General features: G+C 38.9%; 14 protein-coding genes, 1 long non-coding RNA gene, 11 other non-coding genes and 1 pseudogene across 31 annotated transcripts; 9 read left to right on the plus strand and 18 right to left on the minus strand.

The window, feature by feature from the left end:
• Window positions 1-5,559: 5,559 nt before the first annotated feature.
• Window positions 5,560-7,148, minus strand: LOC148156571 (major histocompatibility complex class I-related protein 1-like). Its single transcript, XM_088010485.1, has 3 exons — window positions 6,885-7,148; window positions 6,164-6,442; window positions 5,560-5,882 (listed from the first exon to the last, which is right to left on the minus strand). The coding sequence occupies exons 1-3, from the start codon at window positions 7,087-7,089 to the stop codon at window positions 5,560-5,562; spliced, it is 807 nt and encodes a 268-aa protein (XP_087866611.1). The 5' UTR covers window positions 7,090-7,148.
• Window positions 7,149-33,379: 26,231 nt separating this feature from the next.
• Window positions 33,380-35,335, plus strand: LOC148156572 (class I histocompatibility antigen, F10 alpha chain-like). The gene is given in 4 exon segments (XM_088009987.1): window positions 33,380-33,450; window positions 34,250-34,553; window positions 34,939-34,946; window positions 35,032-35,335. Coding segments are annotated over 4 exon segments (687 nt in total).
• A 3,412-nt stretch (window positions 35,336-38,747) lies between these two features.
• On the minus strand, window positions 38,748-40,373 carry LOC148156573 (zinc finger BED domain-containing protein 4-like; annotated as a pseudogene).
• Window positions 40,374-46,024: 5,651 nt separating this feature from the next.
• LOC148156574 (BOLA class I histocompatibility antigen, alpha chain BL3-7-like) lies at window positions 46,025-54,934 on the minus strand. Its single transcript, XM_088010487.1, has 7 exons — window positions 54,840-54,934; window positions 51,258-51,524; window positions 50,529-50,807; window positions 49,935-50,237; window positions 48,883-48,978; window positions 48,164-48,413; window positions 46,025-46,866 (listed from the first exon to the last, which is right to left on the minus strand). Exons 1-6 carry the CDS (start codon window positions 54,892-54,894, stop codon window positions 48,388-48,390), a joined length of 1,026 nt encoding a protein of 341 aa, XP_087866613.1. The 5' UTR covers window positions 54,895-54,934; the 3' UTR covers window positions 46,025-46,866; window positions 48,164-48,387.
• Window positions 54,935-61,391: 6,457 nt separating this feature from the next.
• LOC106911032 (tapasin-like) lies at window positions 61,392-69,837 on the plus strand. 2 transcript variants are annotated; one of them, XM_014977761.2, is made up of 8 exons: window positions 61,392-61,549; window positions 64,327-64,518; window positions 65,225-65,473; window positions 66,214-66,573; window positions 67,087-67,410; window positions 68,925-69,026; window positions 69,142-69,170; window positions 69,275-69,837. In XM_014977761.2, exons 1-8 carry the CDS (start codon window positions 61,489-61,491, stop codon window positions 69,284-69,286), a joined length of 1,329 nt encoding a protein of 442 aa, XP_014833247.2. In that variant the 5' UTR covers window positions 61,392-61,488; the 3' UTR covers window positions 69,287-69,837. The 2 variants fall into 2 exon arrangements, with proteins under 2 accessions (XP_014833247.2, XP_087866600.1); XM_088010474.1 differs by having other exon boundaries at window positions 68,925-69,019; window positions 69,141-69,170.
• A 675-nt stretch (window positions 69,838-70,512) lies between these two features.
• daxx (death-domain associated protein) lies at window positions 70,513-82,740 on the plus strand. Its single transcript, XM_014977759.2, has 11 exons — window positions 70,513-70,825; window positions 72,016-72,266; window positions 74,054-74,497; window positions 74,607-74,738; window positions 75,379-75,495; window positions 75,598-75,829; window positions 76,668-76,816; window positions 77,046-77,190; window positions 77,900-78,416; window positions 78,562-78,697; window positions 80,399-82,740. Exons 2-11 carry the CDS (start codon window positions 72,033-72,035, stop codon window positions 80,456-80,458), a joined length of 2,166 nt encoding a protein of 721 aa, XP_014833245.2. The 5' UTR covers window positions 70,513-70,825; window positions 72,016-72,032; the 3' UTR covers window positions 80,459-82,740.
• A 3,757-nt stretch (window positions 82,741-86,497) lies between these two features.
• On the minus strand, window positions 86,498-91,120 carry zbtb22b (zinc finger and BTB domain containing 22b). Its single transcript, XM_088010486.1, has 4 exons — window positions 90,471-91,120; window positions 89,124-89,813; window positions 88,548-88,826; window positions 86,498-87,575 (listed from the first exon to the last, which is right to left on the minus strand). The coding sequence occupies exons 1-4, from the start codon at window positions 90,684-90,686 to the stop codon at window positions 86,553-86,555; spliced, it is 2,208 nt and encodes a 735-aa protein (XP_087866612.1). The 5' UTR covers window positions 90,687-91,120; the 3' UTR covers window positions 86,498-86,552.
• Window positions 91,121-107,958: 16,838 nt separating this feature from the next.
• On the plus strand, window positions 107,959-111,915 carry LOC148156575 (uncharacterized). The gene is made up of 2 exons (XR_015764679.1): window positions 107,959-109,273; window positions 109,554-111,915. It is a non-coding gene; the product is annotated as an uncharacterized LOC148156575 (long non-coding RNA).
• Window positions 111,916-114,538: 2,623 nt separating this feature from the next.
• Window positions 114,539-123,364, minus strand: kifc1 (kinesin family member C1). Of its 3 annotated transcripts, none has more exons than XM_088010470.1 (17): window positions 123,296-123,364; window positions 122,185-122,274; window positions 121,915-122,017; window positions 121,759-121,812; window positions 121,583-121,657; window positions 120,981-121,179; window positions 120,727-120,892; window positions 119,996-120,163; window positions 119,751-119,864; window positions 119,569-119,655; window positions 119,268-119,465; window positions 116,630-116,794; window positions 116,407-116,545; window positions 115,383-115,522; window positions 115,229-115,302; window positions 115,018-115,093; window positions 114,539-114,776 (listed from the first exon to the last, which is right to left on the minus strand). In XM_088010470.1, exons 2-17 carry the CDS (start codon window positions 122,266-122,268, stop codon window positions 114,732-114,734), a joined length of 1,887 nt encoding a protein of 628 aa, XP_087866596.1. In that variant the 5' UTR covers window positions 122,269-122,274; window positions 123,296-123,364; the 3' UTR covers window positions 114,539-114,731. The 3 variants fall into 3 exon arrangements, with proteins under 3 accessions (XP_087866596.1, XP_087866594.1, XP_087866595.1); XM_088010468.1 differs by having other exon boundaries at window positions 123,273-123,331; XM_088010469.1 differs by having other exon boundaries at window positions 123,083-123,327.
• Window positions 123,365-124,279: 915 nt separating this feature from the next.
• Window positions 124,280-137,664, minus strand: znf384a (zinc finger protein 384 a). 3 transcript variants are annotated; one of them, XM_088010471.1, is made up of 11 exons: window positions 136,999-137,663; window positions 135,714-135,781; window positions 134,811-135,129; window positions 132,373-132,495; window positions 132,064-132,218; window positions 131,907-131,983; window positions 131,605-131,829; window positions 128,967-129,134; window positions 127,856-127,934; window positions 127,615-127,773; window positions 124,280-126,728 (listed from the first exon to the last, which is right to left on the minus strand). In XM_088010471.1, the coding sequence occupies exons 2-11, from the start codon at window positions 135,774-135,776 to the stop codon at window positions 126,333-126,335; spliced, it is 1,764 nt and encodes a 587-aa protein (XP_087866597.1). In that variant the 5' UTR covers window positions 135,777-135,781; window positions 136,999-137,663; the 3' UTR covers window positions 124,280-126,332. The 3 variants fall into 3 exon arrangements, with proteins under 3 accessions (XP_087866597.1, XP_087866599.1, XP_087866598.1); XM_088010473.1 differs by lacking the exon at window positions 128,967-129,134 and adding an exon at window positions 136,562-136,619 and having other exon boundaries at window positions 137,344-137,658; XM_088010472.1 differs by lacking the exon at window positions 135,714-135,781 and having other exon boundaries at window positions 137,344-137,664.
• Window positions 137,665-140,354: 2,690 nt separating this feature from the next.
• flot1a (flotillin 1a) lies at window positions 140,355-145,926 on the minus strand. The gene is made up of 13 exons (XM_014997659.2): window positions 145,716-145,926; window positions 145,186-145,249; window positions 144,848-144,923; window positions 144,312-144,402; window positions 143,298-143,441; window positions 143,073-143,192; window positions 142,889-142,984; window positions 142,539-142,691; window positions 142,272-142,453; window positions 142,066-142,111; window positions 141,572-141,709; window positions 141,121-141,285; window positions 140,355-141,032 (listed from the first exon to the last, which is right to left on the minus strand). The coding sequence occupies exons 2-13, from the start codon at window positions 145,226-145,228 to the stop codon at window positions 141,012-141,014; spliced, it is 1,275 nt and encodes a 424-aa protein (XP_014853145.1). The 5' UTR covers window positions 145,229-145,249; window positions 145,716-145,926; the 3' UTR covers window positions 140,355-141,011.
• Window positions 145,927-147,675: 1,749 nt separating this feature from the next.
• Window positions 147,676-152,631, plus strand: LOC106923301 (NLR family CARD domain-containing protein 3-like). The gene is made up of 6 exons (XM_088010467.1): window positions 147,676-147,768; window positions 148,418-148,546; window positions 148,959-149,060; window positions 150,246-150,324; window positions 150,484-150,712; window positions 150,854-152,631. Exons 2-6 carry the CDS (start codon window positions 148,458-148,460, stop codon window positions 152,629-152,631), a joined length of 2,277 nt encoding a protein of 758 aa, XP_087866593.1. The 5' UTR covers window positions 147,676-147,768; window positions 148,418-148,457.
• Window positions 152,632-152,678: 47 nt separating this feature from the next.
• Window positions 152,679-156,924, plus strand: LOC148156576 (neoverrucotoxin subunit alpha-like). Its single transcript, XM_088009988.1, has 5 exons — window positions 152,679-152,686; window positions 153,016-153,044; window positions 155,056-155,149; window positions 156,136-156,182; window positions 156,280-156,924. Exons 1-5 carry the CDS (start codon window positions 152,679-152,681, stop codon window positions 156,834-156,836), a joined length of 735 nt encoding a protein of 244 aa, XP_087866114.1. The 3' UTR covers window positions 156,837-156,924.
• Window positions 156,925-158,303: 1,379 nt separating this feature from the next.
• On the plus strand, window positions 158,304-176,522 carry LOC106924173 (tubulin beta chain-like). Its single transcript, XM_014997776.2, has 5 exons — window positions 158,304-158,872; window positions 161,153-161,261; window positions 173,055-173,165; window positions 173,263-173,507; window positions 174,395-176,522. The coding sequence occupies exons 1-5, from the start codon at window positions 158,816-158,818 to the stop codon at window positions 175,205-175,207; spliced, it is 1,335 nt and encodes a 444-aa protein (XP_014853262.1). The 5' UTR covers window positions 158,304-158,815; the 3' UTR covers window positions 175,208-176,522.
• On the minus strand, window positions 161,638-161,711 carry trnav-aac (transfer RNA valine (anticodon AAC)). The gene has a single exon. It is a non-coding gene; the product is annotated as a tRNA-Val (tRNA).
• Window positions 162,132-162,205, minus strand: trnai-aau (transfer RNA isoleucine (anticodon AAU)). Its single transcript has one exon. It is a non-coding gene; the product is annotated as a tRNA-Ile (tRNA).
• Window positions 163,459-163,532, minus strand: trnai-aau (transfer RNA isoleucine (anticodon AAU)). Its single transcript has one exon. It is a non-coding gene; the product is annotated as a tRNA-Ile (tRNA).
• trnai-aau (transfer RNA isoleucine (anticodon AAU)) lies at window positions 164,085-164,158 on the minus strand. Its single transcript has one exon. It is a non-coding gene; the product is annotated as a tRNA-Ile (tRNA).
• On the minus strand, window positions 164,716-164,789 carry trnai-aau (transfer RNA isoleucine (anticodon AAU)). The gene has a single exon. It is a non-coding gene; the product is annotated as a tRNA-Ile (tRNA).
• On the minus strand, window positions 166,181-166,254 carry trnai-aau (transfer RNA isoleucine (anticodon AAU)). Its single transcript has one exon. It is a non-coding gene; the product is annotated as a tRNA-Ile (tRNA).
• On the minus strand, window positions 167,645-167,718 carry trnai-aau (transfer RNA isoleucine (anticodon AAU)). Its single transcript has one exon. It is a non-coding gene; the product is annotated as a tRNA-Ile (tRNA).
• Window positions 168,269-168,342, minus strand: trnai-aau (transfer RNA isoleucine (anticodon AAU)). Its single transcript has one exon. It is a non-coding gene; the product is annotated as a tRNA-Ile (tRNA).
• On the minus strand, window positions 168,900-168,973 carry trnai-aau (transfer RNA isoleucine (anticodon AAU)). The gene has a single exon. It is a non-coding gene; the product is annotated as a tRNA-Ile (tRNA).
• Window positions 170,363-170,436, minus strand: trnai-aau (transfer RNA isoleucine (anticodon AAU)). The gene has a single exon. It is a non-coding gene; the product is annotated as a tRNA-Ile (tRNA).
• On the minus strand, window positions 171,688-171,761 carry trnai-aau (transfer RNA isoleucine (anticodon AAU)). Its single transcript has one exon. It is a non-coding gene; the product is annotated as a tRNA-Ile (tRNA).
• Window positions 176,523-177,758: 1,236 nt separating the features above from the next.
• On the plus strand, window positions 177,759-201,452 carry LOC106924360 (uncharacterized). Its single transcript, XM_088009989.1, has 11 exons — window positions 177,759-177,927; window positions 178,945-179,008; window positions 183,796-183,851; window positions 184,135-184,155; window positions 184,233-184,508; window positions 185,029-185,116; window positions 185,885-186,111; window positions 186,994-187,281; window positions 189,835-190,013; window positions 197,642-197,734; window positions 200,475-201,452. The coding sequence occupies exons 1-11, from the start codon at window positions 177,759-177,761 to the stop codon at window positions 200,907-200,909; spliced, it is 1,896 nt and encodes a 631-aa protein (XP_087866115.1). The 3' UTR covers window positions 200,910-201,452.
• A 10,754-nt stretch (window positions 201,453-212,206) lies between these two features.
• tcf19l (transcription factor 19 (SC1), like) lies at window positions 212,207-223,522 on the plus strand. Its single transcript, XM_014997882.2, has 6 exons — window positions 212,207-212,469; window positions 213,474-214,256; window positions 216,019-216,188; window positions 216,897-217,284; window positions 217,814-218,300; window positions 219,935-223,522. The coding sequence occupies exons 2-6, from the start codon at window positions 213,983-213,985 to the stop codon at window positions 220,275-220,277; spliced, it is 1,662 nt and encodes a 553-aa protein (XP_014853368.2). The 5' UTR covers window positions 212,207-212,469; window positions 213,474-213,982; the 3' UTR covers window positions 220,278-223,522.
• The last annotated feature ends 5,454 nt before the right edge of the window (window positions 223,523-228,976 follow it).

A 228,976-nucleotide genomic window follows, 5' to 3' on the forward strand; every position in this document is an offset into this window, starting at 1 on the left:
TTGGAGGCAACTGTTTGGATAGCTGCACAAGGGGCCTTACACACAATTCTGGTATCTAAAATTGTAATCTTGACAATAGTTAAAATTAAATTGTAAGTACTTAAATTGTAAGTACTGAAATGTGACCATCATATGGCAAATTAGTGATTTGAGATATCTTGAAAGGAATTTTGACTTGTCAAAATATAATTGAAGATATCTTGAATTATTATTGTTACTATGATGTAAATGCAGATATCTTAAATCACCGTTTCGGATGGTCAAGTTTTTTCTAGTCAAAATGCATTTTAGATAACTAGGATGTAATTACAGATAGTCAGATGAAACTGAGTTTCATTAACAAAAGTGAAAGTAAATCCAGTGTATTCTATGCCGTTGGCTCATCCTGGTGGAAACACATTTTTTTTATGTTCAGTTCAGGTGATTCAGAATTGGGGGGTGTGTTATATATTTTGTGTTAGAAAGTATCTAACATTATCTACTTGCATGCTTTCAATATAAAAAATATTCTGTAAAAATTCTGAACTGTTTTTTTCCCCTTTCAATTAAAGACTGAATATAGGTTAAGAAAATGTTTTTCTATTTCAACCCTGCATGTTTAATTTTTTTCTTTTCAGTTCTCGCCTTTGCTTCTTATGTCATTTGGTCATTTAAGTCATATTACTATCGACCAAAATTGCCCAAATAAAACAAAGATAAGACAAGATATTTTTGCACTTTTAAAATTAACTTATTACATGTCATAAAATATTACTTAATGATAACACCAAATAAAATTATTATAATAATGATAAAAAAAGAAAAAAAGAAATGGCTTGTGGGAAATAAAACAAACTTATCCTCACTGATAAGCATTCCCCTCAACCCACCAGGGATTTCCACCCATGTGACTTGGGTCAAATGTTTTGGATTTCCTTCTATAAGCTTCTCACAATAGTTCGCAGGAATTTTCCCCTATTCCTCCTGACAAACCTGGTGGAACTGAACCATGTTTGTAGGCTGTCTTGCTCATAAATTATCAGTAGGATACAGATTATGGCTTCGTCATAATCACACCAAAACATTGATTTTGTTATCTTTGAGCCACTTTTTCACTACATGGGGAATCAAAATGCAAGATAGAGGTCAGTTTATCATCCAGTAGCCAAAGCTTATAACAACTTAACCACAGAAATATCTTGGGATAACCTAAGCCAGTCTAACTATAAACTTTATCAAAAAGGAAAGTTTAAACATATACTTTTTAAGAACACATGGTGTCTGCCTCACAGACTAAAACTGGGAGATGCTTCAAGAGGAGAGGAGCCTGTTAATTAAAGGATATGCCTCCCATTCTACTTTTAGAAATTACAGAAGGAGCAGTTGTCATGAAATGTGTAGTAGTGAGGATGGATGCTGTCAGATCCAGAATGAAATGGAAAAAATCATGAGTTTTAATGGTGATCAAAGTTCACAAATCCAAGAAGCACAGATGAACAAGCACAGACGAGCAGTGATGCAGGAACAGAGACATATTGGGATGACGAGCAGCTGGACAATGGCAGTGAAGACAAACCACGACATCCAGCAGAGGAATAGGGAATACAGCTAATCTTAAATACAATGGGGGAATAATCAGGAAAACAGGGTACAACTGGGATCAATCAAGCGGTAGACACAACACAGAGACTCGATTAACTCAAAAAGCATACAAACCCAAAATTTCACAGCAGTAAACTTGTCTGAAAGCAAACAATCAGATGTCTGTTGGATGAGAGAGCTTGATTAAGAGAGAAGAAGAATCTTAAATTCTATTCTGGATTTAAATTCTGGACATAAAAGTAGGGTAAAATGTATCTATGACTACAAGAAAGTACAAGAAATTAGGATGAAGAGGAAAATACAAACAAACTAGGACATAAATAAAATTCACTGTATTTTATTTAAAAATGCAACTTTACAGAAAACTAACACAAAGAAAACGTATTAGTAAAATGTTCTAACACAATGTAGTTAGAATGCAACTTTACTTTTTGACACTGGAAATACTGGTGCATTTGTGTCCAGTTTTGTATGATCAATATTCAGAATTTATTTATTGGATATAAAAACGACAATACATGAAGTGTTTCCTTACAAACATTAAAATATTCTCTTAAAAAATTATTAAATGAAAACAAAATACATAAACAGCTTTGTGTTAATATGCAAGTGTTCATAAAACATTTTTTACAAATAGTTTCTTTGAATGTCTAATTTTACAGATAATTTTTCAGCTCAGTTATAAAAGTATTTCAACTTTTGGTGGATTAGGAAAACAAAATATGATGAAGTTAATCTGCAGTACATCAATATATCTTGTGTATGTAGCAATAGGTTTTCTGAAAATAACAAAAGTTCCAAGTGCAATTAATAACATTGATCTAGTAGTGTCTGAAAACCGGTTATATATTTATGTCTCATTAATACACCCAAGCTGAGGCCTTTGTGTGACCTATTCCATAGTTGAAGGCTGCCACATATGGATAAAGACCACAGTGCTGCCTGCACCTTAATAAAAGGCAGAAAGATGCTACATTGGGAGGGATGTTTTGGCTTTGTCTCTCCAACCAGTCTCTAAATTTTGACTCATTTAATATTTAAATGTTGGGCTTGCCTAGTCTGTAAATATACTTGGATTACTTAAGAAATATATTTACCCATCTAAGTTGGTCGTACAGTCTTCACTTATGCATTTTACAGAGGGATATTGTAGACAACCCTAAAAATATACTTCATTGGTAATTGTAATAAAAATTAACAAGTTGAGTCACCACCTGATTCTCAGGAAATAACAATCAAAACTCTCTGTCAGTCTTAAAAATACCCTCTGATGTAGTGCAGTATTAAAAAACAACAGATGATGGAATGAGAACATGTGCACATATCCTGCATATATATATAGAAAAAACACAAATTTCTCCCCAAAACATAAGAAAAAATACCTCAACTTCCAGTTGAAATACTTTAGTCAATATCTATCTGGTTACTTCCATTCAACTAAATTAAATCATTTCAAACATTTTCTTCTTCAGAGCTGTGGAAGGAAAACCATTTTGTTGATGTAATTACAGATATTATCTCTTCTTGGGGAATCTATGATGAGATTTTTTTTCTATGGGAGCTCAGACATAGTGTTGTATAAGGAGGGTGCATTTCTCTTTATGGGGCTCCTCAGACAGTCAGTTTCAGGTGCCAAGTCTAATTTTCAGCCTTGGTACAGTCCCATGTATACAAAACCCAGACAGTACTTCACTGTGTATCCAAGATTTCTTCAAAGATGTTCTTGTTCAAAAGGCTTTTGAAGAAAGACTTTGGCTCTGTGGCTCTGTTGGCTCACATTGTGAGCGAAAGTTTGTATGTTCAGTTCAGTTCCTGTCACATGTTGGTGTGCCTCCCTCAGCAAGGCATTTAATCCCAAGTTGCCTACTGATCTGAATGTTGATGTTTAAATGTGTGTGTTTGTGAGTTCAAATGGGTGAATGTGACTCTAGTGTGAAACAGTTTGAGTGGTCAAAATGATTGGAAAAGTGTTAGATAAGTTCAGTCCATTTGTGAGATGTTGCAGGCTTGATCTCACAGCCAGTGAGATCTCTGTCAGTCTTAAAAATACCCTCTGATGTAGTGCAGTATTAAAAAACAACAGATGATGTTGTTTTTTTGTTTTCCCCTTAATGGAGCCTGTGGAGAGCTGCAGGCAAAGATGAAAAACAGTGCCATGCACAGAGTTTTGTAGATTGATTACCTTACAGTGTGATTCTTGCTGTGAAACTCCTCCTTCTGCATGACAATGGGCTAATACCTATCAGACACTGAAAGACATCCACTTTCCAATATCTCTAGTTGTAGTTCTAAACAATCAGAAGAAATAAAAACAAGGTTTGTATTTAATTTTTGCCCAAATGTAAATCCTCTGCTGATGTAAAGATTTCTTTACAAAATCTGACTTGCAGAATATTTTCTTTAACTGTAAAAAAAACTTACTCTCTTCACAGTAGGATTCTCTAGCTGTGAAAAAGAAACAAAACAACTGCTTTAAATTGGATTTCATTCATACTAAAATCAACTTTTTAGACGGAGTATAGAAACATTTTTGTAAGCCAATATATACAGATGATACTACACAAGGTTTACTCACGAGATGCAGGCCCTTTGTCTGAAATTAAAAGAAAATATGCTCAATTTTATCTCTTACTGGTAGAAAATGTCAGTTTTCAGTATTGTCTCCAAAAATGATTGTTATATCATTATCAAACTGTCTCCCACTGATTACTAAATAAAATAAAATTACATTTTAACAGGACAAAGCTAAATATATTTTCTCTCACCATTTTTCTTTTTGTAAACAATGAATCCAGTCACAGCAATGGCAATGAAGGTCACAACCACCACAACTACTATGGGGATGAACTGAATGCTAGAATTTTCTATGGAGAAAAAAATCCCAATAAAACAATAAGTTGCAATATGCCTGTTGACGACCATGCTTGTTGCTATTAAGTTGTTGTAAGCCAGTGTTGTATTTAATTTAAAACCCACAAATATCTGGGCAGAACTTTGTGCCATCAGAAACTGAATTGAATAAGTTATCTTTGGATTAGATTTGCATTGCTTAGACTGAATCTGAATTGCTCAACTTAAATAATTATGTTAAAGCCAGGAATCTGAATAAGCAAAATTTGACATTCAGTGTATTGGTTTGGAAGTGATTGTTACTAATTAAAGCCCAATTCTGCAAAGATATGAAGGTTTTGATCTCCATTGAACTTAGGGATGGCAAACTGATAAGAAATGCTCTATTAATGGTAGACTGAAGCCAATTCAGTTTAAAGTGGTGAGTTGCCTACACTATTCTAAAATATGGTTAAGTAAAATGTTCTTATATCTTTTAAGTGTCAGAGAGCTTTGGAAACTTTAATGCCACCCTGGGGACATCTTATGACACTGTAATAAATTAACAGCTTTGTGATCTGATATTTTCTGTTTTTATTGTACAGTGTACAGAATCAGGGTCGCAACTACATATTATTAAGGTGGATGCGAAAGCATAAACCTTTTGATGCCCCCGCTGGTGCAGTGCCCCTATGCGTTGCCTGCGCTGCATACCCACTTTTTGCGCCACTGTACAGAATGCCAATAACTTCATACTGTCAAATAATTAAACTGAATTGGCTGCAATCTATCGTTAATATTCTTATTCATATCAGTGTGTGATCCTAAAAGACAGCAGAGATTGAAATCAATATATCTTTGGCCATGATGAAGAAATTATGTAGTTGCAGAATTAATTCAGTTTGAAATTAGTGACAATAATTTCCAAACCAGTACAGTGAATTTCAAATTAAGCTAATTCAGGTTGTTTTTAAAAGCATTTATTTAAACTGAGCAATTCAAATTACATCTGAACATTTGAACATTTAGCCAACTCTAATGTAACATATTTCATATCGCAGGTTATGCTAGATATAAACCAAATACTAAAATGGCAAATCGAAATCAAATAAACAAAAACCCAATTTCATTAAGAATTTCCCCAAACTTTTACTTCCCATTTTTCTTACCTTCATTTGTCTTGATTTTTGTTTTCTGCAGTCTGGTGATTGTGTCATTTTTGACACCAGAAAAATGAAACACACATTCATAATTAATCCAGTCTTTAGATGCAACATTTGTAAGATCTAGGTCAACAGTCATCTGGAAGGTCCCATCGTGGTTGGAGAGAATCTCTTCTTTGTACATGTGCTCATGAATCTCCTCTCCATCTTTTCTCCAGTACATTTCAGCTCTGTTAGGATAGAAACCTGTAGCATGGCAGCTGACTGGAGAGGAGGACGTCTTCTGGAGGAGAGAAACTGACGGAAAAACTGAGGAGTAAATAAAACAGATTTTAGCTTCTTTTGAACTGCAAACAGTTCTCTCATACACTGTATCTTCTAACACTACATTTTTAAACAGAGGTTGATTTCTTAAATTCTGACTTTGAAGAATAACTCAATAAATGGCAAAACAGCGCAGAAGAGACAAGGTTGCACAAGCCAATTCATACTGCATAATAGTTAACAATCCTGCAGTGCACTTTTTTAATATAAAAACAATACAAACACGTAACTATAGTTGCGTGCGTGAAACTGGATGAATGTTATACCTGTTTTTATCAGAAAGCTCTTTCTATACTCCACATACTTCTTCAGCCACTCAACACAAACTTTTGAGAAGTAAAACTTCTCATATTGTAAAGCGTATTTATTATTATCCCACTTGTGTTTGGTGACCACAGCTTCTGGCTTTGCAGCGATCCATGATGATGTCTCCAGGTCCAGAGCTATGAAATCCTCTCCATCATAACCTATCTGATCATAACCTTTGACCTCTCCAGTCTCATTATCCCAGTCACAGCCGTACATGTGCTGATAGACGTGAACTCCTGAGACCAAGAGACAGTGGTCAGTAAGAAGAGCTCTGAATTACAGATTAAGAATGACATAAGTTTTGTCCTTCCTTATTATTATGTGCTCCTTTTGTGCAAAACTCTATTTTTCGATCAATGAAAATTTTCACCAGTTCAAATTAAGTCAAATAATTATACCATAAATAGGTGGTCAAATATCCAGCCAGAATCAACCTTATTGCAAAAATAAACAAACATTTGGCTCAGGTGCAATTGGTTGAGAAAATATTAGTGAGTTTGCATGTATACAATTTGGATAAAATCCACAACAGACTGACACTTCTGTCTGTGATTCTCTCTTTTGAATATTCTCATATCATCCAAAAAATGAACAATTTAAAAGCATTATTGAAAAATAAATGCATTCAAACTTTACAAAAAGTGGTGAGTGAAAAAAAAAAAAGAATCATGAACAAACCTCCAGTCTGGTTGAAACGCAGTTTTGCAATTTCAATGTTTTCTTTGAGAGTTTCCTGTTTAGCCAGACATGTTAGAGTTTCCTCCTCCCAGTAATGTGGATTATCTGAGCTAACATTGTTCATCCAGTCCTGTTTAGGAATGTTTCTGTTGTCAATGTTGTCACAGTAACTGATCTGAACATCATCCAGAAAACCAGCAGACATGTACGATGGAAAGTTTGGTAATCCTGAAGATGCTGAGTAGAAATACCTCAGAGAGTGGATCACTGTAAGAAAAATCACATTAAACGTTTTACAATTTCAATTCTATTGCTACTCATACATAAGATTAACTCAATGTATCATATTCTGTTCTGAAATATGAAAATGTTGCCCTATGCATTTAGAAGATTCTTTTCAATTCCACTCCATTTCAGCTTTATTTATAAAGCACTTTCAAAACAACCAATATGTTATACACCTTAACCGGAAATAAAAACAAACAATACAAATAACTGTAAAAAACCAACACTTCAAGCTAAGTGAGAGAGAGTGAGAAAAAGTAAGCATTCACAGAAGACTTAAAAACATGGAGAGACTCAGTATGTCTGATATGTAATAGTAACCCATTCCACAGTTTTGGAGCAGCAACCGAGTGGAAGTGGCCACTTCTCAACTTTCTTGTTTTCGGGACAACTGATCTGCGGAGCTTAGAGATCAGCAGATCAGATAGAGTGAGGGAACATACACCTGAAGCAAAGCCATGCAGACATATAAAAATAAATAATTTGGAAGCCAGTGAAGAAATGCTAAAACAGGATTAATGTGCTCTCACTTCTCACGAGTACTAGTTAAAGGCCAAGTAGCAGCATTCAAAACCAACTGGAATCTAGAAAGTGACTGAGGCCAATATAAAGTACATTACAGTGATCTAAAAGAATTGTGAAAAAGCAAGAATTAACATTTCAAAGTGATGCAAAGAAAGAAAAGGTTTTACTTTAGCTAGTTATCTCAGATTAAAAAGCTAAATCTCACAACTGAGCTAACCTGCGCATGGAATGTAAGGCTGCAATCCAGTCTTACACCGAGGTTTGTTGCAACAGGTGTCATATTCTGATTTAATGAGCCTGGTTAACATGAGGTTTTAAACTGTCACTGGGCTCCAAGCAACAGAACCTCTGTCTTTTTGTCATTAAAATGCAAAAAATTACAATACATCCAAGACTTAATTTCTGCAGTGAACGTCAACAAATGGTTGGCATAAAAATGGAAAGCAATGCCATATTTCCTAAGAATGACATATAGAGGAAGCAGGTAGAGTGAAAAGAGGTCCAAGAATAGATCCCTGAGGTACTCTAAACATAGAAGACCCTGGAGAAGACTCAGCAGATCAACAAGGATACAGAAGCTTATCTCTGTTAATCAGATCAATTCCAAATCTCTCTTCCATATTCCAACTCAGTTCTCCAAGAGAGAAAGGATAATCTGATGATCACTATATAAAGGGAAACTGATAGGTCCAACAGAACCAAAACAACATAGTGGCCACAATCTATTGCTATATATCAACCTAGATTGGAACTCTTCAAGGATGCCGTTTCCATCCAAGAATGATTTCACCTGACAGTTTACAATGTTCTCCAAAGTTTTAGAGAAAAAAGGGTACTTAGAGATTGGTCTAAAATTATCAGATGCAATTTTAGATGATCAGTGGTGTTACAGGTTCTATCCCATTTTCTGAACTCCAAACTATTCTCAACCTATGAGGCCACCATGAACTTCTGTATCAAATATTTATATATCTAGATTTTTTTTCATTATCCATCCAAATATTCATATTAAGCTTAGCTGACTAATCTAACATTACTGGCATCTGACCTTTAAAAGTTGATAATGTCTTTGCTAAGTTATCTGATTAGCATCGATACATGTTTGTATCTCACTACATCTGGGAGTCAGTCAGTCGCTGCTCTCACGTCTGCACTTGGTTCAGAATGCTGCTGCACGACTTTTGACAGGAACTCGAAAGAGGGAAAAAGTGACCCCTGTCCTGTCCTGGCCTCACTTCACTGGCTGCCTGTATATTTTAGGATTCATTTTAAAATTCTTTTGTTTTTAAATCACTGCATAATCTTGCCCCAGCTTACCTCTCTGAGCTTTCAACACCAGCAGGATCTAGTTTTAAATTGTATGTTTGTTTTTAAACTGTAAGAGTTTTTATTTTTTATTTTTTAATGTTGTGTTTTAATGTACAGCACTTTGTATCAGCTGTGGTTGTTTTAAAGTGCTTTATAAGTAAAGTTGGTATGGTATGGGTATGGTATACCATATGTTTCTTTTATTAGAATACATTAGTAATTATTAAAACTATTTGTGTCGGCCATAACACTGAGGCCAAAACGCCAGAACTTAAGTTAAGTATTACATAGATAATCTAGTTATTATAAAACTTATTATGCATCACAGCAAACCATTTCTACATATGTAAGTGAGAAAATATTTCTCCCTTAAAAACAGTCTGTTGACAGTGTCTCTGCTGAGCCTTTGTTGGACTTTCTTTATTATTAAAGGAACAGAGGCTGGACATGGGGTCTCAAGCACAGTATTACTCTTTACATAGTTGCCATATATGTCTACCAACACAGAATAACCTAGCTCTAATTCAAATAGTTAAACCATTTCAGTTACGGATGCATGAGATCTGCAGGTTTATGCCAGGCTTATTGTCCTGTTCTCAATTATTCAAGAGTGACTTTCCATAAAGTTGAAATAATGAAAATATACTTCAAGAAGAGCAGTCTGTAACATTTTTGATAATCTTTAACCAATATTTATCCAAAATATAAAACTTTATGCACAACTTAGCTATTCTGATAAGTACTTTGATGCTGAATGTATAATTTTACATGCAGCTAAAAAGCTCCTGCAGGTTTTTAGCAGTAGGAGCTAAAAAGACTATCAAGTTTCAGAAAGCATTGCATGCAAAATGAGTGAATATCAGAAGTAAAATAAACAGTAATTTCTTCTTTTGACTTGTTGCTCTTTTTATTATTATTTGGACTGAGAAGTTCCAAAGTATTGGAACTTTCTTGGTAGAAAAAACACTATACTCTAATTTGAGAAGAATTGTAAAATCAAGAATAAAATCTAGAATCTAGAATAGACTTCAGGGTTTATGAAATGAACTTTGGCCTCATTTTAACAAATTTAAAAACCGACATGCCGATCAGCAAGAAAATGTCTAATAATAACAATAATAATAACAAATTCATAAAACTGATCTTTAGATCTTTAGGTTTTCCAACTCACCTGCTGTAGACCCCTGTATAACCAGTTCAATCTGGACAGACTCAGACGAGAACAAGAAACAATTAAAAGATTTAATGACAGCAATGAATAACAGTTCTTTGGCGCTCGGGCCCCGGCAGCTGATTTGAGCTGAGATTTGATGTGAACTCGATGAACATCCCGATAACTGATTAGGGATGCTCTCCCCCGGGGCCCGACACTGGTGGTGGTGGTCAGGAAGGGTTCCATCCTGGAGAACCGAAGGATGAGGGTGGAGATGGGGAGGTGGTGGGTTGAACGCAGCTGGGAAGCGTCTGACGGTTTGGGTGTGGATCCTCTTATGAAGAGCCTGATTGCTGATTGAACGTGCAGGGTGAGGTCCAGGCTGAGGACGGGGATGAGCATGACGTCAATGGGTGAACGGAGGGGGCGGAGTCTTCCAGCTTGAACCTCTGCTAAAGCTCCATTTCAATCTGGACAGACTCAGACGAGAACAAGAAACAATTAAAAGATTTAATGACAGCAATGAATAACAGTTCTTTGGCGCTCGGGCCCCGGCAGCTGATTTGAGCTGAGATTTGATGTGAACTCGATGAACATCCCGATAACTGATTAGGGATGCTCTCCCCCCAAAAAGGGGCCGAGGCCGGGGCCGAGGCCCGAGGAAAGGTGGGACCTAAAACTCGTGTGCTGACTTGAGAATGCAGGGAGAAAAGTACAATACGGTTGTAGACTAACGGATTGCAGAAGACCAGAAGGAGAGAAGCTGGCAGGAGTAATCAAATTTGATAGAGGGGTTTTCATGAGATCATGATGCACAGCTGAAGAATGAAGGCCTGCTCAGAGAAGGGGCCGAAATAATACGAGGCGTGAGAGTGAAGATAGTTGAAGGTGTGGAGCCAGGCTGGGGATAGGATCAGCTAGATGACATCACCTGGAGAATGATGGGGGATAGGTGCCCACTGTAAGGGAGCCAACACTGAAAAGTATGAGGGAAAAGAAAACCAACTGAGACATGGGCCAACATTGAGAGAAAGGCTGGGACATGGGCCAGCAGCAGGGGCAGAGAACGCTGGGACATGGGCCAGCAGCAGGGGCAGGAGACGCTGGGACATGGGCCAGCAGCAGGGACAGGAGACGCTGGGACATGGGCCAGCAGCAGGGACAGGAGACGCTGGGACATGGGCCAGCAGCAGGGACAGGAGACGCTGGGACATGGGCCAGCAGCAGGGGCAGGAGAACGCTGGGACATGGGCCAGCAGCAAGGGCAGGAGACGCTGGGACGTGGGCCAGCAGCAAGGGCAGGAGACGCTGGGACGTGGGCCAGCAGCAGGGACAGGAGACGCTGGGACGTGGGCCAGCAGCAGGGACAGGAGACGCTGGGACGTGGGCCAGCAGCAGGGACAGGAGACGCTGGGACGTGGGCCAGCAGCAGGGACAGGAGACGCTGGGACGTGGGCCAGCAGCAGGGGCAGGAGACGCTGGGACGTGGGCCAGCAGCAGGGGCAGGAGACGCTGGGACATGGGCCAGCAGCAGGGACAGGAGACGCTGGGACATGGGCCAGCAGCAGGGACAGGAGACGCTGGGACATGGGCCAGCAGCAGGGGCAGGAGACGCTGGGACATGGGCCAGCAGCAGGGACAGAAGACGCTGGGACGTGGGCCAGCAGCAGGGACAGAAGACGCTGGGACATGGGCCAGCAGCAGGGACAGAGGAAAAGCCAAAAAACAGAAAAAGAGTTAGCAATGGAGAGAGAAGGAAAAGTCAAGAGGGGAAGTAATCAGTGAGATGATAAAGAGACTCAAGACTTAGAATGCGGTAGAAGGAGTGAGCTTGTGATGCGACATGTAGGTGGGAGCATGGAGGCGTGAGAAGGAAAATGGTACAAATCACTGGATAAGAATGCTTGCTTAGGCAAGAAAAGACCAACCACCACCAGCGAAATGTGCAGTGCTCACCTAGGCACTGAGGGAGCCCTCGCTAATAAATTACAGAGCGAGACCTGAGATTAAACATGAAATGAGCGATGCCGTCTAACGGCTGAACTGAACTGGGCAGAGGTGGAGACAGCTCATCAACAACAGTCAAAATGATCATGGGTGAAAAACAGATAAGATTAAAGTCGGTTGATGACATGAAACGGACTGGTGAAGGTTCAGCTTTATAGTAACCCACGACTGATGAGAGCGACAATTAGGGATTGCTTGCGGAGTTAGCCCCTCAGGAAACGGGTTATGGCTGTGGAACAATTTCATAAAAAGCTGGAAACTCGAGCTGCTGAAATGAAGGTGAAGCTGAACCAACTACATAGGAGATCCCCCCCCAAAAAAAGGGCCATGCCCGACGGACTGAATTTAAAATGAAAAATAGAAAGAAAATACTATCTAAACTCATCAAAAAGCTTTGACGTGTAGAGATGTGCCACTCGAATGAACTTCACGGACCTGGCAATGGGGTTGGGAGTTTAGACTAGAATGGCTGAGAGCTTTAGGATACCTGCAAGAGCTGGTTGCCGTAGTGACAGACCCACAAGAATGACTGGTAAGAGTCTAAAGGCTATTGGCCCAGAAGTGAGACTGGAAAGAGCACATTTGAGTATGGGAGCGGGGTAAGTGAGAGAACCGACTACATAGCCTGAAAGTGGCAGGATGGCCTGGGAAATAATCTGCCGATTCTGGGAGATCTTGAGATAAAACTGAGAAGCGACCCATGGGACTTGAACAGGACACATCAGAATATGGAACAGCTTGGTTGATAGCGGCGAAGCAAGTAGACCAGGAATATCCAGAGTTCAGCTAAGAAAAACCTAAAACTTGAGCTACGAAAAGGATCACCTGCTGGAATAGCGACTGCCAGACCATTTAAATCCTCTGGATTGTTCTGAACTGAGCTACCGGAATGAAATATGAATCATCAACCACTATACATTGCGCATGTGGAAAATGCCTATAAATCGAATGCTTTAAAAAAAAACACCACGTCTTGCATCGAGACTAAACCAGTTCTATTTAAGGTTGCTTTGATAAGTAGTGAATGGACACGAGCAAAATTTTTTTTTTTTTTTTTTTTTTTTTTTTAGAAAATGATTGGACAATGCCCTCGTCAACAAGAATTTAAGGCTGATTAATAATTAGCAGAAGCGCTGGACAGACTCAACCGAACTGAAGAGGAATTATTAGTTGACTTCATGTTACGTTAGCAAGCCACTACACGTATTGCATCGCAACAGGGTAAAAGTCCACAATTAGGTGAATGACAATTTATGCCTCATGCCGCAGTATGAGAAGGCCAGCCGAGACGCGAACCCCTGCTCCAGACGAGATTAGCTGATTGAATTGACTGTTTAGGTCATGATAAGGAGTAAATTTAAAATATGCCAATCTTAAAAACTTGCCATGTCTTTATTGGAAAGCCTAATTATAGTTCTCAGATTAATAACTTATTCTGTCCTGTTAACCTTTATGTTACCTGTAGATAAAGTAGATTGTTTGCAGAGATCTTTTGAACTGCTCTTTGTGTGGGAAATCATCAGGAGAAGTTCCAGCTTTCACACTGATCTGTGAAAAGCCTTGAAACAGCAGGAGTCCAGGCCAGTAGAGGAGAAGCTCTGCTTCCACTTGTTTAGATAAAGGTGACAGTTTGAGCTTGATCACTCGGTCGGTTAAATTACGCAAAGTATTGGCGTTATACTAGCGGCTCCTACGCCGTTGGCGACTGGTGTGAACGTCTCCGGGCTTAAGTTGCGTTTGAAATAGATGATATGTTAACAGCGCATAAAAACTGTTTTAATTGCAGAACAAGGTTGCAGAGAACGCGATAAGGGAGATGGAGGAAACTCCGGTACCAAATCGATGCAGGAATATAAAAGAGTTGGCCATGTAGGTAAAATACGGGGCTTGCAGAACAGCCGGGACACAACTGAAGTGTCCGCCCGTGCTGCCGGGCCTGGGTAGCATAAATTATAATACAGCTCAAACAACAAAGAATACTGCGCTGACTAGCGACGAATAACTAATGTGAAGCAGATAGATAACTGCGGTGACCAAACGACCAGTTAAAGATGGGCTGCACTGCTCGCAGTTGAGTGCACATGCATCTGCTATTCATACGATAGACATCCCTCCAAGGCTGACTGGATTCTGACATACGCCTTGCAGCTCTTACGCAACAGCTGGTCACCTGCTGAACCAATGTTATGTTTAAAGGCGCCTCGGAGAAACAGGTGACGATGGTTTAACTAAGTCAATGTTCGGATAAAAGTCCTTGAACATTAGAACCCGAGTGGCGCATGTATATACGGCCAAAGTGTTCGGGAGGGGATAAACTAATGAAAAGTGTCTGCGTTACGAAGTATTGCGAGACTCGAATGAGACATGAGAATGCTACGTCTTACCCTGGTAGCCTGAAACAGGCGTAGTGAGAGAAAACCAGAGAGGTGTTGCTGAGCGGGCTGACAGCGACCATGCAGGAGAGGGAAATAGTAGGCATGCTGATCCTTAGCGTGGCACTGGTGTGAAGGCGCTGAGGTGAAGACGACGGTGCGGGTTGAAAACAGTGGGATCACGTGTTTGAAATCATCGAGGAATCTCTTGCATCTGAGGAGCATCCCGACAGCCTGAGACGGGCGTAGAGGGGGAAATCCGGAAAGGTGCTGACCATGACGACATGCGGAAGTGAGAGAAGCTTGGCGGGCGAAGGAAGATGGCTTTTGCTGCTTCCATCAGATCCTCCCTTTTGATTCTGTCGTTTTTCTTTACGTGGCATCTTTAAACAGGCTGTTCCCTCCACGTAGAGCTCCGCAGTTAGCTACCTTGTCTCACGACTGTGCGGGAGGTAATCCGTCGTGCATCACGGGCCAAAGGGGTCAAAGTAAACAAGGTGACCGGAGGGCTTATGTTTTTCCGGAGGTGGATCGTGGAGTAAGTGAAATTCTAGACAGGTGAGAGATAGGCGGGAGAAGCTGCTTGGAATGATCGAGGCTGGGGCCGGGAGAAATCTCTTGCATCCGGGGAGCGTCTGAGGGGAAAAAGAAAGGACCAACGCAGGATGCGAGGTCGAAGGACGGGGAATCACGAAGCTGTGGAGGAGCTGAGACGTGCAGATGAACGGATTGAACGCAGCTGGGAAGCGTCTGACGGTTTGGGTGTGGATCCTCTTATGAAGAGCCTGATTGCTGATTGAACGTGCAGGGTGAGGTCCAGGCTGAGGACGGGGATGAGCATGACGTCAATGGGTGAACGGAGGGGGCGGAGTCTTCCAGCTTGAACCTCTGCTAAAGCTCCATTAGAATCAGAACGATTAAGGGCATCAGTTCGTATATCTCGCTACATGTTTAGATCCATTTTTAAGCTAATTACTTTTTCTGCCTTGTGAGCTCACACCACATTACTCCAGGCACACAGTCTCCTATGAAACTCTTGAAAACAAGGTTTGCCTGGAGTACAGGTTTTACCTGAACCAATGGGAGTGTCCTTGCTCATGGCGAAAGTAAAAGTAAAATAAGTTTACTTTCTGCTGTTAGATCTATTATTTAATTACGATGTATTTATAAAAAGCAGGGACAATATACACATTAATACACGAGGAGAGAGGTACTGTATTTCTAAGTGTAAGTGGCAATTTTCACCTGTATCCCTGAGCCATACAATTTTAAGAAAACAATAGCCAGATGCTATTCAATAAATATAAAACAAAATTAAAAGTAAGATCATACACAAACAAACATTTTAGGGTCAATTTATAACGTCTATACTCCCACAACTACACCTCCACTCACAGTCAAGAAAAAAATGCATTAATGTATAATAACACCAAATATAACACATTATCAGCTAAACATAGATCGACCTCAATGGACAGACGGTATCTGATTAATCATTTAATCTTTTTTTTGTTTTAACTTCTTAAAATTATTTGTGGCTTGTAAAGTTTTTTAATGGTTCTAATCAGGTTATTCTAACAGTTGTATGCTTTTTTAAATCAAAGACAAATGACTTCTAAGTGTTTTGAAGTTATGATCAAGATATGTTCAAGCTTTATCAATTGCCCAACTAGCTTTTTATTAAGAATAATCCTTCTGTCAGAGGGACTGCATCTGGAAAGAGTAATTATTAGTTATCCTTATAAAGAAAAACAAGTAGTCATACATTTACTTGTAAATGTACAACAAGCAGCCCATAATTATTAACATTTTGAGTTCTCTAGGAGCTATCTGTCATGAATTATGGTGCAGAGCGTTGAGGATTGATGCGGTAGATCCTGGTAGATGAAATACTGATAGTTTTAACGTTGAGGTTCAAACAAAGAGTACAGGGTCCAGCCAGCACAGGTGAGCAAATGGCAAGGAGCTCAGACACTGGTAGCAACTGGAAATAAGTACATGAATGGAAAAGAGGCAGGGTTGACAAGATACAACTTACGACACAACAAGGGTCCGACAGGGAACAGAATGTCCTTTATAATACACTCAGTTAGTTGTAGTAATAGTTGTCAGACTATTACTACTATTAGTTGTGTCATTCTTTTGTCATTTTTGAAGAAAATGATACAGAAATACCACTACAAAAGAAAAAGTACTGGCTTACTCTTCTTTGTGGGCACTGCCATTATTAAGGAAGAGAATGGACATTTTTAAACTCTTTACCAATTCTTTTCTCACCACCTACTTGTTATGAAAGACTTCAAGTAATAGGCCTAACTCTTTCTCTAAAACATTCCTTACCGTTTACCCTCCTTATCACTGCCCTGATGTTCCACTCAGCACAAGATTGTTTACCTCATACCGGTCAGAGCACATTCTAAATAGTTTTCCACAGCTGACAGAACTTAGGTTTCTGTCTAATTAAGCTTTCATCTTTCTTTTTCACACTGTCTCATTGGGACTGTGTTGCTTTCAATTCAATTTATGTATAAATCACCATTTGACAACAAGTATCATCTGAAGGTGCTTTATCAGACGAAAAGATACAACTTATATAGAAAAATATCAATCAAGTTTATTTGTGTTGGAGCTATTTATTCTTTATTTCTTTATCAATTTGAATTTTGTTATTCTTAAATTTCCATTTTTTGTATTATTTACAGAGTTTATTTGTAGGTTAATGACAGTTGATTTTATTTATTTATTGTTTCATTATTTTTCTTATTTATTTTCTAAATTTACACAGGAAGTAATGTGGGTCAGTCCACTTTCTATAAATGTAGGGGCCTGGTGAAGGACCAGCAGGCATTTGATGGTTTTTACAAGAGCAAGAGAGGTAGCATAAGAACAAAGGAAAGTTTGATCTCTGTAATTATTGGCTGAAAGAGGAAAATAAATGATGAAGAACAATCAACAAATTTGGGCACAGAACTTTCTTTTGCTTGTGTCGAGAAACTTCGCCCCAGTGCCTTAGTAGTAGCTTGATGAAACTTTTATTGGATGTTTGGTTTGGCAAACAAGCCACCACATCAAGAAAATTGTTTAAAAATGTCCATTCTCTTCCTTAATAATGGCAGTGCCCACAAAGAAGAGTAAGCCAGTATGTTTTCTTTCGTATTGGTATTTCTGTGTCATTTTCTTCAATAATGACAAAAGAATGACACAACTAATAATATTAATAGTCTGACAACTATTACTACAACTAACTGAGAGTATTATAATAATAATGTTGATGATCAGGCTGTTGAAGATCTGGATGTAATAAATCCTCCCCATGGATAAAGTAAGGAACCAGCCCGTGGACAAAAAGGAATAATTCCTCATCAACGGACATGCTGGATTTATGGATTTCAAGGATCACCATCAAACAAAAGGTTTTGGATCGTCTTTGATAAAATCAAACGACTTGCTGTGTCAGGCCTGTACTGACACGCATAGGCGTAGGAAGCGGGGGGGGACGGGGGGGACATGTCCCCCCCAATATTGGAGAGAGTCACATTCGTCCCCCCCAATAATTTCACCGCTGTTGCGAAGAATTTTAAAATCTTCCACTCACGTGCTTTTATTTTGAAGGCGCACAACAGCGCATTCAGCAGAGCGCTTCCTGCCCCTCCCCCCTCTGAACGGCTCAGAGTAAAGGCAGCAGCAGACAGAGTCAGAAACTCCGTTTGAATGAGGTAAACTGTCTGTCAGGGATGTTGCCATGAATATCGCTCGTTTATAACATCTTGTTGTCAGTTTACTTTCATATATAGAACTAAATCTTTTAGGTTAAGCCGTTTTAATTCTGGGATAGTCACATGTCCAAAATTTTACTGCTAACTTTGTTTAAAAGTTAGCTAGTCTAGTCACAATGATTTATTTAATCAGAATGAGACTGAAACAGCAACGAAATTAGCCTTTTTATTATTTAAAGTGAGCAACATCTGATCATACTCGACCACTTAACATGTATTTATATATTATATTATATTATATTATATTATATTATATTATATTATTTAGATATTTAGGAGAACAGCAGTGCTAGAATGATGTTGAAGAAAGGTGAAGAAGCTCTGGTGAGATCTTCATTAAAAATTATATTAAATAATTATATTAATTATATTAAAAATTATATTAATTACAGGAGACAATAAAAAAAGTGCTTGAGGAGAGGTTTAAAAATAAATTAGTGAAAATTTTTGCTACACAGTAAATAGAGTTGAGATGTATAATAATGTATACATCTGAAAATTAAGTTGTTTAAATTCTCATTCTGTATGATAAAAACATACTTTTTATATTTAGTTAACATTCTGACACTGTACATTACTAAAGTGTCTGTTGTAAATACATGAATCCATGCAGGAACATCAGGCTGCAGAGAGTCAGAGGGAGGCAGAGACAGAAACACATATCCATAGATATTTTAGTTAAATGTTTGCGGCTGAAAATGACAGGACAAAAAAAACATTTAGGTTTTTTGCCTCAGTGTTTTTCATGGCTCATGTTTGGTAAGTTACTGAATGCAGGGCTGGAAAGTGAGACTGAGTTAACAGTGAGGAGCTAAGGTATCTGTTAGACGTGAAAAGTATACTTTTTATTTATTTTGTAGATCAAACTGTTGCACTGATGTAGAGAGTTGTTAAAGAAGAACAAAACTTGTTTAGATTTTATTTTTGTTGGTCAAATTGCTGTATTGAGTTTAAAACTGCCGAGTCCTATTTTATGAGCTGTTTTTACTTTGGTTTTAGAAAGAGGCTGAACCAGTTCAATTACCAGTCAATTTATATCAATGCATTTTGACCAATAATCAAATGTCTTTTGACCAATAAAATATATCAGAATCTGGTAGCCTGTGTGTGCTACCAGAGTATGTAGCTTGCTAGTTGTGAGGCAAATGCTAACGTGAGTGTTCATCCTGGAATGACAGTCATTATACTGCATAACTTTAATCTGATTATTGGATTGTAAATAGTAACATGTTAGAATACTTGTTACTGAAACAAGGGTCAGATTAGAGTAACGCGTTACTGATGTGTTGATGGCATCAGGCACGTGCAGAGGGAGGGGCTGGGGGGGCTTGAGCACCTGCCCCTTTTGCTCCTTGCCCCCTTTTGGTCAAACGTTTTTTTTTTTTTGGTCTTATTTTCTAAGCCCTCTTCTGACACATAATAACGTACTAAAATTATATGTTGTTTACATTTTTAATAGTGTAATTCTGTAAAGACAAAATATGTCTGGTGGTCTAGCTCTGATTTACATTTCTTGCTAAATTGCGGGTTTGAATATGGCAATACTTTCTTATAACAAAATAGACCTGCAGAAAGAAATTACTAATAAAATATCTTACATATGCATAGCTGTGTGCTCTATATAGAGATTTTCCTTAGCTTTGATTGTATATCTCACAATTTCGTAAATTATCATTGTTTATTAAACTCTGAAAGCTTTGTGGCTTTGTTAATATTCTGTCCTAGAATGCGATGAGATGTGCCCTTTTTTTTTAGCACCTGCCCCTTTAGTGGTCCCTGCACGGCCCTGGATGGCATAATTGTTTGACAATTCTGCTCAAGCTATTTACTGATCTGTCAGGTTTCCGATATGTGTCCCCCCCCAATGACAGACTCGTTCCTACGCCCTGATTGTTAATTTTGTGGCCTCCCAGTGCTGTGTGCTGCAAGTGCCTTGTTACTGCTTGAATTTGCAGTGTGGTCACGTTATCTGATTTTGTCAGATACAAAAGACATATGGTATTTTCTAGAATCGGCCCAATCCTCCTGGCAACATGTCACTCTGTTACATTAAGCTTTAATTACTCCTTTTTCTTTTTGCTCAGTTGTTGCTGAGCTACAGAGCCAATACCTACAATGTGAACATGATTGCATTCACAAGCACAATGGTTCCCAGATCATTGACATGACAGGAGAAAATCAAACCTAAAACCTTTAAAGGTTACCAGATGAGTCACAGCCATAGAGTTGTATTGAGGATTAGAAAGGTGGCTATACTCTTAAATATCTAAGTAAAAGAAATAACGCACAGAGACTAGTTCTTGCTGCTAGGCCATAAACGAGCTGGAGATTTATTACACTTCCACGGATTCCTCGTTACAGTTTCTTCAGTTCAGTACAAAATCTTCATCGTCATCGTCTTGTCACAAAAAATCTCCTCGAAGTCTTAATCTCGACCTGTTTTATACTTTTCCATCTTCATCAGTGTGTGTTGGAAAGTTTCAACCAATGGCGTGCAACTGTTGTTTTGCAGAAAGATTCTGGCACGCTTTATACTGAGTGTGTATTGGACGACCTTTAAAATATTTTGGACCTCACGAACTCAACATCTGCTCCATTTCAGAATTGCTGAATAGAACAATTTATCTCAAATTGTTGATTTTATCTTGCACAAACAGACATCCTTTCCAGTAAATTCTGGCTCCATTTGCGCTTTGCACGCAAATGGAAGGAAAGAATTTGGTCAGGTTGACCTGGTGCGAAGCCAAAGTCTTCGCCGAGGCGCCAGTGTCATTTTTCCGCCAAACAACTCCTTAGATAGTATTTCCGCTCTTACATAATCCCCCCTATTCCGCTTTCAAGTGGAATCCTAATTAACCTTAGCAGTTGTTTGGTTAATTGCTATACTAAGTTTACATATCTACCTGTGAGTACAACTCTGTATATAAACCTTAGAAATATATATAGAAGTCACTTAAAAGTGAAATAAAATGAATAGTGGGGGCAACATTGTTTCATGAGTTACTGTAACTAATACAACAATTCCAATACATTGATTAAACATTGCTTGGTCATTGCTTCCATGATTGTTCTTCCATCTGTATAAGGTCGAAAAACCCTGTTGGCCTTTTGTTGCTTTCCAGGGAAAAAATTACCTTATGGCCCCCGCTCGCCATGGGCGACCACCAGTATTCCATAATCTGGCACAAATGTAACACAATCATGGATCCACAGTGACCAAAATCATAGATATACATGGTAACAATAATACTTCAACATTGATACATAATCTTGATGACAATTATGAAGAAGTGTCCATGACGCACATATAATCAGAGTGATTGTGTGATTTAAATGCTAATCATAATGATCAAAGTATTGGTCGCTTAATGCTTGTGCTCATCCACGCTCTCTTACATTATCATTCATACTCACATTCTTGTTCATACTGTCTCACACATTCATTCTCATTCACACGTGTTCCTAGTGTGTTAACTATGTGTGGGCCACCCGTGTTGTATTGTATATAAAGTGTATAAACTATGTGTAATGAGTATGTGTAATGGTGTATGCAAACAGTGTCTTTTCCATGAGTCCGTTTATTCCAACCCAAGTTTGACTTCATTTCCCTTGAACCTTTTAGATCTTTCAACATTCCATAAGCCATTTTAATTCAGGCATCAATTATCCTTGAGCTCAGCAGTCCTTCGAATCGGTCATAGGTTCACTGGTCCGGGCGGCCTTGTGCTTAGTCCGTCTGATGTTTACCGTCCTTGGTCATCCATCTGTATACAGTCCCTACAATCCATTTCCTCATGATAGGGATCACACAACACACAAGCAGAAAAATAACAATTAGTATTACTACCAGTGTTATTCCTATTTTAACTACAAAGGCTCCCCATTCACCTAAAATTTCCTCCAGACTTTTCCATGACCAAGTGTTCTTTCCTGCATTTTCTTTGAATTCCGATTTCAGTTTCTTCAACTTAGTCATTACTGCTCTAAATGTACCTTTTGGTGAGGTATTCATAGGGATATAAGTACAGCATTCATTAGCAAACATATGACAAACTCCTCCCATATTGGCTAAGATCCAATCTAACGCTTGTCTGTTTTGTTTTGCCATTCTACTGGTTTCATGGAGTTGTTCTCCTAGGGCCATAAATCCTTCAACTGTAAAGTTGATCATTCTCTGTTGATTGTAATAAACATAGTTAATCCATTCAACATTTTTGTTAATTGTGATCCAAGGTAAGATAGATTCAAAACCTGCGCGAAGTTCATGTTGCGCTTTGAATTCATCTGGAATTCCTCTTGGTTGACCTATAAGATTTAAATATACTCCTTCATTCAACCCATAATCCCCCAGGCTTCTACGAAGCCTTGTTTTATTGTTGTGCATTCCTACTAAGTCTTTAACTCCTTCATACACTAGGGTTACTGGTAATTTCATTCGTACAAGAGCACAAAGGCCTACCCATTTTAGGGGCAAAGTGTTGATCAAAACGTCATCACCACACATCCAGTAACTGTCTGCTACCGGATATGTTTGATCACCAAGAAAAAATAGTGTGGGGATAGTCCTAGTTATATTTACACATTTTTGTTCTTTATAGTCCGGATTTTGATACCAGACAGGAGTTTTGACAAATATTGGTGTCATCTTAGCATGTTTGAACCAAGATAAAACCCAAGTAACATTACATTGAACCGTGGTATTACCTACATGTGTTCCTCCGTTATTTTCAAATCCGCCATTTGCAAAACATTCATATTCCGCATCATAATCTACCTCATAATTTACTGGAGGACCAGACTGTGTAGTGGTAATATTAAATTCTGCACAAACAGTTTCAAACTTATAACCTGCCCAGTTGTCTAAATAACGGTGTGATTTACGTGAACCATATAATAATCTACAGTTCATACCACACATTGGTAGTTTAAAGAATGAAACTACATCTTTTTCAGGAACAAATTTACCTTCCTTACATATTTGTTGTTGTCTTAGTGCACATTCTGAAGATGTGTATTTCTCTGGAATAACAATTGGTGCTGCTCCAGGAGCAGCTGTACAAACTAGGCAGTCATTTTTTGTTAATTCCTTTGCAGTATACCAAGACCAAGTGTACCAGGTGTTCTGAATCGCTCTTTGCCAAAGTGGATCTCCTCTTGGCCGGAAGGAGGGCCATTTAATGTCCCTTAATGTATGCGTTGCTCTGGGAGCTACTTTAGCGTCCTGTCTTTCATTGTAGAACGTATCTAAACCGCCATGATATTCATGACAACCTTCTTTTTCAGAACATCCATATCTACCTGAAATTGACTTATTAGCCAATTGGTCTTGTGCCGGTGTGGTTTGAATAACATCTAAATTTTCACTGTTATCGATTTCATTATTAACTCTTGTTGCTACGGTAACATATTTCTGTGTTTGAGGTGTCACAATCTGCTCATTTCTAGTGTTTGCGTTTTCTCCTGGAACTCTTGGTGTTACAAGAACCTTTGAGGGTGTTGTCACATCAATTAAGGTTGTTGGTTTAGTGACTAATTTCCTAATTGGGTTTGGTTTCGAAGGTCTTTGGGTGGATAAGGCTTTTGTAGTTAAGATAAACTGAACTTTCACAGCTGTCACATCTTTTACTGGTGGAAAATCCTCATCATCTTCATCCTCCTCAATAATTTTCATGGTTGTATGAGCTGCGCTGACAACAGGTTTGATTGTTTTAACAGTGGTAATTGGTGTAGCTGTTGTAATGGTTTTGACCGTTGCTTCTGGCCTGGTAGTGTAGCTAATAAGCGTTAAGCAGTTACTTACTGCTGTCTCTACATCTGGTAATTTCCAAATTACCCTGATTTCTTCTATTACACCATTGGTAATTTTTATTTCGTATGATTTATCCATTCGAAAGGCTAAAACATTTGCTTCAATTGTCCAACCACAAGTCGTTTTTGTGACTTGTAAATTACATTTTGTGTCATTTTGGTCTTTGACTAAGACATTACTCTCCAAATTCATGAACCATCTACACATCTCTCGACGATCTCTGTTGAACACTATCCTTGAAAGTATTAGTTCCCTTCCTAACATGCTGTCACCAACATCATCAATTGAAATATGTATTTTGACTCTGTCATTAATAATTTCAACAGTACCCTCTTTCTTCGTGTCTAATACTCGTCTTAAAGTGCCTTTACCTGTTATCGAAGTATTAGATTCGATGTTTGTCATTATCATATCATGTTTAAACTCACCGTCTGCACTCCACTGTTTTCCCATTTTCACTTCAATGTCAAAGCCGTCATCTTTAATGTACATAATGATTAAACATTGATCTGTAATGTATCTTTCCCCCTGCTTTTTAAGAGCTCTGCCACACAGTTTCCGGTTGGCATAGCTCACATGGGCTTCATACTCTGTTTTTGAATTATTCTGAAATTCGGTATCTGTTAAACTTGCTGTCCATTTCCATTGTAAGTGCACATATCTAGTTTTACGAATCAATTTTGTGGGTACATTTAAATTGACACTTGCTGGAAAGAACACTGGTATGTACTTGTCTGGACTTCTATAAGTTGTGTGATACTTATCTTTGTCATTGGGGATGGATCTTGTGTTGTGAACAGTCATCGTTGAGTCACCGTTTGTCCCCCCTGGAGGCTGTCTGAGAGTCCATTCTCTGTCACTGTGGTTCGTCGTGGTTGGTTTGGTCCATAGTGTCGGCTGCAGATTGTGTAAGTTCGTCTCTGCCGTCACTGCTGCTTGGTTCACCACTTCTGTCAATATCCACAGTTGGACAGTTATCAGTATCAGTCTCATCGCTGTGAGGCTTCTGCTCATTTTCTTTGTGAAACTCAAGTCTCAGTTTGTCTTTATTTTGAACTTTAGTGCAATGAGTCAAATGATGCCAAGTGGTACTTCCTTCTACTTGGACAGCCGTTGGGGTTGCTCTCTTGACTTCATAAGGTCCTTCCCATCGGGCCTCATGCCATCTCCGTCTGTACACCTTGATGTACACCAAATCTCCAGGTTTCACCGGTGGTTCCCACACCGTCGACTCTGTACTTCTGGATTTTTCCTGCAAATAGATAGCTTTATGGATAGCAGTTAGTTGTTCAACATAGTCTTTCAACTCAGTTTGCAATTGCTCAAGGGGAGGTCCCTTGAAAGGTAACCTCCATTGTGGCACAGGCATAGGTCTGCCAGTCAACATTTCATGCGGTGTTAAATGCGTGCTTCTGTGCATTTGCATGCGATAGCTCATTAGTGCTAGTGGCAAAGCATCTACCCAGTTTAGTTTAGTTGATGCACAAATTTTCCGAAGCTTTGCTTTCAACGTGGCGTTGATGCGTTCCACCATTCCCTGGCTCTGAGGGTGGTAGACTGCACCAAAACGTTGTTTGATCTGTAGCTTTTGCAAAATGCCTTTAACAACTTTTTGTACAAAAGCTGAACCATTGTCTGAACTGATTTCAGATGGAATACCAAATCTTGGAATTACTTCTCTTGTCAAAAATTTGATAACTGTGTCTGCTCCTAAGGTTTTTGATGGTACTGCTTCGACCCATCGACTGAAACGATCAATTATCACCAACATGTACCTTTTACCTTGAACTGGTTTGAGCATGTCTACATAATCTATCACCAGGTGTTTGAAAGGTCCGTCTGGAACTGGAATGTGTCCAATACCTGGTTTTATGCCTTTCCGAGCATTGTTTTCGGCACATATTTCACACTGGCTTAGAATTTCATCCACCATGTCTTGCATGTATGGAGACCAGAAACCTTGTTCTTTCAATTTTTCCATGACTTTTCCTCGGGCACAGTGGTCTAAGCCATGGGCTTCTGAGACCAATAATGTTAATAATGCTACTGGTGCTATTAGTAGGCCTTGGTGTGACCTCCATAAGCCATTTTCACTCATCGTAGCACCTCTTCGTGCCCAAAGATCACGTTCACTGTTACTTGCTTGTTGTTGCATCAAAATGACATCTTCCGGTGTTACAGCTGGTTCTAAAGCTATCACAGGTGCCAAGATGGCCATTTGGCTCCTGGATGCCATTTTTGCTGATTCATCAGCCATGTTGTTACCTCTCACAACGATGTCATTGCCTTTGCGATGTGCTTGACACTTGATCACTGCCAGCTTCGAAGGAAGCATCATGGCAGCAATTAATTCTTTCAGTTGTGCTTCGTGCTGCACTGGGGTTCCGTCTGCTCTTTTGAAACCTCTTTGTTTCCAAATTGCGGCAAATAAAAAGCATACGCCGTGGGCATAGGCTGAATCAGTGAACACATTTGCGACTTTTGACCTAGCCATTTTACAGGCTTCAGTTAATGCTTTAAGTTCCGCAAGTTGTGCAGAACATGGTTGGTCACATCTTTCAGCTTTGATGGTTACAAAATGTTCACCTATTTGTTGTACCACTGCAAAACCTGCGTGGTTTCCTAGGTGGTCTCTGAAACATGACCCATCAACAAAGTATGTGACTTCTGCGTCAGGCAATGGAGTGGATTCCAAATCAGGTCTGAGTCTTGTGTATTTCATTGTTTCTGCTACACACTCATGTGGTTCTCCGTCACAATCCAAAGGAATCACATTTGCTGGATTGTTGGTGATACATCTTTGAATAGTTATGTCAGGATATATCAGAAGTAGCATATACTGCAAACTTCTTGCTTGTGTTACGACAAACTTTCCTAGATTTATTAACTCTGCGATTTTGTGGTGAGTTAATATTGTAACTGGATAACCCATTGTTATGGTTGAAGCTTTTTCATAAGCATGGTAGACTGCTGCTAGCCCCTGATAACATGGTGGCCAGCCTTGTGCTACATTGTCCAACTTTGTGCTGTAATAAGCAATTGGTTGTTTTCTTCGACCTGTACATGTTTCTTGCATCAAAGCTGCTGTGACATACATGTCTTTTTTGTTCGCAACATATAGGTAGAATGGTTTGTCATAGTTTGGAACTGCTAGTGCTGGTGCACTCTGCATTTCACATTTTAGAGATTCAAATGCTACTTTTGCTTCTATAGTCCAATTTAGCAGATTCTTTTGGTTTTGATGACCTGGTTCTTTCATGAGTTCTCTGAGTGGTGCTGTTTTTTTCTGCATAACTTTCTATCCAATCAGCATTGAAACCTGTCATACCGAGAAATGTCATCATTTCTCCAACTGTTCGTGGACATGGAGCTTTGCTGACACCCTCTAGTTGAGAAGGTGATATGCCAATGCTCCCTTCTGAGAGTTGTCTACCCAGGTATTCTACCTGTGTCTGACAATACCGTAATTTGTCTTTGGAGGCTTTGTACCCTCCTTCAGCCAGTCTTTCAAGGACTTTTATCGAATCCTGATGGCAATCATCCAATGTAGGTGACGCAATTAGAATGTCATCAACAAATTGTAGCAATGTGCTATTTATTTCCAATCCTTCTAAGTCCTGTCTGAGTGCTTGATTGAACAAATGAGGGCTGTGTTTGAAACCTTGAGGTAATCGAGTGTAGCTGTACTTCTTACCTCTGTAAGTAAATGCGAACAGGTATCGAGATTGTTCCGCTAAAGGAATGGTGAAAAATGCTGAACAAAGATCAATTACCGTGAAAAATTTTGCTTCAGCAGGGATTGCGGTTAAAAGTGTGTGTGGGTTGGGCATTTCTGCCGATGATCTGTCTTCTACTACATCGTTTATTGTGCGAAGGTCATGTACCAGGCGATACTTTGACTTATCTGCTTTCAGAACTGGAAAAATTGGCGTATTGCATGGACTTTCAATTTCCACCAACACTCCTGCTGTTAACAATCCTTCAATGGTTTTGCTGATTCCTTCTTCTGCTTCTGGTTTTAATGGATATTGAGGACGAAATGGAAGTTTAGCATTTGGTTTCAGTTCAACTTTAAATGGGTTAGCTGATTTCACTAATCCTACATCTGTTTCATGTTTTGACCATACTGATTCAGGAACTAGCTTTAACATGTCCTGCATTAATGGGTTTTCAACTGACTCATCTTTTTCTTCTGTTTGTTTTGTGTCATTAATCGGTACTGTTACCACCTGTGGTTTTGCTGTCATAGTAGTTTCACTTATTATTTTAATCATTGTTGCATCTTCTGATTGGAAAATTAATGGGCTTTCTGTCTGTTCCCATTTAATCTGTGTTGCAATTTTCATCATTGGTCCAAGATCTTTGGCATGAAAGTTTTTATTTACAAACAAGGTTATGTGGGGTACAGATTCTGCAACGTTGTACCATTGTGAAATGAAATCATTAATTTCTACATTTAGCGCTGCTCCTTGTCTCCCAACAATGATATATTGGGACTCAAGGTTCACCGCTTCACCTTGTGTTTCCTTGTCCCATTGTTCTTCAAACTCTGTACTTTTTGAAATGTCATAGTACATTGTGCAATGATAGTCTAGAAATGGTTTCTTAGCTTCTGGAATTTGAATTTGAATGTACTGTCCCCATTTGGAAATTACCTCTTCAATAGAGTTATTAATGTCTCCAAGCCAATAAACTTTGGCTTCATGTTGTTGCATGAACATTTGAAGATCCACACCTTCTTTTTCAACATACACACCTTGAGGAGAACACCAGATTTTTATTTTTAATTTGCATAGAGCGTCTCTTCCCAACAGGTTTATTGGGGTTTGATCAGATACCAAAATTGGTATTTTTATTTCATTGTCATCTGTTGTAAGTCGAACAGGAGCTGTCATTTGGATTAATTGTCTTGTTCCCGAGAACCCTATTGTTGATACAAATTTATCAGACATGGGGAGATGCGTTGCATAGTTTGGACTTACACAAGTGTAAGCTGCTCCTGTATCGACCAACATTGGAGTTTCTCTGTTTTCAATTTGAATTTTCAATATTGGTTCATCGTCAGCACCTGTAGTTAGAATTGGGTACTGACTCTCTCCCCTAGGGTCCTCTGGGCATCCCTAGTATCCAAAATTTGGTGGATTGTATTGAGCTGATGAATTTTGTTGAACTGGTGGATCGTATGGGACTCCTTGAGGATCGTATGGAGTTCCCTGTTGATTGTATGGAACTGCTTGGTGATTGTATGGGGCTGTCGGTGGACCTGGTCTGGCTCTGCCACGCGGCCGTCTTTGGAAAGAGTTGTCACCATTTCGGCACTGGTCAGCACGATGTCCAAAACAACCACATGTCCAGCATGCTCCGGGTGTTCTGGGCGGACCGCCTCGTCCCCTGTTAGGCCATGAAGGGCTTCTTTGCTGCCTTCCTCGAGGCACAAATGGACGTGAGTTCCATGGTTGTGAATAAATATTCACCACTGGTTGAGAAGGCTGAGTCATTTGCGAAGTTGGAGTATACATCTGTGGCGCTGAATTCACAGAATTAGGAAGGTTGGCTACATTTGGGGCGGGATGCTGGTCCCCCCTTACCACTGCAGCTTGGGTCTTAGTCTTGTTTTTTCCTTGAAGTTCTCCAAGCTGTAATTGAGCCAATTTCCTTTGGATGTTTTTGTCTTGGTCAGTGCGTTTTTGTTCATCTTTTCGGTATTTTTCTATTGTGTGTACCACATGATCACGAAATTCTTTGTGTGGCATAGACATCAGAGCCACCACCTCTTCAAGTTTGGTGCGCACTGGCTCAGGCATTACATCCACCAATGACTTTCGAAACACACCTGCAATCATTGGGTACTCGTCAACATCAAACTCCATTATTTCGTTCCACCTTCTCAACTGCCTGGCGACGTAGGATGCTGGATTCTCCGAGTCACCAATTGGTTCCGCTTTCATGTTCTTAGGGTCCACTTTGTTTGGAAATTCTGCCCTCAAGGCTGCCCAGATCATTGTCCGGCATGCATTTAGTTCAATCCCGTCTGCTCTTTCTTGTAGCATCCAGGGATGATCCTTCAAAATGTTCTGCATGGTGGGAATTCCAACAACTTTTGCTAGAATGGCTTTGATGTCTCCAAGTGCCAGGATTTTGCCAACTGTCTCTTCTTCTAGTGCTCTTGTCCATCTTCCTGCACCATTATGAATGTCCGGCAACCGCGAGACTAACCCTACCAGATCCATCGAGGCAAATGGCAAATATTGAGCAATATCTCCTTTTAATATGATTGGTAATTGTTTTGAGGGGTCATAACGATCAGGTTTGCGTATGTCAGGTCTGGATCTCAAATCGTATTCTTTTTGGTTTGGGGCTTTTTGTTCTTTGACCGGAGTGCTTGTACTTGGACCAGCCATCGCCCCGTCTTCACCATTATCACATCTTGACTCTGTTTCAGCTAATCGTACAAGGCCTTCATCAATTTCTTCCTCTATTTCCTGTATCTGTGTTTGGTTTGCTTTACGTTCTATATTAAAGACTTCTGGGCCTAACTTTAACCAATAAGCATCTCCGCTTCTGCGTCTTTTCAGATGACCCGCGTAGCCATCAAAAAATTTATTATTATTACTTCCAGCATAGCAGTCAAGAATTTTAATATTTCCAACTGTCCGTGTTGTGGAGCATCCGGCACCAGAGGTTTGACTTCTGGGTTGGATTGGCGGTAATGATGTGTCATATCTGCCAGCTGGCTTATAGCCATCTGCATTTGCATATGACGTTGGTAGTTCCATGCTTTTTGAGTGCTTATTATTTGTGCTACTGTCTGTAGCACTTGTGCTCGTCTGTGGTGCACCTCTGGGTGGAGCTGGTGTTTGAACCACTGTTGATCGTGGTGTGTGCCCTGTAGAGGGTCTGTCTAATTGAGTTTCCATCTCATTGTTTTTACCTTGTTTAATGTCCCTAATTTGATCATCATTCCTGTATCCAAAATCACCTGTGATATTCAGAACTCCTGTCAGGGCTGGATACAACCCAGCAGGGTTCATTTGATCATCGTCTGGTTTTTCATAATTATTTTTTAGCTCAATTACCTGCTGCTTTAAGTTTTTCCGGTATTTTTCACCTTCTTCCTTGAATAGTTGTAAAATGTTTAATTCTAGTTCTCTTTTGGCTTGTCTTTTCTTTCCTTTGTTTTTTGCTTTGTAGTCTGCAATCCGAGTTTCCATCTGTTCACAAAGAGATAAGTCAAAGCTCCCATTTTCTGGCCATGGGCATGGAAGTCCTTGCGTTCTCTTTTGCCACTTCTTAGAAATTTTTGGAATTTGAGAAGCATATTCTGGGTTTTTTGAACCAATAATGACAATAGGTATGTTGCTCATCTTGCTTATTTAGCAGTTGTCTGTTAGAATTCTGTCTTTTGCAGTTTTGTTGTCCTTTAACTTTTTAATTTTTCCAATTTAGTAAAAAATAAGTTGATTTTTAGTTAGTTATTCTTATAATATTTTTTCCTTGTAGTATTATTGCTTATAGTTGCTATATATTGTTACATGTGTTAAGTATTCTTCAATAAGTGTAACTGTTAACCAAGTTTTTTACAGTTATTCAACTCTATTTACAGTAAAATATACATTTGAAAAATGTTTAACATAGTTCAGTGTCACAGAAACAATGATTATTTGGATAAAAGTCTGTATTATGTGAGTCAACGCAAGGTTTTAGGCTTGGACCTGTTCACCGTTGTAAGCAGAGGAGAGAAAAAAGGAAAAACTAAACTTCAGTCTGCTTCAGTCCGAAATGAGCAAAGGTGGGGGCCAACTTTGCGTAATAGGAAGTGGGCCGTCTTAAATACTATGGACTACAAATGGGTGTTAACCAAAGAATGGTCTCAGTTCACGACAGATCCGGGACCGAATGACGTGTTGTGGAGAGAGAGAGAGAGAGAGAAAGAGAGAGAGAGAGAGAGAGAGAGAGAGAGAGGGAGAGAGAGGCAGAATAGGGGCAGAATAGGGGCAGGGCAAGAGAGAAAGGGTGAGGGAGGAAAGAGAGTGAGGAAGGGAGGTCAAGGGGTAGGGAGAGAAGGGGTGGGAGGGAAAGTTCGTGTGTGTGTTTCTGGGAATTCAGCCAAGAAACTCTTTTCTTTCTCCCAACTTTTCTGAAATATAGCAGCGAGATATGGATATTTCCTATCTATATTGCACAGCATAAAATTAGACGTTACAACAGCGTTAACAATTGCAGTCAAAATGAAGACCAAATTTCAACTTTAATACAGAGCACGGCGGCTTCTAATGCTCAACATTACCTTGAAAGCAGTCAGTTATTTAATAAGCCAAAAAGCCAAAAACATGCACATTTCAGATTTTTACAATATATACAGGCATGCCAATCAAATACTTACACAATAGACAACATACATTCCCAATTATTCAGCATTCATCTCAGCAACAATCATTCCATTTGCATTTCTACTCCTTATTCTTTCCTTACTCCTTCTCCTCCCCGGGGATTCTAGTTAGTGTAATTATATTTATTAATATATTTATTATAAATATATAAATTTAGTTGGCTGTTTAGCCGCTGTCCAATTTTAATGTGTGCACACAATTAATTATATTAGGACTTCAGTTATTTTAGCCAAGGCTGACAGAAACACTTAAACTCCTCACCAAAAACTCAAAGGAATGAAATTAAAGAACATTTACTGCAGTTTAACTCACAAAGTAATCTGTAAAACTCTATTTTCTTCACTTGAACTTCTTTATTCACTTTTTACTCATTTTCAACTCTATTTCAGGCCACACATCATCTCATGGAGGACTTTGGTTTCTCCCACCAGACGAGCTTTTTGCTCTCTTCGTGGATGGGATATGCCGTGGTCACTCCACGGAGAAAAACACGTTCCCTCCGCTAAGGAAACTCCGCTGTCTCTCTCATGGAGACATTCGGTGGTCCCACAGAGAAAAAAGAACTGTCCTCTCCTGGCCTCTTCTTATTCTTATTCTTTATTTTTATAGCGCTTTTCACAGAGATCCCAATCTCTCTTCGTGGCTCAGCTGGTTTAATGTTAAAGTTAAGCTTCTTGGCCTCCTGCCAAATTTAACAAATCGTGATGTATTATTTATTAGTCAGCTCAATGAAAGTGCCTGTTCAGAAGAACTACACCAGATTGGCTGATATATGGTAACTTATAATGGAAGAAATTCCTTGTTACCGTCACCAAAACGGGTGAGACCAGACTGAAAAAGTGCTTATTTTCCGAGCTGCATGTTTCCAGAATGTATGAGATACCTATGAGTCTCAGATTTTTGGCAGCTCGTTCTTTGCGCAAAGAAATTACTCGCCTATGGTAAGCAGAAAGAACTTAATCACTCTTTTTAGCACTTCAGACCGCCAGCAGACAGGAAACCGTTCTGTTTTTAACAAGTAAAAGAGATAAAAGCTTACCTCTTTCCTGTGATTGGGCCCAGACGGCTCCCGTCCGCAGTCAGGCTGAAGCGAGTCACCTTCCTTCTCCTGGTTGTTCAATTGTTCATTCAAACGTCGGGTGTCACCACTTTTATTGAGGATTAGAAAGGTGGCTATACTCTTAAATATCTAAGTAAAAGAAATAACGCACAGAGACTAGTTCTTGCTGCTAGGCCATAAACGAGCTGGAGATTTATTACACTTCCACGGATTCCTCGTTACAGTTTCTTCAGTTCAGTACAAAATCTTCATCGTCATCGTCTTGTCACAAAAAATCTCCTCGAAGTCTTAATCTCGACCTGTTTTATACTTTTCCATCTTCATCAGTGTGTGTTGGAAAGTTTCAACCAATGGCGTGCAACTGTTGTTTTGCAGAAAGATTCTGGCACGCTTTATACTGAGTGTGTATTGGACGACCTTTAAAATATTTTGGACCTCACGAACTCAACATCTGCTCCATTTCAGAATTGCTGAATAGAACAATTTATCTCAAATTGTTGATTTTATCTTGCACAAACAGACATCCTTTCCAGTAAATTCTGGCTCCATTTGCGCTTTGCACGCAAATGGAAGGAAAGAATTTGGTCAGGTTGACCTGGTGCGAAGCCAAAGTCTTCGCCGAGGCGCCAGTGTCATTTTTCCGCCAAACAACTCCTTAGATAGTATTTCCGCTCTTACAGTTGCAGTCTATGGCTACAATGGCTTCTGTTGCTTTGTTTTCTGTTTGAAAACAGAGTAAATATTCAGTATATTTACACGACATCATCTGGAATCAAAAGCTTTCCAGAGTTTGTGGCTGTTGGTCTGGTTGATGGAATCGAGGTCATGTACTATGACAGCAACGTCAGGAAAGCAATCCCCAAACAGGACTGGATGATTAAAGTCAAAGAGGATGATCCACAGTACTGGCACTTTCAAACTCGAGGATTATTTGGAACCCAGATGTCCTTCATAAAAAGCAGCGCTTCAACCAAACTGAGGTTTGTCATCTCACTTCAGTAATGTTACAAAATAAAATAACAAAATAACAATATTTTATAAAATTTTATCAAGACTGTTTCAAAATGAGTTAGATGAAATGCACAATGCTGCAACATGGCAGTTATTTATACCAACACTTGAAATAGGTTGCAATCATTGGTTCATTTTGTTAAAAATCAGAAAAGGCACTCAAAGAATACACATAGTTCATTTGTATACAAAATGTATTTACAGATTGATTAGCTACAGTTTGATTAGCTACAGATTGATTAGCTAGTTTGATTAGCTACAGATTGATTAGCTACAAATGTATATATGTTTTGTTTCTAATATTTGCTGTACACAACACAGCAAATATGTTATGTGGTGGCTTTTAAAGTTGTGCTAGAACCAAACTTGTTTGCTCACTCTGCCCTTCTGCATTTTCTTTCATAAAGCTACATTAAAACAGCTGTTGAAAATCTCACTGTGGTTTCTGTTTCTCAGGTGTTCATATGTTCCAGTAAGTGTATGGCTGTGAAATGGATGATGAATATAAAGAAGTTGAAGGTTGGGAAAGCTTTGGTTATGATGGAGAGGACTTCATAGCATTTGACCTGAAAGCAGAGAGATGGTCTGCTCCAGTATATCAGGCTTTCATCACCAAAAACAGATGGGACAATGATAAAATGAAGGTGGCAGAGACAAAGAACTACATCTCCCAGATGTGTCCTGATTGGCTGAAAAAGTATTTGGAATTTGGGAAAAACTCTCTGACAAGAACAGGTGGGATAACAAACTGTTAACTATTCTGCATATGTTCAGATTTTTCAACTGATTTTATTTATTTATCTATATTTTCAAGTGATTTCAACTGAATTTTTGACACTTTAAAATCAGTTTTCAAGTCCTGAGTTTCAAATACAGTACTTTAATTTTAAGAACTCTGGACTTTTTTAGTATGCCTTACTTTCCCCTTTCTTCTGTTTTTGCTCTTTTGTACCATCATGTTTTTGTCATCATGATTTGAATATAATTCACTGAACTATTCAAAATTGGTGGATTGAAGCATCTCTCTTTTCTACACAGAGTGTAGTGTCTCAGTGTCTTTTTGGAACACAACTAATTTTGTGCTTAGTGTACTTTAATAGTATTTAAATTGTATTAAAGTATAATTTAAAGTGTATTAAGCATACTTCAGTGTACTATTTTTGGACAACTTAAATTGAACTTAGTGCACTTTAAGTATGCTGCTTTTAATGTAATATAGATGTGCTTGATTGATTAGTATATTTTGAGTGTACTAATATTGTGATTGAATTACATTTAAAATATACTTAGAATGTATTTTAAGTATATTGGCATTACATATTTAATATATTTGTAGTGTGATTACAGTATGCTACAATTACACTTTTGGTTTATTATAATTTGCAATGAAGTACACTTTTTTGTTAATGCTTTGCCACTTTCTTCATTACATGATTCATACACCCTCAGTACTGCAAACACATCAGGTTACCAGAACACAGAAGGGTCCATTACAACACACTTTACAGGTGAAACTAATTATATTGTGCTTTCAATATATTACCATTTTGGTAACACTTCATTTGATGGGATGTGACATGACACTGTCATGAACATGACACCTTTCATCCAACTTTTAAAGCACTGCTGCTGGTAAGTTTATATATATATATAATTTTTTTTCTTGTTTTATTTGAATGTAATAAATATTTATATAGAGAGAAAACGTACAGTTCCGATTCACCAAAAAGGGGACGGGGTTATATTGAAACCAAGCAAGTAATTTGCGTTTGATACTTTCTCAAAAAAATTCTGTATCACCAGAACAGAAAAAAGTCAGGTTCCATCTTTCCATTAAAGTCGATCTGACAACATCAACTCAATTTACTTTCACTTTCGTTACCAAACCTCTCTAACACTGTTTAACCCAGTTACAAGTGACGCTTACGCCCTGACGATCCCCTTGGCTCATGTGAATGCGACGTCCAGGTGCATACCTGTGCTACTTACTTGTTTTCAGAGTCTCTTCGCTCGGAAGAGGAATTAAGTTGCTTTTAAATGGATGTACAAAAATTGACATGGCCGAAAAAAACCACCTTCATTTTTCTGATTCTAGTAGGAATACAAGGGTCTGCGGCAGATGAGTTCAGAAACTTAAAGATCTAAAGATCAGCATTATTTTAACAACTCTATGTTATTTTGAGGTATAATCGATGACAGATCCTGTAATGTATCCTGAGTTTTAAACATTTTACTTATGCATTTAATAGAGAATTGTCTAAAATTAAACAAAGTGAGCCAGGTATTTAATTGTTTTCCTTTTATTTAACCATGTTGTAATTGCAACCATTATGGTTTGACATTATCTACTCTAGCTTGTTGGCTTAGGCTACAAACAAAATGGCAGCATGTTAAGTCGCAGTACCGCAGTTATTTATGGGTTAAAATGGACGCTAATGAGTTTATCAGGTTTACTTCACAGTGCAATCAACATTCTGAATAATGTTTGCTAAAATTAGGTCTTTAAATTTTCACCAAAATCTGAAATTTATTTTAGATTTTAATGCTTATCTGGTTAAAATATAACATAGAACCAGATAAATTCAAAACAAAGCATTGAATTTAAAGAATTTTTTAAATTTTATTTTTTATTTTGCTCATGATTGTCGTCCAGTTTACATGCAATAATTCTTATCCCATTTTTACATTTTTGTCAAGTTTTTTTTCTCCCTCTTTGTGCAGAGAATCACATGATCAGATTATTTAGTGTCTTTTATTAAACACTAGACTTTTCCTTGGCTGTATAAAGACACATTATGCATTCTTTTCTGTGGTTATTTTTCCACATCTCACTTATACTCACTTTAGAAGTCTATAGCTTGACCAATCTTATAAAATTATGCAGACGTATGATCTCATCATCAGACACAATCTAAAGCGCGAGAAGGGTGAGGAGCACATTATAAAATTTTCCATTAGAAGTTTAATCGGCAGGAACAGCGCTTCAGAGAACTGTGACACTAATTTCAGCTGTTATAGGTGGAACTGCAAGCTCGTGCCACCTCTGCTCTGGAGTCTCAAATGGATTAAACTCAACCATCAGATGCAGAAGCTGGTGAAGGTGATGACCCTCCCTGCTGCTGTAATGAGCAAATGCAGATCTGCCTGTGTTGTGTTATTTATTGAACTCCAGCAATATATTCAACATTTTATTAACCAGAGGAGTTTTTGCAAACACTCTGTGTCTTACCTTTTTATGATGTGGACCTGGAGACCACACTGGGAAGTCTTGCAAGTCCCACAGATAGCGAAAGAGAAATTTCGACACACTGCTGTGAAATCATCTTCTAGTTCTGAGCTACCTTTGGGGTTTAAAATCCTTATTAACATCAAAGAAATGCAACACAGTGATCCAGCTCTAGCATCTTTATTTCAGAAAGCAGAGAGAAACCAAATATGAACCAGATTTGAACAGTATGGAGGAATTTTTGATGAAAGATGGCATCCTATATCGTCAGCAGGGGTCATCATTGCAGTTGGTGGTTCCTAAACCAGTCCAGAAGGTGGTGCTGTCCTTGGGACATTCAATTCCATGGGCTGGCCATTGTTGCGCAAATGAAGCCTCATAAAGCAATGAATCTTTCCAGCCCTTTGCTTTGCAAAGAGGTTCGTTACTCAATGCTTCGTTCGTTGCTCACTAGTGACATCTGCTGGTGAAACTAACAGCTTCGTCACTCAGTTGGATCATACTTTAAAACATTTGTAAATGCAATATTGTCACAAAGTTTTCATCAAACTTATATTTAGTAACAGGAGAATCAATTAAATTATAATTTAATTGTCATGTTTTATTAAAATTATTTGTAGCCAATCTAATCCTTGACCATCAGTGGTTGTGTTGGGTTTTCTTTTATGTCATGGACTTACTTGACAATGAAGATATGTTGTACTTTACTGTATTGGGAATTGAGTGATTGTTGAGGTAGACTGAATACTTTGAGTGAAAACTTGCTTCCTGAAAAACAGAATTTGTTTAAAATAATCTCTTCTTGGGAGTTCTAGTTCTGGTTTTTAACAGTACAAATAAAGTTTGCCTCTTCAAACGTTTTTTAGTCTGTTTTTGATGTGTGAATCTGATGCATCTCCTGATCAAACGAAAAATAATTAAGAACTGTTCAGATTTTAGGTTTAATTGTCTTTATTTAGAAACAGGACTTTTTTCACTGTTTCAGGTTTTAGACGGCTTCTTCGTCTGCAGATGACCTCCCCCACCTTGGAAAAACTCGTTCACAAGGCACTGATGATGCAGGTGAACAGAGGAACTTCAGTGCCAAACAGTACAAATGGGGATGCACATGTTTCTGTGTGTGCCAGTACTCCAATGGATCTTCACGTCTCCTTAGGTTCGTTTTGGTGAGGTATCGCTCCACTTCAACAATGGCATCTGCTGTGGCATTGGGCTACGCCTCTTCTGGTCCACAGTAGAATCTAACAGAGACCACAGTTCACCTATAAATAACTCAAAAAAAATATCATTTCAGATACACAACAACTGAAATACAGCAGTACAAATGTCACAAGAAAATAAAAAAAAAAGAAAAGAAAATTCACAAGATTTGCTGGTGCCTTCTGCATCTGCTGAATCCTGCAGCTGGTTACTTTCATCGCTTGCAATTAGTGCAGAACATTCTGATTTCAGCCGCCATACTGCGTCTTGTGCCTTGCTTTGACTGACAAAACCAAGAGTTTTGAACCTAGGGTCCAGCAATGTGGCCATTGTCATAACACTTAATGATTCAATATTTGCAATTTGTTCTTTGACACGCCTCAATAGGTTTTCAGACAGAAGTCTTGCAGCATCATTTTTTATATTTGCCATCTTTGTAAGCACTGCATGGTTTAGCATGTTCATTAAAGGTATAACCTTGGATATTGACACCCTTTCTCTTCAGAGAGCTCTGAAGTTATTTGGAAAAATGGGAACAACACCGGTAACTATTCCTCATTTATCTCATAATCCTGAGAAGTCAGAGGGATTATATCAGTTTTGAGTGTTGTGAGGGCTACAGCCACAGGTTCTTTTTGTTGAAACAGACGTTCCAACATAAGGTAAGTGCTGTTCCAACGTGTGTCCACATCAATTATGAGCTTTTGGGAATGTCTTCCCATCTGTATTTGAATCCCTTCTAGCTTTTCTTTACCTGTGGTTCTTGAGTGGAAATATGCCACAATTCTTTTAGCCTTTGCGCGGATGTCACAGAGGGCAGGGATCTGGTCAAATGATTTTCAGACTAATAAATTCAGTCCATGAGCAATGCAAATGGAGTGTCTGATCTTTGATGCTTTAGCACATGCAATCATGTTAGCTGCGGCGTCAGTCACCAGACAGTTCACCTTAACAGTAATTCCCCACTCCGCCATGTGATTATGCACCACCCTGGCCAGATTCTCAGATGTGTGAGTGGAAGGGAAATGCTCCACTCCAATTAGTACAATCCCCAGTTTGTCTTTGGGATCAATAAAGTGGCATGTTATGGCCAGATAAGCCTCCATATTCATGGACGTCCACATATCTGCGGTCAGGCTGACGGCAGACACCTTTTGGATGTCTTCTTTGGCTTTTTCTTTTGTTTTGTAGTATTTCTCTTCAACCATCCTTTTTAATCCTTGAAATGAAAAGCAAAATAATTCATTTAAATAACTGAAATGATTTCCATTTACCACATTAGCTGGTATGTTTGACACATAAACTTTTCTGGTAGGAAGAACATAGGTTGGATCAAGCAAATGAATGAGCTCCCTGAACCCCTCATCCTTTACAATCAAGTTTACCACAGCCTCATCTAGCACCTGCTTCCTAGAATCTGTAAGATGCATAAATATAAAACAATTGAAATGACACAATATTATACTGATAGATATATGAATTAAATAATTTTAAACATATAAAACAATGTCATACTCTGGCTGGTGTCTCCTGTGTTTAAAGTGTCCTTATTCTCATGTAGGGCCCTGTAATGCCTAATCATTGATGATGTGTGGTTGTTGTAGACCAGGGCTCCCCAAACTTTTTCCTGTGAAGGCCACATAACTTTTCCCTTCTCTGGTGGGGGGCCGGAGTCAGTTTGTAACAGAAAAAGTGTGACGATTGCAGGAGTGCCTAAATGTAAAAATGTATTGTTTTCCAGAAAGCACAATCAAATAACCCTCTCTGGGTTCTTCACAGAACAAAAGTCAGGAAATAAATAACACTATTAATGAAATAAATAATAACCAAATAACCCTCTCTGGGTTCTTCACAGAAAAAATCCAGGAAAAATTATAGTCCGTATTTTCCTAACTATGAGCCGCACTGGACTGTAAACCACAACCCCAAAGGTTTTTTTTTTTTAAACCAGCAAACATACACAGCCACAGATATCTCTGCCGCTCCATGTTTTCCACAGCAATGCAGCAGCAGCAGAGGGGGGCGGACCCAGGCGCGGAGCCCTGGGGGGACTAGAGGTGCGGCTGCGCCTCCAGACCCGACCCGGTGCGCCTGTTGAGAAAGGTCTATTTAATGTAAAAGTTACTTTCCCTCAATAAAATATATACCAGTCAGTCCCAGTTACTGTTGTTACTGTTTCACTCACGGTTTTGCCGAAGTGCTTCCTGGGTAAAAATCAAACGAAAAACACGGAAGAACTACTGATCAACAACATTCTCAAATTTCAATTCCCTATTAAAACCTAATTCCGTTTTAATGGACGTGTTCTTCGTTTATTTCCAATTTTGACTTCCAATGATTCACTTCGTAATGGTCTCGCTATGGTGTCTTGTACCAAAACTAACCATCAGCCAAACTCCTTTATTTCCATGTAGAATGGAGTGAAACTGTCAAAACACAAACAACTCAGGATGAGCTCAGAGCAGCTTACAGAAGTGTTTTTACATTCAGATACATACATTAGAAGTACAACTGATGCAACAGCTACCTCAGAATGCTATGAGCTGCAATGCTACGTAACAACCTGAGAAATCTTAGCAGCCTGCTAGTTGGGAATGACGTAGCACATAATCAAATCGCCCGCAGGTATTTCCAAAACTAATTCAATAAACAAGTTACTTATTTTATCATATGTTAACATAAAGGCTCGTTTTGAAGTATAAGTTGCTACTTAAAGGCATCGCTTCGAAGAACTCGACCTGGAATGCGGCGTTCATAACAGACAAGTGTGTTCATCTGCTCTACCGCTAGCAAACAACCGTACTGATTAAATAACATAAAAGTCAAGCAGTTCCCTAAAAGTCCAACAGATGGCAGCAATGCGCCATGCAAAACAAAACACCCACAGTTTACAGGACACACTTCCTGCTAAAGAGCCCCCTGGTGGTTGAAGAAAACTCCACATATAAACCGGAAAATACAATATATGCCTCCGCCAAATGTGGAGGCGGGCCGGATGCGGCCCGCGGGCCGTAGTTTGGGGACCCCTGCTATAAAACATTTTCCACTTTCTCCTCCCAGAATCAAACTTCACAGCTATTTTACAACCATCAAAGAATTTTAAGGTGACTCATTAACTGAATGTCCACAACATCTTTTAGATTTTCTTAATGCTAAGTATTTTATTAGTAAGGGTTAGGGTCAGTACAGCTTAAATCAGTAGTAGAAATAATCAAATAAGTAAAATCAATAATCTAGCCTATCTTTCCCTAATGCTGACACTGTGAACTAAAAAAGGGAAACGTTGAGAGAGACGGACACAGTTTGGCATCTTGAACCCCAGAACTGGCCTGATGATGAAGGAGGGGTTGCAGCAGCAGCAGAAGGCTCCCAGTACAGGAAGAGTACTGACTTAGAGCGGCAGGTCTCGGGCCTCAGGGTAACTTCCTCATGCGCATAGCAGTCCTCAGCTTCTTGTCTTGCGGCTCTCTAGCTCCCTTCTCCTCGTCTCATGATCTTTCTGATCCATTGAGATGTAGATGAGCTGGTCTCAGGGAAGGAACACACCAGTTCTTCCTCTTTGCCTTTGTTCTTTGCCTTGGTCTTTATCGTTGTCTTTATCTTCATCTTTGCCTTGGTCTTGTCGAGAAAACTGGCATAAGGGTGTGAGATCTTTCCAGGTACACGCAGAAAACGGAGTAAAAGCCTGAGAAATAACAGCAAGCTTGCATATTGATTTAATGATGATTAAAGAAGAGAAATACAAAATTCAGACATATGTAACGGTTGGGATGACTGAAATATATTTTCTGTATTTTTGATTTGTAATGTTTGTAATGTATAACTGAAATATATGTTCTGTATTCATAACTTGTAGTAACAATAACAGCTTGATTGTTGTATGTTGATTATTGATTATTAGAAATGGTAACAGCTACAAATTGAGCATGTTTTGAATTGATTATGTTGATGATACATTATAGAAGACTGTAAATTTGAGTTCGTGAGAAGGGAGGTAGATGTGTCGCAATCAGTACACTAGGCTGGGCGGAGGTGCAAGAATAACTCCAAAAAAGGCAGTAAGTTGCGAGAAATGGCCTCAACAGTCAGATGGCCAGTAGAAAAAAGGGAAGTACCGAAGAGTAACTACAGTGAGTCAGGGAAGAGAGGGGTTGGGAAAGATTGGGACTTTCCACAGACACACACTCAAGGGGGATGAGTCATAGACCTCTCCCATACACAACTATGGGCTGAGAGGGTTTAAAAACCAGCAGACGAGAGAGGAAACTGTTCTTTGTCCGCGTCGCTGAAGAAGAGACAACAAGAGGACGCAGACTGAAGATCAGCAGAGGACCGCACCCTGGGACCAAGGGAGAGTCGAGACTTCACACCGCCAAGAAGGGACAAGATCCATCTGCCCCAGCCCTGGTTCCTGATTCGACCGACCCCTCTGCCTCAACTCACCGATCCCTATTCTACTGCAGCAGACTTGGAGAAAAGACAAAGGTCACTGGGTGATAAAGATTCTGTGCGTTTGAAGGACAATGGACAGTTCTGCTTTGCTTCCATTCTGAAAAGAGGACTTTGCCCCGTCGGGACAGAGACTCTGACCAAGGGCGTATGAAGATTTCAGCTGCCAAGATCAATTGCCATCGGGTGTGAGTTGACCTGCCCCCCAAAAGCCTCACTCCGTGAAATTAGTGACACAGGTTAGGGATAGAAATGAGAATAGGTTATGAATGATTTTAATTTGAATTTATTATCTTATTACAAGTTTGTAATCTCTGAAAGTAAATCTGCTTGTCATTTACCCCTGCTAAAGCTTGCTTAATAAATTACATATTAAAAATACCAATAGAACTTGTGGACATTGGGATTAATCGAGTCGTTTGATCATTGTGTTTTTCACCTAATTATAGTAAAATTAACATACATGATTCTAGAGATGTGGTGGCTTCGTACTTTCCTTTGGTGAGTGTTAAAATAACGATCCTGGGGCTTAAATCTAAGCCACTAAATCTAATCTAGCCGGTAACAAGTGCACGTTATTTTTAGGAGAAAAGCTACCGTTAACAGGAGTGGTTGTTGAAGCTATGCAGCTGTGAGGGCTACTCAGCTGATTGTTTCTCAACTGGAAAGGGTCGTAACTTCTGGAATTGAAGGTAGTCAGAGCTAGACGAGTTTTCTCCGCCGCCAGTTTAAATAGAATATCTCCTGTAATCCTATTCTAGGGTAAGACCCGGGTTTCAGGGATTTTCCAGACCTGTTAGACAGAGAACTGGTCAGTAGTCAGTCGGGGGTGAGATAAGGGCGTGGCTGACTATTGCATAATAACAAACAGTCTTTATCTTTGGGGTCCCGAACCCAGCTGGTGAAAGAAATGCAATTTGAAGCCATATGTTGCGGGGTTAACGGGTTGGTCCCCATGTGCAGAACAGTCTTCGGCTCTGTGGCCCTGGCTCTTCTTCAGCTGCAGAGTTCTTTGTCCATCTCGATCTTGGCTCGAAGCTGCCTGAAGGATCCAACCAAAGATTCCTCTTCTGCACTCACCTTATAAAGGGTTTATCCACCCTTTTGGTGTGTTTGCATTGGCTAGCTTTGTTGCTGTGCCTGTCTCATTGGCTGACTACTTGGACAGACGATCTCATATCCATCACCATCTTGGAGACATTATGACCTGATCTCTGTTCTAATGTCCCAGGGTTGCTCAACAGTCCTCTTACGTCTGTTGCCTGCCCAACCTTTTCTTAGGAAAGTTTAATTTCAGCAATAAGGCCTTGGTCACCTCCGCTCTCCTATCAGTTCCTCTTTACCCCTGACCCTTCACTTATCATCTACCTCCAACACATCAGTGACCTTTAGTAACAGTTACACATTTTACACCATTTTCAAGTTCAATATCAAAATCACATTTATAACCTTTTAGTTTCTCTGATTTAGCATTCATTTATAATATTATAATAACCATTACTTATTAGTTACTCTTATCATAATCATGTGAGTTATTACAGACATTAATGGAAATCTAATTATTTGATACCATGTTACAGTTACTTGTTTCACCTGTAAGTATTTCCACAAGTGTAAGAGTAAGTGCAAATATTTTTATAATCAAACCAATATCAACCATTGGTTAAACCAATATTAATTATTGGCTTAATTATAAGTTATTATTAATGTAAGTATTTTACTCTGGGTTTTATCCAATTACTCAAAATGTTTAGATTTTATCCTTTAAACCTTTAATGCTTTGAAATGAGCAATCTGAACTATTTTTATCCACATGCAGGCTGGAAACTTCCTTCCTCTTTCTTCAGGAAACCTGCTCTTCCTGTTCCATGACTCTCTTTCTGCCTGACTATGTTTTTTTATGATTAAATAGAAAAAAGTAGAATTAAAGCAAAGTTTGCAGGACACAACACACACAACCAGATTAATTTTATTACAGTTTGACTACTGTTGGGGCTTGATATCACCTGTGTATTCAATTTTAAATGTAACTTAATTCATTGTCATTATTAAACTATAATCTCCAGCATGGGGAAGTGGGAGGAGCTCGACGTTTCTCAACAAGGGTTTCAGCTCAGTTGCTTCAGAACTGAACCGTTCATAGTGACACAGTGTCTGGACTGTCAAGGGGAAAAACCCCTGCACCTTTGATAGAGTTACTGGAGGCCTACAAGTTACCAGAAGCCTTCAAGTGCTCAGCATGTGGACATGTGAAAAGTCAACACACGAAAGGTTTACTATACCATCATATGAATCCCCTATGCTTATAACACAAAGCTCCACCAGACTAGCAGCAGCACCAATAAACGAACACCTGGTGGAACTGAATTTATCATGTAAACTACTTCTCAGTCCAAAGCTCTTAAGAATGGTTGTAAACAGCATAATGAGAAGCACTGCCAAGAAGACATAATGAAGGGGTAGTGTCTGCAAGAGTGGGAGCTTCTTAAAGAGACAGAGGCCCAATTTCAAGGTGTTATTGTCATGTGGTGTGGTTGGTGGTGGTGAGGAGAGACGCAGAGAACCCAGGTATGGTGAAGATGATGAGTTTAATGATGAGCTTACAGTCCAACAGGCAGCACGGCAGAGAGACAGGCACACAGCCAAATACCGGTAGCAACTGACACACAGGACTGGAAACAAGAGCTAACGCTATCCAGGACTTAACAGTTCTACTGGAGCGAACACAAGACATGAGACAAACGACACTATGACAAGGATCCGACAACGAACACAGACACAGGTGAGTTTAAATACACACGGGTAATCAGGGGAAATGAGACACACATGGGGAGCAATCAACGGGGAGGACAGGACCGAGACTCACAGGAACAGGACTACACAGGAAAAACTCAAAAATAAACACGGATCTTGACAGTTATATTGCGAAGTCAAATTTCTTTCAAGTTGTGTGATACACATACAGCGTTTTACCCAAAACATTTATGAGAATCAGGTGAATATTGCCACATCTAGAAATCAAATATATCACTGAGGCAAAACTTAACACTGTAACTATATTACAGCCAGAATGATTAATGTGTTGATAGTTTTTTGGATAAGAAAAGGTTTGACACACATAAACACAATATGTTATATTACCTTAGCCAACATGTCCAGAGATAAAATGTTTGCAGATATAAACTCCAATTGTCAGAATAACTGAAGCTTACTGACAAGTTAAGCTTTGTTGAAATTATTTAAAAATGATTATCAATGTTTTTCCAGATAATAAAAATAGTTTAATAACTCCCATTTGATTTAACAGCATTTGAACGAGTTCATGCATAGATGTCCAATATTACAGGAAATACAATTTAGCCAAGAAAAAAGAAACTTGAGCCATTTCTTGGTCAGTGAAAACTGATGAACCTACAGAAACAAAAAGACAAAAGATTCAGTCAAGAAGAAAGAACTGGAATTTTGTACATTTAATAAAAGATAAACAAAATTATATCCTTTGAAATCAACAGAAACCAAAAGTTGTGATGAAGTCAAAACTTCTGTTTAAGAGTAAATTGCTAATACAAAAAATGTATTCAAAGGCAAAATAATAATAATAGTGGCTAAAAACACAAAACATAATAAAAAATAGCATTACAAACTTTCCCTCCAGCAATAGACTCAACTTAAAATCTAATTAATGGTAAACAACATTATTCCATTTGGAACAAATGAGTTCTTATAAAATGCTTCGTACCTCCTTCCAGAGGTGAGCTTAACAAATTTCATAAACATGTTGACTTCAGTCCCTATAATTTGTTGGGTCTTTGGTTTTGTCTGCCTTTATGTAAATCTCTTGGCTTCCTTTGCTCTGTGCTGATGATCTTATACCGATGATTCTGGACCATCTGAAAATTTGTCTTAAATTTAAATTGTTGTTGCCCTGTGACAGACTGGCGACCTGTCCAGGGTGATCCCGCCTCTCGCCCAGAACGTTAGCTGGAGAGGCACCAGCACCTCCTGACCCCACTAATGGACAAGGGTGTAAAGAAAATGGATGGATGGATTTAAATTGCTTCTGTTCATTTTCATTTCCTTTTATTCTGCTTGTTGTGCTGTAAGGAGATTGCTTTGAGTTTCTGTTTTAAGTTAATTAAAATCCAACCTCAGCTTGTGAAGCTCTGTTAAAGCTTCTTTGATCAGTTTTAGGATCCTCTCTATTGTTTAAACTGACAGATTTATAGTTGGTGTCCTTTTCCATTTACACCACTGCAACAGTTTAAGAAAGGTAATCTCTCTCTCTTTTAACTGATTAATAATTTCTATAATTACACTACTGAATAGTTTTGCTTTGAAAATGGAAATTTCAAATCAGTTTTTATCAACATTGAGTTATTCCATATGATCCATAAAAACATACTGAATGTCCTGTCTTTTTATGTAAGCTTTACAAAGTCAAAATGTCGTTAGAAAATAGTTTTGTCATATTCATGACCCTTTGCACAGAGTAAAACTGCATAGCCATCCTCCAAAAGTGGAGATTTAAGAGAATTTTGAGTGCTTTACATTTAAAAGACTCCAAGGTAAAAACTGTCAACCCATGTTTTTTTTTTTCTTTTTTCAAACATTCCTCTGACCTTTACAGGTAAAACAAAGTTTGTTTGTTTTTTTACATACAGGTCTTATGTTTAATAAAAGAAGCTTTATTCAACATTCAGCGACTCACTTGTTTGCATTTGTCTGTTTCTGCTTTTTCATGCTTGTGGCAGAAACTGGGTTTCCTCTGGAGGCTGACCGTTCACCACAGCTGCAACATCAGAAAGCGTGTGAATCAATGTTCTGCTATAAACCGATGTAAAATGTACAGAAAATATTCTGAGGACACGATACAAAATAGAAATACTTTTGGAAATTACAGAGCTGAGGATAAAAACAGAATAATGAGAGCCTTTACTTACGAGATGGTGGACGCTTGGCTGAAACAAATAGAAAAAAAAAACAACTTTAGATTTTGCGTTTAAAAAAAAAAGTCCTTTCAATTCTGCCATTCTCTACAGATACAACAACCCAGCGAGCATTTTAGATAAATATGTATCCAAATAATTCATACTCCTAGGGTAGATATTTGATTTAAATGTGATTAAATTTTTGACATCCATAGTTAGTTTTAGCTGACATCATCAGATTATACCATAATTAGACAAAAAAATTCAACCTGTGAAAGTAACTATTCCAAGGCTACTAAGTTTAGATTACTTCTAGACTGGAAAGTATTGCCTGGTTTAAACCTAAGATAAATATGTAGGTCTAAATGATGGCTAAACTTCAGTGTGACACTGTCTAAAGTTGATATAAAGCTTCAATGTTTAAGCAGGTCTGTTTCTCACTTGTTAAAGCTCAACAATCAAAATACAGAAAAACAAAGAAAGAAATTGACCAACTCACCGTTCTTCTTCTTGTAAACAATGAATCCAATCACAGCAATGAGACCAAGAACAGCCACAGCAACAACAACAGGGATGATCAAAATGCTGATATTTGCTGTTGAGAAAACAAACCAGGTTACAATCATATAGACCATGGGCGTCCAAAGTGGGTCCTCGAGGCCCGGCATCCTGCATGTTTTAGTTCTCTTCCTGGTGGGAGTAACAACCTTTTCAGCAGGTCAATGTTCCTCTTAGGCGTCTAATGAGCCATCATTTGATCCAGGTGTGTTAAACCAGGGAGAGAACTAAGACATGCAGGATGCTGGACCGACTTTGGGAACCACTGGTTAAAAGTCACAGGTTTTTTCATATCTTTTATCCCAGTTCATTTAAACACCATGACCAGGTTTTTGTTTTGTTCATCTTTTATTTGTTCTGGTTTCGGGCCTTCAATATATTTTCTTTCAGTAACTATAATTGGGGCCTGCCCATGCAATGCATGGTAGAAACCTATTGTTCTACACCTACACCGTTAATGCGGCCCGAACCGCTGCAGGAGGTTGGATGTGCTACAGGAGCACATCCAGTCTGATGAGCACGTCAGGCCGCAAGGACGTGTTCCTGGTTTAGCATCAGGACGCTGGGTCCAAGACAACAGACATGCTTTGGAAGGCCCCGGTTAAATTTCTTCAGGAATTTTATTTGACTAGCTGTAAGTTGTTATTTCATTAATAATTTACAGCAACTTTCAAGTGTTATAAAATTGTTAATTAAAATTTTATATAACCTAAAACATGAACATTAATTAACTAGGACGTTTTGATGAATTTGGCATTGATTAGTAATAAAAAAAGATGCACAAACAACTGGAGCAGATTGTATTAGCAGCAAATCACTTATTTTAACATTTATCTTGCAGTACATCCATCTAAAATAAACCTCAGAAAGAAAAATTGCTTATGATTCTAAGCCCTAAAACTGAAGGTAAATATAAAGACACAAACAAGGTTGACAGAGTTTTTAAATTAAAAGGTATTAATAATAAGTTTGGCAATTTAAATAATAACTTACATTCATTGGTCAAGATTCTTGTTTTCTCCAGTCTATTGTTCATGTCCTCCTTGTCTCCAGAGAGCTGAAACACACATTCATACTTGTTCCAGTCTCCAGTTGGAACAGATGACAGATCGATGTGAACGCTCATCTGGAAGGTCCCATCATTGTTGGGGACGATCTCTCCTTTCTCCACACCATCATGAATCTCCTCTCCATCTTTCCTCCAGAACATTTCAGCTCTGTTGGGGTAGAAACCTGTAGCGAAGCAGCTGATTGGAGAGGAGGACGACTTCTGGAGGAGAGACACTGAGGGACGATCTGTAGAATATGTGAAGACATTAACATATACAAAACATTTTTAGATCCTATATAACATCACTTGATTGCAACTAATTTATTTAAACAATGTACATCTCAATATACAGTGAAGGTTGGTAAGTTAATTTCTAAACAAGGTGAACAAGGTCATCTAATGTGGAAGGAAAAAGATGATGACTAATGAGACAATGTAGTAAGAACTTGTTGCAAAGGCTAATAATTCATAAAAACTGGTGAAATCCTGTTCATACAAAGCAAATGTATTTTACACTACATTACGTTTTACAATACCTGTTCTTATCAGTGAACTCCTCCCATAGTTCACATACTTCTGCAGCCATTTAGCACATATCTGAGTTAAGTATTTCTTCTCAAATTCTGCAGCACCTCTATCATGATCCCACTTGTGTTTGGTGATGACAGCTTGTGGTTTTGGAGTGATCCATTCTTGTGTCTTTGGGTTCAGTGTGATTAAATCCTCTCCATCATAACCAAACAGATCATAACCTTTGACCTCTCCAGTCTCATCATCCCACTCACAGCCATACATCTGCTGATAGAAGTGCACTCCTGAAACAGACATCAGTGAATTTCAAATACATTCCCATAATTCATCCCAAGTGTTTTTCAGTTTAAGACTGTTACATCAAAGAGAAACTCTTAAACCGTTGTACAAATTAACTAAATGCTTTGAACAAAATGCCAACTTTTCATTTATGCCCACCCTCAAAAATAGTACATTCAGTTTACCATGTGTTCCTAACTCTAAATTAAACAATAGCCACAAATAATTAAACATTTACTGCTTTATGTTCCAAAAGTGTAATGTTACGGGTTTTAAGGCATTAATTCTTATAGAAACAGTTTGATGATCAAGTTTCAGAATACAGAGGAATGCATAAAAAGATTACTTGTTGGAAATTTACTGGATTAGAAACATAAATAAATACCTTCAGATACACAATGACTAAAATCATGCGTAAAACAATCACTGACATGATAATAGAATCAAGAGCAAACCTTCACTCTGGTTGAAGCGTTGTTTGGCAATTTCTAGGTTGGCTTTGAAGATTTCCTGTTTAGCCTGACATGTCTCTGTTTCCTCCTCCCAGTAATTTGGATATTCTGAGCTCACTTTATTAATCCAATCCTGTTTGGGGATGTTTTCATTGATTCTGCTGTCACAGTAGCTTATCTGAACATCATCCACCAACCCAACAGACACATATGATGGGAAGTTTGGTATTCCTGAAGATGCCGTGTAGAAATACCTCAGAGAGTGGGTCACTGTACGAAAAAGCACATTTCCATATATTTTAACATTACTATGTTACTCATACCTAGCATAACTCTCCATCAGGTTCTGTTCTGATAGATAAAAAATATTAAACACATCTTGTTTTTTATATGTTGCTTACTTATATCACCATAACTTTAAATTTTAAACAGCCTAATTTAGCAGCAACATAAGCTCACTTTGAAACAATGGATCTAACCTTTCAGAATATTTAATATATTTGCTAAATAGTGATAATTTTATTATCAGTATACATTTCATTTTCAACACACATTAATAATTGTTAATATTCCTTATATCAATCATAATATTCTCACCAGAACCTCAGATTGATCAAACTAGGCATTACAATGTTTAATGTTATTATTCTAAAACTTCTCTTAAATCAACAGTAAAACCTTTCTCCATGTGAAAATCAGAATTTATTTCACCCTTTAAAACAGCCTGTTAAAAGTGTCTCCCTAACGCTTTTAGTAGACTTCATTTTTTTTTATTTATAAGGAAATAAAAGGTCCACTGGAACCGTTTTATTCTTTAAACTGTTAGCAGACAAACACATCTGCCAACAGTTTTCTGGAGTTAATAGCAGTTGCTAACAGCTGTCAAAAATACTTTATTGATTCCAAATTAAAAGTTGTTGCAACCCATATTAATTCAAATTCTTCAAACAGTTATTGTAGAGGGTAATGGCTGTATTTCCTGTAGCAGTCTGTATTATTGGAAATCTGAAGAAGTCTCTAACAGTCTAATGAAGAGGATGGTCTAGGTTGTCCATAATTTTCTTGATTTTATGAAGAATCAGTCTTTGAATCATCCTCTCCAGATAATATAGTTATCAACAAGGACAGAGCAGACTGGACTTCCAGAGGAAATTACAATCCTCTGGATCAGTCAATAGACTGACTTCTATCAGTCTATTGTTGACTGATAGACTGACTTCTATCAGTCTATTGTTGAGAGTGTCATCTCTTCAGCCATCATCTGCAGGGGCAACAGCATCAGAACCAGGAACCTAAAAAGGCTCAACGGCCTGATAAAGAAGCTGGTTCTGTTCTCGGGATGACTGTGGAACCTCTTGAGATTATAATACAAAGAAGGATTTTACATAAAATCAAAATAATTACGGAAAACCCAGACCACCCTCTACATGAAACTGCCTTGGGAACCAGAGTGTCTTCAGTCAGAGGGGTCTTCAAATTCACTGCAATACAGACTGTTGCAAGAGGTCTTTCCTGCCAACAAACCATCACCATCTACAGTAACTCTGAAGAATATTAATGAGTTACAACAACACTTAATTTCCCTTTGGGATCAACAAAGTATTTTTTAATTTGAATGTACAAACCAGCACAAAATACCTTAGCTCTGATTCAAACAGTTAAACAATTTCAATAACAGATCCTTAAAAAAATCAAGATGAAGCCAAGTTTATGTTCTCGCTCTCAGTTTTTCAAGCGTGCCTGTTTTTATTTCTATTTAATTAAAGCTAAACTAATGTCAAAATCCTAGCAACATGTTTAACAATATGTAATGAATATTTCTAGAAAAAAAAACACATTGATGTGCCCTGAGATACAGTATATTTTGATGATGAACATATAATGTAACTGCTACAGAGTCTGAATGGAAAGTTTCGGACCACCTGCTTTCTGGAACAGACCCAGAAATCTGTTCTAGTGTCTGAACTCCTACTTCTGACATGTAACTCAAAGGTGACAACCCACCTCATTTAATAAAAACTAGTTCAGATTCATTCAAAGAAATTACAGGTTTAAAGAGTCATTTACAAAACCAAATGTAAACAGGTTAGTACAAGAGTCCAAACATTCAGATCTTTTATGCAGCTGGACACAGTGATTTACAAATAGGCCCTTAAAGTGTATTCTTCATCTCTTTAATTTGTACAGATTTTGTTGCATTAGAACTGGAGTAGTAATGTGCTACTTTGCTCTTGTTTAACTTAATTATTACATAAAAGAGCAGTCCATAAAGTATTTCACTTTTAAAAAAAGAAATATTATTATATTACTTAGAATTCTCCTCTGTCCTAAAATTGTCAACCAATTCACTACAGCTAGTTACACCTGAAAAAATAAACACAGAAAAAAGTTTTATATGCTTTATAGAGTTTGCCGACATGAGTCAGTGACAACAAGTCTACTTCTGAAAACTGTAGTCAGGTCATGTGGTTATCTGCACAAAGAGCAGAAGAGAAAAGAGACGAAAATGTCAGGCAGGAGATCGCTGCACTGAAAATTATTGCATGTAAAGTAAGTGATTATCGTAAGCAAAATAAAAACTGTTAAGTTTTTATTAAATTCAGTGCTTTGTTTAATTTTGGCTGGTTGGTGTGGATGTGCCAAACCTTTCTTCAGTTGGATAGAAACAAAACTGAAGTTATTATCTTTAGACTTAAAGAGGAACGATCTAAAGTCAGCACAAGGCTTCAGTTATTACAACTGAAAACCAGCGATCAGCCCGAACCCTGGGAGTAGTGATGGACTCTGACCTGAACCTTCAGAGCCACATTATAACAGTCACAAAGTCGGACTTCTATCACTTGAAGAACATCTCCAGGATTAGAGGACTAATGTCTCAGCGAGATACAGAGATCTTAGAGTTCCTTTAAATTTATACTAAAAACCCAGCCGTTTAGAGTTGCTTTTGAAAATAATCATGAAACATTAATTAATAATCTGATGTGTAATGATGACAAAATGTAATGTTGTTGACTGTGCGCTCTATGACTGTATTTTTGTGTTTTTATGATGTAAAGCATTTTGAAATTCCTTGTTGCTGAAAGGTGCTATACAAATAAAATTTGATTGATTGATTGATATTAGTAGAAGAAACGCTAAACTCTAACTGGAGAAGCATTAAAATCTGAAAAAACATTGGGGCTTACAATGTGAATTGAAAATCCTCAATAAGTCTTAAACTTTATCCAAAATGTTTATTAGACAGTGGTATGAGCGTAATAAACTCACTAACGGCCATTTTACATGTCGCCCTAACCCAACATTGCTATGACTTAACATGCTGCCATTTTAGTTATAGCCCAAATCGATCATCTAGAAGGCAATGTAAACAAATAATAACAGGATTTAAAAAAAAAAAAAAAAAAAAAGGTCAGAAAAAAACTTAACAGCCGGTCCACTTTAATTTTAGATATTTTTTTTAAATAAGTGAGTAGAATGTTTAACATTCGGCATCCAGTACCAGAACCTGTTATCAAACGAACGTAGGAAAAACACAAAGTTTTTATAATAACACTAATCTCTAAACATTTAAAATGTTTAACTCACCCGCGGAAGACCCTTGGATTCCCACTAAAATCAGAACGATTAATAAGGGCTTCATTTTTCCGATGTAGCTTCACATGCTTAGATCCAGTTTCAAGCTGCTTATTTCTTCTTCCGTGTGAAGAGACTGAAAAGTTAAACAAGGAAGAAGGGCAGGTCAGGTGTGTTTCTGAAGCTCAGCTTTCATCTGAGCCAATGGGAGCGTCCTGGGTGTTAGCGTCACTTAAGTCTGGGTTAAACAGCGTAATAAAGGTTTGTTTACGAAAGTGAAAGTTAACTCTGCTCTCTGATGTTAGGTTAAACCTCCTGACTACCAGTAGTTCATTTTTGTCCTCTGTAGAGGACATTTCTAAACCTGAATATCTCCCATCCCCTGCATCTACTGAATTAATTCCTTTTGGTATCTGGAGAGGACATTTAGGGCTTTTCAATGATACCACATGTGAAGGGGTGGGACTTTTGTTTGTATCTTTTTCTAATTCATAAAAACTGTGTTCATCAGTCATAACACATTTTATGGGAAGAGACAAAGTAAGTGCATAAAACCTTTTATTACCTTACAAAGAATGTGGGAGTTAAAAAAAATGGTGATTGGACAATTTTTTTTCCTGGTAGTCTTAATGAAAGATGGAATCTAATATTTTTTCTATTTAGTTCAGGTGGTTCAGTATGGAAGGGAAATTAAAATAGACACACACAATGTAAAAAAAGAAAGTTTGAACGATGTTTTTTAAATTTTTTCCTTAAAATAAGAAAGACTGAATAAAATATGTAGATTAAAATTTATATCACAAATTCCATTTGTCCCTGTTCCCTTTATTTATTTATTTATTTTTTCTCTTAAGCTCTTGCTAATACACCTATCCTGTGGTTCATTTTGGTACTTTAACCAAAATATTATCAAAATATGATCTGTTATTTGAAAAAAAAATTAAATAAATTTAAAAAAAAAATAAAAATACCAGAACCAGCCCCTATCCCACCCCCCACTGTTACAATATTTTGGTTAGTCAGTGTCTGGTCACAAACCAAACTACACTCAAACCATTAGGAAGTCTCTCTTCAATTTAAATTCAAAAATACTTTATTGACCTCAAAGGGAAATTAAATGTAGATTGCATTCCCTATATTTTGCTGACTCCTTATCAGGGCATGAAGTTCATCTATCTTAGCTGCGATCCAGGGTTCAACAGCTGCACCTGGTTACCAAATTGCATTGTTGTTGCTCTCCTGAGGTGCATACAAAAGTGATGAAGTTATGTAATTTCCTGTTTTCTCACTTCCTCTGTCAGACTGAGAAGCCTCTTTGAAAGGGTTTCAAACCTTTCTACACTCAATCAGCTGTGAGTTCCTTGTGTTCAGTAATTAGTAAAGCCTCTTAATGATCTAACCAATCTTACAAAGTCATCTCCCAAACTCTCCTTTTGCTGCCAGTTAAAGCTAAATATGTTAGCTCTGCTCTACCAACCACAGTAACTGTTCACCAGAACACAAGCGTTGGACCCATTTAAACTGTGAAAAACAAGGTTTGTACTATTTTGTCTTAGGATGAAAACAAGTAATTGCAATAGTATATTTATTGTTGTAGGTTTTCTATGAAAACAGGATGAAAGCTAAAGGAAACCAATCATTTGTTTTGGTAATTTTAAGTTGAAGTGTTGTACAACCAAATGACTTTTTTACCTACAGGTCAGATTTTTTTTTCTTTTGGACTGACTTCATTTTCCTGAACACTCAGTCAACAATTGAAACACCGCATTTTTCAAGTGCCATCATTACATATCAGAATGTAACACACAGTTGGATAAAGCATCCATTATCCAATACGCTTATCCTTTGTGAGGTCGGGAGGGGTGCTGGTAGAGCTAACAGGTGAGAGGCGGGGCCACCCTGGACAGGTCACCAGTACATCACAGGCTTTTGAACCAGTTAGTGTTAATGGTCCTCAATTTTAAAACTGGATTAGTAAGACATCTGTTGAACATTGACATCAGTAACATTTCAGCAGCACATTTCTGTGTCAGTGGAAACTTTATTGATGAATCTACAGAGAGAATAAAACAAAGATTTAGTTACAAAGAAAGTGCTGGAATTAAACACATTTAACTGCACAAGGTAAATTTACAGAACCCAAAAGCTGTGATAAAATCAAAACCTGTACATTTAAGACTAAATTTCAAGTGATCCAAAGATATATTCAAACAGAAATGGCTCAAAATTTAAATAATTTTTGTCTCCTTTTCATTTTCTTTTTGTTTTCAATTTTCAGCTGTAAGATGTTTATTTTGAGTTTTTGTCTTCCTTTCTGGGTGTTTTTCTTTTAAACATTTTTAAAAATTTAAAGATTTCTTCAATATAATCAATAAAAACAAGCATCTCAAATTCAGATCACTAAATGGGAAAAAGATCCTGCCATCCATACAGATAATTAATTTTGGAATAATGTCTGCCATAACATTTTCAGCATGTCCAACAACACCAAGATGCAGTTGATACAATACAAAATAATCCATAGAGCACACCTCACACAGCACAGGATGGACATCATAGGACTGATAGAATCAGACATTTACACACACACAGTATAATTAATATAATTGATGTCCACCTCCACACATTCTGCCTCCGTCCACCAATACAAAACAGACAGAGCCACCAAGTTTTGTAAACTTCTGGAAAGAACCAATCACCAAACTGTACAAAATCTCTGGCCACAACATCCCACCATCCTCCTGTCTCTGCTTACTTATTGATGAACTGAACATAAACTCCATCAGACCCAAACCCTGCTGCTTGTGGCCCTGATTATCGCCAAAAAAACAATACTGCTTAACTGGAAAAATAGAAAAAATATCAGTACCTCACAATGGCTAGATCTACTTGCATAACAGATATCAATGGAGCAACAGCTGGCAATACATAAAAACTAACTCCGTATTTTTAAATGATATTCCATTGCCGGTGAGAGGAAGAAACCAAGGGAGAAGAAAAAAATCAGAGTCAAATAATTCAAATTAGAAAATAACTGCCAAGATTAGAAGAAAAACCATATTCTAATTCACATATTAATCAATTTCATTTTTGTTGTGACACCAATTGATTATGTTCTGTTTTGTATCCATTTTAATGTATACATTCTTGTTTGTTTTTTTATTTTTATTGCTGTTATTCATTTTATTATCTGGTTTTTTTTTTTGTAGGTCAATTCCCCTTTTTACATTTGGTCAATGTTTGTGGTATATAAACCTGATGCTGAATAAAAAAAAATTAATTAAAACAAAATAAAAAATCAAAACATTTTGTTTAAAAGAAACTAAAGTTCAGTGGGATGTAAAAACATTTTTTTCATAAACTATTAATTTAGCTTCTTCAATGAGTTTCAGAATCCTTTAATTTATCTCCACAAAAGTTTCTTGTTTTCTGAAAATTTCCTCTGTTAACTAATTTCCATAATTAAGCTACAGTATAGTTTTGTTGTGTAAATGCAAAATACAAGTCAATCCCATAGTTTCCCTTTTTTAAATTATTCAGTTATTCTATAAGACCCATAAAAATATTCTACTACTAACAATAATGTCTTTTTATGCATCTTTTACAAAGTCAGAATGTTCTGGTGGAAAACAAAATAATTGGGCCCATAGACATTATTTTACTTTTCCCAAAACCTAAAACTGACAAACCATCCTCCAAAAGCAAAGATTCCCTATTCCTGCTACTAAGAGTTGTTCCATTCAATTGCATTCACTTTATATTTAAAGCACCGATTCAGAGCATCTCAAGACACGTCACAATGTAAAAAAACAGCAATTTCCATTTATCTGACAGTTTTATGCATTTTTTTTAAAGGTTTTATTGACTCTACTGTCCCTTTTTTGAGAGTGGTCAGTCAGGAAAGTGAGTACTGTGAGAGAGGGAGAACATGGGGCAAAGGTCATCAGGCTGGGAATTGAACCTGCGATGGCCACATCTAGGACCAAGGACACCTAATGTGGATTGTGCTTAACCCCAGATCCACCACAATACCCCTATCTATTTGTTTTTAAGTTTGCGTGATAATAAATATCCCATTTAAAATGATTAAGCCCTTTAATTTTTCAAACAAACCACATATTTTAACAGGTAAAATAAAAGTTACACACAGATCTTGTGCTTATTAAAAATAGTTTTGTTCAACATTCATCAACTCATTTCTTGGTGTTGACCTGTTTTGTTTTTTTCATGCTTGTGGAAGAAATTGGATGTTCTCTTGTGACTGATTGTACATCACAGCTGTAAAGTCAAAAACATGTGAATAAATGTTCTGTTACAAGCCAATGTAAAATATACAGAAAGTATTTCCAGCAACATAAGATAGAAATACTTTCAGAAAATACAGATAGTGAGTGGCTTCAATTGTTTACTTACGAGAAGGTGGATGCTTGGCTGAAACAAAAGAAGAAAAAAGAGCAACTTTAGACTTCAGCTTAAAAAAACCCTCTTTCATTACTGCTTTATTTTTACAGATATCACACAGCGGCTATTTATAGGTGAAAATACATTTAAACAAATAATTCACTACTAATTCCATCATGTACTTACAAGTATTAATTGCCTTTTTGGCTCAAATAAAGAAAACATTTTTTCTTGCACGCTAATGTAATTGCCACAATAGCACAAAACCATATTAAATTCATTCATTCTGAATCAAATGAGGCTGTCGCTGAACTTACATTTTCTGGTATTTTCAATGATTTACAGCTTTTTCATGGACTTAAGTCTTATTTTCAACCACTTTTAAAGCAGGAAATCTTGCTTGGTATAGAGCAGTGGTCCCCAACCTTTTTATTACCGCGGACTGGTCAAGACTTGGAAATTTTACTGCGGCCTGGGGAGGGGTGGGGGGGGGCTGTTATGTTTAGAACATATACTATATGTTATATAAACATAACATATAGTATATGTTATGTTTATTCAGTTAAAAATGTTAGCTATGAAAATCGTCACCTCCAAATCATAGTGCAGCAAATAGAGTGGCTGCTCCCGTCGTCTTTTATCCACGCCTTTTCTTTTTATTACGTCTTTGATCTCTTAAAATGACTCAACAAACTATCACTATTGCTTCTACTGCATGCTGCAGCCATGGTGCCATTTTGTTCCTCACTACAATCTGTTTTAAAATGGCGTACAGACAACAACTCTGACTTGTGACATTTCCGTACTTGTAAATGACAAACAGCATGTGCAGTGTAATGAAAAAATATATATAGTTCACAGGACATCTAAAGATAAACACTCTTGTAAATAACTTTAAGGCTTTATATTTTTAAAAAAATAAAAACAGATCAGTGAGCCACAATGAAGCTGGTTTAATTCTAATGAACTAAAAAACTAAAAAAAAAAAAAAAAAAAAAAAAAAAAATTTTCTTTGTAAATATTGGTGCAGCTTCTCTGGTATGCAGCAGAACAACTGTGACCTGACATGACTAGCAAAACCTGCGATTATAAAAACATACTCGGTACATCAACTGATCACGGTTACTGGTTGTGTTATAGCGCCACCATCTGGGTTGCCTGGGCACAACCTCTAGGCTTCAGATCTCTGTTAGGTTTTGTTTTTCTATAAAGGCAAAACTATTCATGCAAATGTTGGAGGAAGTATTCGTCACCTTGGTAACTATCTGACTAACCTTTGCCAGGACAGAGAAGTTTGTTGTCTGCCTTGTTAAGCCACATTTCCCCAGCAATGACAGAAACAAAGCAGAAAAACTCCAGCTAAGAAAACTGATAGTTAAAACATCGACCTGCTTAAAATTTTTGCAATCTAAATTATTCTGCATAAACAATTCCTTCTCATTTTTATATTCATTGTATGGATTAAATGTTTACCATTACATTTTACAGGACTCTTGAAAATTAGTTTGCGGCAAGCCTGTAAGATACAAGAGAATATGAAAATAAAAATTTCATCAGCAAGAAGATAAACATGTAGAAATGACTGTATTTAAAAGCTAAACGAAGTACTTTTCATGCTGGTTCTCAGAAATATTAAAGAATCTCCTGGTGTTTCTGTTTCGCTTGTCCTTATTTCACCACAGTTCGCTCAGGCCGGATTCCAATCCAGATGCCTTGTTCCCTCCCCTTAATATAATTTTAATATCTCATTTCTAAATAAAGTGTAAAGCCTCGTAAATATTAGCTATATACACTTAGATAAAAATAAATTGGAATAATATCAACTTTTAGCCTCTCGATTACCAAAAGAGCAGTCGAGGGTACGGAACGCGACCCAAGCGGAATTTGACGCAAACTTATTTGTGGGGAAAAGTCGCCCTCTAGTGGTGACTTTTTCAGAACTGCTTTATGTCCTTGTGAAACTGTTGCAAGGGTCAACTTAAAAATGGGGGGGTTATGTCTGTTTTTTGTTGTTGTTGTTGTTGTTTTCTTGATTTAGTTTCCGTTTAGTTTTTATGAATCGTATTTAAATTTATTTTTAAGTATTTTTTAATAATTTCATATTATGCAGTGTTTATTTGTCCCAAGCTAGCTGACGTTGTCAGCAAAGTGAAAGTAAAATGCTAGCGCTGGGTTTTCAGGGGGAAAACCAGCCATTTACTTTACTCCCTGTGTTGGTTGTAAAGAAGGAAACCAGAGAGCAAAGAAAGAGGGGTCAATCATGACGGACTTTTCTACAATTTATAAACTGTCTATTATTGCCTTCATCGGCTTTATCCAAGGTAAGCTAAACAATGTAATTTCTGCTGATTTACTGTCCTAATATATTTCAGGAAACATGAAAATATATCTGTGGATGCACTAGCTGGACATAATAAAGAAGCACATTTTAATTCAAATCGAAGCTTCGGCTGACTTTACTTTATTATAAGTAATGCAGAACAGCTCAGGTAGTTTGGAGTGCAAAGCGACCCAAACGGGGAAATTAAATAAAATGACCAACGCCTTAATGTTTAATATGAGATCCATATATGTTTGCCGAATTTAGTTCAACGCTCCCAAAATTTGAATAAACCTCAAATGAATGACTCTGGAGTTTTCTTTTTACTCTCAATGTAACTAATTTGTAAAACTAAGTATTTATAAATAGAGTCTGGAGTGCAACCTTCATCATCCATTACTGCCAAAAAAATCCCTTATCTGTAAACGTATCTGTAAGGGATTAGGAATTATCCCTTGCAAAAGTCATTAGAAATTATTTTATGAATAAATTTTATTTTGAACAAAAACTCAGAATAACTTAGTTGGAAAATGTGAAAACAAAAAGAAATCAATTTTGGCCTGGAGAGAATTACTTTTCTTTTTGAAGGTCAGCTTTTATTGCTGGGGATAAATTCAAAGCTGACCATATCTTTCATTACAGTTTCCCCCCCAGGGACTGCCTCTAACAGTTATTAATCTACAGTTCATCTACAGTGGGGAGAACAAGTATTTGATACACTGTTGATTTTTCAGGTTTTCCCACTTGCAAAGCTTGTAGAAGACTGTAATTTTTATCATAGGTACTCTTCAACTGTGAGTGATGGAATCTAAAACAAAAATCCAGAAAAATACAATGTATGATTTTTAAATAATTAATTTCCATTTTATTGTGTGAAATAAGTATTTGATCATCTATCAACCAGTAAGAATTTTGGCTCTCACAGACATGTTAGTTCTTCTTTAAGAAGCCCTCCTGTTCTCCACTCATTACCTGTATTAACTTCACCTGTTTGAACTTTTTACCTGTATAAAAGACACCTGTCCACACACTCAATCAATCAGACTCCAGCATCTCCACAATGCCCAAGACCAGAGAGCTGTGTAAGGACGTCAGGGATAAAATTGTAGACCTGCACAAGGCTGGGATGGGCTACAGGACAATAGGCAAGCAGCTTGGTGAGAAGGCAACAACAGTTGGTGCAATTATTAGAAAATGGAAGAAATACAAAATAACGGAAAATCTCCCTCGGTCTGGGGCGCCATGCAAGATCTCACCTCGTGGAGCATCATTGATCTTGAGGAAGGTGAGGAATGAGCCCAGAACTACACGGCAGGACCTGGTCAATGACCTGAGTAGAGCTGGGACCACAGTCTCAAAGAAAACAATCAGTAACACTCTACGCCGTCAAGGATTAAAATCCTGCAGTGCACGCAAGGTGCCCTTCCTCAAACCAACGCATGTCAAAGCCCATCTGATGTTTGCAAATGACCATCTGAATGATCCAGAGGAGGAATGGGAGAAGGTCATGTGGTCTGATGAGACAAAAATAGAACTTTTTGGTTTAAACTCCACTCGTCATGTTTGGAGGAAGAAGAATGATGAGTACAACCCCAAGAACACCATCCCAACCGTGAAGCATGGCGGTGGAAACATCATTCTTTGGGGATGCTTTTCTGCAAAGGGGACAGGACGACTGCACCATATTGTGGGAAGGATGGATGGGGCCATGTATCGTGAGATTTTGGCCAACAACCTCCTTCCCTCAGTAAGAGCACTGAAGATGGGTCGTGGCTGGGTCTTCCAGCATGATAACGACCCAAAACACACAGCCAGGGCAACTAAAGAGTGGCTCCGTAGGAAACATCTTAAGGTCCTGGAGTGGCCTAGCCAGTCTCCAGACCTGAATCCAATAGAAAATCTTTGGAGGGAGCTTAAAGTCCGCGTGGCCCAGCGACAGCCCCGAAACCTGAAGGCTCTGGAGGAGATCTGTTTGGAGGAGTGGGCCAAAATCCCTGCTGCAGTGTGTGCAAACCTGGTCAAGAACTACAGGAAACGTCTGATCTCTGTAATTGCAAGCAAAGGTTTCTGTACCAAATATTGAGTTTCATTTTTCTGGTGTATCAAATACTTATTTCACACAATAAAATGGAAATTAATTATTTAAAAATCATACATTGTATTTTTCTGGATTTTTGTTTTAGATTCCATCACTCACAGTTGAAGAGTACCTATGATAAAAATTACAGTCTTCTACAAGCTTTGCAAGTGGGAAAACCTGAAAAATCAACAGTGTATCAAATACTTGTTCTCCCCACTGTATTGACTAGTTTTTCAATTAGCTAAGTTAGACAATGTTTCCTCCTAAATTTAAAATACATTTTTACTCTACCAAAGATTTTTACAAAAACAGTTTTTGTATTAATTTATTTATCAACCAACTAATAAGATGTAAACAAAAATTTGCACTTTAAAGACATTGCTTTAATAGATATATGTATTTTTAAAGCTGCAACAATCTGGTTGATTAAGTTTGCACACACCCTGAAACTAATACTTTATTGATACATTTTTTGTCTTAATTTTATTTAGTCTTCTTTAGCATCTTGACTTGTCAATATTTATCTAGTCTACCTATCAGAACTTCATCAGAACTGTGAGCTGATCTAACGCACAGCCATCTTAAGCCAACATCAGATTAATTTTTCAACAAAATTAACACCCTTTTTTGCAGATCATATTAATATTTGCTGTGTCTTAACTGATAGAGACTAATGTTGTTGAATCTGTTATCTGAAGGCTGCAGCTGCACCTGCCCAGTGATGGAGTGCTGGTTCGTTCAGGAGAAACCAGGCAGAGGAGGAGGACTGACAGGAGCCACAACGCAGGAGAAATCTCTGCTTCACATCAGGACCGACAAACAGAGTGATGTCACAGGAAGTCAGCGTGATCCGTCTGACATCGACCCCAACAGAGTTTATGTTATAACAGGTCAGTTCAACATGAATCCAAAGTTATTGGGAACAAATATCTGTTTGGTTTCATCATCTTCCTGATTATGTTTTGTGCATAAATAACAAATGTTCTGAAATTGCGAAATTGCATTAACCTTAGAGAAAGGTGACTTTATTTCTGAGAGATGTGCTGTTATTCTCCATGATTATAATTATTCCTGAGAGTCATTAAATGGCAACACACCAACCTGAGCATCACTGTCTGCAACATAAATTTAATATTTATTCTCCATATTTCTGCAAAAATCAGAAGTGTGTTCTGCTAAATCCAAGAAGAAAACCTGCTAATTACTGGAAAAGACTTGAAATGATGGTTTTAGGTTTCCTTTCTAGCAGGAAACCAGAGTGACAATAAATGGTTTAGATTAAAGCATATTAATGTTTTAGAATAGCCTAGTCAAAGCCCAGATCTAAATCCAAATGATTATATCATGGATTTGTTTTGCAAAGAAAAACGTTTCTGAGGTTCTGATTACAAATTTCATTCCACACCATCAGTTTTGTCCCACTTTGCCATTATCCTGTACTATAAGTTACACTTATCAAAAAGGATCCTTATATTTTTGATTTATTTATTTAGTTTTTCAAAAACTAAAAAGAATATCTTCTCACTGAGATGAAACCAGAATGTTCTGAGCAGATTTCCTGCTCCTTTTTGTTAACCCTGAGTCTTTTCTCCTCAGACCCCTCTGCCAACCTCTGCCACGCCTCTCTCAACCCCCCCAGAGGCTCCATCCAGAAGCCGCAGTGTGAGATCAACCCGTTCCTGCCGCAGCCGTCCAGCCTCAACTGGGTCGCCTCCCTGACAGAGTCGGCCCTCAGCCCCGTCTACCTGCAGGCCGACTGGTTCTCATCCTCCTTCCAGGGCCTGAACCAGCAGATCGGCGTCTCCACCATCTCCAGAGCTCCAACAGGAACTAAAGAACACGACGGTAACGAGTTTCCTCATCAGCAGGGACGTGTCTTTATTGTTAGGGGGGAACAAACTGTAGAAGGGGCCTAACAGTAAAATGGTGAAGTCATCTAAATGCACTGCAGTCTTAGGTTATAATCAACAGTGGGTAAAAACTTCAAAAACAAAACTATTTATTCAACCAAACAAAACACATGGATCTGTTTAGCATCTGTAAACTATTTTTTTAGTCACACAGTTAGCCTGTTTAGCTTAGCGTAGCTTAACTGTATTCAATTCTATTTTTAACCCAGTTATGCTAACTCTATTCAGCTTATTTATTAACTTAAAGTGAAAATTATTGAACCACTATAGACTAAAATTAGCAAACAACTGTTTGATGAGCCCTTTTTCTCCTTTATGAAGTTTTTTGTGCAGTGATCTGAAGCTACGTTTTATTATCATTATTAAACATCACATTCATCAACCTGCCAGTGGGACTAGAGATTAAATTAGCCACTTGGCTATGACCTCATGTATTTACATGTAATTGCTAATTAACTTGTAATGTCCAATGTAAAAAAAAATTGAAACAATCAACAAAAATAATTATTATTGGCTGTTGTAACAAAACAAAATGAGCATTCCTGTCATCTACTGACATTTAGTAACAATGTGATACAAGCTGAGTGGCTGTCTCCTCCCTCCCTCCTTCTGACCCCCTCACCCTGTGGCAGTGCCCCCTGCTGTCTGATTCATCTGAGCTTCTTGTTTCCTCAGTCATCCTGAGCATCACCAGCAGAACCATGTCAGCCAAGTCCAGACTGGGGGAACCGGTCACTCTGGACTGCAGCTTCTGGGTCGACCCGTCCACTCCTCTGTCCGCGTCGGGCTTTGCAGTGGAGTGGCGGTACCAGACCAGAGGGGACGGCCGGCTGGTTCTGGCTTACGACGGGAAGTTGGACCGCCTGGCTGATACTCATGAGACCGGGGCGTTTCTGGACTTTGAGGCTCTGCATGAGAGAGGAAACGCCTCCCTGGTTCTGGAGGAGGCCAAGGTCCGACACTCTGGGACCTACATCTGCACCATTTACCTGCCCTACCTGCTGGCTCAGGTGGCGATGGAGCTGGAGATCGTAGGTGAGGGAAACACCTGGACAGTGAGTAGAGATTAGGACTGTTAATGCATGTAATTAGTCTAAAAAGTTTAATGAGTTAATGTTACATAATGCAGATTAATCATATTACCTATTTTGAAAAGCCATTTGAGGGTCACCTAGTTAAAAACAGCGTGTTACACGGTCCTGTACTTTGCTCAACAATGCAGAGTCACAAACATGCCACAGTGTCTTAGGGCCTTTTTTAAAGAAAATTTCTGAGATTAATCTAAAATTTTCAGATGTTTTTCTTGAAAATCTTTTACTTTTCAGAATCTGAAATTTCCATGTTTTTTGACAGACAATGTAAGATTTTGTTACATTTTTGAAATCTTGCATTTTTACATTTAAGCTTTAAAAGTTAAGCATAGAGATTAGTTATGATTAATCAGCGCTAGAGTATAATGTGATTACATTTCGTAACTGATTGATAGCACTAGTGGAAATAATCTTAAAACATTTAAATAATCCCCTCTTTCCCCTCCTCTCCACCCAGAGCCTCCGTCTCTCTCCATCCATCCGTCCCCGCTGCCCCTCGCTGTTCCGGGTCAAACCCTGAACCTCCAGTGTGAAGCTTCGGGTTTCGCTCCTCTCCCTCTGGAGCTGAGCTGGGAGTTTAAAGGAGCCGATGGGAAGTCCAGATCTCTGGGATCAGGCAGGATGTCGGGACACCGGCAGGCCTGGGACGGCACCTTCAGCCAGAGCAGCCGACTGGACCTGGACACGTCCAAACTGGACCTGGGCCGAGGCGGAGAGGTCACCTGTGTGGCGGTTCATGCAGGAGGAACTCGACGGGCCAGTGTGACCCTCAACGTTATCGGTAAGAACCTGGAGAAACACCAACATTAAAATAAAACATCTTACCAAGTATTTTTGTCCAACTTCTAGTACAAATATCTCAGCACACTGGAAAAAACTGACTTACAAGGAACGTTTCAGCCAGAAATAGGAGCTTGTTTTATAACAATAATCCCTTAAAATTGATAAAATGTAGGAGCTTCATTAGCAGATTATTTCACTTATAACAATATTTTTTCCCATGTATGTTAGTTTGTTTTATTTCAATTGTGCTAAAATATTTCCACTAGAAACTCGACCAAACCTATTTGGTAAGATTGTGAGTGTAATGAGTAATTAAATCAGATAAAAATGGTTCTTCTGCTCTTTGTTAACACTTCAGTTTGAGACTAGAATAACAATCAATGCTCTGCAGCGTTATTACCTCTGTTGAAGCATCAGAGAAGCAACTGTTGCTGTTCATCAATCAGGGAAGGTTTATAAAAACATATTCCTAAATGAAGTAGATATTCATATGAATTCAACCATAGTTGCAACACTCAATCAGCTACAGTTACAATGTTCAGCTTTAATGGTCATTACAAAACAATTAGAAAAAAGCTGAGCAATTATGGAGGGTTTGGAAGGATTGGAGGAGAAAGTTCCTCTGTAAAAACAATTTGGCTGCACAACTTAGGTTAGCAGAGCTGCATCTGACTGAACCAAAACATTTCTACATCAGTGTCCTTTAGACAGATGAGACCAACATGGAGATTTTTAACAAAAGAACAGAGAATATCAGCACTAATATCTCATATCGGGGGTTATGATCAGAGCTCGTTCAGCAACAGGTCTGGTGAAGCTGAAGATTGGGTCAAACTGAGCCATCAGATGGACAAAAATCCAAAAAAACAGGAGCAAATCTGCAAAAAAAACAACTAAAAATGAAAAGAACCAATGTGTCTAGTCAAAGCCCAGATCTCAGTTTTATTGAAATGTTGTGTTGGGGCCTTAAGAGAGTCGTTCAAAATTATGGCTGTACATATCATGAACTAAAAACATATTTTAAAGAAAAAAGGCTGAAAATCTCTTTAGAAACTGACAAACTATTCAGAGTTAATGTTGCTAAAGGCGATTCTACAAGCTAATGATCTCGTGGTTTACACACAGTTTTTCTGTTTGGCTTCATAATATGTGTGAGGTCTGTTGTTTGTTTTTGAGAACAGGGAACATTTTAGAAAATATTTCTGCTAACTACTAACATCCACTAACATTTAGACAATTCTCTGAGTAAATTAAACTGTTTAAAAATGTAATTAACATGATAAGATAATTTATTCGTCTCCCGTAGCAGAAGACCAGGAAGCAGGAAGCAGGGGCAGGGCTGCAGTACAACAATTAGAACAATACTTAAAAAAAATAATAACAATAAATACATAAACGTAACATCAATACAAAAGCATGAGGAGCCCCTCTTCCTGGCACAGCAGAGCTCTGCCATCTTGCAGATAAGAAAATCAGTTTGGATTTAAATAAATGTGTTTTTCTTCTTCTCAGGGTTCAGCAGCCCCTCCATCGAGGACTCCATGGCGATGGTCGGCGTGGCGCTGGTTCTCTACGGACTCATCAAGTTTGTGTCATGGAGTTTTACTGGATCTGGTAGGAAAACAGTTTTCTCCTATTTGAATAAAATAAAAAGCAGATTTACTTTTTATTTGTTCTTAATTCAAAGTTTCAGAATGTTTTGGTGATTTTAATGTTTTTCTGCTTTTAGGGTCAAATAAAGCTGATGGAGAAGAAAAGGTAATAAAATTTAGAACATGTTTTTATAAAATGTATATTTGTCCATATGCCTGAGCAGCTTTTTATGATACATGGTGTGACCATGTTTTTTCTTCTCCTTACAGAAAGAAAAGTAAAGATGACTGAAGTCGACTGATTGGAAATTTGTTGGACTGGTGAAACTTTTCATACCTTAGTTGGATTTTAGCAGCAGCTCCACGTCTTCATGCAGATTCTCCTTCATTTTTCACAACCTGCAGCCTGGTGTTTCATCTGTGCAGAATTTAATGCTTGTATATTTCTAATGTTTTGTGGTATGAATTTCCTGTTTGGGGGAAAATGAGGAAATTCATCATTCACATTTGTACTGAAATGTATATATTTGGCAAAATTGCTTCTTTGTTTTTTGAGTTTGTTACAAACACTGGAAATTGGCCACAAAGGAAAATATAATTTAGGTTGATGCTTTCAAGCTTTATTTAGTGAATTTAAGGCCACCCACTGAAGGTTAGCTTCAGTTTACAACATGATGTTGAATTTATTGGTCCTTGCTGACGCTCCGACCAGCTGATCTGATTGAAGAAATATGAAGAATACTGTACAAGCAGAGTTCATCAATTTAATTCAGGGAAACGTTCGCTGTTTTTGAATTCTGCATTTTCTCTGAAATAAAAGTTTTTTGAAACAACCACTTGTCTAATTTCCAGTCTTTCCTGGTTGAGCCTTTAAAGATTAAATGCAGAAAAGTGTATGATAATGTTGCTGTCATGAATTTGCAACATTTCATTTAAGACACAATGACAATCATGTTTTAAACAAGGACAAAAATAAAATAAAAAACTTGTCATTCTGTTAATAAGGAGGTATAGAGGTATATTACAAGTCCATCATTCTTCATAGAACAAGTATGGTAAAATGGGAAACATTTAAGACACCAATGTTCAGATGAAATAAAAATCTAAAACTTCTATCTCAAAGTGACTAGAAGTGACTCATTTGACTTCCAATCAGAACAGAAAAATCCTTTAAGATGATATGAAACATCAAAAACAAAAAAGCAAACCAATCTGCTATTCTATCTGATATCCTCTGGTCAAGAATAACGTGTGAAGTTTTTTTTAAAACTTCACACTTAGATGCAACGCTAAATTGGATATTTTTGGTTTGAATTAAAACTTTACTTAGCCGAAATATAGTATATTTACATTTACCAGCTGCTTGCTGTTCCCGGCATTCTCCAGCAGGTGTCAGTAAAGCACGTTTACAGCGAAATGGTACCCCAAATAAAACTCTCAGAATAACAGCCCCTATTCATCCGTCCAATAACGGGCCGTTTTACTCATTGTGTTTGATGTATCCACCAATCAGAGCCTTGGATGTTTGCCGTAGTTTAGCGGGTCTCGACTTGACAACATAGCCAAGTTTACAAGCAGTGTGTGTACATGTAGCAATTCTGATGGGATTTAAATATTATATTGTGTATTTATTTTATTAGTTAACTCTACAATACACAAATATCAACACGGTTTTTGTAGTTTAGTACCGCCTCTCTGCCAGAGTATGTTAAAATGCTAACTAGCTGCTAATGCTAATATGAGCTAACTGGGAGCTTTTTATTCTATGCTGGGAAGCGGTTTCTGCGTTTATTGTCATCTCAAACAGCTCCCAAATAACAGGTGAGTACATTATAATGTGTCCTAAACGAGCTTTATCAGCGGTACATTTTGTCTAGGTAATGGTTGTCTTTAAGTCTTCCACCAGTTTCACTTTTTAGTAAAGTTTCTGTTTCTTATTCTTCAACTGTATCTATCTGTTTAATGTAACTGTCTCTGGGGTTCTTATTATTATTGACCTCACTGTCGTTCTGACAGAAATGTTTAATTAGCTATGGCTCCCAGAGTAAACAGCTTATAAACCTTTTTAAATCTCCATAACCACATTCACTCTTGACTCTATAAAAACAAGCAAAAATGTTCTGCAGCATATTGAGTTTGCACACTGTTGAAACTGAGTAATTAACTGCATAGAGATTCACACAAGTTGTTTTACGCCAATCTACTATGTTTACTCTTTAACTTCCTGTACTTATTTGAGCTAAGATGATGTGTATATTTTTGTTTAAATTAATTTTGCTGCTCTTTTGAAAGAATAAATATTTTAGGAGATGCACCAACCAGGCTGCAGGTTCCTTCATAGAGTTGGTAGTTTGAATCCAGTCGGAAATAAGGAATTACAAAGTATACAGACTTATTGTGTCTGGTGTTTTAAGAAATTCAGTAACAAAATCACATTTTATTTTTGTTTTAAGAGCTTAAATGCTGGGGATTATGCCTCTCAATCTGCACTGAAAACTAAAAAAATATGGCACTAACTTTAGATTTGTTTCATAAAACTCTTAGATGTTGCCTTATGATGCTTAACAAATGATCTATCATGAATCTTCTGCATCATTTATGGTCAGTTTAGATGTTATTTAAATGACCTATAACAGTTATGTAAGTTAGTTAAAAGCTACTGTACAAAAAACAGCAGAGAATAATCTGCCTTTAAACTAAAAAACTTTAAGATTTTGTTTTTCTCCTCTCATTTAGTTATTTACTAATGTGAGTTCTTAATAATTGACAATATGAACACTATTGACAGTCTATTTAGTTAGTAATCACAATAATTACACTCTAGGATGGACAAACTGTACCATCATTAGTGTTGTTTCCTAAATAAGGAGGTTCAGAGATGTATGCCAACCATCTCAGAATGTTATTGTCAGCCTGTTATTATTGAATTCAATAATATGATGCTTGCTTGGCATTTTGCATTTTACTGTTGTGTTGATAATTTTCTCCCTTCTTTCATTTTCTGGATCCAGAACCATTCAGTACTTCCATGGCGGTGGCTCCCGCCTCGATGGCCGATAAGATCATAGTCCTTGATGATGAAGATGATGATAATGATGTAGAGCAGCGACCTCAACCTTCATCATCTGAGCATCGGGCCAGAAATGTGTCACCACCTAAAAATCAGCATCTGGTACAGACCCACATCACACAGTCACCTTTCAGCTCAGCGAAGAAGATTGCAAAAGCTCTGCAGGTCGAGAACCAGAAGCTGTTCGACGAGGTGAGAAAAAGTTAAAATACTTTAGTTTTTATTCTCCATGGAGGTTTAATTAAAAGCTTTTATTGTTACTGTACAGGTGCATGACGAAAGTAGAACAGCTGCCACTGAACAATGCTTGTAAATATTAAAAAAATAATAACAGAATTCATTAGAGGAAGGTGTTTATATTATGTGGTCAAGTTTTTAGTAAGAGGTTCTGGTGGGTCAGCAGTTTAGAGGAAAAAACTTCAAGCTGTTTGTTTTTCTAACCGACTCTTTAATAAAACATTGCTGTGTAACATGTTAATATACAAATATGTGTGTAAAAAGTTTCATTGTTTTTAAAGCTGTTTCTCCAAGGATGTGTGCATGTTAGTTAGAGATGCTTTTTACTGTGAATGCAAACAAAAACTGACTTCATCTCCTCTCATCTGTCTGGTTGGACTTCCTGTGAACTAAACAGTCTTTTCCATATTTGGCCTGTAGGATATTAGGACAACATCCAGTATGCAAAGATGTTGCAGCGACAATTTATTTGTGATTAACAGAATTCAGCTTTAAGTTAATTCCAAACAAACTAATTATGAATGACTAAAAAAAGCTGCTTCCTGCTACATCTGATGTTTTAGAAAAGAAACGCATGACTTGTAGTTTCTTTAATGACTTCACCAGAACGTCTTGATGACGATTTCTGCTGCATTAAACAAAAAGAATCACCAATAATATTACTGGAGAACAAAAATGTATCTAGAAACAGTTATTGTAGTCTGGGTAGTTCTGTGTTATGTTATTTATGAACTTGGCCAATATTGTGCAGCTCTATTTCATAGGTAACCGTTTGTATAATTTCCATCTATTTGTCATTCTAATTTATTAAAATGCTGCTGTCAGGAAAAGCTTTGTTCTGATCAGGATGTTAGCAGAGTCCTTAAACACAAGAGGAAATCTACTTTAAAAACCCAAACTTTTTAAACAGCTGTGCTCCATTTTACATCATTTAGTCTTGATTTTAGTGATTTTAGTGTTTGCTTTTTGTTTTTCAATCATATGTTTTAGTCATTAATGAATCATCATCGTGTATTCATTGGAAACACTTGGGTCACATATTCTGTTTTTAAATAGTTCTGTAAATTAAATGACTTGATTATAAAATCCCCACATGAATAACCTTTAACCTCTAAGATCAGGTTGTTTTGTTTTATGATAAAAAATCAGTTTCTGCTTCAAACGCCTCTGCAGGGGTGAATAATTAGTAACTCTGTCTCTGATTGGCAGATTTAAATTAGGACTTTTAAACTGTTCAGATGATGCACTGTGTGTTATTCCAAATATTTTTATTACATTGTTGTCTAGTTATTTTATTTTATTTTTTCATGAATTTGGTGAAAATCTTTGTTTTCTTTTGCTGTTTGAAATGATTTTGGCCACATGAGTCAAATTCAAGGTTTATTGGCCGAATCCGGCCCACCGCAGCTATTTATGTGGCTGTTATTTCTAGAAATTTAAGACAACAGTTGGGTTCTTAGGTATTATCAGTCAGATCAAATCAGTTTTTACTTGTACAGAGCCAGATTACATTAATGTAAAAAGATGTTAAATATTATTCAGTTTAAGAGGCATTCACTGAATACAGACAATGCTAAGATGTTTTAAGTATTTTAATAGTTTTATTAATATTTTATCCCACCATCGTCCCTTTAAGGAAATTCATGATCTTGAAGAGGACCAAAGTGAAATTGAGTTTGAATTTATTGAATTTTAAAAAACAGTTTGAAGTTCTCCTGTTCTTTCCTTCCTGTTTGCTCCAGTTTGTGCAGCACTGCACTCCTCACACCAACGACTGCCCAGAGGTCCTGACCTTCCTCCAAACCAAACACAGCAAGGCCTGTCCGGACTACCTCTGCTCCGTGGAGTTCAGGAACGCTCTGGGTCAGTGTCTGACTCAAGCTCAGGGCAACGTCGCCAAGATATTCGTCTACATTAACGAACTGTGCACCGTGCTGAAGCAGCACTCTGTGAAGAAGAGGCAGACCCTCAGCAAGGCGGAGCCCTCTGCTTCTGAGTCAGGAAGTCATCTGTCTACCTCTGCATCGCTCAAAAACAAAGATAAGAGGAAAGGCAGGACGGGGGAGGAGGAAGATGGGGTTCAGTCAGAGGAAGAGGAGCAGCCTTCCACCTCTGGAGAGCCGGGAGAAACCAGAGAGGAAAAGCCAGAAGCTGACAGGAAAGCCAGGAGGGCGCTAAGGAAACAGGTCAGATCTGCTCCTAAACACGGCTGCATGAAGTAACTTTTTATTTCAGAAAAGTGAATAAAAAGAACGAAAAAGAAACAAATTGTTTTTGTGTGTGTCTGAATTTCAGATTGCGTACCTGGAGAACCTGCTGAAGCTCTACAACGATGAGATCTACCGGCTGCAGCAGGCGGAGCTCAGCTTAGATGACATGGAGGCGGAGGACTCCACCTACATCCAGGAGCACAAACTCAAACGGAAGGTCTGCAGACATTTAACAGATTCACTCACAGATTCAGGCTGCAGTCACAGCAGGTCCTGATGCTCAGTTCCAATGTTTCACTTAAGTCAGATTTTTTGTATGGTCGTTCATACTGCTAATTAAATCCGACCACAATTTGACTTCTGTGTGAACGGTTTCAAAGCGACCCGCATGAGCAGAAGAAAATGTTTACATCACACCAGGACATTGTTTATGGAAGCAATAGTGTATGGAGAACAGTACAACAGTATTGTCACAAGATCATAACAAGACGAAGGAATCTAATAAACATGAAGCCCAACTAAAGCAGCAGCTTTTTGTGGAGCATTGACTGTAACTTCTACAGGGAAACTGTTGAATGTGCAGTCAGAACCAAGAGTGTCTGATGGTAAAACAAACTTCTGTCATAAGTTTGTAATCATTGTTTCTGTCCAGATTGTCTGGATTCTTCTGGTGCAGAAGTTTGTCTCACATCAGTGACATAAAAACAATCAGAAGTGGATTTTTCTGTGGGGCTTGAAAAGTTTATAACTGGGCCGGTCAGGCTGCCATGACAAGTGGGATGTTGGTCACATCTGGGTCAGAACAGTGGGTTTGGTTTGTTTTAAATCATGTTACTACATCTTTTCTTCTTCTGCAGATGATGAAGATTTATGAAAAGCTGTGTGAACTGAAAGGCTGCAGCTCGCTAACAGGCCGAGTGATTGAACAGAGGATCAGATACGCCGGAACCCGCTACCCAGAAATCAACAAGCGGGTGAGCTGATTGAAATCATTTCATCCAGAAGAAATCCTACTGACTGATAACCTGGATTATAATCCCAGTTCCATTAGTAACGGTCCGGTTTGTGCTGCACAGATTGAGCGCTTCATCAACAGCCCAGGGACCCACAACAGCCCTCCAAATTACTCAGACATCCTGCATCAGGTGGTGCGAGCAAACAAGCGCCACGGCCTTTGTTTGACCGCGGAGCAGCGGGAAGAGGTCGCCCGCGAGGCGTTCACGGAGACGGGGAAACGCGTGCAGGAGCGGCGCCACCTGGACCTGGTCTACAACTTCGGCTCGCGCCTCACAGACACCTACAAGCCTGGTGAGACCCGGAGTTAGTCCTGATGTCTGGTAGAGCAGAAGAAGAAGAAGAAGCAGCAGCGTTGGTGTTTCGTTTTTCATATCAGCACAACGGAGAGAAACTGAGTTTAAATCACGATTTCCATGAAGAAATGAGTCACAGTTATGGCCAGAAATGTCTTTATTAGCAGCATTAGCTGTTTAAGAATTAGGGTTGTGTTATTACTGCGATGTCAGAGCAAACTATTTGTGTGAGGAATCACTTGGAATATTTATGTCCATGATAAAAGGATCTGATGTAATTATTAACCCTTACAGCAGGAGTTCACTGGATGTCTAAATCATTGGAAAATCATTTCCACCGGCAAATAATAAAATCCCAATAAAAGGAAAAGTTTTTCTCTGTTTTGATTCAAAGCTAATTAATCCATCAAAGATTTAATTTTTCTTATATCTTCAGATGATTTTCTACTTATAAATTTATATATATTTTGGTCAAATGCCTTTTCTGCAGGATAATTTGAATCTTTATCTGACTTCCTCAACCAAAATGACTCTGTTCCCTTGTGTTGCAACAAGGGAACAGAGTGACAGCAGTAAAGGTCATGCTGACACTTTTTAAGTTCATGATGCTCTTGAACTGATTGCACAATATATGAAGTCCAGTGTCTTTATGTGCAAAACGAAAAATGACCACTGGATGCAGCTGCGGCTCATCCAGCTACCAGCATCATGCAGCTGAATGCAGCTTCCTCAAATGAAAGCATTTGAAAAACATTTGTATTATTGTTGCTGTTTTGCTTCTTTTTTTTAAGTCCTTTTCCTTTCATCCTCTTTCTTTCCTCTTTTTCCCTCCGTAGCGACCGACCCGGCTCTGACGGACTCGACTCTGTTGAAGAAGCTGCGCTCCAACAGGATCGTTGCTTTATCCCGTCTGGAGGAAGTCATCGATAAATACGCCGTGCAACAGGATACGGAGGATAAGGAGAAGCTCAGGATGGACAAGGAGGTGAAGGAGGAAACATGAACATTTCCAAATTAGTTTTTAACTTTTTAATCGGCACAAGCGTCATGAAGTTTGAATGTATGGCAAAGCTGCTGTAATAACTCTAAAATGAAGAGAAGTGTTTGTTTTTTCTGATAATAGATTAGATGATGTCACATAAAGATAGAAAAATATGAACAAGTTCAAAAACAAATTTAAATCCAGCAGATAACTGAATCTGCTCTATTTCCAGAATGAAAAAGTAGGAGAGAAATCAAAGACCAAGCAGGTAAACGGCGTGGCTCAGGATGAGGAGGATGAAGAGGAGGATGAGGATGAATCGTCAGACCCGGACATAGAGGACGAGATCGAGGCCAGCACTCAGCAGCACGGAGCAGGTCAGAGTCCAGACTTTATTCTGAGTTTTAGATCAGAGAAATGACCTGATGCATGTTTTCCTGCATGAAGAGACAATAAGACATGTTCAGTATCAGTAAATGCATAAACATGCATGATGTCATGGGAAATTTCACTTTTTAATTCATTCTTTTCAAAGCATCATTTTGACTTAAGATGAATCATTTTGCACTGAATCAAACTTTGGCATCATGAAACATTGATTTGATCATTTAAACCTCTGTAACCATCCAGTCCACAGGTTGTTCTCATCCTGCAGGAATCTGCATGAAGGCTCTGGATCGGTTATTAATTCTGTCAACTTTAGGAACAAAACTGATTCATATTTTCACAGTGAGGTTCTGTCTGTTTTCTTTTTCAGTTTTTCAGTTTTTCTCTAAGCTACCCATTAAACGGCAGCATTGCTGTTACACTTCCACATTTTTTATTGTAACACGTAGAAAGGAGGATTTTTGCTATTTTAGTGGATTTCTAAAACATGAGATCATAGATCCATGTAGAAGATGAATATCTTGTTCAGTAAATCTTTTTTACTTGCAGCATATCAGCAGAACTCTGAACTAGATGTGTATCTGTTTGCAGCCACTGGATTAAGAACAGTTCATTCTGAAAGGAGTTCGAAATGCGCTTTTATCTCAGAATGATTCAGTGAGGTTCCCTTTAATCACTTTAAAACACTTCTCTCTGTAGAGGATGATGACGATAATGAGGAAGACAACGATAACGAGGCAGACGAAGCCGTCGACGACGCCGACAACAAGGAGGATCAAACTTTGGACGAGACCGGAAGCACAAAGGATGAAGACGATTCGGCGTCCGATGAAACTCAGATCTCCCCGATGTCCGACATCCGGTCGCCTAGAGACAGCCCCAGCCAATCAGAGTCCATGCAGACCGACGAACAGCAGCCGTCAACCAATGGGAGCCCAGCGGCTCTGCAGCAGTCTGAGGACTCGTCCAATCAGGCGTCAGGCGTTCCTGTAACAGATGACCCCACAGCTCTCCCATCATCCCCTGCAGCAGCAGTAGCCAATGGGAACCCTTCGCCGGAACAAAAAACCGTCACAGTGGAACAAAGCGACACGCAGACGACCAACGGCACGTATCCAGTTCCCAGCCCAAGAACCACGAGGAGCCAGAAGAGGAAGAGGGAGGAAATGATGTCATCAAACTCCAGAAGCACAAAGCAGAAGATGAGTTATGACAGGTAGGATGAAGATGGACCAGAAGTATTTAAATCTTAGGAAACATTCAGAATAAACTGTCAGGAAAATGTTCCATAATTTGAGCAACACTTTGTTTTATTTTGATTCACTTCTGATTCTCTACGTTTTGTTCTTCATCCTCCTCAGCGATGCAGACATCCCTCTGGACATGGGCGTCATTTGCTGCGGTTCTCCACAGAAGGAGGAATCGTCTGCACTCGACACTCCCACCAAGAACCCGACCGTCAGCGTTCAGTCGACGCCGCCGCCCAAGAAGAACAAGGTGCAGAAACAGCTGATAAAACGAAAACACAGGAAAATAAAGGAACAAAGACTCAGATACAACCTGGTTAATGCAGAAATCATGATTATTTTACACAGTAACTCACTGAGTCGGGAGATCAGTTTGATTTATTACTTTTAATAAAGTATATTAAGAAAATCTGTCAAAATAATTGTATTAATCATTATTAGTGGTTTTGATTTGAGCTGAAATCAGAGGAACAAGGCCTGGAAACTGGACTAAACAGGAAAAGTCACGCGGCCAGTTTCACAGTATTTAAAACTAAAACTGATCAGTAATTATTGATATCGACTGATATAAAATGTTTACATGGTGATACGTTTATCAGCCGAATCGTCCAGCTCTAGTCTGGACCGTTTGGAGGAGGTCGTCTCCTTCTGGTACCAGTTAAACTCTAGAGCGTTTTGTTTAGTGATCGGACCTCCATCCGACTCAGGTGTTTCCTTCCAGCTTGAGTCAAACGCCTTCCTGTAGCCGGGTTGCATTATGGGATGCAGTAGAGTAAGCAAAGGCTGGACGTCTTTTTCTTAAAGCTCCATGATCCTTTAAGACATATTTTTAAAATCCTCTCAGTGCCTGAAATAGTAACAGGATTAAATTCTCTGTGTTTTATTAGCTTAGATCACAGCATCTGTGTTTATATTTACATCTGGTTCTTCTGGACCAGTAAACGGTCCAGATCGGTTCTGGTTCACTTGGAGTTTTCTCTGTGTGAAAAGAACCAGAACCACCAGAGAAACTAGATGTGAAAACTGTCCCAGGCTCAGTCTGCAGAACCAGCCTGCATGTTTGGTTCTGCTGATAAGAGAAACTATCATCTCTGAGTCCAGAACCTCCCAGAATCATCTTATCGACCCAGACTGTTTGTGTTGCTGCTGATAAACAGCTGCTGATTCTGCAGAGTCATTGAAGGAGGCAATAAATGCCAAATTACCCCGTTATTTACCCCCAGATAACGGCTAACAGTCTCTAGACGGGGATCAGACAGAGCTGCATCGTTTTCTGCCACATTTCACTGACACATGCTGGAGTTTCTCAGATTAAAACATTCAGTCAAATCATATTTATCAAATTATTTTATCTCCATTTCTGCTCTAATTCTTTATTTGACCCAATTTACATAAATTTGCTCCCGTTCTTAATTGTTTTTGTCTCTCATGTTATAAGAGAGAAGACAGCAAATATTTTCAATAGAAAGCAGCCGATGACTGTATTTTACTAGAAGGTTTATAGATTCCTGCTTTAATTTAAAATTCCTAGAAATGAGGATTGTAGCTTTGATTTTACAGATTCATGTCTTAGTGTTTCAGTTTTTACAATTTAAAGTGACCAGAAAGAGACACAATTAGAGAAATATGGAATAATCAGTTTGTAAACCTGCAGTCTGGGACCAAATGGTTAGGAGCTGGAAAAACCCACTTTTTTCTAGGTCAGTGAACACCTCACAGCTCCAACAGTAACAGTGAGATTTGAAATGAAATCAGAGAAAGAACGAAGGACCAAATCTGGTTTTTCTTTCATCTAGAAAGTAAACTATATTTTCAGCAGAGGAAAGGCAGCTGTTCATGTTCAACAGGAAGTGGAAGTAATTCCAGGTTTTCTATTTAAAAACGTTTTCATCTTGTAAGCTTTTTAATCTGTTTATTATAAATCTTTTTCTCTGGCTGCGTCTGTTTTCAGGTTAACGTGGCGACTCAGTGCGACCCAGATGAGATCATCGTCCTGTCGGACTCGGACTGAAAACAGGAACACGTTGATTTTCCAACGGCTCTCCTGAAAATGGGATGACCTCTGCTGACCCCAGAGAACTGGAACTAGATGATGATCAGGGTGCAGTTTCTGTTTTCTGCCAGCAGGGGGCGCTCTCTGATTGGTTTTCACTGCAGACCAGATGACACTTTGGTGGAGAAGAGGATTTTCAGTTTCTGCAGATAGGAACTCTTCATCTGATGGTGATGAAGAGGAGGATGAGGATGTGAGCTGAACGTCGGACATGTTGAGTTTTCCTCCTGGAAGGAGCTCAGTTCACAGAGCAGCTCGTCTGTTTACATTTTCTACATCAACTCTAATTTTCCTCCGCAGACAGCAGAGGGTTTGGGTTTGTATAAAACGGATTTCTGATATTAATCTTCCTGGTTTCCTGTTTGTGCTGCTGGAGGCGACAAACTGCGAGGTGATTGGTCAGATGTTTGACACAGCAGCAGAAATGCGTTAGTCTCATTTTTTCCTTTTCCATAAAAGCAGATTTTACCACATAAACAGCTTCCAGAAAACTCACATTAAAACACCAAAACAATCAAATTTCAACTTTTTTCATCAAATATTTCATTTACATTTTTAAATTGCTGTAGATTTCAGACTTTGTTCTCCCTCTATTGGTTCTTCCTTTAAAAATACGTAAAATCACATAAAAAAAATCAGGTTTAACTATGTAACACAGTCTGTGGAAGCATCTTATTGTTTAATAAAATTATATTTACTAACAGGAAGGAATATTCTCAATTTGTTTCAGCTTCTCTTTATGTCTTGCCTGCGATGGTCTATCAGGGCCTCAGCAGATTGAAAAAGGAGTAAAATTTTGCCAACAAAATCAGAAAATTTCAGATCAATCTCAGACATTTTCTCTGAAAAACAGAGACATTTCTGAGTTTGAAAAGTTGAAAATTTTCCAGAAAAAAATCTGGAATCTTGAGATGAATCTATAATTTCTAGAAAAAAACTTGAAAATGAACTTTTGGAGTTTCAAAAGTCAAAAATCCTGGATGTGGGATGTTTTTTGTTTTCTAGAAAATTTCTGAGATTCATCTAAACATTTCTGACTTTCAAGCAAATTTTTGACAGAAATATTCTAGAAATAAACTTGAAAATGTCTGGGATTAATCTCAGATTAATATAATTTTTGTTTTCTTGGAATTTTTTAACCTTTCAGGCTCAGACATTTCCATATTTTATTCAAGAAAATTTCTAGGTTTAATCTAAAAATTTCTCAATTCTTTTCTGGGAAATGCAGACTTTGTTTCTATCATCAATCTCTCTAATACACCGTGGTACTTGTGGTACTTCTCCCTTCTGCCCCCGATGCGCAGAGCATTAAAGTAGCCAACACTGCCACCTGCTGACGGATGTTTGCAGCTGAATGCTTTCACACCAAATGTTAGAAAATAATTATTCCTGGATGCTTTGCATAAATTATTCCTTAAAATCTGGTTCACAGATGGAAAGTAACAATTTACATTTTATGTTGATCCCTCATGATCTTTTAGTTCTATTAGAAATTAGACATTAAATCTCCAGAGGATCCGTTTCTTTTTTGGGGGGTTAAAATAAAAAACTTCTTCCTTAATAAAAATTGCATAATTTTTTTGTCCAGTTCAAACAGAGAAACAGCTTGAAAACATTCATTTGCTGAAGGAAGGCAGCAGAAATCACATTTTAGATTTCATAAATGATGGTTTATTTATCTAAATGAAGCTTAAATAATTATTAAAACTCGGTTAAAGATCTCAGATGGTATAAAAATATTGATCAATTCCTGTTATTTTTACCAAACGTTAAACATTTCTTCCCTATCATCAGAAATCCCTTTATTGTTTATATTTCAGGGTTTTTATTCTGTCCTGCTGAAAGAGCTGAACTTTCTGGTTTATGTGTTTTGTTTTGTTTTTGTTTTATCCCTGGAATATTTTTGAAACATATTTTTGCACTTTTCATTTTCAGAACCCGATGAATAAAGTGTAATTTATGGATCTGCTGTTGTGCGTCTGCTGGTGGGTTTGAATGGCTTCAGGGTTTTTATCCCAGTAATTCTTGTTTTTTTCTTTATTGATTAGATTTTACCTTCCAGGTGAATTTCTCTTTTTGGGGGTAAAAGCTCCTCTCAGTGTGTCAGGATGAAGATGTGAACCGTAGTGTTTCTGCTACAGACTCTCCATCTGTCCAGAGGAATTTTCTTTCATTCACTGTGAAATATTTTCCTTTTTTACTTTGATATGAAGATAAGTAATAAAAATTGCTATAAAACACTTTCTGTGTCTTTCATTCTTAAATAATGGGTGGTAGATTTTATAAATCAATGGAGGTGTTTGAAGAAAATTTACAAACTGATTAGTGATGGAGCATCTTAAATAATGGAAATGTAAATATTCACCTCTGTGGTAGATTTCTGCTGTTCTTCCCATTTTTGTCCCATTTCAATGTTTCTACTCTTAAAACTAAAGATTATATCAGACTACACAATCTGAGTAAAAATAGTTTAATGATTTATCTTTCCAGAACAACCTGGCACTGTGTGAAAAGTGGTGGCAGTGCAGCAACAACTGACATGCATTTCTGATAACTGGTAATGAGTTTTTTTTTTATTCAAATTGAAAAATACTTTATTAATCCAAACAGGAAATTAAATGTTATAATTTGTATTAATTTAAAATATGTCTCTGGAGGAATTTTAACCTGCTCTGCTTTGAAGAATTGCTTTAATTAACTAATATTTTAGAACACAGAAATGTTCAGCTTAGTCTAACAGAAAATTTCAATTAGACTCTAAAACCTTCATTTTGGATATTTTCAGCCATTCAGAGATGAACTTTGGGTGATTATTTAGCACCGTAACCCAAATGGGCTTCATGATCTTTGGATACGTTCCTGTAGGATTTTCTGTTAGAAAGCAGATTTTACCAGGTCAAATAGTCAAAATGATTAAATCAATCCAGACCAAAGATCATTTTTTAAAATAATTTATTAGTCCATAATATCAGTACATGGAAGAGGTTAATATTGATGCACTGGAATATTTTACATGATTAGTTCCACTCTGTGATTTTCTGTACAACAATCAGCTGGTCAAATGAAGGAATTCATTTACAAAAACGTGAAATGATTTATTATGATTTTAAGTGGCAGATTTTAGCTTTATGAAGTGAGCGCTCTGTCTGCAGGAGAACATCTTTGAAACAAGCTGCACAAATATTCTCAGATTGTTCCTTTAACCTTAAACTGATCAAATTATCTTTGGTTCAGGGTGTTTTCTTATCTTTATGATTTTAAATAAGTATTTTTGTTACTGCATTTAAAACACTCCATGTGTTGTACAGATATCAGTCTTTACTTTTACTAATCCAACTTCACTTCTCACCCAAATATACAAATTATGTTGTGCTTGCATCATGACTCACATTAATCTCTTTATGCAAATGTTAACAGTGTTGGTGCAACATGACAGGTTCACTGCACTCATCAGAAACATTTCAGACATTCAGTTTCCTCTCTGATGAACACCAGAGGACCAGATCTCACCGATCAACCATCAGCTGTTTCACTGAGGCTCAGACCAAAACCTGTAAACCAAACTAAACCTTCACAGAAGGCAAAACACAACATCTTCAAAGTCTTCAGAGGTCATTTATAAAATAAAAATAATATTTCATCCACACCATGAAATAGGTTTCTGCTTAGTGTTAATAAAAAGAAAAATCACATATTGAAAAGGTGATGTTCACATTTCTATTTCCAGGTAGTAACAGTATCAGCGACGGCCACAAGGGGCAGACTGCTGCGAAGAAAAATATTAAACACAAAGAGGAAAAACTGCTTTTTAAATATGCGTTTAGTGTTAATATGTGTGATATGTGCTAATATATTAGCGTGTTTCTATCTTCATAGCGGATTCCTCCGACTGAGAGAATCTGTCTGAATATAACTAAACAGCGCCCTCTGGTGGAGAACTCATGGCTCTACAAGTACAAAACAAAATCTGGTGATAAGATTCATTCCTGTTGACGTGGTTAGCATGCTAATTATTAAAATATGATAGTGCTTAAATTATGCACTTGAATGTATCTTATTCAATGTATGAATAAAATTTATGTAACAGTGTCTGATTACTTAAAGATAATTAAAAACTGATTTTGTAATGGAAACAGATACAGAAAACTCACAATAACTATAATAATGCCGGATGTCACCAAACATATTATTATACTTTAACACAGTTTCCTTAAATATGCAGCACAGAGGTGATAAACTTACCAGAACGGAGCTGGTGAAACGATAAGGTCACATTTTAATCAGATTAGTAAATATGCGTTTAAAAAAAACAGATTTGTTTTTATCTCTGTGTCTAAACACACGAGATAAAGATATTTTGAAACATTCCCTAAGAGCTGACACATTTTGTTCTTTAATTAAATCGTTTAAATTTTAAGATTAATGATACTTAAGTGACCTTTTAGACTTCAAATATATTATTACATTATTTCTTCATACCAGAATCAGTACTTGAACACAAAAGGAACCAAATCACAGCTTTTCCCATCAAAATGCACTTAGATAAACAGATATTCAGTCATTATGTCTGAAACAACAATAAAACACAAAAGAATTTATAACATCTGGTTTATATTATAAATATGTATATTATGTATTTGAAACAAGGTACAAGAATCTACTTAGATCATCTCTAATTAGGCCAAATATTGAAACAAATTTAAATACTGTAGGCTGTTTTGTAATTGTAATCACTCTAGTTTATTAAATTTATTTTTAAACAAGCAGATTTATGTATGTAAAAAACCAAAAAGCTATTCTTATTATGTTTTCTATATACTTCTAATGAATATATACTATGTTTTAAAAGAACTAATATGCTCACATACAGGGAAGGTGATGTAAACAAATCAGAACTAAAACAGGAAAATCAACTGGAAGGTCAAAAACCTCTGGACTAGAACATTTAAGAAAAACTATGAAACATGTTGTAAATAATAATAATAATAATAATAATAATAATAATAATAATAAAATAATAATAATAATAATAATAATAATAATAATAATAATAATAATAATAAATATGCTTCTAAATGAACAGTTCATTTTTCCTTTACTGAACATTCCTGAACATCCAGCTGACATTAAGGAATCACTTCATTTATTAAAAACAGGCAACCCCAGAATTAAACTGAACTATGAACTGCTTATAGTACATATACATAAATATGTATAGGAATAATATTAATATTATTTTTTAAAGGTGCAAAACCTGAAAGAACAAAGTAAGAAAGTTAAAACTGTTGCTTTGTCGCCCACTACAGGTTAAAGTTAGGAACTGCAGCAATTTATATTAATGTAAAGTTAGATAGTTTTGATATTTTTTTTTGTTCCAATTCTATCATCAAAATTTAAGCTTTACAAAATGACAAACCTTTTTGGAAAATATCTTAAAATAATCTATTTAAAGGCATGACTGAGAAGAATCTGGATGAATTATGAGTATCAGTCTAATCTGAGAGCAGTGAGGCTGCAGAGGAAAAGTCCTGCTGCTTTGTGATTTATAATAAAAACATGAATGTAATATAAATGTTTCTATTCCTAATGAGTCTTGCAGGTTTTTATCTGAGCACAGCAACAGGTCATGATAGAAGCTGCAGAGGAATCACAGCAATCCAGAACGTTTTCCCACAGAAACCAGCAGCGTTCTGGTTTCCCCTCAACAACAGAGAGAAGAAAAATAAACTTTCAGAACATCTTAGAATATTTGAAACTAACAGCTTATTCTGAAGTGACGGTCCGTCTTGATGAGGCCACTTTTCAAATCTGTTTGTGCAAAAGAACTGGGTCATTAAGTCAAAAGTAACTGGAACTGAACCACCATGATGGCCGCCGATCCGAATCTCCAGGTTCTTCTGGTCCTTCAGATTGTTTCTCCAACAGGAGTTTCAACAAAATGCATTTTCTCTTCTTTTCTTCTTCTCTTTTTCCGGGTTAAAACAGCAGCAGGAACCATCAGAATCTTCAGAACCACCAGAACCGGGCTCCCATTGGCTCCCTCAGCTTCGGTTTAAGTCACGCTGCTTCCGTCTGCACTGACCTCACACACGTCTTCCTCACACACACCTCGAGCCAATCCCAAACCTCCGAACATTCCCGATCCGTGATCCGGACCCAGACTCTGGGAGACGACCCCCAGTATCGCCCCTGCAGCAGCGGCCATGGTGTTGCCATGGTGACTGCCTCCTCCGGAGGAGCCGCCATGTTGTCCAGCAGCAGCTGCAGACTCTCCTCCTCCTCTGGCTGCTCCTGCCTGACCTCCGTCAGCGGCAGACAGCAGCAGGTGGGTGGAGGCGTTGAAGTCCGGGCCTTCCTCTGCCCCTCCTCCTCCTCGCCTCCCTCCGTCCCCGCCCCCTGCTGTGTCGCCGTCGGCGCCGCGCCTCTCGCAGTGCGAGCGGTGCCTCATGAAGCTGTCGCGCCACATGAACTTCTTGCCGCAGCCCAGGCAGTCGTAGGGCTTGAGGCCGGTGTGGGTCTTCATGTGCTCCGTCAGGTGGTGCTTCATCTTGAACTTCTTGGCGCAGACGGGGCAGTGGAACGGCCGCAGGTCCAGGTGCATGTTGATGTGCCGGTCCCGCATGCTCTTGTGGGTGAAGGTTTTCCCACAGTGACACATGAACACCTTGGTGGTTACTCCGGAGCCGCCGCAGGCTCCACCTCCGACCCCGCCACCATCAGAACCGTCCAGACCCAATCCGGTCTGCAGCTGGACGGCGCCGTGCTCCAGGCCGGGCGTTTTGAAAGAGGCTCCGCCCATCATGCCGGAGGCCACGCCCAGCGGCGGCGCGGCCGGGTCCAGGGCGAGGCCGGACGCCTGGCTGTACAGCAGGATCTGGTTCCCCTGCATGTCCAGAGGGAAGAGCTGCGCCCGGGCCGAGGCCGCGGACTGGACCTGACCCAGCAGGGCCGACACGGCCCGGTTGGCGCTCTGGTTCTGACCCGCAGCGCTGTCATGGAGGTGCTGGGCTAACGTCTGCTCGATCAGGCTGCCCTCAAACTTGAGGTAGTCCTCTGAGGACTGGCAGTAATCCACCTGCAGGAAAAGGTCAGAGGTCAGATCTGTTATACATTAAATTACAAAACTGATTCTAGAAAAGCATGCCACAGCATGATGCTGCCACTAACATGCTTCACCATAGTGGTGGCATGTTAAAGCTGCAGTCTGTAACTTCTATAAAAAATATTTTTTTACTTATTTGTTGAAACTGTCACCATGCTGTGACAGTGTTTCATGAGACAGATAATCTGTGAAAAAAGATTAACTCTTCCAGCACCGACTACAATCAACCAATCAGAGCGAGGAGGTGGTTCTTATCGCTGTCAATCACCCTCCCTTTGTCACTGCTAGCATAGCCTATTGTGAATGCTCAGGCTAATTAGCATGGCCACCAATGATGAGGAATTTTCTTGTAACGGTAAATTGTTTCTCTTCCATTAACATGTTGAGCAGTGAGTACACGAGGTTGATTGATGGCGCTAAAACCCGCCTCCTGGCTCTGATTGGTTGTTTTTGAATGGGATTGGTGCCTTGCTTCAGGCTCAAGAAGAAATCGATCTTTCACAGATTATCTGTCTCATAACAAACTGTAACGACATGGAGTGTTTTAACAAATATGTAAAAATCTTTTTTAAAATGAAAGTTACATATTAAAGCTTTAAGTTTTGTAAATCCACAGAATATTTAACTAAATTCCCAGCTTTTGATTATCTTACACAAACTAAAATAAAAAATATGGTGTAGAAATAAACATGGCCTCTGTTTACTTAGGGGTATCATAATAAATGAGGCTGAATAAAAAAAGAATGCCACACTTTTCAGATAGTTTTTTGTAAACACAAAATTAAAATCTACAATTATTGATCTATTATTACTTTTCTTTTTAATATAACCCTTTTATGTTGATCTGTCCAATAAAATCTTAATCCTGTTTGTAATTTGCCTGAATGTGAATCAGTGTGAACAGTTTCAGATTACAGGAGGAACCGGACTCTGGTACCGGCTGACCTGTGAGTCCATGTCGCTCTCCGCTCGGACCGCCAGCTCCGCTGAAAGGCTCCTGATGTTGGAGATGTTGAAGTTCGCTCTCTCCCGCTCTCTAACCAGCTCCATGTCCCTCTCGTCTTCGTCCTCCTCATCCTCACCGCCCTCCTCTCCGGACACGACGATCAGGTCGTCGTCCTCCGTCCGCTCCGTCTTCACCACCACCCACTGCTTGCGCGGCATGATGCTGGGCTGGCTGTAGGCGGGACGCTTCTGCAGCGCCGCCTCAGAGTCCTCCCCGTCCTGCAGAGGGACGTAAAATACGGCCTGTTAGTTATTATTAAAGCAAAGATTATTTTACCAATCATTCTGATGATCAGTGGACAAAATAAACTGCCACATTCTGCACAATATTAAAAATACATTAAAAGAAGCCAATAAACACATAATTCCCCTTCTAAATAAGAAAAGTGAAAATGTTATTGCCTAAAATGCAACAACAGCATTCTTTTAGTGTTTTTGTATATTTCTTAATTACTGCACTGACTAGTTAACGATTATTTCATTAATCATAATTCCTGCGTCTCACTCAAATCTGACCTGATAGGAGGAAACGCCGAAGCTGTCGCTGACTCCGACCTCCTGCTCCAACACTGAGCTGACCTTCTTCCTCCTCCCGCTGCCTCCTCCTCTTCCTCTCTTCCTGTGGTGGTACATCACCTCCTCCTCCTCTTCCTCCTCCTCCTCCTCCTCTATGAGCAGGGCCTCCTCTCCCCCTGATGGGGTGCAGTAGCTGGGTGTGTTACTGGCCCTGCCTCCATCCACAGAGGCCCCCCCAGCCGCTGCTCCTCCCCCCAGGAAGCTGCTCCCGTCTCGGGGGCTGAAGTAGTTGGTGCTGCTGGGCGACTGGCTCTCGCTCACCGAGGGCCGGCTGGATGGTTGGGGGCCCCTCTGGGGGTCGTTGGGCTCTACAATCGGGTCGCCACCTGTGCTCCCAGTTCCACCAGCTTCACTGCTGCTGCAGCCGGGATTGGCCGAGCTGCCACCTCCGCCTGCTGCGTCCTGCGCTCCTCCTCCTCCGGCCGCTGCGGCGCGGCCCTCCTTCAGCAGCTCGGTGCATTTGTCCACGATGTGCCACATCTGCAGCACGCTGCCCACCGTGAGGTAGTTAACGATGTCGTCACGCAGCATCCGCAGCTGGCCTGTGTAGGCGCAGCTCAGGACGCTCTCGAACGCCAGCGGGTCCATCACCGCGGGGATGGAGACCGTCGACATGTTCTTCAGCAGCACCTGGAAAAGGTCAGGAGGTCGTCAGGAGGTCAGGGTTAGGCTGCTTCAAGGTAGGAGTGGGTATTTATTATAATAAGATTTTTATTTTGATTTATCACTGATTCACGATAAATTCCAACTTATGTCTAAAATCCCTCCCAAAGCCACTTTACCTGACGCCTGATGTGGAAGGTTCTGTGTTTTTATCATCACTAGAGGGCACCAAATTTGTAAAGCATTTTTAGGACAACGATTGCAGATGAAAACTTTCTAAAAAATAGCAAATAGGGATTTCCCATTTGAAAGGTTGGAAATTTAGCTAAATATTCTTTGCACCAAAGCTTTATATGCCATCACTATGATAAACATTGTAGTGGCAGTTAGGGATGGACATTTATCATAATAAATTTTATATAAGATTCTGATTTATCTTTCTCTGAATAAATTACAATTAAAATCCCAGATTATCTGGATTGTAAGTTTATTATTTTTCTCCACAGTTTGTTCAATAAAGGTATTTCAATAAATATGAAATTGTGATTAAATGGAGTTATTTTGTGCATTTTAGGGAAACAAATCACACTTCTTAATGTGACTAGTGTCTTAAAGAACTTGTAATTATGAGGAACGCTATAACATGCAGAACATCTCAGGACCATTTGGGTCAAACTCGCCCACCTGATCATGGAAGTAGGGCGAGGACGCGGCCAGGACGCAGCGGTGCGCCTTGAAGACGTGTCCCTGAACGTGGATGGACAGATCGCAGAGGCTGCCGTCCTCTCTCTGCCGGTTGAGGCTGTCCAGCACCGAGGTCTGAGCGCCGGGGAAGCTGACCTCCACCGCCGACCCGCCTGAGCTGCTGCTGCTCCCCACCTCCATGGGAACCGACTGCATCTGCAGGAGGAAGACTGTCGGGATCCTGCAGCTTTTAACACAATCAAGTTTCAAAGTTTTTGTTGAAGTTTTTATGTCGGTATTAATGATTTTATTTTCACTTCTCCGGACCTCTCATGGGGCCACAAGGCTTAATTCTGATACCTCTTTGTTTTTCTTTATACCTTGTGACACTTCATGCTTTTCCCCCTAAATTGATAATATTTTGTCTCTTTTTTATGATTACTGCTCAGGTAATTTTCCCCTACAGCACATTTCTGCTCTGTTCAGTCTTTGCTTGATTGCCTGGTTGTCATGGCGGTGAACTATCTTAATTTTGATGATTAATAAGGCTGAAGTCATGTTGTTTAGGCACAACAACACAAGTATCAATCTTTCTAACCAGAACTCACATGAGAAAACTATTATTATGAACTTAGGTGTGAGAATGGACCCACTGCTTACTGTTTACAGCTCAATCTCATCACAAGGGGTCTTGTGCTTTGTCATCGTATGAAACGCCGGCTACACTTTGCAATGGTCACCACTCCATCACAGAGACACACACTCATCTCTAAGACCAATTTTAAGAAACAAATTAACCAAACAGGCATGTTTTCAGACGTCAGAGGAAGTTAGAGTACCTGGAAAGAACCCATGCATGCACAAGGAGAGCATGCAATCTTTATCCAGAATTTTGTTCAGTTACATTCCCATCCCTATTCAGCTGCCAGTCTCTTCAACTGGAAAATTAAGCTTCAAAACAAATAATTGCTGCTTTGAAGCTAAAGTATTGTTTACTTCAGTTCAGCTGAAGAATTTCAGCTGAACTGAAGTATGAGTTCAGCTCTTCTGGTTTAAATTAAGAGAATGCATGCAAACCAGTGCATGCATTATATAAATTAACCAAAATATACAGAATCAAAGTGAGATTTGCATGCAAGCAGCTCTTTAATATTAAATATGATTAACGTTTAACTAAAATATTCTGCAGATGATCACTCATCAGCACATACTCATTCCTTTATAAGCAGGAGTTTCCACATCCTGCAGTCAAATATGTTCATTTCTATTGCATGTCATGCGTCACCCATCAGACACAAAGCAGCAGATCATACTTACTGACAGCACAGTGTTGTTCTAGTTTAACAGGTTGATTTTACAGAAAGCTGCACATCTCTGCAGGTTCTCCACTGATAATAACACTTTACTGCAGAGTGCACGAGAAAACCAGCCTACAACCAGTCAAGTGGCACTTAGAGAGCTGCACATCCCAGACTGAGCTGTTACCAAGTCCTGAGTGAGACTGTCAGCTCCAGTCTGACAGGGAGAGACATCTGTGAAACATCTGGAACAGCGTCAGACTCCATCACTACAGCTGTGAGGTTAGCCTGCTAGCCGCAGTTAGCTCACCAGGCTGAGGTAAAAGCAGCAGGTTCGGCTCACCGTTTCAGTCCCTGCAGCCCTCAGAGGTCCGGTGTGTGGCGGAGCAGAGGACAGGAACCGCTGCCAGGTCACCCAGAACCAGAACTTCCTGGCGCATTTTCACCGAACCCGCTGCCCGTCGGATCCCTGCGGCTGCAGACAGCGACTCTGCGCCTTTAAGGCCATTCCAGACAGGCGGGCCAGACTTTGGCCGACAGAAAATCACATATTTCAAGTAAGCTTTAATAAAGACGCTGATAATCACAGAAAGAATATGGAGATTTAATTTAACCCCCGTTATGTTCGTTTCTTAGCTATAGCAATAATGTTCGTGGGTCAATTTGACCCGGGGAGTGTTTAGTCATGCAATATTGTCAGAAACCAAAAAAATCCTCCAAATCTATTTTGTGTCTGATTATTAACTCCTATACTAACCATTTCAATCAATATTTGTGCAATTATGTTTTTTTATTCCTCACAAATAAAGGATCAATGACAACAATTTACTCATTTGGACATAAAAAATGTGATTTACATTTTTTATGCCCACTGAAAAACCTAAACACAAAATAACACTAAGTATCTTTGAAAGTGATTTTTTGTAATTTTTTAAATATTACATTTAGATTTTTTTTGAAGGGGTCATCTTTATAATTGAACTTGAGACACTATTCTGCCCTGGGTCAAATTGACCTGCTGACTAAAATCAAGACAAATGAGTCCTGAAGATGATCCTCCAGGTGGATTTCCAGTTTAAACCTGCATGTCCAAAACATAACTGGGTTTTTCATCACATGCTGCCCAGATTTTTATGTCATATTTAGCTGGTGTGGAAGGCATATATAGTGTAAATGAGCAGCGACCTCTGAATGCCAGCGGTGATCTTTATGAATGCCACAAATCTTCCATCTACTGTGACATTGGAGCCTGTTTTATAGGACAGGAGAAGTTACAACCCACATGTTCCACACTGATCTATTAGCTGCTAGTTTGTCTTGTCCATCGATTGTCAAATCAGATTACTCTGGAGAAAAGTCTCCAGAAACATTATGGCCCATAATATTACCCTGCCTGTCTCTGCATCCCTTAGACTGGCTGTTGATTCATCCTTTGACTTGAAAACTCTGGTCAGAATGAGGACCTCCCTCAAATATGCATCTAAATGCATCTGGTCCAGCTCCTTCCAGTTCTCTCCAAAAACTCGCCTTCCTTTTAGACTTGTCATTTCAACAATGATTTTCTGTATTGCACTAGGCATGAGTAGCTCAGACTGACTTGTTTGTGATGTGAGTTACTGCCATCCTGGCATGATCAACAAGAAGTTCCAGAGCTTCCATGGTTGTCATCTTTTATTTCCCTGCTGCTCATTTCCTGATCTCTGACAGTGACATTACATGTACCTTCAGTGTGTAATGTGTTTAGGAATCCCTTGCAGAGAGTATTTATGTCCCCCCCCCCCACTTCTGCTGGGTGTCCACTCAGTTTGGGTGGAGTTTGTCCACAGGAACAGAAAAGGTTCCTGTCAAAAGTTGCATGAACACCTGCTTTCTGGCAGCTTCCTAGTGAAGTAAAGAGAATAGTGAAAGAGTGGGTTTGTGTGCGTGTTTAGGTGTGTGTGTGTGTTCATGCAAGTGTGGTGTGGTGTTTGTGTGTGTGGTGAAATATGTCTCATAGGTGCAAGGAAACAAATAGAATTGGAAATTTTTTTTAACCTTTTTACCCTTCAACTTGTATGCCGGGTCAAATTGACCCAAACGGTATCTATGTAGCAAATAGACCCAGGGGGGGCTGCAAGTGTGTAAAATGAACCATTTTTATTTTATACATAGAGTGCACCTATTAAGACAAATAGAAAAAGTTTTATGCAGAAAAAATACTATTTTTAAAAAAATGTTTAACTTTGAAACGGGTCAATTTGACCTGCAACATAATAGGAGGGTTAATATATAAATATAAAACTATCACCAAGAATTTTATTTTCACATATTTTTAAAGGAACTAGTTGGTTTTTTCCCCTCCACTAACAAATGTCCAGAGTAAAATTACAGCTGGGTAAAGAAGTACGGACTTCAGCTACAGAATTTAACAAAGAAAAAAAATAAATTATCCACCCTTTTCTATTTTGAACCTGTAAATCAAATATTGCAACTATTTATCTGTACCATTGAGTTTTTTATGTTGCAAAATATTTCTAAATTTGACAGATCCTCAATTTGCTTTTGTTTTGAAATCCATTAAAGTCACTTTATTATTGATAAAGATTGATTGATTATAGTAAGTAGAAAATATGACTGTTCATGTAAAAACTTTGATCCATTTTCTCTGGTGCGATGGCAGAAGGTCCCTCCTGGATGGCGGACGGCTCTGGTGCAGGAGCGGAAGAAGGTCCCTCCTGGACGGATGGCTACCTCCTCCACCTCCCATGCCTCCGAGCTCTCCGTGGTGGTAGTTTCTGGCAGGGACAAAGCTGGCTCTGTCGACTTCGAGGTATAGGAGCACTCGGTTACGTCCGTCGACTGGGAGGTGCAGGAGGGTCACTGCCCAGGGAAGGGGGGGGTTTCCTCCGACGTGTCCTCCCATGCCGTGCTCTGAAACGTGAAAAGAACGTTTAGGATGGATTAAGGAGATGGCCGACATCCCCCAGCAGGACCGGCTGCTCCAGGATGTCAGCGAGATGGCTGATATCCGGGAGCAGCGAGTCCTGAACCCGAATGGCATCGATAAAGGTAGGTTACACAGGTAAGTGGAACAGAAAACCCAACATGTTAGGCGATTACTTGCGTAGGTGGCGATGGAGGTCCTGACGTCAGTTATGTTTGGGGCACCGGGCAAGCCCAGGCCCGCCCACGCCTTCTCCACCCATGACAGGAGGTTCTGAAACCTGCAGTTGGTCTCGCTGAACATGAGTAGGTCAGTGGCGGGTCGAGCTGGGCTCGGATGGCGACCCAGCGCTCCAACCAGCCGTACTCGGTAGGGGTCAGCTACACCTTTGTAACATAACCACCATGTTTTTTTCCTGTATAAAATACATTAGAGAAAATGTATCATCCGATTGGTATAACAGTTGCTGTTATTTCATTGTAAAATTATTCCATATCTCCACTTGTAAAACTGATTTTTGGGCAGGTCATGCTGATTTCTAGGTGTGGCTGAGATTAGTGTGCGTCGGCGCAATCAGAGGGGAAGACGTTCACCGTCAGATCCATGCAGCGGGAGACTTGAATTGACTGAATGTTTTGAACAAGTGATAAATCAAAGAAAGAAAACTGAAATCAAAGCTTTAGGAGCTGGATTCTAGCTTGTGCCCAGGAAATGCAGATGGAGCGAGAGGACGCCACCGGGGACGGAAGACATTTCCCGGTGAGATCTGGACTTTACGTTTCTTTTTGGTGGTACCGCTCTCATTTTTTGGGGGGAGGTTTTTGACGCTTGGGATTTTTCATTTGGATTGGGACTTTGGATTAAAATGGAGAAATTCTCCCAGGATCTGGAACTCTTTTGTAGACAATATTCGTATTAAAAAGGATCAAGACTATTTGGACATTTAACCATTTGAGTCTCCAACATGAAACTGAATTAAATCCCACCCTAATCTTATTTGAGGGATTTTTGGTTACTGATCTTTATCAGGATGACTTATTTCTTAGCTTGTGGGTTTTGTAATAAATCATTGTTGCTAAAACTCAACAAAATTTCATTTTGAGTGTTTTTTTTTATTTCTCTCTCAAATTAACTGGTGTAACATATTTTACCTGATGGCAGCGACAGATTACCCTCGAGTGCATTTGTGAATTTCGCTTTAAATAGAAGCTGAATTTTACACCATCGGGGAGCCGAAGGCACGGTTCGTCTTGTGGTCTTTTACCTGCGTCATGCAGAAGGAAGGAGAGGCTTTTGGTTCCTGCCAAGACATGGGTGCAATCCCCGCCACTCCCTCCACCAACATGCACCCGCTGCTCCCTGATGGTGGCCGAGACTTGGAGGAGAGGTGGGCATCTAGATGGGATGAGGCATAGCCGCACCCGTCTACGGGACAGGGCTGTCGAAAAACAACATTTATTGAAGTTTCACAAATCAGAAAAAGGTTTCACAAATCCCAAACATAGTTATAAATCTGCTGTTAGAGCAGAATAATTTAGTCCAAGTTTGAAGACCGCGTCCATCTCTCCTGCTGTCTGCGTCTGAGAAACAGACTTAGACAAAATTTGAAAGATTTTGGAAATCTGTGAATTTTAGTTCCACAAACACGATTGGGATACCCGACATCGCCTGTACAGATACCCCACCGACGGTGGAGAGCCATTTTTCCCCCCCTAGTCCTGACGCAAAAACTTTGTCGGTCTGGTAGTCCACAATGTACATTAGCATGAGTTTGAGAGACTGTAAGGCTGCGCTGTGACATGCCGCTAATGAAATGCAGCCCCTGTCACCCACCTCCTCATTAAGGGGTCCCAGGTTGTCACCATTGGGACCGGAGGGTTTGTTGCCCACAGCTCTGCCAACCGACGGAGGGTGACCTCTGGCTTGATATTAATGATGTCGGTCAGCAGCCTGGTGGGCAACTCCGGTTGAGTCTTGGAAGAGAAGTGGGCATCTAGCAGGGATGAGGCATAGCCGCACCCCTCTACGGGACAGGGCTGTCCCCTGATATTGACTCGCCCTGTCCCGTAGTTGGCTAGTATCCTCCTCTCCTCTGCACTGCCTGCAGATGTTTCCTGATGTTTTTGAATAGCTGGTGACATTCTGGACAGAACCCCATCCTGGATCAATCTGTCAATGACAAATAAAATTAATTTTTAATTGTTAACATATATATGATAAGTATTTGCTAAGCATAACAGTTAGCTGTGTGCTTCCCAGACCTTAAATTACTTTCCAGAACCTTTCATTCAGTGTAATTGAACACAAAGGTCTCGAGGGTCCCGGGCCGGCTACCTCCTTATCCATGGCTTCCAGGTACCAGGTCGTCGCCATAGGGACCGGAGGGTTTGTTGCCCGCAGCTCCGCCAGCAGACGGAGGGTGACCTCCCTCTTGATGTCACATTGTTCAGCAGCCTAGTGGGCAACTCTGAGGAGAGGTGGGCATCTAGATGGGATGAGGCATAGCCACACGGGTGCACGGGACAGGGCTGTCTCCTGATGTTGACTTGCCCCGACCCTTAGTTGATTAGTATCCTTAAAAGTAGTAACATTAGTACAAACATTAGCATTTCACTCCCTCCCACTAAGGCAGTTCATTAGCATTTTACCTAAAATAACCTATTAGTTAATTTTCTTACTTATTTGACATGTTTAGTACACCGAATGGAGCAAGTCAATGACAAACATGCTCGTGATGCCCCACATGCTACTGATAGTCTTCACGGTAACATTAGCATTTTAGCTAATTTTAGCTTATGCATTAATTTTAACATAATGAATGGTACAATTTCAGCTTAGTCAACATGCTTCTGCCTCTCCACAAGTTGACTACAATTTAGCTAAACTTAGCACTGATGATTATTTTTAGCATCAGAACGCTGGGTTCCAACCGACAGGCACACTTTAGCATGCCCCAGTTAAATTTCCTCAGGAATTTTCTAGTTTCTCTTATTCTTGGCTTTAGCCTGTTAACCAGGACTTCTCAGAAGTCACTGGAGTTCTCCCAGTGTGACCAGCAGACTGAAGCCCTGCCTGTGGCCAGTGTTCCCAGTATAATGAACAAATGTTTTATTCTTTCACTTTGTGTATTTTTAAATATCTCAATCTGAAGTATTAGTGCATTAATACAGCTTATGTAATGAAATAAAAATAATTATTTTCACTCTTTGCTGTCAATAGCAGAGTTGACATACTGTAATAAATATTTATTCTCTGGAAAAAAGTAAGAAAAATATGTAGTTTAATGTTTGACAATGATTGATTTATAAATCAAAAGTAATTTCTCAACGTATAAAAAATACAGGAAAATTATTTGTTTCTCGTCTTGAAATGTTAAATGTACATTAAATTATGTTATTATATTCTTTAATAAAACACTAAAAGTGTGTGAATCAATTTCAATATAAAAATCATCAGAATCATTTCTATCAAATAAAACATTGTGCTTCTACCAAGCTACCCTGAAGACGGTTAAAAATTCCAAGACTCTCTGCTTACATTAACTGATCTCACGGTTAAATAAAATTCAAAACTAAGTATCATATGGAACCGTGTGGAAACACCTGTTGGCTCCACCGTAGTGCGCAGCTAGCTAGCATGCTAGCCAGCACACGTGGTTGCAAGCTATGTGGAGCAAACAGGTGTTTCCACACGGTTACAAATTCGAAGGTTTTCTGCTTTCAAAGTTACATGAACTCACCCATCGAATGATAAAGTTGCACATTAAACCCGCTTCTATTCTAAACATCACATCACATTTTACATTAAATAAAAACTTACCCTTTCTGTGGGAATGCGTCTGAGAAACTCCTGCTCCTCTCCCACCTGTTTTTAATTAACAGCTAATTTAATTGGACACAGGTGCGTGTGACGCAGGAAGTGAGTGGGAGGGACTTCACCTGCTCTCGGAGACTTCAAAAGACGTACGAACAGTAAGTGATGTGGCAAAGGCGGCCGAGTGGTTTATAGAGCAAAACCGGACCCTTACTGGGCTGGTGTCATGCAGTGTGCTCAGGGGAAGTTCAAGTTTACCACAGGAGTAAGGAGGTGGAAGTCTGTTATCCAGCGGATAGACGCATGTCCACTGACTCCTGCCTTCAACCAAAAAGTCCGGACGATCGACATATTTGGGAAAAAATCCCCTACAACTGCGGCTATCATATGGTAAGTGAATTTCTTTTATTGTACAATAGATGATAAAAAGGCTGTTTCATGCCAGTGACTGTGGAAATTAAGTGTTTCACGTAAGTTTTTATTATTTTGTTACCCATCTTAATATGCAAGACAAAAGCAGAGAATAATTTGAAATGGTTATAGAACACTGGACAAAATTTAATGATTTATCACAAGTTTATTCAATGCTATTTTTCCACAGTCAGCTGAGCAGGCAGGGATTCAAGCTGAAAGCATGCCAGGTGCAGGGAGCAACACAGGTCAGTGATTCTTGAGAATAGGGACAAAATGGGTTTTAATTTTCCCATTTTTTTATTTCTCAACCTTATGTATGCAAATATGACAAATAATGTTTAGAAAATATGAAGATGCTAAGGTACAGGCTCCCAGTTGCGATTTTTAAAAAAAAAAAAAATTACATTTTTAATCGACCTGACCCAGAACTTTGTCATCACCATCTGACAAAAATAAATCTAAAATGATTTTTAAAATACCCTATTAGTGATATTTTTACTCAACTTACAGACAAATGCTTCTCAAGAAATAAAATAAATATTATTTAAAACAAAAAACAAGAAAAAGTCCATCTGATGGAGTTGACAGTGCATGACGGAGTTGACACAGAACTGAAGGTGGTGACAAACTAGTGAGTAAAATGAAAAACTTGGTACATGTGAAGTAATGCAATTCATCTAAAATGCATTAAAATGAATTAGTTGCACAATTAAGTGAGATTTGACAACAATTTCACTGAAAGAGTCAGAAAAACTCTGACGGAGTTGACATCTGACGGAGTTGACGAAATGCCAAACTACCTCAATTTATGATGTTATTCTGAAGGAGGCCATATTGTAGCTCATCAGGTCCATGAAATCTTTACAGCTTACCAAAATTAAGCTTTTATTTCGCAAAATTTCATCAAAGTTTTGTAAATTATCAGTTATGGAGTTGACACATCATGGTTGTGACAAACAACTTAGGAATAAAACAGAAGAAAAAACTAAAGAATAACTTAAGCTAACCGGAGCTAACTAGCCCTCCTAGCAAAGGAAGAGAAAAGACAACGTCATGGGGTCCTCAGAAGTTCTGGTGCCCCCCAATAATGCCTGATTTTTTTACATTCTTTTCATTCCTGACGGTGTTGACAAAAACTAAGGACAAATTTCAACGGAGTTGGAAAATATCTAAAAATTATTTTTAATTCAATTTATCGATACTTTTATAATTATTTATATGACTACTTATACGTAATTGTCATAATATATAATTTTAGTATTTCTTTAATTGTTTTAAACTATAAGAATGTGTTGAGTTCTGCTCCTGGACAAGGGCTTTTACAGGCATCATCCACCGAGTACAATGTTTAAAATAAAAAAATATTCAGCAAAAAAAAGAAAAATATACATTGTTGTGCTCACATGACCCAAGTTAGTTTAGTTAGATATTTGAAAAAAATATATTTTGTGTATTTTTTATTCAAATTTCATGCTTTATCCATAGGACCTGTTTTGTCCCTATTCTCAAGAATCACTGAGGTGTATCTAGGGCTACAGCAGATCTAACCCTACAGAGCAGTTCAGCTTTAAATACAGTTAATCCTGGCTTGCACAGTCGAAGCTGCAGCAGATACAGCCACACAGAACAGTCAAAGTGTAGGCACAGTTCCAGCTGAAGAGACGGCACAGAGGAGTTCAACTTCAGGGAGCTGCGAACCTCCAGCCATGTCAGTCAATCTCCAAATCAGATAAAGTGTGCAATGTGTAGTGAAGACATCAACGTGGAATTTTTTTCTGAACATTTGTCTGACTTTCATGCAGAGCAATGTTGTGAACATTGTGGGGAAAAAGGTCAAGGGTGCCGTTGGGTTACTAAATCACATTGAAGAAGGCCATGATCCCCTACACCAGTGGTTCCCAAACATTTTCTTCTGCGTGCCCCCCCCCCCCCCAGTGGTTTCCAAACATTTTCTGCGCCCCCCCTATGGATTACAAATGGCTGTCTAGTTGAAACGACACGTGGGGGGGGGGGGGGGGCATCGACTTTTTGGGGCAAGATGAATGTACGTAGCTGAAAATAGACACCAGCATCGGTAGCCTACAAGGTACTTGTTAAGCTTAAGGCTCTGTATTGATATTAGCTAGTCATCTTTTAGCTAACATTACCTGCATCCAGCAGCTTTACTCAACTCAGTCGGTTAGTTTGGAGGGAAAAACTGAAAAGTTCTTTGAGTTTTGCTGGTTTGCTGCCGTGATTCTAACACAAACCTGCGTAGCTCCGCCCAGCAGCAGCAGGTCTCCTTCACAGGTGTAAACCCAGCGCGAGCGTCGTAGCGCTCATGTTGCGTTTAAAGGCGGCTCGGAAAAACAGGTTACGACATGTTAACGGATTAAACAGTTTTAACTGCTGATAAAAGTGACAGAGGACACAAATATGGGAAGTGTGGAAGCCTCTACTGTATCAAATTGACATAGGAATATCAGAGTTGGTCATTCTAAGGTAAAAACCCAGCGCATACAGTGTTCATGTTTTGTTTTTTCATCCAGATGGCTTCCTGCGCCCCCCCCTTCAATGACACAGCGCCCCCCGTAGGGGGCGCGCCCCACAGTTTGGGAACCTCTGCCCTACACCAAACATCACCATCTTTGCCAGTCCAATTTCTAGCTTTCAACCCGCAACATGGGGAACCAGCACCACCTCCCCGGGAACCAGCACCACCTCCCCGGGAACCAGCACCACCTCCCCGGGAACCAGCACCACCTCCCCGGGAACCAGCACCACCTCCCCGGGAACAGTGTGTTGCACCTTTGCAACACCCCCAGGCAACTCCTTCAGTTGCTTCTTCACCTATTCCCCACCTTAGGCCTCCACAGGTGAATTGGGTCACCTTTCTTCCAAAGCAGTTTGTGCAGGTCATCAAGCCAGCAGACCAAGAGTGGATTGCACAGTGCTGTTACCACCCTACCAGACAGCTTAAGCAACAATTCTCCCAAAACTGGTTTCATCCACCTAGTCTACCAAAGATAATTACTGCACCTCCAGATCCAACAACCTACTTCAGGCAGGCAGAGGATGTTTTTATGGGCACCGATGCAGATGTGGGGAATTCCTTTAAAGTGTCATCAGTGCAACACCAAAATGCATCACTCTGGAATATACACAAAGATCAGAGAAGTTATAGACCTGGATTCAAGGTATTATTTGATTGTGGGAGACAATCCAAGATGCAGTAAATGCATGATACCTGTTTGTCCATGGAGCACTGAGGTGCTAAATCAGTTAGCTCCTTCCCATAGAAACGAGTTTCCAGCCATTCTCACCACACAATTGGCTCTGGACAAAAGGTGTGTGACTCTCCTGAAGCCACGAACAGTTGGAAACGGCTCCAGTTATGCACAGCAAGCACTAGAAGAGCTGCACAGTGAGGAGTCGGCAAAACGCACCATCTAATATCTGTCTGACTGTGAGCTTCACAAGAAGAAGAGCGCCCTAACTCAGAGCCATGAAGTGGTTGACCAGAATCCACCAGAGTTTATTCCCCTTCCTCTTGCACAGTGGTTTGAGACTGTGCATGCAAATGAAATACTCTGCCACTTGTCTGAGATGAAGGGTGTCATAACGTCGACATATGGAAGGATGCTAAAGCTCGACTCAACCAAAAAGGTACAGTAAAACGCCTCTAAAAACTTTCTCAATTCTAGTTAGAATTTGCACTCCAAATTCTAATCAGATTATAATGGTCTTTTTTTTCTTTTACCAAACAGATCACCAAGAAACTAGCTGGTGGAATTTCTGAGACCGCAACCTGGATGACCAACATCACCAATGAGTATGGCCAGGTTCTGAACTGTGTGCTGACCACAGGTGAAGGAGCAGGGTTGGAGGAACTGTGCCAGGGGATTGTGAAGCGCTTCCAGAATGCTAGGGAACCAGAGCCACATATCCTCCATGTCGACAGAGACTGCTGTAGTGAATCAGGTTTGTGATTTTCAGACTTTGTTGTAATTCATTATAACATTTGTTTAAAGTCCACAGTTTAAAATATTTAATCACTTTAATTATTGAAAACCCAATGTAAAAGAAATGTATTGTGATCTGAGTAGCAGTCATGTTTCATGTGGCAACATTAATACCATCAGCTGTGAGTCATCGGGTAAATTAAATGCTGTAGAATATATTAATTTGTGTTTTATTTATATATTTTTGCTTAAACAGGTGTGCCTCCGGTGCTTGAGTGGTTTCGGCCATGGAACACTAAAGTGAGGCTTGACGTCTTTCGCTACATGAGACGATTTACAACCGGTCTCACCACAGAACATCATCCTCTTTATGGAACTTTCTGCTCCAAGTTGTCCTGCTGCATTTTTGAATGGGATCAAGATGATGTCAACTGCCTTAAAGAAGCAAAGAGGTCAGAGCTGAAGAAAAAATATGCTGGTCATCCTCCCACAGACGCCCAAGTTTTGGCCAACATTAGCTCCAGTGAGCTTGCTAAACATTGCAGAAGAATGACAAGAGGGGTAGAAGAAACCCGGAACCTCATCCAGGAATTATTAGACTCTATGTGGGAACTGACTGACACCTCAGGTCTCCGACTGATCAACCCTGAGAGCATGTCTCATGTGTGGCAAGTGCAGCAGAAGCATCTGCCATGTATCCAAGATCCACCTGGTGTTGAACTGTACACCAAGCTTCGCTCAACACAAAAGGGAGACAAAGAAGTTCCAACCTTCAGATGTGGCAGGGGCTCGTCTTCAGTTGAAAGCTTTCATCGACGCCAGTGCTCCTTCATACCAGGTAAACTGTGAATTGGTATATTTGATGTAATTAATTTTTGTAACACCTGTCAGAATTTTAACGTACATCTAAAAATTTGAATCTGCATAATTTCTGAAAAGAATGCAAAGAAGTCACTTCATAAATGCTGCCAATCTTTGCAACTCTGTTTTTTAAGGATGGAGAAGCATTGCCATGCATACTCAAATGTATGTGCTTGAGGGTAAGAGCCCAAGAAGCTTTGGATACGAGTCGCAGATCACCCACCAAACTCTGACGTTCGTCTGATGTCCAATCTCAACACTCTGAGCAGCAAAGTGCTGGGTCATGCCCTCTTGCCAGAGTTTGTTCCCACAGGTATTGGACCTTACAATAATTTAATTTACCTAACAAATTCCACAAAAATGCTCATTTTTGTACAGCAAATTTGTCACTTTCAATACAATTGTTGAAAGTCCTTAAGGTGAGCGGATTGCTGTGGAGTATCTTCTTGCTCAGACAGAGGAGACCTCTTGGGTCCCCAACAGGACAGCGAACTGGGAGTTATTTTGCCAGAGATGCAAGCTAATGTTCAGGAGGACAGTCCTGATGTCACCAACATTCTCTCAGAGCTCCCACGACATGCTACAGTGTGAAAGCCAGTTGGAAATGCCATCCCCTTGTCAAGTTAAAACTGCAAATGGTGTACATCTGAGTGCATTACCATCTCCACCCAACTGGCACGCACCTCGCAGGAAATGAAGCGCACCCATCCCTTCTCAGGCCCATCAGAAACCTATAAAGTAACTCTGCACACCTGTGTTCTGAATGATCCCTTCAGACAAAGAACTCAGCTCCAAATTTCCACAGAGACACCACTGGTAGGGACTGAACATCAAACCATTTAACCTGCATTCAGAAAACCTAATCAGTCTTGTTTATGGAATGTGTTTGTTTGTTTATTCACTGATAACTTAATGGTAAATTAATATTGTTTGGAAATTTATTTTGTTCACTATAATTTTCAAGTAATTTTGGTTCATTTGTTTGTAGGTTTTCAACCTGCTTGGTGTGTCTACTCTGACCACTCAAACAAATCATGGTGGTCTTGTGTTGAAAAGTGAAGTGATTTAAAGAAAAGAGAAATAAAAAGACACTGAGATGAGTTGTTCCTGCGTCTCTTTGATGGGAGCAAGCCTTTTTCAAGTTTGGGCAGAAGCCGAGGTGTTTGAAGAGGCCAAAAAACTTGACACCCTGACATTCTTTTTTCCCCAGGCAGAGTCTCCCATGTCATCTCAGGTAATGTCTTAATTACACTTATATCTATTGAGAAATTTGTCTTAACTGAGCCAGTTGCCCTCGTGTGTTCCATGCTTCTACATTGGCATCTCCAATCTATTGTTATAATTTATGAGATTATCAGGCACTGACGATGACTGTTATTGAATAGTTTGGTGATGATGTAAATGAGATGAACAAGAGCAAAAAAGAAAAACATTTCAAACTTCAATGCTATAAATATCTTGCCATCTTGAATGCAGAGAAAAAGACTTGTTTTTTTGGCAATAAGGAACATTTGTTGTCGCTTCTGTGTGCCTACAGGAAGCCAGTATTGACTAAAGCCCTACCTCTCCCACTCATGCTGCTGCTCCTGTCAGAGGTCAGCTTACTGATGACCTCTCCTTTAGTGGACCAAGTAGCGGTTCATCCCAGGTAGAGTGAGACCTATGTGGGTTCATTTTGTTATTACAGCTTGGTACACTTTGTTTGGTTGCTGGATTATGTTCTATAGACAATTTTGGGATCTAGTTGTTGCTATAAAATCATATTTCCAGATTAGGCTTTGGCTTAGCTTGATTTACAGGCCCTTTTCCATGTTTCTTGGAATCTAAACATTTATTTAAATTAATAAATCTGAAGCAGTAGTTCCCTAGTCTGGTCCTCGCGTACCTCTCCACTGCATGTTTTTTTTTTTTTTTTTTTTTAAGCATTGTAAAGTTTTAAGCTTTTGTGTTTTTCTACCATTTCAATGACCCGTTTGTCACACAGACTCTTCATGGCCAGGCTGCCCAGAGACCTTCCTCAGAGTGTCTGAGTGCATTTGCCTCAAGCTGTTGAAAGAATATCAGCAAGCAAGAAACCGGCCAAAAGACACCAAGGGGAAGGTTTTGCCCATCCCGCAGTCTATTGTTCAAACATACTGCCACATTAAACAACTGCTTGAGGACTCCAACCCATACAGGACAAGACCAACTTGTTGGTCACCATCAACAATACCACTGTGTGTGCTTGGTAAGAAGTCCTTTATTTTCAACAGATACTGCACTTTAAAGATGACTTGACTTTGAAAGGAAACAATTTTTTATTTTTCAGGCTACATGAGCGGCAGAAGAGAACAGACAGGGACACTCTTCTCCAAGGTGTGAAGCTTCCTCCGAAGGTGTCCGTGGCTGACTCCTCCTTCCCAGAAGCGAGACGGCTCCCCTCCATTCCTGTGGAACACGGACATAAAAGCGTGGAGTTTAAGGAACCTGAAAACAGAAGGCGAGGCACTGATCCGTCAACGGGTTGGTGGAAAAGCTGGCTTCACACAGCATTATCCTCCATCATACCAGCCAGGACACTTTTCACAGGCCCCAGTTCCTGCCAGCTTCTTGTATCCACAGACTGATCAGCCACCATCATCTGCTTGGTCCCACTGTGAGCAGAACCAGGTGCTACAAGCGCCATCCACTTCTTTGGGTTTCTGCTACGGTCCACCAGCTCCAGGTTTGACCTCATTTGGACAAGGACAGCCATAGGAGATGGCAGGCTCCATTGTATAGGTACTATACACCACCACTTCACTCATCAACTCCAGCAGCTGCTGCTGGTTCAGCATCACCATCAGATCAGGCTCCAGCCAACATGAATCGCTACAGGAAGTGGAGACGGAATAGGGCAGAATTAGAAAACCAGGAACGGCTGGCAAGAGGGGAGCCTCTCAAAAAGCGCCAGTGGAAGCAGGACTACCACCATCAGTGTTTAGTTTGTGGTCAGGCAAAAAACAAAAGCACTGGCCATACACAGATTAAGGGAAAATGGTACTGTCAGCCTCTGGCCAGACTATTTTGGAATGGAAAGAGTCTCTTGGGAAGCAATGACTGTTTGAAAAATTTGAAAGATTTTGGAAATCTGTGAATTTTAGTTCCACAAACATGATTAGGATACCTGACATCGCCTGTACAGATACCCCCCCCCCCCAAGTCCTGACGCAAAAACTTAGTCGGTCTGGTAGTCCACAATGTACATTAGCATGAGTTTGTGAGACTGTAAGGTTGCGCTGTGACGTGCCGCCAATGAAATCAGCCCCTGTCACCCACCTCCTCATTAAGGGGTCCCAGGTTGTCACCATTGGGACCGGAGGGTTTGTTGCCCGCAGCTCTGCCAACCGACGGAGGGTGACCTCTGGCTTGATATTAATGATGTCGGTCAGCAGCCTGGTGGGCAACTCCGGGTGAGACTTGGAGGAGAGGTGGGCATCTAGCGGGGATGAGGCATAGCCGCACCCCTCTACGGGACAAGGCTGTCCCCTGATGTTGACTCGCCCCGACCGGTAGTTGGCTAGTATCCTCTCCTCCAAGTTCTCAACATCATGCACTCCCTGCAGATGTCTCCCTATGTTGTTGAATTGCTGGTGACACTCCAGGCAGAACCCCATCCTGGATCAATCTGTCAATGACAAATAAAATTAATTTTTAATTATCAACATATATGGTATTTAAGCACAACCGTTAGCTGTGTGTTTCCCAGACCTTAAATTACTTTCCACAGGTGCCTCCCTATAACCAGAATACTCCCTATTTTAGAAACTGTAATTGTGGCAGCTGCCTGAGGTTTGTGGGGCTCCAGGTTTTTACGCATTCTCTTCTGCAAACACAACAAAACCACAGGACAATCACCAACTCCTCATTAAGGGCTTCCAGGTCCCAGGTTGTCACCATTGGGACCGGAGGGTTTGTTGCCTGCAGCTCTGCCAACCGACGGAGGGTGACCTCTGGCTTGATGTTAATTATGTCGGTCAGCAGCCTGGTGGGCAACTCCGGGTGAGACTTGGAGGAGAGGTGGGCATCTAGCGGGGATGAGGCATAGCCGCACCCCTCTACGGGACAAGGCTGTCCCCTGATGTTGACTCGCCCCGACCGGTAGTTGGCTAGTATCCTCTCCTCCAAGTTCTCAACATCATGCACTCCCTGCAGATGTCTCCCTATGTTGTTGAATTGCTGGTGACACTCCAGGCAGAACCCCATCCTGGATCAATCTGTCAATGACAAATAAATTTAATTTAACTGTGCGTTTCCCAGACCTTAAATTACTTTCCACAGGTGCCTCCCTATCAACCAGAATACTCCCTATTTTAGAAACTGTCTGTGTGCAGTCGTATTTTGTCTCTGCTGTCTTCCTTACCTATCCTCCCTCTTTTTTCCTTGATAAGACGAGCTGTAACCAAGGGTCTTTAGAACACTCGGAGGAGGAGTTTGCTGAGACTTCTCCTTTTGCAAAAGCTTGGTCATGAAATTCATATGCATTGTCTGTGGTTCTTTTAATGAAGGTTCAAAAGGAAAAATACCCATCATTATTTGGTGCCGAAACCCAGGATCTCTCACGCCCCCGCTGTCAGGCAGAGGAAGACTCGCTGAATCCGTGCACGGCCAGAGTCAACGGGACCTGGAAAGAAAGACCCAGGAAGTAAAATTCTTCGCTGGGTCAGCGACGTAGGTCCGACTTTGTCTGCCAACGGCAGAGTGACGAGATCCAACTGGACAACCCGAAAATTACAGAAACGTAGGTGAATTTTAAAATTGAAGATGTTATGAAGGTTTGAGTCCTTGTCAAATGGCGGTTTGACTAAAGAAGTTATAAAGGTTTGAGTGCCAGTTGACAGTTTCAACTAAAGGCAAAAGGTAAGGCTCTTGGAGCCCCCGTACTTCAAGGACACCTCTTAAGGGCAAGTCCTCATGTAGATGGGAAGCTTATTACTGTGCTGATATTGCTGTTTTGCTACTGCTGCTTTGTTGGTGTGTGTGTGTAGCAGAGTTAATTTTATTTTTCTTTATGAACCTTCTCAAAACTAATTTTCTTTGAATTGACATGTCTGTTATACATTATTTCTGTTTTATTTTGCTTTCATTTTTGGTTCCTAGTGTGCAAAAATCCACCCTCATCTATGAATATTTGTTTTTCTTTGTTTTTTAATTGTATTTTATTTTGGTGGGGAAGCTTTTATTTTCTTTTGCGTGATATCCTGTGTGTTCCCACTGCCCTCCTCAGTTCACGCCAAGCTGCGCTGGGGAGAGGTAAGTGTACAGAGTTGTCTTTCATTTGTGTATTAAAATATTGAAAACGTTCTAAAAAAATATGTTGTAAACTCACATGTTATATATATTGTTTAACCGTTCATGTTTAGCGCAGCTCTATGCTGGGCATTTGTCTCCCACATTGGTGACACCCATCAAGTTTTCTGTATCAACGTGGTTATTTTGTTTTTATTATTTATTTTTTTCTTTTGGTTGGTTAGGGTGTTTGTGGAGAATCCGGAGCCCAGGAGCTGCTGTTTAAAATGTTCTTGTTTTGAACAGGTATGTGTGTTTCAAATTTTATTTGGATGTGAAATTAATCTATTTAGTATATTTCTATGTTATGGTGGAAGATTGTAATTATAGGGCAGATTATTTCTGTTTAGGTTTTATTTTAATTGTTTTGTATGACTGTAGATTTATTTTATTAGTGAACATCAGAGAATTTTGGTTTTGTTTAATGCATTTCTGTCAGTTCGCGCCAAGCTGCGCTGGGGAGAGGGTGTTTGTGGAGAATCCGGAGCCCAGGAGCTGCTGTTTAAAATGTTATTGTTTTGAACAGGAATAAAATTATCCTGGATCCTGATTCCGGTGTGATTGACTTCCTGTTGCCAACCGCTACATGTGCATGAAGGAGTAAATGGTGCTTCTCTCTCGGAGTAAAACTGTCTGTGGAATTAGAATCCAAAGTGAAGAACCGCTTGGAAGCTCGGCTCCAAGTAGAAGCCTGTTCTTCTGACCCGAGCGCTGACCTATGGCACTTTCTCTGAGAGCACATGATGCTAAAATTGCAAGTGATTTAAATAATGGGAAATTAAAATTTGATCAATGGCAAATTGTAGTAAAAACTTTGGAGAACCGTGTAATAAAAAGGCGAAAGAGGACGCGGCAGAGGCAGGAGGTCACAATAGGTGAAGATCCCAAAATGACTCCACGCCATTTAAATGGCTGCTGGACTTGTGGCAATACTGGCCACTGGGCAAGAAACTGCCCTTCAAAGAATGCTGCACAGGGCGACAGGAGGGGTGGTGGAGTGATGAGACCACAAACGGGAGTAATCCTCAGTATGATCACGCTCTACCACACCCCAAAAAGACTAACCACCAGACTAAATTGATGAAATGGTGGACACATGTTCAGCTTGTTGCACATTAAGTAAAAATAAATGAATAAATAAAAGAAATTTAATTCCTGTACAAAACCAGTGCATGCAAAATAATTTTTAATGTTACTAAAAATTAGGTTTAAACCTCACAAGTCGGAAATAATTAGTTTTAGGAAATGCTAGTTTTTTTTTTTTTTAAGCATTCCTACACTTTCAAAGAAAAACTAGTTGAGAGACGTCTCACTGAAATAAACATGGGAACAACTTCTTTGTATGCTAAAAGTGGAATTGTGACTTTCCTGAAGGAGAAGCTGAAAGATAAAATTAAATAAATTCTCAGAACAATGTTTAATGTATTGTCATAATCAGAATATAACACCAACTTGGAGAAATGATCCTTTGGCAGTGTATCTGGAGGGGTCAGAGGTCAGAGTAAGATACCGACCTGGACATTATCCAGCCTCATGTCTCTCTTAGGCTTTGAGAGGAGGGCTGCCCGCTGACCTCACAGTCTGCAGCACTAAGATCAACAAATTTAGAGAAATCCATTGTTCTCTGAGACGTGACTCAGATGAAGTTAACAAACTTACATTTACACTTTAAAATTTAATATTGTACAGGATAAGAGACTTCAGGCTCCAACATGTTTCATGTTTATATGTGTTTGAATAAGGAAAGGATTTATGATTTCTTAAAATGTTGGGTAATAAGTGGCTAAAAACTATTAAGATGAAAGAAGTTATATGGAAAATGTTTGTAAAACGACAGAAAGATGAACAAACCCTAATTGACTCTTATTTGCTTCTTTCCTTTTCCTGTCTGAGCCTCGCTGCGGTGCGTCTGACCTCCGACCTCAACGCAGACCTGTCCTGCCGATCAGATGACGTCCCTCCTTCATCACCAGCCAATGATGGTTGATAAAGAAGCAAAAAAGGACGGGTCGAGTTCTGCCATCTGGGTACTGAAGGCACTAAAATGTCCGCTGATCCTGATTCCTGGACATCTGGGAACTGCCATGCAGCAGACTACTGTATGGAGTCCTGCTGGACGTTTGGACTGGAACTATATCTCTGTTTGACTGCAACTGAAGTTTCACAACCCCCACTGGTTTACTCTTTGGCATCAGCGTGGAGGAGGAAAATAATGTGTTTTAAGGAAAAAGAAGGCAAACTGAAATGTTTTTCACTTGTTTCATTGGTGGACAACCTGGACATTCGCTAAGGGATGGTCTGGACAACTTATAAATAATCCAACACCAGAGCTAGTTGGACTGACGGGGAGATGGGGGGAGGACCAGCTGCAGCGACGCCAGCAGCAGGAGGGGGAAGCGAGAAGTGAGACAGGAGAAATACGAAAAGTTATACACGCACTGCTGTGATGGAGAATGTGCTCACTAATCCTGTTTGCATATAGGAATGATCTACCCAGAAAAGAACATTTTAAAGGTTTTTAGGTGCAATGTTGGATAAAATTAATTTTGTACCCGTTAACTCAGTCCTTAACAGAAGGACCAGTGATCCTCTTAGGGCCCACGAGCCATAGGTTGGGAAACTGAAGGAAAAACCTGTAATGACTAAAGGCTAAGAAAAAAAACTGATAGCGTGATACGGCTAAATTACACCAACTAAAAATTATTACAGATTCAAAGCTAATAATGATTTGCAAATGTTTTATTTTATTTTTTTTCCTTTAAAAGATACTAGTTTGGAACTAAACATCTAAGTGTTGAAAACAATTGATATTGCTGTGTAGAAATATTTTGTTGAATTTAACTGAAATATTTAATTTAGAGTTTAATTCTATAAAGAATCTACAAATTGATTGTTTTTGTGGGATTTTTCATATTGGAATGAAAAATTATAAGAAATTTTACTACAAAATTGAGTAACGGATGAAATTATTGACCATTTAATTTAAAATATAAAAAACTTTCATTGTTGTCTGAAATACCAGGTTAAGTGAAAGTCTGAGACTTTAAGCAACTTGGTAGATATAAATGGCTACTAAAAACCGATTGTGAATAAAAGCAACATTTTCTAGATTTCAGTCCAAAACATTTTAATTTAGATTTGATGTCAATAAATTCAAAAAGAAAAATCTTGAATTAGAGGATTTGGTTTAAATTTAAGATGGTCATTTTTATTTTAGAGAAATTGAATAGAAATGTTGAAAGCTGCTGAGTTTAACAAAGAAAAACCAAAAGATAAACCTGCAATTAAAAGGCGTCTTTGCTACAAGATCTTCTAAAACCAATAAACCTGAGTTCACCTGAATTAAATATTAATCCTCCCAAAGATTTTATTTGAAGCTTAAGTGATTGTGACACATGGGCAATGCCATGTGTGGAAAAGGGAGAAGGGGAAAATTGTGAGGTAATACTATATAACTACTAAATTCTTACATAAAAAAATGTTTTGTTATGAACTTTTGAGTTAACAAATACTGTTGGATGATTGATGCTTTTTCTAAATGGGTTGAAATAGTTCCAGCAAAGCATGCAGATGCTTTGACGGTAGCTAAGGCTATTTGTAAAACTATTATCCCAACACATGGTATTCCACAGACTGTTTATAGTGACAATGGACCACATTTTGTAAACCAAGTGATACAAAACATGGCTCACTTGGGAATGACATTGAAAAACCACTGTGTCTATCAGAGTGCAGGGCTGGTGGAAAGAACAAATGGTACTGTGAAAAGCAGATTTAGAAAATGCATGGCAGACACTGGCCGACCCTGGCCAGAATGTTTAGATTTGGTGAAGCTCTATATGAGAATCACCCCGACAGCAGATGGTCTAAACAGGGGTGCCAAACGTGCGGGCCGGAACCGGCCTGCCGAACGATTTAGTCCGGCCCGGGGGCTAAATGCATTATTATTATTCATGAAAAAACATATACTTCGTTTAATTGAAAATTTGCAGTTCCTATACTGTCCACGAGGGGCGCTGTGTTTTATTCAGAGCACACAACATGATGCAACACTGCAGCGGAACTAACAGCAGATGGCAGCACTGAGCTTCAGGTTCTGTAAACAAGTTGGATTCTATGCTTTACCAGCTTTTTATTTTGGCCCTGGCAACCTCATATTTCTCGTGCATGCTAACATACATACATGTTATGTATGCATGTTTTTCTATATGTATGCATTTTATGCATCAACAAATGTACTCAATCAAGTGTCTGTTTAAAACAGCTGACACTTAAGATTTCAAATGTGTGAAGCCAGATAATTTGTTCAAATTGCTTCCCAGATGTTTAAAATTGATTTTAAATCTTTTCTTAGTTTTTGTCTGTTGTATTTTGTGATGCAGGACAGTGTTTTTAAGTTCCAAAAACTGTGAATAAATGTTTTGCAACATTGTACAATCACTGAGATCAGTTCTTATGCATAATGCACTTAAATAAATGCTTAACTGAGTAAAAGTATTGTTGAAATTGCAGATACCTTTCTTAAAAACTGAGATTCATAATATATTTTGTAAAAGTTAAATTCGTTTAATATAAAAATCATCAACAAGTCCACTTTTATTGGTTCTATTTAATTTTGCAATGAGTTTACTTGTGTGGCCCCCTGCAGATCAGATTAAGATGTATGCGGCCCCTAAACCAAAATGAGTTTGACACCCCTGTTTTAAAAGAACTAATATGCTCACATACAGGGAAGGTGATGTAAACAAATCAGAACTAAAACAGGACCTGAAAATCAACTGGAAGGTCAAAAACCTCTGGACTAGAACATTTAAGAAAAACTATGAAACATGTTGTAAATAATAAATTAATTATGCTCCTATATGAACAGTTCTTTTTTCCTTTACTGAAGATTCCTGAACATCCAGCTGACATTAAGGAATCAGTTCATTTGTTAAAAACAGGCAACACCAGAATTAAACTGAACTATGAATTAAACTGCGGCTGCAGACAGCGACTCTGCGCCTTTAAGGCCATTCCAGACAGGGGGGCCGGATTTGGCCGACAGAAAATCACATATTTCAAGTAAGCTTTAATAAAGACGCTGATAATCACAGAATAAGGAGATTTAATTTAATATGTAAATGTATATAAAAACTTAAAACTGCCACACCAAGAATTTTATATTCAGATATTTTTAAAGGAATTAGTCATTTTTTCCCCAATCCACTAACAAATGTCCAGAGTAAAATTACAGCTGGGTAAAGAAGTATGGATTTCTGCTGCTGAATTTAACAAAAAGAAAAGTTTTAAAAAGCGCACTAAAGAAATATACCGCCTAATCCTGCTGTGATGACATCACAAGAGGCATCTTAGCCACGCTGTTTATTCACCCACCCTTTTCTATTTTGCACCTGTTAATCAAATATTACAGCTATTTATCTGTACCATTGAGTGAGTTTATTATGTTGTGAAATATTTTTAAATCTGACAAATCCTCAATTTACTTGTTTTGGAATCCATTAAAGTCAGTTTATTCTTGAAAGTAAAAAACCTTTATTGTTGCATTGTATATTATTTAAAAATTCTTTGTCAAAAATGGCTCCAGTTCAAAGCACAACTGAGCAAAATCCAAACAACAAAGAGTTAATGACAAACCAAGTACAAACATCTTACAGATTTTCTACTAAAGTAGAAAAAAATGTGACCATGTGAAAACGTCGATCTATTTCTTGCTGGAACTCGCCGTCCCGATGACGCAATCGTTCACCTGGAAAAACAGCAAAACAAAAATTAAAAAAAGCTTTTATGGCAGAACTGAACATGAAGCTCTATTTAAACAGAAACTCATCAGGGTGGTGATAAACATGAATGAATCACTGAATAATAAAAGCCCCAATATCAGCCATGTGTCAAACTGACTAAACAATGTTTTAGTGAAATGACGTCTGTGGATTAGAAGAAAAATGTTTTATTTCATGGTAAATAATTCAGACCAAACTCTGACTGACCTTGCTGGCAAACCTCAGAGAGTTGAGCGTTTCTCCAAAGCTGTTCAACTCTGGAGAAATGTTCACGAACATCAACCTGGAGTCCAAACAAGAAAAATGATCAGAAACCTGAAACACGACCGATGGTTCTACAGTCAATCTGATTAATATCTTTTAAATCATTTTTTAAGCAGATGAGTGACTTTTGCAGGGTAGATGAAGAAGAACTCACGTTTTGCTGTTTCCTCCGAGGCAGTTCTGCAGCAGGTAGGTCAGCTTGGAGTTCCTGTATGGGACGTGGCTCTCCTGAAACGGTTATTTTTTGTTTTAGGAGCAGAATGAAAACTGGCTCATGTTGTGAATAAATGACTTTGGGTCTCACACACCTTGTTGGCCAGAGAAGTGATGACGATGCCCAGGTTGGACAGGGAGCTGTTGATGGACGTCATCTCCTTGAAGCGCTCTCCCTGAGACTGACTCTTCACCATTCGCTCGCTGCCGGCCAGGTCCACCAGGCAAAGAGTGGCTGTAACCATGGAAACAACGAGCAGGAGGGTCGGTCAGGAAACTATTCGGTCAAAACACCAAAACGGGTGCAGCAACTAAACTCTGGAGATGATTTATGATCTCTGTTTTTGTAAAGTTTTAATTTGTCAATATCAACGTTTCTCTTTAGGATTAATACAGAAACTTGTGTAAACATTAAAGTACAACTTTTTTATGTTTTTCCTTTTATGGTGTTTATATCAGGAGTAGAAATCATAAAGGACAGAAAAGCTCAAAAGTTAAATTTCATCAGCTTTTATCATCATTTAGTAGTAATATTTGCCATTGGCATGGTGGCTAGCATTACCAAATCAATCTTCCCATAGATTTATTGAGTATGGATACATTTTCTGGTCCAAGTAGAAAACAAAAATCATTTAAAATGTCTAAACTCCAACATCTCCAAAAGGATTCCAGATTTTCCAGATGAAAAACATCTGACGGCTTAAAATGATAAAACAGAGGAACTGTTCATATCCTTATTGTTCCTTCATCTAGAAAACTTCTGGCTCTTTTCAGGCTTAATGAATGGAAGAAAATGTCCTGAGATGTGGTAGAAAATATTCTCCTTCTTACATCTCTGACCTAATTTTAGATCCTCAATACTGAACAACCTATTCTCTGAAAAGCAGCTTCCCCACTAAAGAGTGTTGCTACATCCTGGTAACATTTGTGATGTTACCACATGATGCATTCAATGACAGTCTAGTCAAACTGAAACTCCAGCAGTTTCTTGGTGAATCTCTGAAAATCTACAGTTCTGCATGAAATAAGCAAAGAGCATTTTGTTCCCACCAATCAAAAGTAATATTTTAAGTATAAAAGGTGAACCCAACTCCACCATTTGGAGATAAAAACACTCACACTTGCATTTGATGTCCCTGCCGGCGTTCACTCCCTCAATCTGCAGCTGGAACACCGAGTGTGAGCGGGAGGAGCGATCGTTCAGGGCCGTCTGGGCCGTGGAGCGGTTCTGTTTGGCGAGAGCGATCAAACCAAGAACCTGAAGGAAAAAGCAGAAGATTTCCTGTAAGTCTTTACATTTTGGTCTCTGTTGTAGAACCAGGATCCTCAGACGGAGCCGTGCCTCGTCCTCGGTGGAGACCTTCTGGTAGGTCAGGTTGGTGACCGTCACGTCGTTGCTGGCCGTCTTTCTAATTTCATGATCGGGCCTCTTGCTGGCCTTGCCAGAGTACAGCAGGTCCCGCAGGGTCTCGTTGTAGATTTCAACAAAGCTCGCAGTGAAGCTGAACTGAGAACAAAACAGGTTAAAGGTTAAAGGGCAGGAAGCTTTCAATAGACATGAAAACACAAACTGGTTTCAGTCACTTATTTAGAGTTTGAGAACAGTCTCAGTGAATTAGAGTTCAGAAACAAAAAGAAAGTGACTTCAGATTTCTGATAGGGATACAAGTTATTGATTATTGAGCTAATTGATGACTCATAAGAGGCAACTTTCTCAAAAACTTGATGGTTCCTTTGTATCAAGAGGGTTGGCAGTCTTTCTATAACAAAGAGTTACTCTTTTCATAATACGATTAATAAAACAAATCATTACATTTTAACATTTTCTCAGGTGAAGTTGTGGTTTCTAGAGAAGTTATTCTCTGATGCAAAGCATTTAAATGCCACCATGCAATGCATGGAAGGCATCCATGATTCTACACCTCAAAATAACTGCCTCTGCTTTTCACCGTTAATGCGCCTCGTACCGCTGCCCGTCCCCTCAGCGTAGATTTAAAAATGTACGGCTCGATCCTGTGAGAGGTGCCATTACTTTTGTTGACAACAACTTTGGGCTGTCAAAATAAGAGCATCACATCTCATGTTTTTTGAACAATAATATTTGTTGTTAATCTGTTGCTAAGAGATGAGCAACACGTGCCATGAGGTAAACAGAATTTTACTTTTGCAAAATTTACCAACTGTAAATTTCTTGTGTCTATGCAGATAAATAGTATTTCAAAAGAACTTGCGGTATGTTTTATACACAACAACATTACTTGTTATTAATTTGATGTTAAGAGATGAGCGTTTTTTTCCTGGTAACACACTGCCATGAAGTATAAATCAGATTTTTACTTTTGTGTTTAATGTCTGTTTTATAACATTTAGCACCAAGAAAAAAACAAAACACTCTTTTCTGCAAAATTCACCAACTGCACAATTTTTAGTATAAGATAAGTAGTATTTCAAGAAAGCAGAGGAAATCTTATTTTTGAACAACAACAATATTTGTTGTTAACTGGTTGCTAAGAGATAAGTTCTGGTAACCAAGTGGCACAAAGTCAATATCTGATTTTTACTTTTTCAAAATTTACCTACTGTAGATTTGTTTCGTTGAAGCAGATAAGCTTATGTTAAACAATATTCCTTGTTATTTGGTGCTAAGAGATAAGTGTCTTTTTCTAGAAACAAACCTCCAAGAAGTATAAATTAGATTTTTACTTTTGTGTTGAATGTCTGTTTTATAATATATTTACCACCAATAACAAAAAAAAAAAAATCACTTTTCTGCAAAATTCACCAACTGCACAATCCTTAGATAGTATAAGATAAGTAGCATTTCAAATCAGCAGAGGAAATCTTATGTTTTTTGAACAATAACATTTGTTGTTAATCTGTTGCTAAGAGGTGAGTGCGTTTTCTGGTAACCAAGTGCCACGAAGTAAACATCTGACTTTTACTTTTGCAAAAGTAAAAATCAGAAGGCACTGCATTAACATTAGTGCAAACATTAGCAGGAGGTGCCTCTTCCCTGGATTTTCCCCTGAAATAAGCTTTTTAGCTACTTCCTTTATTTAAGAATGATAAAAAAATAGCTAAGGGAACATTGTAGCTCACTTTAGCATTGATGCTAATTCTTAGCATCAGGATGCTGGGTCCCAACCAAGGGGTTCACTTTAGCAGGCCCCATTTAAATTTCTTCAGAAATCTTCTAGTCGTTTGGTTATTATATAAAAAACCCTGGATTAGCAAATGTTAGTCCGTCACACACTTTCAGTGTGGTGGAAACTGAATTGTACACAGAAATTGTTTGTAACACTTGCTTTTCCGAATAAAAAAAATTGTGGTTTCTCACAATATTTATAAAATTGTGAGAAATATATTTTAAACGTTATCAGCTTAAACATTAATTATAAATAAAACAGGAACCTCTCAGGTTGCTGAATAGAAAAATTAAAATGAAATATGCAAAACACTTAATTATCCATGAACAGAGAGATGTTCATACACAAATACTTTAGTTGTTCTTGAAGGAATGTTAAAACTTTGCTCCATTAAGTGCATTAACTCAAGATGAACATTGTTAGCATCATGTTTTTCTCAAACATGTTACTTTTTTCTGACATTCCCTCTGCTTTCTGTCATCACATCTTTCTTTGTAATAAATCAATAATTTCTGAATAAGTCGTCGCTGCTCAGCCCTGCAGCTCATCTTATTGCGCGCCATTAAGGTGAAACATAAGGAGCTTTTTGAGTGTTTATATTTCTAAACGGAACATAAAGTCCATTTTGCATCCCAAACTAGACTCTGTTTGGACCATTTCCCTTTCCTGCTATGTTATGGTCCCGCCATCTTTATTTCTGTATGAACTGGCTTTGCTTAAGGTTGACCAGTGGCGCCCTCCGCAGGATGGTGGCCAAACTACAAAAATAAAAGGTCTAAGCGAACTTCATTAGTTAACGTTAAAAACAACTGAATCAGGTGAAGCTAAGCTAACCTCCCAGCCTTGAGAGCTCAGCTTCTCCCCGGCTCTGAAGATCTGCTGCACGGCTCTGGGAATGACGCCCCTCATGTCGTCCACTTCCTCTCCCTCCATGGTGTAGGTTTTCCCACTTCCTGTCTGGCCGTAGGCAAAGCAGCAGACGTTGTACCCATCCAGAGCTGACTGCACCAGCAGGGAGATCTCGTCAAAGATCTGAAAACAAAACCTTCCCATGAGGCCTTTCCTCTGCAGCTCAGAACAGACAGAATCACAGCAGGTGTTAACGAGGAGCTGATGTCTTCCACATGTTGCTCACCTCCTGCTGTGAAGCCAGAGGCCCGAACACCCGGTCGAAACTGAAGTGATAGTTCTTCTGCATCTCGGCCGTTTTACCCGTATGAGACTAAAGGGCAGAAAAAAGGAAGACCAGTTTAAACAGTCTGATATCTTTGTGTTGGCATGGCGATAAGCAGCAGATCTTTGCTACATTATTCCCACCTCCTCAGTTTTGGCCAGCAGTATAGATTTGTTGTCGCTGGCTGCCAGCTGGATGTGTTTACTCAGGCCTCCATCTTCTAGTGGACGAACTCTACAAAACACCCTGATGTTACCCTGAAACACAAAACGATTCTCTTTTCAGCTTTATTGAACGTTAGACATTAAATTTAACCGGTGCAAACAGCAGTTAAATAAAACAGATTGGACCCAGATCTTTTGGGCTTCAGGGGTGAGCGGCGACTCGCCTTCAGCTCCTGGATGGTGTTGTGGAGCCGCCGGCGCTCCATCTCCCCGGCGTGAAGCTCGTCTCTCTGCTCCGCCACCGTTTCCTTCAGGGAGCTGATTTCTTCTTCTCTGTCTCTCAGGGTGGCCTGCAGTCGGGTCATCGTTGATTCCTGCACAGACAGCTTCATCTGCAGAGGAAACAAAAATCAGGCATGTCACGATAAACTTCACTAGATGATAAATTGTCTCAAAATTACTGCAACAAACAATAATATTGTCAGTTTGAGACCATTTTCAAGTTTTGTAATAAAAATGAAATATTAAAGCCGTTTCATTCTTCAAGACTGAGAAAAGCTTTAATTTATAAAGAACATTAACATAACCAAAATGAATTAAAATACAATAATACAAATAAGTTATGAAGTCTGTAATATCAGTCAACTTTGACAGGGAAAAAACAAAAGTGCCAGTTAGGACTTTAATTTAAAAAACATATTAAAGGGTAGCATGTCAAACTATGGTTGTCCACATGAAAATGATCTCATTTTAATCCATTATGCAATTGTGACAGGCTTAAACAAATAAAACTTAATTTCCATATATTTTCAAAATATCCATCATAAACAAAAGTCATATCTTCTCAGTTCTCTAAAAGTTAAACCCTTTAACCAGGTGTGGTTGTTATAGCATCGTATCCTTCAGGTGTTTGGACCGATCCAGAACCAGCAGGTTGGAGCAGATTCTGCTTTACCTTCAGGGTCTGCAGCTCCGTCTCCTGGCTGTCCCGCAGCGTCTCCATGACCTTGTATTTCTGCTCTAAATTGGAGAGCTCCTTCTGGAGGACGTTCTTCTCTCTCCGAGTTTCTTCAAGCTGATTCTGAACTCCAGACAACATCTGCAGCTGCGCCTCATACTCACTAAACCAGCCAGGAATCCAAAGTTAGCATCATATAAAAATAATAAATCTACACTCAACTCATTTTCTCCAATATAATCTGCTCATACCTGATTTTCCTCTTCTGTCCCTTAACTTCCTGCTCCAGCTCAGACACTTTGGTTTGATTTTGAGCCACGGAGTCCTTCAGCGCCTCGTTCTCCTCGTTTACAGACCTGTACTTGGTCTGGTAGTTGCGGATCTTACCCTCCATGTCATTAACTTTCCCCTTCAGGTCCCATGGCTTGCGGCGGGTGGCTCCAGTCACACCTGCACAAGAATTTCAGACGTTTCTCACACTTTTTCAGTCAAAATTAAATTTGATTTATTGAATTTAGCAGCTTCAGCTTTACATTTATAAATTATATTAATCAGTGAAGCTTAAAAAAAGATGGTATTGATTCCCAAGTTATCTGAGCAGGATGAGATGATCCTCATCTTGTTCAAACATAAACATGTTTATCTATAAACATGTTTATCCATATGCTTGAGCTTTTTTCTATTGCATGTACATTAAAAAGATAACTCCGATAATCCAGAATCAGCATCTCCAAACAAAACATCAAAGTTCTGGAATAGCAAATATTTTGAATATTGCTAATATATTGATGAACCTAAAGACATTTTCCAGAGTTTTACCCATTAAGGTGGACGACAGTAAACAATTTCTCACCAGGTTTTGCTCCTGCAGGTTGTTTACTGCTGCCGGCTTTTGGAGCAGTGGAGGCAGCAACCGGCCTCACGAACCCTGACAGAACAGAACCATAACATTATACTCAGGCATCGCCATCAGAACCACCATCTGCTACAAACACTGGGTTATTGTGCAGAGATAAGAGGACATCTGACCTCTGGAAGGGCCAGCAGCCACCGTGGCAGCTCCTGCTCCTCTAATTGGTCTGTCTGTTGATAAAAACCAAACAATTAAAACAAGACAATGAGATCTGTTCACTGCTGTTGGTGGTGGTTAGGTGCTGAACATGGAGAGATTCTTAAATAACATACAGGGTGGAGCTCTGGCTGCAGCAGCAGCAGCGGGCCGCTTGTAACCTACAATGGTTGTAGCTGCCTGCGGTTTGTGGGGCTCCTGTTCCCTACGCATTCTCTTCTGCAAAAACACAACAAAACCACAGAAAGGACCATCACCAACTCATATTCTGGTTCATAAGAAAACTTCACTCAAACTTATGCATCAAAATGAAAACTGAAAAAGTATTTTCTCTACAGCTTCTGACAGAATCAAACTGAAATGTAGGAAGCGTTTTCATCACAAACCTGAAGAGGAGCCATGTCCAGCAAATTTTCAGAGCTGCTGGGGGCGAGAACTCTCTTCGATGAAATGACTGGAAGTCTGGACATACTTAGCTGAGGACAGTGAAACAGTCAAAATAGAGAAATCACAAAAGAGAAAAGAAAGGTCACAACCTAGCAGGAGTCTGCTGCTGGTTAGCTGGCAGAGGAAAGGCGACTAAAAATTTACAAGAAATACACAAAAAACAAGAGCAGTCAAGGTGTGGAAGCTGAAGGAGAGCCACACATCAGCTACCTTGAAACTGTTAGAAAATCTAAGCAGTGCTCAGCACACTGATAAGATAATCCAACTACTTTACATTATAAACTTCTTATTTTATTTCATTCATTTCTAGTTTAAAATAAACATGACACGTGTTGACATGAATTAGTTTAGAATGAAAAGGAGTATGAAGAACATAAATATTGTACAGTATCAAGACAATCTACAAAACAATTACTGCTTTTAGATTTTTGCTCAAATCTATACATTAAAATCCAAATATCAGTAAATAAATAGTCAAAAACAACATTATATAACGTTAATCATGTAAATATTAAATATTTAGCACAGATAGGATTTAAATATAATTACTAGATCATGTCATAAATCTTTTTTCACGTTCCTGTCAATCCAAACAAACATGCAACCCGTTTCTAGAGTTTCTGTCTCAGAACCTTTCAGTGTAAACACAAAGGACTCGAATACTAAATTAGCATAAAACGAGAAAAACAAGCTTAATTTCCATAAAAGTATCCAGTGCACAGTTTTTAGGGTGTGTTACTAACGGAGGAGGCAGAACAAGTTCTTCTATACATCAGGTTTTTTCCCTTGTACGTGGGTCAACTCGCAGAAAAATAATTTAAACTTAGTCCAGATTACCTCGTCCCATCTAATCCTTCTGTAACCAACGTCCGCGTTGTTACTGATGTGAGCTTCTTTTAGCTTAACCTTAAAACTAAACTAACGCTAACTTATAAAACTACGGTATGCAGAACTCGTTTAAGCGTGACTTCTAAACCACTATTCAACAGTTAAAATAGTCAAAAAAGATCTATTAAGAACAAAGTACTAAAAACAAATCTGTAGCTTCACCTCGTCCCTTTCGATCCGCTGTTTCCGTCTGTTTGAATTTGAAATGTAACCGTTTCGGTGGCGCTTCGGATTCTCTGTCGTGATTGGCTGACTCAGGGTAAACTCCGCCTCCTCTCATGTGTACGTTTGTTATGTCTAACTGCATGTCCTGGTGGGGCGGGATACACACTGTTTGTACGGTAAACTCCGTGCATAAGGCAAAACCCGGACACAGGTAAGAGTTAGATAATATTCCTCAAAATTATTTTTTAGAAAATAGTTTTCCTAGTCTGGACGTGAATAACTTGAATAAAAAAGGATAAAATGACAAAGTTGATTGCAATATATGAAAGGCTGTTAAAAGCACCCTTGTTAAACGTGGCCTTTATGTACCTTTTTTGGGCAGAGAAAACAAAAACCTAACAAGTATTAGAAAAAATATATATACATATGCTAAAAAATTAGCAGACATGTTATCTCTTGAATGTTAAAAGTTGGTAACTCGACTCCAAACCTTTAACATTGTATGAATTATAAAAAATTGTCTAATCATAACTTGAACATTTAGCCAATAAATAAGAAATTTAAATATCAATATATTTTACATTTTTTAAATAAAAATTCTTAGGAATCCTATGTCTGACCTGTTTCAAATATATAATTTCAATTTTCATCCTGTAAGTACAATTCTGTGCTTAAATTGGACGCTATTTTGAATTTTGCTGACATCCAATTAGCACATAGCTAACCCATGAATTTACACATTATCACAGAGAATGAAAGAAAATATCCCAAGATACTTTCAATGCTCTTTCACACAAAAACCTGAAGAAAATATTTCATATCATTGCACTGATTATGACACATCTTATGCAAATAAATAATTGACAATTTATCATGTGAAAGTAAGAATCAAGCACAACTTAACTCTGAAATTAATCTACAAAAGTAGCAAACCCTGCAGATTGGATTTCAGCTGAATAAATCAATCATGGCCTTCAGTCATAAAGTTTTTGAATTTTATTCTCCATAAGGGAAGAAGAAACAGTCTGTTCAGATGAGTAGGAGCTTTAACTGTGCATACAGTATGTAACATAGTACAGTTAATAACTGTTTACCAGGAGCATTGCCAGGTCATTTTTTTCATAAAAAGACACAGAGACATACAAAGTTGAGTATACATGAAGACCATTGGCTTGTTGTACAGGCTGCTTGGACATTTTGATTGGATCGACAGTTTGCAGTGTCCCAGGTCACCATTTAATATCTGTCTAAACATATTAGCAGGTCAATTAGGAGTCTGAATGCAGTGGATTTATTTTACACAGCACCGCTAATTGATTTTTTTATTTTTAAAAATAAAAACAGGTTGTATTTTTTTATGATTGGCAAAACAATTTTCACTTATTTTCTACATTACTGAAAACGACTATGCCTTCATTAGCCTAGAAGAGAAAAGCATTAGTGATAATTAGTCAAAAGAGATTTAATAACTAAAGAGACTCAATTATTCAAAGTTAAATCATAAATGGTTGTATTTAAAGAAAAGCTGTAAGTCTCATTGTAACTCCTAATTATTTTCAGTACCGGACCTGGGACACAGTCTGTGGTTTGGGTGTGTTTTCATATATTCTGTACACGAGACATACTTCCCTTTTACAGATGAAAAAGTCTTTTCTATCTATTTTATGTACAGCATACTGCAATACCATAATGCCTCAGAGTGGATATACTGTGGATAACATTTGCACTACAGTTATAATGAAAGTAATAATAATATGTATGAAAAGTTCTTAAAAAAGAAAAGGTCGATAACAGTACCTGTCAGCCGTGTTTATCACACAATCATTATTTCCCATCAACCCCCTGATAAGAGCGGGGCGGGCTCTCGTCGCCCACAGGAGGAAGATTAACCGCTCCTCTTAGAATAAGAAAACAACTAAACACTTTCTTTCCGTCACGTTCATGCACTCACTCTGCTTTCTCTCTGTATGTTCCTCTGTCGGTAGAAAAATACAAACATGATTTATATATATATATAAAAAAAAGACAAACAATGACAAACATAGGCGTGAAGAACGAGCTTCATCAAGTGCTTTCTGTAGGACTCCTCCTGTCCTCCGCTCGCTCTGCTGCAGATTCCTCAGGTTCAGTACATTCTTGTTGAACTCGGTTTGTTTTTGTTCAGGACTTCAGGCTCTGAAAACAAAATGGTTCCTTCATTCTTCAATCTTCTGATGTTTAATGGTGATTTGTAAAATTAATTTATTGAAATTTAGAAGGAAAAATAACTTGCTCCCTTATTCCACTGAAATCTATATTCTGTGTTCAGATTAAATAAGTGCTCCCATTTCCATTTCATTAGGAATTTTTACCATTTATAAATGTTTATTTGTCTTTACTCTTCCTTTTTTGGCTTGTTGGAGTATTTCAAGAAGAATTTAATCTGCAAATTTACCCCTAAACTTCCAGAAAGTAGTATTATTTTTCATTTCACAGATAATTTACAGTTTTCATCTAACAGTGTTATCTCAAAGGTTGGTTTAAGACCAGATATTTGTGTGTTTTGCAGCTCAACCAAAGCATTACAGGTGAAACTTAATGCAGATTTATTTTTACCCAAATTTATGATTTCAAAGCCAAAAGTGATTTTTCCAGGTATTAGATGTGCAAACCCATTTCCACCAGCTGGAACCTGCTTTCCCACTCGTCTCGGAGGAACCTGAACTCAACACTAGGCTATCTGTGAACCAACATGGAGCCTAAAGTTGTTCCGGCTTTAAAGCTTCAGAATCAGGTGAACCAAACTGAACTTCCATCTCCTGATTGTATCGCGATATCACTCCGATCCCTTTCCAATCGTCCTTCAGAGCTACTTGACGGTGAAAATAAAAACTGGAGTCGGATGGCTGATGAGGATGGTAACAGTTTCTCCTTTCTTAGCCATGTTTCTAGTTTTGCTTTTAGAAGACTGTAAAGATGAGAGACGGTGAATCAAATGGAGCTTTTTACACTGCAGATTATTAGTCCTGTCCCAACCGGAGCCGCAGGACGCCGCCTACGAGTTCATGTGCTCCACCTGGATGGCTGACGTGGAGACGGTTAGACAGAGGTCTTTATGGGTCACCGGCAGGTCGCCAACGCTGACGGGTTTATACTGGATCTCACTGGCCGACACTGTCTTGTACTGGTGCAGATCGAAGGGGCACGGAACGACGCCCTCCGGGGGTTGCTGGGTGGGCTGGTAACTGCCCGGGGGTCCGGGGTTCTGGTTCTGGTTGGCGTTGTTTGGGTTGTTCTGGCTTTGGAGCTGACTTCCTCTGCCTCTGCCTCGACCGCGGCCCCGGCCCCGCCCCCCTGGCGTCAGGCCCTGGGCCTGCTGGGCGGCTACCGTCGCTGCCACCGTTAACGGGTCGGGGTTGTGCTTCCTCATGTGTTTCATTAAATACGTCTCCTAGAAAAAGGTAAAAAGGAAACATCATTTCTTAGTTGTACAAAATGTGTTCATTAGTTTAGCTAAGTTTTGACTGATACGGTTAGGTTTAGAACAGAATTATAGTATTTATTAATTACTACTACAAATTATTTTAGTTACTTATAAAAAATAACTTTTCTATGCTAAAGGTTTAGATGAAATATTGCTTAGATTTGAGTTTTCTGCACATCCTTCATCTCAAATTGTCTACTTTCCCTGAATTACATTCACAGACTTCTCTGTACTTTGCTTGGTCATTTTTAAAGTGCTCTAATAGTCTTTTACACAAACACTGCAAAAAACCCTTTTCCTTCTCAAAACATGTTAAAAATATAGAAAACAAGTGTTTTTCATATTACAAGTGAAAAAACCTGCCAAAGGAGACATAATTTTTTTAAATCAATATTCAATAATTAAAAAGAAAAGTTACCTGTATGTTAGTTTTGTCTTATTTCAAGTTATTTGCTCTAGAAACTTGATAAAACTACTTGGTAAGATTTTGTTTCTGCAGTGATTTTATGGCAAATTTATGTAATGTTTCAAATATGGAAACCCAAAGAACTACAAACTGGAAGACGGATGGAAGGAAGGCAGCAGGTGAAATAGGATGACAAATGATAGATGATTTAAGATCCATAGATCCAACTTTTACATCATGACACAGAATAATAAACTGGATCCAAGTATTCCTTTATAAGTGCAATTTGAAATATTGTGCAGCTCTAGAAAAGAAAAAAATCTTCCTGGCTCAAAGGTTACATTGACAATTCTCCATACATGATTCCAGCAAATACCTGGAAATATAAAGTGAGAATAATCTAATTTTTAGGTCATTGTGTAACCGTCCTCCTGTCTTAAAGCATACCGATGTGTAAGATCTGTTGCAGAGGCCGCAGGAGAACAGCTTGGCGTGTTTGACGGTGTGCGTCGACAGGTGAACCTCCAGACTGGCAGCGTCTGTGTAACCACGGTTACAGTTGTGACACTTGAAGGGCTTGTCTTTGTTGTGTTGCCGACGGTGAGACTGGGGGAAAAACACACACACACAAGAGGGGTAAGAAAGGATTTTATGAATGTGACAGGATGTCAGGAAAATGATTCCAGACCTGCAAGTTGGACAACTGAGTGAAAGCTTTTTCACAGCCAGGATGGTTACACTTGTATGGTCGGTCACCAGTGTGAATCCTGAGAGAAGAAAACATCAAATTAGTCCATTTAATATATTTATTTTGCACAAAAGTAAAGTTTAAGAGCAGGCTCCATGAAGTAGTCCTGCATACCTCTGATGACTAAATGAAAACATTCCTCATGCAATATATTATTTCTTCTTTCATCTACTTTCTCTTCCACAAAACAAATAGATCATTTCTAATCACATAGTCGAATTAAATCTTAAAATTTGCATGAAGCTGAATTCCTTCCAAATTTTCTGTAAATATATAATTCTCACAATGATTAAATAATCAACAACAAATCTTCACAAACCTGCTCCAAACATGCACAGGGTCCACACACTCTACCTACAGCAAAATTCAAGCATTTTCAGTGCAAGTTTTCTTAATTTTCACCAAATTTTTTTAGATAAAAACAATACAAGTGAACTAAAAGAGACTGTTTCAGTTCACTACGAAATCATTAATTACGTTTATTAGTAATGTCTTGTGATGTGGTAGACTAAAATATAACTACATCAATAACTTTGTTTAAAGTATAAAATATAAGCCAATCTTTATTTCAATCACACTGATCAATAAGTCATTGAAACATTAGGAATAATAAATATTCATTACATTGTAACAATCCAACCAAATCACCTTGAGGCTCAAATTAAATGATTAAAATAATATACAAACTAAGTTACCAAAAAAGCATCTAAAATGTTTCCGTTAAGTTTTCTGGCATTTCAAAATTAGGAATAATTTTGGTAATTCTCCAAACAAGAGAAGTTTAGCCTGATTTAACTTTAGACAAACTTTAGGAAAAAAATGTGTCTTTCTATTAGGTGTATGAAAATATCTGGTTTTAACTGTTAACGTTTTTCAAAATTAGGCTTTAAATCAAACGTTAGATCGCACTTTAGTACCAAAACTGTCACTTTGAATAGCTAACACTTTTAAGGACTTTACACAGAAATCAAACACTTTCCAAACCTTGAAAACACTCAATAAAATTCAAGGATTTTGTCTGGAGTAAGCCCCGCCCGGCCCCGCCCAGTACCGTGTGTGCTGCTGTAGGTGACTGAGCTGCCTGAATGTTTTCTGGCAGTAGGAGCAGGTGTAGGGCTTGGCCCCCGTGTGGATGCGGATGTGCTGGGACAGGTAGCTGGAGTTGGCAAACGACTTGGAGCAGTGGGGACACTTGTGGGGCTTGGCCTCAGTGTGGTTTCTAACACGGAAAGCCGGGATCGGAGGGGATGAAGGGGAAGGGATGGAGAGAGAGAAACACAGAGAGAGAGAGAGAGAAACAGCGAGAGACTTTTAAGCTACAGCATGACCAAACTTCCCGACGAACCGAAGATCAAATCATGCGTTAAAAGTTTAAAAGGATCTACGATCAATACTTCTGATCGCAGATCGCTACGTTTGACAGTGTGCTCTTTGTGCTGCGTCTGAGTTATGTAAACACAGAACAAACATACAGCAAGCACAGTCACGCTTTCCTTTCTCTCTCTCTCTCTCGCTCTCTCTCCATTTGGTGTGTCCTGCAGTGAGTGGGGTATGTCTGTGAACGTGAAGACGGGTGGCAGGCAGGTGGAGAACGTCATTCTGATTAAAACGGACGAACTACAGATGACATGGGAAACCCAGAGCAAAGCAGTGAGTGAAATTAAAACATGAATAAGAGAGGTGACGAGCTCAAACAGAAAATTAAACCATCTGTCGAATGATGGCAGGATGAATGAGTGAAATGTGATTTTGTTACTTGCAACCACATGCATGATTAGTAAAATATCAATTAGTTTTGATTAGTAATTAGTACCTTCTAGTTTAGCTACATTAGTCATGCACTATATCTTGTACACAGTCACTATTTAGAGCACACAAAAATAAAATCTTTCATATTCTTTTTATGTGAACCTACTAAACATGGAGAATAAAAATATTTTATATAAAAATATTTAAAATATTCTCTTTCTGAGCCATAAACATGCCTTAGTCTGCTTGTTGTTTTAGTTTTTATTTTATGAATATTAAGAACAATTGGATGTTTCTGATCTTGCTGTGTTGGGGGCAGCAACCCCTGCATTAGTTATTACATGAAGTTTCAGTTTTATTCAGATTAAACAACAATCAGTACCAAAAATCCAGTTGTCCTGTTCATCTCTGATTTAGGAAACTGACTTTCCAGTTTCCCATTATCCTATAAATTCCCAACAAGGTCAAATATTTACTTTTCCAGATGTTTTTGTCATATGGACATTAATTTAAAGTCTCTTAATTGAAAGTGAATCTCTGTGGAGAATTGGTGATGTCTGAGGAAGTTATGTAATCAAAGAGATTTTAAGACCCAACCAGGTTTAAGATTAAAGTCTTAAATATTCTTGGTATTTTTCAGAGGTCAGGATTGAGGTCAGTGGGTTCAGTGTCAGCTTTGATATTTGTTGTTTTGTTTATCCTCTCTTAATGCAGCTGTTCTAAAGAAAAAAAATATTATAAAATTATAGAATCAGGTCTGAGCCATGGACATAACCAAAAACCAACTTCAACTGTCTTTACTCTGAGGATCCAAGGCTGCAAACCTTATGATGAATATATCATCAAAGTGCAGAGTTTAGATTGCTAATTACTGATAGGCATGAAATGTTGCCCAACATGTTTGAGGCATTATAAAACCAAACTTTGCAGTCCTGAGTGATATTCAGAAGATGCAAAGATGTTAAAAATGCTTCAGATACCAGAGTTTAGAAAGACGGGAGGAAGAAAAATGTGAGTTTATCGCAACAGATACTGTCACTGTAATATTTCCCAAAATGTAAAAGTAAAAGTAATGTAAAAGTGAGTTTCTAATGTTGTGCAGAGTTTCTTTTACTGCTACAATTTAATTAAATGCTTAGTAAGACGCCCAGAGATTTGACTATTATTTGCTCCAATACAGTAACTCCACTAAATTTTCTTTTAACAATATGAACTAGAGACGACTATCAAAGGTAGGAGATGTTTCTGCTGACCATTGTGGTCTTTTTTTGGTCTCTACATGACCTGAACTGAACAGAAAACAAAAAAAAAAATCACTGACCAGCAACAATGTCATTTATCTGCTGGGAATGTTCTTGAATTTTGCATGAGAGCCATTTCAGCTGATCTGATACATCAGAGCATGTAAGATAGTCACTGAGTTAATGTTAATTCCACTAAATGCAGAAGAAAAGAAGCATTGCTGTTTACTCTGGATGATCATGCAAGAAATGTGACAAAATGCATGGATGAAATGAGAATTCAAGCACACTTCCTCCAGTCCAGCATCACAAAATGTCTATTTTTTTATCTTTGATGCATTTACAGGATGCCGTTTGTGAGGAGATGAAAGGAACAGACTGAGATATCTTGTTGGGAAACACAGACCTGATCGGGGACAGATCAAGGCATGCAAAGCAGGAACATACGACTGCTGCATGACAGCACAGTTTTCACCTCCATAACATGAACAATCCAGTCATAATTAGATCTATTATGACCTTTAAACATGATTTGACTGTGCATAAAGAGCTCAACACTGTCAACACTCGTCCAAACGACCCCCAGCTGACTGACTACCCCCATTACTCCTAACAGAGGTTCATGCTCAAACTGAAAAAGCAGAGATAACGAGCACAAACAGTCAGAAGCTGCAGAGCCAGCCCGGCCCCGCCCAGTACCGTGTGTGCTGCTGGAGGTGACTGAGCTGCCTGAATGTTTTCTGGCAGTAGGTGCAGGAGTAGGGCTTGGCCCCGCTGTGGATGCGGATGTGCTGGGACAGGTAGCTGGAGTTGGCAAACGACTTGGAGCAGTGGGGGCACTTGTGGGGCTTGGCCTCAGTGTGGGACTTAGCGTGAATCTGCATGTCAGACTTGCTGAAGAACGTCACTGCACACATCCGACATCTGTGGAAAAAAAGGTTAAAAAATGTAAAAATGAGCTACAAACTGATTAGGCTTCTCCAATCTAAGCACCTCAGTACCTGTAGGACTTTGGTCCGTCTTTACTGGTATGATCATCCTCATCATTTGACAGGTCATATGGGTCAGCAGAGTGATGCTGTGACGCATAAAGAGTAAAATATGAGGGTTAAAGGGATATTATGATGCATTATTTACATGACAAAGTAAGCAGCTCACCTGTCCACCAGCAGCAAGATGGGCTAAGATTAAAGCATCACTTCCTGGAGGGAGAATCCCACCAACTCTGCCCATCATCTGTTTGCTCTTCCTGCCTCGCTTCGATGGTGTCGGCATGACAACGGCTGGAGGAACAGCACCATCCTCTTTCTTATCTGGAAGAAAAGAAACTGGAGGTTTCATTCACTCTACATTTGCATGTAAATCATCTAAATGTTTAATTACAAAATGAAATAACAAATATGAGATAAACTATAACAACAACAGAAAGGAAATCAATGCTAACATCTGAGCCCTGCTGGGTTTTACCTGTGTTTGAGGGGTGCACTGCAGACACTATCATGGTGGTGGCAGTGGGGGGTCCAGTTACAAACGACTGTGTGGAGGCAGTCGGAACCAGTGTGCCTTGTGGGGTGGTGATCACTAACCCCGCTGAGAGGAGAAACAAACTGTGAAACCGGCAGGCCAACATGTTTCACCACAGCTGAACATTTCTCACATGTGGAGAAGAGACAGAAAATGTCTTTTTCTACACTGCAGGTGTCCAGAGCTGAGACAGGCGGTTCGCTCTAAGGAAACAATGCATCATTCTGTTGATTGTTGAAGTGACGAGATGATTAAAAATAAAAAAATTACAACTTTTCTTCACACAAATCTGTTCCAGATCTCAGATTAAGCTGTGAAGGAATTCTCAGACAGTGATAATCCTTCAGATTGGGTAAATATTATATTTACATCAATGCATGGCATTTAGTGCAGCACAAAAAGGATGGTTCTTGTAAGTCAAACTCTAAACTACTGGAGAGATGCATTCATAGATTACCCTTCTTTGAATGTTTCCAAACATTGGAACTGTGAGTTTAGAATTTATAGAAATGATCCGCCATTTTCTTTTTGTTAATTTCAGTTTTTATATGTAACTTAATTTAATTCCGTCAAATTACAGAATTTTACTGGACGATAAATTGTCCAGGAAAAAAAAATGCGGTAAATGATAATATTATTTTGACATAATTTTCAAGTAAAATATTTATTATGGAGGGAAGTGGAAGATACTTTAAATATCCAAAATAAAACATAAAAACAATAGAATGGAAATAAAAACCACACACAACTGAAACCATAAATTAAATATATTTTGAAGTCTCTATAAAAGTAAAACTGTCCTTCTAAAAATATGAATCATCAAAATGGAAATAACCGAGCTCATTTTAATTTATTTTGAGATTAAATGATTAATTTCTTACTGCGACTGATTTATTTATGCTATCACTGCTTTATACTTTGTCTTTGTTTATAAATTTGTTAGCGTTGCCTTCGTAACTGGAACATTCTTGACTGTAGTCCATATTTAAATTTTTCATTGCATTCCTATATTTTGCCACTGCAATGTAATAGCTATTTGGTTTATGTAAAGCACTTTGCATCACCAAACGATAAGCTATAAAAATAAAATGGCCTTGTCCATGAACATAAATGTGACTATAGGCTGCTCCTTCTCCTAAAACTCTGTTTTGGTTCATGATGTCATGTGTGTTTTGATCAGGCCTAAACAATATATTAGAAATATATAGTCACAGCAAGAACAATATGTGTAATATTAATAACAGAAAGAACTGTTTGGAATGCAGTGGGTCCTCTAAATATGAATGCATTCTGAAGATGAACTTTTCCAAATAAGGAGGCAGCAGGACAGCATTCGCTCCATGAGCTGCTGGTGCATCAGTGAACTTTCTGCATTTATTTTTAAAGTGTAAGCTTGTAGGTAGTAAAGCTCCTGTTTCTTAGCAGTTTTATCCGATGCTATTAATCTTGGCATCTCTGGTTGTGGCCCCAGTGCAGCTCTGGGATAAAAACTCACCACTTTATTTCCCTCAAGTCAAACTGGAAGTGGTTTCACAAATAACCTTAAAAACTATAAAAACTTAAGTCAATAAAAGATAAAAAAAAAAAAAACCTTGCTCTTACTCATCTCCATCATGTCAAAAAGGTAACTGTTCCAGGTAAAAGACATGATGTCTTTATTATTCATTGTTTCATTATTTCACTGTACAAGGATCCTATCAATATTATACTTCAGAATTAATGATGATGATACACAGAATGACTGTCAATTTGAGCTTCCAAGAAACAAACTGCCTGTTCAAAATAATTACATTTCTATTCATAGGTTTAACTCAATTAGCTCAATACTATTTCACGTATCATGCAAAGTATATATTCAGTCTGTTAGACTGAATGTAGCCACGCCCAACACTGATAAAAGCCTCAAAGGTCACAAAAAGTGTTGGGATTTAATAATAATAATTATGGATGGGCATTTATCCTATCGTTTAACATTTACTGTGATAAATATCTTATCATGATAAGAAATATGATTTATTGTTGTTACAATAAATTCCAATTAATTATATTTAAAACCTCCCAAAATGATCTGTAATGTTGGAATTTTTAGTTTTACAGTTTTTTCACTGTTTTTAATGAACATATCTATAAATATGAAAATATGTGTGCAGTTTAGTGATATAAATGCAGTCACACACATACAATTACCTAAAAAAATTATTTATAAATAATTCATATCGTCCATTTTATTATGGCAATAGCACTACAAAATATTGTGATAAAACTTTAAGGTCATATCGCCCAATCCTAATAATAATATAGCTCATTTTCTAATATCATTCTGCCTTTTAATATCACCAAAAATTCTCATTATCATTAATTTCATTAATTATTTTTCTGACCTGCAGTCATGATCCCAGTGGAGGGAACAGGAACCACCGTGACGTTCTGGGAGGTGTGCGACTGGTGTAGATGTCCCCCTACTCCACTCAAGTTCCCGCTGTTTCCCCCTCCTCCGCCGGAAGTATTCCCACCTCCTTCCTGTTTGGGGACCACCCGCACCCCTGTCCCTGGATCCACCGAACCCGGGATGGCGAGCACAGCTGTGGGGTAGTGAGGGGACGAGGTGGAAGACGCAGAAGAGTGAGGGAAGGGAGGCGCGTTGGCCTTATCTGGACCCAGCTGCTCCTTTGCCTTGTTCAGGAACATGGCGTTCTCAATCTAGACAGAGGTGTAAAGTGTAAAGGGTGGAGAAATAAAGGGTGGGATGTTGAAGGTAAAATGGTGCATGAGGGAGACAGAGAGGGAGAGTAGTGAAGGAAGAGAAAGAATTAAGAAGGATGTACAATGACAAAAAAATGGGGTAAAAGATATGTGAAAAAGGCAGAAAATGAAAAAAGTGTTAAGTATGAGGATGAGAAGAATGATTGAGAAGAAAAAAGAGAATGGATGAGGTTTTGAAATGTGACAGGACAAGAGGAGAGTGAAATGAATGAGTGAACAGTGGGATTAGTGAAGAGAAAGAAGAGAATAAAATGATGGGAGGAAAGAGAATACGAAGGCATGGTGAGATGCAAAAAGTAAAAGAAAAACAGAAACAAAGAGAAAATAAAGAGATAAAAGAGGAGAGGGACAGGAGTGATCATGTGATCAAGCAAATGCATCACCAGACATTACAAAAAAAAAACTTCACTGTGCGCTTAAATTCATCAACAGAATCCTTAAAGCAGCTCTATAAACAAAGTGATAATCCCATTAAAGCCATGTTCATTTCAAGACATTTCCAACAATAAGGTTGTCTCTACCTGTCCTTGTACAGTGGGGACGGGAGACCAAAAGTATGATGAGTTGAAATGGGAATCGTCCATTATTTCTGTAATTAAAAAGCAACACACTTAGAAAACACCTGTCCTTCCCCTCTTCACTGATGTCTTTTCTTTCTGTGTTACATAAACAGAGACCATGCATGGCTGCTGTATTTTGTCATCTCAGCTTGTTTCCTTTCAATGCATCCTCTTCTCTAAAGCATGACACACGCAACACTTAAGGCTTCCAGAAACTCTTGAATTTAAGGTGTGTCTTGAAGAAAGAAAATGGAAACACTCCATGTCTTTTTTTTTTAAATCAAACTGTAATATTTTAAACTGAGGATGTGAAAGGAATCAGGCAGAGATGTTCATCCCAGGCAGGGATGGAGACAGAAAAGCAAGCATGAAGATTAGCCTGTTGTCATGTTTACCAGCACAGCCCATGCACTTTAATCTCTTTCAAAAAATGTGTTGCTGTGACCAAAAATACAAACTTGAACAAGTTTTGATTGAAATTAAATTTGCATGTTTGTAAAAGCGCACATTTTTTTAAATTGGTAAAACAATGTTATCTTATCCACTAAATTTTTTTGCAACATGTCACATTATTGCCCAGTGTCGCTATGCATTTGCATGTTATTTTGCACATAATTCCTGCAGGGAAGTTAGTTTTGGAATTGAGATGCCATGCATAGTCATTTGTTGCCTCCATTCGCACCTCACAAAAAGGCATGCAAGCAGTTACATGTTAGTAAAGCTCAACTTGTTGGTTATAAAAGAAATAACTTTGAAGTAGACTTGTGAAGCCCATGAAAAATAGACCCCACCAAAACAGACCCTGGCACCTTTCATGCAGCACAGCTCAGGGTATGTTTGCTTTTCATGTGACTCCTCCAATCTCTGCTGCAGCCAATGAATAATGAGGAAAAAAATCCACAAAGTCAAATTAATTCGTCCCTCACATGCTCTATTTAACCCACACCTCCGCTTTAAAAACAGATGGGCCGTCGCATCGGTGCATTAAAGTCAACGTTTCAGTGCTCTGAGAGCCATTTTTAACGACAGGGACAAGCTGGCTCTAAAACTGTGGTGCAGCTAGCGGCGGGCTAACGTTAGCAGTGACTGAGGAAAGCTTGCAGAAATAAAATCGGTTGTAAGCTGTCATAAAATCGGAAGGCATGTTGGGAGGCTCGGGTGTGTTTTGCTGCAAGCTAAGCGGGCTGCCGTCCGCAGCTGAGGCTGTTGTCTGAGCGTCACACAAACATGGCTAACGCTAACTTGCCTCCATTAATTTTCTCCTTTTGTTCGTTGGCTTGTTCACTCAAGCTAAAACTGGAGGCCTGCGTGTGTTCAAGCGCTTAACCTGCGAACACAAACATCCTCAGTCCCTACGCCTCCATTCCTCACTCCCTGCTCATCTCGCTCAGAGAAAATAAAAAAAGAAAAAAAAAAGTGTCGAATAAAAAAAAAAAAAAAAAAAAACAAGACAGAAAAAAACGTCGACGCCGTAGCCTCTGTTGGAGACGCAGCTTCATGCAGACTTCCGGCGACGGGGACGACGGTGCTCTCAGACACACTGAAAATAACAATGCATTTACAACCGAATTACAACCCCAGAGTTAATTACCGGTGAACTGGACTCCCTTTCAACCCCCCCGAAGCTTCCTCGGGACGGGACAGTTGAGAAACTTTGTCCAAATCCACCCCTCAAAGCTCTCAGATATGCCTTTTTTTTCCTTCGTTTTTTTCTCTTTTTTTCCCTCCAGTTCTTTTCTCATTAGCAAAGCCGCACAATTTAACGGTGTCGGTTCCGGTCACCTCTTTCAAAATAAAAACCACAACCATAATCTACATACGATTCATATATTCCATCTAAATGGTCCTTATCCATATGTTCAGTGTTTAATTTTTGTTACCTTAAATCATTCGTGTTTATAAATAAATATTTTAAATAAGTGACCTAATTTAACAGTAGAATAAATTATTTTCACAACAAAACTGTCACTTCCGGTATTAAACTGATTCTAGCTTGTTATTTTGACAAAACTGATAAATGTTTAGACAGTGTTTCCGGTCTGTCTTTATTCCGTTTTTCTGCAGGACTTTGTGTAATATTGTAATATATAACCTGAGTAATATTGTAATATATAACCTAATATATCGTTTAGCGTTAAAGGGTCCGGGTTATAAAAATACTGAACCACTCATCTCTTTCTTGATGGATTATTATTTAATGCTATCTATCTATCTATCTATCTATCTATGCAAAACTGACACACTCCTTGTTTAACTCACTAAAACTGATCTATTATGCATCAGATAATAAATCAGGAGACGCAGCTTCATGCAGTCTTCCGGCATGAAGCTGTATGAAGCGGCATGAAGAACAAAAAATCAGATTTTTTGTTCTTTTAAGTTAATTGACCAACAGTGATCCTTGTATCAGAACATCTATTTGTGTTTTTATGGTGAAAGCTTTGATGAAATTATAAACCACAAAAATATTAATAATAAATAATATTTGAGTTTAACAGAGTTATGGAGTTGAGCTGAAAACAATGGAAAGTAGAATATTCAATTATAGAAAAGTTAATGAAAATAAAATCTTCAAAATTAAACAAAAGCTTTAAGAGACTGACTTGAGACTTGATTGATTTCCTTTTGAAATTTATTGAGCATATTGGATACAGAACAGTACATTTTATTAAAACACAAAACGCCAACAATGCCCGACAGTGATAATATTCACCAAGGTGTTAATATCAACACTGCCAGAGCTTCATATACAAGAGAACTTTAATAAACTCACTATAGATTTAATACATTTATAATCATAGAGCTTATCTTTGTTAAGGTTAGTAGAGTTATCTATAGTTAACCTGTGAAACAGATTATGCTACATGGACACTGTTTTATCAAATATATTCTGCATAAATTACATATAATCCACATGTAGTGTCTCTTCTAACACAGCAGATGAACATTTCCATGGTGACGGTCGCCTGCTGTGTCCCAGCTACAAACATACACTGTCTCTAAGAATACAATACAATACAATTCAAGTGTAATAGGTGGTGATGCATGCATAAAAACAGCAGTGGTTGTCTTCAGATACATAAATTATACCACTTAAAAGCCATTTCAGTACATATGGCTGCAGTGTAACCAGCAGTGCAGAGTTTATACACAACTAAAGAAGCAGCGGGGTCAGAGGGGAAAGAGAAGAGGCAGCAACACTTGGAATACGTTTTACCTACAGCTCTATAAATGATACATAAATGACACAAATACAAATAAATACTGTAAAATGGCTAGAAGCATCTTCACAGGTTAAGCTCACCTGTGAAGCATTGAAATCATAAACCAATGAAGTGTTTCATGCAACCGGTCCAATACTTGAGGTAGAGGCTGGCAGCGAGACAGGTTTATGATTTAAGGCATGTTAGGATATTTTTTGTGATTAAAGTTAACATCAGTGTTTTCTAGATACAGAGGAGTTAAAACAATAAGATGTAATTCCCCCCATTAGGGTAAATAAAGTCTTTTCGAATTTTAAGGTATTTTTAAAAATATGCATGCAACCGTCCTGAAAAAACTATTAAATATAGTGTAAATTACAGAATCATTAAAGGAACCAATCAAGACTACCAATTCTCATAAAGTTGTGTCACATCTGGACCAGATTTAGCAGATATTTCCTCCTGTTGTTCAGAGTCTGGGATTCAGATCTCTACTACTTTAAAATACAGTTAATTTTATAATCCCCAAGTAGTATTTTATCTTCTAAAATGTCATATTTTTCTCCAGAATTCAACTGTTTGAAAGATGCTATAGAAATTTACCAAAAAATCCCAATAGGAACCCACCCTGTTAGGCTTAGACTCTGTCAAACCTGAGACCTGCTGAAAGCTTGAGATTGTCAAGTAAAAAATTAACCTGTTTAATTGATGCACTTCAACCACAATCCAGAGTCTAAAAATCATGCTTCATGTAATTTGCAATGGTTTGTGTTTCATTTTCAGAAGTGCTCTGAGGACAGCATGTTTTCAGTGCAATTACTGGTTCGCTTTAAGCAAATCTCTCCTAACTAATCATGCTTGAAAATTAAACAACTGAAGTGCAGAAAACACAAAAAACATAAGCATAACAAACTTTATCTTACTTTATATATTACCTGTCATTTCTAAATAGTTTATGCTGTTTAAAAAACTAAAATGTGTAAAAAAATCATTGTCAGACTGTCAGAAACAGGTTATGAAAAATATGAATGTAATGGTGTTTCCTGTTAATGTCATGCTAAGATGCACTTGAGGTTTGGCAGCAAGGCAGCGGACACTGGCAGTGTCAGAGATGTTGGAGGTAAACACAGAGGGAGGCGTGGCATGAAAGCACAAACAGCAGGCAGAAGATGTACAAAAATCATTTTTTAAAAATTAGCTACACGTTGAGTATGTTTAATCTATCAGGGAAACATTTCTAAAATTAATAAGATGCATTAAATCTATCAGTATTACAGTAAGTAGTGTGAGACTGAAGACAATAAAGCCTGCATATTTGGATGGGGGAAAAAAAAAAAAAAAAAAAAAAAAAAAAAAAAAATATATATATATATATATATATATATATATATATATATATATATATATAGTAAGACACACAGTAACTATATATATAGTAAGACACACAGTAACAATATTTATGTGAAATTAAAGCAGTAAAACAATTATGCGCAAAAGTTTGAGTTACCTTTCATTTCTGTGGGTTTTATTTCCAGACAAAAGGACTCTAACATTCATTTTCAGTCCAATAACTAAAAGTTTTTCATTTTTTTGGCTACTTAATTCTGAACAATAAATCATCCAGGGGTTATTAGCAAATAATTTGTTTTAGTCATTTTGAACATTGCACCATTTTGTTGAACAAATAAAGTTTTTTTAGTGCATAAGTGAAAAAATTAAAATAAAAACAACAATTTGACAGCCTTAAACGTATGAAAACATTATTTAAAAACACAAAATAAAGCTAATTATGCTGCTAGAAACAGCTTGAAAGACCACAAAAAAGGTCTGGCACCTTGGAAACAAGATATGAAGAAGTGAAAGGTACTTCAAAACTTTTGCTATAACTGTGATACCAGAAGTCTAAATATTTAACTCAGATAATGAACAACATCAATAACAAGCCAACGGAGGGAAACAGCGACACAGAGGGTCAAAGGTGAGGAAGCAGACGATACGATGGAGGGAATCAAGACAGAAAACAGATATATCAAGAAGCTCATTGGTCTGATTCCCTTCAGCCTGTTCGAGAAGTCACCTGGAAGAAAACAACAGGTTAAAAGCCTGTGAGACCTCCTTGGATCCACAGTAACACAGAAGAAGAAGCTTCCAGGTGAGTGGGTTACCTGAGAGATGTTGACTCCGGTCAGCTTCTCCACGGCTTCAGGGAGGCGGGTCATGATCTCCAGAACCTCCCCTGACAGCTTGGCTGCACCCACATCTCCTCCTCCACTGGACACCATGGTCACTTTTTTGGCTTCACACAGAGGCCTGCTGATCTCTTCTGCCATCTGGTGGAGAGGAGAAGTCACAACATTTTAAAATAAAACTTTTAAACAGTTTCTAAGCTTATCAAACTTCCAACATGCAAAATAAAAATGGGAAGAAATTAGTGACCCTGAATAGCAGTTTAGAAGTAGTTTTTTTTTTATCTCTCTGCATATGCTTTTCCATAATCATTTTCTTATTTAAATGATAAAAAGAGCATCTTAAAAAAAAAACACTAATACAGATGTGACCTGAACTGCAATTAAATTTAGGTAAAAATAACAGAAGAAGTGTCAACACGTCTCTCACCAGAGGCAGTTTCTCCAGCAGCATGTCCACCATGGCTCCATCCTTGTACTCCCTGAAGGCTTCGGCCTTCTTCGCCATCTGCTCCGCCTCAGCGCGACCTTTGGCCTCCACCGCAAACGCCTCAGCCTCACCTTTAACCTGGACAGGTCAACATGAAAGGCTTACTGGTACAGAAGTTAACAGAAAACATGATTAACATATAGATTAGGAAGAAAAACCAGTCAAACAATTTATTTGTACAAAACATATTCATTGCTGTGTTTCAACTCATCTTCATCTATTTCTGAAAGCTGAAAGACACTTTGCAGATTTCAGAAATATATTTTATTGGACAAACCAAACAAAGGCTCTAAAACTGGGATTTGGTTTTTCAGGTGGAGCCTCAGGTTTTATAAGTTTACTTGGAAAGGAAAGAGGGAGGCAGTGGATATTTATCTGATGAGAATCTGCACCTTCACAGCTCGATTTCCCCGTTCCTGTCTAGACTGACTCACCCTGATAGACTCAGCTTCAGCCTCTGCCTCCATGATCATCTTCATTCTGCAGAGACAATGAAAGAAACAGTCAGAGAGGCTAATTCAGACTAGGGATGGACATTTACCATATTATTTATCATTTATTGTCATAAATTTTATATAATGATAATAATTTTAATTTATTGTGACAATTAATAGAGTGTCAGAGTAAAACTCCATCGTACCGCTGCGCCTCAGCCAGTTTCTCCAGGCGGTACCGCTCGGCCTCGGCCGGTTTCTTCACCTTGGCCTCCAGCTCCTTCTCCCTGCGGGTGATCTCCTGCTCCTGCAGCATGATCTGCTGAGCGCGCTCCACCACCTGGACCTGCATCTTCTCCTCCTCAATGCGCTGCTTCGTCTTTGCAACCTGGGAACCAGAAAAACAACGTCAGTCCGTCCGTACGCAGTAAACCATACCACCGGTTTCAATGTGACACACATCAGCTGCGTACCTGCAGCTGAAAAGCCATCTCCGACTCCGCCTTCTTGGTGTTCACTTCCATGTCGTAGGCCGCCTTCTTCAGCTCGTAGTCGCGTTGGGCCTTCGCCATGTCGATCTCGTTCCTGTACTGAGCCGAGATTTTCTCCTGCATAGCGTGGGCTTCCTGAGGAGAGGAGCAGAAATGAGGAGTCAGAATTAGGGATGAAACGATTAATCAGATTAATCATGATGAATCGATTATTGAGACAACTGTCAGCTAGCTTAGTAATCAATTAATTGTTAACTGGAGTATAAAGGCTTTTAAAAAAGGCCATTTGCAGGCATGATGGACGGGGTTTCCAGATGTATGACACGTCTGACCCTGATCACTGCGTCTCTCTTGTTCAGAGCCTCTCCGATGCGAGCGTCCTTCTGGACCTGGGCGGTTCGAGCTTTTCCCAGCGAGTGCAGATAATCCTGAGGACCAACAGCAGTGGAGAAAACACTGATTACATCTGGACTTCCCCTGATTCATCCTTTTCTGTATGGAACTGTAGTTAGAAACCTGATCATCGTGGACATCCTTGAGAGTGTAGCTGACCACGCTGATCCCCATGTTGACCAGATCGGAGGAGGCCACCTTAAAAACCTGCTCTGAGAACTTCTTCCTGTCCTTGTAGATCTCCTAAAAACAGCAGATCATAGAAGCATCCTTTACAGAGTGACATCAGCATCAGAAAAGCTAAAATGAAACCCAGAATCTCTTAAGACAGGGTGAGGGCTTCCGTACCTCTACAGTCAGGTGGGCGATGATGGCCCGCTGGTGTCCCTCCAGCGTCTCCAGGGCGATGTGAGCGATTTCAGCCTCAGACTTCCCCATGAACATCTGGCAGGCTGCAGCCAGCATCTGCTTGTTCTGGCCCTGGATCTTCATCTGCAGGGAACAGAGGCATATTTATCACTGCAGGAGGAGAATCTATCACCAGAAACTGAATTATCACAGTGAGATTCATCAACTTAAAGACACAGATTTCGCTCAATGATGCAGATATGCTGCAACTATACAACTATCTCTTCTTTTATTAATAAAGTGTTACTTTGATGGAAAGCTCTAGTAATTCCCTGTCAGACTGATTGTCTCATTGATTACTGGTTGTAGACATTATGTCATATTTTTACTTGTTTCCAGAATGTTTAAATAACATCTTGGATCTTGGCCTAAACAATCACCTGGATCAATAACTGCCTGACAAACAGACCACAGTTTGTGAGACTGAAGGGTTGTGTGACTGACCAGGTGGTTAGCAGACCAGGACCACAGGGGACTGTTCTCTGACCACTCAGTTTCACTCTGTACACCTCAAACTTCAGATTAAGTGGAGTTGCTGGACCACTTTGTGTTATGGAGGCAACAATAATCTTATACGTGAACTAAATAAAGGAGATTGTGATAGATTTCAAGAGAAACAGGATTTGGTCAAACACCACTTCCAATTTCAAATCTAACTTTTAAAAACTTTTTAGGCACAAGTGGCCTCAGAAAAAGTAGTTGGCTGTAACATTCAGATGGAAACAATAATCCACCATTATCACTGCTATAAATAAACAACATTAAATATATATGAAAATGCTTTGACAAAAGTCTCATATCACAAACCCTTCTACTAGATACAAATACATTAAACTTTTTAAAGCATTTAAATGACCTTTCCAGTGATTCACAGAAGCTACCTTTAAGTAAGATTTTTATTTTTGTTTAACCAGAGTAAAACAACATGGAGCTGTTTGAAGCTAACAGACTGACCTGAGCGATGCCGGTAACAGAGATGGGAACCCCATGGCGGGTGTAGACCTTATCGCTCTTCACATTCAGAGTCAGAGTGTTCAGAGAAATCCTGCAGAGCAGAGAGAGGCATAGAGGAGAAATGGTTCTAATGGAGCCCATTAATGGGGTTTATTTCCGGCTTGTTTCTGTCAGACGATGCTACAAACACTGAGCAGCAGGAAGTGAAAACCAGCTGCTACTCTGAAAATTTAAATTGATTCTTATGGTTCTACGGACTGAGATTAATGGACAGGAGCTGAATGTCAACTGGTAGACGCGAGTAGTGTCTGCTTACATCCTAATTTAAAAAGCACTGAAAATAACAGTTAAAATAGAGAATAATTTATTTATAATGGTATAAATAAAAATAAAACATGAACTAAATAAAGTACAACTTAAAATAAAGAATTTGTCTTTTTGATTTTGTTTAGCAAAAATAAATGTTTATTTTGTTTCTTTGTTTTTTTTTTTACAAAAATTAAAGTTGCAGTAATAATGCTAAGTTGTTTCTTTACCTCTGTATCTGTTGAATGCACGGGAAGACAAACACTCGGCCTCCAGCGATCATCACCGGAGGAGAACGACAGAAACCTGAGAGGAAAAGACCAGACAGAGCAATCATTACAGATCAGACATGGACATATATGTAACTACAGGTCTATGTCATCCACACATTTTATTTCTTATGTATCAGGTTCTCTGATATTTGTACTTTAACAAAGAAGTGGCTTCACAAAGCTTTTTATTCAATTACAACAAATAAACAATAAATATTTCTCTGACAAGACCCATAAACAATTGAATTTCTAGTACAAGTAGTGGCTATCCATGCAGAGACAGATGGGCTTGTTACCTGACACCACCATGGCTTCGTTGGGACCACAGGTGTAGAACATGTTTGTTGATCCTGTTTTTGACTAAAAAACAAATGTAATAAAGCTGATTGAATTAAAAATGATCAAAATGAACATGCCTTTCTTTAAATGTGTCAAAACAAAAGCTAATATTATAACGTCAGATGAAAATGTAAATTTGTTTTTGCTTATATATTTGTTCAATAAAGGCTTCAGAAATGATTTCTAGATCATGCTGTCTGAGAAGCATCTTGCAGGGAGGAGCTGTGGTGGGAGGCAGAACAGACCAACAGGGGGCAAATCTAATTTACGCAAATGTTGCGCAGTAAAAGCAGAAAGAAGCGCAAAAGAAAAGAAGATACTCCTCACATTACAGCCCCAGACTAATACAGAGCAAAAATGTTACCATTTTGATCAATTTTTAAACGTAAGATGCAGGTAACACGCTGTTTATCCGCTAACTCCTTCTTTTTTCCTCCATTTGTATGTTTACAACTAATAAATGATTCAAGTATGAACAAAGACCTACCGCTTGGTGAAAAAACGCTGTTATTTAGGTGCAGAAGAGTTAAACCGGTCAGTAAATGTTACTTTGATCTGGTTGGAATCGATGTATTTTAATCGCAGTAAATATTTACTCCAGTTAAAGCCGATGATGATGGAGTGAGTCAGTGATGACTGCAGCTCAGCGTCTTTAGCACACCCAGCCATCCGACTGCGCGCGTCCGCCATCTAGTGGTCTGGTGGGGAACTAACTACAACGTACAAGAATGAGTTTTCTCAAACAATTTTACATCACATAAATTGATTTGTTTTACTAATATTCTATTTTTTTTAGCAGAAAATTTCTTAGTTGTGCGGTAGTAATGGATAAAAACTACAATAATGTTTTTTCTAGTATAATTGGCATATATCTGCAGATAATAACGTGTTATTTTTTCATAAAAATCTCAACATTCAGTCTGCGTTTCTTTTTAATATGTACAGCTGAATTTTTTCCCATGGATCTCAGAAAAAAAACTTCAACTTTTAGGGTTATGGATACGGTTAGGGTCAGTGTGCATCCAGCAGGATATCCATGGACATGATCTGAATGAATCTGCTCTCAGCTTTACTTGGAGCTGCTGGCATGCCTCACTTCCTGTTAAACTCCAGAATCAGTTGTAGGGTGAAGATGTCCCGTAAATAACTGGATCCTTCAGGACACAGATATGCACTGTCAGCATGGAGAATGCACTGGTCCCATTCAGAACCACATTTTAGCAGATCGGTTTCAGAACCTTTAGAAACTGGATTCTGTTCTGATATGGTGGCTGATGGACTTTATACCAGTGAGACTTTTTCCCAGTCCTTTCTTCTCTTTTCTTTGTTTTCTCCACTAATGACAGTCAAAACCATGTCAGAGGACACCTCATTAGAAACTTGGAATCATGCAGCTTCCAGGAACTCAGGCTACTCGTGTTGCCCTGCCCACCTACCTGTCCCACCTCCATCACAGGGAAGGTTCCACCTCCTTCCAAGAAGCAGATCAATTGAGAGTCTGTTATTCAGATGTTCTTCTTCAACTCTTTGGACGGTTTGAACAAACTGTGAGTTTGCTTTGCTTCCTGCTTAAACTTTGTCTTCAGGAACTTTGTTTCTCTGATGTTTGGAGAACATGTTCATTTGTGGATCATTCTAAAATTTGCTTCTGTTCCTTTAAGAACAAAGGTTTGGTTGGTAAATGAAGAGAATCATTAAAAATAACCAAAGAGGTGGTGGAAGGTGAGGATGAAGAGCAGAGGAGGAGCAGCAGAGAGGCACTGATGAAGATCACACTGAACTTCCTGAGGAGGATGAAGCAGGAGAATCTGGCTGACCGTCTGCAGAGCAGTAAGAGGATTTCTACAAAGATTTAACCTGATGGATAAATCAGACATTTACTGATGTCTGAAGAGATAGAATCACATTTATTTAAATAGTATTAAGATTTTTTCTTTCTTTCCTGATTTAACTTTTTGTGTTAATTTAGATCACCCTGCTGTAGTTTGTCAAGATGAACTTAAATCTGGTCTGCAGAAAAAAGCGGATTAGATCTGCTGTTCTTGTGAGTCATACTCATTCTGCGCATGTGGCCGGTAATGTGGCCGGTAATGGCTTTGTGTGACACGCACATGATGCGCGTTAAAGATGTGGTTGTGTTCTTGTGGGTTAGGTCCAGTAGTCTGATAGTATCCTACAGGCACACTTGACTGTGACAGCCACAATCAGAACGGCTCTTGCCCATTTACAGTTCCTCAGGCCCTAGCCTTCTTTAAGCACAGTAGATTTTATGTTGTTCTGTTTTTGTCCATTTATTTAATAAACTGTAGAGGATGAAGCTTCTGATCAGGAATGATCGTTTCCTTTGTTCCTCAACCACATCAACCAGAAAGGAACCAAAACTGCAACATCACCAGTACAGCAACAGAAGTGTCTCTTTGTTTCTATTTCAGTTTGATCTCATCACATTCAAATAGAAACCAGTCCAGTTCTACTGTGATTCTGTTGGGTCTCATTCTGTTGTTATTTTTCTTCAACTCTTTGGACCATTTGAACAACTTGTAAGTTTGCTTTTTATTTCCTATTTGAACTTTGTCTTCAGAAGCTTTCCTGTTTGTCTGTGCTCTGATGTTTAGAGAACGTTCACTTCAACACAAAGATTTATTTCCACTGTTTGAAGACCAATGGATTGGATTATTGGTGACCTGAAATCAAGCAACATGATGCTGAGCTAATGTTGCTTTTTCTCCTAGGAACAAACTGCTTCATGTCTTTTATTTGCTAGAATCAAATTCTGTTCTCCACCATTAATATGAGACTCAACAGCTTCCTGCTGCTTCCTGTGAACTGATCTTTTAAAAAACCCAAAACACATTGCTCTTAAAATGTGTTTGATTTATCAGATTATTAAATTTCTCAGCTTTGATGGAATAGATAATTCATTTCTAGAGTTGATGATTGTGAAATACATATCTCCTGTTTACTCAGAGTGAATCAGTGACTGGAAATGTTGCTCCATGACTCCATCTAGTGGTCTGATAGTAGAAGCACAGGGGCTGATGGCAGGTTCGTCCAGCTTCATCCAGACTGAACAGAAGCTGCTCAGCATGGCATCAGTGTGTTCTTCCAAACACCAAGTTAATGTTACAGAAGCAGCTGAGGGACACCAGCTTGTTGGTTAGTGATGAATGATGTGTGTTTCCTCTGCAGGTGAAGGCAGGTGTGTGTGAGCTGATGTGAATTCAGCAGCATGGATCAGTGTGAGGACAGAGAAGAGGGAGACCTTCCCTCTAAAACCACTCTGTGTGGGGAAGATGAGAGCCAGAGCAAAGGTCAAAGGTGAGATCACTAGCTCTAGCTGTCCACAGCCCTTTTCACACAGCGTTCACACACTATCAGACCAAAACAGATGTGGTGATGAAGCTGCTGGTGCTTCTTCCAGACTGAACAGAAGCAGCTCAGCATAGTATCGCTGTGTTCTTCCAAACTCCATATAAATGTTGCAGAAGCAGTTGAATGACACCAGCCTGTTGGTTAGACCTCTGTATTCCAGCAGGACACATCTGGAAAAACTCGCCAACTTCCAACACATTTCCTGGATCTTGATGACCAACATGAGTTCACCATTATTCTTCCTATAAAGAAGGATTACTCTTCTGACTCTCAAAATTTTATTTTACTTTTAATCATACCAAAAATAAATTTTAAAGTAAAACTCAGCGGAATGGGTTTTAATAGTTTTTTCTGTCAGGTTTTATTATGAACCAGAACCCAGCTGTGTGTCCTTTAAGAGCAACTGTTCCAAGGATTCCCCTCTTCTATTTAAATCTTCTGGATCTCCACCATCACAGAGGTGAGTTGTATCTTATTACTGTATCTGTGTAAATCGAGCCAGTCTGAAATGTTCTTATTTCAGCGTGCTTAATGTGAGCTCAGCTCTTTTTCTCACATTTCTATTTTCATACGTATCTGCTATCGGCCAAATGATTTGAAACATATTGGCATGTCAGTTATCTGTCAATAATCCAATAATGTGCATCCCTAATAAGTATATAGTTACAATACTAATATGACCATTTTTATTCTTAGATGACCAATATGTTACAACACAATATACATAACCTAGAAGGTAAACAATAACATAAAATCTCGGCTTTGGCCGATCTTCATGTCTGTCATCATCAGCCACAGGATGAAAATCTTTTCTCTATGTTTTTTATCTTTGTGCTTAGCATTGGTACTGGATTTTATGTGGATGTTCAGATGAACTATAATTTTTCAAATCTTCTCTGTAAAAAGTTATAAAATTTAATGTAGACTCTGGGAGAGTGGAGCTCAGATGATAGTCACATGAGAATTTGTAAATCTACCAACTGTGGCAAACAAGGCAAGATTATTATTGATGTTCTTGTTAATAATTTCAGCAAAAAAACAATTGTCTTGAAAGTTTTAGTGTTGAATGATAGCATTGCAGTCTCTCTAGTGATCCTAGAGCAAAGTTTTGCACCATTTTTGCTCAGCATTTCGACATGACTTTTCACATTTCTTACTAGTTGATTCCATTAAAGTGGAAGCAATCTCCATGGAGACATCATCAAAGTGTCTTCACTTTGACTCCAAGTGAAGACACAAACTTCACTTTAATGGAATCAAGAATGTCTGAAATTTTATAATGAAAGTCAACTCTACAGAGTTACAGGATAGAAATGAGGTGAAAGAGTTAACTTCATAAAGTTTCAGCTGTGTTGCCCTTGAAAACATATTTTGTAATAACATTTCTTTGGTTAAAAGATGCACCAGCATCAGTTCTGAGGAGAGTGTGGGCATTTTGAAGTCCCATTTCAAAACCTACTTTTAAAAATGTCTACTGGGTGATTCTGATGTAACTGGTCTTCAATTTTTAACTTCACCTTCTTCTTTTAAACTTTGTAATGAGTTCACTTGGTGTGTTGTTTTTCTGCTTTAAGAATTTTACTGTGAAACTCTTGGTGATTTGCTTTCTGAAAAATGCTGGATAATTTTCCTGGTTCCTCCCCAGTGTGGACCAGCAGAGCTCAGAAGTTCCCAGTGGTCCGTCTGCCCAGCAGCATCAAACACATCTGGACTTCATATTTATGGTCTGAACATGAACAACTGCTTTTCCATGAGTTCTGTTCACAGTCATCTCTCGGCTGCACTTTGTAGACCAGAGGACTGTCAGTCTGTTCAACATGAATCTGATGTTTGGCTCCATGATTTCAATCTGATATGTCCTTCATAATATTATTCTGTTCCAGCTGCTGGAGGACAACATTGTCACTTTTGTGAAGAATGAGCTGAAGAAGGTCCAGAAGGTTCTGAGTCCAGATTACCCAGAATGCTCAGAGAGTCAGAGAGAGGATGATGAGGTGGTGGAAGGTGAGGATGAAGAGCAGAGGATGAGCAACAGAGAGGCACTGATGAAGATCACACTGAACTTCCTGAGGAGGATGAAGCAGGAGGAGCTGGCTGACCGTCTGCAGAGCAGTAAGAGGATTTCTACAAAGATTTGACCTGATGGATAAATCAGACATTTACTGATGTCTGAAGAGATAGAATCACATTTATTCAAATAATCTACATAAGAGTATTTTGTTCCCTTCCTGATTTTTGTTTTTGTGTCATTAGCACTTCCTCCACCAGTTTATCAACAAAAACATAGATTTGATTTGAAGAAAAAGTTCCAGTGTGTGTTTGAGGGAATCGCTAAAGCAGGAAGTCCAACCCTTCTGAACCAGATCTACACAGAGCTCCACATCACAGAGGGAGGGACTGGAGAGGTCAATGATGAACATGAGGTCAGACAGATTGAAACAGCATCCAGGAAACCACACAGACCAGAAACAGCAATCAGACAAGAAGACATCTTTAAAGTCCCACCTGGAAGAGATCAACCAATCAGAACAGTGATGACAAAGGGAGTGGCTGGCATTGGGAAAACAGTCTTAACACAGAAGTTCACTCTGGACTGGGCTGAAGACAAAGCCCACCAGAACATCCACTTCATATTTCCATTCACCTTCAGAGAGCTGAATGTGCTGAGAGAGAAAAAGTTCAGCTTGGTGGAACTTGTTCATCACTTCTTTACTGAAACCAAAGGAATCTGCAGCTTTGAACACTTCCAGGTTCTGTTCATCTTTGATGGCTTGGATGAGAGTCGACTTCCTCTGGACTTCCACAACAAGGAGATCCTGACTGATGTTACAGAGTCCAGCTCAGTGGATGTTCTGCTGACAAACCTCATCAGGGGGAAACTGCTTCCCTCTGCTCTCCTCTGGATAACCACGCGACCTGCAGCAGCCAATAAGATCCCTCCTCAGTGTGTTGGCATGGTGACAGAGGTCAGAGGGTTCAATGACCCCCAGAAGGAGGAGTACTTCAGGAAGAGATTCAGAGATGAGCAGCAGGCCAGCAGGATCATCTCCCACATGAAGACGTCACGAAGCCTCCACATCATGTGCCACATCCCAGTCTTCTGCTGGATCACTGCTACGGTTCTGGAGGATGTGTTGGAGACCAGAGAGGGAGGAGAGCTGCCCAGAACCCTGACTGAGATGTACATCCACTTCCTGGTGGTCCAGACCAAAGTGAAGAAGGTCAAGTATGATGGAGGAGCTGAAACAGATCCACACTGGAGTCCAGAGAGCAGGAAGATGATCGAGTCTCTGGGAAAACTGGCTTTTGATCAGCTGCAGAAAGGAAACCTGATCTTCTATGGATCAGACCTGACAGAGTGTGGCATCGATATCAGAGCAGCCTCAGTGTACTCAGGAGTGTTCACACAGATCTTTAGAGAGGAGAGAGGGCTGTACCAGGACAAGGTGTTCTGCTTCGTCCATCTGAGTGTTCAGGAGTTTCTGGCTGCTCTTCATGTTCATCTGACCTTCATCAACTCTGGAGTCAACCTGATGGAAGAAACACAAACAATTAAGGAGCCTAAACCAGCATCTCTCCATCAGAGAGCTGTTGACCAGGCCTTACAGAGTCCAAATGGACACCTGGACTTGTTCCTCCGTTTCCTCCTGGGACTTTCACTGCAGACCAATCAGAGACTCCTACAAGGTCTGATGACACAGACAGGAAGTAGTTTACAGACCAACCAGGAAACAGTTCAGTACATCAAGAAGAAGATCAGTGAGAATGTGTCTGCAGAGAAAAGCATCAATCTGTTCCACTGTCTGAATGAACTGAATGATCGTTCTCTAGTGGAGGAGATCCAACAGTCTCTGAGTTCAGGAAGTCTCTCCACAGATAAACTGTCTCCTGCTCAGTGGTCAGCTCTGGGCTTCATCTTAGTGTCTTCAGGAAAAGATCTGGATGTGTTTGACCTGAAGAAATACTCTGCTTCAGAGGAGGCTCTTCTGAGGCTGTTGCCAGTGGTTAAAGCCTCCAACAAAGCTCTGTAAGAATGCAAAAGTTACTTTATGTATTTTTGAACGTGAGAAATTTTCTAATGATTAGGTAAATGTTTACTCATATTTTTGTTTATTTATAATGAACCAGTTCACAACAAAAGACAACATAAAGATGTGTAAAATAAAACAATTCAATTAATCTTTTATAGGAGAACATTGTTGGGTGGAAAGAAAAACACATTATTTTTGATTAAATGTTTAATTGTAGATTTTTCTCCCTGTCTCCTCAGACTGAGTGGCTGTAACCTCACAGAGAGAAGCTGTGAAGCTCTGTCTTCAGTTATCAGCTCCCAGTCCTCCAGTCTCAGAGAACTGGACCTGAGTAACAACAACCTGCAGGATTCAGGAGTGAAGATTCTATCTGCTGCAATGGAGAGTCCAAACTGCAAATTGGAGACTCTCAGGTACAATGTTCTCAACCCTGTTGACACCAGATTTCTGGCTAATGCTATTACCACCAGACGTGGTCCAAGACTATTTGGCACCCTGTGCAAACAACCTTTCCAGCACAACTAAAAGTTGCATTAAAAGTTCATTAAGAGTGTCAGCTTTGTATTACTCAGTAAATAATGACACTTTTAATGCAAAGTTCCATTAAATATTTCATTAAAGGTCCTTTAAATGTATCAACTTTGCATTTAAAGCGTCATTATTTACCAAATGACACTTCCTGACAAGTCGTAAATCTTTTAGGTTGACTTCTTCATGTTCATTACAGGTGTTATCTCATGTTTATCACAGCATCACTTTTATGTGCACTCCTTCAAATAAAGTGTTATCCAAAGTTTTTCTGACATATCGCCTAGCATACACTACCATTAACCCCTTAATTGTTGATGCCAATAGAAATGTTATTCTGCAATTTAGGCAAAGCCAATTGTGACAGGAGAAAAAGAACTGACAGAGGGGAAATTTTCAGTCTCAGGGTTTTTAAGGCTGTACCATAAATAAATACCCTCTTCCAACAATGAAATTTGTTTGAGTATGCAAAGAGGTACAATGGCTGAGCGGTCTATAAACATAACAACAGAAAAAAGACTGGAACAAAAATGGCAGAGATCCCTTACCTGTCATGATCCCTTTTATCCTTTTCGTTTTTGAGCTGATGTGTTACCATTCATTCTCTTCTTGTGCCACTTCCTTCCCTTCTTAAGCCTCACTCAGTCACTCTTATGTCACCAGATATTTGAAAGCATCATGACAGTATTTTTTCAACACTCTCCATCTCACCGTTATCATTTCTTGATGATCTTGCTCTCTTTATTTGCCAATTTGAAGAAGCCTTAAAGTCCAAAGAGCAACCATATGACCCCATCACCCTCTGCCCCCTCCAGGTAAGTAGGAAGATCTGCTGGATATTAGCAGATCTTCCTGCTAATATCCAGCAGATATTAGCAGGATATCTGCTAATATCGTAACAACTTCTCCAGTAACAACTGGAGAAGTTGTTACGATGTCCAACTTCTCCAGTTGGACATCGTAACTGGAGAAGGAACAAACCTGTCCTCCTCACCATCATCATGGGTGAGGTCAGATATCTTCTTTCCCCCTCAGAAAAAGGTCAGAAATGAACAATAAAAACAACATAAAACTGAACAGGCAGAGGGGCCTCAGAAGGCCAGCAGGAACCAAAAAAATAAACAAGAGTTCATGGAGAGTGACTGAGAGTTTGAATATTGGAGTCCAAAGTTCACTAAGAAGTATTTCAAAGGGGCCCACAAAGATGTTCCAGAGGATGGCTATCTGACTGAGGAAACCCACGGAGATGTTCTGGAGGGCAGAGCTTGGAACAGGTAATCTGCAACAATAGCGGCGCAGACACCAAGGAGGTCATCAACAGAGGTGTAGGATCCCAAGATGCCAGAAATATTGTCAAAGAGATTCAGGAGACTGGTTCAGATAGTCTGGAGGCTATAGGCAAGAGGACCCAGGAGACCAGCAGCTATAGACACTTGGCAGCTGCTATCAGTGGGGAACCTAAATTGGTCATTGAAAAGTCTGCCCTATCTCTTAGGAACTGAAATTATATTCTGAATTATCAGACTTAATCACCTTGGAATAATGCTGCTCAGGTATCTGAGCAGCATTATTGAGTGGGTTTACGAGGGTTGCAAATTGCAGGATTTCCCCCAAAAAAGTTTTAGAATAAGTGAGACTTGTCCCTTGGCGAGGGCATATGCAGATTACCTCTCTCTTGCAACCTGTCTGCATATTGTGTCATGTTAACCAATTCAATTAAGAACAAGTATATATTTTTTCTGCTGAAAAGGACCAGTTCATACCCTGGGTTCAACCTCAAAGTTCTCATCATGTGTGTTAAATTGTGTGTCTCCAGCTTGTCAGGCTGTCTGATCTCAGAGGAAGGCTGTGCTTCTCTGGTCTCAGCTCTGACCTCCAACCCCTCTCTTCTGAAAGAGTTGGACCTGAGCTACAATCATCCAGGAGATGCAGGAGTGAAGCGGCTGCTGGCTGGACTGAAGGATCCACATTGGAGACTGAAAGCTCTCAGGTAAGGAGGGGAAGAAAAGAGAGAGTGAGAGAGAGAGGACTAGGAAATAAATAATACAAAATAATAACTAGACCTAAAACATAGTTAAACTTGAGTAACAAAGAATAACTAAAAACAACAAAAAAATAAAACGGATACAAGGATGATCTAATCAAGCAAAAAGACTAAGGTAATAAAATAATCAAACCTAAAAAATAGCTCAAAATAATCCAGGACATAACACTGAGACTGGTTTCAATTGTGGAACACAATTGATTAAATTCTAAGTTAAAATTCTTCTAAAACCTCCTATAAAAAGAACAGAACGTGAATAAAGAAAAAAAACAGGAGATGAGATATAAAGGCCATAATCATGGACAAATCTATTAAATATTGCAAAAAGAACATTTAAGGCACCTCATATGTAGTGAGATAACCCTAATTCAGGAATCATGGCACACAAAAAGTGAAAGTCACAGTCACAACAAGCACTGCAGGACTTGGTTGTGTTGAACCAGTGTATCAGAGTGCAAATCTATCTCTCATGTCAGCAGATCAGCTGCTCTTGGAGGAACCGAGATCCAGAAGGAAGCTCAGAGGGGATAGGGCTTTCTCTGTCATGGGCCCCAAGTTGTGTAATGACTTGTCTTTGCACGTTAGAGAGACCCCTTCACTGTCCACTTTTACAGCTCGTCTTAAAACCCATCTATTTTACTTGGCTTTCAACTCCAGCAGGATCTAGTTTTAAATTGTATGTTTGTTTGTTTGTTTTTAAACTGTAAGAGTTTTTATTTTATTTTTTATTGTTATGTTTTGTTTTAATGTACAGCACTTTGTATCAGCTGTGGTTGTTTTAAAGTGCTTTATAAATAAAGTTGGTATGGTATGGTAAATCCAAATGTTAGACTGTTCCTTTCCCAGAATAGGACAATGTGTGTGAGAGAGATATGTAATGTTCATGTTTGCTACTGAAAGAGACTGATGATCTGACCCCCTCTTCCTTTCAGGATTGAGCCTTCTGGAGTCCAATGGTTGACACCAGGTCTGAGGAAGTGTAAGTGTGTTTTTCATTTGATTCATGACAACAAAGTTTCAATAAGTGATCAATAATTGCAGTTGGATTGTTTTTGGTTTTTTTTTCCCCCCATCAGATTCTTGTCAGCTCACAATTGACACCAACACAGTGAGCAGAGAGCTCAAACTGTCTGAAGACAACAGGAAGGTGACACTTGTGGAAGAGCTTCAGTCATATCCTGATCATCTAGACAGATTTGATGTTCCTCAGCTGCTGTGTAGAACTGGTCTGACTGGTCGCTGTTACTGGGAGGTCGAGTGGAGAGGAGGAGTTTTTATATCTGTGAGTTCCAGAGAGATCAAACGGAGAGGAGACTGGAAAGACTGTAGGTTTGGATATTATTATCAGTCATGGAGTCTCAGCTGCTCTGATGTTCATGGTTACTCTGTCAGGTACAAAAACAGACAAACAAATCTCTCCTCCTCTGTCTCCAACAGAGTAGCAGTGTATGTGAACTGTCCTGCTGGCATTCTGTCCTTCTACAGAGTCTCCGCTGACTCACTGATCCACCTCCACACCTTCAACACCACATTCACTGAACCACTCTATGCTGGTTTTGGGTTCTGGTGGACAAGTCCAGGTTCCTCTGTGTTTCTGTCAGTTGAGTCTGAAGAGTCCACTCATGTAAATTAGCTGCAACAGTACAAGGCAGTGATGTATTTTGTCTTATCTTTCTTGAAAACACATTAAAGAAGATATGCTGGGTGTTTGTGGATGAAAACCTACTTTTATATTTCCAAACTGCTAACTTGGTAGAACTGAAAATCAGTTTTTCATTTTCTTGCTAAGCTCAACAACAACACCAACACCACCACCACCACCACCACCAACACCAACAACAACAACAACAAAAATACATGAAACATTTCAACAGCAGGGCCCTTTTTCAGAAAATGAAATTCAGTGTAGGTTCTGGGTTAAGCATGTGTATACTTTGTTTTTGGTTTCAGAAAACCAGACAGTGATTAACCTGTGTCAAGTTACCACCCCAACTTACTCCATGAACCAGCCCTGCTTGGTAGCACTATTGTGCTTGTTGAGACCTGATGTTGGAGAACAAATATTCTATTGAAATTTCCACTAGGAGAGGGCGATCAGATTACGGTTAGATGTCTTATTTCATAAATATTTTTGAGCGCTGCCATTTTCACCACAGCCAATAATAATAATTTTGATAAAATTTCAGCCAGCACAAGGTTAATATGACACAAAGCCACATTCTTTGTACTGCCCTTCATTTTTATGCCAACAGCATGATGTCAGGAATATTACTGTAGCATTTAACATGTTAGTGATCAACAGAGGAACCCATCAGGATGACCACAATATGTGGGTTGACTGCAAACGTGTGATGAAGTGGATCATCATTGTTTAGTAAAATTATGTTTTATGCAAGTGGGAATTGATCCTCACAAGGGGTTGTGCAAAGTTATTCTATTTCTTTTATCTAATTATCAAGCACAAAAAGCTTAGTTTTAGTTGAGTTTTATGTTAAAGTGGAGCCTTTTATGCAGTAGCTATACCACCGTCGGACAGTTGATAATTGGGATTTCAGCATTTATAAGGGCTTGCAATAAGCAGTGCACAGTTTTGTGTTGTCTAGTCACAGAACTACAAGACTGATAAAAGAACAAAATCCACCGACTTGCAGACAGTGAAGCAATGATATCGTCAGCATCACATTATGAAACTTGAAAAATAATCCTTATATTTTGGGATTTCCAGGCTTATTTGTCTGTATAAATGACAGTCACATTCATTGCTTAGATTGCTTAATTTTTTTAATATTAAATTACAATTAAATTACACAGTTTTTCATCTGTTTAACAATTATTCACATTGATGCAGTCATTATTGTCACTAAACTATGCTGTGCCTCCAATTTTATTCATTTGAGTGGGCCTTTTTGATACCCACGCAGTAGCTTTTATGTTTAGATTTCATTTATCCTGGGTTTTGTTCTTCTTTGTTGTATAGCTTATTAAAACTTTCTGTGGCTCCTGTTTTTCCTGATCGGTTCTTATAGCTTTTAGTTTGGCAATGTCTTCTATGGTTTTAGCGATGTGTGAACTTGAATGCTGTCCTTGCTTATAAGTTACGGTCCATAACATAAGACGGGTAATGACGGTGAACGGACCTGGGTGGTGCACAGAAGGGAAAATGGGTAATCTACCCCTGTACCACTTGAGAAAAAAACAACTTTCCGTTAGTCCTCGCTGTTTTCGCCCGGACTGTACACCGGTTGGATGCTAACGAGCAGATCCTTTGATTCCAGCGAGGCAGCAATGACAAAACCCATAGACATAATATAATATGATTTAAACTGATTTATATTATGTCTATGACAAAACCGCTTCATTCTCCAAGCCCTTGCCGAAATGACACGGAAACCCCTTACGAAAACGTTTCCACCAATCATCACCAAGACATGTAGCAACATCAGCCAATCAAAAAAGGGGATTCGGTATCGTTCCCTCCCATGGCTTAAAGCCCGCCTGTTGGAATCGGATCTTTCAACACTCTCCTCTCTCCGCCGGTCCGGTTCGGTTAGTAGGTCAACCTCAGCCCAGCATTTTTTTGGAGTTCACCTTCATCACTCCCTAACATAAACCATGAGGGAAATTGTTCATATTCAGGCTGGCCAGTGCGGGAATCAGATTGGTGCAAAGGTAGGAAAAAGTTAAAAAGAAGTCGGGATTAAGTTTTTTTTTCTTTGATATACTGAACTTAAAATGTTTTCGAAATGACTTTTTTTGTCTAAAAGGTTTCTGAAACATAATATTGAATGGGAAAGAATGAAAAAATACATGTATATTTGTGTTATTTAGATTTTAACGGAGCCTCTGAGCTTTTGTTGGAAAATTGTTACTTTAATTTGAATGTTTTCTGTTCAGTCTAAATAAATAAGAAACTATTCAGTGTTTAATTAGGTAATGTGACCTATTTCTAAGTATAGGTCACATTATCTATACTGAGGAATAACTAGAGTAATTAGTGGTCAGAATGTACAGTGAAGTCTATGAAGGATTAATTTCTCACCATATCACGGCTCAAGAATATATGTTCTAGATGTAATTTTATTCATTCTAATTAACCAGTTTATTAAAATAACTTAAGTTTTGCAATTTCTAATTCTCAGTGGCCTCCATTTTTTTTTGTCCGCCTCATCAACACAGGGGAATTTAAAATTTAAAACGACGTGAAAGCATCAATAGCAGCTTTGGAGTGATGATTAATGGGTTTGGTCAGGCTTTTGGAAACTCACAGGGCCAGCTGCTGTCTTGGCCTGCTGGTGAGGCTTTGTCACTGAGAAAAAAAACCCAACAAGAGGGTGAAAAGAAGAAATTTGCTGAGGCAGAGCAGAGGAATGCGGAGGGTGGGTGCTAACAAGTGGTCCAGTGTCTGCCCTGAAAGACTGATGAGGTCATTTGAATGGCTGCCTTTCCACTCAGTTGATCAGATGCTCATATTCAGAAAAGAAAAACCAGTTGACATATCAGTAACTCCTGTTTTCTCTGTTAGTGCATTAGGCTGCATGAAAATGTCTTTTAGTTTCACATTAAATACAATATTTTTATAAATTTGAGCAATAATAGCTTAATTCTCCATGACTGCCCCATTTAAAGCCTCATTGAACTGAGTTTCCTTTGCTGCAGGAACAGGCGTGGCAGCAGCAGCAGCATATGGCCCGAGTCAGAAGCCCTGATCACTGAACAAGTGTATTTACAGCAGACTTAGTGAGTCTGAGGTCATGAATGTTTGACAGTGGATTAACTCTGCTTGAAACCACTCACTAACACAATCCAACCAAAATCCCCTCAGCCTTCATATTCTCCCGGCTCCCATCATCAAAAATACATTAAAGCAAAGGTTAAAAGGTCGAAGAAAGCTGCCAGTAATTTACCCTTAGCTATTTTTTCTTTGGTTTTGAGAAATACATTTGGATGACTCCATTCAAATAATCTAAAGCTAACATTAATAAGTTTAAATATGAGTTAAAAGTAGCTAAAATTGAAAGGAAATGTTGCTGTAAGCTGCTTTTGGGGAAGCTATTTTGCTCTCTTCTCTTAAGACGCCCACAGATACAGCCCTTACTTGAGATTAAGGTCAGCTGGCTGATCTGCTGTGACAGTGTGTGCTCTTACCACAGTTTGGCACCGGCATGTCAGCCACTAAAGATGGAGAGCGGACTGAATCCTCTGACAAAGCTCTGCTGATCCCTGCAACTACGGCCCAATCCGGGTTCCTAAAGATGCAACCTTGACCCAAAGCAGAGTTCAGAGCAGAACCAGTTAAAACCTGTCATTTCCCGTCCCACCCTTCCTTCTGCAGAGACTTAATATACAAGTCAAGTCAGTTAATTAGAACCAGTCAGAGTCCCGTACTGGTAAACAGGTTAGAATTGATGCCATGATATTGGTTACATCAGAACTGGAGGGCATTTTAAAGATGAACACTGAGGGTTTTAAGGATTCTCAGAAAAAGAAGTTGGCTTTTTCAAATTTAATAACTTGCAGACTAAATTGTAAATTATGTCGTAATCTCCTTCCTGCTGTGATTTTGGTCAAAGTGAGAGTTCTGTATGATTTTAATAATCTTTGAAGGCAATAACATTGTACATTTTAGTACCTACTTTAAATGTGAGCTGTTTTTACAGCTTGAACTTCAACATGATTGGATAAAATTGACACAAATTAAAGGTTTTCAGGCTGTAAATAGCATATGACCAGAAACATACAGACTTGTTTCTGTTTTACAGGTGGTCTTGTGATGCTATGATATATTTGAACATCAGCATGTGCTTTAGATCCTAGGAACAGAACACAAACACAGACAGAACAGAGCTTTGTCTTTTTCTGCAATTCACTCAAATTGAAACCTTAAGACACATCCTAATTCCAGGATTTAATCAGATAATTCTGGTTCATGTATTTTTTTTCTGTCTTTAGTTCTGGGAGGTGATCAGTGACGAACACGGCATCGACCCAACAGGAACTTATCATGGAGACAGCGACTTGCAGCTGGACCGGATCAGCGTTTACTACAACGAAGCAACAGGTCACTTCTTCCTGATCCTGAGTTTATTTGTCCAAACTGATGGTTATGTTTAAGAAAAACTTACATGATCTTGACAAAAGTGCTCATATTCAAAATATTTTTTTTTCAAAATCAACATGCATAATGGTGTTATTCAGCATTCTTTTATGAAGGACTTTATGTTAGAGTTGGCCAGCATGGGTATTGAACCCATGACCTTGGTGTTATTAGCACCATACGCTGAGCTGCTGAGCTAACCAGCCATGCATACTATTGAGTTTCCATTGACTTAAGAAAACTAACATGATCTTACCACGATTTGAGAAAAGAGTTCATATTATAATGTTTTTCAGAATCAATATGCAGTGTGGATTTTCATAAGACTTTATATTTGCTTTGGTTGCTATGGGGTTTGAACCCATGACCTTGGCGTTGTTAGCACCACGCTCTGACCAGCTGAGCTAACCAGCCTTTCATGTTGTTGAGTTTTCATAGATTTACTAAAAACTTAGATGATCTTGACAAACGCAGTCATATTCTAATGTTCAAGATCAACATGCATAAAGATATATTTTCCAGTGTTATTTGAAGTGTCAATATTGTGAAAGACTTTATGCTTCAATTGGCTGACATTGGGGATTGAACCATTTACCTTTTTGTACCAGTCTCTGACCAGCTGAGCTAAACGGCCACACAGAAAGTTGAGTTTCCATGGACTTAAGAAAACTTACATGATCTTAACACAGAAGAGTGCTAATTTTCTGATGTTTTTCAAAGTCTGTGTGCAGAAACATTTTTTCCAGCCTTCTCATATTTTTTAGTGTAAATTTTATTCTCCAGCCTTTCTCTATGCTTTTATTTGTTGATTTTCCTTGGACTTTATATTTGCTTTGGCCAGTATGGGGATTGAACCCATGACCTTGGTGTTATTAGCACCACGCTCTGACCAGCTGAGCTAACCAGCCATTCATGTTGTTGAGTATTCATTGATTTACTAAAAACTTAGATGATCTTGACAAATCCTAATGTTCAAAATGAATATCCATAAAAGTGTGTTTTCCCACCTTATTTTGAAGTGTTGATTTTATTTAGAGTTGTATTTCTCAGCCATTTTAATGTTTGCATTTTATTTTTCACCCTTTTGTTATGTAGAAGTGCTGATTTAATTTTTAACCCTTTTGTTTATTTAGAGGAGTTTATTTTATGTTTCATCTTTTAGAAGTGTTGACCTTAAGTTTCATTTCCCATATGGGGATTGAACCCATGACCTCGGTATTATCATCACCTCACTCTGACCAGCTGAGCCAACTGGCCATGCAGAAAGTTGAGTTTCCATGGTCTTAAGAAAACTTACAGGATCTTAACAGAAAAGTGCTAATTTTCTAATGTCTTTCAAAATCTGTGTGCAGAAAAGCTTTTTCCAGCCTTTGCATATTTTGTTGTGTCAATTTTATTCTCCAGCCTTTTTAAAAAAAAAAACTTTTAAGTGTTGATTTCCTTAACACTTTATATTTGCTTTGGCCAGTAAGGGGATTGAACCCATGACCTTGGTGTTATTAGCACTACGCTCTGCCCAGCTGAGCTAACCAGCCATTCATGTTGTTGAGTTTTCATTGATTTACTAAAAACTTAGATGATCTTGACAAACATTCTAATGTTCAAAATGAATGTGCATAAATGTGTATTTTCCCACCTTATTTTGAAGTGTTGATTTTATTTGGAGGTGTTTATAGTATTTCACAGCCATTTTTATTTTGAAGTTTGTATTTTAGTTTTAACCCTTTTGTTATGTAGAAGTGTTGATTTTATTTTTCACCCTTTTGTTATGTAGAAGTGTTGATTTTATTTTTAACCCTTTTGTTATTGAGCAGAGTTTATTTTATGTTTCACCTTTTTATCATTTAGAAGTGTTGACCTTTTGAAAGAATGTAAGTTTCATTTCCGGTTTGGGGATTGAACCCATGACCTCGGCAATATCATCACGTCACTCCGACCAGCTGAGCTAACCTACCTTAGGTAATGATGGGTCTCCATGGACTTAAGAAAACTTACAGGATCTTAACACAGAAAAGTGCTAATTTTCTAATGTCTTTCAAAATCTGTGTGCAGAAAAGTTTTTTCCAGCCTTTGCATATTTTGTAGTTTCAATTTTATTCTCCAGCCCTTTCTAAAAAAAATACTTTTAAGTGTTTATTTCCTTAACACTTTATATTTGCGTTGGCCAGTATGGGGATTGAACCCATGACCTTGGCGTTATTAGCACCACGCTCTGACCAGCTGAGCTAACCAGCCATTCATGTTGTTGAGTTTTCATCGGTTTACCAATAACTTAGATGATCTTGACAAACATTCTAATGTTCAAAATGAATATCCATAAAAGTGTATTTTCCCACCTTATTTTGAAGTGTTGATTTTATTTAGAGTTGTTTGTTGTATTTCACAGACATTTTTATTTTTCACCCTTTTGTTATGTAGAAGTGCTGATTTAATTTTTAACTCTTTTGTTTATTTAGAAGAGTTTATTTTATGTTTCATCTTTTAGAAGTGTTGACCTTAAGTTTCATTTCCCATATGGGGATTGAACCCATGACCTTGGTATTATCATCACCTCACTCTGACCAGCTGAGCTAACTGGCCACACTGAAAGTTGAGTTTCCATGGTCTTAAGAAAACTTACAGGATCTTAACACAGAAAAGTGCTAATTTTCTAATGTCTTTCAAAATCTGTGTGCAGAAAAGTTTTTTCCAGCCTTTGCATATTTTGTAGTTTCAATTTTATTCTCCAGCCTTTTTTTAAAAAAAAAACTTTTAAGTGTTGATTTCCTTAACACTTTATATTTGCTTTGGCCAGTATGGGGATTGAACCCATGACCTTGGCGTTATTAGCACTACGCTCTGACCAGCTGAGCTAACCAGCCATTCATGTTGTTGAGTTTTCATTGATTTACTAAAAACTTAGATGATCTTGACAAACATTCTAATGTTCAAAATGAATGTGCATAAATGTGTATTTTCCCACCTTATTTTGAAGTGTTGATTTTATTTGGAGGTGTTTATTGTATTTCACAGACATTTTTATTATTCACCCTTTTGTTATGTAGAAGTGCTGATTTAATTTTTAACCCTTTTGTTATTTATAAGAGTTTATTTTATGTTTCACCTTTTTATCATTTAGAAGTGTTGACCTTAAGTTTCATTTCCCATATGGGGATTGAACCCATGACCTTGGTATTATCATCACCTCACTCTGACCAGCTGAGCCAACGGGCCACGCAGAAAGTTGAGTTTCCATGGTCTTAAGAAAACTTACAGGATCTTAACACAGAAAAGTGCTAATTTTCTAATGTCTTTCAAAATCTGTGTGCAGAAAAGTTTTTTCTAGCCTTTGCATATTTTGTAGTTTCAATTTTATTCTCCAGCCCTTTCTAAAAAAATACTTTTAAGTGTTGATTTCCTTAACACTTCATATTTGCTTTGGCCAGTATGGGGATTGAACCCATGACCTTGGCGTTATTAGCACCACGCTCTGACCAGCTGAGCTAACCAGCCATTCATGTTGTTGAGTATTCATTGATTTACTAAAAACTTAGATGATCTTGACAAATTCTAATGTTCAAAATGAATATCCATAAAAGTGTGTTTTCCCACCTTATTTTGAAGTGTTGATTTTATTTAGAGTTGTATTTCTCAGCCATTTTAATGTTTGCATTTTATTTTTCACCCTTTTGTTATGTAGAAGTGCTGATTTAATTTTTAACCCTTTTGTTTATTTAGAGGAGTTTATTTTATGTTTCATCTTTTAGAAGTGTTGACCTTAAGTTTCATTTCCCATATGGGGATTGAACCCATGACCTCGGTATTATCATCACCTCACTTTGACCAGCTGAGCCAACTGGCCATGCAGAAACTTGAGTTTCCATGGTCTTAAGAAAACTTACAGGATCTTAACACAGAAAAGTGCTAATTTTCTAATGTCTTTCAAAATCTGTGTGCAGAAAAGTTTTTTCCAGCCTTTGCATATTTTGTAGTTTCAATTTTATTCTCCAGCCCTTTCTAAAAAAATACTTTTAAGTGTTTATTTCCTTAACACTTTATATTTGCGTTGGCCAGTATGGGGATTGAACCCATGACCTCGGCAATATCATCACGTCACTCCGACCAGCTGAGCTAACCTACCTTAGGTAATGATGGGTCTCCATGGACTTAAGAAAACTTACAGGACCTTAACACAGAAAAGTGCTAATTTTCTAATGTCTTTCAAAATCTGTGTGCAGAAAAGTTTTTTCCAGCCTTTGCATATTTTGTAGTTTCAATTTTATTCTCCAGCCCTTTCTAAAAAAATACTTTTAAGTGTTTATTTCCTTAACACTTTATATTTGCGTTGGCCAGTATGGGGATTGAACCCATGACCTCGGCAATATCATCACGTCACTCCGACCAGCTGAGCTAACCTCCCTTAGGTAATGATGGGTCTCCATGGACTTAAGAAAACTTACAGGATCTTAACACAGAAAAGTGCTAATTTTCTAATGTCTTTCAAAATCTGTGTGCAGAAAAGTTTTTTCCAGCCTTTGCATATTTTGTAGTTTCAATTTTATTCTCCAGCCCTTTCTAAAAAAATACTTTTAAGTGTTTATTTCCTTAACACTTTATATTTGCGTTGGCCAGTATGGGGATTGAACCCATGACCTCGGCAATATCATCACGTCACTCCGACCAGCTGAGCTAACCTCCCTTAGGTAATGATGGGTCTCCATGGACTTAAGAAAACTTACAGGATCTTAACACAGAAAAGTGCTAATTTTCTAATGTCTTTCAAAATCTGTGTGCAGAAAAGTTTTTTCCAGCCTTTGCATATTTTGTAGTTTCAATTTTATTCTCCAGCCCTTTCTAAAAAAATACTTTTAAGTGTTTATTTCCTTAACACTTTATATTTGCGTTGGCCAGTATGGGGATTGAACCCATGACCTTGGCGTTATTAGCACCACGCTCTGACCAGCTGAGCTAACCAGCCATTCATGTTGTTGAGTTTTCATCGGTTTACCAATAACTTAGATGATCTTGACAAACATTCTAATGTTCAAAATGAATATCCATAAAAGTGTATTTTCCCACCTTATTTTGAAGTGTTGATTTTATTTAGAGTTGTTTGTTGTATTTCACAGACATTTTTATTTTTCACCCTTTTGTTATGTAGAAGTGCTGATTTATTTTTTAACCCTTTTGTTTATTTAGAGGAGTTTATTTTATGTTTCATCTTTTAGAAGTGTTGACCTTAAGTTTCATTTCCCATATGGGGATTGAACCCATGACCTCGGTATTATCATCACCTCACTCTGACCAGCTGAGCCAACTGGCCATGCAGAAAGTTGAGTTTCCATGGTCTTAAGAAAACTTACAGGATCTTAACACAGAAAAGTGTTAATTTTCTAATGTCTTTCAAAATCTGTGTGCAGAAAAGTTTTTTCCAGCCTTTGCATATTTTGTAGTTTCAATTTTATTCTCCAGCCCTTTCTAAAAAAATGCTTTTAAGTGTTTATTTCCTTAACACTTTATATTTGCGTTGGCCAGTATGGGGATTGAACCCATGACCTCGGCAATATCATCACGTCACTCCGACCAGCTGAGCTAACCTACCTTAGGTAATGATGGGTCTCCATGGACTTAAGAAAACTTACAGGATCTTAACACAGAAAAGTGCTAATTTTCTAATGTCTTTCAAAATCTGTGTGCAGAAAAGTTTTTTCCAGCCTTTGCATATTTTGTAGTTTCAATTTTATTCTCCAGCCCTTTCTAAAAAAATACTTTTAAGTGTTTATTTCCTTAACACTTTATATTTGCGTTGGCCAGTATGGGGATTGAACCCATGACCTCGGCAATATCATCACGTCACTCCGACCAGCTGAGCTAACCTACCTTCTTAGGTAATGATGGGTCTCCATGGACTTAAGAAAACTTACAGGACCTTAACACAGAAAAGTGCTAATTTTCTAATGTCTTTCAAAATCTGTGTGCAGAAAAGTTTTTTCCAGCCTTTGCATATTTTGTAGTTTCAATTTTATTCTCCAGCCCTTTCTAAAAAAATACTTTTAAGTGTTTATTTCCTTAACACTTTATATTTGCGTTGGCCAGTATGGGGATTGAACCCATGACCTCGGCAATATCATCACGTCACTCCGACCAGCTGAGCTAACCTCCCTTAGGTAATGATGGGTCTCCATGGACTTAAGAAAACTTACAGGATCTTAACACAGAAAAGTGCTAATTTTCTAATGTCTTTCAAAATCTGTGTGCAGAAAAGTTTTTTCCAGCCTTTGCATATTTTGTAGTTTCAATTTTATTCTCCAGCCCTTTCTAAAAAAATACTTTTAAGTGTTTATTTCCTTAACACTTTATATTTGCGTTGGCCAGTATGGGGATTGAACCCATGACCTTGGCGTTATTAGCACCACGCTCTGACCAGCTGAGCTAACCAGCCATTCATGTTGTTGAGTTTTCATCGGTTTACCAATAACTTAGATGATCTTGACAAACATTCTAATGTTCAAAATGAATATCCATAAAAGTGTATTTTCCCACCTTATTTTGAAGTGTTGATTTTATTTAGAGTTGTTTGTTGTATTTCACAGACATTTTTATTTTTCACCCTTTTGTTATGTAGAAGTGCTGATTTAATTTTTAACTCTTTTGTTTATTTAGAAGAGTTTATTTTATGTTTCATCTTTTAGAAGTGTTGACCTTAAGTTTCATTTCCCATATGGGGATTGAACCCATGACCTTGGTATTATCATCACCTCACTCTGACCAGCTGAGCTAACTGGCCACACTGAAAGTTGAGTTTCCATGGTCTTAAGAAAACTTACAGGATCTTAACAGAAAAGTGCTAATTTTCTAATGTCTTTCAAAATCTGTGTGCAGAAAAGTTTTTTCCAGCCTTTGCATATTTTGTAGTTTCAATTTTATTCTCCAGCCTTTTTTTAAAAAAAAAACTTTTAAGTGTTGATTTCCTTAACACTTTATATTTGCTTTGGCCAGTATGGGGATTGAACCCATGACCTTGGCGTTATTAGCACTACGCTCTGACCAGCTGAGCTAACCAGCCATTCATGTTGTTGAGTTTTCATTGATTTACTAAAAACTTAGATGATCTTGACAAACATTCTAATGTTCAAAATGAATGTGCATAAATGTGTATTTTCCCACCTTATTTTGAAGTGTTGATTTTATTTGGAGGTGTTTATTGTATTTCACAGACATTTTTATTATTCACCCTTTTGTTATGTAGAAGTGCTGATTTAATTTTTAACCCTTTTGTTATTTATAAGAGTTTATTTTATGTTTCACCTTTTTATCATTTAGAAGTGTTGACCTTAAGTTTCATTTCCCATATGGGGATTGAACCCATGACCTCGGCAATATCATCACGTCACTCCGACCAGCTGAGCTAACCTACCTTAGGTAATGATGGGTCTCCATGGACTTAAGAAAACTTAAAGGATCTTAACACAGAAAAGTGCTAATTTTCTAATGTCTTTCAAAATCTGTGTGCAGAAAAGTTTTTTCCAGCCTTTGCATATTTTGTAGTTTCAATTTTATTCTCCAGCCCTTTCTAAAAAAATACTTTTAAGTGTTTATTTCCTTAACACTTTATATTTGCGTTGGCCAGTATGGGGATTGAACCCATGACCTTGGCGTTATTAGCACCACGCTCTGACCAGCTGAGCTAACCAGCCATTCATGTTGTTGAGTTTTCATCGGTTTACCAATAACTTAGATGATCTTGACAAACATTCTAATGTTCAAAATGAATATCCATAAAGGTGTATTTTCCCACCTTATTTTGAAGTGTTGATTTTATTTAGAGTTGTTTGTTGTATTTCACAGACATTTTTATTTTTCACCCTTTTGTTATGTAGAAGTGCTGATTTAATTTTTAACCCTTTTGTTTATTTAGAGGAGTTTATTTTATGTTTCATCTTTTAGAAGTGTTGACCTTAAGTTTCATTTCCCATATGGGGATTGAACCCATGACCTCGGTATTATCATCACCTCACTCTGACCAGCTGAGCCAACTGGCCATGCAGAAAGTTGAGTTTCCATGGTCTTAAGAAAACTTACAGGATCTTAACACAGAAAAGTGTTAATTTTCTAATGTCTTTCAAAATCTGTGTGCAGAAAAGTTTTTTCCAGCCTTTGCATATTTTGTAGTTTCAATTTTATTCTCCAGCCCTTTCTAAAAAAATGCTTTTAAGTGTTTATTTCCTTAACACTTTATATTTGCGTTGGCCAGTATGGGGATTGAACCCATGACCTCGGCAATATCATCACGTCACTCCGACCAGCTGAGCTAACCTACCTTAGGTAATGATGGGTCTCCATGGACTTAAGAAAACTTACAGGACCTTAACACTGAGAAAAGTGCTAATTTTCTAATGTCTTTCAAAATCTGTGTGCAGAAAAGTTTTTTCCAGCCTTTGCATATTTTGTAGTTTCAATTTTATTCTCCAGCCCTTTCTAAAAAAATACTTTTAAGTGTTTATTTCCTTAACACTTTATATTTGCGTTGGCCAGTATGGGGATTGAACCCATGACCTCGGCAATATCATCACGTCAATCCGACCAGCTGAGCTAACCTACCTTAGGTAATGATGGGTCTCCATGGACTTAAGAAAACTTACAGGACCTTAACACAGAAAAGTGCTAATTTTCTAATGTCTTTCAAAATCTGTGTGCAGAAAAGTTTTTTCCAGCCTTTGCATATTTTGTAGTTTCAATTTTATTCTCCAGCCCTTTCTAAAAAAATACTTTTAAGTGTTTATTTCCTTAACACTTTATATTTGCGTTGGCCAGTATGGGGATTGAACCCATGACCTCGGCAATATCATCACGTCACTCCGACCAGCTGAGCTAACCTACCTTAGGTAATGATGGGTCTCCATGGACTTAAGAAAACTTAAAGGATCTTAACACAGAAAAGTGCTAATTTTCTAATGTCTTTCAAAATCTGTGTGCAGAAAAGTTTTTTCCAGCCTTTGCATATTTTGTAGTTTCAATTTTATTCTCCAGCCCTTTCTAAAAAAATACTTTTAAGTGTTGATTTCCTTAACACTTTATATTTGCGTTGGCCAGTATGGGGATTGAACCCATGACCTTGGCGTTATTAGCACCACGCTCTGACCAGCTGAGCTAACCAGCCATTCATGTTGTTGAGTATTCATTGGTTTACTAAAAACTTAGATGATCTTGACAAATTCTAATGTTCAAAATGAATATCCATAAAAGTGTGTTTTCCCACCTTACTTTGAAGTGTTGATTTTATTTAGAGTTGTATTTCTCAGACATTTTATTGTTCGCATTTTATTTTTCACCCTTTTGTTATGTAGAAGTGCTGATTTAATTTTTAACCCTTTTGTTTATTTAGAGGAGTTTATTTTATGTTTCATCTTTTAGAAGTGTTGACCTTAAGTTTCATTTCCCATATGGGGATTGAACCCATGACCTTGGTATTATCATCACCTCACTCTGACCAGCTGAGCCAACTGGCCATGCAGAAAGTTGAGTTTCCATGGTCTTAAGAAAACTTACAGGATCTTAACAGAAAAGTGCTAATTTTCTAATTTCTTTCAAAATCTGTGTGCAGAAAAGCTTTTTCCAGCCTTTGCATATTTTGTTGTGTCAATTTTATTCTCCAGCCTTTTTAAAAAAAAAACTTTTAAGTGTTGATTTCCTTAACACTTTATATTTGCTTTGGCCAGTAAGGGGATTGAACCCATGACCTTGGTGTTATTAGCACTACGCTCTGCCCAGCTGAGCTAACCAGCCATTCATGTTGTTGAGTTTTCATTGATTTACTAAAAACTTAGATGATCTTGACAAACATTCTAATGTTCAAAATGAATGTGCATAAATGTGTATTTTCCCACCTTATTTTGAAGTGTTGATTTTATTTGGAGGTGTTTATTGTATTTCACAGCCATTTTTATTTTGAAGTTTGTATTTTAGTTTTCACCCTTTTGTTATGTAGAAGTGTTGATTTTATTTTTCACCCTTTTGTTATGTAGAAGTGTTGATTTTATTTTTAACCCTTTTGTTATTGAGCAGAGTTTATTTTATGTTTCACCTTTTTATCATTTAGAAGTGTTGACCTTTTGAAAGAATGTAAGTTTCATTTCCGGTTTGGGGATTGAACCCATGACCTCGGCAATATCATCACGTCACTCCGACCAGCTGAGCTAACCTACCTTAGGTAATGATGGGTCTCCATGGACTTAAGAAAACTTACAGGATCTTAACACAGAAAAGTGCTAATTTTCTAATGTCTTTCAAAATCTGTGTGCAGAAAAGTTTTTTCCAGCCTTTGCGTATTTTGTAGTTTCAATTTTATTCTCCAGCCCTTTCTAAAAAAATACTTTTAAGTGTTTATTTCCTTAACACTTTATATTTGCGTTGGCCAGTATGGGGATTGAACCCATGACCTTGGTGTTATTAGCACCATGCTCTGACCAGCTGAGCTAACCAGCCATTCATGTTGTTGAGTTTTCATCGGTTTACCAATAACTTAGATGATCTTGACAAACATTCTAATGTTCAAAATGAATATCCATAAAAGTGTATTTTCCCACCTTATTTTGAAGTGTTGATTTTATTTAGAGTTGTTTGTTGTATTTCACAGACATTTTTATTTTTCACCCTTTTGTTATGTAGAAGTGTTGATTTTATTTTTAACCCTTTTGTTTATTTAGAAGAGTTTATTTTATGTTTCACCTTTTTATCATTTAGAAGTGTTTACCTTAAGTTTCATTTCCCATATGGGGATTGAACCCATGACCTCGGTATTATCATCACCTCACTCTGACCAGCTGAGCCAACGGGCCACGCAGAAAGTTGAGTTTCCATGGTCTTAAGAAAACTTACAGGATCTTAACACAAAAGTGTTAATTTTCTAATGTCTTTCAAAATCTGTGTGCAGAAAAGTTTTTTCAAGCCTTTGCATATTTTGTAGTTTCAATTTTATTCTCTAGCCCTTTTTATATAAAATACTTTTAAGTGTTGATTTCCTTAACACTTTATATTTGCTTTGGCCAGAATGGGGATTGAACCCATGACCTTGGCATTATTAGCACCACGCTCTGACCAGCTGAGCTAACCAGCCATTCATGTTGTTGAGTTTTCATCGGTTTACCAATAACTTAGATGATCTTGACAAATATTCTATTGTTCAAAATGAATATGCATAAAAGTGGATTTTCCCACCTTATTTTATTTCAAAGTGTTGATTTTATTTAGAGGTGTTGTATTTCACAGCCATTTTTATTTTGAAGTTTGTATTTTATTTTTCATCCTTTTATTATTCAGACTTGTTTATTTTAATTTTCACACTTTTGTTATTTAGAAGTGTTTATTTTATGTTTCAACCTTGTTCAATGTCAGTGAATAAGGTATTATTTATGCATTAAATAATACTTAAAGTGTCTTGGTTGCATCACTGTTCACCACTTTCAACTCTGAATTCTGCAAGTCTGGTAATTTGGCTCCATCTTGTGGGGATGGATGATATTACATGGATTTGTCCAACCAAATTTGGTTTGGCAGAAATATTTGCTGAGTATTTCATTATCACTGAAAATGATAATCCAACTTGAAATTTAAAATGAATTAAACTAATTTAAATACGATTTAGGCCTAAACATGATTGCTCAATAAATATTGTTTTTTCATTTGCTGCTATTGTTGCTGTTAAATCACAACACTGCACAAAAATAAGTCTCATAAAGCAGATTTTTAATGTGTTTTGGTGTGTTTGTGTGTGTGCAGGTGGGAAGTATGTACCCAGAGCCATCCTGGTGGATCTGGAACCGGGTACCATGGACTCGGTCCGATCAGGACCATTTGGCCAAATCTTCAGACCTGACAATTTTGTCTTTGGTAATTAATTAGTAGAACGGTTGTTGATCAGAATGTTAGTTTTAATTTTCTTTCATTCCATAGCTTTTCTTATAATATCGTAATAATTTGTTTTTAGGTCAGAGTGGAGCTGGGAACAACTGGGCCAAAGGTCACTACACGGAGGGCGCGGAGCTGGTGGACTCGGTCCTGGACGTGGTCCGGAAGGAGGCGGAGAGCTGCGAGTGCCTGCAGGGCTTCCAGCTCACACACTCCCTGGGAGGAGGCACCGGCTCCGGGATGGGGACCCTGCTGATCAGCAAGATCAGGGAGGAATACCCCGACCGCATCATGAACACCTTCAGTGTGGTTCCCTCCCCTAAGGTAACACACAGCGCTGTCCTAGCAGCTGCAGCAATCAGATCTTCTTATATTTTATCACATGAAACTCTCTGCCTCCTTCCTGATTGTATCATTATTCATGTTCCATCAGTACTTCGTCATATAAAATCAATATGTGTAGGCTCAGTATACTTCCTTGCTGTTATTTATCTCTGATGGTTTAAAGCAAGAATCATCTGTTGAATTAATCGTCTCATTATTTCTTATCCTGTCAGTTTATTCTCTATTTGTTGATTATAACATCGATTGAAGTGAGGACACATTTATTATATAAACGTCTGGACATTTTTTTCACATACACTGATGGAATTAAGTTTTTTCATTCTGAGGATATACTTAATATTTTAAAGGTTAACATGATGTCAAGGAAAAGTCCTGATGGATTACAGAACTTTCTGCATCTTTGAGCTGCTTAAATCAGACAACAGCAGAAAAAAATATCCTCAAATTTCCTTTCTGCCTTTAAAAAACACTTTGATGTGTTGTACACTGCAAAAACACAAAGTCTTACCTAATATTTTAGTCTAGTTTCTAGTGAAAATATCCTTTACTTTATTTCAAGTACACTTGAAATAAAACAAAACTTATAAGTATTTTTTCATCAAGATATAAGAGTTTTGGGTCAATAATTCCTTGATATTTAGGAAAAAGTTGTAGTTCCATTGACAGATTTTTTTCAGGTGTTAAAAGACATTTTTTCCATGAAAAATAAGTGAAAATTGCAAAAAAAAAAAAAAAAAAAAATGCATATTTTTCCCTTTCGTAAGTAAAAAGGGAATAAAGTCTGACTCTGAGGAAACTAACAGGGGAAGTGACTTAGAGTAATTATAGAGTAATTGGTTGTCATGGCGCCCCTGTCTCTGTCTCAGGTGTCTGACACGGTGGTGGAGCCGTACAACGCCACCCTGTCCGTCCACCAGCTGGTGGAAAACACCGACGAGACGTACTGCATCGACAACGAAGCTCTGTACGACATCTGCTTCCGCACGCTGAAGCTGACCACGCCCACCTACGGAGACCTGAACCACCTGGTGTCGGCCACCATGAGCGGCGTCACCACCTGCCTGCGCTTCCCCGGCCAGCTCAACGCCGACCTCCGGAAGCTGGCCGTCAACATGGTGCCCTTCCCCCGCCTGCACTTCTTCATGCCGGGCTTCGCCCCGCTGACGAGCCGCGGCAGCCAGCAGTACCGCGCCCTCACCGTGCCCGAGCTCACCCAGCAGGTGTTCGACGCCAAGAACATGATGGCGGCGTGCGACCCGCGCCACGGCCGCTACCTGACGGTGGCCGCCGTCTTCCGTGGCCGCATGTCCATGAAAGAGGTGGACGAGCAGATGCTGAACGTGCAGAACAAGAACAGCAGCTACTTCGTGGAGTGGATCCCCAACAACGTGAAGACGGCCGTCTGCGACATCCCGCCGCGCGGCCTAAAGATGGCCGTCACCTTCATCGGCAACAGCACGGCCATCCAGGAGCTGTTCAAGCGCATCTCGGAGCAGTTCACCGCCATGTTCCGCCGCAAGGCCTTCCTGCACTGGTACACGGGCGAAGGAATGGACGAGATGGAGTTCACCGAGGCCGAGAGCAACATGAACGACCTGGTGTCCGAGTACCAGCAGTACCAGGACGCCACGGCCGAGGAGGAGGGCGAGTTCGAGGAGGAGGCCGAGGAAGACGCCTGACGGAAAATCACAGCGCGGAGATTAAAGGAAAGGTTGATAATGAAAGATATGTTCAAAAAAGAGAAGGAAAAAAGCAGGTCGGAGGAGGTCAGAGGTCAACGGAAGAGGATTAGGGTCACTGGGGAAAACAAAACAGGAATTCTGACTCTAATCTCTTACATTTTATTCTCAGAAATCAGTCTATCAAATTTATTTGTGTAGCACATTTCAGCAAAAAGACAGTTGAAGAAATCTGACTTTTTTTCCACATAAATCTGACTTTCTTTGTTTCTCTGAATTCTGACTTAAATTCTTAAGAAAATAAATTCTAATTTTTTTTCTCAGAAATCTCAGAAATTTAATTTTTTGAGACCAAAAGTCGTTGTTTTTTTTCTCAGTGGTCTTAATCCTCTTCGTAAAGGTCTGAATTGGTGGATGGGCCAAAATTAGGAGAATCGTGCCAACTCGACCGTTTTCATATCTCCAATCCAGTTCGATCAGATCACAGAAACCAAATTGTTATAAACTAAAACACACAAATCTGAAACTCTCCAGTTTCATCATGTTACATTTAAGATGACGATAAAAAAATATCTGACAAATTCAGAAATCCACCTGATCTAATGGAAGAAAAAACATGTCTGCCTGATTTATCATTAATCATGTTAATTTTTTCTAGCATACAGTTTTATCATTCAGTCGTTATTGTAAAAGTTTGAAGGATTTTCTCCACTTCTAAAATCATGAATGTTGTGAATTTTCCCCCTGAAGTTAACTGAATCCCAGCAGGAGAAACGTTTCTCTTTCAGGACTCATTGGCTTCAGAGTGGAGCCATAAAGGCTTGATAAACTTAAAGGATCTCTGTTAGACGTCCTTATCTGCGGTTCTGATTGTATCGGGTCAAAAAGGTCTTCAGCCTTAAAATGAGCCTCAGAGATAAGAAGCGCAGCTCTTATCAACGTTCTGACATTTTTATCACGTTTGCAGATTCAGCTCTTTTGGGTTTAGAAGTTCAACATGATCAGAACTCAAAGAGGAAGTCGTTCTTTTTATTGATCAGATCGTCACAGTTGGTTCTGGTTTTGTGAAAGATAAAAAGTTCTGTTAACATCTCTGAACATCAGATATTGTTTTTATTCAGTTATTTCTGTGCTGTTTACTCTGAGCCACTACAGTATTAATTTAGATCATTGCTTATTGTTTATGTTCAGTATTAAAATCCAACCATGTTTATTTCTGTCTTTGTTCTTTTCCCCCCAAATTCCTTTGGATCTGATTTGGGATCTTTACTGTGAAATATTTGGGAGAAATAAAAATGCATTTGTTGGGAAAAAACTTCCTGTCCTGTCATGATGATCAAACTTCTTAATAATGATTATAAACTTTATTTAAAAAGGGACTTTGCAGCATTTGAAGCTCTGTCCTTGTTTATTACATCAGCTAATTTGCATCTGTAGTCCCTTGACAGGTTACAAAAATAGATATACAATAATAGATTAAAACAGAAAATATGCTAGAGGTTACCTTCCAGTTGCACTACACAGACAAGTGAAGACTCATACAGTTAATAATTACATATCTGATCAGTGTTAACAGATGATTCAAGTTGAATTTTCTCAGTTTAAGTGTTTATGAAACCTATCAGAAAACTTTTTATAGCCAGATTTATTTTAAACAATTGAGATAAAAGGTTCATTTTTCAAAGAATCTAAGTTGAAGCTACTTTGGGGGCAAATGTTTTTCAACCTAAAACACAAATTGTGATTTTTTAACCTGCTCTGATAAATTAAACATGCAATATTTTAATGAAACAAAGGTTGAAGTTTTCCAAACTTCCAGGGCAAATTTTCAGTTTATTTGGTTTAGAAATTGTTCTAATTTAATCTGATAAACAAAATGAAACTTTTCTTTAAAAAAAATCTACTAACCAAATTTAATATCATTAATGTGCTCTAGTCCTTCATGAGTAAAATGTAAATGGATGTTTGTAGTCATACTTACTATGAAATTAAAATAATAACAACAGTACTTTATGCTTAGCACGCTTAAAATAGAATGAAAATTCTCATGCTAAAAAAAAGTGCAAACTGGAGAGCCACATTTGTGTTATTTTTTGAACTGCATATAAAATTGTTCCAAGGATGACAAATGGACATCGCTGATTTAGAAAGGCCTTGTCAGTTCTGACTGATCAGCTTCAAATGGAAAATCTGGGAAAAAAAAATCCTTGAGCCTTGTTTATTTTATGGGAATTATTTGGAGGGGAAATCTGTTTTCTCCATTTAGTTACTGTAATTCATTGTATTTTGTTGCCAACAAGATGCATTTCTGCACATCCAGCTGAATAAACAACTATTAGAAAGATTTACTGCGCTGAGGCGGAGCTGGTCACTGTTGGAGTTAATGAGATCTTAGAAAAAACAGAAGACTGAATCAGTCCTGCGTGGTGGTGAACGTTCATCCAAATAGTTCTAAATAGGGTCAAAGGGCACTGAACCAGCTGTGACGTCAGAGCAGGTTTCCCTCCCTCTTCTGGGTCGGAACCCGGACAGTCAGTCTGCAGAAACCTGGATGGTGAAACGCAGAGCTTCTTCTTCTTCTTATAGCTCCGACGATTCTGTCCGAACTTTCCCGACCGCGCCCGAGCTCGCAGCCCCCACACGCCCGACATCTACCGAAATCTTCGTCTTCATCCCGATCTTCCGCTCGGTTGAAGTGAGCTGTGTTCGGGTTGGGGGAGGTGGGGTGGACGACATTCATGAAATAAAGAAAAAAAAGGGTTTTCCATCATTCCTGAGCCCCTCCCAGCCCTCTGATCACCGGACCGAGGCTTTTATAAAGGTAATTACCATCATCTGTTTATGAATTCATATTCCAGCAGTAGATTTAGTCTCCAACAGGGAGGCGGTGGGTTAAATTCTGCAGCTTTTCTTGGCTGCTTTTGGAGTATTTGCTTGTGTTTAGCGGTGCCATATGGGGGATTCAGGGCGTGTAAACCAGCAGCAGCAACATTTCTGGGAATCTTCTCATAAGAAAAGATCACTTCATTCATGCGGAACTTTACATTTATATAGAAATAGACATAATAAATAAATAAAATTGATACAGAAACCCAAGCAACGCTCACACAAAACCTCGTTAATTTCATTTAATTAGACAAATTTTCAGTTAAACTCATTTTAAATCTTCCATTTGGTTTTAAAGTGGTATAAATCCGTGTTTTTTCTCCACGTTTAGATGTTTCACGCATGTTTCCGGAGCTGCGGTGGGTTGCCATGTATGTTCGGGGTTTACCCACGCACCCTCCATGGGGGGTTTCTGGTCCACCCTGCTGGAAGCGGTTACGCAATGCACTACGGCACTCATTAAATCTGCTGACTAAGTTGCTTATTTGTCACGTCGAACCGTCATTTAGAGCTGAATGTGACCGAAGATGGATGACTGACAGGTTTTACAACACCTCTGAGAGAAGTAATGAACTAAAATACGTGTTTATGTTCGCAAATTGGGTAGAAATTACAGACCTTATTGATTCTATTGTGTGTAATCTGTTCTGGATGCTCTTGTTTTGGCTGATCTGTGAAGCTGGATGTGCAAACCTTCAGCCAGCATGTGTCTCTTAGAAACTGAAAATCCGAGTAGGAGGCGGAGGTGGAGGAGAGAGAGCACGCTTCACCCCTGAACATTAAAATATGCAACCTTGCATTCTTCATTCATCCTCTCTTCCGCTCCCATTTCCTCCATCTTCCATCTCCAGTCCAGATGCTGGTCACGACACACCCTGAGCTGCAGCCGCCGCCGCTGCTGCTGGATCTGGATCTGTGCTTTACACTGAGAGGATGGGGACGAAGGAAAAACATGGAAATAGGGAACAATTGGCTGAAAAGTGTTCAAATCCCTTGAACTTTCTCCATGTTTTGTTTTGTAAATTCACGAAATTGTGTTTATATTTAGTAAGAGAGAAAAATGCAAAGTAGGTCATAATTGTGAAGTTCAAGGAATGTGACGTCTGCTTCTATTTTTATTTTCAAAAATACAAAAAAATAAATTAAAATTTTAGCTCCACCTCAATCTACTACATTTATTTAATTGCCTTTCATATATATTTATTTTACCATCATAAACTGTAATTTTGTTGCTCTTACTTCTTTGGAGCATAGATCAAACCGATCAGATAGACAGTGAGACCAGTTTTTAATTCAATTCAGCCATGGATTCTCATTTGGACTTTGACTAGGCCGTTCTAAAAGGTGACTATGTTTTGATCTCCAGCTGTATGTTTATGCCCTGTTGGAAGGTGAAGATCTCCTCCAGGATTGTCCATTTTTTCCTGTCTCTGCAAAAAAATAAAAATAGCAGAACATTTGGCTTTCTGGAAATTTCTGGACTCTACTAAATCATTGGGTAATGTCTGAAAGCAAATGGTTTTATTTAGATGCATCAGACTAAAAGAAGCTGAAGTTGATATGTAAAAAAAATGAAAGTCTACCTTTCTTTGCTCCAGTATCACATAACATCCCAATAAAATCAATGATAAATTATGTATCTTTTTTAAGAAAATGAGGACTTTTTTTCAGAATCAGCACATCCTAGCCTTTTTCATTGAAAACCAGACAAAGAAATGAATCAGAGAACCATTTCCTGACCCTCCTTGATGCTTTTGGAACAACAGCTAATAATTCTGCAAGACTGAAGCCAATCAGATTAGCTGCAACGATAGAAAGTGCTCAGCGTTAGGATAAAGCATGCCGGAGCGTGAGTGGCTGTAGAGGATATTTAATATTAGTGGAGCTTATCTGCGAACCCAGAAACATCACACAGAGTGTCCTCTGAAGGACTCAGGAGGATAATTAACCCCAAAGGAGGGATTTAGGAGAATAAAGCTCGGTTTGAGGAGCAAGATAAGGAATAAAGACAGAGAGGAGCAGAGAGCTGACGCTGAAACGGGAGGCGGAGGAGAGGCACTTGAACGCATCGTCCAGGAAGGACTGATGAGATCAGACAGAGAGATGTGACCTCAGCGGCTCTTTGGACCAGGAGGCCGTTGCCTGTCACACACACCTCTGATCAGGTCATGTAGTGACACACACTGCAAACTGTGATGTTGTATTTAATGGAAAAAGATGAGTGAATATAACTCAACTTTAATCAAGGCTTCGCTAGTAATCAATTAAACTAAGCCCTGTGTATTTTTGGGTGCAAAGTGAATTACAGTGTTGACTTTAATAGAATAAATTATGTAAAATTGACTTATAATTTTATTCTCTCACGAAAATCATACCAGCAGTGTTGCCTTCATTCTTTCATGCATGTTTGAGGAATCATTGAATCTCCATGGCAACCTTACAGCTGTACAAAATGCCTGGGTGGACCGAACGCAGCCACTCAACTCCTTCAGACTAGCCAGCAGCAATTAGCAAACACCTGGCAGAACTTAGAATATGCTGAGCTTGTTATTGGAGCTACTTCTCAGAGCAAAGCTGGTAAAAACGTTGTTAAAGGGTCAATAGAGGATCGGTGTGGTTATGACTTCCTGAAGGCGGAGTTTCAAAAAGAGCAGGAGTTTCTTAAAGAGACAGAAACCCAATTTCAAGGCGTTAAATATCAAAGTCAAATTTCATTTTACTCATATTTGTTATATACAGAATTTTTTTTATAACAGAATTTAATATAGTTACTTGATTGTGCTAAAATTAAAGGGGCACTATGCTACCCCTTTATTTTATTTTATTTTTTAATATTTGCACTAAATTCTTGATTTAAGTTGAGGGTCTGTGGAGACATTTTAAAAACGAAGTTCATTTGAGCTAGCGTGAAAGGGTATCTGACCTGGGGATTGGCTAGCAAGGTATCCCACAATGCACTGTGCCACCAGCAGCAGCAGCAGCAGCTGCAACAAATTGACCCACTTTTTTATTTGTCAGAAAAATTAGTTTTAAGGTGAAAATGTAGACTCCACAGCTGCTTCTATGCAGTCAGTTCATCAAGAATGAGCCACTTTCTCAGCTCTTATTAGCTATTTTTTACATTTATATCTGCATACATGAAACTGCATCATGAGTCAGTTGTATATTCATTTTCATTTTATTTTTCTGAAATAAAGTGAGCAAATTTTCACTGCTTTGTATATTTTCTGATAAAGTTTGAGTAAAGAATAAAATAAAAAGCAGGAGCTGGGAAATGTTTCAATCAAGTAATTTTCTTTTTATATATTCAAGTTAAAATATGTTCCTTCAGAAAGCTTTGGGTTAATTTAAATATACAAAATGATTATGAGTTACAACATACACAGATTTATTGAAAATTGCACAAATGAATTCTACTTACGCAGCTAATTTAATGAAAATTAAAACATTCTGAGGCAATGAGTTTGCATATATTTGTTAAGTAAAGGGAACTAATGAGGTTTTGCAGAGCAGCAGGATGACAGGAGAACAATGGCCGTGTTTAGACTCTGGGTTTCAGACGGAAATCAAACCTGCGGCTGAAGGAAGGCAGGTTAAAGCGTCCAGGAGCTTCGGTGGAAAGTGCTGCTCATCTGGCTGTAATTAAATCAGAACCACTTGAACACACATCCATCTTTATTTTCCTGCATGCTGCCTTGTGCGGCCGCTCGCTGTGCCTCTTCCAGCTTTGTTTAAACTTCCTCTCTGACTTCCACTCAATACATGTCCAATTTGTACGCCTTTTCTTGCACATTTTCATAATCAGCGCTGACTTCTCATTTCCCCCTCAGACATACAGTTTTCTTTGTTAGAGATGTCAAACTTTTGATTCACATCCTTTCAAGCTCCCCAGCATGAATGCTCTTACAGGCAGTAAGGTAATGACTCCGTGGAACATTAATGTAAAATGTATTCAACCTGCTTCACAGGGCGGCGATTAGAGAAATAAGCCAAGATTGCTGTGTTGCACCAAAGTGCTAAGAGGCTACTGAACAATATCATCCTGTTCGTTCTGCAGAGACTCTTGAGAAAGCAGCTTTTACAGCCTCTCTGCTCTGAAAAAATGCTTTTAAAATACTTTTTCTTGACATTTCTGAACTCTCAAACCTTTGCCGTGTTTTTCAAACTTTTCAAAAAATATTCCACTCTACATTTACTTTTATTATAACATTAAAGTAAAACTCCCTTTTTTTCTTCCAGGAGAAATGGTAAAATAGGAGCTGAATAACTGATCATTATTTGGGATCAATACTTATGGTTTTACCAGAGTGTGACCAAAATAACAGGGATGAAGCAGGAAGTTTAACTTCTTAAATGTAAAGCAAATGTTTGACGGAGTGAAACGTCGACTTACATCCAGGAGGACCTGCTGGAATGAACTTAGTTGAAAATGTTAATATCCATTTGCAACATAAAGATGTAGATTTATTTGTTATGTTTTTATGACTGGCAGCACAATTACTGCTACAATCCCTGTAAAATAAATTATAATGTATTTTTGGTAAAATCCTGGTTTCCAGGAAATTCCTACAAATCCAGAATTTTCTGGTTCCGACTGAACCAGGGTTTATTTCTGTTGGGGCAAATGCCGGTTAAATTAATTTGTCTTAGAACAATACAAAGCAGGCAACGATGTTGGACATGAAGAAGCTGTCCTGCAGCTTTTAGATGGTTCAACACACCTTGATCAAAAGGTTAAATGGTCTCCAGGTTTACATAAAAACCTGGAGACCATTTACAGGAAGTGACTTACCTTCATCACACCTATTTGAAACAGGTGTGATGAAGCAGAGAAACAACTAAAAGATGAGAGAAACAAACCGTGCAGGACTGGAGTTTGACTCCTTTTATCTAGAAAGATCATTTTCTTTACTATTATATGTTCATTTTCTGTGATGGCCTTTATTTGCTAGATGAATTGTCTGTGTTGTAGCAGGATTGATGTGAAGTGAATGGATGGAAGCCCTGCAGTTCTCCTCACCTCCACCCTTTAGAAACTTTTAATCAGCTCAGCTCTAATAAAATATTCTGAGTTATAGATTTTGTTGCCACCGGCTCTTGGCATCGTCGGGAAAATCATTTCATCCCATCCAGATTTTATTTCTCTTTTTGCATGAATAAAATAAGGCCATGAAAGACATTTTAACATCAAACAAAGATAGCCTGCGTAAATATTGAAATAATTTTTCAAATGCAAACCAACCCAGCTCTACGTGAAAAGTCATTTTTCCCTAAACCTGTCTGTCACTTTTTGCCTGCTTTAGTTTGCAGAATAGTTTTAATTCAGTCATATTTGAAGGTTTTTAGATACGGCTTCTTTAAATACATCATTTTACAGCATTTCAAACAGACTAAGACCAGACTTTGACTAGGCCAATCTGTTTTATTCAAGTAATTTAGTTATTGTTGAGCTTAAAGTCACAAATTGATGACAGAAAGTTTTTCTTTAACTTTTTCTGTCCTTTTTCATGCAAATGTAAATATACGTTTCTGCTGCACAGAGCATTTTTAAATTGAACCAACTGATGCTCCAGTTGTTACATAAACTGATTAGTACGTCTCATGAAGCAGAGTTTGTGTTTTCTGAAGGTCTCGTTGGAGCCATACTGATGCTAAAGAAGTCTTTATTTGCTGTTAATTGTCTGCGTCTTTCTGTTTTGCAGGCAGTCCAAGATGAAAGCAGTCGTAGCGGCGGTACTTAGCGCCGTGTTCTGCACCGGTAAGCACAAACAGAATCAGGAGCCCAGTTCAGATAAATGAACGTTTGAAACCGACTTCCTTCAAAACCAAACTTAATGATTTACATTAGAAAAAAACTCAAAGCTCATTTATGTTGCAATCTGTTTCATTTCCTCTTGTTTGCCTTGTTTCGTTATGAAACATTGTAATCGGCCTATTTTTAGACAACATTTACATTTCAAATGTTTTCATGTTTAATGTGGAAGTTGTTTGGTTTTCAGAACAAAGGAGTTGATTTTCTGTTTTCTGTCTTTCTCTTCCAGTTGTGTCAGCATCTTCCAGAGGTAACAATACTCGTTTGGATGATAATGTTTGAATAAAACAAACTTTTTGAAAGCTAACCGCTTCCTGTTTGCATCAGTCAAAGAGGAAAGGAGGACGGCCTTCTTCGGCGAGGACGTCCACATCGAAGTGCCGTCGTGGAGCGACCCACAGGTCGTGTTCCGACCCAGGACCAACAGCTCCTACGAGGTTCCTCTGCTCCAGGCGGGCCGGGTGACGAACCCGAACAAGACCGAGCTCAACGCTCTGGGCCACCTGGTGCTGAAGGACGTGCAGGAGGAAGACGAGGGGCTGTACATCATCAGAAGCAGCAGAAATGTCAGCATTTCCAAAAACCTGGTCCTCAGCGTGAGGGGTAAGGACTGAAACTCTGCTGCTCCTCCAAAAACTGGACATTTTCTGCTAGTGTTTGACTCATTAGATACTAAATTATGAACCTATTCTTTGTGAAAAACCACCAGATTCAGTTTCTTCCAGGAATCAGCTCATGTCTGTGAAAAATGAAACTATTATTCAAGTTAATGATGTCTAAACTCTGCTGGAAGCTAATTTATCGCCTTCGATCCTCCTGTGAACTCAACAACATCCCGAAAATCCATTAAATTATTACAAAAAGAAAAGTTATGAATGGCTTAATTACCAACTGCATCAAGTAATTATCTAAAAAATAATCAACGGCTTTTTGTGTCTTTAAAGGAATGTAATCAAAACTGATTATGTGGCAAGGATCTTTACTTAATTCCTGGAGATTTCTGGAAACATTTATTCCGTTATGAGTCGATAGTCTAGCTGACCGTCAGCATAATATGAGTGATTTTCAGCTTTTCTCCACAGTAAACGTTTCTCTTTATCTTTAATCTTGTGTTGTCGGTCAGACTGCGCTTTGGAGCAGGTTGTAAAGTATGGAGAGACGTACATCATCCACCTGAACCATATCGAAGGTCCGATCACGCTGGAGTTCAGGTACGCCAAGCAGAACTCATCTCTAACAAACATGGAGTCAAGCTGGGGCATTTTTACACATTAAGATGTTTTCATTTTGAGCTGCAGCTCAAACCCTCTGAGTTTTGGATGGATCCGGCTCCAGCACACCTGGATCACAAGAACCTGGTTAGGAGCGGGCAATAAGAACGTTAAGTTTTATCACCATAGTTTTTGGTGCTATTGTGATAAAAGTGACAATCAGAAATATTAATTTCTAATTTGTTAGGTAACTGTAAGGCTGTGGCTGCATGATGCGACAGTCAAATTCAAATTCTGCTCTTGAGAAACATGTTTATGTTTAATGAGCTTCTTTAAGACACCAGTCACAGAAATAAGTGTAACTACACTTCACACAATAATTGCATTCAATCCTATTTTCAAATATATTGATAATTATTGATTCACCTTTACTGAACAAACAGTGGAGAAAATAGTAAAACGAAAAATAACAACATGGACATTTTTGGGGAGTTTTAGATATTATTAGTTTGAATTTATTGCATCAATAATACATCAAAATTGTGACATTGATAAGAATGATAAATGACATAATAAATGGCCGCTCCTGGACCTGGTCATTAATGCATCATGAATATAACAGAGCGGATCCACTTGAGGACTGGAGTTGCAATGCAGACCTCTGATCGAAGCCATTCAAATCTGGGTCACACAAATGTACAAATGTTTGCATTTTAAACTTCTTTGTTTTGGTTGAACATCCTCCTCTCTGTGGTTTCTGGTTTTTAGGCCCAGCCTGGTCAGAGTCAACCAGACGGTGGTCCCTCACACCTCGGAGCCGCCGCCGGTGCTCCTCTACAACCAGAGCGCCGTGTTGGGGGACGACTACGCCGGGCGCCTCAGCGTGTCGGACAGGCAGGTGGTGCTGCACTCGGTCAGGATGACGGATGAAGGAAGCTTCACGGTTCGGGACCGGGACGGTCACACCAAGATGAGGACCTGCCTGAATGTCAGAGGTCAGGAAATCTGACGCAGCCGAAGCTTTCAACGATAAAATCTGATCCTTCCTGTCCAAAAATGTCTGATATTTAAATGTTGACTTTTAAGAATCAAAGCCATGCTGCTTTGCAGATAACTTACTTTGAAAAGCAAATCATCAAATCAGGACATTTCTGCATATTTATAGGCTCTAAGTCACTGATTATCATCTTCCTGCTCATAAACTCATAATAATTAGAAGTATAGAGAAACTAATTTATCTGTAGGTATTAAAAACTAAGACAGTCATGAATGTGGAGAGAGAGAAAACAGCTGAGAGGACTGAGCAGGTGTTCCCAATGCTGACTGGTTACAGAATAACAGCAGGTTCAGAGGTCAAAAGGTCAACGCAAACACAGAGCGTCTGTATGTAGGAAGAAAAGAATTGAAGAATGACACAGATTGTTAACTCGTGTAGGAAATGTTTCCTGAAGGCAGAAAGAGGTAATTTATCCCACTGGATGCTGAGATGGTCAATCAATATCTGCACTGGAGCAACAGAAACAAGCAGAGACTTTATGTTTCCTTTTCTTCTAACTGGTGGTAAAAGTTTTTCTTTTTCCACCAGTTTTCAGCTTAAAACTAAAGATGAAGCCAAATGAGAAAATTACTAAATGTATACAAGTTTGAGGCATCTGATTTTATTTCTTTTTTGTCCTACGTGGCTAAACAACTAAATGAATTATGACCATATTATTTATTCATTCTGACTTACTGACGTCTCCATGAGGGAAACATTAAATTAGTGTGAATTGTTTTGCACCTATCATGATGTTTTCTGGTGAGCCCTCATCTCCAGTGTGTCTGTAAATCAGATTATTTAAATCTCCATGTTCATATTTTCTCCTTTTCTCCTCCAGATCACCAGAGTTTCCTGCATTTTGCCTACGGAGAGAACCTGAAGATGAAGCTCTTCCTGCACTACTCCAACCTCAACGTGGTCTACAGGTCCAAACTGGACCACCAGGACCGGGTCATCGTGAACCAGGGGGTTCTGGTGGCGCCGCTGGACCCGCAGCTGGAGGGCCGGCTCACTGTGGACGGGTCGGAGCTCGTCATGAAGAAGATGCACCCGGCCGACACGGGGCTCTTCAAGGTCACCGACCTGGCTGGCTTTACTGTGGCTCACATTTACATAACCGTGGAAGGTAATAAAATCTCTTTAATGTTACATTTATTTAAATGTACAGATGATCTGAAAGATTCGGCTGCTTGATTACTGCAGGAAAACAGATTTTATGTTCATGAACCTGACTGACTGCACTGAAAAACACACAAACTACTACAAAGTTTTTTGGTCTGGTTTCCAATGCAAATATCTTAGCACACATGGAATAAGACAAAACTAATTTAGAAGGAACTTTAGCACAACATAGGAGCTTATTTTATGTCAATAATTCCTTAATATTGATGAATAAGTAGTTATAAGTGAAGATATTTTCCCATGTCTTGTTCCACTTGCAGATCCTACATCATGCTGAAAAGTGACTAAATTGTCTTATTTCAAGATATTTTTACTAGAAACCAAAATATTTGTGTTTCTTCTGTGTTCAGATAAAACAATCAAAATGCTCTTTAATTCACTTTTTTGGTTTTACAATTAGGTTTTATTGAAAAGTGACACCTTTCACTTTATTCACATTTAATTTTAGGATTGTAATTATGGTTCAGAAACTATAAATGAGGATGAGCCATTAAAGTTTGCATGCTTCCAAATTTTCACTCATAGAAACAGAGAAAAGTATAAATAAGTACTAAATTAAAATCCTGAGCAAATTAAAAGTTTTGTGAATCAGGATGATATTTCAGTGACATCCTGCATCTCTCCATAGCTTGACCCTCCTGACCTCTGGGTCCTGTTGTGGACTCCCTGGGTAGACGTTAGGTCGTCATGGAGACAGGAGGGTCTCCTGATTATACATGTCAGCTGTGACCCAGTCGCTGCAGGATCCGGACCCGGTTTGAACGTCTGTGGACAGACTTTTGTCTCAACCGTTTGAGGAGCTGCTGTTTGTTTCCAGGCTCTCTGGAAGCCCAGGCGTTCCATAAGGCGTTCCCTCTCTGCCGGCTCTGTAATCCATCTGATTTTAGATGATAATCACAGCGGTGGGGTCATGTGACTTTTCAGCACGTGCAGATTTATTACGTTTCCACCCTCCGTCTGGGTGTTTTCTTTCTTTTTGTCGGTAACTGGAACCCCGGTGAGTCACAGCGTCCTTCGTTTTTAGTTCCTCTGCCTTCAAGGACAACTCAGCCATAAATATGACAGATTACAATCCGGCTGCAGAGGTTATGCTGTATTGATTAAAAAGGAAAAAAGAACAAAACATTTGTCTCACATCTGCTACGTAACTCCTTGTCATTTCGTCCCTCCTGCCTTCGGGGAACCTTCTGTTTGCTTTTATATATATTTAGCAGAGCCATCTGTAAGCACATCTCCATCTGTGGCTCTGAGATGCTAACCGGCCGCTGCTGCTCCTCGTTAAAGGCCCTCGTAAATGCAAAAATCAATCTCGGAGCAGATGTAACTGAATCTGGGGTCATACATTAAAATTCATCTCCACATGTGTCCCAGGTGACCTCTGGATCGGATGTCACCTTCCTGCTCTCCATGCAAATAGAATCAAATCTGATTCATGACCTCAGAACCACCTCAGTTCTCCTGAGGTGGTTCTGTTTGGTTTCATGATGTAGAAGACTAACAAATAGAAGACGTTAAAATTTACCTGCTGCTTAGTGAAGTTAGACCAGTGGTGTCCAACATGTGGGTCGGGGGCCATTTGTAGCTCTTGGAATAATGTTTTGCGGTCCCAATAGTCTTTTGGCTGAATACAACTGAATACATCAAGGGTTTGTGAAGAAAGTCCTTATTTTTGTTGCTCAGAATAATAAGAGAAAAAGATTTTCTCAACCGATAAAGTGCAAAAACTTGGACCCTTTTTGTTTTATGACAATAGGTTTAATTTATTGCTGAACATCTTAAAAGAAAATAATTCACAATTACGTGTTTTTGCATTTTTTATAAAAGTAAAAACTAATTTTTTTACCCCTGAGCAGATCTGGGTAGAGTTCCCACAAATTGTACTCAACTAAGAGTAAAACTACTTCATCACATTTTTACTCAAATAAAAAGTATCCATCCAAGTAATTAAGAGTAAAAATGATGACTCAAGTCATAACTGAGTAACTGATCAAAACATTAATAATTTAATATTTAAATACTACATAATCGGACGCACCAAATATGTGCAGAGATACACCAAATACAGAGACGTTATGTGAACATTTAGGGATTTTAAGGACAAAAATGACAATAATTCATATTAATAACATATTTCCAAAAAAATTTTTTCCAGATAAATTTATTTCAATATAAAACTTATGAAACTTTAAGAAAAAGTTGCAAGTGTGTATCTATCTGGTGATTCTTTGGTTAAAACAAGTTTATTATGAACTTAGTCACTGAGGTAGAAACGTGTCTCGAGTAGAGATACTTCACAATAAAGTTACTCAAATAGGAGTAAAAAGTAAAGGGTAGTAAAAATACTCCTAAAGTAAATGTCTGGACACCTCTACTTTAGACTTTCAGAGATCAAATTCCAGTTGAAACCAGATTTCCTGTTGTGTTCATCTCTAATGTGAAGGATCCAGGCCTGTAGATGCAGAAGACTGATTGTTTCCTTCATCTCTCTCGTTTCCAGCCTATAAGATGGCTCCTCTGGCTGTTGCCATCCTGTCCATGCTGGGCCTGATCGCCTTCATGCTGCTGGTGTGCCTGCTCTCCTGCCTCTATAAAATACATAAAAGAAACGAGAAGAACAAAAAGCTGACGCTCATCGCCCAGCAGGCCGGCAAGAAAGACGGGGAAGCTTTCCGACAGGTAATTTTCTGCAGTTATGTCTATTTTTGCAACAGTTAAAGTGAGGAATGTTGGAGACAGTGAGCGGGTTCTGGTTCAGCTGGTTATCCAGACGGAGTGAGGTGCGTGACGGTTTGAGGGGATTAAAGGTAGAGGAAGGCTCTGCTCCTGCTGTGGGAGTCAAGATGGCCGGCTTCATCTCCTGCAGAGCCGGTCCTGATGAGAGCCAAATTCAGCAGAACATAACGACTGAAGAGGAGCCAGGGAAGAGTTATCCTGCCTCCAGCCTCCTCGGCTCCTGCTGAACTCGACTGCAGAGGGGGAGAACGGCCTTGAAATCCCGCCCAGGCAGGTTCAGCGCTGGGAGATTGTTTTCCAGGCTGCAGTCTGAACACGGCTTACAGCCATCTGCCAAAGAGACATCCTGGTGGCTACACTCCCTGGATGTCTCTTCATAACGGAGAGATGGTGAAGATGGGAGGAAAGTGTGAGCAGTGAAGCCATTGTTGGGTTTTAGAGTGTGGACTGATGCAGACAAACAACAAACTGTTTGGACCTGAGTGGAGAGCAGGCCGGCGTTCTGTCGGTTTGAAAACTGGATGCTGTTATGATTATGTTTGGATTTTGATCACTTCTGAGTTCTTTATTATTATCTAAAGTGTTCTTTAATGAAAGATGCCATATAAGTTCCTTTCTTTATGTTTTTACCTGGCTAAAGCTAGCTTGACTGTGAGATTCTGTGCTTCCCTAAACTAAAGCGACTCTGTTTGCTCCAAGCTGTAGATATGATGCAGGTATGATACTGACTATTTATAAGTACCTCACACAACCACACTTTAAAGAAATCAATCTATATTTTTAAGAGCCAGAAGTCAAGTGAAACCTCATTTAATACTGAGTTATTGAGTTCTTATTGTGAACTGCATATATTTTATTTCTTTTATCCAGTTTCTGAGAAAATCAGTACATTTCTGCTCCGAGCTTCATGATTAGCTGACAAATTAACATGAATTTATTCATTTTTGACAAGAGTTCAACACCCACCAGGAAACATTTGATTTTTAGTTTGCTCAATTGTTCATGACTGATTGTAATTTTGTGCTGCTAATCAGCCTTCAGAGCAGGTGTTTATTCTTTAAATGACAACCTACGTACCACAAAAGAGCCTTTTTAAGGCCATTACCATGTTTTATGCTTCTTTAAATGTTAATCTTGAATAAAAAGGAGTTATTATCTTTTCCTTTGTTGTCCTGCTTTATGCAGGCTGATTAACTGATTTGGTAATTTGAAGTTGATGCTGATTATTCACCGAAATAACATCTGAAATTCAAATAAATGGCTCACCTGTTAAAGAGCACCTAAACATCAGGAGCATAAATTAATCATTATTCTGAACAACGGCGGTATTATTCAAACACTGTAGGCTTAAAAAAAACAGTGCAGCTGTTGAATATAAAGGAATAAATATTCAATATCTATAGAGATTAATCTTAAGAGTAAATCCATTTAAAATCTCAACACCAAAACTCAGCATTTTGACATAATTACCAATTAGTGGGAACTATTCTCCAAAGCTTTTTGTTCAATTTTGAGTGCCGTTTGAAGTTGATGTTCCCCTCATTCCTCAAGCAGTCTTCACAGCAAATGTTGCTTGAAAGTAATTGAATCTTCAGAGCAATTAAAAAGCCACTGCAGGCAGAAGAGTCTCATCGTAAACAACAGCAGCCGCAGAGACTGATTGCTTCGCAGGGGCGATTAGGTTATGCCAAGTGTTTGCAATAATGATATGCCACATTACAAGCTGAGATTATTTATGTCACACTTCAGGTCACAATTGTTCTGGGATCAGAGTTAATAACTGCTTCAGACTTTACGAACGAGAACCATGACAGACATCTAACCACCAAAACCCAACAGAATTAAGCAGATTTAGTGACATCAGTGAAGGTGATTTGTTTCTGTTCCTGTTGTCACTTCCTCACAACTTTAGCTCCCTGTATTTGTTTTTTTGACAGGAACAGCTGTATGTGCTAAAACAGTCTCATTTTATTTCTTATTGCAGCTGTTTTAACACAGTTTAAGTTACTTCATGCCCAACATATATTTCCGTTTTTATCCTATTTAAAAATAACATTTTTACTAGCTATATGACATATTTCATTGTTTGCCTTTAACTTTGTTGTGTTGTTTTTTACTTTGCTGTCCTAATTTCTTATGCATAATATTTTAAATATGTAGGAAAGAAAAGGACATGTTGGATTAAACTGTTTTATGGTTTGTTTAATGCACTTTGATTCCAAAAAGATGCATTTTTTTAAATTTAATGTTGGTGCTAACACGTAGCTTACTGTGCACCAACTGGCTTGAAAGCTAAGATGGAGAACAATGCCACACACCTTTTTATAGTAGTGTGTGTGGGAAAACAAGGAGATTTTCTTATTAATGTCAGTAATCAGGCTAATTACTATTAGCAAAACAAGCTAATAGCTAAAGTTTTTAATATTTTCTGATTCAGACGTTATATTTACTGACCTCTATTAATATAATGACTAATGAGTTATTTAGTGAGGTTCTAGTTATAGTAGAAATAAACTGTTATAAACTGTATGTTATGTGCTTGAAAAGAACAAGAAGCTTGGTTGACATGTTTACACTGAAGTTCTAGTTAGACGAACCTCTGACTTTCTAAAAACAATTTTTTACTTTGAACTCTGAAATTACAGCTTCTTAGAATAAGAATCAGCTTTACATTAAAAATCTCTACATATGAATAAGAAATTTGACTTTGATGTCACCTTATCTTCAATGTAAAGACATGGAAAATAGAACTGGCCACTAACAGACATAATTCATGCCAAATTTAGTTTTTTACATTAAACGTCCTTATACGATAAATCAAGGTTTTCTTTCTTTGCAGATTGTCAAATATTTATCTGCAGCTTTAACTTCAAAGTTCCCGGCTCTCAAACAAGATCTTCTTCTTAAAGTAACTTTGTTGAAAGTTGTAGTTTTGCTTAAACTTTCACTTCTTTTCTGGGATTTGGCATTTTAAGCTGTTCTGCTAAGAAGTAATTTAAATTCTTCAGCTAACTGACGTTTCACCTTCAGCCATCTTTTCTGCTTCTTCAGCAGATTTTGTCGAGTTCATTCAGCTCAGAAAATGTAATTTCTCTGGTGTCACAGTTGTTTATGTCCCGTTTCCAAAGTTTCCCCTGCACTTCGTGCGTTCAGCTGTCAAATCTTGCATTTTTTTGTACAAATATTTTAAACTCAGCAGTGATTCGTGATTTTCTTCCAGGCATCATAGTTTATGAAAGTAGTAATTTGAAAACTTAAGTAAGTAAGTAAGTAAGTAAGTAAACTTTATTTCTATAGCGCTTTTCACAGACCAGAGTCACAAAGTGCTGCACAAAATGTAAAAAATAAATAAATTAAAAGCAACATACAAAACAATAAAACACAGTATTACGCTAACTTACCTTTAGTTTACTCCCCACATGCTCTCTCTGCTTGTGTAACTTGTGTGTCTTCAGTGAATGTTTAAAGTTTATTAATCTGACACGATGAATTTGCTGATATTATCTTTAGAAAAGAGGCTTTCTTGCACTCGGATGGATGTTTCTGATTTCCAGGCTAATGTTGTTGCATATTCATTACCTTCCTGCTCTGACATTAAGGAGCTTCAAACGGCGCCTCTTCTTGGTGAGAGATTTGTGTTGTGGCCTCCTCTGGTTTCCTCTCCTCCTCCTTCGTTTTGATATTCAGAGTCGTGCTGCTTTTGTGCCAAACAAGTTCCTTAAACCAACTTTTTTTCTGTGACAAACTTTCTGGTGGCTGTCCCAGAAATGTGTGTGTTCAGTATCTTTGAGCCTGTTTGCGATAAAATAAAGCCATTAAAGATATTGAGCACTTAATGATTCCTGCAGAGCCAAGAGAAACTGCAGCCATCAGTCGTAACGATGGAGCAGATGTTGATTGAAGACCTAATTTGACAAAAAGTCAATGAATTACGTGAAGCAGATCTGGCACTGAGTCTTGAAACAAAGCGCCTCTGTTATCCTGATGGACTCGTCAGGATTCATGCGGCCATCAGCGGCATCAGCTCTTCATGCAGCTGCACACGTAACCAGCAGTGAGGGGCAGAAAACAAAGTTAGAAATCAATATGAAATAAATTATTTAATGAGGAGTTTATGCATCGCTGTTTTAATGGGTGAAGACATGCGGAGAATTCGATTCGCTTCTTTAGAATAACGTAGCTGCTTCTCTAAAGACCTGTGGTTTAGTGGAGCCATTTAGGAGAAAATATGGCTGAATATTATTAATCTGATGAAAGAAATATTCTAAACAGAAGAATTTTGTTTTTAGTAGGAATAAAATCGTGAAAAGTCAATCATGGTAGTTATTACATCACCTCTCTGGACCATTTTTAGTTGTGAAAAAAATCTATATTTCTTTTAAACAGAATCCATTGATGTGCTTCATTCGTGGCTTTTCCACTGTGAATGTTCAACTTTAAAAGAAAACAGAACAACAATCCCACCTTTGTCTTGATTTTGATGAGAAAGTATTAAAACCACCAGCAGATTTTTTCATTTATAACACAGACAACATGTCTTCATACAAGTGAAATAATCTGCTAGTGATTTATTAGACCGATGGATGGCAAGTTTGATGGTTAGAAAAACAAGAACCAGGTCTGACGGCAAAGTGGAAAACTAAACAAACTATCGATTTGTTCAGATTCAACTTTAGTTTCAACAAGTTTTTTTATTTTATCAGTTAATTTGTCAGTCAGCAGATTAATGAGTTTAATTCAAAATCATTTTGAAGGTTTTAGCTCATGTAGCATTGAGGGGAAATTAGAAAGCAAAACAGGTTTTAAAAAAGAAACACAGAAATGAAAGTTGGCATCAGTGCAGCAGAAGGTAAATGTGTCCTTTTAGAAACGGTTTCACCTCTAAATGAAATGAAGACCAGCAGGAAACGCATTTACGTCAAATTCAACCCAGAGTCAAGGCCTGCAGAGAGAAGAAAAGGCTTCCAGGTGGAGGTTTGTGCACCAACCAAAAGCATAAAGGGAGAAGCTCGAGATGGGATTGTGTGAGAAATGTCAGTGAGAAATGTTATTAGTTTTTAGAAATGCAAAACCTGGAGGGAGAGGATGAGGAATAAGATGACGGAGCTCAAGCTGCAGGAATTTCCTCTGGAAGGGTTATAAAGAACGGCCATCAGAGCGCAGGAGAGGGAACTGTTGAGTTTCTGATGGGACACCAGGGATGAGAGGGAATATGAAGCTCAGCCAGGGCCGGATTGACGAATTTAATGGGAGTTTCTATATTTTTACTGTTTTGTTTGGAAAAAAAGAAGCTTTTCATATTTGAATGCAGTTTCTGACCTGCTATCCGGACCAGAAGGTGGTGGTAATACTCCATAAAGCCTCGTCCAACTTTTCTAAGCAAATTTATCTCTTTTCCAACCATTAAAGTCAAATATATTTATACATCCACAGACTGTGAAAATATCAGGAAGTAGTTTACACTGTTAATTATTTTTCACACCCGTCTCTTATTAAGCATCAGAAGAATATTTAACTTTTTCTTTCCCTCACTGCTCAATTAAAAGCCAAAAATCTGCAGTTTTTCAGAAACAGTTACAATAACCAATAAGCTCCAATAATCATCTGGTGTTGCACACATTTCTCTCCGCAGTGTGTTGTAAAAAGATAAATCATGATGTAAATGTGTGAGTATAAGCTCTGATTTAAGCTTGTCGTTGTTTTAACAGGGGAAACTGTTTGTGCTGTTTGTTCTTTGGTGTGTTTGTCTGTTAATATTGTATTAAATGTTAAGAAGTATAAAAGTAAAATCTGCAGCTTTAAAGGTTTTATAAAAACTTCCTCGTTGTTAGTGAATAGCATGTCAGGATTTTTTAACTTGTTTTAAACCAACTTTTGTGCATTTGACCTCAACTTGGGTTTCTGTTGTTGGAGAAACTCAGTTTCTGGCTTATTGTTTAAAATCTGATGCAACAAAACACTGAGCAAGAGAATAAATTCACACAAAAGCAGAATTATTCTCACTGCTAATTTTGAAATCATTGTTGAGGCCACAAATCTTTAAGTTTGGTTGTTTTGAACCAATATGTCACATTTTTTAACCCTTGTGTGTGTGAGGACTGAGGCAAATGATCCAAGTTTTACGGGTCGGTTGGACCCCATTTGGAAACACAAGGGTTAAAGTCTGTCCTTGTTTTTACCTCCAAACTCAACCAAAAACATTTTACAGCTTTGAAGCTTCAAATCTGTATTAATTTAGACTATTTTAGCTTCATTCATGTCCTAAAGCAGGCGTGTCCAACTGTGTTCAACTCTTAAATGCATCAGTTCTCCAACACACCTGAATAAAACGGCTGCATTCCCTCATCTGCAGACTGGAGACGGGCAGTAAAGTGACATGAAAACCAAAAACTAATCAGATGGAGCAGCTGTGGCCAGAAGAACAGCTGAGGGAGGAGAATCATTAAAGCAGAAGCTGAGATCAGACTGGGAGGAAGTGGAACCAGAAGAGACAAAGACAGACAGGATCTATGAAGCTAAACATGAAGGAATGAACTGATGTAACTGGAAAAGAGGGAAAACGATCAGATTGATTAACATGATCACAACACAAACTAAAACCAAAACCCAAACATCATGGATGTGACAAATGATTCCTGATTGGTTCAGGTTTTAAACGTTAAAGCTGCAGGTTTTTCAGTTTTATTGTCTTTGTGGAGTCGGTGTGTTTGTTTGTGAATTCTTGTGATCTGTGTGTGTGTTCAGTGTGTTCAGTGTGATCAGTGTGTTCAGTGTGTGTGTGTTCAGTGTGTGTGTGTGTGATCAGTGTGTGTTCACTGTGTGTGTGTGTGTGTGTTCAGTGTGTGTGTGTGTGTTCAGTGTGTGTGTGTTCAGTGTGTGTGTTCAGTGTGTGTGTTCAGTGTGTGTGTGTGTGATCAGTGTGTTCAGTGTGTGTGTGTTCAGTGTGTGTGTTCAGTGTGTGTGTGTGTGTGTTCAGTGTGTGTGTGTTCAGTGTGTTCAGTGTGTTCAGTGTGTGTGTGTTCAGTGTGTGTGTTCAGTGTGTGTGTTCAGTGTGTGTGTGTGTGATCAGTGTGTTCAGTGTGTGTGTGTGTGTTCAGTGTGTGTGTTCAGTGTGTTCAGTGTGTGTGTGTTCAGTGTGTGTGTGTTCAGTGTGTTCAGTGTGTGTGTGTTCAGTGTGTTCAGTGTGTTCAGTGTGTGTGTGTTCAGTGTGTTCAGTGTGTGTGTGTTCAGTGTGTTCAGTGTGTGTGTGTTCAGTGTGTGTGTGTTCAGTGTGTTCAGTGTGTGTGTGTTCAGTGTGTTCAGTGTGTGTGTTCAGTGTGTGTGTTCAGTGTGTTCAGTGTGTGTGTTCAGTGTGTGTGTTCAGTGTGTTCAGTGTGTGTGTTCAGTGTGTGTGTTCAGTGTGTGTGTTCAGTGTGTGTGTGTTCAGTGTGTGTGTTCAGTGTGTGTGTGTTCAGTGTGGTCTGTATGATCCTCATGTTTCCTGACAGTTTTGATGACTAGCCTCTGATCTGAAGCTCATTTTCCCGCTGCAGCTTCGATCCTCACGCTGTGTGAATGTGTGTTTTCTGCAGGTGGTCCATGAGGCTTACAGCAGGTTCACTGAAGAGTCTCTGATGACGTCGGTGTGTGATAAACCCTCAGAGACCACCGAGGTCACCATCAAGGTAAAACCTGTGGTAGAAGCTGATAAAAACTCTTTAAACTGACAATAAATGCTGACAAACATGATCTGAGGTTTCATATTTTACTCTTTTATGCGTTCTACTTCTTACCATCGATTAGGTTTTGTTCTTGGATCATTTTTGACATTTTCTTCTGTAAAACTTTATTTTCTTCTCTGTTCTCCTCCCAGTTCTTTTTTCCTGCAGACGTCTCTGTAGACGTTTTTATTTAGTGTATTTTCTGTTGTTGTTCCATCATAGTTCCTTTTGGACGATGTTTTTACAGTGTTTGAGTTTCCTGAAGTATTCCTGGTTTTGTGTCTCTGTAATAGTTTAATAAGAACCTTTTTCCTAATTGGTTTCCTCTGATGAGTGTTGCAGACTAATTCCTCATCTCCACTGCAACATGATAATAAATCAGTAATAATCCGTTTTAATCTTTCTGACGTAAAACGAGAAAACTTTGATTCAATTTCAGACAGTGAGAAAAAAAGGTGTATGTTTTTTTTATTTGGTTCTTTTTTAAGTTGCACATCAAAACAGAAATGTTTTGAAGTCCAACTTAAAATGTGTGAAAGTTTCAGTTTTAACAAACCATTTTGAACAACTTGACCAAGTTTAATCAGTAATAAAACATTCAGCTGTGCTTTTATGGGACTGTTGGTCCTTCAGGTTTATTACGCCGAATTTATGAGTAATTATATTTGGATCTGTAAACACAATAAACAAAAATGGATCCTGAATTGCATTTTTTTTTACGTAAGACATTAAAAATAGGCAGAAAATGTGGCTGTTAGTGTTTCTGTGTTGCAGGACGAGGCGATCTGCTTATAAACTGCTGTTTTGTGCATCATCATATTAATGTGCTGCAGGTTTTGTTTGAGCTGATCTTTAAGTTTAACAACGTGAGGACAATCCTGAACGGTCGGTTAAAAGCAGCTAATGGTCCAAACTGAACATACGTGTAAATCTAACCGTCTGTGACATGAAGGCAGTAAAACTGGAGCCGTGTGTGATGATAATGGTTTCACCAACTATTAAAGAAATGAACATTAAAAAACAATCTCTATTCTGTCTTCATAACTTTGTCATGCTGAAGCTGTAGAAAAGGCAAATACTCTGTAAAAACATGCAAAAAGAGAAATGACCTCCGTTTAATTATAACTAGAATAAAAGAGCTCAATTTAAAAAACAAATGACATAAAAGGTTGAGCAAATCATAATTAATATACATAATATGCCAAAGTAAAGATACTCTCCTTATTAAGATGAATTAATGATTATAATGAGAAACCGGCTGCTGCTGATCTGTTTGCTGAGTTTCTCAGAAATGTTTCCTCCTGAAATATATCAATTAAAATCCACTAAAAAACGCAGAACCATCATGAATCATCCCTGGGATTAGTCAGCAGAAACCACCTGCAATAAAATGCCACCAAAGTGCAGAGCGTAATTAAAAAGCAATCAACCTTAGTCGCTGCTCTCAGCAGTGAAGTGGATTAAAGTTTAAAGCAAAGACCTTCTGTCAGGATGAACGAGGAGCAGCGAGCGCCGGCGGTCGAGGTTCAGGGAGCGTCTCCACTCGGATGATTGGAGTCACGCCGCTCCGGCTTTGGGGATCGGGTTGAAACTGTTGCTTCTTTTCCAAATTCTGGTCCAGTTGTTAATCAGAAATCTGCTTTATGCTGCAAACTATTTACATTTACATGCAGCAGGTCAGACAGAAAATGAGCACAGAATGTTTTCATGCTGATTCAGGATGAGATGCTCATTTTTCTTTGCTAAACTATAAACTGTCTGACTCCATTCTCTGACCTTCTGACCAGATTTGATAAAAAAAATGTTGCTTGAATTTTGACTTTTGACTTTTAAACTTTTTTAAACTTTGCGATAATCCCTCCAAAACACTTACTTTGTACTTCAGACTCTTGAAACTAATTTGATGCTATAATTGGGATTATTGTCCATTTGGCGAACATATTTCTGCATTAGCATCACATTTCTGGCTAATTTCTTCAGATATCACTGCAATATTTTAGCATAATGTTCTTTCCTTATCATTCTATCCATATTGAGAAGTGCACCGGTCCTCTCTGCAGTAAAACACCCACAGCATGATGCTGCCACCCTCGTACTTCACAGTTAGGCTTCCATGTTTCTCCCTTTCTCTCCAACAACGCTCATTATCAGAACAGTTTTTAATGTATGATTAATGTTCTGTTTTATGTTTCATATTTTGCTTGATGTGCTTAGGTGCTCTGCTTGCAGTAGCATACAAATAAAATGTATTATTATTATTATCATTATTATTATGAAAAGTTCTTAAAATTTGATCTCTCAACGCCTTCATGTCTCTCCAGAAGTGAAGGTTTTTGACTTTGAGTCCATTTTCAAACTTTCATCTGTTTTTATGTTGTTTTTGGAGAAATGGCTTCTTCTTCTTCTCTGCATGGCCTTTCTGTCCATGTCAGTTCAGGACTTGTTTCACTTTGGATAAAAACACTGGATATTTACTGATGCTATAAATTAACTTACCAGAAGTCATAAAGCCATGGCAACGTCATCCAGGTTCTGATAAATTGTATAAAAACATTTTACTCTTCATGTGTCTAAACATCTCAGCATGAAGGAAATTAATTCTAATAATTTCTTCAACATTATTCTGATATTTCATTAAACATTTTAATAATTTCTGACCTAAACCACATCCTCTTCTCTCTCTCTATTTGTTTTTCCCCTGTAGGGTCTGGAGGTGTCCAAACCAGGCCGGTACCAGACTCTCCCCTCTGACAACTTCCTGGAAATGAGCGACTCTGGAGTCGAGTTCAGCCACTCTGGACTCCCGCTGGACAGCGACACCGAGGCGGTGATGACCTACGCCTCCCACAAGCCCCTCCTGAACGCCGCATCACCTCCAGCCGTGACGGACGCCGTCATGATGTCCGACAGCCTGGAAGCCACGGCGGCCCTGGATGTAGACCTGAGCGCCGTCCGAACCCCGGACTCCATCCTGAGCGCCAGCCCCGCCTCCAACCCGCGCTCGGCCTCGGCCGCCACGCCTGACGGCAGCCTGCAGGGGGCCGCGTCCCCGGCGACGGCCTCCAGGGGCACCGCGGGGTCCGACTCAGCCAAGACAGAGGGCGGGGCGGAGGGAGAAGAAGACGGTCAGAAGGAGTAATCAGGAAGTGTTTCTGGAACCTTTTATCATCCGAACACGGACAGATCCTTCGTCCCAACATCTGAAACATCACAGATAAAACAGGACGGATGTAGATGTGCTGGATGCACAACAGAGTTTAATTCACTCTGGCTACAACCTCACTGTCTATCAAAAGAACATCCAGTGCACAAAATGCATGCAGTTCCGGAAAACACAAAAGAAGATATCTTAGATCAGACGTAGATGTTAGGGTAGACTACATGCATGCTTTAGCAAATGAAATGCACTTAAATCATATCAAATCAGCTGAATTCCTGTCAAACCGGTTCAATAATGAGAAAATGACAAACGTTTGAGGGTAGTGACAGACAGGCGGCGTGTTTCAGACAGCCTTTGAGCTGCAGCGTGTTTCCTCTGACGCCACGCTCTCAGAAAATCACAGCGATGAGTGCGTTTCAATCCGCTCTGTTAATAGCAGCACAAGCATGTCAGAAAACATCCCCACATCTCAGATGAAGCTGCTTGTTTCACCGGGATGAGCTACTCGAGGTGTTATGTCTCCAAAACAACAACAACAAAAACATCCTGCAAGATGAAACCGGTTCAAGTAGACGCAGCAGCAACACCTCTCTGAATCTGCTGCTGCTTGTTTCAAATATTAGGTGTCAGATCTGCAACATTTGAAGGATTTGTCAGAAGAAACCTGTCAAAACGTTCCACTTTATCTCACTCAGCAGTCAAAAGTATCGTCTCTGTTTTTGTTTGCTGCTTCTAGTTTTTGTTCACTTGGTTCCAGGAAGGGAAAAAATTCAGGGGGAAACTGACTGAGTGGCATTTGTGTGACTTTCAGAGCAGCTCTTGAGAGCATAATTGGATTCCAGGTCTCTTTGCAGACAGACCAATTCATGGACGCCATGGAGCGCGGACCGGTGATAAAAGAGCTGAAAGAGATGGGAAAAGGGTACGATTCAGGGAACAGATGAATGACATCCATGATTCAAAGCCTATTTTCATCTCAGCCCAGAATCCACCTCACAGAGCTCTCATTATTGGAGCCCAGTTGTTTGGCAGAATGGAGTAACTGGAAAGATAAAGTTGGATCAGGGCGTGATAACGACGCAGCCTTTAGCTTCAGCAACATGAGCGGCTGGCTGTGTGTGCAGGAGAGAGGCGGCGGAGTTTCATTCAGTTCAGCCCAAATCATCAAACACTGGAGAGAGACAAGAGTCTGAGTGGCAAACCTTCAGTTGACGGTAAAGTTATTAATGAATAACGATGATAAACATCAATCCTGGTTCTGCTCCAGGATGTAACTGATGTAAAACACAATAGAAAACTTTCCTTAAAAGTAAACAGCAGTAAACTTTAGAATTTATATAGAATTTACAGTAGATGCTGATTTATAGATGCTTAAAAAGAAAACCTGTTCAGTGAGAAATATTTTTAATAAAATGTTCCAACTTGTGGTAGAAAAATGAGTTAAAACAAAGATTTGTCAAATGCGCTAAAAAAAACACCTTTTCACCTCAGACGTCTCTGCTAAAGCTTATTTAGAAGGACAATTAGGCTAAAAAAGTAAAAATTTCAATAATTTTCTTAACTAAGTAAAGACGAGGACATGTGGAGCTGAAATAGTCATAAAATGACATATGGAATAAAGTTAGCTTTAAGTCTAAAATTTAACTCCAAATGTTTGTTTCTGTCCAACTTTGATCACAAAATCCAAAATGGCTGCCAGCAACACAAAATCTTATACCCCAATAACTCAGTGGAACCAACAGTGGACTCCTTTCTGTTCGGGGCTCTTTATGGATTCACCTTTTGTGAGGATTTTGCTCCAATTTATTTGCAGAAAATTTGCCCATTTATAGATATTTTTGTAGCGCATATTTAAAATATTTAGGAAAAAAAGTGCAGCTTGGGAAGCTGAAATATGAAATGCTGTTCAATCTGTTGGTTGGCATTTCCAAAGCAGCCAATCCGGGAGCGCCATTCAGTTTCCTTGGTGTTGATTGGTTGAACTCCTAAGAGTGGAGATTATGAAGAATGTAAACATTTCTGTGGTAGTAGAACCAAGATCATTTTAAATATTATCTTAAAGTATGTTTGGTGTTTGAATTATTAAAATAGGAAATTTTAAATGTTTTTAGAGAGTCTTATGTATTTGTGGATTTTGACTATTTGATGGTGGTTGTGGTCAGTTGGCTCTTGTCTGTAGAAAAAAAAAAGGTTTTTAAGATTTAAATACAAAAACATACATTTACATTTGCATGCATTGCTAGTAGTACTTAGTAATATCACTGAGCTCAACTGTTATCATTTGTAAATGGAGCCTGGCTGAGTTTGGTGTGATGCCGTTCCCAGATCTAATGGTTTGTTCTAATGGCACCTTCTGGTTTAAAATCTGATTTCCACATTAAATAGTTAAAGATCCATGACTGTTTCAATAAGGCTCCCATGCAAGTAAAGCTCAGTGATAACTAAACTAATCAATAGCTTCCTGGCCATTTTGGCGTTTTGTAAATCATTACCAAGTAGCACACAGTGTACAGCTGTTGTGTAGCTGGATGTGACGTCACTCCCAGATTTTCTGGTACGTTTCAGGTTTGACTGAAAGCCAGAACTTCTGCCTTCCAAGTTAGATTAAATTCAATATGGTTGCCGTATAAAGAGCAGTGTTAGCTGTAGCATGAGGCGGTTAAGGATTTCTGACAGTTTGTATCTGAATGAATTGGTGCATCTTTCTTAGTTTGGTGTTTAAACATGAAAAGATGCAAAGATTTGGGTTGTTTTGGTTTGTATTGCTCATAGTGATGCTCCTCTCACTGACCACAACAATTAGCAATTCCCTCTGGTTCTTAACTTGTAACTAGAACATTATAAGCTTGGAAGAAATGGAGTCGGACCCAAATCAACATCTGAGGAAAATGGAAAGCAGCCCAAGCTCTCACAGGCCTAACAACTGTGTTTGACTAATTAGTTTCCCTTTCTTGCTGTAGAAAAAGCTAATTCAGGTCACAGAAAACTAATTTCCACCTCTGAATGAGAGCAGGACATGAAACTCGCCGCTGTACTTCCTCTCCTCCACACGCCCAGCCTCTGAGCTCCTCTGTTTTTAGGGAAGCTTCATCTCAGCATCCGTCACATCTGCTGACACACACAGGCCGCAATAAGACCTTTGGGTCCCAACAGTTTCATTTATTCAGCAGCGTTGCTGTTACCATTGACATGTGTTAGCAGTATGGCTACCGCAAGCTGTCACTGACCTGATGTCAGCCTGGACAGGCTGCAGGATTCACCCAGAGCAGCAAAACAGGCACCAAAGTTTTATTATCAGAAGAGGAAAGCACAAATTCAGCATTTGATTCTTTTTAGATATGAATAAGTTTCACATTTTTACTGATGAGGGTAAAAACATGAAGCAGCTATTGTAAATATAGTTCAGTGATCTGCAAAAAATGACTAGTTCCCTTCTTCTTCTTCAGGAAAATTCATTTGAATCGTTCAGCATTGTATGTAAAACGACTTGCATATTCAACTCAGATGGGAAAATGATCCATTTGATGGGAGTTTTATGAGGAAATGCTTAAAACTCACAGGAGGGCGACTGAAAGCTCCAGAAATGGACTCTGTAGATCTGTAAATATCAGCTGGATGTAAATGAGCTATGATGCATCAATTTGGTGGACTAATAACAGGATAACCACTGAATATTTAATATAATCTAATGCAATATTAATGATAAAGGCACTGAAGCATCATGAACGCTCTTCTCCTGCAAGAAAACCCAGACGTAGCACATCAGAACACCAGTCTACTGTTAGTCGTCTGTTTTCACTGCTGTAAATATGAAGATCTGTGATCTGCATGTGGATAATCTTAGAATACTCACGTTTCCTACTACGAGGCTTATGCAAGATTTTTTACCGCATTGATCCTTGAACCACAGTAGGTAGGAAACTTTGCCTTCAGCTGGGAAGTCTGTGGTGTTTACATGCCGGAATCTGGTTGAAATCCTTTCATCAAGTCGGCCTCAGCAGGAGGCGATCCGTCTGCGGCTGCAGGCCGTGTTGACACATCGCAGGTGCTGATGGTTTGAGCCAGAACCGCTAAGGCTCTGCCTCAAACGCAAAACCTGACAAACAAAACCTGGAAGCTGGAGCACGAATCCAGTGTTTGGGGAAAATAACAATTCACAGCATCTGCATCAGTTGGGGATTTTACCTCAGAATGTAAATTAGATAAAGTAAGAAAGATTTATAGGATCGCATCTGTTTTAGACGATAATATCTTCTTTAACTTGGTTCTGTTATTGTAAGAAAAGAGTTGATCTCGTCATGTTAACACAAAAATTACAACACCCAGGATTATGTTTCCTCATATTTGGAGATGAGTCATGTTTCTAGTCTACACTTCCTTATTTTATTATTATTTTTTACCATCAAATTCTGGACAAATGAATCCAATAAACCACAATTAGTTTTATACCCCCAAAATTTATCATAAAATTATGTCCCACTTTAGAAATGTAGAGTTTTTCACGTGCCAACGTAATTAGTTGCATTTAAATAATTTTTGTAATGCCTTTAACGCCTCACCACACCTCAAACATACAGAATAAAATATTTGTAAGGTTCATCGTCAGCAGTGGAGATGCAGGATTTCATGTCCAGGTTTTAGCTGATCATCTGTGCCAGTCTGCAGGATTCCTCTGGATCCCTCAGGCCCCCTGCAGGTGGAAAACGATTTTTTCAACCACACCGACTGTGCATGAGCATATGGCGGCTTGTGGCTGCTGCAGACTGAAACATGTAGCATGAACCGAAACGGCATTTTCCTAATGTGGATCTGAAAATTATTACAATTGTAAACTGGAGGACATTCATTTTTATTCTTTATTTTTAAAGAGTAAAAATCTTTAAAGATAAAATTATTTATTTATTTATTTATTTATTTATTTATTTATTTATTTATTTATTTATTAAATGGTATGGCATTGTACCACTAGAGGGAGCTCTCAGAAAGTTATTTACTCTATAAAAGGTTTTAAATTGATGAGTTAAACTTAAATAATCTGTAAAATCTGTTCTAACATCTGAATGGAATAATTCTGTGAAGAATAAGTCTGCATAGATCAGGCACAACATTATGACCACTGACAGCTGATGTAAATAACACTGGTTACCTTTTCATCATGGCTCCTGCTGGTGGTTTGGATACTTTAGGCTCCAAGTGGAGGCAAAAAATGGGCAAGTGTTAGGATTTAAGTTTTGCAAGAACTGAAAAATAACTGTGGTATTATTCAACATTGGTCTAATGAATAATTAGTAATAAACTGGTGGCAGGGTAATAGCTACAGTTACTGGTGCAGAAGGCTGCCCTAAACCACCCGACAGGAAGCTTAAGGAGGTTTAATCTGTGAGATGTGCTGGACGAACAGGTCCGATCCAGGAAGGCCGAGCCTCAGCTTCATGATTCCCAGGCTCTGCTGCTGCGTCCTGGTGATACCAGAGCACATCCAGAGGTTCAGCAGAGACCACGGCTCGATTGGCTGCAGCTGGAGGATCAATGAAGTCATAATGTTATGACTGCTGTTGATTGCTTTAGTCCTGGGAGATTCTCCTTTTCTGTAGGTGATATTTTAACAGTTTGCTTCTTTATGTTGTTACAAAGATAAAGAAAATGAAAAATGCACATTAACAGCATCATGGGAGCCACTAAGCGACATCATAATGTTTCCATTTTACCTGATTAAGGTCCAATAAAGAGCTGATGGCTTGAAATGGTGCCTTAGTGCAATAAATTGGCCACAACTAGAATCCTGCAGATCTCAGAGCTTGGTGCATTTCTCCACTGTGGGACATAAAACCACCTTTCTAGAAATGGATGTTCATGTTTTTATTGCAGTACCTATAGCTAATTTTACAGAATGCATTCAGACCACTTCTTTATTCATTATTCAGCAAATTCCAGAAAACAACTCTAATAGAGGAGTGAGATAATTCCTTCTTGATTATTTTGTTTTTAAGTTATTACCTCCAGATAATAAATGTAAAACTATTAATATCAACTAAAGAACTCGGTTTAATTGATTTTCTAAAACATTAGTCAGTCTAAAACAGGAACAACAGGAATCAGTTATCAGAAGACAAACAGTTTAAAACATGGAGACATTTTCCTCTCCTTTCCATCCATCTGCCCCGGTGTGACATGCATCTCCTTTAAATGCCCCATGGGTGCAGATACTTACCCCCTCTGCAGGAACCGGCAGATGGAGTTAAGTGAAAGATATTTGAAAGCTGTATTTAAAGCAGGTTTGAGGATTTCAGTCTCTTCATCTTCACATTTCAAAGGCCTCTAGATCTGTGTTCACTCCTATCTTTGAAAAATGCTAAATTTCTCCTTTTTGAAGAGAAGATGAAACATTTAATTGTGATCAAAATCCAGATTCTCACTGCGAGGCCACTTTGATGCTTCATGAGGTGAAAGTTTCACCGTTCCTCCTGGAGTAATGACTGTAAGTTCAGGCGATCCCGGCTGATGGAGACTTCATGAAAGGATTTGTGTTTGCGTCATTCACCTCGCTCTCGTGTTTTCTGTTTCATTACACGTCTGAGCTGCGGTGCACAAAGCTCCTCGGAGCAGAAGTGCTGATCCGTGCTCCGGCGGAGGGAGATTTAATAAAATGCTCTTTCAGCCATGATTCCCTCTAATGTTAATCTGTTATTCTCTGAAATTCCAAAGAATAATAATAAAAAAATGGGAATCAATGTCTGCAGCGACTGGCAGTTTGCTAATACCTTTGATCCAAACAGGAAATTACTCTGAGATCAGTTACCTTCTCTCCACTGGAGCTTGAATCAACAGCCTTTTCTGATTCGTGACAGATAATTGGAGAAACTAATTGCCAGGCGCTTATCTTTGTGACAGTGCGCTTATTCTGGCGCAGAGTGTTTTTTAGTAATTACCTTTTCCGAGTAATGAACACATAAAGCGACGCCACGCCTCCATCCCTCGGCTTGAACCTCGTTTCTAACCTCACCTTCATCCTCCCGGCACCACAGAATGTTTTTATACGACAAAAACTAGAATCTGAAATTATTTTGATATAATTTGTGTTTAAAACAATGATGTCATCCCAGTGCTTTTTAGGAAAGCACCACACGTTTTAATGGATGGACGTTTCAGTGTTTTTGTAGCAATGCATTAAACTCTAGCTGTGTTTAATATTCCTTCTTACTCCCATATCATAGCCTAACCCTGCTGTCCTGTGTGTTTGTAGAGTTAGCGTAGCTGCAGCATGTTAGCCTGTAGATTGCTTGTGGGACGACGGGCCAGAAAGCAAGTTATGATCACATGAATCACCTTTTTTTCTGACTCATCCTGATCTCTGGTTTCCCATCGGCCTCCTGCTGGGACTCAGCAGCAGTAAAACTGGAGGATCTTATTTCTTTTTCTGCATAAAGTAGATATTAAACTACTTTTTTGTTTTTATAACATTTTAGTTTCCCATTCACTGCTGTTCCAGCTGAAATGAGTGATAATTATATGGAATCTGAAAACAGAAGACTTCCTGTCATTTTTGTTTTTCTGCTTTTTACATTTTGTTTTGTTGTCTTTGTTAAAAATATGCGTATAAATGGATCACATTTAGAACCCGACCCTGCCTTGCTTTTACTGATGATTTTATCTGATTTTATTGCTCTCAGTTGGTGTGCTTTTCTGTTTTTTCTGCTTCTAATGGAGTGGTATTATTCTGTTTTATTATGCAGTCATTTGGGTTAACTCGCCCTGTTTTCATTAAATCAGAACCACATCAGTTTTGACCTCCAGTGGGAAACTAAAAGCATGTGAGAAATCTTTTTCTAAGGAAACCTGAGCAGATATGACTGATAAAAAGCTTTCTTTTTCTAAATTTAAGAATGCAAACTAATGGTTTCTTGCTACTAGTTTGCCTGGGTGGCATCAGGAAGGGATCACAGAATCACCCCATAAAAAAACAGAACTTGTCTATCAGTTGCACCTGGACAAGCTTTCTGTTGCTTTTATGAATGTAGAATCACAAGACGTGGTTAGCTGAGTTAAGTTGGCCTGTTTGCTTTTTTCCCCTCCAGAATCTGTCATAATTTCACTCATTCTGATTGGCAGACAGGGAAACCTGCAGGCTTCATTCATCCAAGAATTGTCTTAACTTCCATTTAATGCAGCAGGATAGATGGTTTCTCATGAATCACGACAACGTGGAATAAATTTTGCTTCAAAGCATTATTGATGTAAACACTCAGACACAATAACATGACCACTAGGAACCTCTATGAAGCTCAAAGCTTCCAAATCTATACAACTTTTTTCTTTAAATTGTATTTATTTATTATTTATATGACATGATTAAAGAATTAAGATGACAACAGAGGAGGTGAAATGTTTTGATGAATTATTGAATATAAACATAAAGAGTCTGTTTGAATTGAGCTGTTTTGGACAACAGATTAAAACCTTTAAACTTAAATATTATTAGTATCTTGAATCTTTTAAAATCTGTTAATTCAACTAATAACTGTTAACATAAGAATGTTGCATGCATAGATTCGATTGATTTTGAAGAAGTTGATGTTAAGCAGCTTTACTGTCACTGAACATCCTTTATAACTATCAAGACATTCAATGTTTGGGTTAATTCATATGAAAGTTTGTTGACTTCACTGAAAACATGATGAAAACTTTATTTTATGGCACCATTTTTGGTCGTGTTGCTTTGTTTTTATATGCAAGTCTTGTTCCATCCTGTTACTTTTATTCTTGATTAAAACAAATGAAAGAGTCAAATCTAAAAGTTTATTTGTCTTTTATCTTTCCGCAGACAATCCATTTATTCAATGCAAAAAATAAATCACAAGAAAAATGTCTTGTGAAATAATCTGCCGGTAGAAGTAGGACTTTCTTTATCTTCAATATTTAATAATTATTGCCTTAAAACGAACCCCTATGTCTTGCTGAAAAGGTACTTGTAAGTTAGTTTTGTCTTATTTTAAGTGTAATAACGTATTTTCATTTCAAACTATCAATATTCTTGGTAAGATTTAGTTTTTTGCCGGGTGGAACTGGATGTGGCTCCAGTTTGGTTCACTGGAGTCATAAAGCCTTAGAGATGAACTTTTAATCATTTCCAGAGTGATGGATGTCGCCTGTTCTTACATTTTATTTAGATTGGTTTCTGATTGGTTTGCTCTGTTTTGGTCTTTCCGTCTACTTCATCTGGTCAGACTGGTTCTGTTTGAGGTTTTTTTATTCTTTGATCCAACAGGTTTGTCGGTAATCAGTTCTGGGTGTGGTGAGTGAATTTGAGCTTAGCTTTCCAAAAGATGTGGCCAATCAGTTAAGTCATAATTTAACAAGGGGGAGGAGAATCACTTTTTTCACACAGAGACAAACTGGTCTGAAAAATCCTCACTGGAAACCTGCTTTTAAATGCTTTTGTGTCTGGTGTTCAAATGCATTTAATGGTCTAAAAGTTTTAAGTGTGATAAAAAGCAGCAGCAGATGTAAGGTGGTCACTGCTTCTTCACAGTATTGTACTTTAATTTTCTAGAGAATAAATATCTCCCTCTACAAAGTCCAATATTTCAAGCAGCTGCAGTTTAAAGCTTAAACCATTTCTTGTAACAATAATGAATAAATTCGTACATCAGTATTTACAGTATGCTGACTTTGCTGTTTTCCTCTTCAGGCAATTTTCATCCAAAGTGTTTTCACTTCATTGTGAATGTTTTACTATTCATTGATCTGGCCCTTTTCACACCTTCTGAACACTTTAATGCATTTAAAGTGAATGAGGTTTTATTATTGGCTCTGCATTTGTTAAAAAGCTCCCATGCACCAATAACTCTGAGCTCAATCCAGGTTTGTTTTTTTACTGGACCTTAAATAATTCCCTGATCTTATTATTCATGAGAATTTGTCGGGAAGCAGAAAAACCTTAAAGCTGCTTTATGGGAAACAGAAACAGGCGCCTCTAAGAGCCTTTTACAGCTCGGCTTTATGGCGGCTATAACCACACATGCTCTCCTGTCCCAGTGAAGTCTTTGTCACCATCTGCCGCTCCAGCAGGGCCGCATCCTTTTAGCTGAATGAGACAAAGTGTGGATGCAGGAATGAGCTGTGAAGCATCACCTCCAGACGATGAATCATATCTGCACGTCAATCTGCTCTGAGCGGGAGACGAAACAGAGCGATTCAGAGGTCAGAGTGAGAGATGACGCGATATCCAGCTCATGATGATGTGCTGATAATACAAACACTGAATATGACACAGATCCACTGCAGCGGAGCAAAAACTGTCAGCAGGGAAACATGGAGCATTAGAGAAGCTTTGGGGCTCCGCAAAATACTTTCTTAGCTCTTTTTGCAAACATACAGGTCTAATATAGCTGCCATCCATATCAATGCATTGTTCATTATAATTTATCTTCTTTGTAGGATTTAAAAAATCCAAATCAGAACTAATTATGAAAAAGCAAAAATGATCTGAAATGAATAAATATTCTACTAGATCCCAACAAAAATGTTAACAATCCAAAATGAGACAAAAGTTGATCTTTGTTTTAAAGAAATAATCTGCCAGTAGGACTGCTTTTTAAAAAATCAATATTCAGGAATTATTTGTTGCTGAAAAGTTACTTGTAAGTTAGTTTTCTTATTTGAAGTGTATTAAGATATTTGAACTAAAAATTAGACCAAATGTACTTGGTGAGATTTTGTGTTTTTGCAGTGTAAAAACGACTTTGTGTTTGACATGTGACCTAGATTAAAGAATAGCGATAGCAGAACGGCCCAGTCAAAGTCCAGGGAATCTGTGACACAACTTGAAAACCAACGAGTATAAAGACTTTATATCTAATCTGATTAAACTTGAACTCATTTGCCAAAAATAATGGGCCGTCTTTATCTGGTGTAGATTACAGCATGTACTAAACTTAAACTGTAATCTAAGTGAAAATGGTTCTACAAAGCTATAACTCAGAGGTGCTGGAGACAAATGCATGCCACACTTTTCAGATATTTATCCAAGTTTTCTTTGAAAGTGTCCACTACAAATGTATAATGTACTTTATGTTTGTACTTCTTATAAAATTTCGCAAAAACACGTCAAGGTTTGTGGCTCTAATGTGACAAAACGTTAAATAGTTAAAGATTTATGACCAGGTCTGTTTCCAGCCGTCAGCAAAACAAAGAAAGCAGGTCTGGCTCCAGTCCCAGTGGGACAAACTGGTCCTCCTGCTCCCGCTAAAGCCGCCATGGCTCTCAGCCAACCGGGGAGAATCAGGAAGTGACGCCGCTCGCAGCGCACGGAAGACCCGGGACTGGCGCGCCAAATTTCAAAGCACTTCCTCCCGGACGAAGGCGACAGCCCGCACTGAAGCTCGCACAGAAACCTCCAGGGAACGACGGAGATGCGAAAATAAGCCGTAAAAGTTTAAGTTGGCGGCGGTGTGAGCGTGGAGGCGGCCGCTGGAGGAGCGGATGCGGGGATTGGAGCTGCAGGTCGCGGAGGAAAACGCTGCGCTGCTCTGTCATTGTTGTAAGTGGAGCCTCTGACTTTCATCCTAACAAGGAACTAACGACAGCGAGCTGGAGCCTCCCTGCTGCTGCTAAACTCACTCCAGGCAGCCCCATCCGGGCGAAAACCGTCTGAAAGCACAGGATTAAGGCAGCTTGTGTTGAAATGCACTGACTTAAAGTTCATATTTAAATAATAATTATAGTTATTGAGTTCTGCTTTGTGTCCCGATCCCGTGATTTGGCAGCTGGAACACGATGCACACTTCTGCTTCTTAAAGGAGCATATTCTGATCAAACAGATGCAGATCAATAACCTGGACCATCAAAGTTCAGATCATTTATGTCAGTAATTAAGCTACTATTAGCTTAATATTAGTTTTTAATTAATATTAATGAGTACAGCTCAGAAAATTATTTTTAATACATGTTACAATCATTTGGGAGACTGCTGTATCGACAGTCACTGACTGGATCTAAATATATTCATGGAAAGTTGAGTGGAAGGAGAAATAAGAGTCAAAAGCCTCAGTTTGATAACATTGTTAAGAGGGAGAAGATTCCCGGGGCAGAATCCAAGCTGCTGGAGGTCCAGGATGAAGTTTCCCTTTGATAAGAACCGTAGTGATGCTACTTTCATTTCTGCTAACCGCGGTGTTTAAGGATCCCGCTGACTGGTCTGACCTGAACCTCACTGAGAATCTACAGAGTACTATCAACATGAAGACAAAATACAGTAGAGCCAAAAAAACTCAGATAAAAGTTGCTGTCATAGCAACCTGTTCCTGTCGCTTGTGCAACATTTTTTACCACACTTCTTCCTTCCACTCAACATTCCAATGTTATGCTTGTAGCATTCTGGGGACAGCCTGCTTCTTTTACTGCTCAGGCCTGTTAATCAAGGTGTTGATGTTCATGATTTTTTATTTATTTTTTGCTCACTCATGTTTATTACAAGTTAAATATTATTGGTCCTGAACAGATTAAACATGTTTTAATTTGATGTTTTTCTTTGTTTTCTTGCAGATCGATCATCAGTTTCGTCCTCTCAGGCTCCAGTGATTTTCTGTCTTTTAAAGCAGATTTCAAAGTAAAAGTCCCAGCTGCAGAGTTGGGAGCAGGTTTTGGCGTTTAATCCGTCCGTCTTGGTGCTGCATTAGCGATGCTGTGACTCACCTGCCGTCCACGTTCACGCGCCTCTTAGTGTTTGAACTGGCAGCTTGGCAGTCCCCGCTCTGCAGGGGATTTGGTCTGTGTGAGCCGGGCTCATAAGCAGAGCAGGAGCTCGTTTTCACCATCTCCTCATTACTCATTCATTTATGCGCAGCGTGGCGGCTGCTCTGCATGCTAATGGAAGCACCTGTTGCTGAGCGCCGCTGCACCTGCCTGTGACCTTCACGTTTCTATCCGCCGGCTCGGCTGTCTGTGCCGACTCTCAGCTTGGCTGCTCTCCACTTACTCACAGGTGTGTCTGGAAATGGATCTGGGCCGGCTGTAGCTCAGGGCCGGTCACAGATCAGGGGGCGGCCTCAGCCATGCTGAACGGGGCGCAGCCGTGCTTCCAGCTGCTGCGGATCGGCCTGTCCACAGGCGACTCTGCGCGGGACCTCTACACGTTCCGGCCGGCGCTGAGCCGCTCCGTGTTCCGCCTGGGCCGGGCCGCCGAGCTGTGCGACGTCACGCTGGACTCGGCTTCGGTGTCGCGCATCCACGCAGAGCTGCACGCCGAGAAGGAGGCGAGCGAAGGCGACGAGGAGGCGTCGCAGGAGGAGGGCTGGAGGGTTCAGATCAAAGACAGGAGCAGCCACGGTGAGAATCAGACACACCTGCAGCGTCTCAGTCAAGACCGAACATGACACAGGAACACACACCCACTGACAGGAAATACCTCAGAGACTCACAGTACAGCTGCAACTAACTTAGTAATCCATTAAGCTGATAAAATACATGGCCACGTTTTCCATCTAAGCCTTTTTATACAACATTAAACTCATTCAAGTATTCCAATAAACCAATAATTCCTTTTTAAATGAGAAAATAAACTTTTTATTGCCTAAAATGCAATATTTGTTGCAAGGATGCATCAGCAGTGACAAAATAACATGAAAAGTTCAGACCGTTCTGCCTGACTACATTGTCTGGCTGATTTATTATTTTCTCTATTAACCAGTTGATTTGTTAGCACAATGTGCTTAATATGAGATTTTCTTTGCAGAATTTGAACCAAGTGAAGCTAAAACTGCCACTTGAGAAGTTCTGAGATCAACAGATTTACAGACAAAAAAGGTTTTTCTGTCTTAAATTACATTTTTTTGTACAATTTTGGCTTATTTACTACTCTGACTATGTTGTTCTTTCAGCAATCGGCCCTTTTTAAGAGGCTCTGTACTCCAGTTAATGTCACTGGTGCGTCAGATATTTGGACGTACCAGAAACGTGCAAATATAAACTTTCCACCTGAAACTTTTTACTTTTTAATAATTTAATCATTGCATTTTTTTCAATGTATCTTCAGAAAAGTCACAATCTTTATTTATTGATTTACAGATTTATTTTCTTTTTTTCAATTAATTACAGAAAATTGAAAGTTAAAGGTTCACTTGACCAAAAATAAAAATATTTAACGCTCTTCAGTCTGCCGGTGCTGGAAGCTGGATCAGGGTTTTCAGGTCTTAAAATGGATCTGGATTGAATATCAAACAATGAATAATCTTGTCTTTAACAATCATGCTAAATTACTGAGGTATTTTTTGCGTAAAAAATTATTTTTTTATCTTTTAAATATGACCAGTTTGAGCACAGAGAGTGACGAGTCGGTTTATTACAAGTTAGAAAATAAATCAGACATTTTTGTGTTTGATTCAGACTGAATGCAAAGCTGCATCTGAAAAAAACACCAGACATAATAAATTTGACACATTTTCATACATGTAGGACCAATAATAAGATGTTAGAGTGGAGCTGATTGCTGCCCTGAGCAGAGGAAAGCCTCCTGTTCAGATCGTGATCAGGCGGCTCTGCTGCTGTCTCAGGTGTTTATGGGATGTAAAGAGAAATCTGGAGGTAAAGTCGGCCCTGGGCCTGCCGGACTGTGACTGATGGACTCTGCATCTAAACTGCACCTTATTGTCTAATTTTTCTGGTAATTTCACAGTCCGTTTCCCCACATTTCCCCTTTTCGCCGTCAGCCTCGTGTTTTAGCATTCCCGCCACATTCCTCCTGCTGTCACGGCCGTTTGATTGGCTTGTAGCCTTCCAGCTTTTCATTTCTGCTTCCATTTCACAGCCTGTTTTACATTTCCCTCAAAGTCTCCGAGCTGTAAACACATCCAGTCAACAAACGGCTTTATTTTCCGGGCTCCGCTCGTTCCGTTATTTCCTCCTTTTGTCAGATGCTGGAATATTAAAAAGTTTTGTGGATTTCTGGCTCCAGGTGACGTTCGGTCTGGAACTGCAAAACTGTTGCTCACTGTTGGTTTGACTTCAGACAGTTTCCGTCCCGTAAACGGTGAATATTTGATCAGATTTAGCAGCATCAGTTAGCGGTTAGCATCTCCTGTCTGTTTTCCAGGAACCTGGGTGAACGACGTCCTGCTGCAGCCGGGCGTCCAGTGGGAGCTGTCAGACGGCGACACGCTCACCTTCGGAGATCAGTCAGCTCCAGGAAGTCCAGAGTTCTACTTCCTCTTCCAGAAGGTCAAAGTTCGACCCCTGGACTTTGACGCCATCACAATTCCAAAGGTAACAAACCGATGCTTTCAAGGAAGTCGGATGAGACAGAAACTTATAGGTCATGTTTTCACGTCTTTGTGCTATAAAATACTGTTTTCTTTGACAATTTTGACCTTTTTTTATAAATAAGTTTCTTATACTCCCTTTTTTTAAACAAGCTATGATAATCATCAGTCTCTCTTTTGTTATTAATCAACAGAAACCCAGTTTCAGCAGTAACTAATGTCCAACATAAGGCTCGGGGGCCATTTGCAGCCCATGACATGATTTTGTGCGGCCCGACTGCAGTTCAACATTAGTCCAATTTGGCTCGTCAGTCTTTTTTTTATTATTTAGGGTCTCTGGCAAATTAAAATGTTGAAATATAGAGTCTGGGCTCTAGACTCATTTTTTTCAGTGGTTGAACTGGTACGCCGATTGGTTTGGAATTTAAAAGTCGAAAATTTTCTACTTATAAGACTCAGAAATGTTCTATCTTACACACACTTATTAGCATGAATGTGTTAACAATTTTAGGGCTTTTAAGGGTTTTTCCATATAATAATTTCTCAAACATGGAATGAAAAAGTAACATAACTGCAGTGGTTTTGAAGATCCCACAGCAACATGCTTCCACCGCCGTGCTTGACAGTCGGTCCAGAGTTCTGAGGTTTCAGAGCTTCTTATCATTTTGGCCAAGCAGCTCAAACTTTGATCGTCACTCTGTTGTTTTTTTAGGCAGGAACGTTTTCCTCCGACTTGCAGAACCGCATCAGGACCAACTTGGACCGCAAGTCAGCCGACAACCTGGACCTCTCCAAGATGTCCATCAACCGGGCCACCGTCATCCTGAACTCCATCGGCAGCCTGAGTAAGATGAAGGGCCGGGCCTGGACCTTTAAGAGGAGCCACAGCCACGAGGGGGCCGTGTCCGACCCGGGGACCCCGTCCTCCTCCTCTCCGCTGGGCTTCTCCTCGCTGCTTCCCTCCGCCACGCGCCCGGCGTTTTCCTCCAGCGCCGCCGTTCCTCTGAAGCCGCTGCAGACGGCGTCCAGGAGCAGGAGGAAGTCTGCTCACACCGTGCTGCTGGAGGACGACAGCTCCGACGAGCCCCGAGGGCGAGGAGGTGAACGGCAGCAACAGAACCTCATGGTTCTTTATTTATTTTGAACAAGAATACATGTATGCAAACATAAACACACAAAAATCAATGTTTTACAACATAAAAATCTGTCATTTTAGCTGCTGTAATGAACAGCAGTGAGATGTTTACACATTCCCCCCCATCCTTTTATATTATTCATCAATATAGCAAAAAATATCAAAATACATGTTATAGTATATGTTGCATGGAAATCTATTATTAAACAGATATTTTATGCTGTATATATTCTATGAAATTATGTTTTCTATGTCAGATATTGCTTTAATACATGATCCTGTAATGATGACAAACTTTGCTGGATGATAAATTGTCCCAGTAATTATTAAATTGCGAATATTGGTGTTTTGAGACCATTTACAAGTAAGATGTTGATAATGGCATAATAATGCACATTCACTCTCTAAATACTGGGTTTAAGTATATGAGCATAAAAAATGAAATGTGTTTTGAAACAGATTTTTAATTTGTGATTTTCTTGTTTTTGGTCCAGCTGTGGCAGGAGTGGTGGAGGACGGACAGAGATCCAGACCAAAGAAGAGACGGAGACTCTACAAATCTGAGTCTGACGGTTTCAGCTCTCCTCCGCCTCCGCAGCCCAAGCTCCACGGCGACATCCGCCGTCCGCTGGAGGCCAAGCCCTTCCCGGTGGGCATCCGGACCATCGGCAGCTTCCACGGCGCCATGACCAACAGCCGGCTGAACCAGCAGCTGCTGCAGGCGTCCTTCACCAGCGTGGTTCCCCACAGACAGGAAGTGGACACGGCGCACTGCGTCAAAACCGTGGTGAACGGAACCATCGCCGCTTTCCGCCAGCAGAAACCGGTGGCGCAGCGAGGCAGGCGGAGGGCCAACAGCTCGCCGGTGTTCTCCCCCCTGGTGGTGGGAGGAGAGAACTACAGCCTGGCTTCGCCCACAGTGAGGATTCGAACCGACGACAGAGGAAGGATGCAGTTCAACCGATTCCACCACCAAACAGCGTAAGATGTTTTTAATGAAGTTTTACTTCTGTTCAGAGGAGATGATAAAAAACAGAACAAATATGTAGATTATATATATTTAACTAAATGAGGGCTAAATATTTGTTAAAATAAAGTGCATAAAGACATAAATCACAAAACTGTAAAAATATTTAAGTAACAAAAGAGGTGCAAGTACATAATAAAATTTTTTATCAGTGCTTCAATTTTACTGGAATTCAATATAACAAAACATCTGATTTTGTAGCATAACCAGCATGTAACTGCAATATTCAAAATCTTCTAGTTTTTTATAACAGAGCTGAGTGTCATCAGCGTAGTGGTGGAAGTAGACCAGCCAATCGGTGGTTAGGATTTGTTAGTGAGTCACAGTTTTCTACAAATACATTTTAAACTTTTTTAAATCTGTTTAATTCAGTTAAAAACTAACTGAATTAACTGCAGGCAAACAGTTAATTTTAAACATTAACTGTTCGCCTGCAATTCCAGCTACTGAATTTCACTGAATTTGCCTTAATCTATTTTCAAAAATAATAAGCAGTTTAATATAGAAATAATATATCCTTCTGCTAACAGTTGTAGCTCAAAAAGCAGGATTTGTTAATCAAAATCAGAAAATGTTTCATCTTCTCAAAGCCAACAGGCTGGAGCCTTCTGCACCAGAATCCGCCTTCAGACACATTAAAAACAGGATTAAAAATAAAATTCATAATTTATCTCTCTAGATTTTTTTTTTTTTTTTTTTACAACAAAACCGTAAATGTCATGTTTGGCTCATGCAGGGATGGCTGTGACAATTATGGCAGCAGATGAAAGCACTTTGTGGCAAATTAAAATTTTGATTTTGGTATTTAGCGTCACCATGGCAACACATGCTTCTCCTCTGCCTTGTTTGCGCTCAGTAATGATGGAGCAGGTAGCTGAAAATAGACGGTTTCTTTCCCCAAAATGACATCCAGCTCTGTGATTCTCTGCAGCGCAAAACACCATAAATAATAAATTAACGGCTGAAACTGTCATGTTTGTACATAGAAATTGACTTTTTATTTAGATAATGTCCAATTTTTTTAAACTTGTGTGTTCTTTTAAAACATAAACAAGAAAACTTTAGATGAGACCCTGAAACTTTTCTCTTCATTTTGATGATTATTTCTCACAGCCAATAAAAACCAAAACTTCAGTTTAATCCACTTTTTCCATATCATAACTTCTATTATGGGAAAAATGTCTTTCTCCACTGGCAGATTATTTTATTGGTAGCTAGACATTTTTTATGAATATGATAAAATTATTAACGTAAAACAAGCTCCAGTATCATGCTGAATAGTTAGTTGTAAGTTTCTTTTCTTATTTCATGTTCGTTAAAATATTTACACTAGAAACTAAACCAAAATAACTCGGTACGGTTTTGTGTTTTTAAAGCGGTCAGTGACGTCACTCAGTCGTCTTCATGTAGACGTATTAAATTAAAAATCAGTTTTATAGGTCTTGTTATAATCATAAAAACTAACTGAATTAAGACCTGAAATGAGGAATTTAATCAGGTTTATTAAGTTTGAAGGTTTTTTCCTGTACTTGGTCGCAGTTTTTTCTTCCTTTCATGATTTCTCTGTTTTTTCCTTTCCTCCCTGAAGTAAACGCCGCGGCCGGCCCAGAAAACACCCGCTGCCCCCTCGACCCTCGCTGCCCTCTCCCTCGTCCTCCTCTTCCTCCTCCACCTCTTCTGCCTCCTCTTCCTCCGGCTCATCCTCGTCTTCCTCCGAGGACGAGGATGATGATGAAGATGAGGATGGCGGTGTGGCAGCGGGGCCGGTGGAGCCGTGCGCGGCGCTGCGCTGCCGGCTGCCGCAGCAGGACACGGTGCAGTGGATCCAGTGCGACGTGTGCGACGCCTGGTACCACATCGACTGTCTGCATGTGGACCGGAAGAAGCTGCTGATGGATCCCAACGCCGACTTCCACTGCGGCTGCCGCTGAGGCGACCCGGGGGCCCACGGAGCATTTTCACCCCTAAATGTTTAATTCTTTTAGTGCTAAAAACATGAAATGAAAACTAGAGCAGCAGCTTTCTGAGCCTCCTTCCACTCTGGAGCTTCGGAGGAAAACTAATGAAATGTCTCTGCCTGGAGAGCCGGGATCCGGACGGGATCGCTCGATGGAACGTTTAAGCCCCTTCCCGCTGCATTCAGGAAGATTAATGAAATGTTTTTTAACAGAATAAACTTTCCTCAGATCTCCCCCGTTTGCTGACGCAGCCGCCCCACAGATGATCAGACTTTCCTGGGTGGGAGCGGCGGCGGCGGCGTGGGCGGCGGCGGCGGAGCAATTAAAACGCGTTAGCAGGCTGCTGCAGCTGCTGAGACGAGCTCTCAGGACGATCATCTGATGTTTGAAAGCACTTCTGCAGGAGCAGCTGCAGGATTTAAGGAGGATTGGGTTTTTATTAAAATGCATAGCTGCAGCTGGTCAGAGAATATCTCCTAACCACTGAAATGATATGAAATATGAACTCCTGATGGGGGGAAGCAGATGCTCCGCTCTGGGCCTGATGGGCTGATTGGGTGTTTATGCCACAGATGATTTTATGATCTTTTCAGCTCACCTTTTCATGGATTCCTCACACTACTGAAACTTCAAGCCAAAGTTGGTCGGTTTATCCTGAATGTACTCAACTTTTCACAAGCTTCCTTCTGAATTTCTCTTCTGCTGAACCCGTCTGGGACAATCCAGCAGGTTTAAAAAATAAAATGGGAGAAAATGTTGGAAAAAAAATCCTTTGTTGATTTTGAAAGTAGGAAAACTTTAAAAAAAGTATATTTTTGTTTGAGTTGAATGCAGGTAAAGTTGCTTCGTTTCCACTCGTTAGATTTTCTGTTTTGTGTTTTATTGTTGCTGTTTGTTCTCAGCTTTAACAGACAATAAGCAGCCGTCTGTAGTTCATCAAAGGTAAGCTTAATGAACTTTATAAAACCGGTTTGCAAGTTTAAATTCAGTAAATTTATTCTGAAAATCTGTTATTTAGTTGCTCAAACGTTCCAGTTTCCTAAAATGCATCAGAAAAAAGTTTTTTTAATCAGTTGAAATTAACTCTGACCTCATTACAAACGTTAAGTTGCTGTTCAGCTTTTTGCTCTGATGTTGATAAAACTTGTTGGGTTTTCTGTTGATTTTTTTTTACTCATCTGTTTGGTTTTTCACAGTTTAATTCATCTTGCTTGTTGGGTTTAGATTCTGAAAGATAAAAATATTTTAAAAGCATCTCTTCAGCTGCTCAGCTTCACATAAAGGGAGCGTCATCTTCACCTCGCTGAGCGTTAAACCAGCCTTTTTTACACTTTCATGTGGCAAACCCGGCTGTTGTAGATGTTTTACAAATGAGGATTTTTTTTTTTGCTCCAACACGTGTTAAAAGTCGAAGCTTGACTTGCTGGGAAGTCGAAACGGGTGCAATGTCAGCCACAGGAACCACAAATGTGAAAACTGTGTAAAGCTTTGTGTTGTAAATTATTCAGAGCAGAAACGCCAGGAAGAAACCCTGCAGGTTTGCAAACATAATTCAAACTTTTACCTGACTCTGAATTAATACTGAAAATCCTCCTCGGTCTGAATTCCCTGAACTCTTCTGGAGTATTTTTATTCAACAAACTACTCGGGATTTTAGGTTTTTTTTCTGGGCTTTGGATGTTTTCTTTTCTTGTCATGCATTTGGTTATCAGGGAAATGTGAAATCTTATTGGTGTCGACAAATATTGAGAAATGAAGTTTGCACACGCTGGGAAAATGCCGGGTTTCTGTGATGTAAAGAGTCAAAACAAATCATTTTCCATCTACTCCCACCTTTCAATATTCTGTTCAAGCTGTGTAATTCAGCTAAAATACATATGAATCTGAGGGAATTGTTAAAAATCAAAATAATCTACAGTGGCCTAGCTTTATTTATTATTTATATTAATGACTGCAGTTTCTCCCCACTTTTTCCTGAAAAGTTCTCCAAACCTCTGATTGTGAGGACATCACCTGTCTACAAACTTCTTCATGTGAGCCAGCTTGAAGAATTTCATGTCAGGTTCAGGTCTGGACTTTGACTAGGACGTTCCTCTGATTGAAACTATAACTCACTCTGATGTTTAAAAATGAGACCCCACTTTTAGCTCCTTTCTTGCAAACACCTGAAGGGTTTTGGGGTTGAAACTCATCAGTTTCATTCAATTTAGCAAAAACAGTTCAGTCTACAGAATCCATCAGCATGATACTGCCACCACTGTGTTTGCTGTTAATTGTGTTTTGTAATTTTGGTCCAGCACCTCTCATTCAGCCACGTTTCAGCAGATTTCGGTCGGTTCTGAATGGTTTCTGTGGAAGGAAGTCTTTGTGTCCTGCAGTAGATCTCATTATATCCAGAACACAACCAGGATTTTCTAATTCCTGCTCATCCTTCAGTATCCATTTTTTATGTCAACTTGTCTTTGTAAGGTTATTCTGATACTCAGATTTTTTAATCTCTGCAGTTTTTACTTTAACTTAAGGATGCAGATGTCAGGATAAATCCCACTGAAATTAATGTTGGATTGGTCAAAATTACTTATTGGTGCTTCAACAAAGTTCTAGTTCAGGTTATTCCAACTTTTAGTTTTTCTATCTTCCCTCTGAGATTTGTTTAAAGTTGAGATGATTTCATTTGGTCTAATTCTTCTACATCACAAAAATCTGATATTTTAACAGGGTGTGTTTACTTTTCCCATATTCTGTAACTTTAAACCATTAAAACACTTCATAACTGTTTAATGAAAAAGGAGAACCGCTCGTCTTTAGCTGCAGCGGATCATAAATCTGCAGATCTGGGATATTTTTTTATTGTTATCACTCCTCCTGTCATCTTTGGAGACTTTGACAGTTTGTAGCCCGCAGACATTTTCATGATTACTTTGCTTTCGGTCATGTCTTTGTGTGTCCAGCGTCAGATTTTTGTCTCCTGATGAAGCTTGCTCTTGTGAGGTGACCGCTCTTTTAATGAGCTGCGAATCAAACGGATTGTTTAGTAAATCACTTTGCTTTGATCCGGATCTTCACAGCGCTCTGTTTTTAATTAGCACATTAAAAACGCCGAACATCTCAGAGCAGTTTGACTTTGTTGGTTTTCTGAGGTTGTACAGAATCATAAATCTCCGATATGCCACAAGCGTCAGAGTTATCAGAGAAATAAAGATTATTCAGAAGATTCATCTCTGCGTTATCTGTTTTTTTATCTTCTGAGGCTGAACTGTTTTCTTCTACAAAACCATCTTTGGAGGCTGTGATCAAAAGCACATCTCATTTATTATAGATTCTCATCCAGCCCCAGTCAAGATTGATCAAACCTTGATTTCACCGTTTTTGTTTTCCTCCTCTTGTTTTTTTTTTCCTTTTTAAACCATTAACCGCAGCCAGAGATGTGATGTTTCTGCTGATTATTTTCTTTGAAGCGATTACAGAGAAGCGTGATCCAACAAGCGCAGACAACATCCTCATATTCAAGGCCCATTATCTCAACATTTTTTTCTTTTACTTCAGACTGGATAATATCCTGGTTCTCCATGCATGAAGTTACATTCACTCACAAATTAGAGTTGAACACCATCACCTCAGGCACACATGCAGATCTGGAGGTTTAATAATTCACACCCATAATGTAGAGCAATGTCACATCCTGCGTTTAGATGTTCAGGGAAGAAGCTGACATTTAATATCCCTCCAGGGTTACATGGTTTTATCAGCTGAGAGTCTGACGATGGTTTATAGCCATCCCACATCGGCAAAAACGTGCCTGAAGGACAAGAAAATAGTCTTTTTTTTTTAACTAAAACATGAAAACCATTACTATGTTAATAAACATATCACATTTTATTCATAAATCTTGGTGCCAATAAATCCTATGTGTGGCTCTTATCTGAGTTCACCAGCGAGAGCTGGACTAAATGTTTTAAGCTAAGTTTAAGACTTCACAAGGCCACACAAAGACACGCATCAAAATTACATTTGGAAAGCGGTTCGTTTTCACATTGCGCGGTGTAAACAATTTCCAAACCCTTTCAATAATATGTTCCTCTCATCGCCTGTGGGGGCGCTGCGAGCAGAACTACTGAAGGAAACGACACGAAATCCTCCGAGGAAGACACTGAGCGCAACTTCCTGCAAACAAAAATGGCGTGGCGTCCGCTTGTAAACGGACAGGAAACGAATTTCAAGACAAAAGAGAAATCCTGCCACAGTTAAAAAATGACGCAGTTGACACAGGCAGTGTGAAAGCGAACAGCAGTAGCTGCAAATATAACAACTGTTGCAATTTTGGTCCAATCACACCGAGTCTTCCGGACTATCAGGTGTGAAAACACAACAGTGTGTGGATACTTCATTCAGGAGGTCTAGACCTCTGATCTTAGGTCAAAGTTCATGATTCATCATGAAAAAGAGAGACTGGCACCATGGAGATTTCCAAACATCTGGCTTAAAGGCAACACAGCGGCTTAGAAAAAAGAACATCGTTTGGACGTTTAGAGACAGTTTTCGATGTTACAAAGTCGATGCCAGACGATGTTGGCCTCCCTGCCTTTAGCTCAAAGCTTCAGCGCTACGTTTAGCGAGCTACAACTGGGTAATTTGAAGAAATGACAACCTGGGAGCATTTCTGTGGATGTTGGTGTCATGAAAGCGGCTACAAAGTGGATAAAGTGTATCTCTAACACGGAGCAGCATGGCTGGGCTAACAGGCCTGTTGCTTCAGGGCCAGCTGGACGAGGACGGTTCACTCAGAGCATTCTGAGGTAGGGTGGTTTTTATTGTCTGTGTACTTTGATATGAGCTCTAGCGCTATTTTACAGGTCACATCGGTGATGTTTTAGAGTTTTTGTGGGACAGAAGCTGGTATCTGCTTTTTATGACAAAAGGTGATGTTTTGATTCAAGATTTTGTTTGCAATACAAGATGAACCTATTACTGAATTCTGTTTGCTGCCTTCTGAATAGTTTTAATTTGTATTAACATGTTTTATTTTGTAGTTTTTATTTGCACATAATTCAAATGAAATCCAGTTGTTGTTTTTGTTCTTCACTTAAGGACGTAACAAACAATAAATGTTGTTTTGGTTCAGCAGGAGGATCTGATAGAAAGGTTTATTCATCTCAGTGATAGTCAAATATGTGTCTTACAGAGATCTTTGCTCTGCAGGTTCACACATAGGTATTAGTTTCTAAAATTAGAATGAAGGCTGATTATTTGGTTATCAGGCTCCTTTTTTGCAGGCTCAGCTCCCAGTTTGTTGTTGTTACTCGTCTTCCCGTTAGAGCAGAGATACTGAGCCTGGTTCTGTTGGTTTCTTCCTGTTTCCACTGTCACCACATGCTTCCTCCGGATGAGAAATTACAGCTAATTTGAACAATCATCTGGCTTTTCTTTTAATTGTACCACTTCATACTTTACCTAATTAGTCTTTAATAATATTGCCCAGCAGCAAGAAGGCTCTTGGTTTGAATCCTGTTTGCGAAGGCAGTTTTTCTTGATTTGCTCAGTCTTTATATTTTTGTATTCAGTTCCTTAATTGTTCCTTAGAACTCCACTCAATGATTTTTGCAGATTTTGTTGACAGTAAGCGTGCCAGAACCAGAACACTACCTTCCACTCTGAGACCAAAACAATAGCACCATGAACCCTAAAGACAATGCAGTCCAGATGTATCAGTCGGTCTTGTGTGGTTTTCATGCTTGTGAGTTGTTTGTCAGTAAATGTTTGGTCAAAGCCATTAAAAAGTGTTGTAGCTGTTTATGCAGCTGTGTTATGTTTGGACTCTGTTTGTACAGCCAGAAACAATTACATTTTACTAACAGCAGGTCATCATGACTGTGGCGGTCAGAGAGGACGAGTCAGAGTTTACACACGCACAACTTTCCATCCAAATTGCTGCTTTTAGTTACTAAAAATGTGCAAAATGTGCAGCTTAGTGTTATTTTATTATCCTCAGTTCCACATAGACAACCATTCCAGTTCAGGTAAACGTCACCTTTATTTTACTGTTTAACTGTGATCATTCAAGCACTTCTTTGGTTGTCTAAATGTCTAGTTAAATCCTGTCCTGATGTAAAACATGCTGCTAAAGCATCATGAAGAGGTTTCATCCACCACTGAGTGTAGAGTTTGTTTTTGTAAACCATCTTTCTCTTTCTGGTTTGGCCTTCATCCAAGTTAAACTGAGTTAACAATAGTTCAGTTTGAATAAAATATAATGGTTTCTATGTATATGGTTATTAGTTGAAGAATATTCTTTTAGCCCAAATCCTTCTGCTGGTCTGATTAAAGTTATGAAATAAGTTTTTAGTTCCAGTCTAAAATAATGTTTAAAATGTCGCAAATGTGAAAGTGGATGGAAGATCCTGCAAACTTATTATGCTGTAATTTACCCTCAATAATCATAAAAGTTGAGAGTTTAGAGCATAACAAATATACAGGTATGTCTACATAAGTTACAGTATTGTGAAAGAGTTCAATGTTTTTTGGTCAGTCATTTCAGAAAGTGACTGAGAAAATTCTAAAAGTATATAAGATAAAAAAATAATATTTTACACATTAATGTCAGGCTTCTGGAAAGTATTTACATTTTTATGGACTCAATATTTGGTTGAAACATTTTCAGTCTTTGTGAAATGAATCTATGAGTTTCACCTTTTATCTTTTTTAAATCTACCTGCAGTGATAAAGCAAATGTTAACACAGCAAGCTAATGTTAGCATGCTAATGCGCTGATGGTGCAATAATGCTCCTTCTCAAAGTTCTGACTGGAAAAAAGGCGGACATAAGATATCCATTTTCTTTTTTATCCAAACACACAAAATATTAAATATCAACAACAGGCATGCTTAGCACCAAAACATGTTGATAACTTGTACCTCGATGTTGTTTTAGGGGTTTAGGTCACCTTCAAACTGCCAATGTGAAACTTCTCCAGGAAAAAAAAGCTGCTAAGACAGAACAAGCTGAGCAAAGAGAATTTATTTCAACCTGACCTTCTTATAAAACTACAGCTCTGTGCACCAGGAGGGATCTCAGAGTCAAATCTCAAACAATCCCCCAAGAATTATGAACAGAGCCTCTCTTTATAGGCAGACAGACGGTAGACACTTTCCCATATTTGGCCGCGGTACCTCAAAGCGTACAGCTCAACTATGCACACAGTCTGGCCTTTGGCTCCGGTTTTAAACTTGTTCCAAGCTCAACCTGAGGCCTTAATATAAAATATGTAGCAGAAACTAAGATGTCTCTTGTATCTGACATAACATTCACATTTAATGTTTGTAAAGTCTACATCCACAGATATTAGTTAGTAAAAATCCCATTCTGAGATGCAAGAATAATATTCCTAGGTCAAAACACTGGAATGAAGTTTGAAATAAGAGACATTCTTTTGTTTTTCAAAGGTTTTCTCTTAATGCCAAAGCAGAAATATATCCGTATGGACCAAATATTTGTCCCTTTAGGGGTATTTATCATTATTTTCATGTTTGTACTTTCTCTATATCTATTTATTTTATCCATTGGAAGATGGAACGAATGTTTCTTTGACTGATATAAACAGGCATCTAACTCCAGGAAAAGTTCATGCTGGTTTTATGTGCTTGTTACTCAGTATTTGTAGGGCATGACCTCCTCAGTGCTGATGGGTTTCTGCTTCTTTTAAATGAAAAACCCACAGATTTGACTGACTTGACAGTCTGACTACCGCTCCGATATGAGACTTTGAGTATATGTCTTTAAAAAAATGTTCAGGATGTCAAGGTGGTCTCATAAATGTTTTCAAGTTGGATGGATGATGAAAGTAAAACATGTCAGGCTGTCATTTCCCCCTCTAGAGACAGAAAGATGCAGAATCTCATTTCAGAGCATCCACACACACACACACACACACACACACACACACACACACACACACACACACACACACACACACACACACACACACACACAGGTTTGGTAATATTACCCAATGTATCTCTCAGCAAATTTGTGACTCAAAACTCCTGCAAACCTATTTTACGGCGCTGGTTCTGTGGGGAGTTATACGAGTGATGGAGAGATTATGGAGCTGTTATGCCCACTGCTCTGACCTGCAAAGATGGAGGGAGACAATTACAATTGTCTGAACTGTTTCCATAGCAACGCTCGTCTGCGGCTTTTTATTTTTTGTGTGGTTTGGGGACTGGGGGGCTGAAAGAAACGAGCCTGTGCTCCATCCTGTAATACCGGCTGACACCTTCATTCCCTTCGACGAGAAATGTACTGACATAGAAAGAGGCAGAGAAGATGATTGTGTGAAGATGAGCATGGGAAGTTTGGGTAATTTTATTTCTGAAGCACTTTTGAAGCTCAAAGTATTCATTTGTAGATGGGAATAACAGAGATATGAGAAAACAATCTGATTAAATATAGATGAAAGAAATCACACCCAAATGCAATGTCCAAGGAAACATCACTTAAAAGCACATTAAGCAAAGAGCCAGAAACCCCAGAGGTCTGTCAGAGCTTTGAGTGTGGTTTGAAGTGCAGACGTGGTTGAAATATCACGGCTTCATCTCTGTTTGTCACAGGAAGCTGTGCAGGAACAGCCGCCGCTGCTGCCGTCTCGTTTTGACGCTGCAGTCGAATAGAGCGGT

This window comes from Poecilia mexicana, unplaced genomic scaffold (assembly GCF_051168715.1).
Source record: "Poecilia mexicana isolate PSO_F unplaced genomic scaffold, ASM5116871v1 scaffold_11, whole genome shotgun sequence".
NCBI classification, from domain to species: domain Eukaryota; kingdom Metazoa; phylum Chordata; class Actinopteri; order Cyprinodontiformes; family Poeciliidae; genus Poecilia; species Poecilia mexicana.

Bases quoted from the DNA above. Each gene is read 5' to 3' on its own strand.
- LOC148156571 (XM_088010485.1), bottom strand. From the start codon at position 7,089: ATGTCTGCTGGTTTTCTGGATGATGTTCAGATCAGTTACTGTGACAAC. The intron at 6,443-6,884 runs GTTTGTTCATGA...TCTTGGTCTCAG, and splicing joins GCGTTTCAACCAGACTGGAG to GAGTTCACGTCTATCAGCAC. The intron at 5,883-6,163 runs GTATAACATTCA...TTTACTCCTCAG, and splicing joins GAGCTTTCTGATAAAAACAG to TTTTTCCGTCAGTTTCTCTC.
- LOC148156574 (XM_088010487.1), bottom strand. From the start codon at position 54,894: ATGAAGCCCTTATTAATCGTTCTGATTTTAGTGGGAATCCAAGGGTCT. The intron at 51,525-54,839 runs GTGAGTTAAACA...TTTTTCGTACAG, and splicing joins AATCCAAGGGTCTTCCGCGG to TGACCCACTCTCTGAGGTAT. The intron at 48,979-49,934 runs GTAAGTTATTAT...TTTTCTCAACAG, and splicing joins AAGAATCTTGACCAATGAAT to CAAATATCAGCATTTTGATC.
- LOC106911032 (XM_014977761.2), top strand. From the start codon at position 61,489: ATGACGGACTTTTCTACAATTTATAAACTGTCTATTATTGCCTTCATC. The intron at 64,519-65,224 runs GTCAGTTCAACA...TTTTCTCCTCAG, and splicing joins CAGAGTTTATGTTATAACAG to ACCCCTCTGCCAACCTCTGC. The intron at 65,474-66,213 runs GTAACGAGTTTC...TTGTTTCCTCAG, and splicing joins AGGAACTAAAGAACACGACG to TCATCCTGAGCATCACCAGC.
- daxx (XM_014977759.2), top strand. From the start codon at position 72,033: ATGGCGGTGGCTCCCGCCTCGATGGCCGATAAGATCATAGTCCTTGAT. The intron at 75,496-75,597 runs GTGAGCTGATTG...TGTGCTGCACAG, and splicing joins ACCCAGAAATCAACAAGCGG to ATTGAGCGCTTCATCAACAG. The intron at 76,817-77,045 runs GTGAAGGAGGAA...CTCTATTTCCAG, and splicing joins AGCTCAGGATGGACAAGGAG to AATGAAAAAGTAGGAGAGAA.
- zbtb22b (XM_088010486.1), bottom strand. From the start codon at position 90,686: ATGCAGTCGGTTCCCATGGAGGTGGGGAGCAGCAGCAGCTCAGGCGGG. The intron at 89,814-90,470 runs GTGGGCGAGTTT...GACCTTTTCCAG, and splicing joins CGCCCTACTTCCATGATCAG to GTGCTGCTGAAGAACATGTC. The intron at 87,576-88,547 runs GTCAGCCGGTAC...CTTTTCCTGCAG, and splicing joins AGAGCGACATGGACTCACAG to GTGGATTACTGCCAGTCCTC.
- kifc1 (XM_088010470.1), bottom strand. From the start codon at position 122,268: ATGTCCAGACTTCCAGTCATTTCATCGAAGAGAGTTCTCGCCCCCAGC. The intron at 120,164-120,726 runs GTAAAGCAGAAT...TTTCCTCTGCAG, and splicing joins CGGAGCTGCAGACCCTGAAG to ATGAAGCTGTCTGTGCAGGA. The intron at 114,777-115,017 runs GTCAGTCAGAGT...CTGTTTTTCCAG, and splicing joins CTCTGAGGTTTGCCAGCAAG to GTGAACGATTGCGTCATCGG.
- znf384a (XM_088010471.1), bottom strand. From the start codon at position 135,776: ATGGACGATTCCCATTTCAACTCATCATACTTTTGGTCTCCCGTCCCC. The intron at 132,496-134,810 runs GTCAGAAAAATA...TTCTCCTCTCAG, and splicing joins CACTGGGATCATGACTGCAG to CGGGGTTAGTGATCACCACC. The intron at 127,774-127,855 runs GTCTGGAATCAT...TTTTTCCCCCAG, and splicing joins CTCAGTTGTCCAACTTGCAG to TCTCACCGTCGGCAACACAA.
- flot1a (XM_014997659.2), bottom strand. From the start codon at position 145,228: ATGTTCTACACCTGTGGTCCCAACGAAGCCATGGTGGTGTCAG. The intron at 143,193-143,297 runs GTACGGAAGCCC...TGCTGTTTTTAG, and splicing joins TCGCCCACCTGACTGTAGAG to GAGATCTACAAGGACAGGAA. The intron at 142,985-143,072 runs GTTTCTAACTAC...GTTGGTCCTCAG, and splicing joins AGGATGTCCACGATGATCAG to GATTATCTGCACTCGCTGGG.
- LOC106923301 (XM_088010467.1), top strand. From the start codon at position 148,458: ATGGATCAGTGTGAGGACAGAGAAGAGGGAGACCTTCCCTCTAAAACC. The intron at 148,547-148,958 runs GTGAGATCACTA...TTTTTCTGTCAG, and splicing joins AGCCAGAGCAAAGGTCAAAG to GTTTTATTATGAACCAGAAC. The intron at 149,061-150,245 runs GTGAGTTGTATC...GTTCCTCCCCAG, and splicing joins GGATCTCCACCATCACAGAG to TGTGGACCAGCAGAGCTCAG.
- LOC148156576 (XM_088009988.1), top strand. The intron at 153,045-155,055 runs GTACAATGTTCT...CTCTTCTGAAAG, and splicing joins TGCAAATTGGAGACTCTCAG to AGTTGGACCTGAGCTACAAT. The intron at 156,183-156,279 runs GTAAGTGTGTTT...TCCCCCCATCAG, and splicing joins GACACCAGGTCTGAGGAAGT to ATTCTTGTCAGCTCACAATT.
- LOC106924173 (XM_014997776.2), top strand. From the start codon at position 158,816: ATGAGGGAAATTGTTCATATTCAGGCTGGCCAGTGCGGGAATCAGATT. The intron at 173,166-173,262 runs GTAATTAATTAG...ATTTGTTTTTAG, and splicing joins ACCTGACAATTTTGTCTTTG to GTCAGAGTGGAGCTGGGAAC. The intron at 173,508-174,394 runs GTAACACACAGC...TCTCTGTCTCAG, and splicing joins GTGTGGTTCCCTCCCCTAAG to GTGTCTGACACGGTGGTGGA.
- LOC106924360 (XM_088009989.1), top strand. From the start codon at position 177,759: ATGGTGAAACGCAGAGCTTCTTCTTCTTCTTATAGCTCCGACGATTCT. The intron at 183,852-184,134 runs GTAAGCACAAAC...TTTCTCTTCCAG, and splicing joins TAGCGCCGTGTTCTGCACCG to TTGTGTCAGCATCTTCCAGA. The intron at 186,112-186,993 runs GTCAGGAAATCT...TTTCTCCTCCAG, and splicing joins GACCTGCCTGAATGTCAGAG to ATCACCAGAGTTTCCTGCAT.
- tcf19l (XM_014997882.2), top strand. From the start codon at position 213,983: ATGCTGAACGGGGCGCAGCCGTGCTTCCAGCTGCTGCGGATCGGCCTG. The intron at 217,285-217,813 runs GTGAACGGCAGC...TTTTTGGTCCAG, and splicing joins CGAGCCCCGAGGGCGAGGAG to CTGTGGCAGGAGTGGTGGAG. The intron at 218,301-219,934 runs GTAAGATGTTTT...TCCTCCCTGAAG, and splicing joins CGATTCCACCACCAAACAGC to TAAACGCCGCGGCCGGCCCA.